The following is a 288358-nucleotide window of genomic DNA, read 5'->3' as shown; positions in this document are numbered from 1 at the left end:
TAGCTCTCTTTGGTGTTCCTCGTAGTTTACATAGTGATAAAGGTTCAAATTTTGAATCAACTGTATTCCGGGAGATCTGTGAAATTGTGGGTATTGATAAAACCCGAACTACCACAAGAGACCCCAATCTGATGGTATGGTGGAAATATACATGAACACCATTATAGAAATGCTCTCTAGTTGTGTGGATGAGCGACAACAAAATTGGGATCAATACCCAAGCATAAAAACAGCGTACTACTGTTGCTTTTATTTATCTGTCTTAATGATGACATACCGTTCCTCAGTGCACCAATCTACTGGTATCAGCCCTAGTAATATGATGCTCGGTCGGGAAAGACCCTTCCAGTAGATTAAGTTCTTTGAGTCCCTGAAGAAGAAATAAAAATATGTAGTTACAATTATGCCTATGAACTGGCCGAATGTATACAATTTATAAAGGATTTAGCTCGAAAAAGATTAAAAATATCTGGTCAAACTATGAAAAAATATTATGACCACAGGATTTATCATAAATTATTTGATGTAGGTTCATGAGTAAACACAACAGTAGTATACCGCTGTTCAAAACTCAAATCCATGGACAAAATACCACAAAAATAACAAATAAAACATCAAAACCAAATACATGAATTTGGGATAGACAAGTACCGTGCCACGTCTTATCTTAATATCTCAAAAATAAGAGAAAACAAACGACACAACGTAAGTGTGTGGTTGCATAACCCAAAACCAAAGCGAGGTTTAAGCCGTAAATTACAAACTGACTGGTGTGGTCCTTTTGTTGTTTCACATGAACTAAATGATGTTATTTACCGGGTTCAAGAAACACCAAAATCTAAATTGAAAGTGGTTCACCATGATAAATTAAAGATGTACACTGGCAGCAATGCCCCAACATGGTTTAAAATAAATGCTTAAAGAATAAAACTAAAGTAGAAATACAAAGAAATAATGATTGTGGAAACCTCTTGTGCAGTTGCCTCTTGTGTAAAGTACTGCACAGTAATGTTGAGGAAATTTAACCATTTTGACAGACATGTTGGGTTTTTTTGGGATTTGTTTTGCCTTTTGAAAATTAAGAGGGTTTTATTTTACAGATTTTGAACTAGAATTTACATTAAATGTCTTTCACGATTCGGTACTAGAGCTTTCACGATCGTCTAGCAAAATGCTTGACCACCGTTACATAATTCACGATCATTTCTCTCGTTAAACTGAATGACACCCGTGGAAATGTAAAACAATACAATCAAAACAAATACTGACGGCCTGATTTATGTACATGACAATGAACGGAAAACATGTATGATGTACAGCGAAAACCCGTTGTTACATTTTACTCATGACACAGATGCTAGACTGGTTCTCGATCGCAATATTCATAGATTCATAGATATAGAAAGATGTGGTGTGAGTGCCAATGAGACAACTCTCCATCCAAATAACAATTGAAAAAGAGTAAACCATTTTAGGTCAATGTACAGCCTTCGACACGGAGCCTTGGCTCACATTGAACAACAAGCTATATATGACCCTAAAATTACTAGTGTAAAACCATTCAAACGGGGAAAATAAATCTATATAAAAAAAACATAAAAAACGAGAAACACGTTTAAATTACATAAGCAAACGACAACTACTGTACATCAGATTCCTGACTTAGGACAGGTGCAAACCTTACATATATAGCGCATGACTAACATCTGAAACCTGGAACATAGAACCGGGAACCAGGATAAGACATATACACTCGCATCAATCAATCCGTTTGTGATGGTAATCATAGAACCTGTGTATTGTTGATTTCGACAATTGTTCCTCCAATACCCTACTAAAGCAGGGTTTGTGTTTTAACCAACCCGGCATAATTATTGAAGACCATACGATGTGAACATGCGTGCGTGTTATGTATCCGTTAAAATATGTAAATGCAATTCGAAATCTGGAAGTGTGACATCTCTGAGAAATGGAAACTTGACCATTGGAATCCTAAAATCATCGTGTTTTATATATATATATATATTCTAGTTTTTAGTCGTCCATTTGTATTAATTTTAAGAAAGCCTCAGATATGAAGCTTACGTTCTGGTTTTAGTGGTCATTGATGTCAAGTCAACTAGATATACGAGTTGCAAACACTCTTACTATTGTGACATAAGTTGAGATGACATCGTCAATATACGTGTATCTGGAATGTAATTTTGAACCAAATAACTGGGCAAGATAATGTTTTGGTCTTTGGTCTTTGGGAAGGTTGTCTAAGAATTCTGATTCATATTAAGAAAAAACAGTCGGCCATTAAAGATATGTTCCAACATCTGTTTGCCTCTGAATAAGAACATGCGATTTCTAAGTCTAATTAAGCATTCAAAACATTATATCAAAAAAAGTTATTCAAAGATTCACAGTCAAAAAGTTAATTTCAAAATATTCATATTAATATTAGTATTCAATTAATTCATATCTTGGGAGATATTAACCCCTAATTCTGGGTCTAAATATGAATAATATATAATGATGGATCGGCTTAGAATAGCAAAGAAAGGTCGTTTACGGATAGCGAAGATAAGTCGGTAATAAGGACGTCTATGCCGGTAGGTCAGCGAGTTCATTGAACAGAATACAATGTTGAATTTAGGTTTAAACTAAGTTATGATATAGTACTTTCAAACAATTGATAACAGCTGTTCTTATTTTAGTAACAACTATTTACAGTGTTAGAATAAATGTGCTAACATATTACATTGTAGGATACTTTATTTTCATAATTATGAACTGTAGTTTATTTTATGATAATGCAAAAAGTAAAACTCTGACGGGTCTGAAAAGAAACATGCATTTACATGAAAAACAACAAAAAAATAAGAAAAAACAAGCTAGGATGAAATTTGAAAAAAAAGGCAGGACAGGATTTTGAGTTAAAAAAAAGGCAGGATGAGTAACTTGGCAAAAAAAAGGCAGGATGACAAATGTTGTAAAAAAGTCTGGATAAGCTAAGAAAAAAAACGGCAGGACCGAATAGCCTGAAAAATAAAAAGGCAGGACAGAGATTACAACCTTTAAAAAAAAAGGCAGGACACAATTTTTTATCCTAGCCCCCCCCCCCATGAAAATCAAATGGTAGCTCCCTTATATAAATCCTGAAACCAAATTTCAGAAATCCTTGTATTGTATTTCCTGAGAAAAATGTGACGAAAATTTTTAACTTGGCCATCATGTGTAAAATCATAAAAGTGTTTGGTCAACAGGAAGTTGTCAAGTGATCAATCTGAAAACGCATCACACGGTATAACTGACTTAAATAAACTCTGAAACCAAATTTCAGAAATCCTTGTACTATAGTTCCTGACAAAAATGGGACGGATAGACTGACTGACGGAAGGACAGACAGATAGATAGAGGTAAAACAGTATACACCCCCCTTTTTTTTAAAAAGCGGGGGTATTCAAAATATTTATCATTTTACTGAAAACATAAATATCTTACTGGACTGATACAAAATCAATGTAAAACATGTGTGTACCTAAAACGAACTTCACATCAAAAGTACACACATTTGTAATGATTACTTTCAGCTTAAGAAAATGTATTCTCTTTTCAAGTTTAAAAAGTTCTACCTTATTTAAGTACATTTTCAGTACGTCAAACCATCTATTACTCTATAGTACCACTATAAGTACACATGCAAAAATAGTTCAAAGGCCGTTGCTTTTGCCAAATACAAATGTGAAGGTCGTTTAAACCAAGAAAATCTTGAAACAATTTAGAGTTGGTTAGTACTGTACCGGCTTTTAATCTTATCTCGCTTTGTTTTAATTCTACTTTTCAACGTTCTACATAACATATTCTATTAAAGGTCAATAACAACCACTGATTAAGCTTATAATTGACTATAAAGGATAATAACCAAGAGTAGCTCATCACATATACATTGGTATTCAGAATGAAGGCATCTGTTCTGGTGGTAGTGCTGGCTTTCTGTGCCATTCATTGTAATGGATTCGTATTTGGACAGGGTAAGCATTTGATTTGGTTATTTATCTAAAGCAATATTTGTTTTGCATAATAATAATAACTTGAATAAACATGAATTGAATTATTCACTTTGTAAGACTAAGGGCGAAGTCAACTGGACATGTTGTCTCTCGGGTACCATCTAGTTCATTTTGGTTAGACAAGTTATCCAAAGCATATTGTTTTTGCATGACAAAACTGACTTAATTTGGTAAAATTTAACAAATTACATACGATTCTGAATAATGTTCAAATTTTCTTGAAATAGCTAAATTGTTGAAATATGTTCAACGTATATGTATAAAACTTTTAAGGTTCAGTCGAGGCATGGTTGGTTTAGACATTTATTGTTAGTTTAAACTCTTCAAGTAGAAGTTCGGTGCATATAAACGTTGAAAATATGCCACACAGCATGCATAACATATGTAGTCCATATGAAACTTTCCATTCAAGGATATGATTGGTTTTTTTTCCAAAACTTCGTAGTATAGTGGTTCAGTTTTAGCCGTTAAAGGAGTCATATGGGAAATTACATTGTCATTATTTACAGAAATACAACCTTAAAAATCTTAAATCTTTTTATAAGTGTTGACGCATGTATCATTTTGAATCTGTAACTGAAATAAAAATCTAGGAAATTGCTCCTTCCGGTCTCGACGTAGTTTTATTTCTGATAAGGAGGTATATGGATGTTAAAATGGCATTTTGGCTTTAGAACAATTAAATGATTCTATAGGTGAAGAAAAGAACCAACATTTCAAGTAATATTCCCTTATCATTTTAAATTATTACGGGGAGCTTTTTGTGAATGCTAGTTTGAACGATATTGTGTAACTATGTATTTATATATTATTGATTTATAAACTATAAGACTGTCATTTGTAAAAAAAAAGTTTTCCTCCTACTTATGTGACTTTAAGCAAACAAAACGGTTGGTCTATTATGTAAATTGGCTTCAATCTCGCCTGCGGTGTGACGGTTTTTGCTTCATTAAAATTCAATTTTCATTGCGTTATAATATATGATATTTTACGATGCAAACAGGACTTTTTATAAGGTCAAAATAAAATAGGAGGTCAATTAGTAACGGCACAATAGACAAATAATAGCAAACTATTGAAGATTTCAATTTTACGTTTTCTTTTTCTTTTTTAGACGGCACATGGGATAACCTTAGAGGTATTTATTACTATTCTGAATGGAACTTTATACTCATTATTCGCCTATCGAATAAAACTCCAAAGATCACGCTGTATTTTAAAATTTATGTTATTACAGAAGAGAATAGTTGCATATTATTATAACAAAGATGTACATGTACAAAAGTGCAAAATTAAGTAATCCAACAAAAAAGTATGACACATCAATTATGACATACCTAAAGATGTTCCAAACAAAACAAACCAAGTGCACACATAAAGCGTCAAAATCAGCAAAGTATTTATGATATTAGAATTGAACATGTAATAATCATTCTCCTTAAAATATCACACCAAAACCAAGAAAAAACAGGTTGTATATTTCCGATAAGTATAAATACATGATATATAAGGCACTAAGGTATTATTTTTTACAGATCAGATAAATTATTTATAGTAAAGGATCATACAAATTAATGTAAGATACAGTCACAGAAATAATTATATTTAAAAGTACGTCTGAGCCAGTGACAACTCTACAACAGATTTATCCATCGGATCACTAGCAGTGATGGTGATATACAACCAATGTGTACATTCTGTATAAATATACAGAATAATTATATAACTTTAGCAAATCTACCAAATCACATTAAAATCTAGAGGTACTGTTCAATGGAAGATGAACCAAAGCCACTTTAAAACGATAGTGGTGACCTATAGTTGTTGAAATCTACAATGTACGTGTGTGTTTGTCGCCTATGGACAATTGCTTAACGGGAAATCATACGTCAACATCTTTTTATTATATATTATGAAAATATGAATATATTGTTTCATTGCAGTAAAAAAAAAACACAAAACAAATAAAGATCTGGTACCGACATTATAAACTGTTTCTGTATACGCTCTTTCATTAAGATTTTTTTGTAATATCAATAATAAATAATTAGCTTTTAGAACATATCATATTAACATTTAAACTTGATTTTCAGTTACATGGGGAATAAACCCATTCGGTAGTATGAACTTTGCAGCTATGCCACTCACAGAGGCTGATGCTAAAGCTAAGGGATTCCAAAAGATATCAGATTGTGGAGGTACGTTATCAAAACATTGCTAGCTAAATTGACTCCTCAATGAGATAAGATTAACTAGTTTTCCAACAGATATTCTGAATTCCTATGGGAACAAATTGTGCGTCTCTTCTCACCAACCCTTTCTTTTATTTGAATGAGTAGATTTCACATAGAGGCTTAACCAATAAGTTAGCATTTTCCGTTTCGTTCATTTTTGTATAGGCGATGTCCTCTCAAAATTTCCCGTTTTATTTCTTGGTTTCTTCAATAAAATAGTCATAATAATACCTTACGAGGTGTGCATTGTCGTGATGGATAAACTGCCATGAAAGATATTGTCCATGCATACGACCCGAACAGTTTCTATTTTCTATTTATAAACTAATATATATATATATTTCGGGTGGTAAATCCTTTAAGTAATAACAAACTTTCACTAAGATACATAATGTTTATTGCAATGGTAATTTCCTGAGTATTTTCTAAGAGTGTTATGACTAATAGTAATATTAACTTAATAATGTATATATTAATAGGTGTTTATATTAGATATGTTTTGAATAATGTTCAAATTTTGGTGACTATGTTGATCGCATTTAGCTCATCGATACTTGAAATGAAGAAAACTACTGCTTATTTTCTTTTACTGACATATATTAATTGACAACGAGGTTCGGTTGAGATCTGAAATTTTCAACGAAAGAAGTGACTTGCATTGTTCCTTGTTGTACATCATTCTTATTCAACACATGCACACGAATTATATATATTTCACTGGGTACATCATTTACATTCATGAGCATACTTTTTTCCCCAGCAGGCAATCATTGACACAGGATTGCTGCTTACAAAGAAGATATAATTACAAGAATTCAGAATGTTGAGAATCCAGTCTAGTCAAAGGGGCTTTATATATGTTTATATCTATATAAATATCATTGTATAACTTAAAGTCTAAATTTGAAATAAGTTATATAGGTGTTTTTAAATAATTGTAGAACGTAAATAACTTAAGTTTCTATATGCTCTTTTTTCTTGGGTATAATTTTAGAGTTTTTTTTTAATTCAGATTCGAGTGGATTACATGGTCGTCGATATGTAAAAGACAACGACATGGCTCTTATTTTAATATATGACGTACAAGGATATATAGCTGGAATTTCTGCTGCGGTATGTAATTCAGGAATTTCTTACACTATGAGAGAAACAGAGAGAGTTCCTAAATCATTATACAATCATCAAGGCGAAAAAAAATTAATTTAAAGTGTATACAGCATGATTTTATATTTTACACGAATAGTCCTACAGTGGTTTAACAATCAAATTAAAAAAACTACACAGCGTTTGCTTTAATAGTTACCAGAGGTACCAGGATTATAATTAAGTACGCCAGACGCGCTTTTCGTCTTCATAAGACTCATCAGTGACGCTCATATCTTTTTAAAGTCTTTATCTATAAGAAAAAAATCAGAGCACGCGGCGTAATTGAAATAAGTTCATATTCATATATACAACTATGTGCATACCAGATATCATACAACGTATAATCTTAAGGCACACTACCTGCTGGAATATTTAATCAGCAGGAAACTTTAATTGTTAACATCATTGAGAACTGGAAACAATATACCAAAAGGCAATTTAATTAATTAGCTGAAGAAGGCTTGGCAACATTATGGCCCGAATATTGATGTTCACTTGCTTAACGGCCAGTGTCATGGTCAAAACAAAAAGTACACAACACAAAAATCTGAAGATAGAGACAATAGGTGCTTTAAGGAGTAGATTTTTAAACATTACTTTTTTTTCTGTAAACTTATTAAAATATTCGATAAGAATATATTTTTACAGCAATTTGGACTTGTTTGTTAACGTATGCAATCCTCTAAAATTAAAAGCCCGATGAGTGTATGCTACAATGATATTAAATTCTTTGCGTACCACAGACACTGCGCAAGCTTAATTTTGAAATTTCATTTAATATGTTTTATTAGGTCTCAAATAGTCTTGCAAATGGATTTCCATCAAACTTTCTGAAGAATCATCCATTTGTATTGTCTGGCAACAACTACCATATTTCAGCATATTTCGTAAACCCTGGTAAGTATATAAGTCATACTATTTTTGTTTATATATAAACTGAATATCGTAAGAATATGGACAGGTAATCATTTATTTAAACTGTCTAATTAAATTTATATTAGAAAACAATTTTAGATATAAAAAGGTAGCAGACCTCACCAAAGGAAATTACAGATCTTATCATAATGCTAGCATGTTAAAGCTTTAGTTTTCTTGCTTTCTTTGTTTGTATTAAAGTTTGATTAATCATTGTTATCGAGATTGACATAAACAAAAACATTATATACAGGTGGAGTTAAAATGTATACATTATATAATATGGCTTATTGTTCGCTAGCTTGAGTCTGGTTACATTATATTTACATTTGATTGAACATTTTTAAATACTCAAATTTACCTATTATAGGTTTAATTCCGCTTTCTTATATTGCTTGTATATGTCAATCTTAACTACAATGCTAGAGCAAAATTTAATACAAACAAAGCAAGCAGGAAAACCGAACCTTTAACTTGCTAGCACTATGATAGCAGCTTTAATAATGATGTTGACGTTTGCCTACGATTTTAGATAATTACTATGGACTATATTGCGAAAATGATGCATGTGTTCAGCGATCGTAATCATTTTATTTCTTGGTTTCTTCAATAAAATAGTCATAATAATACCTTACGAAGTGTGCATTGTCGTGATGGATAAACTACCATGAAAGATATTGTCCATGCTTACAACCCGAACAGTTTCTATTTTCTATTTATAAACTAATGTATATATATATTTCGGGTGGTAAATCCTTTAAGTAATAACAAACTTTCACTAAGATACATAATGTTTATTGCAATGGTAATTTCCTGAGTATTTTCTAAGAGTGTTATGACTAATAGTAATATTAACTTAATAATGTATATATTAATAGGTGTTTATATTAGATATGTTTGTTGATGCTGTAAGGTTTAATATTTTCTAAAATACTTTAACAATACCGTTAAATGTCACTTTTTTCTTAAGTAGTTTATTGGGTTGACATATATTTTGGCGCTATATTTGAGCATCAAGCACCACATACGACGCAATAATAATTAAAATGAGTAATTGGTGCAGTAAAATGTGTACCGTTTATGATATTATCAAATATGATATTGTCTTTCACAGCGATCATTTGTACGACTGGTAGATCAGCAGCTGAATATAAGCAACAGGGAGTTGGAACTGACCTTTACATCCAGAACGGAACAGACCCTATTACAAGTGCAATCAAAATCCCCCATGACCAGAGTGATATAACATCTACTCAATGGACAGAGGGAAAATGCTTCCCGTCAATGGGTATGACAAAATATAATCGTTTTGAAAGATATTGACTATAAGGTGCATATTCGGCTAAAAATTTTTTAGTTTGGTCGTGTAGAGAGTTTTTGCCCTTTATCCCAAAAGCGATGCTTCTTCTATAAGTGCCAGCTAAAGCTGGCATATAATATTATGGTTTTACTTTTTTGCCGGGCTATAAACAATTTCACAAAAAACATTTTCATATTCAAACCAATATTTGTTTCGCATGTGCACATCATGATGCTTTATTTTTTATAAACGCATTGTATAAACGCATTGTCTATACAATTTTATTTCTAAACAGATGTATTCCTGTGTATATGTTATAAGTAGAATCTTGTGAAGATAGAAATGAAACAGGATAGACTAAGTAGCAAAGTACTAATACATAGTACGAATTGTTTTACAGGTAAACATTACTGGTTCAACGTCAGAAAGGATATGAGTTGTGATGAATTTTGGCCAGTGTTTCTATTGTATAATGGTGGTAAACTCAATGCTTTTGGTTGGGCCATGCAAGCAGATCTAACTTCATCAAGAGTTGAACATCCACCAAAGTCAGCAATTTCTGTATGTACTTTACAACCATGAATTATTATACTACTTTAAATATTCGTGTTATTGATAAAGCAAAGAAGAACAAGAATTGTCATTGCACTAAAAGAAATTTCAACTAAGAGACTCAGTGATGGAAAATGTTACACTTAAACTTCGTTTGAACAATAGCGGTGTTCGCGAACATTATAATACCTTCAGCCAATGTCGGGCGTGTTAGAAAAAAATTTAACCGCGATGTTATTCTTATCTGCGTTTGGATTCCCTTATATTTCGTCGTATGGATGACAAATCTTATGTTGTCATTGTTATATGAAAACGTTTTTTGACGTAGGTCACCTAGATTACGATGTACTGTAAAAATCCGCTTGTGTTTTTCTGAAGATTGTTTGTCGATTTCACGATGCCTCTTAATTTTATTAAGTGTCATCGGGGTTATTTTTTTCTTGCTCTCAGTGGCATATACCTTACAACCTTTTCACGTTGATTTATAGAATCTATGCTTATATTTTTTTAACTAACTTATCTTAATGAAGCCGAACACGACCCTTACACTCATAATTGCACAAATATAAATATATATACGTGTTTAAATACGCTGTTAAAAAAATATGTGAAGGAAAATCTAACTTTATTTATGATTTATTATTACAGGCATTCATGAACCCACCACCAGACTGCATCTACAAAACTGGAACATTATCTACTTTACATATTTACCTGACCAACAACCCAGCTATTGATACATGCTAAATGAAGTGAAACACTTAAAAACACTAAACTGTATAATGTCGGTTATTAGATATTTTTGTAAGATATAATCATAAAAATAAAAAAAAAAAAATGTGTTACTTTAATGGACAATATTGTAAAGTTTTGATCACATTGATCGATGTAGATCTTCCATCTTTATTGAAATCACTCAAAATTCATGATGTTGTAATCATTAATCAGTTATGACGGTATGGTGACACACAGCGTCCGTGGTTTCGATCCCTAAACGGCTTTCAAATACTTCAAACAATATTTTCACAAAACATATTGTATATATAAAAAAATATAAGATGTGGTAGTATGATTGCCAATGAGACAACTGTCCACAACACATCTCGTGTCTTTATGGCAGATTCAAACAGAACCTGGTCTTCATAGAGCGACATGTCTTTCTGGGGACTGTTGTTTTGTAAGCTTGTTCTAAACCGTAAAGAATCCTCGGATACGTACTGATTTTGATTCGTTTGTGTGTTGGCAGACATAAAAAAACAATACATTATCGGCTCCTGACCTCATGATAATACGTTATACAGAACCAGGCCTATAGTCCAGTCGAAATGTGAAACAATTGCTCAGAAGGTGGTAAAAGCATCAAACTTTGCAGAGTGTTTGTTGGGGTCATTACTAACATTTATAGCTATGGACCCAATTCAGAAAATCAAAATGGTGGCTCTGGGCGGCCATTTTGAAATCATGTCCAAAAAGTCAATAAAAATTATTAGAAAAAATATGAAAAATATGATACTTAACTAATTTTGATAAACTTTCGTATTTCTTATGACAAAGAATATAAACTGAGGACTATTGAAGTATTTAGTGGCCATCTTGAATGGTGACCATTTTGGACACGTAAATTTGCAATATATTATTATTCGCTATCCTAAATTGTTTTTTGAATTAATACTTAGTTTTATATGCATTTACAACTAGTTTTGCTAATCATTTATTAATGACTGTTGCTTTTCATATAAGATATATTCACCAGGTGCTCAAATAAGGTATGCTTATGTGAACAAATAAATGTATTTAAAGAAATACATAAATTCTTTAATTGCAGTTTAGTATGTAGGGCTTAGGTAATTTTTTACCATTAAAAAAATCCGTATATAAAATTATGAGCACTGTATGTTGAACAGGAAAAATACGTAGGTATCAAAATCACTAGAGTTGACTCGTGCCAAATCTAATAAATAAATAAAGAATTCCGCGACGGGAAGAGAGGACACGTGATGATTTACAATGCAAAGCAAATACAAAAAGAGCAGACATAGACATTTTAGCTGGTAAACAGTCATTTTTTGTAAGCATACAACTGTTCAACGTTGATGAAGGCCATACAATGGGAGAATCACAAGGCAAACGGTACTAATCCTGTCAAAGCAAGTCTTAATATATATAGTCAGGAAAAACAGAATGAGTCAAGGATTGAAAAAAACCAGTAGAATAACCAGCCAACATTTGTGATGAATCACAAGAACAATGATTGCAGATATTTCTTTATTTCTTTGTGATGAGGTATCTGACTATCATCGTGAAGCATCAACAATTGTGATTGACAATAGAGTATGTGACTGTCACTTGAACTACTATATAACCATTGTTCTTTTAGCCAGATACAGTGCTGAAGATTAATATTTCAGAAGCCGATCTCATGCGAAATGTGTGTTAAAACTGCACAACAAGTCAATAAGACAGAATTTGAGACACAGAGAGAAGGTCAAAAATCTGTTATCCATTGCAATGGGGCTTGCCAAAATATTGGAAAACAGTGACGGCTCACAGTCTGGAACAGATATTGTTTTTAATATTTGAAATTGATGATATGAAAAAATGGTACAGTAAACGTTCTTAGTAAATATAAGTTGTCATGGAAGGAATGATTATTACAACATTTATGAAAAATAGAATACTAGCTACCATAGATGATATGGAAGCACACACGAAAGGTTGCGTCTTTCTCTGGATTCTCAATGAATATGTTGGGGAAGTTCTGAAACAGGCCATGCTTTTACAAAATGTTTAAGTCGTGATGGGGAATTCCTTTTAATAGTCAAAGTAACTAGAATAGTTTGAAGGGTTAGGCTTGCTACTATAGAAAGGTTTACAGGGACATTCTTTGTAGGCTTTCAAAATGAATCCGTTCCACAATCTTTGAGACATCTTACTCTCTATCGGAGGACTGATCAGTTGCAGTTGCATTCCTTCGATGACGAGTTGCACAATTGAACTATTATAGATGAGAAATGGTGAGTGTTGTCTTCCACTCATCGATATTACTGGATTGTGTCTTGATGGTTGGCCATCCTGTATCATTCATACTAAGGAACCTTGTATGCTTGCAGATATCCTTTGTTAGTTACATTCCTATTTTGTTAGATGCGTTGCATCAGTCCTTCCTTCCATGATAACTACAAGTTGTTTCAGGCGTTTATTGTACAATTTAGCGTGATCTGCAAGCTTGAAGATTGGTACAATACCTCTGCCAGACCGTGTGTCGTCAATCTATTTAATTATTTTGAAAAGCACAACTCCAAGGATAAAAGATTCTTGGCTTTTTTCTATGTCTTTTATTCTGCCTATTTGCTATGTCAAGTTTTATCAATCATTAAGCAGGATACTGTTGATTTGACATCTCCAGCTCCTACTTTGGCTAAGGAAATATGTCTTGTAGTACAGGTGCACAGTCATGTCCCATTTTTGTCGATTTTTAAATTTCGAAGTATCATGGAGATCTTCAGATACATCACCACAGAAAAAATACATTGCAGTCATTGTTTGTGTTGATTCAGTATCACTTAACAGTGTCTAGTTACTTCTTGTTTTCTTTCAACTGGCAATTTATTTTCAACATCAGAAGTATGTTTTCCGTTTTACTGATGAAATATTTTGAGGTCTGAAAATTAGTTTGACAGGATTTGTGCCGTCTGGAGTGCTTCTGCAGTTCCATAACCCTCATTCAACTGTTTCAAATTGAGCGGAAGAAAAACAAATTCAAGACCCAACATTTTTGTATGCCTGCATAAAAAAGAGTGATTGCCAGCTCAAATGTGTATGTCTGTTCAGTTTGGATCTGCTTGCCATTGCATGCAAACCCTCACATGTCCTCTCTTGCCGATTCACACATTCCTTCTAGTCTAAACGCTCATTAATTTCTTCTGATATCTAGCTCCAGTGTTTTGGAAATCTACAATTTTGATATTTTCCAACAACAACGTTCAGTCATGAATTATGTTATATTCGTTATTTCTGTTTTACAAAGTTACTTAGGCAAACGTGTAAGTAACAGTTAGATTTTCTTATACTGATATCTTTGTTTTGTAAACATGTGCATGCCATATCTGACCATTTTATAAATATCTAATGCATATTAGTAAAAAAAAGTGTGAATGCAAACAGTGAATAAATAAGATTAGCGAATAATGTTATACTGGAAATTCATGTTTTCAAAATGGCCATCAATCAAAATGGCTACCAAAACATCAATACATATGAAGTCCTCAGATGACAGTCCTTGTCATATGGGATGAATATACCATATGACTTTATAATAACTTCCTGCAGCAAGCGCTTAACCGATAAGTCAAAGTGAACACGGTTACTAAGGAAATACAAATGTGTAAAGGCAGTATTACGTATGTAAATGTGGAGGACAATGTGATAGAACATGATACACAGAGTGAGTTTTGACAAATCATGTAAATTTCATTTTTGTTAAATATAATTGAGAACATTTGAGCAGTTGGTCTTCCTATAACATTAATTACTTGTATGATATGAAATTCATTATGTCTGCAATCAAGGTTTTTGAAAGTTGTTTCAAATGAACAATATCAACAAAACGAATTATCCTGTAATCAGCCAACTATTATAAATGACAGGTATACACATATTTTCTTTCTTTATTTATACTTGTAATATAAAATTCTCCTGTTATTCTATGGTGAACAAGCGGTGGCAGGAATATTGCTTTGAGAATAATTGTTCATTTTATGATCTTCTTCGTGGTCGCGTTTTAACTATGTCGATTACTTTTGAACATTAGAGACATGTACATTGTCGGAAAATATAAAGTCATTTGTACCCTCTACGAAACAGAAGAAAAACTCGGACAGGGGGTTCAAAGGCTCGCTTTTCGTCCTGTATATATAGCTCAAACAAATAAATTTGTATATCTTCGACATTGTTTTTTCTTTTTAAATTTTCATCGAATAATGACACATTTTTTGGCTTAAAAAACAAAGATTTTTCAAGATGCCCGCCATTCAATTTGGGTAATATTTCCAAAAAAATTGTTCAACAAGACAATTGGAATCAGCACTGTTATTATATTACCAAGGTTTCATGTCAATATCTTCTCTAATATTTTTTTTAGAATTTCTTTTATTAATCTATAGAGATCAAACGGCCGCCATTTTAAAATGGCCGCCTCTTCCGCAAATTTTGACTTTCAGAGTGGGTCCATAGCTTAAAATGTTGTCCAAGACATATACTACCACTATTCCAAATTTCATGCTTTTACCACAATCTGAGCAATTTTGTCAAAACTCTGCACAAATCGACTGGACTACTAGGGACGACCGATATATGGAATTTGACCATTAAAACCAATCATTCATATCTAAATGTTGGCATACCTCATATAAGCTGGAGAAAATCATTTTTTAGTAATTTAATTTTGGATGTAACGCGTCTTCTGATTGGCTGACGTTATTTTGTTATTAGCTCATAGACATAATTTAATTGCCCATCGAATTGGAGATAAAGGATACTACAGATACAGTTAAGTCGGCTTCATATCTTGACTTACATCTAGAAATTGACAATGAGGGTCGGTTGAAGACAAAACTTTACGACAAAAGAGATGATTTCAGCTTTCCAATTGTGAACTTTCCATTTCTAAGTAGCAACATTCCAGCAGCACCTGCATACGGGGTATATATCTCCCAATTGATACGATATTCCCGTGCTTGCATTTCCTATCATGATTTTCTTGATAGAGGGTTACTGCTCACAAGGAAGCTATTAAACCAAGAGTTCCAAATGGTGAAGTTGAAATCATCCCTTCGTAAATTTTACGGACGCCATCACGAGTTGGTTGACCGTTATGGAATAACCGTTTCACAAATGATATCGGATATGTTCCTTACGTCGTAACTACAATCCCCTTCCCTTTCATGAGTTTGACCTACCGAATTAGACTATTTACCGGATTTGTAATCACATAAGCAACACGACGGGTGCCGCATGTGGAGCAGGATCTGCTTACCCTTCCGGAGCACCTGAGATCACCCCTAGTTTTTGGTGGGGTTCGTGTTGTTTATTCTTTAGTTTTCTATGTTGTGTCATGTGTACTATTGTTTTTCTGTTTGTCTTTTTCATTTTTAGCCATGGCGTTGTCAGTTTGTTTTAGATTTACGAGTTTGACTGTCCCTTTGGTGTCTTTCGTCCCTCTTTTAGTCATGTGACCGTGACGTCATAACCGTTTTTTCATTGTTTTCTAAGGTTTGAAATGGAATTTAGAATTAAATTATAAGAAATGACTGTATTTTTTTTTCTGTCTATTCGAAGTAACATAAAAAATGTGATGCACACTGTTAAATAATAATAGGGTGCCCAATCAACAAATTTTATCGATTTGCCTTAACGGAATAACCTACGGCTATATTTTATATCGTTGGAAAGAGGAGAACAAGCCTCATCGAAATATCGTTGTCGTCGTTGTCTGCCGTGGTCACGTTTTTTTTAAATCAGGGTCAAAGGTCAAAGCAAAAAATCAAGAAAAATGCACAGTCACATTTAGATAGCTTGTTTCTCCTAAAAATATGAGCCAAATAAAAACAACCAATTTATAGAAAAATATCTTTTGTATCTACATTTAGAACTTGTTTTATATTTTTATCGCCAAAAATGACTTAAGATTGACTTTTTTGCATATAGGGTGCAAATTTGAAATTTTCAAAAAGCTGTTAAATAACAGTGACCTTGACCTATTTCAATTTCTAAATTTGATTTTTTTGTATTCAATTCGGTACAAGTATCATCTAAAGATGTTTTTAAGATCTTAAACTTTAATCATTTGTCGAAAGAATAATTGTGATTTTCACGTCTTTTGATAGTAAGGTGTTCGTCAATTTCTAGGAAAAAATCAAATTTCAATTATTGGGTGTTAAAGAGTATATTTAAATGATTTGTTTCGAAATTGACGTCGAATTTGGTTGAATATTAAGCTCTATGTATAACTTTGCTTTACAGAAGTACAAATTACTGCAAACAGAGAAAAGGGGGGAGGGGTAAAAGTTTTGAAAACAAAACATGTGATTTGAAACAGGTAAAACACCCTATCCTACATATACAGATGACCAAAATGAGCAACAATTGGCTATAATGTTTATAAGTATTCCAAAAATATAATAAGGGAGAGGGTTATATACAGCACCGATGTCATGATTTTACAAACAATTGCAAACACAATAGGCGTGAGAAAGCAAAGGAACATTAAAAACTTATAAAATGAAGACAAGCAGACTTCAGTATGGCAAAAATACGAAAAAGAAATGCAAACAGAAAATTATGATCATGGCTAGTTTTACCTACACTACATTCTATGGTCTCCTGTAGTTCACCGACCAACGTCAAAGAACATGTAGTAGGTTTTGTTAATTATTATTTGTTTTAATACACATCTTTCCCCACTAGATGGATTATTATTATATTTCCTACGATTTCAAAATTGAGTAGATGTTTTATTTTTTATTTAGAAAATATTATGGACTGCATTATTTTCATTCGATAGCTAACAATGATTTATAAGATACTCATACAGAAAAATGAAAACTTATACATTGTCATTTTCGTCGTCACCAATGTGTCTAAATACAACCACACGAGTATTTACATTTTGACATATGTAATTTGCCTGACATGGGCATACATCTATACATGATAGATTTAATTTTGTTCGAAGCAAATGCAACCCTTTGAAAACACAGAATTCCCCTTATAAGTAGAAACTAAATCTTGCAGAAATTCAGATGAAACATGACCTTCGAAATAGAAAGGAACAAGTCATTGTCCATTCTGAAGAGGAGAATGTTAAGGTAGTTCTGCTACATTGGAAGACATAAAATTTACGCCTGGAGTGAAACTCTTATTACATATTGTTTAAAAGTAGATTCGCAAGTTTGACAAGGGAGAAATTTTAAATTGTACCCAATTTTACGCTAAAATTGTTAGGTCACAGCGGTCTATTTTTAGTTTTGACTTGAGATCATTCAACCTGACAACAAGATCTCGATCTGCATCAATAGGTTCACAATAAGAAAGGTTTGACAAATCGGTAAAATCATCTGGGCTGTCCTTCAAGACTAAAAAACAGTGCGCTTACTGATCCTAAACAGGGCCCAATACGTTGTATCGCATCATGTAACAGCATGGTAAAAAGTTACAGATGGCAAACCCGAGACTATTACATATTTCGTGGAGAGGTATACAGTAGTGGTCGTTTGTTTACGTGTTTCTCGGGGTTTTTTTTATATATCGATTAGACCGTTAGTTTTCCCGTTTGAATGATTTTACACTAGTAATTGTTGGGCCCTTTATACCTCGTTGTTCGGTGTGAGCCAAGACTCCGTGTTGAAGGCCGTACATTGATCTATAATGGTTAACTTTTTAAATTGTTATTTGGATGAAGAGTTGTCTCATTGGCACCCACACCACATCTTCCTATATACATATATAGATGCGAAAATCTTATATACAAGTTATAGTGTCTGCTTGAAACCATAGCTCCTGTGTATGCTGCATGGAGTGGATGTAAGGAACGCATAAGATTATACCTTCTATATCTTGTGACTTTCTTATTATCCTACCCTTGATTCCTTTCCAACCTATCTCTTTGTCTTCATGAATAGCATGCATAATTATGTAAAATCATGCGAGTATCTACTACATCGGGCGTACAACATAATTCTTAAAACCTAAATACTCTTTCTGAGCTGATTTAGGGTCCTTGGAAGTGCTAGCTAGACTATGACTTCATCGTGTATCATAGTACCTGTTGATCTACTAGTATCATGATGCTAACAGACAAACGAGAACTTGATTCAGCTTTTGAAAAAAAATTCGGTTGTGTCTGCTAGTGTAAAATTTGTAGCAAGAATGATGCTACAACATTTTGTAATCATCAGTACGAAAATGGTTTAGGTCTGAAGCATCATGCAATAAACTCAAATCCTTCCGTGCTCCCATAGCCTCGATAAAGCTTTTGTTTGTGCTTATTCCTCGCTTATTAATAAGCGATTCAGTAGAAAAACACTGAAATATAACACACTTATCCCATTGTTTTTCATGTCTAATTCGTTTCTGGCTTGATGGGCATAGTTTAACAGGACTGTAAATGTGTGCCATATTCCGGGTCTGAAACGTGATCGAAGGATTTGATTTGTATATTACAATTATAACAAAACTATCAATAATAAAAATAAAATAAAGGTATAAACCCCAACAAAAAATATTTCCAATTACCAAACAACGATCTTCAAACTAACTGGACTATTCCAAATATACAATTTGACCATACAGCAAGCAACAAATAGAAATGAAATAGTGACAATGGTCCTAGTTAATGACCTGGTACTGTAAGCTACAAAACGATTAACGGCACGAGAAAAGGCGTGTTTGAAGGTGTCATACCACCAATTAAAAGTCCCTATCTGTTCAACCAAATTTTACAATTTTCACAGCTTTCTAAATATTTTACCTTAAGTTTAACTTCATACAAACCAGGTATATCCTGAATCCTACATGTATCAGTTTTCTACATGCCAATTTTCAACAGGTGTTTAAAATCATATAAAAAAGAAAAGGTGTTCCGAATAGAGGTACCACTAAAAATAACCCCTGGTTTTCTGGAAATCTTAAATTAGTATACTATGGAGTGCATTAATTCTCAATTTAAGCTCAAAATGGTCTTAATATATTTCTCTTTCACCAAAAGTTTCATTTCTGCCAATTTGTCGGTTAGTTTAAGTAAAAAATGACATCAAATGCACTATTTTTTGTCTGAGTAGGCCTACGTTCTAAATTTGAGGGAGTAATTGGTGGTATGACACCTGAAACAAGGCAGAATTATCACTAAGTTTGTGTTTTGAATTGCCTTTTTCTTCTCACCGATGAACATTACACAAAAGATATTTGGCACACCTATGAACCATGTGTTATTGATGTAATCAGAGTAAAAATTCCGTGAAAGTAACACGTAATAAATTTCTTTTGTTCAAAATGTGGTAAATTTCAGCTAAAAAAATAGCCTTACTTAAATCATGAAATACTTATACTTAAATTATATAAATCTTTTCAGCTTTCGTTATATGATAAATTTAATTTTTAAGCTAAATGATAAGTATCATTTGAACAAATAACACAGAAAGCAATAATTTTATTTTTCGTGTTGAAGATGGTCTGTATGATGAGGTATTTATGGGTATCCTAAGAAACCACAAAATTTTGAAAAACGTGACCACGGCAGCATACGACGACATTCATGATTAAAAAATATAATGATTTTCCCATCGTTTGCATATAAATATAGCCGTATGTTATCCGTTAACTTAAACTCGTTAACTAGACGTCTTTTTCGATACTGGGCACTCTACTATAACCCGCGCGTTATTCAGTGTGCACCAAATTTTTTATGTTATTTCTTCATGGACAGAAAAAATACAGTCATTCCTTAAATAATATTCTTGATACATTGTTTATATTAAACAAGGTGACGTGAAGTATCAGAATTCGACACTCAACTATAAAATACTGATGACATCATCTGAGGATGATACAAAACAATGAGTTAAACGCGAAATAGAAGAGGCAGATACACTTTCCTAATTAGTAATGCTTATGATATCGTTCATACAAATCAAAACTTCTAAAATAAAACTGAACTTATCTATGAATACACAAGGTACATATTTAGCTATAAAGCCTTAAATAATGTCAATAATAAAATTAACGGTACCAATTTTCTTGCACCAGATGCGCATTTCGACAATACATGTCTCTTCAGTGATGCTCGTGGCCAAAATATTTGAATTCCAAAGCTTATATAAAAGATGAAGAGCTATAATCCAAAAGGTCCAAAAAGTATAGCCAAATCCGTGAAAGGAATCAGAGCTTTGCATGAGGGAGATAGATTCCTTAATTTATAATAATTTCTAATATTTTGTAACAGTAAGTTTTAATAACACAAAAAACGTATTTTCATGCCAGTAACGAAGTACTGGCTGCTGGGCTGGCCTCGGGGACAAATAGTCCACCATCAGAGGCATCGATCAAGTGGTAGTAATACAATTAACGGTACAAATTTTCTTGCACCAGATGCGCATTTCGACAATACATGTCTCTTCAGTGATGCTCGTGGCCAAAATATTTATATCCAAAGCTTATATAAAAGATGAAGAGCTATAATCCAAAAGGTCCAAAATGTATAGCCAAATCCGTGAAAGGAATACGAGCTTTGCATGAGGGAGATACATTCCTTAATTTATAATAATTTCTAATATATTGTAACAGCAAATTTTAATAACACAAAAATCCGTATTTTCATGCCAGTACCATAGTACTGGCTACTGGGCTGGTGATACCCTCGGGGACTAATAGTCCACCAGCAGAGGCATCGACCCTCCTTCCTCTATGAAAAATACGTTGTTTTCCTTGTAGATAAAGCCTCAAACAGTATAGTTTTTATGTGTAAATCACATAGTGTTTAAAAAGACAAATTTAATGCATTATGGGTAATACTTCGAAAAGCGTACACCAAAACGTTGTGATTGGTTTGAAACGTTATAAACAATAGAAATTCAAACAATGACATAACGTTTTTTTTTATTTTTGTGTACGATCAACGAGATTATCCATAGTCATTTGGATTCAGAAATGGTGACTTTTTTGAAATTGTTTTAAATTTACACCAATGTATAGTCTATGTATCAACCCCACAAAAAATAACTTCACAAGTAAATTTTAAAAGTCGAATATAATGGGGATTAAGTTTGAAAAGGTGATGTATTTTTTTAATATTTAAAAGAATATTGATATCTGATAAAGAATTATGTAAGTAACTGTGCAATTAATTGTTTTCGGCTTTTCTTCTAAATCAAATTGTGTAATATAATTGATAAAGGAAATGGGGATTGTGTCAACGCGACAGTGGGTGAGAGTAAACGCATAACAAAAACTACAAACGTTAGGACAAAACAATATCCAATCAGGATTACAAATATAACAAAAACGAAATACATGAATGTTGGATGTACAAATACCGAGACACGTACCAGCAATGCACAGTTGGCAAAATAGTCATATTCGTGAATAAAGTCATGGTCGGTACTTATTAGAGCAGATGACATAGATGGTAAAAATGTCCATAGCTTGTTAAGACACAGACACATCGTATAGACCAACCAATTCGTGATGGTGTTGTTGTGCCGGCCAGACAGAAATTGGTTGCTTATGTCCTTTTATGATCCATAAATATGTTAAAATGGTCTCAAATGTTATATTGGTATTGATTATTGTTGTTAAGATACTTTTTTATTCACACCCTGTTAAATCCCATCTGGTTCCAATGTAATTTATCCTTTTGTTTGCATTTGATGTTAAATTACATTTCTGGAATTATCTGTATTATCAGATAGACCAAAGATTAAATTCCAAATATATCATAATATATTGAAATATGACCATTATAGGTACAAATAGCGTGTGGTTGTTTTTTTTTTAATTAATTCCATAGACATGCATTGTACCTTTTGTGTTTAAATTGAACCGTTTTGACAGACATGTTTTTTTGTGCGTTTTGAAAATTAAGCGGGTTTTTTTTAACGGATACTGAACTAGAATTTACATTAAATGTCTTCACGATCCGGTACTAGAGCTTCCACGATCGTTTAGCAATACTTGACCACCGTTACATAATTCACGATCATTTTTCTCGTTAAACCGGAGGACACCCGTGGAAATGTAAAACAATACAATCAAGACAAATACTGACGGCCTGATTTATGTACTTGACAATGAACGGAAAACATGTATGATGTACAACGAAAACCCGTTATTACATTTTGGTCATGACACAGATACTAGACTTGTTCTCGTTCGCAATAGTCATAGATATAGGAAGATGTGGTGTGAGTGCCAATGAGACAACTCTCCATCTAAATAACATATTTAAAAAAGTAAACCATTTTAGGTCAATGTACAGCCTTCAACACGGATCCTTGACTCACACAGAACAACCAGCTATAAAGGGCCCCAAAATTACTAGTGTAAAACCATTCAAACGGCAAAACCAACGGTCTAATCTATATTATATATAAAAAAAAAGAGAAAAGAGAAACACGTATCAATTACATAAACAAACGACAACTACTGTACATCAGATTCCTAACTTAGGACAGGTGCAAACATTACATATATAGCGCATGACTATCATCTGAAACCTGGAACATAGAACCGGGAACTAGGATAAGACATATACATTCGCATCAATCAATCCGTTTGTGATGGTAATCATAGAACATGTGTATTTTTGATATCGGCAATTGTTCCTCGAATACCCTACTTAAGCAGGGTTTGTGTTTTAACCAATCCCGCATAATTATTGAAGATCATACGATGTGAACATGCGTGCGTGTTATGTATCAGTAAAAATATGTCAATGCCATTCAAAACATGAAAGTGTGACATCTCTGAGAAATGGAAACTTGACCATTTGAATCCTAACATCATCGTGTTTTTTTATATATATATTCTAGTTTTAGTCGTCCATTTGTATTACTTTTAAGAAAGCTCCAGATATAAAGCTTACGTTTTGGTTTTAGTGGTCATTGATGTCAAGTCAACTAGATATACGAGTTGCAAACACTCTTACTATTGTGACATAAGTTGTTGAGATGACATCGTCACTATACGTGTATCTGGAATGTAATTTTTAACCAAATAACTTGGCAAGATAATGTTTTGGTCAGTGGGAAGGTTGTTAATGCATACTGATTCATATAAAGAAAAACCAGTCGTCCATTAAAGATATGTTTCAAAATATGTTCTTACTTTGCCTCTGAATAAGAACATGCGATTTCTAAGTCTAATTAAGCATTCAAAACATTATATCACCGCAGCTATTTATTAGGTTATTAGGTTATAGATATTTCATATCTTTTGTACAGTTTTGTGGTGTTTTGTAAATTATACCATAGCTTTTGTTGAAAACCCCGGCATTAACCTCACGAGACGAAGTCGAGTGAGGTTGCCGAGGGGTTTCGTCTCGTGAGGTTAATGCCGGGGGTTTCAACAAAAGCTATGGTATAATTTACGAAACACCACAAAACTGTACAAAAGATATGAAATATCTATAACTTATTAGGATTTATACTCGGGTTGCACTCCCATAGGTTACATTGTACAGCTATAGGTTAAAGTACAGTTATATATACTAGTACTACACTATAATTAACTATATGTTGTGTGTACTATATATTTACTACGATCATTCATTCAAACATTCATTCATTCATTCTTTGACGGACAGACTTTATTCTATACTACTCTGCACGAAGTTATTATGCTTACAACCCCGCCACGTTTACTAGCACTATAAATCAAGGGGTACAATCAAAATCACGTGATGGATATACACACACCGGAAGTAACAATCGAGCAGACCGCTTGAAAGGTAAGTAGTCGTATTTACTTGTTTATATCAATAAAATGTTATAAATAAGGTAGTTCACCGAATGTATCTACTATCTAGTTTTGAAATACACAATTATCCTTGCTGGAAAGCGTGCAGTTAATGCTAACACTTCGACACAGAAAATTTGGAACTGTGTCGAAGTGTTTGCAATAACTGCACGCTCTCTAGAAAAAACAATTGTGTATTTTAAAACTACATACTATCCGACATTCGGTGTGCCAACTTATTAATTAAAGTTTAATTGATATAAACAAGAAAATGCAACTTCTAACCTTTCAAGCGGCGAGTTCGACTGTAACTTCCGGTGTGTGTATATCCATCACGTGATTTTGATTGTACCCCTTGTAAATACGGTGAACTCGCACTAATGCGAGTTTTACACACTTACGCACGCTACATAATGGTAATATCCTACTTTATTTCTACTTTCAGATAAGCACATTTTCTTTTAGGCCATATCATGCATGTACTTATAATATCTAATTCATAGTTCAATTTATAAAGAAACTTTGAAATAAATGTTTATTAGAATTATGTACTTTCAGTGTGAATAAATGGTTTTGCTACATCGTTATTCGTCACAATATTCAACGCCCTAATGATAAGACCAAGTGGCCATATTACCCTGTGACAATTATTTCATATCTCGGGAGTTATTAACCGCTAATTCTGGGTCTAAATATGAATAATATATCAATATTCTAGTTTCGGTCAAAAGCTTCTTAGAGCTTGTGTTGCTTATTTGTACTCATGCCGAATCCAAATAAAGTTTTCTTATCTTAACTCATCTTATATATAAAGATGGATCGGCTTAGAATAGCGAAGAAAGGTCGTTTACGGATAGCGAAGATAAGTCGGCTTAGGACGTCTATGCCGGTAGGTCAGTGAGTTCATTGAACAAAATACAATGTTGAATTTAGCTTTAGGCCATAATAAATAATAGGTTTGTTTGCCCAAACGCTACCTACCCAGAAAAAAGCTGCCTACTCAAATTCTTTTATTGTCCTGATTTGAAGAAGTTTTTTTTTAATCAAATAGGCATGAAGACTAATAAACATCTGAGACTTCAATTTCTTTTTTTGAATAAAAAAAAAAAGAAAATGCCTACCTACTTACCCACTGTCTCAACCTTTTGGTAGGGTTTGGGCAAACCAAAATATTTTTAAGTGTGGCCTTAAATACTTTAGTAATGATGTAGTAATTTCAAACAAGTGATATTTTTGTACCAAATATTTACAGTGTTAGATTAGTGATTCAAATTTGGTATACCAATGTTGTACCTCCATAGTGTAAATCTATACATGTGCTAACATACTACATTGTATGATACTTTTTTTTCATCATGCACTGTAGTTTATTTTATAATAATACAAAAAGTAAAACTCTGACGGGTCTGAAAAAAACATGCATTTACATGAAAAACAAAACAAACAAAAAAACAATTAGAAGAAAAAAATATTTATCATTTTACTTAAAAGATAAATATCTTACTGGACTGCTACAAAATCACTGTAGAAAATGCGTGTACCTAAAACTAATTTCACATTAAAAGTACATAATGATTACTTTCAGCTTAACAAAATGTACTTTCTTTTCGAGTTTTAATAGTTCTTCCTTATTTTAGTACATTTTCAGTACGTAAAAACATCTATAGTACCACTATAAGTACACATGCAAAAATAGTTGAGAAGGCCGTTGTTTTTGCCAAATCGAGATGTGAAGGTCGTTTATACCAAGAAAATCTTGGAACAATTTAGAGTTGGCTAGTACTGTACCGACTTTTAATCTTATCTCGCTTTGTTTTAATTCTACTTTTCAACGTTCTACATAACATTCTATTAAAGGTCAATAACAACCACTGATTAAGCTTATGATTGACTATAAAAGATAATAATCAAGAGTAGCTCATCACAAATACATTGTTATTCAGAATGAAGGCATCTATTCTGGTGGTAGTGCTGGCTTTCTGTGCCATTCATTGTAATGGATTCTTATTTGGACAGGGTAAGCATTTGATTTGGTTATTTATCTGAAGCAATATTTGTTTTGCATAATAATAACTAAATTTTCCCGGAATACCAGAAAACATGAAATGAATTATTCACTGTGTAAGACTAAGGGCGTCAACTGGAAATGTTGTCTTTCGGGTACCATCTAGTTCATTTTGGTTAGACAAGTTATCCAAAGCATATTGTTTTTGCATGACAAAACTGACTTACAGTGATATGCAATGAAGTTTAGCATTTGATAGTTCATTGATAACATTCTGGCGTATCATAAACAAACAACTTGTAACGTCTCATTTCATTGGCCATAGGATTTAAATACAACAGCAATGTAGTCAGTCTAGTCAGTGTGCACGTGAATTGACACAGGTGACCGACAATGGAATTTACTATGTTACTACGAACGCAAAAACAATGATTTGTATAGTTTACAAACCTTTGGCCAAAAGATTTAAATAAATGTTTTGCTAACTTCAAATAGTGGGTTCGAAAAAGTATACTGATATTCTAAGTTCTTTATGCATGCAGCAACTCAATTATCTTGTACCCGGCATGATGAGAAATATAAGGATAAAATAAAATACACGTGCCGCTTTTATACGGATGAATAAATGAACCACTTTTAATTTTTTTCATACCTACGATAGGTTACAATCCTTACAATGTCGTAGTCACTTAATATAAAGTATTTCATAATACTGATCCTGCTTTACAATAATTAATTATGGGTTGCACTGACATTCCTCCTTTATCATTTTCATGCTAAAACATACACACAGTAGCTACCATAAAAGGAGGAAGTTGTTCCCCAAAGATAGAAACAAAATATCTAATAGTATCATTTGTGCACCTGAATGAATTCAGTGAAGATTATTTCTTTCACATGTTTGGAACTAAATAAATATTAATACTTGTGAGAAATGTCGTAGTTTATAAGGAACAACTCCCGTTTGAATTGTTTTTGCATTGTCATTTCGGGGCCTTTTATAGCTGACTATGCGGTATGGGCTTTGCTCATTATTGAAAGCCGTACGGTGACCTTTAGTTGTTAATTTCTGTGTCATTGTGGTCTCTTGTGGAGAGTTGTGGCATTGGCAATCATACCACATCTTCTATATTACATATAAATGTACTGTTTTCGATTATGAATGGGTGAATATTTAATTTTTAAATTTATACTGTAACAATAGAGTTGCATAACATTGTTGAACAATCCGCTAAAGTATATGTAGTATGTATTCGTATTTGAAATAAAATACGAAACGAAACGTGTATGATAAACTGATAAAAAAAATATCAAAGAAATTAAGGATGACTAAATGTATGTACAAGATGAAACTCACCTTTTTATAAATACATTTAAATGATTTAATGAATACAGACATTGTTTGTTTCTATTCACATAACAACGAAAACCCGTTATTACATTTTGGTCATGACACAGATACTAGACTTGTTCTCGTTCGCAATAGTCATAGATATAGGAAGATGTGGTGTGAGTGCCAATAAGACAACTCTGCATCCAAATAACAATTTATAAAAATAAACCATTATAGGTTAAAGTACGGCCTTCAATACGGAGCCTTGGCTCACACTGAACAACAAGCTATAAAGGGCCCCAAAATTACTAGTGTAAAACCATTCAAACGGGAAAATCAACGGTTTAATATTTACAATATATAATTTACGTTCGTTTTTTCAACCGAGAATAGCAAAACCTCATGAATTATATCGTTTGTATAAACTTCATTTAATTATCCGCTGTGCCATGATTGGCCATCTCCATTTTTTCTTAACAAAGCGTGTTACATGTTATGAATTTACTTACAATTTCGGAATTTATTTTTTTCCTTCAAGTTAATGGAATCAGAAAAAAAATCACTATTCTATGAAGAATATCTTAAACTTTGCAAACAATATGAAAAGTGTTTGTAGTAAAGTATACAGTTTCATTTTTCAAGTACAACGTTAATTCATCGAGTCCATTGAGTAAAAGAGAAGGCAGGATAAGCAACTTGGGTGTGTCAATGAAAAAAAATATGTGAATTGATTTTTTTTTTATCCTACATTAAACTTTTGATGTCGTCCCTTGATTAAGAGAAGATATTTAAATTGAATTTTTTAACTTTTAAGATTTTAAAGTTTAAACTTTACTACCAATTAATTGCAGAAAATTATAAAACAAATGAATTTCACATTAAGCTAGAATTGTGATTAGAATCATGTATGCGAATACGACGATGGAAGCTTTAGACGACCTTGACCAGCTACGTGAATATTAATCAGTCCATTCAACGTTAAAGTACGTGTGTTCTATTTTTGCAGGTGTGAGGTCGAAGGTTTGAATTGACCAATGAAAACGATCGTTCCTTAGAGAGTTAATCTAATAAAGTTTGTTTGTCTGATTATGTCGCACGACCTATCGCGAAGCTTGGCCGCAGTTGGGTATAATTTGGTAAAATTTAACAAACTACATATGATTCTGAATAACATTGAAATGTTCTTGAAATAGCTAAAGTGTTGAAATATGTTCAACGTATATGTATAAAACTTTTAAGGTTGCACTTTGTAAATACAGCTGTTTCTCAAACCACGCCTCTTTTTGGGGAGATACAGAATATTCATAGATAATCAATTTTGTTTACATACTGGTTCTCAGTTATGATCTCTACGTTTCATCTCATAGAGACATAACTTGAGAATGTTACCAGTAAATATACATATATGTATATTGTTTATATTAAAATCTGTGGTAATCCTTCAGTCGAGGCATGGTTAGTTAAGACATTTAGTGTTAGTTTAAACTCTTAGAAGTTAGGTGCATATAAACGTTGAAAATATGCCACACAGCATGCATAACATATGTACAGTCCATATGAAACTTTCCATTCAAGGATATGATTGTTTTTTCTTCAAAACTTCGTAGTATAGTGGTCCAGTTTTAGCCGTTAAAGGAGTCATATGGGAAATTACATTGTCATTATTTACAGAAATACAACCTTAAAAATCTTAAATCTTTTTATAAGTGTTGACGCATGTATCATTTTGAATCTGTAACTGAAATAAAAATCTAGGAAATTGCTCCTTCCGGTTTCGACGTAGTTTTTATTTCTGATAAAGAGGTACATGTATATGGCTGTTAAAATGGCATTTTGGCTTTAGAACAACTAAATGATTCTATAGGTGAAGAAAAGAACCAACATTTCAAGTAATATTCCCTTATCATTTTAAATTATTACGGGGAGCTTTTTGTGAATGCTAGTTTGAACGATATTGTGTAACTATGTATTTATATATTATTGATTTATAAACTATAAGACTGTCATTTGTAAAACAAAAAAAAGTTTTCCTCCTACTTATGTGACTTTAAGCAAACAAAACAGTTGGTCTATTATGTAAATTGGCTTCAGTCTCGCCTGCGGTGTGACGGTTATTGCTTCATTAAAATTTAATTTTCATTACGTTATAATATATGATATTTTACGATGCAAACAGGACTTTTTATAAGGTCAAAATAAAATAGGAGGTCAATTAGTAACGGCACAATAGTCAAATAATAGCAAAATATTGAAGATTTCAATTTAAGTTTTCTTTTTCTTTTTTAGACGGCACATGGGATAACCTTAGAGGTATTTATTACTGTTCTGAATGGAACTTTATACTCATTATTCGCCTACAAAAGTGCAAAATTTACTAATCCAACAAAAATGTATGACACCTCAATTATGACATACCTAAAGATGTTCCAAACAAAACAAACCAAGTGCACACATAAAGCGTCAAAATCAGCAAAGTATTTATGATATTAGAATTGAACATGTAATAGTCATTCTCCTTAAAATATCACACCAAAACCAAGAAAAAACGGGTTGTATATTTCCGATAAGTATAAATACATGATATATAAGGCACTAAGGTATTATTTTTTACAGATCAGATAAATTATTTATAGTAAAGGATCCTACAAGTAAATGTAAGATACAGTCACAGAAATAATTATATTTAAAAGTACGTCTGAGCCAGTGACAACTCTACAACATATTTATCCATCGGATCACTAGCAGTGATGGTGATATACAACCAATGTGTACATTCTGTATAAATATACAGAATAATTATATAACCTTAGCAAATCTACCAAATCACATTACAATCTAGAGGTACTGTTCAATGGAAGATGAACCAAAGCCACTTTAAAACGATAGTGGTGACCTATAGTTGTTGAAATCTACAATGTACGTGTGTGTTTGTCGCCTATGGACAATTGCTTAACGGGAAAGCATACGTCAACATCTTTTTAATATATATTATGAAAATAAGAATATATTGTTTCATTGAAGTAAAAAAAAAACACAAAACAAATAAAGATCTGGTACCGACATTATAAACTGTTTCTGTATACGCTCTTTCATTAAGATTTTTTTGTAATATCAATAATAAATAATTAGCTTTTAGAACATATAATATTAACATTCAAACTTGATTTTCAGTTACATGGGGAATAAACCCATTCGGTAGTATGAACTTTGCAGCTATGCCACTAACAGAGGCCGATGCTAAAGCTAAGGGATTCCAAAAGATATCAGACTGTGGAGGTATGTTATCAAAACATTGCTAGCTAAATTGACTTCTTATTGAGATTAGATTAACTAGTTTTGCAACAGATATTCTGAATTCCTATGGGAACAAATTGTGCTTCTCTTCTCAACAAACCTTTCTTTTATTCAAATGAGTAGATTTCACATATAGGCTTAACCAATAAGTTAGCATTTTCCGTTTCGTTAATTTTTGTATAGGCGATGTCCTCTCACTGAATAATGTTCAAATTTTGGTGACTATGTTGATCGCATTAAGCTCATCGATACTTGAAATGAAGAAAACTACAGGTGGAATTCGGTCTGCATATTTTCTTTTTCTGACATATATTAATTGACAACGAGGTTCGGTTGAGATCTGAAATTTTCAACGAAAGAAGTGACTTATATTTTTCATTGTTGAACATCATTCTTATGCAACACATGCACACGGATTATATATATTGCACTGGGAACATTATTTACATTCATGAGCATACTTTTTTCCAGAAGGCAATCATAATTTAACACATGATTGCTGCTTACATTGAAGATCTAGTAACAAGAATTCAAAATGTTGAGAGTCCAGTCTAGTCAAAGGGGATTTATATGTTTATTTCTATATAATTATCATTGTATAACTTAGTCTAAATTAGAATTAAGTTATATAATGTAATTGTTTTTAATGATTGGGGAACTTAACTAACTTTAGTTTCTATATGCTCTTTTTTCTTCTGTATAATTTTAGAGGTTTTTTTTCTATTCACAGATTCGAGTGGATTACATGGTCGTCGATATGTAAAAGACAACGACATGGCTCTTATTTTAATATATGACGTACAAGGATATATAGCTGGAATTTCTGCTGCGGTATGTAATTCAGGAACTTCTTAAACAGAGAGAGAAACAGAGAGAGTTCCTAAGTCATACACAATCATCAAGGCAAAAAGAAATTAAGTTAAAGTGTATACAGCAAGATTTCATATTTAACACTAATAGTCCTACAGTGGTTAAAAATCAAATTAAAAAAAAAACCACAGCGTTTGCTTTAATAGTTATCAAAGGTACCATGATTATAATTTAGTACACCAGACGCGCGTTTCGTCTTCATAAGACTCACCAGTGACGCTCAAATCTTATTAAAGTCTTTATCTATAAGAAAAAAAGTTCAGTGCACGCGGAGTAATTAAAATATGTTCATATTCATATATTCAACTATGTGCATACCAAATTTCTAATTCATACAACGTCAAATCTCAAGTCACACTACCTGCTGGAATATTTATTCAGCAGGAAACTTTAATTGTTCCCGTCATTGAGAACTGAATTTGCACTAACATACCAAAAGGCAATTAAATTAATTAGTTGAAGAAGGCTTGGTAACATTATGGCCAAAATATTAATGTTCACCTGCTTAACGTCCAGAGTCATGGTCAAAACAAAAAGTACACTACCACAAAATCCGAAGATAGAGACAATAGGTGATTAAAGGAGTAGATTTTCAAGTATTACTTTTTTTTCTGTAAACTTATTAAAATATTCGATAAGAATATTTATTACAGCAATTTTGACTTGTTTGTTGTTAATCAAAACGTATGCAATTCTCTAAAATTAAAAGCCCGATGAGTTTATTCTACAATTGTATTAAATTCTTTGCATACCACTGTCACTGCGCAGGCTTAATTTTGAAAATTTCATTTATGTTTTATCAGGTCTCAAATAGTCTTGCAAATGGATTTCCATCATCCTTTCTGAAGAATCATCCATTTGTATTGTCTGGCAACAACTATCATATTTCAGCATATTTCGTCAATCCTGGTAAGTATAAGATCCCGTTTAAACGGGCAACGAAATGGAATCAATCTTTATTTGAATCGATCTTAAAAAGACCAGTTCGTGTTTACATTGCGCAAGCAAGATCGGTTGAGATCTTATTTAATCCATAATAACATAAAAAGAACCGGTCTGACCTTAATTTCCTATCTAAATATAACAAAAACCTGAAAACAAATATCGATCTCTAGAAGTAGACTTTTTAAGTCCGATTGAAGATCGATCTTATCCGTTTTCACTGAATCAAAGATTGATCGATCTTTTTTGTAAGTGTAAACGGGGGTAAGTCAACCTATTTTCGTTTATATATAAACTAAATATCGTAGGAATATGGACAGGTAAACATTTATTTCAGCTGTCTAATTAGATTTATATAAGAAAACAATTCTAGATATAAAAAGGTAGCAGACCAAAAGAAATTACAGATCTTATCATAATGCTAGCATGTTAAAGGTTTCCTTTTCTTGCTTTGTTTGTTTAATTTGTATTAGAGTTGGATCAATCATTTTTATTGAGATTGACATAAAAAAAAAAACACATTATATACAGGCGAAGTTAAACTTGTATACATTATATGGCTTATTGTTCGCTAGCTTGAGTCTGATTACATTATATTTAAATTTGATTGAACATTTTCAAATACTCAAATTTACCTATATATAGGATTAATTCCGCCTTCTTATATTGTTTGCATATGTCAAACTTAAGTACAATGCTAGAGCAAAATTTAATACAAACAAAGCAAGCAGGAAAACCAAACCTTTAACTTGCTAACATTTTTTAATAATGATGTTATTCTTGAACATTAACGTTTGCCTAATACTATATTGCGAAAATGATGAATGTTTTCAGCTATCGTAATCGTTTAATTCCTTGGTTTCCTCAATACAATAATCATAATAATACCTTACGAAGTGTACATTACTGCCATGAAAGATATTTCACATGCATACTACCCGGACAGTTTATATTTAACTAAAAAGTGAAATCACAAAAATAATGAACTTAGAGGAAAATCTAATCGGAAAGTCCATAATCACATGGCAAAATCAAACAACAAAACACTTCAAAAACAAATGGGCAAGAACTGTCATATTCATGAATTGGTGAACCTGGTTTTATAGCGCTAAACCGCTAATATATCTTTCGGATAGTAAATCATTTAGGTAATAACAAACTTTTACTAAGATAAATAATGTTTATTGCAATGGTAATTTCCTGATAATTTCCGAAGAGTGTTATGACTAATAGAACTAGTAATTATGTATTAATGTATAATATATTAATAGGTGTTTATTATAGAGATTTTGGTTTATGCTTTAAGGTTCAATATTTTCTAAAATACTTTAACAATACCGTTAAATGTTATTTTTTTCGTAAGTTCCTTATTTATCAGCGCTCCAGCACTATTATTGGGTTGTTATATATTTTGGCGCTATATTTTAGCAACGAGCACCACCAACGACGCAATAATAATCAAAATGAGTTTTAGTTGCAGTTAAATGTGTACCGTTTATGATAATTATCAAATATGATATTGTCTTTCACAGCGATCATTTGTACGACTGGTAGATCAGCAGCTGAATATAAGCAACAGGGAGTTGGAACTGACCTTTACATCCAGAACGGAACAGACCCTATTACAAATGCAATCAAAATCCCCCATGACCAGAGTGATATAACATCTACTCAATGGACAGAGGGAAAATGCTTCCCGTCAATGGGTATGACAAAATATAATCGTTTTGAAAGATACCGACTATAAGGTGCATATTCGGCTAAAAACTTTTTAGATTGGTCGTGTAGAGACTTTTCGTTCTTTATCCTAAAACGATGCTTCAACCATAGCTGGCATATAAAATTATGGTTTTACTTCTTTTGGCTATAAACGATTTCCGCAAAGAAAATTTTCATATTAAAACCAATATTTGTTTCGCATGCGCATGAAATCCATATCGCGATGCTTTAATAAGATTTTGAATTTTACGCATTGTCTATACAAAGTTTTTTTTCTTGGACTAGACAGACAAATCTATTCCTGTGTATATGTGCTTTATAAATATTTTGATATTAACGTCACTGATGAGTCTTATGAAGACTAAACGCGCGTCTTGCGTACCAAATTATAATCCTGGTACCTTAAATAACTATTATAAGTAGAATCTTGTGAAGATAGAAATGAAACAGAATAGACTAAGTAGCAAAGTACTAATACATTATACCAATTGTTTTACAGGTAAACATTACTGGTTCAACGTCAGAAAAGATATGAGTTGTGATGAATTTTGGCCAGTGTTTCTATTGTATAATGGTGGTAAACTCAATGCTTTTGGTTGGGCCATGCAAGCAGATCTAACTTCACCAAGAGTTGAACATCCACCAAAGTCAACAATTTCTGTATGTACTTTACAACCATGAATTATTATGCTACTTTAAATATTCGTGTTATTGATAAAGCAAAGAAGAACAAGAATTGTCATTGCACTAAAACAAATTTCAACTAAGAGACTCAGTGATGGAAAATGTTACACTTAAACTTCGTTTGAACAATAGCGGTGTTCGCGAACATTATAATACCTTCAGCCAATGTCGGGCGTGTTAGAAAAGAATTTAACCGCGATATGTTATTCTTATCTGCGTTTGGATTCCCTTATATTTCGTCGTATGGATGACAAATCTTATGTTGTCATTGTTATATGAAAACGTGTTTCGACGTAGGTCACCTAGATCACGATGTACTGTAAAAATCCGCTTGTGTTTTTCTGAAGATTGTTTGTCGATTTCACGATGCCTCTTAATTTTATTAAGTATCATCGGGGTTATTTTTTTCTTGCTCTCAGTGGCATATACCTTACAATCTTTTCACGTTGATTTATAGAATCTATGCTTATATTTTTTTAACTAACTTATCTTAATGAAGCCGAACACGACCCTTACACTCATAATTGCACAAATATAAATATTTATCCCCGGCTTAGTATATATCTAGGATTTTGATTGGTTAACGCACGTCGTTACAAAACCCATAGCCCCTGGGTGTTGCTAACCCATATCCCCGGACGTTGCTAACCATTATCCCGGGGAAATTCACGCAAGTTTTCCTTAGTTCCATGATTGCTCCTTGTGAAATATTGAATTCTATAGATTATCCATGATGTTTGTAATTACATATTTAATTCTTTAACGATTTTGTCCTATTATGCCGATCATTTACACTCATTTCATTAAATGCATCACTTGACTGCCACATTTTCAAGGAATTGGACTACTGACCAAGCTATGCAAATGACCCACATTGACGTCAAACCATCTATGACGTAACTCTCACAACATTAAGCGCCAAATTTGACTCAATCCAGTTTCTCTGTCTCCGCATTAAAAACGACTTATATTTTACTACCTGTAGGGTTCTACCAAAGGTAGTAAGTACCCTACATCCCGTAAAAAATATGTAAAATTTCCTAATTTCAATAAAACTTTTTTAGATAATGAAAAAAACGTTGTTTTCACGTCACACTGTGTACCCGAATTTCCATAAAACTCGCCCGATTCGGACTAAGACCGGGGATAAATCCGTTATCTACGTTCATATCCGTAGATATGGATATTTTAACACCCTTCAGTATCCTGTACACCCTTCGGCTACGCCTCATGGTGTACTGGGGTACTTCAGGGTGTTAAAATATCCATATCTACGGATATGAACGTAGATAACTTATAATATACGTGTTTAAATACGCTGAAAAAAAATATGTTAAGGAAAATCTAACTTTATTTATGATTTATTATTACAGGCATTCATGAACCCACCACCAGACTGCATCTACAAAACTGGAACATTGTCTACTTTACATATTTATCTGACCAACAACCCAGCTATTGATACATGCTAAATGAAGTGTAACACTTAAAAACACAAAACTGTATAATGTCGGTTATTAGATATTTTTGATATAATCATAAAAATAAAAAAAATAAAAATATGTTACTTAAAGGACAATATTGTAAAGTTTTGATAACATTGATCGATGTAGATCTTCCATCTTTATTGAAATCACTCAAAATTCATGATGTTGTAATCAATAATCAGTTATGACGGTATAGCGACACACAGCGTCCGTGATTTCGATCCCTAAACGGCTTCCAAATACTTCAAACAATATTTTCACAAAACATATTGTATATATAAAAAATATAAGATGTGGTATGATTGCCAATGAGACAACTGTCCACAACACATCTCGTCTTTATGACAGATTTAAACAGAACCTGGTCTTCATAGAGTGACGTGTCTTTCTGGGGACTGTTGTTTTGTAAGCTTGTCCTAAACCGTAAAGAATCCTCGGATACGTACTGGTTTTGGTTCTTTTGTGTGTTGGCAGACATAAAAAAAAAAGACAAACAATACATTATCGGCTCCTGACCTAGAACAAACAATACATTATCGGCTCCTGACCTCATGATAATACGTTATACAGAAACAGGCCTAGGGACGACCGATACTTGGAATTTGTCCTTAGAACCATTCATTCATATCTAAATGTTGGTATATCTCATATAAGCTGGAAAAAATCATTTTCATCACTTTGCGTCCGTCGTTAGCTTTTGATAATACGTTATACAGAAACAGGCCTAGGGACGACCGATACTTGGAATTTGACCTTAGAACCATTCATTCATATCTAAATGTTGGTATATCTCATATAAGCTGGAAAAAATCATTTTCATCACTTTGCGTCCGTCGTTAGCTTTTACAAAAACTTCTCTGAAACTACTGGGCCAAATTAAACCAAACTTGGCCACAATCATCATTGGGGTATCAAGTTTAAAAAATGTGTGGCGAGGCCGCCATGGCTAAAAATAGAACATAGGGGTAAAATGTATATTTTGGCTTATAAATCTGAAACCAAAGCATTTAGAGCAAATCTGACATTCGGAAAATTGTTTATTAATTATATGGTTGTTGGGTTGCTGAGTTGGCAATTTTAAGGAAATTATACCGTTTTTGGGCTATTATCTTGAATATTATTATAGATAGAGATAAACTATAAACAGCAATAATGTTCAGCAAAGTAAGATCAACAAATAAGTTTATATGACCAAAATGGTCAGTTGACCCCTTAAGGAGATATTGCTCCTTATAGGCATTTTTTATCTATTTTTCTTATTTTTTTCTGATCTTTTTCAAAAATCTTCTCTAAAATTACTGGTCCAAATTTAACCATACTTGGCCATAATCATTATCGGGGTATCTAGTTTTAAAAATGTGTGCGGTGACCCTGATAACCAACCAAGATGGCTGCCATGGCTAAAAATAGAACATAGGGGTAAATGTAGATTTTGGCTTATAACCCTGAAAGCAAAGCATTTAGAGCAAATATTACAGGTTTAACATTGTTTATGAAGAATGGATGTATCTAGCCTGAAATTTTCGGATGAATTGGGCAACAGGTTGTTGCTCCCCAATTGGTAATTTTTAAATAAATTTTGCCGTTTTTGGTTATTTTCTTGAATACTATTATAGATAGAGATAAACTGCAAACAGCAATAATGTTCAGCAAAGTAAGATCTACAAATAATTAATCAACATGACCAAAATGGTCAGTTGGTCCCTTAAGGAGTAATGGCCCTTTATAGTCACTTTTTAACACTTTTTAATTAATTTGTTAAAGTTTTGTAAATTTTTACCAAATATTTGTAAATTTTTACAAAATATTTTCCTCTGTAACTAAAGGGCCAAGTTTACTATAGATAGAGAAAATTATAAGTAGCACGAATGTTCAGTAAAGTAAGATCTACAAACACATCACCATCATCAAAACACGATTTTGTCATGAATCCATCTGTGTCCTTTTTTTAATACATGTATGCACAAAGACCAAGGTGAGCGACACAGGCTCTTAATTAAGAGCCTCTAGTTTAATAATATTATTGATACATTGTTTACATTTAACAAGGTAACGTGAAGTATCGGAATTCGACACTCAACTACAAAATACTGATGACTTCATCTGAGGATTATACAAAACAATGAGTTCAACGCGAAAAAGAAGAGGCATATACACTTTCCTAATTAGTAATGCCTATGATATCGTTCATACAAATCAAAATTTATAAAACAAAACTGAACTTATCTATGAATACACAAGGTACATATTAAGCTATAAAGCCTCAAATAATGTTAATAACCTGTCCTTCCTCTATGAACAATACGTTGTTTTCCTAATAGATAAAGCCTCAAACAGTATGGTTTTTATCATATTCGCTAGCCAAGGGTTACGATCCACTCCCGCTCTCTTCACCCTTGGCGGATTGAGCCAATATTTGTGATAACAATGTTGCGCCATCTATCGGAAGATAAAAATCACGCCCACACCGAATATATTATTCTTGACAAATGAAAGCACTTGAACTCTTCAATTTGGAGGTAAAAACACGGTAGCGTCTAGATTCTACACACTTGGTAAAGCCGGAAATGAAAATATACTTCAACATTCATGCATTTGTGCATGAAACATACACAGGAACTTCTATTGGTTGATTAAAAACATTCAAGTTGTTACTTAATATAGTCGTATGTTTAGGGATGTAAAGACTTGTTGCACAATAAACACGTGGTAATTGTTTACAAATACGTTCTACATTTACACGTGATCATGTTACAGGCGCTTTTTGATTGGATGCAGCGAGGTTTGACTGCAACCATTAAAAATCCTTACCTTGTTTCTCCGAAATTTTATCTCAATCCGCCAAGGGTGGAGAAATCGGTAGTGGATTGTAACCCTTGGCTAGCGAAGATGGGTTTGTATGTGTAAATCACATAGTGTTTATAAAGACAAATCTAATGCATTATGGGTAATACTTCGGAAAGCGTACACCAAAACGTTGTGATTGGTTTGAAACGTTATAAACAATAGAAATTTAAACAATGGCATAACATTATTTTTATTTGTGTGTACGATCAATGAGATTATCCATAGTCATTTGAATTCAGAGAAGGCGACTTACGAACGGCGCGTCAGTTCAATGTTTTTGATTTACACCAATGTATCAGCTTCACAATAAATGACGTCACAGGTAAACTTTAAAAGTCGAATATAATGGGGATTAACTTTGAAAAGGTGATGTATTTTTTTTAATATTTAAAAGAATATTGATATCTGATATAGAATTATGTAAGTAACTGTGTAATTAATTGTTGTCGACTTTTCTTCTAAATCAAATTGTGTAATAAAATTGAGAAAGGCGACATTACCCGACCATAGAGTAGACAACAGCCGAAGGCCACCAATGGGTCTTCAATGTAGCGATAAACTCCCGCACCCGGAGGCGTCCTTCAGCTGGCCCATTAAACTATATTTATACTAGGACAGTAATAATGGACGTCATACTAAACTCCGAATTATACACAAGAAACTAAAATTAAAAATCAAACAAGACTAACAAAGGCCAGAGGCTCCTGACTTGGGAAAGGCGCATAATTGCGGCGGGGTTAAACATGTTTATGAGATCTCAACCCTCCCCCTAAACCTCTAACCAATGTAAGAGAGTAAGCGCATAACAAAAACTACAAACGATAAAACAAAACATTATCCAATCATAATTACAAATATAACAAAAACGAAATACATGAATGTTGGATGTACAAATACCGAGACACGTACCAATGCACAGTTGGCAAAATAGTCATATTCGTGAATAGGTCATGTTCGGTACTTATAAGAGCAGATGACATAGGTGGTAAAAATGTCAACGGTTAGTTAATACACAGACACATCGTATAGATCAACCAATTTGTGATGGTGTTGTTGTGCGGGCCAGAAATTGGTTGCTTCTGTCCTTTTATGATCCATAAATATATTAAAATTGTCTCAAATGTTATATTGTTGTTGATTATTGTTAAAAACATATTTTGTTATTCACACCCCTGTTAAATCCCATCTGGTTCCATTGTAATTTATCCGTTTGTTTACATCTGATGTTAAATTACTTTTCTAAAATGTCACCAGAAATTGAATTGTTTACATGTCGTTTATACATTTTGAAGGGAAATTAGTAGTTTACGCTTGTTACAGACTTTGGGTCAATTACATTGGAATGTAATTAATGAAATTACACATTACATTGCAAATAATGGTCAATTACACTTATTTCACATGCCAAAGTTTTGGAAATGTAATTAATTAAATTACATTTACTTTACTAAAGTAATTGAGAGATGTTGAAAGTTTAAGTCCGGCTATCTCGACATTATTGACACCTTTGGGAATCCTTATTTTTTAAAGATAATTTACTTTTTAAAGAATTCTCTAAGCGAGATGAAACTGCTGACCAAATACAGTTTTTAACCCCACAGAAATTGAAAAATTAAATTTTTAGCTCGAATGCATAATTCCGTTACGTCTTGACATTTGGGGAGGAAAAAGACAAAGGCAAAGCTTTCCCAGAGATTTGATTGGTTTGAGATGAGAGAGGACTTCACCATATGGTTAGCAAAGTGTGATATTTGCAAGGCAAAAAAAAAACTCTAGTTAAAGGATACAGGGCCCCTTAAGGAGGAAGTATGCCTTTCATGGGATAAATTGGCTACTGACATCTTAGGCCCTCTACCTGTCACACCAAGACATAATAAATATGTTTTAACGGTAACAGACCATTTTACAAAGTGGGTCGAGGTTTTTCCTGTACCAGGCTCCACTGCTGTTATCTGTGCCTACTTGATTTTAAATGATTTTATATGCCGTTATGGTTGTCCACTTGCCTTAAATTCTGATCAAGGTCGCAACTATGAAAGTGATATCTTTCAAGAGCTGTGTTCTATGTTAAATATTAGAAAGAAAAAAAAAGTGTAAGAAATCCAAAGGGTGATGGTCAAACGGAGCGATTTAATCAAAGAATGATAAAATCTTATTTACAAGTTGAACAGACAGACTGGGATTTAAATCTCGGTTGTCTTGCAGGTGCTTACCGGTGCATTCCGAATGAATCTACGAATTTGTTGATGTTAGGAAGGGAAACCAGGTTTCCAGTTGAGTTAAAGACAAATCCTTCTATTTAGATCTACCAATAATATCTCCTTTAAATTTTATCTACACTTTGGCTTATGTTAAAGCTTCAAAAATAAACTATAAAAAAATGGGGTCACCGACCTCGTTTTCGATTTGGAACGCCATCTTTTTTAAACAATTTGAAAATCGTGACTTGTAGTTCTTTGCCATGTAAAATTTTATAAAAAGTCCGAATCACTTGAAATTTGCTTCTTTTGTTAACATTATTGTTTGCAGAAGCTACATTATTCATATTTTTATTTTCTGGAGAACAAGAGGTATCGATAATTTTCTATAACTATTTTCCCGCCTTTTTGTGGTGCAATATTGAGGTTAAATATAGTAATTTTAAAAAAATTGACCAATGTTTTTTTCATAAAAATTCAACACAATATTCATTTTTATCTATTTAACAAAATAAAAAAATAAAAAAAGTAGGGTCACCGTACTCTAGAAAAAGATATTCAGGCATAGTGTAAATAAAATTGAAATGGCGGGAACAAATTGCGCCATTTCTGAAAGCAGTGTTGTTAACAGTTATTTGTTTGATCGTTGTTATTGATATGGTTTTACACACAGCATTAAGTTTTCTCCACAGAAGTGTTTAAAATATATATATATATATACATAAGTACGTCTGAGTCAGTGACAACCCTACACCAGATGTATCCATCGGATCGCCATCAATGATGGTGATACATGGCTGTGTACATAATGTATATACAACTCGTCTAAACATCAACCCGACAATGTTAGATCTGTAAATTTGCTTTCGCAAATTTTTGGTTCTTCCATATATATATATATATGAGGAACTAATATCTCAATGACAGTGTTTTTCTGGGGTTTTTTTTAGTTGTTTTTTTTGGTTATTTGTGTCGATCTGAAGAGTCGTCTTTTTCAACAGACTGATTTTCCAGTTTGCTATTTTTGTGTACTTTTACATAACGTTCTACATGAATGGGACGGCCACAGCTTGTACGTGCCTGTCGTAATTGATGCCGGTTTTTGTATATATGTGATGAACTAATATCTCATGACTGGAGGTTTATTTTTTTTGTAATAATTATTTTGTTGCTTTGTGCCGATTTTAAAGACATCTTTTTCAACTGATTTTTCCAGTTATTTTTGTGAGTGTTCTATTACACTTTTTCTAAAATTATAGTTTACTGTACGGCATGGGTTTTTGCTCTTTGATGAATGCTGTACGGTGACCTCAAATTATAACACTTTAGTAAATTATCAAAAATGTATTTATCTCATCGGTAATCATATCACATCTTCTTATTTTTATATCAGCAATGTGCATGTTGAGGTACTGTAAATAACCACTACAATTTGGGCGCGTTTATCCTTCCACTGTTTATTTCACCAAAACCACAATTAGAGTCATTTTGTTTTTGTGAACGATCGGCCTTTATCATGAAAAAAGTAAACAAATAAGTAATTTTAAATGAATGAAAAAAATGCTACCTTTCTTAGTTAGAGAAATAGACAAAATTTAAAAGATAATAAATAGTTTTATTAATTTAAGTAATCTGAAATCTTTGTAGCTACCCTTTTGCAGGCAGTTACACGAGGTTTTGTTTGTATTCTTCTCAGCCAGCACTAGTCTAATGCCATTGTCCGTATTTCTCCTTTTGGCCAATTGCAGTTGAAATAAATCCAGACCACTATCCGATATCTTTTTTGCCATTGCTGTTGAAATCACGTTTCTCTCTGTTAAAGGCTTTAATGTAAACAGTCTTGTCTTGGCTACCGTGCTTTGTTTTAGGCAAAGAGCACACGAGGTGGTGGTAAATGAGTATGGACTTAACTCAGTGATGTTACATTTGGTGTATTCAACTAATTCTTTCAACATTTGAACATCAACGGATGCATTATGGGCGCTGTAAATTTTTTTTAAGAAGGTAGATACAAGTACTTCTTGTTAATGTGATTTTAAATCTGGATACTGATTCCGATAGACAGGTAGGGTGTCAATGAAACCAAGAACCTTTTCCTCAAACGATGTGTATAGTTGAAATTTCTGTAAGCAGAGAACTAATCTTGGTGCATCGAAAATTTTCGCGTTATGTCCGATCAACATGCATTTTTCTGGTATCGTTTCCTGAAACCAAATAATAAAATTCTGTAAACCTTGTTGTGGTGAACATGAATTGACTTTACGGCCATTGTAACATAGTATGTTGTTACACATAGACAATCCAGTTACTTCAGAGGCATATTTACTTATCCCTGAAGAAGGGGTAATATATTGATCAAATACATTCATATCGTTTACAGCTGAAATTTGAACAATGTCACAGTTCAGAGATAATGAAGTTGTTTCCAGGTCGAAATAAACACATGGAATTGAAGGTTGGATATTTTGGACATGAGTTAGCTCTTCTAAAATCAAAGGATTGGATATAACGTCTGTTTCCTGCATGTTTTGACAAAGCATATCAATTTCTGTTTTGTAAGTATCCCCTTCTCTTATTTCTAGAACATTGTTTTCATTTCTATCAAAACGCTTTTTATCTATTTTTTTTCTTAAATTCTTTGGAATTACAATAGCTCGAATGCATTTTTCTCTTTCTGATAAGTTGATTGCTTGAGTTTTCTGTTACTTTTCCGGGAGACAACCCACATTCTACATTTACAATTGATACATAATTGAAAGACTCATTTGTTTGTGCAACAGGACAATTTACTCTTGCTTCTAAGCTTGTTGAAGCAGAATAATGTTTATTTTTGGGTGCCTTCGCTGTCAACATGTTGTTGAACGACTCGTTTTCTTTTGTAGAAGCACAAGGTACGAGTTTGTCTATGTTTTCAACATAATCTTGAAATATTTTGCTTAACTTAGATTTTAAATCTAGATTTGACAATTGAATGATTGTAGTGTAATTTTCTGGATGTTTTAAATATCTACACCATCGTACATTGCAGTGATAGTGTTCATTGAACATATGTGGGACTATGGCAGACAAATCTTTTTGCATTTGTTGTTTATTGTTCTTATTGCTGTGAACTGCATACGTAAAACATTTCATGAGATGAGCTATCTCGTCATTTCTAGTTGATTTTCTATAGGATGTTGGTAAGACGTACTATTTTTTTACCAAGACTATTCTGCACATGCTTAATATCACTCCATTTAGTGATGTCATGGTCAATATTTTGTCGAATTTTTGACATTGTGGTGGCATCGTCGTCCATTATGAGAGTTGACACCGTACATTTCTTTTCTTCTAATTTTTTAATTAATGAAACACTTACATCAGGTTCCATGCCCTTTGGTGTCCCATACCAATTTCTTGGGCAGTCGTGATGTGCTGCCTCTATTCCCTTGCCTTCCCAATATGAACATGTTCTACAATTCTTTGACCTTCTCATTACTCGTTCTTATTTCTCGTTCCAGCACTTTACCAGTTTCGTTCCCTATTGCCACCCCAACACCTGACACAGAGTCATACTTCCTCCTACTTCCTCTCTTTTGCCAACCCATATCGTACTTGATTTTTATTGGTATATATAAGGCGGAAAGATTACTATGACCAGAAAGTAAACTTGGTCATTTACAATATTTTTTATCAAGTTTGGTACCTTCAACGAGACAAAGAAGGAAGCATAAGTCCAAAACTGCAACCTTTATACTTGGGACCTTGCCTTATTAGCAAAAAGTTAGAAATTAATTTTCAAATCCAACTAGATGCTAAGGGAACCAGAAAAGTGATTAATCAAAACAAGCTGAAACCTTACATTGGTGAAAACATACCCAAGTGGATGAAAATAGTTCAAAAACAAAGTTCTTAACTGCTGTTAATGGCCGGTTAAACTCCATTATCCTTTGTCTAAACTATACTTGAGTGATGAACAGATAGTATAAAAATTGAATTTTTTGAAAATATCAGTAGAGATATCAAATTTGAAAAAATTTGAATTCATGATATTAATTCTTCCAAAGAAATATAACGTGACAAGTTAGGGATTAAATTTATATTTTGCTTAGCAGTGTAAAAATTGTTAAGTATTGGAGTAAATTTTAAATAATATAAACTTGGTTTATTAAATTTTTATATACCTTTTGATGAGTAGGTAATATAAATTTACCTTCTATCGGCTTAAGGGTATAAATATCTCCCCTTTATGAAGCTGAAACAAACTTCAGATATACTGCCAGGTCATTCCTGGGACCAAACCAATTAAACTGGACAAGAGTTCTAAAGGGTCAATACTCTTTGTAGATGAGATTCTAGCACGATGGCAACCATTTGTCTTCTTTGCACAGATGCACCATATTATATTGGCAAGAAGCATAGAGTTGTCACGCACATATTGATGAACCATGTTTCGGTTTCCAGAACACCATACTACTGCACCCTCTGTCAGTTCAGATGCACTAATATGGATACCATGAAGCAGCATGTAAACTTTCACAAGCCTCATCAAACTTTAAAAGATAGCCTTTCAGCATTACCAGACAAGGACTATTTTCTGATCGCAGAATCACCATACTTCTCGCAGGCAGGAAGGGATTTTAAACTGTTACCAAGGCAGAGACCCGGTTTTGGCACCACAGTAGATCCAGTGGAAATTAAGTTCAGGCAGCAGCACTGGTGGAGTATCGCCTCCAACCTTACCTACATGTGTGATTCCAGAACGGCCAGTAGGACTGGCTACTGTATACATACCTACTTTTATGCCACCACCAGAACCAGTCCAGTTTTTCAATTATACCCCTCCATCTGACACTTCCTCATCTTTACCGTCATTGCATTTTTACTTTACACCAGGACACTGTTCATCGCCCTCCATCTAAGCATTAACATCCTTGCCAAAAACAGAAATAAATATCGTTGAGGAAATTATACAGGAAAACCAGGCTGCACTTAACCTCACCAACACCATTGATGTTTTTTTATCTGCCAGAATCTCCGTTAGTGTTAACACCAGATTTGGCCTCACCAGTGAGGAACACTATAATGAGAGACCGGAAAATTGAGGAAGAGGAAAATTTGTTGCCCCAGCTGTTAGGTGCCAGCAATCCTCCTGTAACACCCTCAACAAACCATCCAGCAACGGAGTGGAATGGTGTTCCATTAACCCAGGGTCTTGCACCTAATTCTTCGTCATCCTCATCTTCGTCGTCATCTGGATGTTCTGCTCATGGAGAGGTTAAGCAGTCGATATCAACTTTGCTAGAGAACCCAGCTGCAGAGCACTCGAGAACCAGAGAGAGTATTGGCCAGTTGTACACAGTGATCGAAAGTCTGGTATCTCAAGTACAGGGTTTACGATCTGTGGTGAGGGAACAGGGAGATGAAATCCGGAGATTGAAGAATGATCGACCTAACAGAACAACAATAGTCAACCGATCGAGCCGGACGCCTACACCCAGCAGACAAAGATTTGGCCATCCTCTACCACCTGCAAAGAGAACAAGATAAACTTTATATATATGGTAGTATTCAATTTTTGGGTAAATATTTAGAGTAAATGTGGAATATCATGAAATTAATTTGAAACTATATAAGGGAGAGTGATGTAAATTTTTAAATGTTATCCAGTTCAATAATGGTTTTATTCAAGAGATTTTAAGTATTGGAAATTTTTCGTCTACATAAAACTCATCAGTGACGCTCAAATCAAAAATATTTATAAACCCAAACAAGTACAAAGTTGAAGAGCATTGAGGATCAAACATTCCAAAAAAGTTGTGCCAAATACGGCTAAGGTAATCTATGCCTGGGATAAACCATACAGTGAAAAGATGTATTCTAGTCACCCAGGGCATATATTTTTTTTATTTTTGTATTATGCTGTTAATATATAGATAAGATATATATGTTTAAAATTGTTGATAATGTTATTCACACTATACGAGTGCTAAGTTCCTATGATAATAGAACTAAACTGTTTGTTTATTGTTCATTGAAGAGATATTTTCATAAATTAATCCAAGCCAGGAATGTTTTCATTTTTGCATAAATTGTAATCATCCAAGATTTTTGTTAAAATTACTTTCCATATTTTTATGTTTATCTAGTCATTGCAAATGCTTTAATAATTGTGTTGTTTATTAACTTGTACCAACAAATGAGTAGAAAATGAGGAATATTGTGATATTTAGATTTTTGAGACTTGTTGTTATTTTGAGAAAGTTCCCGTACTTTTTCATCTGTAACTTTTTCGGGATCGACCCCACTTTAGACATACTTTCTGTCAATGACGGCCAAACTTTAATACTTATATACACTCTTTTCTAAAGTCGAATTGAGTTCTATAATTTACTTTTCCCCACTGAAGGTTATGCATTTTGCTTAAACTTGTCGACTTGATAAAGAATGGAGCTTTTTGATTGGCTATTGGTTACTTGTGCACCGTGCAAGATGGGGCACTTAAGGGTATCGTGCATGCCCCTGTGTGGTACATGAAGTGACTATGGCTACCTACGCTATTCAACTTCAAAAACCCTAAAGGTCAACTAGATCGATGGCTAGATCCCATCATGGAAATATATGTAAAACCGAGGGGAAAAAAATTAAATATAAGAGAACAACTACACAATACTGAAATGTAACACACACAGAAACGCACCAAGCATAGACAAAATACCACGAAAATAACAAATATAACATCAAAACCAAATACATGAATTTGGGATAGACAAGTACCGTGCCACGTCTCATCTTAATATCTCAAAAATAAGAGAAAACAAACGACACAACGTTAGTGTGTGGTTGCATCACCCAAAACCAAAGCGAGGTTTAAGCCGTAAATTACAAACTGACTGGTGTGGTGCTTTTGTTGTTTCACATAAACTAAATGATGTTATTTACCGGGTTCAAGAAAAATCTAAATCGAAAGTGGTTCACCATGATAAATTAAAGATGTACACTGGCAGCAATGCCCCAACATGGTTTAAAATAAATGCTTAAAGAATAAAACTGAAGTAGAAATACAATATTTCTTTTAATGAAAGAAATGATGATTGTGGAAACCTCTTCTGCAGAGAATGCTCTCTTAGACGGTACAATTATGTTTGTTCTAGTAATTGATGTTTGTATGTTCCATGTATGATGATACATTGTGCATTGTTGCACAACATTAAATTTTGGCAACTATCAGCTTTGTTATATTAACTTTGGTTTTAACATAATTTTGAATGAAGATCATTCAACATATGAGTGCTATAAACACAGAAACCTATAATTAGTAATTGCTTGTTATTGTTGACAACAATTTAAGTTTAAGGAAGCATCCACTGTAGAGGATGTGCTCGTAGAATGCTTAAACTTATAATTATTGTTCCACATGTTTATGTATGTTATCTTTAGAAACAATAAGTAAAAGTAATGTCCGAATATTCAGGTTTTTCATTCTTTTGACAGGTAACCCAATGGGCATGCTTTCCATGTCGGCAGGGGGGATAAGGACCTATTTGTGGCTGTCAGGAAGACCGTGGTACCTCGCCATTTGATTGATCAGCACTCTGGTGTGAGTCGCAGGTGTGACTCATGTTACAAGTTTCTGGGAAGGGCAGAACAAAAACATGATACCTGTGTTGCCAGGACTCAGACTTCAACATTGGTGGTTAGGCAGTCTGGCATCACAGGGGGGGGGGGGGGGGGGGGGGGGGGAAGCCAAACAGGTTCTTATTGATTTTCTCCAGACCGTTGAAGAGAAAATATTTGCCAGGCTTTTACCAAGGAGATCAGTCGTTCCTGGTTAAAGTCCAGTAGCGATCCAGGCTTAAATAAGACCAAGAAGTGACAAGGGCAAGCAATCGCCACCACCTCGCCGTTGGCTAGGGTTGCACGACCCAACCCACCCAGTTATGTTATATCAAGGACACTGGGTAGGAAACCCATCTCAGTCACCCAGGCCAGTTCCAGACCACATCCTACAGGGGGTAGGGTGACAGCCACTGTGGTTAAGGAGCACTCAACCACACCAATAGAGGAAGAGGAGCCAGCCAACAGTGTCTCTGGGGACACCGCCATTAATCCATCCTTAGTATCTGATGTTGAGGATGGAGAAGTCGTGGACCAAGTCAGCATTGCAGTTGGCCCCCAAGGGACACTGGACGTCTCAAGTATTCCTCTGCCTTCCATTACGGTTGAGGAACCTACCTGCTCCAGCCATTAAGCCTGCCTGCCGTGTTGTCTGGGATCACCTGGCAATTCAGAGGGTGACTGACGTTAAGTTGGCTGCGTGGAGTGATAAGCAAGCTGGTAGGGTGGTGTTGGACATTGGTGATTGGAGGTTCGTGACGAGTAAAGTCACCCTGAAGATGGAACCAAGCTCTCGGCTGGCAGATATGGTCCAAGAAGGTTCGACGACGAGGCCCTTCCGGGAGTCAGAATACGATGTGAACTTGTAGATATTAATCTTGCGGTACAACAATTACCTTACCAACGATCAACTGTCGTACTAAAACCTATAGCTAAGAAGAACCCGGAAAAAGAAGATTTGAAACAAGTGAACTTTTTGGACTTGTTTTTTTCATTTATTCATGTGTAAAATTTAACTTTTAAGTAGAGAAAAATTATGTATAAATTTAATACTAGTATATCGTTATGCTTTTATAGGGAATAATACATACTTTTAAATAACAGTGTGTATTTTATCACATGTAAATCATTTTTTTACAACATTTAAAAATTAAATTGGTATTTTTTGACAAGAATAATATAAATATAAACATCTTTCTTTAAAGTTAGTAGTAGTTAGTTGATTTGAAGTAAATTAGTGAACATGTAACTCCATTCTTGATGATGCCTTCTGCATCAATTAATGGTGTGAAAAAGTTATATTATAAATCGTTAATTTCAAAAAGAAGGAAATGGTGTATATAATTATTTTTTTATTGTACATTGTGGTCAGAGGGCCATTAATAATGTATGTTTTTAATGTATAATTTACTACGCAGTTATTATTTGATAACCGAATTATTTGATTGGTTAATATTATTCTATGTATAAAGCGACGCCAGCGTACTCGTGACGTCATTCTTCTCAGTTCACTTTCTTGAGACACGTTAATTTTAGTCGCTTAGACTTTAACTTGAATTATTTCTTTATAATGTCGCAGCAGAATGTTTCTTCAGATGGTACGTTTGTGCGATAGTTTAATTCAATTATGCCTCTTTTATTTTATTGGCACCGGGAGTCAAACTAAGTTGCACCGTGTGCATCAATATTTATTTAAAAGCTCAAGTGGATTATTGATCCTTTAGAGAAAAGTAGCCTGACTGGAGATACACGCCTGTGGTGGCGATGTCACATATTTGGCATCCTCGGTTGTATTTATAACTAACTGAGTTATCTCTTATTTAATATATTTAATTTTAAACCCACAGTTTTGATTGTGTTGATATAATTTTTATCAACTGTTTACTATTGAAATTGATAATTTTTTTGTGAATAAAATTTACAATGTTTTTTTCAGAAACTATATTTAATAACAGAATCTCAGACTCTTTGATTAAATTTGAACAAGATATGAGCTGAACATCTAATTTAATGGACATGTATGTTGTTGATGAAGTTACTTGCAATACTCCTTCAGCAAGTGCTTCTACACCAAACTATAGTAATGTAGACAGACTAATGCAAAAAAAACTTTGATGCCTTTCTTCATCAAATAGACCAAATGTTTGAGAACACCTAAGAAGAAATGCAGCATGTGACCAAAAAGGCCATAAATAAAGTTGACCCAGACATAGCAGCCTTACGTGCTCAGGTCTCCCCGCCTCATGTTCAAAGTTTTGGGTTCAGGTGATGAAACTCTTGTAACCAGGAATTCGTTGGCTGATTTTGACCAATCAATAAATGATTACAATGGTAGTACATTTCACCCACACATGCAAGGTGAACGTACATCTCAATATTTAGAGCGACTCTAACAATATGTTTTCCACCAAAAAATGTTTTATTTAACAATAATAACAATGACAATTCAGCAACTGCTAACAGATGGTCTGGTCTATCAATACTGACTCTTGATTTATCTAGTTTGGTAGTTGGTAGGTCAAATTCAGGTGTACGTACTCCATATCAGAAACAAACGTCCAATTCAAATATAAATGGTTCCATTAAAATAAAACCACAATATATCGATGGTAACGAAGGTCTTGACGATTATCTGTCTCAATTTGAGATTTTAGCAGAGTTGAACAACTGGAACTATGTCACTAAATCCCTGTTTTTAGCTTGTATCCTCAAAGGTGATGCCAGAACCTTGTTGTCTGAACTTTCCCCAGTGGAAAGGAAAGATTATCACAGCTTGGTTCAGATCATCAATTCAACCGAGCTAAGATTTGTAATGCCAATTTACAGACACGTGTCAAACGTAAGGAAAAGTCAATCTCTGAACTAGCTCAATCCAGTAAAAAGCTTACACGCTTGCCGTTCCCAAATGCCCCTCCAGCGCTAATCTTTACTTTGGAAAAGGATCTCTTTATAGATGCTTTGCCGGAGTCAGATATAAGGCTTAGAGCAAAGACATTGCTGAAGCTGAAATTTTGGCACTACAGCTTGAGGCCTATAGGGTTGCGGATAAACAGAAGACCAGTCGGTATCGTGGTCATACAATTAATGCAGTAGCTACTAATGCATCAGATCGTTTTGATATTCCCGAGTCCTTTAGAAAGACTTGCATTGATGGTTTCCGCCAGGAAATGAAGTCTTTGACTAATGACATCAAGCAAGTTGTCAAATCATCAACCAAGAATAATCAACCTGGAAGAACAAATGACAATTATACTAAAAATAAACAGTGGGCAAATAATTACTAAAATAAGGGTAATTATCAAAATAGGAATAATTAGAATGGCTCTGGAAATAATAATAATTATGATGGCCAAAATAGCAAAATGGTCATAAAGGCCAAAATAGCAATACAGCTCAAAAGTATGGATAGGGATACTCGGGGAAACCGGGACTTGTCGAACACGGGGGCCGGTGTGAGACAAATGAGTCAGGGCCCGGGATAGTTGCATTTAATGTGTCTGAGTTCGGAGATGATGGTTTATTTGTTTCAACAAAAATACAGGACTTTCCTGTAAATATGTTAGTTGACAACCTTCCGCCTTATTTACAATTTTATTCATTATATTGAATTTTTCCAGATAGGTCCTCTTAGAAGATGTAATTTGAGCTTGAAAACTATTTGCTGGTTAAGTCTTTTTTTACTATTAGCTGAATAGTCTAGAGAAAATTTTGTAAAACAAAGCTTGTGTTTATTTATAGTTCTATTAAAAAAAAAAACAGGAGTATAACAATGATATTATTTTATTCGTGAAAAAAAACACCTAAGATCTAGACAATCAGGAATTCATTAGTTGAACCAAATAAAGTCCTTCTATCTTTTTTTTTTATCTGTATATTTTAAGAATGCCTCATGAAGGAAATGTAATAAAACTTACACAAAATTTAAGTCAAAGATGCACATTTATTGGAAAACAGTAAGAAAAATAATCCTGGGCTAAGAAATTCCAAGGGAGATAATTGGATATAATTTAGTTAATCAAATGTGGGATGTTGGGGTATCCTTCAGCAAGTTGACTCATTGTCCTATGCAATACTCTCAGACTGCTAAGTACTGTCCACACTGGTCTGTATCCATTATTGTTACACTTGGTTTTATGATGCAAAAGTTGAACTTTTACCATGACAATCAATCTACTTATTTTCATCCAAATATTAAGTTACTTTCTTTTTTTACAGGTAGACAACGTCCAATTACGCAAATTTCTGCAGTTTGTGAGGAACAGGAATTTAACAGATACGCAACTCCTACTCAAGAAATTTCAGAGAATGCATGTAGAGTGACCGGATTAAAGTTTAATACAGCGACAAATGAGCTCCTTTACAATGATGAACCAGTTTCTCACATACACCTACATCAAGTTCTTTTAGATTTCATACAGTTTTTAATGCCACTTTGTGCCAGTGACAAACACATAATGCTTACCGCTCATAACAATAGGCGATTTGACAGTATCATACTGTTTAATCAGTTAAAATTTTATAAATTATGGAATCATTTTTTTTAGATATATTGTAGAATTCTGTGATACTTAACCATTTTTCAAAATGTTATGTCCAGAATTTTGAAAATTAAGAGCAAAATTTTCAAGTAGATTTGAAAATTATTTGAAATTAAAAAGACAAGGTCAACTTCTAACAGACCCTGTTCTAATGGTGTCATGGAAAAATTCAATGCTACACTTGAGAAGATGATTCAGAATTTTGTTAGCAAAAATGTAAATGACTGGGATGTTGATGTCAGCTTACAGAAGTGTGATACACCCCGCTACTGGATTTCCTCCAACTATGATGGTGTTAGGTAGAGAAGTAATACTTCCTAATCATATAATTTTCCCTTTCCCTGAACAAAGTATTTTCACAAATAATAATTATGTTGAAAAGTTGCAATCACAGCTTGAAGATATATATCATCTTGCACGTGAAAATTATAGAGCAAGTGCTCAAAGACAAAAGAAAGACAATGCCACACGAGTTTCCCAGAATCAGTTAAGTAAAGGGTACTTAGTTTATAGATTAAACCAAGATTGAAAGAAATTAACAGATAAATGGTTAGGTTCATTTGTAATTACAGAAAGTGTAAGTTCTGTATTATATAAAATCAGAGGTCGTGTAAAATCAGAAATTATACGCCATGATAAGTTGAAACCTTATCTTTCTGCAGATGTTCTAGCTTGGATTGTAAATATCAAGAAGAACCTGTAGACTCAATCTTGGGGAAGGTCCAGTGACCTCGTATTGTCAGTGAGGTGATAACATAAATAATTTTATAAATGTATTTAAGAATTGAATGCTTATTTTTGTAAATTTACTGGGGTGTAAAAGCGTTGACCGAAGTACATTTTGTATGAAGCGCGGAAGCGCTTCATTCTAAAAATGTGCGCACAGTCAACGCTTTTACAACCCTATAAAGTTACAAAAATACCTATAATTACATGTTTTAGCTATGATCACAAAAACACGAATTTTATGTATTTTTTTTTATTTAATTCACCTGTGCACTTTATTGTTGGACCACGTGTTATCATGAATGAAAAGTTGTATTGAGCAATGCAACTGCTTACGGAATAACGCGTGATGTGCAGTTAGCCAATCAGAATAAAGTATAATGAAACATACAACTTATGTTATTATATGTATATATATATTTACAGTTTAAGATGTCTAATTACATCTGCAGTTGGGATGATTGTGAATTTGAAGAACAAATGAACTTCGCCATTCGTCACATCATTTTAACGCATGCTCCACCAGATAAAGTGCCTTTTTTCTGCAAATTATTCCAATTCAGAGCCACAAACTTAAAAACTTTTGAAAGACACATTGCTACTTTACGACCACACCATCTATTAAAAACAGAATGCAAAAAAAACAGGATATACAAACAGCAGGGGAATGTTATAATGTGACTTGGGGAAACCGTAGTTGTGATTTATCTTTAAAAAAAGTAAATATACCTTTATCCAGAACCACCAACTGTGCCAGTGTTGTTAGAGGTGAATGAGGATTAAACCGTGTATAATGAAGTTGTTGTTCAAACCACTGCAACTCAAACTGATGACAAATATGAGGACCATGAAAATTTAATTAAACAATACAACAAAGAAATAAATAAATTGGCAATCTATATAGTAGGATTAGAAAGGAAGCTGTCAACAAAAGACCAAGAAATTATGCAGTTAAAAAGGCAATTGAAGAATAACGAAATAAGACGTGGCACGGTACTTGTCAATCCCAAATTCATGTATTTGGTTTTCATGTTATATTTGTTATTCTCGTGGTGTTTTGTCTGATGCTTGGTCCGTTTCGGTGTTGTGTCGTTGTTCTCCTCTTGTATTTAATGCGTTTCCCTCGGTTTTGGTTTTTGTCCATGGATTTATGAGTTTTGAACCGGGGTTTACTACTGTTGCCTTTATTTAATGAAATATGGGAAGATCAGGTTAGGGAGAAGAAAGTACAAAGAGACAGGAAGAGAGAGAAGTGGAGGAGAGGAAGAGTAGCAAAGGAAAATTTGGCGCTGTTTTCACCACCATCCAAGACAATAAAGAGTTTGGTGAAGAAACTATTTTAACATTCGTATTTTATATTGTAAAATGATATAATTGATGATTACTTTTTGTATTGTAATTTCTTTTAGCTGTTTCATGTGTTTTGACATGTAATTTAAATTCAGGTTATTTTCTTAAGACGAAGGAGAAACATTTGTTTTGCATTGTTGACTTTTTGTGTACACTAATAAGAGGTGAAGACCTCGGTGGTACATAAATAAAAAAAAAAAATTGAAATTTTCTAAACAAAGACCCGAGAAATTGGTAATATTTTTGGAATAAATAAAAGCTCAGTCAATTTTGTTCTTTATTTTTCTTATATTATAGTAGGGTTAAATGATGAAGTCCATTCCACTGTTTTGAAATTTACAGTTTATGTTTTTGTAGACAAATATATATGTGTATGTTGATTTTTTATGTTGTTGTGGATTTTGTCTTGATGATGAGCACATATATAGCCAAATAGTTATGTTGGGGACAAAATATATTCTCCGAGGGGAGCAGTGTTGTAAAATTAACGCGAGCCTTTTCATTTATTGGGAATTAACATACAAGTAATAAAAGAGGATGGCATACCGTGCACCAATCCACTGGTGTTAGCCCTTGTAATATGATGCTCGGTCGGGAAATTACCCTTCCAGTAGATTTAGTTCTTGGGAGTCCCTGAAGAAGAAATAAAAATATATAGTTACAATTATGCCTATGAACTGGCCGAGTGTATGCAATTTATACATGAATTTGCTCGAAATAAATAAAAAAATATCTGGTCAAACTATGAAAGAATATTATGACCACAAGATTTATCATAAATTATATGATGTAGGTTCATGTGTGTGGTTCCATAACCCAAAACCAAAGCGAGGTTTAAGCCGTAAATTACAAACTGACTGGTGTGGTCATTTGCTATTACACATAAACTAAATGATGTTATTTACCGAGTTCAAGAAACATCTAAACCCAAAGTGGTTCACCATAATAAACTAAAGATGTACGCTGGCAGCAATGCCCTAACATGGTTTAAAATAAATGTGTTTTTTTTTAAAGAATAAAACTGAAAGTAGAAATACAATATTTCTTTAAATAAAAGAAATAATGATTGTGGAAACCTCAAATGTAGAGAATGCTCTCTTAGACGGTACAATCATGAAATTGAGAATGGAAATGAAAACAACCCGACCATAGAAAAAACAACAGCAGAAGGTCACCAACAGGTCTTCAATGTAACGAGAAATTCCTGCATCCGGAGGCGTCCTTCAGCTGGCCACTAAACAAATATATACTATATACACAAGAAACTAAAATTAAAATAATACAAGACTATCAAAGACCAGAGGCTCCTGACTTGGGACAGGCGCATGTTTGTTCTAGTATTTTATGTTCCATGTATGATGCATTGTTGAAGAACATTAAATTTTGGCAACTATCAACTTTGTTATTTTAACTTTCGTTTTAACATAATTTTGAATGAAGATCATTCAACATATGAGTGCTATAAACATAGAAACCTATAATTATTAACTGCTTGTTATTATTGACAACAATTTAAGTTTAAAGAAGCATCCACTGTAGAGGATGTGCTCGTGAAATGCATAAACTTCAAAGCTAATTATTGTTCCACATGTTTATGTATGTTATCTTTAGAAACCATAAGTAATGTTAATATCCTAATATTCATATTTTCATTCTTTTGACAAGTATCCCAATGGGCATGCTCCTTGTGTCGGCGGGGGGATAAGGACCTATTTGTGGCTGTCAGGAAGAATGTGGTACGTCGCCATTTGATTGATCAGCACTCTGGTGTGAGTCACAGGTGTGACTCGTGTTACAAGTTTCTGGGAAGGGCAGAACAAAAACATGATACCTGTGTTGCCAGGAGTCAGACTACTACATTGGTGGTTAGGTTACATCAATGACATTGGGTGGGAAACCCATCTCAGTCACCAAGGCAAGTTCAAGACCACGCCCTACCCCTAAATAATGTCCCCTGTAGGGTGACAGCCACTATGGTTAGGGAGCACTCATACACCGATAGAGGCAGAGGAGCCAGCCAACAGTGTCTCTGGGGACACCGCCCTTAATCCATCCTTAGCATCTGATGTTGAGGATGAAGAGGTCGTGGACAAAGTCAGCAATGGAGTTGGCCCCAAGAGACACTGGACGTCCCAAGTATTCCTCTACCTTCCATTATGGTTGAAGAACCTACACCAGTCACCAGCTGTCACCCAAGGCCTACATCGGATAGGACAGAGGCTGCTCCTGCCAAAAGACTGTCCGCCGTGTGGTCTGGGATCACCTGGCAAGTCAGAGGGTGACTGACGTGAAGTTAACTGCGTGGAGTTATGTGCAAGTTGGTAGGGTGGTGTTGGACATTGATGGTACGAGGTTCGTGACGAGTAAAGTCACCCTGAAGATGGAACCAAGCTCTCGGCTGGCAGAGATGGTCCAAGAAAGTTCGACCATGAGGCCCTTCCGGAAGGATGAGCATGGGAGCCCCATGTACTTTTTGAACAGGGGCCCACAGCTCACTTCCGGCACGTCCTGAACTATTTGACACACATAGGATTTCCCATACTTTCATACTTTTTCCACCTCTTTCTAAAAAATCTGTCCCCTATCTAATATGCCCGAACTAACCGTGAAGAGCCCTATTGTTTACATGTCATTTATATAATACATGTTGAAGGAACCCAAAATTAGTAGTTTACGCTTGTTATGTAATAATTATGACTTGATGTTGTAGAAGTGATATATTAAATTGTGTACTTCTTTATTGTTTTAAACACTTATTTATATATGTATTAGCTCTCATACTGAAGTTTCAGTCTACTTTCACTTTTCACTTGAAGTTCAGAATGTCCATTATTGTCGGAACACGAACCACTTCAATTGGGAATTTCACTTGCATTATTTTATGTCACCACTTACATCCTGCGTTACTAGCTTTGTAATATATTTATTTATCCATCTAGTTAGGTGTGGATCCTTTGTGAAATCTAGTTTTTTTTAATATTGTGCAGAAGTGCTCTGAAGATACGTAGAACCACCATCTTTGCGCAAATGAGCACGTTTGCCCGAAGATCGCAAACCGAATTATTTGATTGGTTAATATTATTCTATATATTAAGCGACGTCAGCGTACTCGTGACGTCATTCTTCTCAGTTCACTTTCATAAGACACGTTAATTTTAGTCGCTTAGAGTTTGACTTGAATTATTTCTTTATAATGTCGCAGCAGAATATTTCTTCAGATGTAGCGATGGTACGTTTGCGTGATAGTTTAATTTAATTAAATGCCTTTTTAGGTGTTTTTGTTTGTGTGTTTCTATTAAAGAAACCATCTTTTATTCTATTGGCACCAGGAGTCAAACTAAATTGCACCGGTGCATCAATATTTTTTTTAAAGCTTCCGTGGATTATTGATTCTTTTTTTATTTAGATAAATTTACCAATCAACTGATTCGTTTACTTTATTTAATTCTTGCAGTAGTTTAATTTAGCGGTGCTTCCAAGTTTGGATTCGGCGCACGGCATCTATTTTCGGTTCCTCTGCATCGTACAAACCAAAATTATATACATTGCTGAGGCAATGCACCTTGATAAGAGATGACCATTTATTACTAAATTGTAAACCTTGGTGCAACAGCACCTCGTTTTTATATACTGTCACCTGAACCTTGGGTGCACAGGAACTTTGGGTGTAACTGCACCTTGGTGCAACCGCACCTCATTTGTATACCTTAACTGAACCTTATGGTGCAACCGCACCTCATTAATATACCGTAAACTGAACCTCAGGTTCCTGTGCACCTCACCGGAAATATAGCAAGTTAACTATGAGATTGGTAAAGTTTTATGTATCCTCTTGGGACTCCTTCTGTTGATATAATGACAACATATAAATTTATAGTATAAGTATTTACTATTGTCAAACTGCATAAATTCAGGTTGTGCTTTACAACCAAAATAAACAGGGTGTGAACTTTTATTAGTGCTATGTCTCTGTAAAGCCTAAACAGTTAAAGTTATATCAACAGATCGAACTCCTTTTAGAAGTATATATATTGTACAAAGTCAAAATACAAATTATAATTTGTACAATATTTTTATATACACCTTGATATGTCGTCGTCCTATAAGTGGTCAATTTGCGCTGACTGGAGATACACGCCTGTGGTGGCGACGTAACAGCTAGTGTCTATTAAATTTACGGAGTGTAATTCTCAATCTTTCCTCCTCATACTTTAATAGCAACTTGTTTATCCTTCTCATAACTTTCTTGAAGCAGTGTAAGCGTAATGAACACAAACCTATATATCAATTTTGTAAAGTAAACATGCAAGTATCAACTGAAATAGGTAAACACCATTCGATGGGTTAGAGGGTATGTAACTGAGAAATGGTTTGTTGACCGACCCGTTTGTTATAGCTGACAATTCAATTGCTCATACTTTTCCTGCAAGGCAAACATGTATCCTTGGAATTCTCAAAACAGACATGCTACCACGAAAGCTACCCTTTTCACCTACATTCGTCAATATCAAATCGTATTATCTTTATCAAAGATTGACAGCTATGTTTACCGTGTAGATAGATAAAATGTAAAAACTTTTTGAGGACTGACTTTTTAAATGCCATCAGCTTTCTATGAATCACAAAGTGAAACGTAACTGTAAGAATACTTTTTAAATGAACAAAACTGAAAATCACAAAATGTATTTCTAATCCCTCGACACTTTTAGACACAAAAACTTGTTGATTAAGTTTGTTGAGGTTTTGCCAGATACTGTTTGTTATCCTTAGAAATGAAGAGAAATAATTACACGAAGTGCGATTATAGAGTGGAAAATGCATCATCTCTGCAAATAATTTGACGTTTTATTGACATTTAAGGACACATTACTATTGAAATCAACTTTAGTTGTTTTTCTCAGTGACATTTATGATAAGGACCTAAGTCATATTCATTCAATTAATTTCGTTTTTGTAGTGTTATGTACAGTACTTATGACAGCTGGTAACCTTCGAAGTTTTAATTATCTGATCGAAGTACAATCACAGTTCTTAATGCTGGTGGTTTCTTAACGAAAATAATGATTATTTTCACTTTCTATTTGTCATATATTTTTTTATAAAATTTTAAAATAAATTGACATATATCCGCTTCAAATTTGATGGATTTTTGTTTTAAAATGGTAAATTATCTTGGTAATGTAAAGAAATGTCATACCACCAATTCAAAATCCCAATCTATTCAACCAAATTTCGTAATTTTCACAGCTTTCTTAATATTTTATCTTAAGTTTTCTCTTATTTTTTAGTGTAAATTCACATTGCGATAAGACGTGTTACGGTACTTGTCTATCCCAAATTCATGTATTTGGTTTTGATGTTATATTTGTTATTCTCGTGGAATTTTGTCTGATGCTTTGTTCGTTTCTGTGTTACATTTTAGTGTTGTGTCGTTGTTCTCTTATATTTAATGCGTTTCCCTCGGTTTAAGTTTGTTACCCCGATTTTGTTTTTTGTCCAGTTTTGAACAGCGGTATACTACTGTTTTCTTTATTTAACTTTATAGAAACCAAGTATTTACTTTACAAAGCACTAAACTGTCGACATTCACCTCTTTGCATCGGTTTTAACAAAATAGTTCTAAAACCGTTTGTTGGCATGATAAGGGTTATGTTCTTCCAATATATTGTATGATGGTATCATACTAACCTAACGGGTTCGACTGTGATTGATATTCATATGATGAAGACATAATATTTCAATCAGTTTAATTAAGATCTGGAGCTGGCATTTCATTAACTGCTAGTGGTCCTCTGCTAATTCATGTATTATTGTCATTTTGTTCAGTTTCTAATTTTACCTATTCTGACATCGGACTCGGACTTCTATGAACTGAGTTATACTGTGTGTATTTTTCATGTTTTTTTTCTACATTGGCTAGAGGTATACGGGGAGTGTTAAAATCTCTAAAAACATGCTTATCTCCGCTACATGTTTCCGCCTGTCCCAAGTCAGGAGTCTCTGGCCTTTGTTAGTCTTGTATGATATTTTAATAAATTTAGTTTCTTTTATATATTTCGGAATTTAGTATGAAGTCAATTATCACTGAACTAGTATACTTTTTTTGTGATGGTGCCACCTGAAGCACGCCTCCTGGTGAGGGATTTTCTCGCTGCATTGAAGATCCATTGGTGGCTTCGGCTGTTATCTGCTCCAAGAAAGACCCGCCTTTCGGAAGACAAGTACTACTAAAAATAACCCCTGATTTTCTGGAAATTTTATATTAGTATACTATGAAGCTTATTGATCCTCAATTTATTTGGCAAATTCTCAAAATGTTCTAAATATATTTCTCTTTCACCAAAATTTTCATTTCTGCAAATTTGTCAGATAGATTACTAGTAAGTAAACATTGACATCAAAAACACAAAAAAACACTAGTTTGTGTCAGAGTATGGCTACTTTTACATACGTTCTAAATTGTAAGTTAGAGTGAATTAGTGGTCTGACATCTAAAGAAAGAAAAGACCAGCGCGCATTTATTGGTTCTTTTTTAGATTTACCGAATTTTTTTTATTAAATCTTTAATTATCACAGCGATTCTATGTTTCGCCTAGGCAAATTAGGTATTTGAAAATGCAACTTCACCTGTAGAGCATAATGACGTCGACAATTGTAATAAAGGAAAGTCAAAGAAACGGATTGGGTGTCCACAGAATGGTCTGTGATTTAGGGGCTTTAAGGTTTTCGGTCTCTATTGCCGCCGACAAAAATACGTATTTGAGGGATTCAATATATATGGTGATTCGAAGTGCTAAATTATGAATGTAGATATAGGAAGATGTGGTGTGAGTGCCAATGAGACAACTCTCCATCCAAATAACAATTTAAAAATTAAACCATTATAGGTTAAAGTACGGCCTTCAACACGGATCCTTGGCTCACACCGAACAACAACCTATAAAGGGCCCCAAAATTACTAGTGTAAAACCATTATGAATGTGTTTAGAAATGGACATCAGTAGATAAAAGTATAGCAGTAATATCTTAACATATCTAAATACTAAAACGCAAATATTATTATGTTGGTATACAATTGCATACTCTATGATTAGTGTATGGGATTGTGAAAATAAATGTAATTCATATATAAAAACTCTAAATAAATGAATATTTGATTTTTTGTGTAGTATGTCAATGAAAACACATTCCACGAAAGACCACTGTGGCATTTAACGTATTTTTTACTTGCCTTTATAATAATAGGGGAGGAAACTTAACACATTTCCTGCTTCCCTCTTATTAGTTTCTCGATCCTCTGTAATTTGTGCCCGGCTTGTACATTTCTATCCCTATCTTGTCTGTATCCTGTTTGTTCAGCATCGATGGCGTCAATAACCGATTGAATAAACTGTAAACATTAGAAGTAATGTTCCATCAGTGTTCTTTGTGTTAATATGAAAAAGTTAAATACCAGTTATGTATCCCAATGTTGCTTCCAGTCAAGCACCCATTACTTAATAACAAATTGTTGGGCTTTAGTTGGTATGTACTGTGTTGTTACAGTTCTAACTTTTATTCCGACTAGAGAACCATCGATAGACAGGTTGGTTAGACGTATAGTATCGCGTAAATATGACAAATTTTCAGCACCAAGTTCAATAAACAAGTCTATTAATGGTGAAAAAGAGTAGTATGATATAGGCAAACTAGGTTTTTTTTATTACTCGCACAAAACTAAGCTCGCAATTCATTATTGTTCATTTTATTGACATTTTTATTATAACTATCTTGATCACTTAATTCCATTGAAACTGCAGTTCTATGCATTGAGGAAAACTCATGATTTTTATTACGTCTTGACGCATTGAAACACTACCTTTTTTGTTCCAAGTGGTATTTCCATTGGCTCCTGAAGTGTTTCAAAAAAAAGGTATGACGTCATTTAAGAAGGTCGTGGCGTCTTAGAAACATGCGAATCATATTTGAAACCCTTCACTACTAATGATCAAGTGTTTTTTTATTGACATATTAAAGTAATTTGAAGTAACATTCTACTATTTTAGAGTCTTATCTGTATAGCCAGTCAAGGTCGTTAAAAATTTCCATTTGTTTAAACCTCTATCCTCTCCTATAAATCTCACGAACTGCTCTTCTACACATGCAAAAACATATATATTAAACTTTATTCATTTTTTGTATAAACCATAATCATATTCAATGTTAACATGTTCTTTAATATTGTCTATAAACATTTTCTCACAAATTATTACAAATATTATTTCAACTGATCGGGCCAAGCTTACGTTTTAAAGATATAGTGATTATTTTTTTAATTGTTTATTGAATAAATGCACATTTATACCCCAATGGGGTTGAAGGCATATATAAATGAACACAATACATCATACAAAAATAACAACAAAAGAACAAACATTATATACATATAAGTATCTATCATGCAGTTGTTGAGTCATAGGAAGATGTGGTGCGAGTGCCAATGAGACAACTCTCCATCAAAATAACAATTTAAAAAGTAAACCATTATAGGTTAAAGTATGGCCTTCAACACGGAGCCTTGGCTCACACCGAACAACAAGCTATAAAGGGCCCCAAAATTACTAGTGTAAAACCATTCAAACGGGAAAACCAACGGTCAAATATATATAAACAAAACTTAGTTTAAATAAGGACAGTCTATTTGAAGATTTGTATGAAAAAGATGATGGCCATTATAATTATAATTGATTTCTAATCATCTATAGCTATCAGTGTCACCAAACTGATATGCAAATGATCTGAGTGTAGGATATGGGACTAATAATTGGCGAGTTTATCCCGAAACACCTTTCTATAGATGGACTGGTCTCTAATAAGCGCCCAGTCAAGTGAAATAAATCAAGTAATAAAAAGACAGTAACAAAGCCGCAACCACAAAAGTTTTAAAAGATGATTTATGAGTACATAGTTAAAACATATGAAATGTTACATGCTATTTTTAAACAATCAAAGGTATTGTTCTTAAACAATCAAAGGTATTGTTCTTTGCTGGAATTTACCCCAAGTAACTTACTTTTAAAAAGTACGATCGTTACTGTCCTTTCATGAATTTAGATATTTCGGTTTTAAACGAGAAACTTCACATTGAAATTTACGACAAAAGGGACGATTTTTCGTTCCCCATTGTTAATTTTTCATTTTTAGATTGTGATGTTCCTTTGGCAGCATCTTACAGTGTTTATATTTCACAGCTCGTTCGCTGTGCCCGTGTTTGTTGTAGCGTTTTTAATTTTAACGAATGCAATCCATGTTAATTTACTGGTAAATTATTTAACCAGGGATATCCTTACCATAAATTACTTAAAACCTTTACTTTTTGAACACTGAATTAGCTTTCAAATAACTGCGAGTACTTTCAGATCTGTTTCTAGTGTCTTTTTGTTGTCGGGATGTACAAGTACCCGGTCACGTCCACTTGTATTTTTATCCATCTGATGAGTTAATCCTTTGTGAACTGATTTTAAAAGTTCGTTCTTATGTTGAACTGTTATACAACTGTCCCAGGTTAGGGGAGGGTTGGGATCCCGCTAACATGTTTAACCCCGCCGCATATGTCATGTGTGTGCCTGTCCAAAGTCAGAAACCTGTAATTAAGTTGTTGTCGTTTGTCTATGCGTAACATATTTAATTTTTTTACATATAAACAAAGCCGTTAGTTTTCTCGTTTGAATTGTTTTACATTGTCATATCGGGTATTTATATAGCTGACTATATGCGGTATGGGCTTTGCTCATTGTTGAAGGTCGTACGGCGACCTATAGTTGTTAATGTTTGTGTCATTTTGGTCTCTGGTGGAAGTTGTCTCATTGGCAATCATACCATCATCTTCTTGTTTATAAATATATTAAAATATTTATCCAAAAAATTTTGATAAGAATGTCGTTGTTATCTGCATATTTACATGTCTGCTTTAATTATCATATTACTGCAAGAAGAGTCTGTGCATTCAACAGAATCAACATAAAGCAAGAAAAACACAAAAAAAAAGTTGGAACATAAAAAATAAATACAATGGAATATATCTAGAGAGAATTTTACTATACATAGATATAATCAAGTGTATTAATAATCTAGGATATATTTTTTGTACTTTCAATCTGAAAATTGTTAACATTATCAAGTCTCTAATAAATTCCTTAATTTGCAAAAGAGGTATTTTACTGTTTATAGACTGTTCAATATTTCAGCACATTAAAAAAAAACACCGATATCTCTATCATGCACGACATTTTTATTTAATGACCTAACCATTCTGTTTAAAAAATAAAGTTGAGAATGGAAATGGAGACAACAGCCCCACCAAAGAGCATAATCTCCCAAAGCCAACAATTGGTTTTCAAAAAAGCGAGAAAATACCGCACCCAGAGACGGGCTTTAGCTGGACATTAACAGATCATGGAAAAAGTCAACATGAGTTTGATTAAACCTTGGGTGACATTGCCAAATCTAAGGATCGCCAGCTGCATAATCTTCTTGTAGTTTAAAATCATACACTGCTGAGTCACCGTCGTATACATGTAGTTGTTTTTGATTCAAAAATTAGAGTGTTTAAATTTGATTCTAATTGAGCAACTGTAAACTTCTTTTATACCGCAGAAAATGCAAACAGGCAATTGTCACTCGGAATCTGTTTTAGAAAGTTTTTCGAAAATTGGGTTGTCCAATTGTAGCTGTTATTTTCTTCTGTATTTGAAGAAATTTCAATTAAGTGTTGACAAACTTGTTCACGACTTTGTCATAGTCCAAAGTACATAATGTCATTTGTCATATTTTGGTTTTCGAAAATTGGGTTGTCCAATTGTAGCTGTTATTTTCTTCTGTATTTGAAGAAATTTCAATTAAGTGTTGACAAACTTGTTCACGACTTTGTCATAGTCCAAAGTACATAATGTCATTTGTCATATTTTGGTTTTTTCTATAGCTGTTTGATTTTTTTTATCTAATCTCCTCCTCCTTCTTTCTAAATTGTATTAATCTTTCTGATTTTGTTTGTTTTAATGTTTCTTTAAATTGATGTCATATTTGTCTACCTTCTTTTCTACTGTCCTCAATCGTCTGGTTTCTTTCAGATGCAGGAAGGTTATTAAGCAATTCGTCTGTTTTATTATGAGAAAAAAGAAGATAAGCTTCATTACAAAATGTTGTTCCTTTTGAAATGTACTTCATAAAGAAATCAAGTTGTCCGTAGAAAAACTGGTAATTTACTGGTCTGTTCTCGTGATAACTAAGAAGGTGTTGACAACTTCCCACCTGGTAGATGGTCACCTCTTTAATAAAGTGAACAGAGACTGCAATATTTGTACAGTCAGTTCATGAGAATCATCTGGTTAAAGAAGTTCATTTAAAATTGCATCATAATCATTGGTTTGATCTGGAAATGGCTTCAAATTTTCAGATAGAACTGTCTATATGCCAATCTCCAAATATTCAAACAATGCAGATAGTTATTAAGATAAATTACATGACTATAGTCCTCAATTTTCCTTCACAATGGCCAACATACAAGTTTGGATATAAAACCTAAGGATATCGAACCGGCAATATACAATGCTTCCTTGATATCTGCCAAAACAGATGATAAAAGTCTATTTGTACAGCCATGAAAAGATTCGAAAAATGTTTTTATATTGTTCCTATGATGATAGGTGGTGTGACATCCAAGTTGGAAAAACTCATTAAACCTGTTGTATCTATATCTTATTAACTTTACTTTGTCACCGATTGCTTCCATGTAAGTTTTGAAATCCCCATATACACAATTTTTCTCATCAGCACATTTAGCAAATGATTTGCTGCATGTTCGAATAAGCCTTATAGTTCCACATTCTGCCTTCTTAACCTCTGAATCGTCGCTGTCTGCCTCAAGTGTCTCTGCACCTAACGATTTATTGAATTTTTTTCCTAATACCACTGGGCATACACCGCAAAATTAACCAACAGATGCAGAGCACACATCCTTTTCATCAACATTCAACTCCGTACAAAATCTGGTAAAATATTACTCCAAAAACTTCCTAGTAATGTATGAAACTTCATAGCTTGCTGTTCGGTATGAGCTAACCGTATTTTGACCTATGATGGTTTACTTTTATAAATTGTGACTTGAGTGAAGAGTTGTCTCATTGCCACATCTTCTTTTCTTTTGGGGGAAACATTAAGTCTTGTTTACTTTAAATTTAAATTATAATACTGGTACCTTAAATTATAACACTGGTACCTTCAATAATAATACTGGTACCTTTGATAACTATTTACTTAAAATTTTATAATAACTCTAAGCAAGTGAGCTTAATAAATAGTTTGTTTTGCATGCAAAGAAAGATAATGCAAACTGCCTTGTCGACTTCACAGTCAAATGACATTCAATGAAGCAGACAACATGACATTTATTAATATACATTATTGTTCTTTAAAAAAAATGTTTTTATTATCAACAAGTATTAAGCCGTACTTTCCATGGAACAACTGTAGTGTCGATGTTTTTCTATTTCTAATACATCGTTAACTAATTTGTCAATCCTTCAAAAAACATAACTGAACAATAATCAGGAAGGAGCATTCTAAGTAAATCAAATTGGATTGGTGTATTGTTTGATGTGATATCAATTTGGCGTGGCTCGGTACTTATACATCCCGTCAATGTGTTTGTATTGTCTTTCATTTTTTGCTGGTGTGTTTTGTATATACGACTTTTTGTATTTCTTTGGTTCTTAAAACGTGACTCTGTACTTCGAAAGTATGAGGTTTGTTCTATTTTATGTCATTATGATATATTTCTATTATGAATTACAAAATACGTTGAACCACTAACGTCAAAATCATTCAATCGCGTAGTAGAATTAACTATTTGAGGATTCTATATAACTTTTGGACTGTTTTAAACCTCGGTTATTTCTAAAATTAATTCTTACATACTTTGATGTTTAAACCCAGTGTGCTAACATTGCCTATGTGAAATTTTAAAATTGTTTATATGTACATTGAACGACAATTTATAGACAATAGACACTATTTATTAGCACAAACACATTTACATTAAATGGTTATGGCATACAAAATTAAGACAATAAATTGACAATAGTTAAATTCGATGAGAGTGTCATCAAAGTGAGAGGATTAGCGCTTTAAATCCAGGTTTAATCCCCTATTTTCTACATTTGAAAATGCCTGTACCAAGTCAGGAATATGACAGTTTTGTCCATTTGGTTTTGATGTGTATTGTTATTTGATTTTGTCATGTGATTATGGACTTTCCTAATTGATTTTCCTCTGAGTTCAGTATTTTTGTGGTTTTACTTTTTATGTGTATTCATTCTGTAATTAATAAAGGGCTACATTGAGGAAATTTGTCAAACCTTTTCATAAGAAAAGAATTGTCGCACACATTTTCACATCTTTCACACACTGCTTGTCTGGTTCTTCGCGTGTAAAATACATTTAGACTCTGAGGAACATAAGTTCGTAATCAAATGGCAAAATCAAAACCTCAAACACATCAAACGAATGGATAGCAGCTGTCATATACAGGCATTCTCTCACTTGTTTGTGTTCTGATTGTGACACGGTGATGATTGCTGTAATCTTGTTTTGCCAATTTAACATATAATGTCTGTGGTGTTAACGCATCGTAAATACTAGTAAAATGGAATTCGATGCAACTGTCATACAAATTAGAGGTTAATTTATATGAATTAAGGTTCAATCCACTATGTTCTACATTTAAAAATACCTATACCAAGTGAGGAATATGAAAGTTGTTGTCCGTCCGTTTGATGTGTTTGAGATTTTTGTTTTGCCATTTGATCACGGACGTTTCGTTTTGAATTTTCCTCTGAGTTCGGTATTTTTGTGATTTGAATTTTTTGTATAGCAGTCGCTTTAAACTCCGTTTTGAAGACAATAATGTTTGAACAAGACAAACAGACTGCATATATAAAAATGTCACAAATTAGGGTACAATGTTCAACATTATGAAACTATAAAAACAAACAAAGAAAACGCATAAAGCCATACAGACAAAGCACATTAGCAAAATAAAAGACAAGAATACAAAAGTTTACCACAGCACAATGTATAAGTAAAGGGCCACATAATATGTAACAAAGAAACTCTAAATGGCACATATACAAAGCGCATTTATAATAGCAGAAAATGAAAACGAGACCTCCACAGCACAATAAGTCATGACGGGATGTATGAGTACCGAGCCACATCAATGGATATAACTAACAGATAAACATACTAATTTGTAAAAAAATATATTCACAAAGTCAATAAAATAATACTATAACACGGTATTAGGGTAATAAACAACGTCAGTACCCAGAATCTATATTTTAAGACCATCGTGTAATAGTTGTGTAGTTAAAACGGAATATTTGTCAATAAGGTCTTGATACCTTTCAAGGAACTTTGTTTAGAATACTTACGAGATGTTCTTCGACATACCCCTGTTTCATCAACTTTCTATTCAGATATTGGTGACGTTATACCAAACTGAGTAGCAACTGCAAGCTCTTGGATACCGAATAAGTTGAGAAGTACTAACACATATCTCCGAAAAAATAACAGGCTCTCAAATGCTGAAAGATTTCATTGTCGTAAGAAAAAGAGAGTGAATCAAAAGCTACGTAGTTCTTAAGTATAAAGAGCGTAGGATTAACAAATATTAATCGTTAATATTTTGTTGAGAGATCAACAAGCTGTATCCATTGAGGAAAGAGAACCTAAATAATGGCAAACATTGATCAAAACCTAACACTATGCTTAAAGTTGTAAAACATGAAAATATAGCCATTAGAAGTATAAGAAACTTGCTTGTAAATAATTACCTATATTGACAATGATTTATTCTTCACCCAAGGGTTTGCTTTTGTATAGAAAACTTGATCCAGGGATTTCGTGTTGCCACAAATTACTTTAATAACCTTTTACTAAATTCTTTCACCAATATACAGATTTGTTTTGAAGTTTGGTTGTACCTACAGAAATTATTTATTATTGTACTGAAATATCGTTTACCGTGCCCGGGAATCGATCCTGGTAAACTTATCAAACCTATAAATAAACGTATTCTAAAAGGTTACGAATTCAACACTGTAATTAAATCACTGAATATTGTTTGTATTGGTATCAATATTGATTTTGTTATCAGTAAATTAGAAGCAAGATGAATATTTGTTATATACATAATACACATTCATGGATCTACAATCTTGATACCTTTATCTAGGCATTGCACAAGGTCATGTTTTTCTCGGACTGTTTATGATGTATTTACACTAAGTCCATTCGATGTTGGAAATGTACTGATTGATACTTTAGTCTTAGATGCATCCTTTTTTTTGTATTAGTTGTTAGTTGCTTTGAACTAGCCGTCAGTAACTGTGAGTACTCTCATATCTGCACTTCGTGTCTTTTTGTTGTTGGGATGTACAAATACCCGGCCACGTTCACTTGTGTTTGTAGTATTTATATTTTTATCCATCTGATGACTTAAGCATTTTCAACTGATTTTTATAGTTTGTTCTCATTTTGTAATGTTGGTCCTAGGACACAGTTATCGTCCTTTGGTTTTCGTTACGAATATAGTCCCTAGTGTAAACAGTGTATAACTTGCATGTTTTATTTAATACACTTTCCCAATTTATTTCTTGATATTGAATGCATGAAATTTTAAGAAGGGTGATGTAATTATATTTTAAAACAATGTGTGTTGAATCTGTATGTTAAGTAGCGATTTGGTCCAGTTTAAAAAGGTCAAATTTTATCACTGAATATTACACCCCCTCAACACAGAATTGTCAATATTTTTAGTTAGAGCTGGTAGAATTAGTTATCAAAGGTACCAGGATTATATTTAGTACGCCAGACGCGCGTTTCGTCTACATAAGACTCATCAGTGACGCTCAAATCAAAAATATTTATAAACCCAAACAAGTACAAAGTTGAAGAGCTTTGGGAAATTTCTATAATTTTTGATATTATTTGTCTTACTTGTAGTACAATACACTGTAAAAATCTTTTTGAGAAAGAGCAGGTGCGGTTTTTTTAATTTGAATTTATTGTCTAAAAGAAATGCACTACGGAAATAACTGTGTTCTCGGGCCTGTTACATCACTGTCCCGGGTTAGGGGGAGAGTTGGGATCCCGTTTACATGTTTAACCCCGCCACATTCTCTATTTATGTGCCTGTCCCAAGTCAGGAGCCTGTAATTCAGTGGTTGTCATATGTTTATGCGTTACATAAATGTTTTGCGTTTATTAAATTAGTTTACTTAGGCCGTTTGATTTCTCGTTTGGGTTGTTTTACATTGTCATTCGGGGCCTTTTATAGTTGACTATGCGGTATGGGATTTGCTCATTGTTGAATGCCGTACGATGACCTATAGTTGTTAATTTCTGTGTCATTTTGGTGGAGATTGTCACATTGGCAATCATATCACTTCTCCTTTTTTAGCTCACCTGGGCCGAAGGATTTCAAAATCCAAGTAGAATCAGGTGAGCGATACAGGCTCTTGAGAGCCTCTAGTTTTTATTCTGGGAAGTACACACGTCTAAAAGTAAAATAAATAATATGCTAAAGTGCTGTGTTCGTTTGTCTATGATATTTAAATACGCAGTTGCGTCTGGAGCGAATAAATTTGATGTTTCTTGTAGAACGAAATATACGCTTTTTCACGTTGACAAAAACACTTTCAATAACTCTAAGATAGAGTGTTCCGCATATGGCTTGTTACGGAGAAATATGTGTACATGTAATAAAGTCCGTTTAAATTCAAATGCATTAAATTTTTAATACAACTCCGAATTTCATATGCAGAAGCTGATTTATTATCCCATTTTTTTTTTATTAATTTGCTACAATGATCTACAATCGTTTTACAAAAAAATAAAATATTTTGCCTATAGTTCTGTATAGTTTGTAGACAGCAAAACACGTCCGATAGAGTAATTAAACAAAAATATCGAATTCCGAGGAAAATTTAAAACTGAACGTCCATAATCAAATGGCAAAATCAAAAGCGCAAACACATCAAACGAATGGCTAACAACTGTCATATACCTGACTTGGTACAGGCATTATCTTGTGTCGAACATGATGATGAACCGGTATTGTACCGTTGTATGTAATGATTTTTTTAACCTTGGGTATACAATACCAATAAGATAAGTCCTTCGATGTGCTGTTCAATGTAAAAGGTAAAATAACAAAAATAACAAACTCTGCGGAAAATTCAAAATGGAAAGTCCGTAATTGAACGGAAATATCGAAAGTTTAAACACAGCGAACGAATAGATAACAACTGTCATATTGCTGTCTTGGTACAGATATTTTCTTATGTAGAAAATGGTGGATTGGACCTAGTTTTAAGACTAGTCGAACATCCAGCTTATGTGAAAATTTTAAATTGTAACACTAATATGACAACACTACGTGACAGAAACACAAAACAAACACTCGCCAGAGGGCAATGGAATTTGGGTAAATTAATGTTCTAAATTAAGGTCCTTCAATGCTTGTTCATAGTTAAACACTTTTGATACAAGAGGACTGATTTTGAAAATAAATTGGAATTTTAAATGTAACCTCCTTGTGACGTTGGTTGCATCAATTCCTTTATTGAAATAATGAAATAATCAAAACACATCAAAAATCACAAATTGATGCTATCAGAACTTTCAGTACGATATATTTATCTCCCTTCTATTGAAACTGACAGAAAACAAAAGTCAAATCATACATGCAAAGTCTGTCGTACGTCATCTGCGATTGCGCAGCATCTATTGTGATGCCATTGGAATTGGTGACGTAATCCCATCAAAATGAGTTGCATTGCACTTTACTTATAGTAGACAGTATCACACATCATTGACTGTACTTATGTTATTTAGTACCACGCGTCATTAAACTATACCTATGTAGACAGTACCACACCTCCTGCATCAAACGTATGTCCACAGTAGCACGTGTCCTGCACTATATATACGTATAGTTAACGTTAATATATGTCCTGAACTGTACTTATGGTAGACATTACCACATGTCCTGAACTATACTTGTGGTAATAAGTATTATACGGCATGGTCTATGCTTATGGTAGACATAACTTCACATCCTGAACTATTATTTTGGGGGGTATCCAACTATATGTTCCCATTTTATGGAAAGGAAAACCTGATAAAGTGAAAAGGGCAGTGATAATGTCCGAACACTGTGACGGTGGTCTTAAGATGCCCAATATTTATTATTTTTGCTATAGTGTAAAAATGTCTTGGCTGTATAAATTATTAGATCCCCAAAACTACTCTCCTTGGAAAGTCTTGCTACTTAGTTATATACAAAAATTTGGGGGGACAAGATTTTACACTTAAGTCAGGAAGGTTTACTTTATTTAGCAGAAAAAGTTAATCCATTTTGGCATGATATCCTGGTAAATTTTTCCAAGTTAAAAAATAAGCTTAAAGCTGAAAACAATACTGAAATTTTGACCCAGTCCATATGGCTGAATCCAAACATCAAAATAGATGGCAAGATGATTTTGAGGTTCAAATATGTTGAAAATAGTATATTCTTCATTAATGATCTTATGTCAGATAATAATACATTATTCTCATATGATGAATTTAAAAAAAAAGTATGATATCAATACTAACTTTGTAGAATTTTATAGTATTTTAAGTGCGATTCCAAAGAGATGGAAAAGTATAATAGAAGGTAGTTCAAAACTGGAAATTATTGAAAATAAATTAATAAAGTTAAAAAAGGAACTCAAATCTTGTAAATTTTTCTATACATTATTTTTGGAGGATAATAAAGTGTTATCTTTATCTTCCCGTGAAAAATGGGATAGAGATTTAGATATGCAGATTGAGGATTGGAATGCTATTTATTCCATGCCCTTCATCATAATCAGAAACTGTTTTTTGCAAAACTTCCAAATGAATTTAAGATTGTTCATAGGATTCTACCATGTAATTCATTTTTATTGAAATGTAAATTAAAAGAAACTGAACTTTGTACTTTTTGTTCAGAAATTAAAGAAAATATTTTTCACATTTTTTGGGAATGTAATGTATCACAAAACTTCTGGCTATCCGTTATAGATTGGATTAAAAATTATGGCATTCTCCTGCCTTTCAGTGCAAAAGAATTCATTTTAGGTGTGTCTGAGGATTTTGTCAACAGTAAAATAGTTAACAATATTTTGTTGTATTTCAAATATTATATATACAAATGTAGATGTAAGAACATATTCCCCACAAAATGTGGTGGGGTAGAATATTTAAAATATTGGATTAATATAGAAAAATACTACTCTGTATGTTTCTTAACCCCTGTATAAAAAGTAAAAATGGATCAGAAATGGCATTTGTTAGAAGCAGCTTTTATTTCATTTATTTGATTAATTAACAAAATCTTTTTGTAATATTTATATCTATATCTTATTATATCCATATGACTTAATTGATTTATCAAGTATTACTTTATTTTTAAAATGTGTATCGAATAATGTAGTATGTAATTTCACATGTTTCATCATCAAAAATAAAATAATTACAAAAAAAACTTTATGTCCCCATTCAAATGCATTGATCGGCCAAAAAAAGGGGTTCCAAACCTGGATCCACCAATGGTAGACATACTATCACGATCTAAGCTTACTTATATAGTAGTATCACACGCTATAAATTGCTAGTGTTTATGCAGATAGTATTACACGTCATGAACTATACTTATAAAAGACAACATCTCGCATACTGAACTATACATGTACTTATTGAAGTTTGGTATTCCCGACAAAGATTCTTATAATTTTTTAACTTGGTATTCCTCACAAAGATTCTTATTATTTTTTTAACTGAAACAGTTGTTATTTTAAGTACACTAGACGAAAATAAAAACTACTGGCACATTAATTGGTATTTAATGACATATATCATAATATATATAGTTGACTAATTTGAATACATTCGAATCATATATATACTTTCGTTAATGATAACCGATTTTTTTATGACAAGTTTTATACCTCTGATTCATGCAACAAGATGGCATTAACATTGATATAAACAGTTGTAAGTGCAGATACTTGATTACAATCAGTTACTGTATATATAAATGTAAAAGCTGGTACCTTTCTCTCGATTATATTAAAATAGGATTTATAGTATATAGATGAATCACTGTTAGATTCAAAGATACTTTAGTAAAATTTGTAATGCCATTCTACCAGAGACGTTGCTCTGATTTTACGAAACGAAAATAATAACATTACTTGCATACTTAAATTTTAAGGAGCCAGTATGTATCATCAAATCGGAATTCCGCAATTTTATCTTTAATACAATTGCATAATAAATATTTCACCTACAATACAAATCATATAGGACTGGAATACAGTATCTAATACATCACATACTAGACGGCCTTTTATAAATTGGTAGAATAAAAAAATGGACACACAGGAAATGTCAAAATATATATATATAACATTGTAATGCTCTTTATTGATGAAAATAGTTGCTTGTCTACTTTCCATAATAAATTGATGGCTGGTCGCTTAAAGTCCAGTGGCAAGTATTTCATGCACATTCAGGACCACACCAAGTGAAGAATAAATACAATAGGTAGGTTCTGTTATAGAGGGTGTTCGCGATGAAAGTCGGTGACAAAAAAGGTTTATTATATGGATCCAGTAACATGCTTCTTAAATATCCACTAAATTAACTGTTGCAAGGGTTCTTAACTTGCAGAGAGCATGGTAGTCTCTCTACACGTCAAATCGAATTTAACATCCATATTCTGACCGGACGTGGCTGTGTACTTATATACTCCGCACAACCAAACGTACACCCCACTTTGATAAGAATTTTAATGCCGGTCAGAAAGACCAAAAGTGACAATACGTCTAAACTCCAGTTCTCCAGATTGGTTTTCATGAAAAATACGTAGATTTGTTTTTTTATCTATATAAAAGTATATATATGATTCGATTGCAATGTAAACTATAGTATCATATATAAAAAAAAAAAAGATGTGGTACGATTGCCAAGAAGACAACTCTCCACAACAGACTAAAATGACACTAAAATCAACAATTATAAGTTATCGTACGGAATTCCACAATGAACAAAGCCCATACCGCATGGTCAACTATAAAAGGCCCCGAAATGACAATGTAAACCCCTTTCTAATGAGAAAACTATCGGCCGAATCTATGTACAAAAAAATGAACGAAAAACAAATGTAACACATGAACAAACGACAGCCACTGAATCGCAGGCTCCTGACTTGGGAAAGGCACAGACATACATAATGTGGCGGGGTCAATTATGTTAGCGGGATCCCAACCCTCCTCTAACCTGGGACAGTGGTGTAACAGTACAACATGTGAACGAACTATAAAAATCAGTTGAAAAGGCATAACTCATCAGATGGATACAAAATACTACACAGAATGGGCGTGTTCCTTCTAATTAATCATTTAAAGTACATTTGTGTTTTGTTTTGACATCGTCTTAAAATTGTCGGACTCGCGAAATATGAAGCTATGTTTTCAATTATTTGATTAAAAACTTGACATTTTTTGTATTATTTTTTAGGGGGCGGTTACCTTCGTGTTTTCAGTTTCTCTTCAATTTATGAATTTATATTTTCGCTTTGGGATGCCGCCTTAAGATTCTTAAACTTTTAACCACAAGGTACTTACTATAGAGATAGCTCTGCTCATTATTAGAGGCATTCAGACAATATTGTAACAAAACAACATGGTTAAAAGAGTTGTACTTTTGCTACATTGTAAGTTCCTGACATTTATGTCACTACATTGTTTCATGTACATCTACCTAGTATATTCCTTTTTCATAAGTTAAGTCTAACACTGATGTAACACCATTCTAGATAAAGTACGTTAATTGCTTGAGAGACTGATGACATTGCACTATATATCTACTAAATCTCTGCATATAGTGCAGTAAACAAAGCCAGCTGTCTGTAATAGTCTGTACTCTATAAAACACAATCAACCTGTCTCTAAACATACTTCAAGTGAATATTTGGAGTCGTCTGTAAAAATTGTAATAAATTAGTTAATAATTCATAAGTGTTATTAGATTAGTGTAAAGAGCTGGAAAAAACAAATTATGAATGAATGAACGTCTTAAGTTTTGCACTTAGTAGTATAAAAAGAGACAGGCATTGGTAAAGGTTAACTTAGAGTAACGGTATTATGTTTTATGTTCTACGGAAATTGAATTATTTTGACACACTCTCTAACAAAGTATAAATATAAATGTAACTGATTTCCATTCATTTCGCGTTCTTTTGGTTCCTATAATTATCAATTAGTCGGATTTGAATTCGTAGTAAACATAGTAACCACAAGTCTATTACATAATGCGATTGTTAGAAAAAAAAAAATAACAAACAGAAAAATAAAGTAAGCAATTTGAAGGTTGGCAGACGAAAGCAATAAAAACAAAAGCGTGACAATTTTAAATCGTGAAGATTCTGAAGTCTGTAAAAGATCTTGAAAGCAAACTCTAGTCAATTTTTACTTTATACTTTTTGTACCTCTGGGTACCTTTTGGTCAGATTTCTTCTCAGATATTCAAGTATTTTTTCAGCCTTAGTTTTCATACTTTTGAGTGATTCATGACCATCCTGCGTTAAATTCTCCGTCGATACATTTACAAATTTGTACATTTACAAACTATTCAAAAGTTCTGACTCCCTCAAACCAAGTTTAACTTGGTTACTTTTGGCTTTTAATATTCTTCTTTGGAGGGGATCCCTTTTTTCATACAACTCTTAAGCATTCAAAATTTATAAATTAACCATTAGCTTTCAAATTATTGTGTTTTAGCAGTCATAATTAAGGTAGTTCAAGAAAAAGACATCGAACGCAGCAAATTTAGAAGTTGTATTTTCCTGTAGAATGAATCTATACTTGCAGTATGTTTTTATCCATCATCATTTCAAATGAAGGCTTCTTTTTAACACATAACTAAAACGAACAAATACCTATTCATATGAAAATAATGTGATGTGGTATGCTTGTCAATGAGACAACTATCCACCAAAAATCAAATCTTGTGGATGTTAACAATTATAGGAACTGTACGACCTTCAACAATGATAAAAACCTACATCGTATTGACGGTTATAAAAGATCCTGACAGGAAAAGCAGGGAACGCATCAATTTAGAAAACCATCGGACTAATTTATAACAAAATAAATTACGAAAAAACAAATATGACACACATAAACCAAGGACAATTTCCAACTTCTGACAACAATCATTTTTGTGATTTTACTTTTTCTGAACGGCAGACTCCTGACTTGGGAGATGCACGTATATAATGAGGCGGTGTTAAACATGTGTATGTGAGCGCTCAACCCTCGGTCTTACTTGGAGAAAGTAATTTCAAAGCACAACTTAAGAATAAAATAGAAAAATAAGTTGAAATGAATTTAACTCATCATTTCGATGAACTGTTCAAAACCAAATGGAATCTCTGTGTGCCAAAAATGTTGGAAAAGGCTACATGTACGGATTGAGTGTTTAGTCCTAGAGGCATGATTTTTTTATTAGTTGTTAGTGGCTTTGAACTAGCTGGTAGATAACTGCGAGTACTCTCAGATCTGTTCATTGTGTCATGATGTATAAGTACCCGGCCACGTCCACTTGTATTGTTTGTCTATCTGATGAGTTAAGCCTTTTTCAACTGATTTTTATAGTTCGTTCTTATGTTGTACTGTTATACCACTGTCCCAGGTTAGGGGAGCGTTGGGATCCCGCTAACATGTTTAACCCCGCCACATTATTTATGTATGTGCCTGTCCCAAGTCAGGAGCCTGTAATTCAGTGGTTGTCGTTTGTTTATGTATTACATATTTGTTTTTCTTTCATTTTTTTAAAATAAATAAGGCCGTTAGTTTTCTCGTTTGAATTGTTTTGCATTGTCTTATCGGGGCCTTTTATAGCTGACTATTAGGTATGGGCTTTGCTCATGGTTGAAGGCCGTACGGTGACCTATAGTTGTTATGTTTGTGTCATTTTGGTCTTTTATGGATAGTTGTCTCATTGGCAATCATACAACATCTCCTTTTTTATATGTGACTGTCGCTAAATTAATCTTTTTTAGCTCACCTGGCCCGAAGTTTTCTAAAAATAGAACATAGGGGTAAAATGCAGTTTTTGGCTTATAACTCAAAAACCAAAGCATTTAGAGCAAATCTGACATGGGGTAAAAATATTTATCAGGTCAAGATCTATCTGCCCTGAAATTTTCAGATGAATCGGTCAATCGGTTGTTGGGTTGCTGCCCCTGAATTGGTAATTTTGAAGAAATTTTGCTGTTTTTGGTTATTATCTTGAATATTATTATAGTTAGAGATAAACTGTAAACAGCAATAATGTTCAGCAAAGTAAGATCTACAAATAAGTCAACATGACCAAAATGGTCAGTTGACCCGTTTAGGAGTTATTGCCCTTTATAGTCAATTTTTAACCATTTTTCGTAAATTAAAGTAATCTTTTACAAAAATCTTCTCCTCTGAAACTACTTGGCCAAATTAATCCAAACTTGGCCACAATCATCTTTGGGGTATTTAGTTTAAAAAATGTGTGGCGTGACCTGGTCAACCAACCAAGATGGCCGCCACCGCTAAAAATAGAACATAGGGGTAAAATGCAGTTTTTGGCTTATAACTCAAAAACCAAAGCATTTTGAGGAAATCTGACATGGGATAAAAATGTTTATCAGGTCAAGAACTATCTGCCCTGAAATTTTCAGATGAATCGGTCAATCGGTTGTTGGGTTGCTGCCCCTGAATTGGTAATTTTGAGGAAATTTTGCTGTTTTTGGTTATTATCTTGAATATTATTATAGATAGAGATAAATTGTAAACAGCAATAATGTTCAGCAAAGTAAGATCTACAAATAAGTCAACATGATCGAAATGGTCAGTTGACCCGTTTAGGAGTTATTGCCCTTTATAGTCAATCTTTAACCATTTTTCATAAATCTAAGTAATCTTTTACAAAATCTCCACTGAAACTACTAGGCCACAATCATCTTTGGGGTATCTAGTTTGAAAAATGTGTCCGATGACCTGGCCATTCAACCAAGATGGCCGCCACGGCTAAAAATAGAACATAGGGGTAAAATGCAGTTTTTTGCTTATAACTATGAAACCAAAGCATCTAGAGCAAATCTGACCAGAAGTTAAATTGTTAATCAAGTCAATATCTATCTGCCCTGAATTTTTCAGATGAATTGGACAACTGGTTGTTGGGTTGCTGCCCTCCAATTGGTAATTTTTAAAGAAATTTTGCCGTTTTTGGTTATCTTGAATACTATTATAGATAGCGATAAACTGTAAACAGCAATAATGTTCAGCAAAGTAAGATCTACAAATAAGTCAACATGACCTAAATGGTCAATTGACCCCTTAAGGAGTTATTGCCCTTTATAGTCAATTTTTAACAATTTTCATTAATTTGGTAAATTTATGTAAATTTTTACCAAATATAGTTCTCTGTTACTAATGGGCAAAGTTCATGATAGATATAATTGTAAGAAGCAAAATCGTTCAGCAAAGTAAGAACTTCAAACACATCACCATCACCAAAATACAATTTTGTCATGAATCCATTTGTGTCCTTTGTTTAATATGCACATAGACCAAGGTGAGCGACACAGGCTCTTTAGAGCCTCTAGTTTTTTTAAATACCATACCATACTGGGCTACATATTGCGAACAGTAGATAAATAACTTATCAAAGTTAAATTTACAGTTGCCGTAATCTCATTCTTCTTTTCTTTTGTGCAAAACAAATGCCTCGTCACCAAGTGAGTCTATACATAAATTACCAGATTTTTTTATTCAGCAACATGGCAGTGCTTTCATCTGGAACACCGTTTCGGGTTTTTTTAGTTTTATCTGTAATGTTTATTATACTGCTGCTTGATTTTTTTTCATAATTTTTCCTATGCTTAAAGCAGAGATATATATATACACATTATCCGAGAAATCTTACTCCGAATGTTAGTACACATGGCTTGTTGTTTTCTCCTGTACAGTTTGGTAGGTACAAGTATAATTCTATTTGAAAATAAGACGCGTCTAGATTGTATGAAATAAAATTTGAGAAAACTACATGTACTTCCAAGTTCAAAAGACTGCGTACCATTTATACGGACCCCCTTAAGTTGTGCGCACAAGATTAAACAAGAACTATCTTTAAAAAAGATATCCGACGCATTATTTGAGTATATGATAACGTTCTCTCTGTTTGTGTTCAGTATTCGGTCCTCATATCTTTCTGTTTACATTCACCAAAACCCCGCGGAAATCTCACATGCGTATGTGCGTTCTAAAAGTTATGTACGTTCGTACAACAACGTTTACATTAAAAATTATATAATTGTCCCGAATAAACAGCTGTCATAGATGCAGAGCTATTAGAGAAACAATTGTTTTAATAAAAATATAAATCTTGGTTAAATCTTGTCCAATCACAGAAAGGATTTTCGAGCATGCGTATTCTGATGCCATAGTTAAGCGTCCTTCATTGAAGTTCAAAGGGCACAAACCGAAACTATACCGACTACGTCGGAATAAGTTGTGCGCTCAAGTTTTAAAATAGTGCGCTCAAGTTTAAAAGTTGTGCACACAAGATTAAAAAAAGTTGTGCGCACAAGTTCAAAAAAGTTGTAGCGCACAAGTTCAAAAAAGTTGTGCACACAAGTTTTAAAAAGTTGTGCGCACAAGATTTAAAGTCGCGCGTACAAATATTTTTTATTTCATCTTTGGCACTTAGGGTCTCCGTACATTTAGGTTACCGCAAAATGTGGACTACTTACTTTTCCAACACACAAAAATGTCATATATCTTATACATGTAAGTGTAACATTAGTAAAACAAAAGATGATTTATCCACTTTCTCGGATTTACATTTGAAGAACAGTACTGTAATCAAATATAAGCATAAAACATCTGTCTAAAGAGTAGTAATGACTTTTTTTTTTTATATTTACGGTACATCGGAAGTTTTCTATTTGTATACATTACCATGAGAAATACTCTTCAATCTGATTCTGATTCATGAATTTTTTTATATTTGGCGTAATTGACTGGAGAATTATTTTTGGCAGTCTGTATGCAATTTCAAAACAAACAGAAAAAAGCAAAAACTATTTAGAAACATCACACCTGTCTTCAGACGTTGCTTATTTGAACCGATAATTTCTTTGATATATAAAAAGTTAAACCCATCTGTTTATTTTTCATTAGAGAATTCATTTGTTAAATTTACTTTTCACATTTGATTTAGAAAAGTTGACACCAATTTGTACGTGTTATAAAGTAGCTTTTAATAAGTCGACGAACCATGTATGAGATGATACCGGTTTCTTTTATTCTTTAAATTGAAGACGGTATTTAACGATAACTGGTCAAGACTTTATTACTTTAAATAGTGACATTTTATGATACTACAATAAAGTATTCCTTTGTGTTTTAAACTTTTATATTCTGATTTAACTTCATGATTACGATATACAATGTGAGAATAATGTGGACGGTTACTCCATATATTATATGAAATGATTGTAAATTTGTAACGTTTTTGTTAAAAATATTTGATGAACCTATGTGATTTATTTTCTGTACGAAACAGTTACTTTAATAAATTAACTTCTAATCCTAACATGTAATTAAATTCACATTGAAATCGTCCACCTGAATCTTCATAAATAAGAAATATAGGTTTATCTACTTTACAGCGAGTTCCCGTAGTGATTATAACTTTACTTTCCCCTCTACTGTAAGATTAAACGTAACACTCAGAGCGTCGTGACTTACAACTTCTCGCTACCATCAAAATTGAGAGGGTTGTGATTAAAAATTGTCGATGAGAAAAAAAGAAATTATTTGGAGATCAGTGAGAGTATGGGAACGGAAATACCTACGTTGGTAGTAAGAATCTTAATATAAGTTACTGTTTGGTCGTATTATCAGTGAACAGTAGTTGAAAGTACTCAATTTATCTGAACCTAAGGATAATGAAGGGTAGAGATAAATAGAAAGGGATATATATTTTGATACTGTAATCTAATCAACATCCTCAATGACAGTTGGAATATATCGTGCATTGTGAAAAAAATATACAAAAAAAAGCAAACAAAATTTGAACGTTTGAATATTAATGTGTTTCGACTTCCGAAATGATATAATCAAGAGAGCTATTCGATTTCAACACATACGATTGTCGATAGGAGAACTAGTGTAAATAAAGAATTTAAACAGTATTTTAAATGTTGAATGGAGGTTTAAATTGTTATAAGAAAAATACCGTTCTTTTGTAATTCCTAAAAATGTGCAATATTTTGGAATTGTCTTTCATATTTCTTGCATTTTTCTGTGATATTATTCATTCCTGGAACGAACGTGGCTTGCAGAGAGACGAAAGATATAGCTGGCAGCGGGATGATCCCAATTCCAGACTGCGGGGGTAGGTCTATTATATAATTTTGATCTTTTGTATAAAATACGGGGTAGGTCTATTTTATAATTTTGATCTTTTGTATAAAATACAGGGTAGGCCTATTTCATAATTTTGATCCTTTGTATAAAATACGAGGTAGGTCTATTTTATAATTTTTGATCCTTTGTATGAAATACGGAGGAGAGTAGGCCTTTTTTTGTAATTTTGATCCTTTGTATAAAATTCGGGGTAGGTCTTTTTTTATAATTTTGATCCTTTGTATAAAATACGGGGTATAGGTCCTTTTACTCTTTCTTGCATTTTGGAATCTTTTAATTTTACATTTCATCTTTGCGTGATTATAACTGTCATGTTTAAAGTACATCGTCAGTCGCACCATGCAATTTTTGTGTTTGTTGAAATGTTTTAAGTGTGCTTCTTACAGTACAAAACGCACCATGAAAGCGTACTATAGAAATTAAAGTAACTTGTTTAACATCATATTTTGACAGGAAAAAGACATATTGCCACTTTTTGAGATAAAGTTTTCACATTCAATAAAAATAAAATAATTAGTACAGATGAAAATCACCTGTACGAGAAACCTGTTTTTAACAGTCTTTTAACACTTTGATGGAGAGTAAAAAGTTCAAAAGAGTATATGGGTTCTATCGATAAACAAATATTTCAGAATTACCACATCTCATTTAACAAAAACCTTTCATTGCCGAAAAAGTGGAAATATAGATGAAATACTATAGAATTTACGAGGAAAGCAAACAAAATCGTGCCCCCGTCCATAGCATATAGTCAATGGTTTACTAAGGAAAGCCCATAAAATAATTGAGACAAAGAAAAGGAACACAATGCAACGATTCTGAAACACTTTCATTAAAATACGATTAGGGGTTTAAGAAGCGGATATTTTAAATGTGTGTTTAGTGTGCAGATATAACGAAGTTAATTGTATCAACAAGTTATAAACCAAATAAATCGCTCCGATGAAAAAATAAATAATAGGTGCAAAAGTATACAATTGACGATTCTTATTGCGAAGGAAAATAAATTTTCTACAATAAAGTTTGTCAACAAAACACTCCATTATATTGATACAATATTTGTCCAAAATTGATGTAAGTACAATTAAAAGTTAAATGGACCAAGTCAAAATGTTCTCATTCAAACGGATTATTTCTGGGTCTGTATGTCCAATAGTTTAATACGATCAATTCGCCTTACCCTAGACGTATGAACTAGAAACATTGAATATTCTTCGTTTTAAAGTACCTAGTTCTCACTATGTCTGACTTTATTTGTTTAAGATATTAATCTTTTGAATGGTTTCACAATACTTGTTGTAAATATTTTCAGCAAGTGTCGAATTTTAAGGCCTCTTATCTGTTTATGTAAACTTTCGCTTATTTTTAACCCTTTAACATATCTTCAAAATATGTTAAGTGTGTATTCTCGTATTTTACTGCTGATATCGGCCAAAAGTATTTCGATTATTTTCATGATGATTTAGCAAATATTAAACAAACCACATGGTTTTGATCCTAAGTGAGATTTTAGGAAAACATTATTAGAACAGCGACCCAACAATACGCTTTAATGAAAACCAGACACTACCCTGTCAAACTCTTTATGAAATTCTATGTTGTGGTTTTGTTTTGTCCTTTATAAAATACCTTTGACAGCAACTTTTCACCGTCCCGAACTTGTTAATTAAAACAAATATACCTTTTAGCTTGTTACGAAAGATATCACTATAATTGTTTAGTTCAAAACTGATAATATACATTTAATGTAAGATTCTTCGAACAGCATTATAATTTTGTCATCTGTTTAACATTTGAATACAAAATAGAGTTGCTTGGGTCGAGAGTTGTCTCATTGGAACTCATGCCACATCTTTTTATTTCTCTTGAGCTCGTCTGCTGTGCTCACTCGAGGCGCGAGTTAATTTATCAACATGTTAATATTGCGAACATTCAACGTTAACTTGTTATGTAATATCGTTAACATTTGATGTGTTTTCGGTTTCTGCAATACCGATATAATCAACTGTAATGTTCTAACAGATTTTTATTACACAAGTTTTATGACTTATGGTGTATCTTTGTTCTTTAACTGATCAAGACAAGACGCAAATTAGGAGGGTTGAAAAGTGAAAAAAACTAGTTCAACCTGAACACCTAGTTTTGCAAGTTTCCTTGTTGGTGATCTTATTTCAATGCTTGTTGTTGTTATCCGTTGAAAACGTTTTTATACAATATGTGCTAATAATTTAATTTTGAATGTAACGCGTCTTCTGATTGGCTGGCGTTATTTTGTTATGAGCCCATAAACATAATTTAGTCGTGTGACTGTGACGTCATCAACGTTTTTTTCGTGGTTTTCTACGATTTAAAATGGAATTTAGAATTAAATTATAAGAAATTACTAATATTTTTTCTGTCTATTCGAATTAACATAAACAATGTGGTGCACACTGTACGCGCGTTATTCATTGTGCACCAAATTTTTTATGTTATTTCTTCATAGACAGTCATTCCTGAAGTGATTTTTTTTTTAACGAAAATGAAGATAAATGTACATGTATGTCAAATGGACAATGTATACGCATTTTCTTTGATAGAATTTGTTACAACAAAACTCGCAAAATAACATGTGTTACATAATTTTGTGTTAAGCTACAATAAATACTACACTTAACATTCTATCAATCGTCAAGTGTGTTTATACTGTAGAACATGTCAAGTGTGTTTATACTGTAGAACATGTCAAGTGTGTTTATACTGTAGAACATGTCAAGTGTGTTTATACTGTAGAACATGTCAAGTGTGTTTATACTGTAGAACATGTTAAGTGTGTTTATACTGTATAGAACATGTCAAGTGTGTTTATACTGTAGAACATGTCAAGTGTGTTTATACTGTAGAACATATTAAGTGTGTTTATACTGTAGAACATGTCAAGTGTGTTTATACTGTAGAACATGTCAAGTGTGTTTATACTGTAGAACATGTCAAGTGTGTTTATACTGTAGAACATGTCAAGTGTGTTTATACTGTAGAACATGTTAAGTGTGTTTATACTGTAGAACATGTCAAGTGTGTTTATACTGTAGAACATGTTAAGTGTGTTTATACTGTATAGAACATGTCAAGTGTGTTTATACTGTAGAACATGTTAAGTGTGTTTATACTGTATAGAACATGTCAAGTGTGTTTATACTGTAGAACATGTCAAGTGTGTTTATACTGTAGAACATGTCAAGTGTGTTTATACTGTAGAACATGTCAAGTGTGTTTATACTGTAGAACATGTCAAGTGTGTTTATACTGTAGAACATGTTAAGTGTGTTTATACTGTAGAACATGTTAAGTGTGTTTATACTGTAGAACATGTTAAGTGTGTTTATACTGTATAGAACATGTCAAGTGTGTTTATACTGTAGAACATGTCAAGTGTGTTTATACTGTATAGAACATGTCAAGTGTGTTTATACTGTAGAACATGTCAAGTGTGTTTATACTGTAGAACATGTCAAGTGTGTTTATACTGTAGAACATGTCAAGTGTGTTTATACTGTAGAACATGTTAAGTGTGTTTATACTGTAGAACATGTTAAGACCTCATTGCATTTGTGTATTCTTACAAGATTTTAACTATTGATCGATTGCCTAAATCATGAAGTAAATTTGAGTAGAATTGGGCGTTATTGGGCTGTTTACCACCCCCCCCCCCCCCCCCCTCCCCCCAAAAAAAAACTTTGCTCGACTTTTGTTGTATGGTTAGTTTTTAGTACAATGTTATCAATTTATCGATTTATGGACTTTTAAAAGCGGGTAGATAAAAGGAAATGAAGACAAACTGCGAATTGAACAAAAGTAAATTCTCGGAAATCTGTGTTAATTGCTTTATAAGTTTTTGGGAATTCTTAAAAGGAAATAAACAAACAAACAAAAATTAACTGATGGTTATATTAACAAACTTTTAACTCTTTTAAAAAAAACAGTGCTGCTCCCCTTCCTGTGTTATTGGAGGTTAAGAATATTTTAAAACCGATGCACCTTCTTTTTCATCGTTCAGATAATCCCGTCAAGTACATGTGCATTATATAAGTTTCAACAATAAATATTATCAAAATGCCATCAATCAGCGAGCAGACTTACAAACGGAACTTAATGAAAGATAGCAAGGATTAAAGAAAAAGCAAAACCTACATGTTGAGAACATCTTTTCGTGAAATAAATCTTTTAGATAAGTTATACTTTAACGCCTACATCACTGTTTTCTACCTAATGTTTGTTGTGTTTAACAAATGGCGTACAGATTTAATATAAGTTATCAACATTATGAATTGTTTCTTGTGACGAAATACAATCATTGTTATATAAAAAGTTATAAAACAAAAATACCGAAATCCAAGGAAAATTCAAAAGCAGAAAGTCAGTAACCAAATTGCAAAATCAAACTGGATCGATATCTCTGCTGGTGGAATATTTTAGTTCCTGGGGTCATAATCAGCCAAGTAACAAGTACTTCGATACTGATATTATCACGTACATGTACTTGAAACTTACTGTTACAAAGTTTTGGAAATTATTTCAAATTAAGGAATATATTTCCAACATGCGTGCAAAGCTCTGATTCACCACGACTTTGTATATACGTTTTCTTCCTTTTGGTTTGATCAGCTATTCCTTTTTTTTCTTTTTTTTTAATTAAGTTTTGGATTTTCTGTGAAACATTTTTACCATCGATTTTTTTTGGTCTATTTAATTACGAAGTTCAGTATTGAAAATTTTAAAAAAAAACGTCTCAAATATGTTTGGTTCATGCCACCTGTGCCTTTGATTTCGATGTTTTAAAATAATTTTTACCATTCAATGAATTTTTTATAAATTCTGAAAGTGCATCAATGATCTTTTGTGTTAGCACGCTATTGACACGGGCTATATGTTCTTCTCATATATGCTATGATGGTATAATACTAAAGCCCTAAAGGGAGGGATTGTGCACGATACTCATATATGATAAAGACATAATCTTTCAGTCAGTTAATTGAAGTCTGGAGCTGGCATGTCAGTAACTGCTAATGTTCCTTTGATAATTTATGAATTATTATCATTTTGTTTAGTTGCTTTTGTTCTCTTTTCTGAGATCGGACTCGGGACTTTTCTTAAACAGAGTTTTAATATGTGTATTGTTGTGCGACTGTTTTTTTCTACATTAGCTACAGGTATAAGGGAAGAGTTGAGATATAAAAAAATATGTTACACCCGCCGCATTTTTGCGCCTGTCCCAAGTCAGAAGCCTCTGGCCTTTGTTAGTCTTGTATGATTTTTAATTTTGGTTTCATGTGTATATTTAATACGGAGTTTTGTATGACGTCCATTATCACTGAACTAGTAACGTATTTGTTAAGGGGCCAGCCGAATGTCTCCTCCTGGTGCGGTAGTTTCTCGCTGCACCAGAGACCCATTGGTGGTCTCTGCTGTTGTCTGCCATGGTCGAGTTTTTGTCTCTTTGACACATTCCCCATTTCTATTCTCAATTTTATGGTTAAAGTTGTGACATGATTGTAATGAGCTCTGGAACAAAACGGCCAATGCATGGTGGTGGGGTTTAACACAAGTAGGTGTAGAAGGTCAATAAAGGTACCAGGATTCAATTCTCTTTTCTTTTTTTTTTTGTAGCTGGAAGTGATTTTATTTTTATATAATTGTGTTCGGCAGGAAAAGAATAACATAAACTTTTTCTATTAAAATGCTTCGGGGTTGTGCCTTTGAAATTCTAAAATTGATTTTATGAACTTGTTGCATACATCATGTACATAGTGGAAATTTCAAAATTTCACAACATAAGCTTTATCAGGTATCATAGTTCTCTGATATTTCAATGCTGATAATATTTCAATCCATCCATCTTATACTTGACACGCCGACATTCATACGCCCTTAAATTTTTATAGTTATTCGCCTCCTTCGAAAAATACTTCTGTTGTAAAACACCTTAAATTTTTGCATAATCTCACAGAATTAAATATTATAGTATACAAAGATCTTTTTTATAATATTTGTGATATCTTGTTTAAGTATTCTAGTAATTAAAAGATGACAGATAAATCGTGATAACTATTGCATGTATTGAGAGGTTTCTAAGTATCGAAATTTATATTGCGCTTCCGCCGTCTCCCCTGTAAGCACGTGCTGAGAAAATAAAACATCTGTAGCACTGAATCACAATAATAAAACATCTGTAGCACTGAATCACAATAATAAAACATCTGTAGCACTGAATCACAATAATAAAACATCTGTAGCACTGAATCACAATAATAAAACGTAGACTGCGTTGAGTGTAGGGTTAACTTTATATAAATAAATTATGTTATTGTTACAATATCAAAGATATTTGTATTTCTGCTTTTTTTAACTGAAAAATAATTAGCCAAGAGATAAACACAGCAGAACTCCTGTGTTATGATATACTGCTCGCGAAGATTGATTGATATTTAGCATTAGCCTTTCCAAATGTTCTTCCAAGCATTAGTGAAAAAAATCATGAGAAAAAAACAAATAAATTCTATGCTCTGTAGAGTGTGTGGATTTCAAATAAGAAATTTGAGAATTATAGCTCACAATAAAGATATATAGAAATCTTGTTAAGTTAAAGTTCTGATAACTATAAAAAAAAATATTCAAAGATTCATATTTCTTAAAAGCAAAAGTACTCCGTGTATATATATATATATATATATATATATATAAGACTTTGGATAAGACTAGTAATGCGAATTCATGTTACTATCACAGACTGCATTCTTAAAGGTTCCTAAACAAATTCGTAGAAAATCTATATCATTCTTATCATTTTTAAATAGCAAGATGCCTCAAATCAAAAAGTGTTTGTGAAATTAATTTGTGCACTTATATAAATATACAATGTATTATGTTCCTAAATATATTAGACTTACTGTCGCTTTTAGTAACGCTACTCTACACAAAATATAAAAAAGAAGATGTGGTATGATTGCCAATGAGACAACTATTCACAAAAGACCAACATGACACAGACATTAACAACTAAAGTCTTTCAATATTCTTGTCACAAAATTGCTTCGAATATACTAAGAGAATCAAATAATTTTATTTGGGACATATTTCTTATTTTATCAGTTAAAGCAAAACAAACTCTTGATGTCTTTGATGAAGGAATTGTAGAGCTTGTCTAAGTCGTTGACATTGGCTTTGAAGCAAATACTTTGTCATTTGTTTTCACAAATTGACATAACCTTCTATCAAGTATCGCTCTCTAATGGATAAACAAAGTGATTTTTCAAACTTTATAAGGTATTGGTTTAAAAATCAAATAAAGTTTCAATTGTTCATTCGATGATCGTGAGCTCGAACGTATAACTAGCTTATAATCAGTAAGACATGGGTCGTAAAATAATAATTATGAATAAAAGAAGAGAAGTGAGATACACGCAAATGAGGCCGCAATCCACCAACATCAATAATGGAAACACGTCACCATGCAGTCTTTGAACATTTTCTATAAATGAACAACTCAGATTCAAAATATGAAATGATTAAACAGAAACTATTATCAATTTGGGTTACAATAAACATCAAATTGTACAAAAGACAAAATTCAAGGTGTCTTTTAAAATAAAACCATTGACAAGATTGGCGAGTTTTTGATAGATGTATGAATATGTCAACATAATCGAATGAAGAATCAATGTATAACGATAAAAGTCTGATTATGTGTATTTATTTTTTAAAACATTTATTTACACGGTCATTTGACAATATAAAAAGCTGTCAACTACAAAATACAAATATCGTTAGGTTTGATATAAATGATATACTTTTATCATATGCACTTAACTTCATATAGAATTTCAAGGTACCAAAACTGTTATGAACATTTTTGGTAATCTATATCTATAGAAATTATCAACTAAAGTTGACGAAAGATGTCAAGTGCAATTAACCCAAAATTATATACAAGAGGACTATCAGAAAATAGTTGAATACTTGTGCCCTTTGTCGGGATGTGGTTTCTTGCCTAATTTTGGAGCCCACAAGATACGATAACCTTTATATCATACCGAGGTACTAAGGGAGTGTGTTCTGATTGTGTTATAAGTTATAACTATCCATGCACCAGATAAATGTCGCACGTTTAAGCAACTACATGTATAGGTTGCTACATGTAAATATCTTTTGAATTTGGTAGTTTTGTTTGATTTGGGGTTTTATTAGGGGTATTTTTATCATAACACGAAACTAACATTGCTATTGGAGTGATGGTATTGAAATATTCTCCACATATGCATATGAATGCCTTTTAATATCTTTGGTGGATATTCCAGCTGCAATTTCTATTTTCTTCTACCGGTAAAATTACAGTTTTACAATTTTAGAACACACCACTGCATTTGCGTTTTTATATCATATTAAAGCCATATGCATATCAAAGGTACCAGGATTATAATTCAATACGCCAGACGCGCGATTCTGCTGCATAAGACTCACCAGTGACGCTCAGATCAAAATAGTTAAAAAGCCAAACAAGTAAAAAGTTGAGGACCAAAATTCCAAAAAGTTGTGCCAAATACGGCTAAGGTAATCTATTCCTGGGATAATAAAATCCTTAGTTTTTTCGAAAAGTTTAAAATGTATCAATAAATATATATTTAATTTATTCATAAGATGCATCACCCCTGGAAAATAGAAATATCTTCCGACCGGCCAAAGAACCCTTGCCAAAGTAGGGTGTCTGTTTAGCGATGCGGCATGTATAAGTATCAGAAGAGAAGAAGCTAGATCCAATGCCTCGATTAGAGATAATGCCACGCTCTCTGTGTGTTAAAAGCCCATGGTGGCCTGTTGCAAAGAAAATGACATTTCTGTATTTATTGTAAATGTGTTCTGGTCCTTATCCTGCATGACAAATTTGCCACTGGATGTTAAGCAGTCACCAACCAATCAATCAATGTTTGCCTATCATATCAATACCTATATAAATATGTGTGTCTGACATAAGATGCATTGGTTACCCTAATAGTTTATATTAAAATGTCCCGCATACCCTTTTGTTTGGGTGTGATAATGCTAAGAGATTGCCATAGTTAGTCTGAAGATCTTCTGTAAGTTTATGCTTCCCTATAATGAACATCAGTTTAATACATAACATTTCCTCAGTTTAATACATAACATTTCCTCAGTTTAATACATAACATTTCCTCAGTTTAATACATAACATTTCCTCAGTTTAATACATAACATTTCCATTTTTGTTCTTTATATAAATATCTGTATTATACTGTTTCATTTCGAGATATATCCGTCACATGCCATTGTCACAATATTGTCGTTTTAGGTGATAATTTATCAACCAACCGCGATCATATTATTATTAAATAATACATATCTAATTCAGTTGTTCATATTAAATGTAGTCAAGAACGTTAATCATCCCGTAGTAAAAGTTCATATTCAATATTGAAATAGACGGGGGTAGACCCCAATCATTCAAATATGTGCAACCGTACATTTTTAATAGATAGAGGGTGTCAAATCTAGTAGTCAGCTGAAAAAAAACTAATAATGAACTGATATTAGTTTACAATTTTCATGTCACATATTTCAATCGCTAGTCAAAGACACGTTTATTATATTCGACCCTGCTATTTTAGCATAATACATCATTAATGAACAAGTATTTCAATATTCTGCATTTTTAAATATTTAGATTTAATTATAACTACTTCAGTATTTCGTTATTAAATAGCACTCGATCTTTCTCCTATTGATATATCACCAGTTAAGCTTATTCAGCACTTTTTAGATAACCGGTTAAGGCTACCGAACGTTCGCTATCTATTACCGTTTATGTGACCTGTCAAATTTTTCCGCCCCAGTCTCGTTGTATGTATGTCCGCCTTTTTCTTCAGCGATTTATCTTAAGAAATTAAGATGTCCTTATCGGGTCATCAACTTTAACTCTATTAGCCTGTATTGGTGGTCTAAATATCAGTATATCTGTTTAATACAGGTTGCTGTAGGATGACTTTTTATCCACATCAGATATCAAAGTCATGTCAAATGATATTTACTGGTAGACGGTGAGCTATCTCTGGAATGGAACTTCACAGAAAAAAAGATTACCGACAATTAGTTAACTTTTAAGTAAAGAAAAGTCATTATATCGGACAACAACCAGACGGTATTGACCCAAGAGTAAAAAACGTTCCAAGTCAACAAATGAGTCTTCAACACTGCGAGAAAATTCCCAACACAGAGGTTGGCTTCATCTGGCCCCTGAACAAAGATGTGTACTAGTTCAGCGATAATGGACGCCATACTCAACTCCAAATCATATGAATGATCCAAAACTTTAATAAAAAAAAAATATACAAGATTAACAAACACAGGCTCCTGACTCGAGACAGGCGTATAAATGCGGAGGTGTTAAACTTGTACATCTAGCCATTGTAGAATAAAGAAACACACAGCCAAACGCACAGTAAAACTAACTTTAAAAGCAGTCCAATTAAAGAATAGGTAACCGAAAAATAATAAGCAAAATGACAATGATACGTAAATCAACAAAGGACAACTAGCAGTTACTGACACCTCTTGCAAAGACCCTATGAATGAATCAATAGCCATTCCAAAACAAATGCTATCTTTAATAACCTTAAACAATATCGTAAATATATCCATTTTAAATAAGTTTGTTTAAAGGTTTGGTTCGTTTTTGAGCTAGATGAATGACGACATATTTGTGCTTTGTATAGAATATTGGTGTCTTTTGTGAGTTCACCGACAATTCTAGTCATAATCACATAAATAAATCTCATACGATAACAGTACAAATCCCTACATGTGGTTGTGGGTAAAAATAGTATGTCTTCGTTTAAAAAAGACACTTACTTTGCATAAACATAGAATGTCTGTTGACATTTTTATTTGCTGCAGTGAGCCAAAGATCTGCTCATTAATCTGCTAGACTGTCACGCACGTGTCATTAAAACAAAATTGCTGCTTGACATTTAACCTACAATCTTAAAAATAAACCAGAATCGCTATCTATAAATCATTTACATTTACAGTTGGAACTATGTGAAAGTCACTTTATTGCTTATTATTCGGAAAGTCTGTGATAATATTTAAAGGGGTCACTGTAGGTATTCCAGGTTTGATACAAACAATTTCCAATGATTGTATCAACTTTGTTGTTTTAGCCGTACATTCATCTTTGATCTTTATATTTTGAACTTTCTTGCACTGAATAACTCGTTATATTGTATGTGTATACATACCAAGACTGAAGAAAATTGGTTTGAGTTATTTCATACTATTTCGTTCATAACGTTTAATATTATGAAAGTTACTTGTTGACAGTGATACGATTCGCAACAGTTCATGTTTCTTTGCATTGATAGAATCCTTAATGCAGCATGATCTGGAACCCTGAACATTGCATGAGAGCAATTTTGTTTTGGGACGATGACTTTTTATAGCTGACTATGCGGTATGGGTTTTTCTCATTGTTGAATGCCGTACGGTAAACTATAGTTGTTAATTAATGTCTGTGTCATTTTGGTCTCTTGTGGCGAGTTGTCTCATTGGCAATCGTACCACATCTTCTTCTTTTTTTTATATATATATTTGCACTTTTTGTGTTCACTCTAACCCATGATTCCAATTATTAGTATTTCAATATAATTTTGATAATAAGCCTTATTGTTAAAGTAGATACCGGTAATACTAAACTTATCATCCCAATGTACGATTTTTCGTTAGTTGAATTTAACAAGGTTTTTTTTTCGTTATGACATTTGTTAATTATGCATATCAGTAACTTATTTTGTGTACATACTTAATTCTCTTTTTTAACGATATTTGTTTGTTTGTTTAAATTGACTTTATTCATACGAATAACTTCCCATTGCAGGAAGGTTTGTGGACCATTATCTAGACGATACTGTTGTCGTGGTTGGACAAGAACTCCCGGCAGTTATAGCTGCATAATTCGTGAGTATTTTTTATCATACAGCAATGACCTTTGCCATTGTCTAAAGATGTACATGTAGTGATTCAACAATTGATACACAAATTATTATTTTACCTTACTAGTAGAGTTAGCCAAACTATTTTGTATTTGTGTGTCACGATCGTGAATAAATACCGGTATATACATACATTGCACTTCAAAAAGATAAAATTATTCAAAATCTAAGTGCAACTATATGTATCGACGAAAAATTTGCTCAACTTTCATACAAGGGCAAAACTCGGCAATCAAACGCTGGACTTCGGGAAAGTTAGGAGAACTGACAACCTTTACTTCGGAAGTTGTAAATTACCACTACACGATAAACAGTTTGTTCCTCTTTTCCAGATGGCATTACTGGCCTTCTTATCGATCTTGCAACATTTGAGTGTGCTTGTTTAAAATTAAAAAAAAACTACAGTTATAATTCGATGTGTTGCTTGTCGATGTGTTAAATTGTAGTGTATTTTGATTTCCACGCGGTTGCCAATAAATTTCTACGTACCTTACGAACTCGATCATTCCTAACTGTCGTATAGTGGCCACTTTATTTTTAGACATATTCCATCCACGAACGAAAACCTTCATCTATGGAATATAATTTGTACTTGTATTAAAAAACTGCACAGTAAATTTCATTATTTAAGCCTAAAGGGTATATTGTACAATGGTAATTTTCTTGAATTTTCTTCTAATTTGTTTTGGCAATTAAGTCGACAGATTTTTTGTGATATTATAGCATTGTTGTATATATGTCGTGTACAAGTTGCGATTTTGTACATGTTATAACCTGTACAAAAATATTGTACATGTTATAACTTGTATAATGCCAAAATACAAGTTATAACATGTACAAAAGTACCTCGTACATGTTATAACCTGTACAAAATATTGCTTAAAAATGGTTTCAACTTGTACAAAATTGAAAAAAAAAAAAATGTTTCTATTATTGCAATAGATGTTATTAACTTTTTTATTATTCCTTCATGTTTGAGTGTTTTCTTCTTTTTTGATACAGTTAATGTCCAGGGGTCTGTATTACGAAGCATTCCGTAGACAAGTCATACGATATTTTTTAGATCCTCTTATGACTATCTATGGACATATCTTTATTTGATGAATTATAATTGTGAGTGTCCACTTTGAAGGCAATAGTAAAATACTTTTAATCTAGTTGACACTTAAAGACATAAGAGGATGGCCAGGATAGATGTGTCTACAAATAAAATTTGGAATGGAAATGGGGTATGTGTCTAAAAGACAACAACCCGCCCATGGAGCAGACAACATCCAAAGGCCAAAAATACATGCTTTCAAAGTAGAGGATATATATTTAAAACATCAAAATGAAATTCGCCTCGTGCAATGATCTTATAGTTTGTAAAAAAACAAATTGAGTTATAAATTTACATAAGTCATGCTGAAGGCCAAAAATGTTGAAGAGTTAAGTTCCAAAGATATTGAAGCGTGGTCCAATGAAAACTATTTCAGCTCTCTCTTGCTTTTACAGTGTAAGCATATAAGACAACAAGAGGGAGGAGTTTTACTCAAAATTATTAGGCATTGTTCTTAAATTTTTTTGGAAGAATTTAGTTATCTCTATCTAATGTAATTGTCATTGAGGAAATGCAAGCTTTTAGTAAATAGTGTCACACTTATTTAAGCCATGATGGACTGCATAAAACATACAATTACATGAAAACACATTTTGCCAACATAAGTCATGAAACATATACTTCTTAAATTTTGTGATCATTCTCCTCTACAGAAAAAAACACGGTCTGGCCTATTAATTGTTGTTCTTTATGCATTGGTGAATTCAAATGTATATTTTACTTCAGTAAGATTTATCTTAAATTTTGTACAAGTTAAAACCATTTTTAAGCAATTTTTTGTACAGGTTATAACATGTATGAGGTACTTTTGTACATGTTATAACTTGTATTTTTGCATTATACAAGTTATAACATGTACAAAAATTTTGTACATGTTATAACCTGTACAAAATCGCAACTTGTACACGACATATATGTGATTGGCAGGTGAACTTCTGTGCGGACATGGTATTATAGAACACCAGATTTAACAAACAAATGAATTGTCAATGTGTGCACACCTAACTATATGCACTAACAAAGCTATTCTATTATCGCAAGTTGGGAAAAGTATTTCTAAGGTTGCAAATTTAACTGTACGCACTGTGATGATTTTTTTCTCTTGAGTTAACTTTCATGCAGGTTTATAGGTGGTTTTTTTTTCATGCAACTTGCTTATGTTTTTGTATTTCTATTGGTTTTTTTTGGCGTCTTCTAAGATATGCAATGAAACACAATTACTTTTTTTATACTCATTTTAATAAATGTTATTTTCTTGGTCTTGTAATGAAATGCCTTCTTTTTTATTTTGTTTTCACTAATTTAAGCTTGTTTCATAAGAAACTTTGAATTTCTAAACAATTTTCGGAAAATCGTGTTGATGCATAATCTGAATAGAAGGAATAGGAGTGGGAAGACTTCGCATAATCTTATTTCAAATACTAGTACTGTCTATTGAAACCAATTTTCCACGTTTTTGTATGCACAGCTGAACTACGAATTGAAATGTTAAAAAAAAAATGCACGTAAATTACTAGTACTAGTACTTGCATTCAAACCTTTTAATATTTTGGGGTTTGTTTATACAAAGAGTAATTTTATAAAACAGGTATGCATAAAAATTAAACAAACAAAAAAATCCACCACTTTGACATGGAGTAGAAATTTCTTTATAATGTCCAAATAAAATCAATATTTTAGAATGTTATTTACACTGGAAAAAGAAATCAGTATTTGTTCCAAACGGAGTTAAGAGTATAGTGAATAGATAATTTGTTACAACAGGATCAAAAATAAATAACTTTGATACTATTGTCTGGAAGACGACAGATGATATAGTTGACAGCTGAGGGGTATATGTGGATAACTAAGGAGGAACAATTATCAAAATTAGGGGGTACACAAGTACGGGTCATCGCAATGACAAGTTTATGGCGTTGAAGGAGTTTCAAAAATGCATACTAAAATTCAGAAGAATCAAACGGTCGGATTCATTAAGCAGTAAACGAAAAAAGGCTATGACAAATATCAACTAATGACAGTCAATGGATCTTTGTTATCTTTGGACTAATGTGAAAAAAAGTCTAAATAAAGAAAGAATCATATCTTTTTTCGGATATAAGTTTCAGAAAAATATAAACATTTCAGTGAAATTGGTAAATCTTTTTGAATAATTCATCATTTATATATAGTATGACTTTAAAACAATCAGGGACTGAGAAAAATCCGTGAAACGGATATAATTTAGTAAACATCATTAAAAGTTCTAAAACTGTACTTTCAAGTCGGTTTTGGGGTAGCGAAATTTCTTAAATGGATATTTGTCATAAAAAATCAGAAGCAGTGGTAAAACTTTACAAAGAATCCATAACGACCGCCCTGTCCCATGCAACTGACTAATTCAAGTTATTTTCATCACTGAGACTAACCAGTCTTTCCAGTCTGTATCAGATCTGCTTTTACTGTCCCCAACTTAAGCACTGCTGGTGGGATGTATATATCTTGATCAGAAGTAACATGGTATGTGTCAGCCTGCTTAAGTGGGAATGAAATGTGTTTGAAGTGAATAAATTATAACGTCAGTGTTAACTTTCAATGTATAAAACTTGATACAAAAGTAACCTTATGCTTATAGAAGTATTTTGAGGTATTTTATTATAAGATTTATTTAAATAGTATTACCTTACTACTATTTAAGGTCAGTTTGTTATAATTTGTCTTGTTGACACTTGTGTTATGTGTGAAACTAGTAAAGATTATGTTCAGATGATTAAAATTATTTGTTTTTTTAGTAAAAACAATTTAAAGGCGAGCAAATAATATAAAGTGTAAGAAAATGTAAAATTGATTGGATTATATTTTATAGATATGCATTCCATTTTGGAGCATATCATCCGATAATTTAGATTATCAATTTAGATTAGATACACAAAATCGTTCACTATTTGAGTATTTCAACGAAGATTTGGTTGATTCTTTTCACTATCATAGTTAGATAATACTTACAAGGTCTCATAAGAAAACTGGAAAACTATTTTTGGTATCACAGGTACTACTTGTATATGGATGCATAAAAGAAAACATGAGGCATATGTCCAAGAGGCAACAGTGTATATGCAAGTCGACAGTATCCTGCTTTACAAGTTAGCCTATAGATGTGACAAAAAATTAAGTGGCTCTTTACAATCTTGATAAAAACAACAGTTATTGATTATAATAATTATTAATTTTAGTTAATTATAAAACATGTATTTTTATTTCTTCCATATTTAGCTACGTGTACACAAAGTTGTAATGGTGGTAGATGTGTACAACCTAATCGATGTTACTGTCAAAATGGTCAGATGTCTCAAAACTGTCCTCTAACACGTAAGTATATGGCCATTATTTGTTTAAGATATTGGTAAAATTACATATGAACATCCGTTTTCCATAGATATTTTTCCGAGAAGTCTACACACGTTTATGGTTAAAAAAAATTAATATTATTACCTTACTTTCTTCATATTTTCATTCGAGTCGGAGTTCCTTCAGACACTTGCCAAATACAATAAGATCAAAGAAGCCAGATCATTTAATTTCAAATTCAGATATATTTGATGATGTTATTTCCATTAACAAACCAAACTTTTCTGATTGGATCCCTCAGAACTCGAAATTAAAGAAACAACGGCCAATGTTTACTCCGCCTCATCTGTAAACTTATATCTCGAATTTAACATACGCTGTCATCTCAGTACCAGATTCTTTGACAAACAAGACGATTTTTATTTTGAAATTATCATTTTCAACCACATTAGTAGCACTGAATATCCCAACTTTTTCTGTATATATGGGATATATATTTCCAAACTTATTCAGTATTCAAGAGCGCGAATCTGCTACTCAGACTTTATAAAACGTCTGAGTAGAAAGTCACCGTGACAATGATGAACCAGGGGGGATGTCAACTCAGACTTTATAAAACGTCTGAGTAGAAAGTTACACAACGATGAACCAGTGGGGATGTTAACTCAGACTTTATAAAACGTCTGAGTAGAAAGTCACACAATGATGAACCAGGGGGGATGTCAACTCAGACTTTATAAAACGTCTGAGTAGAAAGTCACACAATGATGAACCAGGGGGGATGTCAACTCAGACTTTATAAAACGTCTGAGTAGAAAGTCACACAATGATGAACCAGGGGGGATGTCAACTCAGACTTTATAAAACGTCTGAGTAGAAAGTCACACAATGATGAACCAGGGGGATGTCAACTCAGACTTTATAAAACGTCTGAGTAGAAAGTCACACAATGATGAACCAGGGGGATGTCAACTCAGACTTTATAAAACGTCTGAGTAGAAAGTCACACAATGATGAACCAAGAGGGATGTCAACTCAGACTTTATAAAACGTCTGAGTAGAAAGTCACACAACGATGAACCAGTGGGGATGTCAACTCAGACTTTATAAAACGTCTGAGTAGAAAGTCACACAATGATGAACCAGGGGGATGTCAACTCAGACTTTATGAAACGTCTGAGTAGAAAGTCACACAATGATGAACCAGGGGGATGTCAACTCAGACTTTATAAAACGTCTGAGTAGAAAGTCACACAATGATGAACCAAGAGGGATGTCAACTCAGACTTTATAAAACGTCTGAGTAGAAAGTCACACAACGATGAACCAGTGGGGATGTCAACTCAGACTTTATAAAACGTCTGAGTAGAAAGTCACACAATGATGAACCAGGGGGATGTCAACCCAGACTTTATAAAACGTCTGAGTAGAAAGTCACACAATGATGAACCAGGGGGGATGTCAACTCAGACTTTATAAAATGTCTGAGTAGAAAGTCACACAATGATGAACCAAGAGGGATGTCAACTCAGACTTTATAAAACGTCTGAGTAGAAAGTCACACAACGATGAACCAGTGGGGATGTCAACTCAGACTTTATAAAACGTCTGAGTAGAAAGTCACACAACGATGAACCAGTGGGGATGTCAACTCAGACTTTATAAAACGTCTGAGTAGAAAGTCACACAATGATGAACCAGTGGGGATGTTAACTCAGACTTTATAAAACGTCTGAGTAGAAAGTCACACAATGATGAACCAGGGGGATGTCAACTCAGACTTTATAAAACGTCTGAGTAGAAAGTCACACAATGATGAACCAGTGGGGATGTTAACTCAGACTTTATAAAACGTCTGAGTAGAAAGTCACACAATGATGAACCAGGGGGGATGTCAACTCAGATTTTATAAAACGTCTGGATAGAAAGTCACACAATGATGAACCAGGGGGGATGTCAACTCAGACTTTATAAAACGTCTGAGTAGAAAGTCACACAATGATGAACCAGGGGGGATGTCAACTCAGACTTTATAAAACGTCTGAGTAGAAAGTCACACAATGATGAACCAGTGGGGATGTTAACTCAGACTTTATAAAACGTCTGAGTAGAAAGTCACACAATGATGAACCAGGGGGATGTCAACTCAGACTTTATAAAACGTCTGAGTAGAAAGTCACACAATGATGAACCAGTGGGGATGTTAACTCAGACTTTATAAAACGTCTGAGTAGAAAGTCACACAATGATGAACCAGGGGGATGTCAACTCAGACTTTATAAAACGTCTGAGTAGAAAGTCACACAATGATGAACCAGGGGGATGTCAACTCAGACTTTATGAAACGTCTGAGTAGAAAGTCACACAATGATGAACCAGGGGGGATGTCAACTCAGACTTTATAAAACGTCTGAGTAGAAAGTCACACAATGATGAACCAGGGGGGATGTCAACTCAGACTTTATAAAACGTCTGAGTAGAAAGTCACACAATGATGAACCAGGGGGATGTCAACCCAGACTTTATAAAACGTCTGAGTAGAAAGTCACACAATGATGAACCAGGGGGGATGTCAACTCAGACTTTATAAAACGTCTGAGTAGAAAGTCACACAATGATGAACCAGTGGGGATGTCAACTCAGACTTTATAAAACGTCTGAGTAGAAAGTCACACAATGATGAACCAGGGGGGATGTCAACTCAGACTTTATAAAACGTCTGAGTAGAAAGTCACACAATGATGAACCAGGGGGATGTCATAAAACGTCTTGTCCCTTCCTAAAAAAAAATACTTATAGAAACATGTATAAAGAACTTAATTTGTGTTGTTTTGTTATATTCCGTATCAACTTCACAACTGAATAATACACGATGCTCTTGAAGTACATATAGCCTGATTCTGGGTACCGTCTTTGTTTATCATCTTGATAACGTGTCATAGCAATCTTTTCTTTTTCTTTATGAGTATTACTTTTACTGGTTAGTCTGTTTTTATGATATCCATTATGAGTGACTATAAAGACCTCCCGTCTATAAAGCCACGGTCAGTATACTGACAACTGGTTTAACCCCCCATTTTCTATACATATTGAAAATGTTCAAGTTGTACCAGTAAGGAATATAACAGTTGTTATCCATTCGTTTGAGTTGTTTGAGCTTTTGATTTTGCCATTTGATTATACAGACTTTCTGTTTTGAATTTCCTCGGTGTTCGGTAACTTTGTTGTTTTACATTTTTTTAAGAAACTTAAGAAAAAACATGTATTCTTATGTCGGTTTAAAACTCATAAGAGCATATATCGTCCTTGTTTGAAACTATGCCGTACTCTAAATAAAGCTAAATTATTAATATATTTATTCATAATCTTCAGTATATTGAAGCTTTGATATCCAAGATTACATTTACGGATTTTACACACAATCGTTCCGGATGAATTTCTTCTGAAAGCATATTAATTTTGGCGGGAAGATTTGTCAACAACTGTTTTGTAAGATTTGTGCCATTTTCGTGGTTTGAGCAAACATGTGAAACTCAGACTATCTGTATGTTTTATACAAATTTCCACAATGATTCAATCATTTTCGTCTTAAACTTTATAAACATTAACAGACCTGAAAACACAATTATTTTCCTGATAACCGGTCAAAACTCGAAAGAAAGCCCAGTATGAAATTATATGACACCACCAGCAGGAATGAAGCTGTTCATAGAGCCCTAAGCGTAGATTTATTACAGAATGTGATCTAGTCTATGACAATTTGCATAATGCAGGGGCGGATTTAGCCATTTTAAACAGGGGGTTTCCAACCCGGGGAAAAAATGGGGGGGTCCAACTAAATGTCCCCATTCAAATGCATTGGTCGTCCAAAAAAAAAGGGGGGGGGGGGGGTTCCAACACCTGGAACCGCCACTGATAATGTCAAGATTGGCATACAACAGGCATCTAAATAACAAAAAAAGCTAAGACAAATATATAGTTCACTTACAAACAATTAAGACAATGAAAAAATATATGCTCAAACTAAACATCAAAGTCTTTAAAAAAATAAAGGAGAACTATATTTTAGTAAGTTTAAAGTATTGTGTTGATAATATTCCATTCACAAATGTATCTTCTCTCTGCTACCTCTGAAATTGATTTGTGTCATGCACAATTGTTTAGCAGTCAGTTGATAATTATCATTATTTGCTAATTAGATATATAAATACAAGAAAACATTACATCACTAATGAGATCTGCCAACAATACATATACACATTACAATAATCATGATAATGCATGTGACCTTGGGTTAGATGGTTTGACATAATATTCTTTTTAAACCTCCTTTAAATTTGGTCATACATGTAGTTTTATTTTATTTTTATCTTTAGCCCTTTTGTCTTTTAGAATGTTAGATTTCATAATATCAGAAGGGCTCCTGATGAAAGAAAGGAAATTCTTCTATCATAGAATTATTTGACCTTTGAAAGCTTATCAGTCACTTATCATGAAAGATACATGTATCTTGTGGTTTAAATTTAACTCTAATTAGTATTTTCTCCAGTTTGTGTAAATCTACCAACATAATAATTTATTTATCTTTTATGTTTCAGAGAACTGTAGTCCTGGCTGTATGAATGGAGGAAAATGTTTGGGAAACAACAGGTGTGCATGTTCTTATGGATATTCAGGGAAAAGATGTGAAATTGGTAAGTTGTATTGTATAGAATAGAATAGAATATTTTTATTTCCCAAATTACAGGGCCCGTAAAGGGCATAAAATCAGATTTGATTTACATATTGGTAACAACAACAATGATAGAGGCATATACATATAAATTTGGAATACAAGCATTGGTCCGAATCAAGCTAAAAACCACATATATATTGTGAATAAAAGAATAATAAAATAACATTATATATATGTATTTATTCTCAAATTATTTACTTGACTTAGTGTCAGTGTTCATACCTGATCTCCTTAATTCAAAACAGTCTCAAATATAATAGCCCAGTTTTTCCATAAGAGTAACATTTTCTTGGGTCAAGAGCCATAAAAATTTAGAAGATTTATTTAAAATTATAACAATTGTTAGAAATGTCTTTAAAAAAAAATCACCCTATTGCATATATAAACATGTAGAACTACACAGAATCAAGTTTATTTTGAAATATTATGCATACAAATGTAAAAGAATTATTTGATTTACAAATATTTGCACAATAAAACATCCAATATGTACACAGTAATCATTGTACTCAGAATGAGTTGTGGGTTGATAAAAAAACTTTGATGCATTTCTGAGAAAATATCATAATATTTCAAGTACAAACAAATGGACATTCACCATTTCATTTTACATACATCATAACATGTATGAGTATAAAAAATAATTGTGTATCATTGCATATCTTAGAATCGCATTATGATGTTTAGTAATATGGTACGATAGTTAACATACATTTAGTGATTTTTTTACCTCCCCACAATGTCATATAGCACAACACAGTGCAATATTTGTTTCACCATACATGTAGCTTGCATTTCATACTTGAGCTACTTTCATGAGGTATTTTTGATAATATAATATCTAATATATAAACAATTACAAAACGCTTTTACAGATTGATTCCCTTGGCTCTCTCAGTGGTCATACATGTCTGATATAAAATGCATTAATATCAACTGTATACGTCCATGTAAATAGTCAAGATGTTTCAATTTTTTGTTGAAATTTACATAGAGATCTTGTGTTTACACTTATAAGTAGGAGTGACTAGTGTCTGTTTATATTGGAATTGGCAATAAAATGGTATGCAGACAAAAAATGTCAGTAACAACATGAACAAGGGAAGTGTCAGAAAATAACTATTTGAAAAGATGGATACAAAGATAACAAATATACTCAACTATTTGTTTATTTAATTGGCAGGAATGTTGCTTTTAACCCTGATTTATAGTTATTTTGACATTTTTGACACCTAGTTGTGTTTTATCTTGTTAGAACAGATTATAGATGATGTTTATTGCTACCTTATAGTAAAAGTATGCATAGTTAATTGAATATGAGACAAATGTAGATATTCTTACACTAAGGTGTCATTAAATGTTATTCAATATTTGGCATTTGTCATGCTTTACCATAAAATAAGATCAAATTTAAAATTGCTGAAAGACCCCCTCCTAAACTATTGTAACTTATCCTGTTGCGTAAGCTATATAATCTTTATTTAAATTAGGAACACCCAATTGGGCTAACACCCTCATGTGTGTATTTAATACATTTAACTGTATTTAAACACCTTATATGCTTCTATTATTGTCCAAATAAAACATAGGTTTTATTTTATTAGTACATGTAGTTCAAAATCTCTGACACCCAATGGCTTCCAATCTTTACATATGCCTTTTTTTACTGTCCACTGAAAATAAATTTATTACAGTAGTTGTTAATCAGGGATGTACATTTAAAGAATGTAACCCCTGAGACCATCCACAAGTCATTAAGAAAAATATTTGTGGTAAAATAATGATTTTTGGGGGGTGAATTTACTGAATTATGTCTATTATCTTGAAATAATAAGACAAATAGAAACTTTTAAAAGCAGGAGGGCCCTTTGTTGCACATGTTGCAGAGTGTTCAAAGTAGTTCAACTACTACATCCACTAGCCTGTCAACGCTTAGATTGTGAGTTTGAAACTCATATAAGGCAGATTTGTTTTACTGCAATCTGAATTGACTGGGATTGTCAGCATTCCTGCAGAGAGTCAATGGTTTTCTCCAGGCACTCCTGCTTTCTCTATTAATTAAAACTGACACCCATGAGATGGCCAATGTGGCATTAACACAAATCGATCAAACAATTTAAAAGCAGGACAAGATCTAAAAAATGTCAAGTCTCAAGATAATCCAAATTGACTCTTTATAGGAGTTATTGCCCTTTAATTATATTTTCCCCAATTTTGGTATTTTTAGAAAAGTCTTTGGTTGAAAAACTGTAAAAAAGGTAAAATGCACATACATGTAGACCAAGATGAGCAACAAGGGCTCTTTATATCATCTGGTATAATCAGTGATGATTGATAAATTGTTTTGATTGCACTCCATCCCTTTCAAGTTGTGTCTTGTTAAATTTTGTAAACAGCTGTTCTGCACAGTATTATATGTTAGTCTGTATAATAACTGGCACAATTGTGGTTTTACAGATATCTTGTACAATTACTGCATTACAAATAAATTTTGGTATGTAAACAACAAAATTATAAGGTAAAAATACAAAGTACAAAATGTAAGTCACATTATTATTAATATATATAACAAATTCTACAGGTGTTCAAACTACTTGTATTTCAGATGGAGAGATTTGAATGAACCTGTTTCATAATATTGTTGAAGTTTGAACTTTATTATTGTTTATTTGATATTGATTCTGGATTTAAAACAGTAAAAATATTTTCTGAAGACAAATTGGATTATATTGAATGAAACTTATAACCCTGGTATTAAAATGCTTTTATATAATGACCACTTGTTTAATGTGTACACGGTGTTAGAAATAATTCACTAAAAAAGTCAAATATTTTTATGACTTTTAAACTTTAATGCAAATACAAATAATATAATATGTGAATTTAAGTTGTTGAAGTAGCATTTGGAAGAATTCTTTTAAAAACATACAATACAGTTGAAAAATAATGTATTATGACATTGTTAGTGTCATTAAAAGACTGAGTGGGCCTCTTTATTGTGTAAAGGAGGAACAAATTTATAAAGTATATCTTCCTTTCATTTGCTTAAATTTTCATTAAGCAGAATCAATTGAAAAGATTTTTTATCTTTTTTTTTTAATTTCTAGCCCATTTTATCATGAGACAGTATAAAAAGATAAGACTTTAACTAAAATGTCAAATAATTATTATGGGATATTTTTTGTACAGACCTACGTTTTTGGTCTTTTTTGGTGATGTAACGGGAAATTTGCCTTGTTCAAGATCAGGTGTCTTAATTGTACCAAGCAGGTCACTTCACACCTTCACTTTTGATCTAAAAAAAAAAGGTTGTCAGAGTGGTAGGGCAGGATCAGAAATTTTATCTCTTTAGTAAGGCATTGTAAGGCTTTTGACATTTCCCTATTTTGTACATTACATCATGATGAAGTGTTGCAAACTAATCCAGATGACCTGACCTTGACTGATAACATCAAGGTCAAATCAGTAATTTTTGGGCTATTTTTTAGTGTATTTAAGGAATTTAATATTTGAAACATTGCATGATTTTTGTTTTGTTTTTGTTTTTTTGATTAAAATAAAATATACATATAAAAGATTTGTAATGCTGATGACAATAGAACTGGTCTAGCAAATTCTAATTGTTTTTTCCAATGAAAGATATGGGCACTATTTTTGGTAACTTTGTTTTTGACAATACCTGATGTATTTATTGTTGTCAAGAATCAGGTACTTCTTTTTATAATCTTCAAAAGAGTACCATTAATTATATATATTGGTAAATATTTGTCTGTTTGGGTATCATGAAAACTTTTGTGACAGATTCTTTAGAAGAAATAAATATCTAGATCCACTATTCTACTTAGTACATGTACTGTGAATCCTGCTTTAAAATCTATTTTTAGACTACAGAACTGGACCATGTTTTACGGAGTTGTCAGATGACATGTGCAGGGGTCAGCTGACAGGGGTTGTATGTACCAAACTGTTATGTTGTGCCACTGTAGGAAAGGCATGGGGCAATCCTTGTGAACAATGTCCCACAGGGCCTACAATCTGTAGAAAGGGATTCCTGCCAAATCATCAGACTAAAACTTGCCAAGGTATGGATTGTTTAGTGTAAATAGCATATCCAAAAATATGAGTTTAAAGTCCTATGATATACCAGAATGTCCATCCATGCAGCAATTTCAATATGCACAATAAGGGCATATTGTGAGTTCTAGGGGCAGGTGTTTATTATTGCATGAAGTGAAAAAAAATACTCAAATATATTTTAAAGTACCAGTAACAGTCTCGAAAACTGTAAACTTGATATTAATGTATTGATCCAGTCAAAACTGTATTATGCAAACCATCTAGAGAAAACAATGAAAGCATTGGTTAAGAATTATTAATTACATAAACTGTAACTATCTACTTATAAAAAGGTAAAATTATGTGTATTCATTGTTATTTTTTTCAGATATAGATGAATGTAAAGCTATACCTGGTTTGTGTATCGGAGGAAAGTGTGTCAATACAATGGGGTCCTACTTATGTCAGTGTAGAGAAGGTCAGCGGGAGAATCCAATAACCAAAAAATGTGAAGGTAAGGTCAGATACACTCATAACTTGCATAATTATTATCCCTTGCCACTAGGCAATGGGGCATTAAGGTATGCTCATGTCCTTCAGTTCTTATTTTGTCAGTATATTGTTTTTTTATTCTCTTAATTTAGTATGTCTCAACCAAATGTTATGAACACAAGGCTAATATAACCCCCAAACACAAATCAAGTTCAAATTAGGGGGATGTCATGTTCACCAATCATGAGTTAGGTCCCTTTATGAATGGAAAAATTGCTGAATTTGCTATTTCATCCCTCTTTCTTAACTTTGCCTCCATCAAATGTTAAGACAATGCTTTTTACCACCAAACACAGATTAAGTTATAGCATAAATGTTTTTACTGGCCTGGGGTGATGTAGATCTTGTGATTGATTACCTTAATGTGGCATACCCACTTTACTGTATGTTTTCTTTTATTTTAGATTTAAATGAATGCCAACAAAATCCCAATGCTTGTACGAATGGCCAGTGTATCAATACAGAGGGTAGCTACTTCTGTAGATGTAATCCTGGGTTTGAGTTGACAGCTGATAGAACTCAATGTCTTGGTAAGGAAAATAAATCAACATTTGTGTAATACTTTATGTATCATCTGGCTTGCAGGAAGCTATGAGGCTTTACTACTTCAGGTTTTCTTTAGATTTAAGATAGTATCTAATGCAAAATGTTCCTTAAAAAATGTTTTGCTGTGAAATCCAAATGACACTTTCTTTGTTAACACAATATTTAAGCTACTTGCAATAGTGATTAAATTTATGTAGAGTAATTTCAAAGTACTAATTTTAAAGAAATTACAATTGAAATAACTACAATGTATTAATTTTGTTTTTCAAAAGCGCTCTTCTAAAATAACCTTTGCCAGGAATACTCAAATCCAAGGATTTAAAAGCAGTTGATTTTATTTTACCTAAACACCTGTAAGACTATGTGACCTAAAGAACCTAAATGATTAATTTGTATATATTTCTTATCCAGCTATCCTGAGAAAGTATTGTTTTGGCAGAGTCTCTGGTTCCAGATGTACTGATAGAATGTCCAGTTTGTTATCTTTAGCTGACTGTTGTTGTCGGGCTGGGAGAGGCTGGGGAGATTCTGAACAGTGTATGCAATGTCCACCATCAGGAACTCGTAAGTAAAACCCAGTAGACCTTGTAGATTTGATATGTGTATCTTTTGACTGATTGAGAGATTCCTCTTCCTAGCTTTCATTAACTGATTTTAACTTGAACTTAAATACTGTTTGTCAGAATGGGTTACGCTCCTTTATTACAATATGATTATTTTTTTATAATTAGCAATGTTATTATATTTTATTAGTTTCTAAAACTTACCTGTCCACAATTTTGATTTGTATAACAGTTTTAATCCTGTTCAATAAATCTGCACTGTTTGTGTAATCTGAGTTTGAGCTACTAAAGTGTGTAAGTGATAGAAAAAACAGATAAACCCATAGGTGTGTGTCATAAACAGTTACACTTGTATTAAATCATTATTTTTTTTCATCTGACTTTCTTATATTGAGGAATAAACCCCCCCCCCCCCCCCCCCCAAGGGTGACTGGGGAATAGAAATATGGTCACTTGGTCTTCTCCTGACCGGCAGTAAAATGCTTGCCGAATTGGGGCGTCCGTTTGGCTGATGTATTAAGTTTGCAGTCACGTCCTGTCAGAATGGGGACGTTAAATCCGATGTCTCATGTAAAGAGAGTGCCACACCTCTTTGCACTTTAAGAACCCTTGCAACAACTGTTTGAGGGCCCGTAGGTGGCCTGTTGCAAGGCAAAATTTCTGTTTCTATCCAATATAATCTCATTTTCCAGTGGCAGTCCAAATTTCCTCGACCATCATCCCAAATGGCCTCTATCCTGACAACCTACTTATTTTTAGCTCACCTGGCCCAAAGGGCCAAGTGAGCTTTTCTCATCACTTGGCGTCCGGCGTCGTCTGTCTTCGTCCGTCGTCGTCCTGCGTTAACTTTTACAAAAATCTTCTCCTGAAACTACTGGGCCAAATTTAACCAATCTTCGCCAGAATCATCATTGGGGTATCTAGTTTAAAAAATGTGTCCAGTGACCCAGCCAACCAACCAAGATGGCCGCCATGGCTAAAAGTAGAACATAGGGGTAAAATGCAGTTTTTGGCTTATAACTCAAAAACCAAAGCATTAAGGGCAATTCTGACATGGGGTAAACTTGTTTATCAGGTCAAGATCAATCTGCCCTGCAATTTTCAGATCAATCAGATAATCGGTTGTTAGGTTGCTGCCCCTGAATTAGTAATTTTAAGGAAATTTTGCTGTTTTTGGTTATTATCTTGAATATTATTATAGATAGAGATAAACTGTAAACAGCAATAATGTTCAGCAAAGAAAGATCTACAAATAAGTCAACATGACCAAAATGGTCAGTTGACCACTTAAGGAGTTATTGCCCTTTATAGTCAATTTTTAACCTTTTTTAGCTCACCTGGCCCGAAGGGCCAAGCGAGCTTTTCTCATCACTTGGCGTCCGTCGTCCGTCGTCGTCGTCAGTCGTCTGTCGTCGTTAACTTTTACAAAAATCTTCTCCTCTGAAACTACTGGGCCAAATTTAACCAAACTTGGCCACAATCATCATTGGGGTATCTAGTTTAAAAAATGTGTATGACGACAGGGCCAACCATCCAAGATGGCCGCTATGGCTAATAATAGAACATAGGGGTAAAATGCAGTTTTTGGCTTATAACTCAAAAACCAAAGCATTTAGAGCAAATCTGACATGAGGTAAAATTGTTATTCAGGTCAAGATCTACTTGCCCTGAAATTTTCAGATGAATCGGACAACCCGTTGTTAGGTTGCTGCCCCTGAATTGGTAATTTTAAGGAAATTTTGCTGTTTTTGGTTAATTATCGTGAATATTATTATAGATAGAGATAAACTGAAAACATCAATAATGTTCAGCAAAGAAAGATTTACAAATAAATCAACTTGACCGAAATGGTCAGTTGACCCCTTTAGGAGTTATTGCCCTTTATAGTCAATTTTTAACCATTTTTCGTAGATCTTAGTAATCTTTTAGAAAAATCTTCTCCTCTGAAACTACTGGGCCAAATTTAACCAAACTTGGCCACAATCATCATTGGGGTATCTAGTTTGTAAAATGTGTCTGATGACCAGGCCAACCATCCAAGATGGACGCCATGGCTAAAAATAGAACATAGGGGTAAAGTGAAGTTTTGGCTTATAACTCAAAAACCGAAGCATTTAGAGCAAATCTGAAAAGAGGTAAAATTGTTATTCAGGTCAAGATCTATTTGCTCTAAATTTTTCAGATGAATCAGACAACCCGTTGTTAGGTTGCTACCCTTGAATTGGTAATTTTAAGGAAATTTTGCTGTTTTTGGTTAATATCTTGAATATTATTATAGATAGAGATAAACTCTAAACAGCAATATTGTTCAGCTGAGTAAGATTTACAAATAAGTCAATATGACCAAAATGGTCAATTGACCTCCTAAGGAGTTATTGCCCTTCATAGTCAATTTTTAACAATTTTCATTTTCAATAACATTTTCCAAAGAAACTACTATTATAGATAGAGATAATTTAAAGCAGCAAGAATATTTGGTAAAGTAAGATCTACAAACATATCACCATCACCAAAACACAATTTTGTCATGAATCCATCTGTGCATGTCCATTGTAAAATATTCTGAATTTCACATAGACCAAGGTGAGCGACACAGGCTCTTTAGAGCCTCTAGTTTTATTTATTGTGAACTTGTTCTCGTCCTGAATAGGCATGAAATATTTGCCACTGGACGTTAAGCAAGCAACAATCAACCAATCAATATATTGATGAATACTTCTCATAGAATTAAACTTGCCTTTTAAAATATTTTAGCTGGATACCAATATACCCCTGGTGAGTAGTAATATAGACCTGTTTCTTATAGAATTTAACTTGCCTTTTGAAATATTTCAGCTGGATACCAGGAGTTATGCACATTAGGAGAAAACATTAACAGTACAAAATCAGTAAATGAATGTAGGATATTATTGAACCTATGTGACAATGGAGTGTGTGTAGATACACCAGATGGGTTCAGATGTGATTGTAACAATGGATACAGACCAGATTCAGCAGGACATAGGTGTATAGGTAAATTTATTCTTAACTTAATTGATTTGACCAGATTCAGCAGTACATAGGTGTACAGGTATATTTATCCTTAACTTAATTGATGTGATTGTAGTGATGGATACAGACCAGATTCAACAGGACATAGGTGTATAGGTAAATTTATAATTAACTTAACTGATGTGACAAGATTCAGCAGGACATAGGTGTTTAGGTAAATTTTAACCCTTTCCTCCATGGATTTATTTTCTTACATACTAGATTTAAAGTATTAATGCATTTTGAAAATGAATATTTCCTCATTGAAATTGAAATCATATATTCTCATGAATATCCTTTTCATATCGGATGCACATTTTGTTTAGTCTGATGCAGACATATAGAGGTCAATGTGTTTCAACTGAGGTACTACACAGGCGTCAACAGGCGTCATTATGGAGTAAAGGGGGTGGCGTCAAAAAGCGTCATTATGGAGGAAAGGGTTAACTTAATTGATTTGACCAGATTCAGCAGGACATAGGTGTTCAGGTAAATTTATCCTTAACTTAATTGATGTGACCAGATTCAGCAGGACATAGGTGTTCAGGTAAAGTTATCCTTAACTTAATTGATGTGACCAGATTCAGCAGCCCATAGGTGTACAGGTAAATTTATCCTTCACTTAATTGATGTGATCTGATTTAGCAGGACATATATGGACAGATATCATGCATATATACTAGAGTTTTGTATAAACCAAACATATTGTGCTGCGAGCAAACCAGCACCATTGGTGGCCTTCAGCTGTTGTCTGCTTTAATAGTCGGGTTGTTGTCGCTTTGACACATTCCAAATTTCCTTTCTCAATTTTAAGCACTTCTCTTTTCAGTCTAACCATTTTTATACGCCCGTCAAAATTTTGACGGGACGTATTATGGTATACAAATGTCCAGTGTCCATCCGTCCGTCTGTCTGTCCGTCTGTCTGTCCGTCTGTCTGGCATAAACATGTCGCACCGTAACTTGTGAACGACTTATCCAAATTTCATGAAACTTAACATAATTGTTTCTAATGATGGTCAAATGATCTGTATACTTTTTGGTGAAAATAAAATTTAAACTTTTTGAGTTACGGCACTTTGTAACTAAAACACATGTCACACCGTATCTCAAAAACGATTCTTGATTATGGCTTAAAACTTTAAACACTTCTTAGTTATATTAATCTAAATATCTGTTTACTTTTTGGTGATGATTCAAAATTTTGTTTTTGAGTTATTGAGTATTTTGTAAAAAAGGGGGAGGGTTTTTTTTACATGTCGCACCATAACTCAAAAACAATTTATGATTATTGCTTAAAACTTTACACATGTCTTTGTTATATTAATCTTAAGATCTGTATACTTTTTGGTGATGATTCAAAATTTCATTTTTGAGTTATTGAGTATTTTGTAAAAAAGGGGAAGGTTTTTATTACATGTTGTGCCGTATCTCAAAAACAATTTATGATTATTGCTTAAAACTTTACACACTTCTTTGTTATATTAATTTAAAGATCTGTATACTTTTTTGGTGATGTTTTAAAACTTTATTATGGAGTTATTGAGTATTTTGTTAAACAGGGGAGGTTTTTTTTACATGTCGCGCTGTATCTCAAAAATAATTTATGATTATTGCTTAAAACTTTACACAATTCTTTGTTATATTAATCTAAAGATCTGTATACTTTTTTGTTTTTCAAAATTTTATTTTAGTGATATTTAGTTTTTAACGGGGTTGGGGGTTTCACATGTCCCGCCGTGTCTCAAAAACAATATATGGTTATTGCTTAAAACTTTCTCAGAAACTATTTATGATTGTTGCATAAAACTTCCACACACGTCGGGCGTATCATGCGCTCATGGCCCAGCTGTTTATTTCCTATCAGTTCCAAAAAGAGATACTTTTCCCTATTATTCTGCAGTAGGATAAGTTCCTTGTGTAAAAAAAGGTTCTGAGTCTTCCTAAAAAAATCTCCAGGTATTGTTTTAACATGATGGTACGAAACAGGATCTGATACCTAGATTCTTAAGTTATAAGTAATATTATCTCCCCTGTTACAATGTTGGTGAAAGTCTGTGGATCTTTCCAGGCACTCTAGATCCACCACCAACAAAAAATTACCGCCATGTTGAAAGTGCCATTTAACACCAATCAATCAGAGTTACACCAGTCATAACTTCAATCAATAGAAAAAATATTGCAAATTATTTATAAAAATGTGTATTGTATATTTTTTAATTGGCTTGTAAATCAAATAAATAAAAATTTTAATTACAAATTTTATGTTTATAGACATCAATGAATGTCAAGAAAGAAGAGGACTATGTAGGAATGGTAGATGTAGGAATACACCTGGAGGGTTTACATGTGATTGTAACACTGGTTATGTCCTAACAAAGGATGGAAGGGACTGCACAGGTATTATAATATTATAACAGTTTAACAAAATACAAATATTTTACAAAAACAATAAAGTACACCCGACCCATTGGGTCTATACATCACTTTTTCATTCTATAAGGAATATGTGGTGGACTAGGGTTTTGTATTACAAGTAAGATCAAACTTCTGAACAAGATTGATTAAAAAAAGATTTCTGCTTAGGGAAATTGGAGGAGAAAGGATCTGGATATTGGTTATATGGTTCTTTCCCACAATTTCTATAATTATGTAGACACTGATTATACAAATAGAATAATATTATTTAATAAATTTATGATATTTAAATAAGTAACTAATTATGATTTATTAAAGTGACCTATTGTGAACTTCTGTCCTTTTTGTCGAGTCTTCGACTTTTGTCGAAAAAACAAGACTAATCGATCCTACATTCTGTCGTCGGCGGTGTCGTTGGCGGCGGCGTCCACAAATATTCACTCTGTGGTTAAAGTTTTTGAAATTTTAATAACTTTCTTAAACTATACTGGATTACTTCCAAACCTGGACAGAAGCTTGTTTATGATCACAAGATAGTATCCAGAAGTTAATTTTGTAAAAATAAAATTCCATTTTTTCCGTATTTTACTTATAAATTGACTTAGTTTTTACTGCGGGGAAACATTACATTCACTCTGTGGTAAAGTTTTTAAAATTTTAATAACTTTTTTAAACTATCCTGGGTTTGTACCAAACATGGACAGAAGCTTGTTTATGATCAAAAGATAACATACAGAAGTAAATTTTGAAAAAAAATAAATCCATTTTTACCGTCTTTTACTTTTAAATGGACTTAGATTTTCTGCCAAGAAATAACACATTTACTCTGTGGTTAAATTTAAAAAAAAAATAATAACTTTCTTATTCTACTTTTAATTTGTACCAAACTTAGATAGAAGCTTGTTTATGATCAAAAGCTAGTATTTAGAAGGAAATTTTGTTAACATTTTGTACCTGTGTATCTGTATTTTACTTACAAATGGACTTAGTTTTTCTTCCAGTTAACATTACATACAGTCTGCAGTTAAAGTTTTTAAACATTTATTAGATTCATAAACTATTCTGGATTTTTACCAAACTTGGACAGAAGCTTCTTACAATCAAAAGATAGTATCAAGAAGAATATTTTTATTTTTTTCCCCTCATTTTTGTTGAGCCTGTTAATTTCAGCAAAATAGGCGAGACATTGGGTTCCGCGGAACCCTTACAAATTTTTTAAAACACAAATTTCTCTTTTTTGTTTATTTTAGACATGAATGAATGTGCCACAACAAGGATGTGTCCTAATGGTCGGTGTGTAAATATGAATGGTGGTTACAAATGTGAATGTAACCCTGGCTTTAGACAATCACTCAACCAAATGATCTGTTATGGTAAGATTTTTATTGTAGATATTTGGTAGATGCCCATTTGAGTAAATTGATATATATTCTTGCAGACAAATTGACTACATGGAAATTTGAATGAGCAATAAATAGAAATCAGAAGAAGTAATATCAACAGTGATACAACTCTTTCTAGTGACAAAAGGACCTAGAAGCTAGCAATTATAGGTCATATAAGTCTCATAAAAAGAATATGGAGATATTTTATAATTATCATTAAGACAGTTATTTTCACAAAAGGTTGAGGACAAGTTCTATGATGTCACAGTATTGCCTTCAATAATGAGCAAACTTAATACCATATAGCATGGGTATTATAGACCCTGTAAAAGTTTTCAATCAAAAACAATTCTGAGTTCTCTAAATATTCTGCTTAGAAACAATGAAACATGCAAACATAATGAGTAAAATATTACCTAACCCTGATCTATATGATTTGAATTGAACCCATGCATTTTGATCCAAGCTATTATATTTTCAGATATTGATGAATGTAATGAAAATGGTAAACTATGTATAAATGGTCAGTGTGAGAACACTGTAGGATCCTATAGATGTATATGTGATAGAGGTTTCCAACTTTCTCCTGATGGCGCATACTGTCTGGGTAAGTGTTTTTAGTGTCAATTTGCCCCAAAGTTAGTATTTCTGCGGGGAAACATTACATTCACTCTGTGGTTAAATTTTATAAAATTTTAATAACTTTCTTCAACTATTCTGTGTTTGTACCAAACTTGGACAGAAGCTTGTTTATGATCATAAGATAGTATCCAGAAGTAAATTTTGTAAAAAAATTAATACATTTTTTCTGTATTATACTTTTAAATGGACTTAGGGTTTTTGCCAGGAAACAACACATTCACTCTGTGGTTTAATTTTTTTTTAAATTTAATTACTTTCTTATACTATTTTAAATTTGTACCAAACTTGGACAGAAGCTTGTTTATGATCAAAAGCTAGTATCTAGAAAGGAAATTTTGTCAATATTTGGTACCTGTGTATCTGTATTTTACTTAATGGACTTAGTTTTTCTTCCAGTTAATTTTACATACAGTCTGCAGTTAAAGTTTTTCAAACATTTATTCAATTCATAAACTATCCTGAAATTTTCACCAAACTTGGACAGAAGCTTCTTACAATCCAAAGATAGTATCAAGAGGAATATTTTTATTGATTGTTTACCTCATTTTTGTTGAGCCTGGGAGTTACAGCAAAAGTAGGCGAGACACTGGGTTTCGCGGAACCCTTACAAATTTTTTGCTTCAACTGGACCTGAAACCATAAGTAGTCTTTTCCTATGCATATTTCAATAATTATTACAAATAGTAGTTATTTGCCTGCTGGTTTGCACTATTTTGGCAGGTTTTAGGCCTCTGAACATCCTGTGTAAGACACTGGATGGAACCCCCACCTCTCCAGAAAATTGAATTTTATCCGATTTTAATTTTCCAAGTCTGTATTGAGCTCAAAATGCAATTTATGCATGAGATCCATGACAACAAAAAGCCTCAGGTTGAAGGAACATGCATAAATTTTAAAATAAGTATCATGAAGTTGACTTCTAAAAGTATGGAACGCCATTGGAGCCAAATAACGGTGGTTAGGCTCCCGTCATATAACCGTCACAGCATGGTATAAGAGTTAAACTAAGACAACTGCATACACTTGGTGTCCACATGAAACTTAATTATTGGTGAACATGTTTTAATAAGAAATACTTTGTTTTATAGATTATAATGAGTGTGCCAAGTCTGGGATGTGCACTCATGGTAAATGTGTAAATATGAATGGTGGTTACATGTGTATCTGTAATCCAGGATTTGTTGCTGCACCTGATGGAAAAGTGTGCATTGGTAAATAACTAAGTATATACTACATATTGTCAGGTATTTTGTTGGTAATGCTGTTTCCAAATAATTATCATGATTATTAAATCTATACATAAAAAAAAACCAGAAACAAATCTGCATAATAAACAAAAATTAATTGCATAATTACCAATGGTAGTTCTTCAAAATATCTTTATTTACTTTCAATAGCCTAGTGCTATTACAAAGAATGAAATTAACTCAAAACAGAGGACTTCTTTATTCATTTTACCTCAATACAAAAATGTGTCAAAATAAAAAAAAATAAAACATTTGGGGTATTCACTATTATTGCATTTCAAGTATTGTACAAAACAAAACTTTGGAAATCATGGGTTAGAGGATAATATGAAGATGAAAATCTATATGTTGGCATACTTTTGGCACACACAGTTAAGAAAACCAAATAGAAATCATATATAATTGTCTTGTGGTTCATGAAATATCAATATTAATTCAATAGTTCATCAAATATCAATGTTGATAAAACACTGAATTCACTAAATAACAGGCCAGAAAACAGTTGAAAAATCACAAGATTAAAGATTTCTAATAAGTTTATACAATTACAACATGTAAACCAGTGTTATTTAATGATTAAATATATTATAGATGTAGATGAATGTGACAGAAATCCCTGTGTTAATGGAATCTGTATAAATAACCAAGGAAGTTTTAGATGTGAATGTCCAGAGAGCTTCCAACTACAGACTGATGGAAGAACTTGCTTAGGTATAGTATAAAATCACATGCTATATAGATATAAAAACTATTACATGAATTTATGTTGATTTGAGATGAAGGAGGGGAAAGAATTGATCTCTTCTTTTCCTTTGTCAATTTCATAAATATAAGTTTAAAAAGGCATAAACATTGCAATATTGAAAATAAGTAATTTTGATTTATTTATTTTTGTGGATACCAATTCTTGGATATTTGATTCAAAGTCAACATAAAAGAATACAGAAAATTTGTACTTCGTTTAACATCAAACTTCTTTGATTACTTTACCCTAGAAATCCATGCATATTTTAGCAATGGACTCCATAAAGATCTCAAATCATGCAGTTAGATCAAGAAGACCATGCCTTATATTTATTTAGCCTTATTTAAATAATTGATATTTTCTACATATTTATATTTCATGATTTAAATCTGAATTTATCAAATTTCAGATGTGAAGACAGATATATGTTACCAAGACAAGAAGAGAGGTGTGTGTATTTTGCCCCTTCCACGGCCAATGACAAGATCCATGTGTTGCTGTACAGATATCAGTTCAGCTCTATATAAAAGATGGGGTGCTGCATGTGAAGTTTGTCCTCTGACAGGAACCCCACAATATAAACAACTGTGTGATGCCCTGCCAGATACAGGTAAACTACCAAATATGAATAAAATCACTTGCTAGTAGATTTATTTCATTTAAAAATACCAGTATAATCTGTTTGTTATTGTTAAAATACTCCTGGTTATTGACCCCCTGGGTTGTTAAAATCCTACCAACATCCATTTTACCGAAGTACTTTTCTGAATTAATCTTTATCAGGAATACTCACTAAAAAAAATTCCGGTACTGTTTGAAATTTAATTTATTCATATTAGGTTTTAACTACATTTTTGTGTGTTTATATCAGCAATGCAACATGCATATTTTTTAATTAACAGATATAAACGAATGTGCCATGAATCCAGAGATATGCCAGAATGGAGCATGTGAAAATTTAGACGGGTCTTATAGATGTATCTGTAACCCTGGTTATCAAGTAGACCAGTCGGGTAAAAGATGTCAAGGCAAGTGAAAGATTATTATCAAAACATTTAACTTTATATTTAACACGTCTTTTGATTGGCTGAAAGTTTTTTCTCTATCAGCTCATAGAAATAAAGTTTGTCCTGTGACTGAGACCTCATTTATATTTTTTTTCCTGATTTACTACTTATATATAGAATTTAGAATTATATTTTAAGGAATTTAACTGTAATATTTTTTGTGTCTAATCGAATCAACCTTAATTGAAGTGCACACTTTTAGAATACCCACAGTGCACAATATTTTTTGTGGTTTTTTTTTCATATAACTATGAATAAAATGAATATTTCAGTCATGTAGACCAGTCTTGTAAAAGATGTTTAGGCAAGATCATTATCATAGATATATACAAAATCAAATTGAACTTTGAAGTTAAAATAGAATTGATATTATTGAAGATTTTCATCTTTAAAATACATGCTTTTCTTTTCATGTTATATTTGTTATGAAAATAGAATTGATATATATTCTAGATTTTCATCTTATAAACATACTTACTTTTCTTTTCATGTAAATGTTCTATAAATAAAAATAGAATTGATTTATATTATATTTATTGAAGATTTTTATCTTAAACATACAGAATCATCAACTTTTGTATACACACTTTTATTTTAAGAATATAATGAAATGAATTAGTTTTTAAAAGATCTTAATCACAGTTAGCATGATGTTAGTTTAATAGGCTCTTGATTGACATGACAGAAAATTAAAGGCTGCAAGGAATTTAAGATGAAAATAAGATAAAAAAAATACCAAACTTCAAGGAAAATTCTAAATGAAAAGTCCCTTATATATGACTAATAAATTTTAGATGAAAGCGACTGAATTGATTGTGAAATAAAATGCAAATTTCATGAAAATTTTGATAAAGCTAAATACCCTTGTTAACTTTGAATTGAACATACAAGATAAAGCTAAATACCCTTGTTAACTTTGAATTGAACATACAAGATAAAGCTAAATACCCTTGATAAACTTTGAACATACAAGAACATTAGATGGTTTCTTTGTTTTGCATTAAGGTGTCTCTGGACTATTGACTGCGCATAATTTCAAGCATGAATTACAAAAGTATTTGTCGTAAATTCGATATATATTTAAAAAAAATATTTTTTTTATTGATTAGAAATGTTTAATCATTGTAGTTATGTGTTTTATAGAATATTTTCGTTATTATCCGTATTATTTAAAGGGTCTAAATGACATTTCACCCATTTCACCCATTTTTCCACCAAAATTTGGGTTTTAAGGCAAAATATTTTTTTTTTCCTTATTGGTGACCTATGTTTTTTATTTGCATATTCTTTAGAGCTACAGTTCAGTTTTTTTGATATTCAGATTAAAATATGTCAACACCTCTATTTCCCCTATCATTTTATTGAAAGTGGTCCCTTTTACATACCTGTTTAAAAGTAAAATTTTGAGCTTAAATGGTCCATGACCCCCTATTTTTTTCGACCAATTTGATTCACTTTCTGTAAAGAATGAAATAACAAAAAATACGTCACTTCTGATAGAAACTTTGAAAAGGCCCAAGCCACCTTAACAGATATAAATTGTACACTAGTTTACTGCATCAAGATTCTATAAAAGTATGTAATGAATAAGATTTATATATAAATGCAGAATAGTGTTGATGCAGACGATTTTTTTATGACCCTGCTGTAATGGGAGGTTACCTTTTTGGTCCTTACAAATGTGCCAAAATTAGTTTCCATTCTCTTAACATTAATTTGCCTCAACCAAGTTTATATGAAACTTGTACATTATGCCTATTACCACAAAACACAGACCAATGGCAAAATTTGTTTGACATCTCTTTGTCAGTTCTCTGGTTATGCCTTTAGAACATACAATGCATGTGGACATAACAATATTATGTGTCCCATTGATAAATTCTCTGTTCAGTTTAAATCATTATACTTACAGTATAAAAAAAAATGTTTACCATCAACTAATTATTTAATCTTTCTTTATTATTTCAGATATTAATGAATGCCAAACATACCCCCATTTCTGTACTGGAGGACAGTGTAGGAATACAGAGGGAAGCTACACTTGCACTTGTCCTACTGGGTATAGATTTAATCCAGACAGGTCTTCTTGTCAAGGTATTGTACTGAACATATTACTGAATATAATGTTATTTCTTGTACCAGAACAAACAATGTGAAATTATATCATAATCATTAATGTAACGGGTTTTAAAACAACAAAAGGAATGAGCATTTGAAAGCAAAAAACAATTTGTATGATAAAAAAAAAGAATTGCCAAAACTGAATAAAACTATGGATTTTTAAAATGTTTTGTTTTAAGGCATGAATGTTTATTACGTATAATAGATTCTGACATGTTAAGCATAGATTGGGTACCATATATTTGAGCAATGATTTCAGCACATGTGCCTATTGAGTCCTTTAGGGAAAGCCAATCAGAAACATGACATTTCCTTAAAAGATAATTTATCAACGACTCAAATTGAATTCTGAATTGTACATTTATTACGATGTTTGATACCTATTTAATTCTAAGTTTTTGAAATTGTAATTATCTTACACGATTTCTATTGACATTCTTTATAATTATGTTGTTTGTGTGTTGTTACAGATATAAATGAATGTGTTGAGAGTAAACCATGTATAGACGCCCGCTGTACAAACACACCAGGAAGTTTTAAATGTGACTGTACTAATCCAGGGATGAGATTAGACTCTACTGGCAGAATATGTATAGGTAAAATATAAGAAATGATTCTTTCATGATGTCCTATATGCTCATTTTATCCTAGGTTAGATTTGTCAGTATCTACAGATTGACACCCATGTCAATCCTGAGCATAGAACATGACATTACAGAAGTATTATGATTTGATAGGATATTATCAGAATTCCTGGTTTTATGATTTGATAGGATATTATCTGAATTCCTGGTTTTATGATTTGATAGGATATTATCTGAATTCCTGGTTTTATGATTTGATAGGATATTATCTGAATTCCTGGTTTTATGATTTGATAGGATATTATCAGAATTCCTGGTTTTATGATTTGATAGGATATTATCTGAATTCCTGGTTTTATGATTTGATAGGATATTATCTGAATTCCTGGTTTTATGATTTCGATTGACAAGATTGAAAAGAATGATATTTGTTTTTGAAATCGAAAATGAATTATTTCAATGCTGGAATAATAGGTATGAAGTGAGGAGGTCAAAGTGAAGAAGTTTATTATACCAATTTTCAGGTGAACCACAAATATAAATGTTCTAAGAAGTATATATTCTCTATAGGCTTTTTATATAGACCTTTTGTGAAAAGATGAAATGAAATATTCAAAAAACATTATTTCTTTAATCACCATGAATTGGAACACAGAAATAAATGAATTCATATGATATCCAGTGTTAATCAATTAAATGTCCAATTAATATTGGTATACACAAGACAGAATGATATTAATATTTGTCTTCTCTAGATGACAGAAGAGCCTCTTGTTGGTTGGAGGTTAGAGGAGGTAGATGTGAGAAAGATATAAAGACCCCTGTAACTAAAGCTGAGTGTTGTGGTAGTATAGGAAAAGCTTGGGGAAGTCCATGTGAAGAATGTCCAAGATCTGGTATACAAAATATTCATTTTAACAACAATTTAGCTACATACTGTTTCAGAATTGAGTAAACTTTTAATTCCAAACAGTATTGTTAGAGGGGAAAACAAAGGAGTACGCCCCATAAGGGCCGCTTTTGGCTTCGATTTTAAGGTTCATCTGATGAAAGATTTTGACACTTTTTAAACACTTAAATGTGTACTTCAGTCATTTCCATTGGTTTTGGTGCAAGATTTTAACTGATTTAGTCATTAAATAACCCTCAAATTTAATTTTTAACATGAAAAATCTATTAAATATGACATATGGAAAAAAATGTTAAATAAGAACACATAGAAGCCATTGCGACTTGTATTGTAAATTTGGTAGAATGATATAACGCCAGCGTACTCACATGTTGTTTAATTGTTTGTAATTCATACTGAAGAATAGATAAACTAAATTTCACATACATTTTGGTGAACATGCATATGGACATAATGCTAGTATAGTTTTTGCAAATTGTTTAATTGTTAGACAGCAAAATCCCAGATTTCTTATTTCTTTTTTCTTTATCTAATTTTAAAAAAGATTTGTAATCATGTTGCAATATTAAACTGTAGTACATGTTTTATTTGTTTTAGAGGATATGAAATGCAGAAAAGGATTTAAATCTGATGATGGAATCACTTGCGTAGGTATGTTTGTATTAGATCTTTGTCAAGCCAGCAGATGAAAGTGGACAAAAGAAGACAGTAATCCTACATTCTGTTAACATTAAGGTTTAGTCTCACATTAAGTTTTTTATACTTCAATAACTTTGTTAAACTATTTGTAATTTATGATATTCTTGAAACTTCTTGTTTTTATTAGCTCACCGGGCCCGAAGGGCCAAGTGAATTTTCTAATCACTTGGCGTCCATCGTTAGTCTTCGTCCGGCGTTAACTTTTACAAAAATCTTCTCCTCTGAAACTACTGGGCCAAATTAATCCAAACTTGGCCACAATCATCATTGATGTATCTAGTTTAAAAATTGTGTTTTTTGACCCGGCCAACCAACCAAGATGGCTGCCACGGCTAAAAATAGAACATGGTGGTTAAATGCAGTTTTTGGTTATTACTCAAAAAACCAAAGCATTTAGAGCAAATCTGACAAGGGGTAAAATTGTTTATCTGGTCAAGATCTATCTGCCTTGAAATTTTAAGATGAATTGGACAACTTGTTGTTATAATAGAGTGCTGCCCGTAAATTGGTAATTTTAAGGAAATTTTGCTGTTTTGGGTTATTATCTTGAATATTATTATAGATAGAGATAAACTGTAAAAAGCAATAATGTACAGCAATTTAAGACTCAAAAATAAGTCAAAATGACCAAAATGTTCAATTGACCCCCTAAGAAGTTATTGTCCTTTATAAACAATTTTTAACAATTTCCATAAAATTTGTAAATTTTTACTAACATTTTCCACTGAAAATACACGGACAAGTTCATTATAGATAGAGATGATTGTAAGCAGCAAGAATTTTCAGTAAAGTAAGATGTACAAACACATCACAATCACCTCAACACAATTTTGTCATGAACTGTCTGCTTCCTTTGTTTAATTCACATATACCAAGGTGAGCGACACAGGCTCTTTAGAGCTCTAGTTTTGTTTCTCAGACTCAAAAGAAGAGTGGTCTGTTCCTGAGGACCATTCAACCAAAGCTTTTAAAATTTTAATATGTTGTTACTGACAACTAAATGAAGGTCAAGTTCAATAATGGCGATTTTGACTTTTACTGTTCAGGAGTTATGGTTCTTGAAAGATTGAAAAATGAAGTTTCCAGTCATGTTTGTGTATTTACCTATGAACTGTTCTTCTAAAGCCTCACAAATTTTAATATGTTGTTACTGATGTTAAAATGGAGGTCAAGTTTAATTATGACGATTTTGACTTTTACCGTTCAGGAGTTATGGTTCTTGAAAGATTGAAAAATGGTGTTTCCAGTCGTGTCCGTGCATTTTCTCATGAACCATTCAACCAAAGCTTTTGAAATTTTTATATGTTGTTACTGATGACAAAATAGAGGTCAAGTTCAATAATGAATCTGTTTAACCTTTACCGTTCAGGAGTTATGGTTCTTGAAAGATCGTAAAATGGCGTTTCCATTCACGTTACATTTACTCATAAACCATTCAATCTAAGCTTTTCAAATTTTAATATGTTGATACTGATGACAAAATGGAGGTCAAATGTGATATTGACGATTTTCACTTTCATCATTCATCAGTAATGGTTCTTGTGATATTGCCAGGATACAAATAAATGTTAATAAATCTGGTTTGCTGTCGTTGTGACAGCCTCTTGTCATGGAGATAATTTGGCTGCAACTCGATTTCATGGTCTATTGACTATGAATGTTTGGCATGTGAAACATGTTAGAGATAATCGAAACATCAATCTGTTTTAGGTTTATTCAAATATTTGTTATTTTCATGCTTATAATATAAACTTTTGTATTAACTTTATTTGCTTTATATTTTTCAGACATCAATGAATGTGAATTATTTCCTGATATATGTGTTGGTGGATTCTGTACAAATACTAGAGGATCATTCAGGTGTACCTGTCCACCAGGGCTCTCTCTGGATTCTTCAGGGCGTAATTGTGTAGGTAGGTTATTTCGAATGTGTACCATGTTTGAAATCACTATTACTAATAATTATTAAGCAAATTATTATGAAATATTTGTAATTAAGAGTTACATATTTTATTGTTCAAAAAGACAAAAGGATCAGACACAAGTTTTAAAACTTAGAAACATCTTCTCCACATTAAGAGTTTATGTACATTTCTTATTTAAGTATCGCAATTACTATACATTATATACTCTACAGTGCCAGTTTATTTTCATGAACCTTGAATATCATGATCATAAGATGCGAAATCTGTCTGCCAAGTTTGATTTTTGTTTTTTCCTTGGTCTGGACTGCTTCACTATAGACTAAATTTAAAGGATGAAATATTTTTCTTGATTTATGTTTAATTTCTCAGCCAGTTCTTACAAGTTCAGCATGAGGCACTATGCAAATATGTTTTTTAGAGGACTGATAAACTGTCCTGCATGTTTGAAAAAATAATTAACAATGGAAGTAATTTAGTGGTTGTCGTTTGTTTATGTGTTACATATTTGTTTTTCGTTTTCTTTTTGAATTGTTTTACATTGTCTTATCGGGCCTATTAAAGCTGACTATGTGGTATGGGCTTCGCTCATTGTTGAAGGCTGTACGGTGACCTATAGTTGTTATTGTCTGTGTCATTTTGGTCTTTTGTGGATAGTTGTCTCATTGGCAATCAAACCACATCTTCTTTTTTATATTAGCTTTTGTTTTTGAAAGTTCAAGTAACCAAATTTAAGAAGAGAACCAAAAACGACAAAATTCTGCATGAATAGTATAGCTATTATATTGAAACAGTTATTTAACAGAAACTATAAAAACCTTTGAACAAAGAAAACCTTCCATTGAAAAGGTTATTTTACAGAGATATTAAATAATGCTAATCAATTCAGTTTTAATGTAAACATGTATATATTTATTTTTGACAGATACACGACAATCATCATGTTATATGGAGTACAGCAGAGGATTATGTTCTAGTCCTATCTTTGGAAACTACCTTAAATCTACCTGCTGTTGTTCATTGGGAAAGGCTTGGGGATCCCCGTGTAAATCATGTCCTAGAAAGGGAACAGGTAAAGTGTTCTACAAGTATTGTAAATTTAGAAATTTTGGTAATGTTTTCATTATTGCTAAAATTTACAACAGAATAAAAGCATCGTGAATACTGTAAATTCAGAAATTAATGCGAGGTTTTTATTATTGCGAAAAATGCGACTGAGTCGTAACCGCAATAATTTAAATTTGCATTTTGAAATATTTTATATTAATTTAACAGGATTTTTCTGAAAATCGTAAAAATTAAGATTGCATTTAAGTCTAAAATGACAATATTGCAATAATGAACGCACACAATAATTTCTGAATTTACAGTATACAGTTTTGAATGTCTTTTTCATCCTAACATTATTAGATATACAATGACTTGATTGATTGATTTGTGGTAGTTTTGATACATTGCAAGCCAACATGGACTGTGTTGTTTCAATTTTTATTTTAATGTTATATATTGATGTTATATATTTTAAAAAAGAGTTCTTAAAATAGATGGAGAAGTAAAACAAAAAAAAACTAGTAAGAACACAAAACTTGCTATATATCTTAAAAAAATATTTGAAAGGTTAGTGAAGTTAACCAACTTTCTCAAGTTAGGCATGAAAAACTTGTGAATTATTTCAATTTTGATTATGAAAATATGTTTTCTTCATCTTCATATATATTTTATACTTTCAGATGAGTACACAACTCTTTGTGCAAGTGTAGTAGGTAAAGTATTTTAGAATAACCTATTTACTTTGAATAAGTGAAAAATTGGTGTTGGTCATGGTAATATTGTAATTACTCAAACTCATGCTGTCCAAACAATTTATAGAGGAATGACTTGCATTATTTAATAAGAATATTTTTAATAAGAAAATGATTCAGTACAATTCTAAACAGATATATCATGTTAAGGATTGGTATTTGCAAAAAATACCAGTCGAGAAAATGGCTAAACTGCCAATCAAATTGACCACATTACCTATCAACCTCAGTCTTACATAATTACACAGACACTCTAATATGCATTTAATTCTCAATACACAAGTATTTGACCTCATAATTGATTACACAAATGTGTGTATTATTTGTTTGATATTTATAAGGATGAAAGATTTATTTATTGCCAATTACTTTTGATCTACATTACATAAAGTAATTCTGTAAATTATGTCTGAAAGATAAACGATTAATGGATTAACAAGATCTTTAAAAAATGAAATATGAATATAAATATGAATATATAAAAGGTATTCAAGTACGGCCTATAATTTACTTGATAAATTATCAATAATCATCTGTAATTAATCAACAATTTAGATTAGATCATTAGTTCACTTTTTTATCAGGCATGGCTTGAAACCTCGGGGGGGGGGGGGGGGGGGGCACTTCAAATTTTTCGTGGTAGGGGTGATCAGCTGAGACGTCAAGTACCCCACCCTTTTCATATATTTTGTTAATCAAAAATATATACCTTGTCATATATTAATTAACAAAAAACAGACCTATAGATATATTTCAATATTTTCCCCGCCCATCATCACGTTCTTGTTAAGAAGCAAAATAGTGGCAATAATATCACCTTCTTTTCCATTAAATTCCTCAATTTAAACAGGTTTTTCTTACTGCCCATTTTACATCTTTCATTATGAAGATATTTCAATTCCAAAATACAATGCATTTAAAAGACATTTGGTCAGATCAAAGATGGTATTACATCTTATGGTCAGATAAATGTAATATCACCCCAGAGTGTAACACCTTCACTAATTTTAACATGTTTAAATATTAATTAAAAACTGATAAAAAGTTTCATAGCCGTTCCCTCGTAAAGGACGCTGTCACAATGGAATTTCTTTAAATAATTGTTATCATGTTTTATGTATACAAACCCTTGAATGTTAATTAGGTGCAAATGTCAAAATAGTTGGATTTATTGCATCTATAACTGGCATCAGTGGAAATACCACATCAGAATAAATAGAGTTTAATTGGTTTGACAAATAACTGATGCATTTACGACTGTGGTTTAACCACATCAAGAATAAAAACGGACATCTGATTAGTTTCAGATACTTATGATATAATCAAGCAAGTGATAATATCAACCTATTGATATATTTAATCTGAATTTCTCACCCTTTTCATATATCATAGAGCATGAAAAAGTGACCCATTCCAGCGGCTCATTCCTACCACTAATTATATAGCAAGTGCCCGATCAAAATGTACTCTAAAACTTTTAATTTTCAATGCCATATAACCTCTGTTTCAAATTACAAAATGCCTCAAAACAACATTTTTGATTATTTTAGAGAATTTTCATTTTTTTGTTTGTTCAGAACGGGCAACATAATATGGAAATTAGTCTATATAGATATAAACTGCAGTTTTAATAAAATTGTGCAAATTTAGAGACCCATATTATTTAAATTGAGCTCATTTATCCTCATACTGGAAAAGCAAGTTTCCTTCTTAAGACCTGCTATAAATGCAATTTTCAGCAATAGTGTTTTATAAATGTTCATTTTCCCCCACCATACCTTAATATGAAATAATTGAAACTACTGTTCTATTCTTTCCATGAGTGATATCCATCACTTTGATTAAAATTTAATTGTAAGTGGATTTGTAGTCCACTAGTTATGTGTTTAGAAATTGTAAGTTCTAGTTTAAAAGACCATCTCTCATACTTCAACATTTTCATATCTACCAGAATATAAGTTGAAAATTTTATTTATTTTTATTGTTTTAATTGACAGATGAGATAAATGAGTGTGTAGAGTTCCCTGATGTGTGTTATAATGGCCAATGTAAGAATACATTAGAAGGATTTGAATGTGTATGTAATCCTGGCTTTGCTACAGACCAACGAGGGGTAAATTGTACAGGTAAATACTATATTTTAGAAAACCAGAGAAGTAGGGTATACATTGATAAGACAGCAATCCAAATTAAAGTAAAAAGCAGGTTTAAGCTATTCAGATGTTCCTTCAGTTTCAATCTAGGCTTAATAAATAACACAGAAATTAGTTGAACAAGTAAACAGAGGAAAGGACACAGTAAGCACTATGAAGTAAAAGTTAAGTTTATGGTAGGGTTGATGACAATGCTTGAAATAACTGTGGATTCATTATTATTCGTTTGTTAGCTATAGTGAGTGGATTTCCTTGGTAAACATGGTAAAGGTGGACCACAATTTGTTAATGTTCAAAGAAGTATTCTTTTTGATAAGTCTTGTATGCAGAATCAAATTCAAAAATATATTTTATTTCCTCAACCTTCTAAAAATAAAACACACAGACATTATGTATTCACACTAAGTTGAAATGCAAATGTAAAGATATCAATGGTATATAGTGGAGAATATTGTATATTTTACAGATATTGATGAATGTAAGATTTCCTTTGGAGTATGTGGTGATGGTACCTGTGTCAATCTACCTGGTAGATTCAGGTGTCAATGTAATGTAGGATTTGAACCAGTCATGATGGAACAGATGTGTATGGGTAAGTATTCGGGAAGCTGAGAGCAAATATTAAATTTACAATTAGTGGAAGCAAAACATTGTAGGGTTTTGATTAATCCCATCAGGTGAAGTTTTGAAATATTTGCATTAACAGGATAGATCATACTTGTAAATTAACATAATGAATTTTTGTTTTAACACTGTTTTGTGCCTTGATTTATTACTATTCAACAGTAATAGGGGGCCTTAATGGCTAAAAGAACTTATTATTTCATCTACAGGGTTCACTAGCCAGTCAAATGTAAGGTTCTGAGGTTGAAACCCCCTTAGAGTGAGGTGTTCATGACAAGGTTTGCCAGGTTTCCTGCTGTATGTTGGTGGTTCTCTCTTGGTACTCTGGCTACCTCCACACAAGACAACTGACCACCACCATATAGCCAAGGCAGCTGATTATGGCTAAAACACAAAAATTAAACTTGCTGTAATACTTTCTACTGATATCAATAATAGGATATATATTTGTGAGAAAGCATCAAAAAACAATACAAAAACCAAAGACTTGTTTTAAATTTAGTATTATTATCTATGTTTCAGATATTGATGAGTGTCAGACCCAGCCTAGCATATGTACAGGAGGCACGTGTGAAAACTCTCCAGGGAGTTATATTTGTCATTGTCCACCAGGTCATATACTGTCACCAGATGGACGATCATGTAGAGGTAACATAATTAATAAGATTGTATAATTTGGCATAGTTGTTGAGGATGTAAAAAGTTGAAGCATAATTGCCACAATGTATAAAAAAAGGAGATAAGCATCAGCGACACAGGTGAAAAAAACACCCAAAGTTTATAAATGGAAAAAAATTTCTGGTTTTATTCATTTGCTATAATTGTTTTCTGCTTTAATCTTTATTAAGTCTTTCATTATGTCGTTTAACACTTCTTTTATAATTGTAGCAATTTTTGGTCATTTGCATTGAAAAAAGGTGTACTATTAGTTAAAAAATTGTCTGAAGGAATCTTTGAGTATGTTTTGCACTTGTATTTACAGATGTGAATGAATGTTCAGAAGACAGCAGTATCTGTACTAATGGTATCTGTGAGAATTATATGGGTGGATATCAGTGTAGATGTCTGGATGGATATCAGCCTAATGCTCAACATACATCATGCTTAGGTAAAATTACTGAAGTTTAAAAGGTCTTAAAAGACATTTGCGAAAACTACCGTATTCGGCCGTGTATTGTCCGCATTTGTGTATAGTCCGCATCCCTTCTTCATCCCCAAATATCGAGGAAAAAGTCTAGTTCGCTTGTATAGTTCGCGGCAACTTTTGACAAGATCGGGTCCGCGAACAATGACGGAAAATGCCGAATTTGCGGTATTTTTTTTAATTTTTTTTTTTGCCGAGATCGGCAATATAGTAAGTATTGTTGTTAAAGAGATGGATAGTCAGTTAAAACTTATGATAAGTTTCTGAATGGGATCTTTAAAGATATATTTTTAATCTTTGTTAAAGATTGCAACACACTAATCATTGTGGTTAAAAGATCGATGATGAATATAAAATTATGATCAGTTTGTAAAAGAGGACTTAAAAGATATGTATTTAATCTATTTTAAAAGTCTTCAAAAAATTCTATTTAATTGCTTAATTAAATCCTCTTACAGACTATCATTCTTTACCAATTAATTTAAAGTCCCAAACAATGAAAGTAAGAACTGTATTCATGTAATAAATGTTAATTAATTCAATCATGTACATTTAACTATCGGCTTATCACTTTTGATATCATTGTAAGTGGTAGCTTGCCCAAGCCAATAAACTGTTTAAAATTCTAAAAATAAATATTTGGTATGCTATCAAACAATAGAAATTAAAGATCAAACAGTTTAGATCGAAAATGAATTCAACTCAGACTGTAAAAACCAAGCTTATCCCTTTTGGTATATTAAATTGCTATAACTCTTTAATCGTATCATTTCTTTTATTGATTTGAAGAACTGCCTCAGGTTATTGAATTACATTCATCACTTGTCAAAAGTTGACATGGTTAATTAATAGCTTTCAACACACACCCGTAAACTCATTCATGTAAGACGATACACCTGCACAATATGACCTTTCACCTGGAAATATAGTTTCGTATACAAAATTCCACTTCTTTCGGGTTTACACGTTCAGTATTAATGGTTACGATTTACAATTAAAAAATGTCAGGTCTTTATTCATTTACGTCGATAAGTTAAGAGTTGAACACAAAAAGTCGGAATACGAAAATATTTGATACTTTAATCACACACTTTCAAAATGGCGCTTCGTTGTTTACCTGTTACACAAGCAAATAATATTAAACACAATCGATCTTGGGAAGATTTCACTAGGTTTCAACTTGACTATTACGGTTTTACCATTGAAGGGTTCATCTTTCATTGATATTCAGGATTCAGGTGTAATGACACAAATTTGACCAAATCCGAAACAAAGCGGACATTCGATCAAAGGCTGAATTTTATGCAAATTACTAAGTCAACACGGTTAAATTGTTTATTTTATTTAAAAAAATACAAAGAGTAGTCAAGAATACAGTTGGATTGTTTATTTTATTTCTAAATAATACAAAGAGTTGTCAAGAATACATTATAACATTGACAACACATGATGTTTCTGTTTCTTGGCCAAACCTCGTTCAACATCGTATCCGAACTCTGGAAAAAAAAGGTCATGAAATCCTATAGTACTGCATAGTCCGCACCCCTTCCATCAATTTCATTCCCAGGGTAAAAAACCGCGGACTATACACCCCTTTATACGGTAGGTCTATACCTAGGATTACACTTAAGACCTACGATTACATTTGACAAAACCAAGGGGTCATCTCAAAGTAAAAATGAAAATAATAGAGATGTAAAGTAAAACCAAGTATTTTTTTATTGTTAATTGGGCTTTTTGACGACATACTAATCAAGCGCATATGGTTACAACCGATTCGTATTGCTGTATTGGTTGTCAAAAAAAAATCCCCATGAATTTGTGTATTTACTTTTTTTAATTCGTGTGATCAACCTGTACTCTATAATGTGTAAAAAATTTAGACCTACCCATGTTTATGGAAAAGAATTATCTACACCGTAAAAATCGTCAATTCTTAAATGATCAGAAGATATCTATAAAAATTGTACACTAAAAAAAACCTAAAAACCTTGTATTCATTTCCCCCTGCGTCGTTTAAAAGCTATGGCAGATTTAGTAACCACTCGTCTCTTTCCGACTATCTGTCCATTCATCCTTCAAAAATACTTTTGGTATTTTTTCTACATTTACCCTACAGCCACTTGCTGTTTGGTAATAGTTTGCTATTTTCAAGAGTCGTTCTAGACGGAAATTATCATCAATTTTCTCTTGGCTTCATATATAGAAGGTAATATTGTTTACTTCTCATTCAGAATAATTCAACTTCAATCCATTACATGCAGTGTCACAGACCAAACCCGTCATTCGCCTTGACTAATTTGAAAACTGATTAAAATTCAAATTATTTGAGTTCATCTATTTAGCATTTCAATATTTTCAATAGTGCGAATATTTTGAATTATATATTCTACAAACAGATATTCATTTATAACGGTGTCAGGGGCATCACCGCTAGCCAAGGGTTACGATCCACTCCCGTTCTCTTCAACAATTTTGTTCAACCTTAGTTATGTCGCCAATTTAAATGCATCTATCGTCCAAAAAAAGGGTGGGTTCCAACCCCCAGGACGCTCACCCCGGATCCACTACTGGTTGTTATTTTTTTCGTGTTTTTATTTCAGTTCTAAAACATTTAAAACGGGAGACAAAAGTGTTAGCCTAATTCATAAAATAAAAATATACTGAACAGCATGTACAATGTAATAAAGAATCATTAATATCTTCTTCACACCTACACTTAGACTATCTCATTCTTGAAAAAAAAAATGCTGCAAGTTTTGTTTAATTGACATTGATTTTATATATATATGCTTATTGGTCAATCATTTTTTCTGAAATTTAATTAAAAGGGGGTAGGGGAGCAGTAAAAAACTTTATGATGAGGGTAGGAGGGGTCTTGTTTCAGAAATTCCGGACTTAAAACACGAAATTTCAAAATCCCAGGCTTTAAAACAAGAAATCTGAGGTCCCGAAATTCTATACAAGAATTCTCGGATCTTGAAAGGGTCAATCCCGAAATCCCGAGCTTCAAAACACCCGATCTTGAAGTCCCGATAAAGGTCCTATCCTTCCTCCTACATGTATATGAATTAATTTTTTTTTTATCCTTCATTGAACTTTTGATGTCGTCCCTTAAATCTTGCTGATATAAATTTCTAACGTCCCAACCTAGCCAATGACAATTACTTTTTTTTTTAGTCTCGTGAAAAGAAAATGATTTTTTAACATTCTGTCATACTCCATAACAGAGACATATAATACATTGTACATATAATACATTGTGTTATATTTTTCTGTTCGCAATTGAATTATGTCCAAGCTTGATAACAACATGTATGAATACTGATGTATATACATATTCCTAGATACATTTTGTAAAACCCCGATGTTCAACAATTGCAAAACTTCATACGAGTTAGATCTTATTTTAGAACGGCATTTTATGTAACACTTTGAGACGGCCCATGCTACCTGTAAGTGAAATTGTAATCCTAATTGTAGGTGTATGACAGTTTCCGCAAATGTCTAAAAGGAATAGGATCTAGAAAAGTAAATATAAATGCAATTTTAGTGGGAAATAAACAAGACGAAAAGTTTTCATGGAAAATTGTTATTAAATATTCAGCCTTTTGCCTAAAAATAGATACATAGTAGATATATTAAATCTTTGATATAAGTAATTGACATATTTGTATTATAAAATGTATATAGTGTAGCCAAAACATTTGCAACAATGTTAGTCAGTTGGTGACATATTTTTTTCAAGTAAGACTTTATTTACAGATGTTGATGAGTGTGCTGTAAGGAATGGTGGTTGTCAGGCTATCTGTATAAATACTCCAGGATCCTTCACCTGTGGATGTAAACCTGGCTTCATTTTACTACCAGATCAAAGGTCTTGTCAAGGTATATATTGCTAGATATATAGATTATCATTGATCATCTCAACGAGATTGATTTTCCCGCTTGAGCTGGTACAGCGAACGTGAGAAAAGCAATCGAGTTGAGATGACCAATGATAATCTGTTTATTGCTATTTTACCTATGATGACGTTGTCAATTTCGTTAGCAACGCCACATGGCTTCCTTAGTTTCTAGAGATAATTTTTCTATCTCATGCGAGAAGCATGATATGAAAATTATCACAAAAAAAGATCAAAGGAAAAATGCACAAAATAGTGATAAATATTGTTATCAAATGTTCATGAGGTATTATTTGGTGATTTATAGGTATGAAATTCTTAAGATGTGTTATGTTGCCTATTCAATGAGAAAGCATTCCACCTTTTAAGATTCTTTATGACATTTATGTTTCAATATAGTTCTTTTTTGACACCATTAAGTCAGTCTAGAGTATGCTATGTAGAGATTGCATTGCACAGTCATGCTTTGTTGAGATGTCCAAACCACTCTTGTAAGATTTTAAAACCCAAGATTTTTCTTATTATAAACAACAGAATAATTTCAAAAAGGGTGATATAAATTAAAGTATTTTAGGGTCTTAAATTTTTCTCATCAATTGCAACAAAGGTGTCCTCTTTGAATAATCAAAAGTTCTCTTATGCTTGTGACTTTTCTAATGTCTAATTATTTTAACCTTTAATAAATCTTACTAAATAGAAGAAAATTTGCTAAACCTTTAGAAAAAAGGCAAGGTAGGTTTGATATGGTTCTTATTATGATTTAAAAAAAAAGTATTATGAAAACTACATTTAAGCAATAACTCCACTTTCTGTTGATTTTACATGTCACTTTATTATTATAAGAAGTTCAGAATTGATACAAGATTACGTTTTATACATTTCCATATTGACAAAATAGAAACAAAAAAATTGGAACTTGTCTCAATGAATTTTATTTCAAAAGTAAAATGATATACACATCAATGAGATACTTAATAACATTTTATTTGTGTGTTTATTTGCTAATAATACACCTATATAATAAGATAACCTAATAAAGATAGCACAACTTATGTTCCAGATGTTGATGAATGTAAGGAGAACCCAGACATATGTAGTAGTGGTAGATGTACCAACTTACAAGGCTCATATAGGTGTACATGTCTAGGTGGGCTAGCTCCTACTGATGATAACAAAAATTGTATAGGTATGTTGGATAACATTAAAACTTTTTATCAATAAAAAATGTTTAATGTTCTTGAAATTTTATGAACTTTTTGGTAAGATAATGCAGATATCTATTTAAATGTTCTTCCACTTATTTAAGGCATTCATAGAGATAAGTTACCATTTTGGTTGCTTTCCTTTCTTATATGTTCCTAGTTCAGCTTATCATGCTTATTAGTAGGGAAAATATTCGGAAAAAGAGTTTTTTTAAGTGGTAAACTTCAAATAAACCTATTTATTGCTAAATCCAAATACTATATAACTGCAATAAACTTCTTTCTCTGTACCACAGAAAATACATATTTTGAAGAATATGGTCAGAGAGCACATAAGGATAATGTCAATTTGACACAGCCAAGTCAATAAAAGTAATTTTACTCCATGATATTTTGAAATTCTCTGTCGCTATTACTCCTTTGACAATACTTTTAAAATATTTTCAGACATAGATGAATGCAACTTAGGAAAGGATTTCTGTAGAAATGGACAATGTAGAAATACACATGGATCATTTACCTGCGTATGTGATCTAGGATATTCTGTCAAAGAAAGTACAAGTGATCCAGGGTGTACAGGTATGTAGAAATACACATGGATCATTTACCTGCGTATGTGATCCAGGATATTCTGTCAAAGAAAGTACAAGTGATCCAGGGTGTACAGGTATGTAGAAATACACATGGATCATTTACCTGCGTATGTGATCCAGGATATTCTGTCAAAGAAAGTACAAGTGATCCAGGGTGTACAGGTATGTAGAAATACACATGGATCACTTACCTGCGTATGTGATCCAGGATATTCTGTCAAAGAAAGTACAAGTGATCCAGGGTGTACAGGTATGTAGAAATACTCATGGATCATTTACCTGTGTATGTAATCCAGGATATTCTGTCAAGGAAAGTACAAGTGATCCTGGGTGTACATGTACTGTATGTAGAAATAGTGAGGATAGGACCTTTATCAGGACTCCAGGATCAGGTGTTTTTAAGCTCAGGATTTTGGGATTGACCCTTGCGGGATCTGGGAATTTATTAAAGTTCTGTACCTCAGGGTTTTATGTTTTTAAGCCCCGGATTTCGGGATCAGGACGCCTCCTTCACCCCGCCCCTAGAAATACTTTGACCTTCAAAGATCCAGAATTGATCCAGGATGAACATTTAAATATAAATTCCATACTTTAATGACCTAAGATATCTAACGTCACAGTACCCAAATTGCATCTATTTAACAAAAATAGCTAGGGAAATCTTACAAGTTTTCTTTGAGACTAAACACTTATTATTTAAGGATTTGACATTATACATGTCTTTCAAGATAGCTGAATATATTTAAATATACAAAAAATGGTTACAGTAAATATCAACAGATGAAGCGCTCACTGGGAAAAAGTAAACTTACAGAGACGTCGTCATACAATGTTCTCAAAAAGTCATCTTTTTAAAATGAGCAAAATAAATATGTTACAAGCATTAATTTCTTATGAAATGGATAGTTAACATGCACTAATGACAAATTGATCTAAGCATTTGAAGAAATGGAACATAACATCTGCATGTTATTCAATTTTTAAGGATGTGAATTTAAGCATGGATGCAATTTGGGTACTCCTCATGATTAAATCCTGGATTGTTTCAACCCCATTTTTCTGCAATTCAATATTAATAAAAAATTAAATTGGTGTTACTATAAATATAGGATACATCTACAAAATAAACACAGAATGGAAACTTTTGTCTGGATGGTTAAAAAAAAAAAGGGGATGAAAAAACTGTCAAAATAGATGCAATTTGGGTATTGTCATGTTAGGTATATAAAATCATGATTATATGAAACAGAGGAAATGGTCTATGATGCTTAATTAGGTTTCCAATAGATACAGCAAAGATACTGTATTTCTTTTCTTCCATTAACTCTTTAAATGTTTGTATACTGATAGGTTTTAGGATTGCAGTTTGAATACTCATTATTTTAAAATTCACTTCAGTGTTTGCTTAAGTTAAATCGCTGTTGCAAACTCTTTAAGGAATGATATATATATATATATATATAACCATCACATCTTACGTTTATTTCAGACTTGGATGAGTGTACAGAAGGCTCAGCTAGGTGTGACCCACAGGCAGTGTGTATTAATACCATTGGGTCATTCAAGTGTGACTGCAGACCTGGCTATAGTGGTGATGGATTTACCTGTAGAGGTGAGGTTTATATTAAACTGACAATACTGGTATTAAATTAAGGTCCTGAGCTATATATATAAAGTTTGTGTAATTCTGGCTGTATTGGGTTGTTTATGTGTAGAGGGTAGATTATAAAAGGTTAACGGTAGCTTTTATATGAAAGAGACAAATTTACTGGCAGAAGTTAACTGGTTGGTTTAAAGTATACTTACCTGATATACTTTTCTTAATAATTTGATATTGATATTTTTGTAGATGTAAATGAATGTACACGTAACAATGGAGGCTGTGATATAGATGCCACCTGTATAAATGTACCTGGCAGTTTTAGATGTGTTTGTGATGATGGCTATACTGGCGATGGCTTCCATTGTAGAGGTAAAGTTTTAACTAGTTCTATAAACATCAGGGGTATAGATGCCACCTGTATACATGTATCTGGCAGTTTTAGATGTGTCTGTGATGATGGCTATACTGGCGATGGCTTCCATTGTAGAGGTAAATTTTACTTATTCTTTAAACTCAGGAGTCAAGTTTTCTAACAACTGCCTCGACCACATTGTAGTTGTTAATAAGAATTTCCCAAAAGACATAAATAATCTATTAACAACATACTTAACATCTGAAAATACATGGAATTAAAAATATTTATGATAAAAGCATATTGCTTATTATGATTTGACAGCTTTATTTGTATTGAACACAGTTTTTGTTGAAATCACAAGAAAATATGATTGTCATTGTGAAAGAACATATAGTTGTATACTCGATAATCCAGTGAACATGTCGCTGGTGATTGCCACATTTTCAGTTAAGTTGGATCTCAATATTTGTGTGTCACATAAGTGTACCCAGATTTTATTTTGAAATATTTTGTAGATGTTGATGAGTGTACTGTAGACAGATTATCCTGTCAGAATGGACAATGTATAAACATTCCAGGCAGTTATAGGTGTGAATGTGAGATGGGATTTACTACTTCAGAAGATGAAAAAGCTTGCCAAGGTATGGTTTTAGTCATGTTATGCTAAACTACAAAAAATAAGAAAAAGCCAATAAATTTGTTCACAAAAATTATAGTGTGTTGTAGCAATTTCAAGATTTTCATGGCACCTCCTAAACAGTTAAAGTTGAGTTATTAATGAAAAATTTCAAGATTTTATTATTATAGCTGTGACTTTGTAAGGTAAAAAGGTGTTGAATTGTTGTCAAGGAGTAATTTAAGTCATATAAGTGATCTAACAACTTTATATCTTGACAGAATTTTATGATATTGATATGAAAATTGTCTCTGACAACTTTGAAAATCAGCTTCTACCAACTGTTCTTACAGAATTCATAGCCTTTTGAAATGTAAATATTTAAAATATTTCATATTCACCTACTTTTTATGCCCCACCTGCAATAGTAGAGGGGCATTATGTTTTCTGGTCTGTGGCTCTGTTCGTTCGTCCGTCCTTTCGTTCGTCCCACTTCAGGTTAAAGTTTTTGGTCAAGGTAGTTTTTGATGAAGCCGAAGTCCAATCAACTTGAAACTTAGTACACTTGTTGCTTATGATATGATCTTTCTAATTTTAATTCCAAATTAGAGTTTTGAACCCAATTTCATGGTCCATTGAACATGGAAAATGATAGTGTGAGTGGGGCATCCGTGTACTTAGGACACATTCTTGTTATAAAATTGTTTTGTAGAATTGTATCAAGGTTTATATGACCACCTCTAAGGCTGACTGGGGAAAAGAATTATGGTCACTTTGGTCTTTTTCAGACAGGTAGTAAAAGCCTTACCAAAGTGGGGCATTCATTCCACTGTGTAGGGTGTACAAATATGCATTCATGCCTTGTCACAATGATGACATTCAATCCAATGCTTGGTGTGTATTGAGTGTCACATCTGCACAATAAGATCTCATGCAACAACTTTTAAAGGGGTCTATAGTTGGCCTGGTACAAGGCAAAATTTCTGTCCCTATTCAAAATCTTTTTATAGTAGACTTTTTTTATACTGATTATTACATCATGTTTTATTTGTTTTTTAGACATTGATGAGTGTATATTCAAGCACTTGTGTGTAAATGGACAATGTGAGAATACATATGGACACTTCAGATGTAACTGTGCACAGGGCTATACACTGGACCAGACAGGTGGAAATTGTACAGGTATATCTCATGTTATATTTAGGGACTGGTTCCTGAAAACAATTTTACCTGATGGAAACAGTTTGATAGTGTTTTGATCTGAATGAGATAAATGGGTGAATAAAAGGCAGTTCCTCATTACTACCTTTGTTGAATTATTATTATACCCCCGCTTAAAAAAAGGGGGTGTTATACTGTTTTACCTCTGTCTGTCCGTCCGTCAGTCAGTCCGTCCGTCCCATGAATATTTTTCGTCGCATTTTTCTCAGGAACTACAATACAAGGATTTCTGAAATTTGGTTTCAGGGTTTATCTAAGTCAGCTGTGCGGTGTGATGCGTTTTCAGATTGATCACTTGACAACTTCCTGTTTACCGAACACTTGTATGATTTTACACATGATAGCCAAGTTGAAAATTTTCGTCACATTTTTCTCAGGAACTACAATACAAGGATTTCTGAAATTTGGTTTCAGGATTTATATAAGTCAGCTATACTGTGTGATGCGTTTTCAGATTCATCCCTCGACAACTTCCTGTTTACCGAACACTTGTATATTTTTACACTGTTAATATTATCCACTTGCGGCGGGGGTATCATCAGTGAGCAGTAGCTCAATGTTTCACTTGTTTTATATTTATAAGCTATTCATTTTTACATCACATATTAAGATAATAATAACTGATGTCTCTATGTCCTTTCTAATATTTTTAAACACTTTTATGGGATTTTTTTTGTAAGCATTTTATTTGAACTGTAATCTTTTTGGTCTTAACTTATTCATTAAGATTCATTTCCTCAATTTTAAAAATAAGTTAATTTCAAAGTATTGTTTTAAAATACTTTCAGATATAAATGAGTGTTTGAATCCAGATAACTGTAGATATGGAACATGTATCAACACCAGTGGGAAGTACATTTGTCAGTGTCCACCAAACTTTACACTGACACCATCTGGAACAGCTTGTATTGGTAAGACTCCAAGTTAGATATGTGATATGAATAGCATAATGCTATGTAATTGCAACCATTTTTAGGTAAAGATTGCATGAAATGCAAACAAGACCTTACAGGACTTACTTGATATCTAAATGATCCAAGGCTTATCACTACCTTTTTTAATACACAAAATATAGTGCATTGATCATAACATTCTATACATCCTATTCATGAACATTTCCAGAAATTTATTTATGTAATATATGCTCAGATATTCAAGGCACAAAATCATGTTACACTTGTCAAGAAAGTAACCTAAGTTTTGCAAGATGCATGAATATAATATCTGTTCTAAAAATAGAATGATGTAATAGTTAAAATCATCTTTAAAAATTTGGAGTTATCTTCCTTTTTCTAGAATTGCTATTTTAAAAATCAACTTCAACTAATGCAATATTTAATTTTACTTCCCACTGATAAATTGAAACAATCTTTACCGTTCAGTGCTTGTTAATTGAGGGGTTGATAAATTGAAAGCACCAACAACTTAAAATGCTGTCTGTAGAAGGAGTGAACATAAGACTTAAAATTTTGAATGTCAGAAAATTGAAATTTGTATATAGAAAAGCTTGTTCATTTAGAACATGTTCATAGGTAAGCATATTTTAAAGTTTTTTTTCTTTAAAGATGTAAGTCCAAATAAAACTTAGTTGTCTTGGGTTAGGACACATTTCAAAATCTGGTTATTGAGAGAAGTGCTTATGTAATTACCGTATTAATCGTTAAATAAGCCGCAGGTTTTTTTCTCTGTCTTTGTCCCTGCGTGTTATACTCGGGTGCGTGTTATGTAAGTATTATTTTCTGTTTTCAGGACGACGGTGAAAAAAAAATATCTGGATTTGTTTTCTGGAGACAGTCAGATTGTCAAGTGCTTGCAGTGACTTGATAAATTGTTAATGTTGCATATTTTGTTATGAATAAATAAATATATTAACTAAATCGTTTGTTTTTATTTCATTCAATCATTGTTGGTTTACAGGAAGTCGATAACCATGTGTTAGTGTTCATTTCGTAAACAAAGAAAGATAACTGTGTCCATACAGGATATTAATTGTGTATTTATCATAAATATGTAGTTGTTAGTTGATTTAATGTGTTTTAATATAAAATTTTCTAATGGAATAATAAAGAAAGTGATTGTGTGTCTTGCCAATATTACAAGTTTCTTTAAATGACGATGGTGATGCATGTGCTTAAATCGACACTTTAAAGTGCTTCATAAACAAAGAGAGATAATCGTGTTTGAGAAGAGGTACCAAACAGGATAAAATACTGAAGAGTAACTGTTTGCCGTTTTATTGTGTTTCAAAACGAAATATCTTTACGAAATATTATTGGATGTTTAACTAAAAAAAAAAGAATACTAATTTTTATAATTTAATCTGTTAAAACATTTATTTATTGCCGTCTTATTTTAATCCCCCTTGTCATTGCTCATAACACTTTCATTTAAAAATAGACAATGACTTGCAAAAAGTAAATTGTTTTGTTTGTTGTATTCATCCAAATTAAAATTGAAAAATGTTTGTTACGTTCAGAATTTCAACTTTTATTTTATAGACAACAATAAAATTCTTAAGATTGATTTAATTTTAAAAAAATCTGACTTTTGGGTGAACAGTTTTCACACGTGGGTACAGGTAAGTAGGTCATAATCAAGGTAAACAATGGCAGTTTTATGGCTTGGGTGACCTTTCATGCATACATTTTTAAGATTAATTTAAATCCTTAATGCCAATTCAAACAATAAACAAGCAATCAATACCATACTTATTTTAATCAAAACAACAAAGTTCAATGGACACCCAAGCTGTCAACACATGGCCATTGTTGACAAAAAACATCAAACGAAACTGGCATAATTAAAACAATGAGAAAAGTATAATTATTTTATTACGATATTTTATTTTAATATGACACAAATAAATATATTCAAAAATACTCTCAACTTTCTCACCAATCTGAAAATAGAAATGAAACAAATTACGGTGTGAGTTACAAAAGGAGAAAATATTCATGACACTATCAGGTCAGTAGAATAAATATACGTTTTCTTCAGTGTGCGCTTAATATTCAGGTGCGTTTTATGTAAGGACAAAAACAATATTCCCCCCTAAAAACGGCCGTGCGGCTTATAAAACGATGCGCTTTAAATTCGAAAATATACGGTAGTTAGTATATGTATAATATTTGAAGAACCTTACTTTAAAGCATAAGCTACAAAAAAAAAAGTTTTTTGTTCTTAATGACTAATCTTCATGAAATTCCACTGCCTAATACATTTTGTAATTTAGATTTAAGAATTGGTACCTGCTATTTGGAAGGGCCTGCTGTATCACAAGGAGTTGGTAGATGTAGAGGAGAGATTGGTAGAAACTTGTTACGATCTTCATGTTGCTGTTCTGTGGGGAGAGGATGGGGTGAAGCAAGGGGCATGTGTGAGCACTGTCCCAGAAATGGATCATGTAAGCAGAAATTTATTTGTTTTCTTAGTTCAAAAATTCTTCCTAGAATTTCTCTATATTCGAACAACAATTCTAATTATAAGTCTGAATATATGATGTTTACAGTATTAAAACGAACAAATCTAATATCTTGAAATCAATAAAGATTATCTTTTTCTTAGTGAAAAATTTGATGCATGGTTTTTTGTGAGGAAGATAATTTCTGAAAAACTGTATTATCAAACTGGGGGATTAATGAATAATCGTTAGAATCCAATTTTTTGATGGGTTCAGGGGAACAATAAATTTGAATATTCAACAAATTAATTTTTTTTTTTATTAAGGAATGTTTGCAACTTTTGCCAAAATCACAAAATTAAATAACCATGAATAAGCAAGTTTTCTACAAACCATGAAAATTTGTACCAACAAAAATAAATGGATGCACAGTTCTTGTTAGTCACCTGATTATCTTATTTCTTTGTTTTGTAGCTGAGTATAAATCCCTCTGTCCAGGTGGTACAGGATTCAAACCAGGGAACACAACAACAGGTGGTATAGATGGTAAGTTAAGTATTTACTTATATAAAATATGGGATATAGTTCAAAGAGGCAATAACCTAACAACCACAACCAAAAGAGAGCATACAATCTTGAGCAAAAGATTGGTTTCTTTACATTTTGTCATGCATGTTTGGAGTCTATGAAAGTTATTAATAAATTAAACATTAGCAGACAAGAAACTGTAATCAAGACCAAATTTATTCTTCAAATAGCAGAATTGACTTCAGACAATCACTAACAAGATTTCTGTGAATGTATGTGCAGAGTTAAAAAAAAAAAAAATTTTAACCCTTCCCCTTTTATATTGATTAGCGAACTGATAAAATGTACTTAGGGCTTTTCCAGAATTACTTGTATGGGAGGGAACGAAAGCACTTTTATTAAAATTTGATGGGTGGTGGTTATTTAAGAAAGATTGAAGGTATACTATATAAAAAAATCTGTACAGGAAAAACACTAAACTGTAAAGAAATGATATAAAGATGAAAATCTGTTTTGTTCTGTCAGAATATGCTTAAAATATCAGTCAGTTAATATTAAAATATTTTGAATAACTACTGTCAAGTTAACAATCAACAGCCATTAGTTTATTTCTTGTTAAAAAGAGTTCTTGAGGTAATTTGCATGATAATTTTATGCATATTATAATTGTTGCTCTGTATGGATGTGAACTGTGTACTTTGTTTTGTTAGATATAAACGAATGTGTAGAAATCTCTGGTATATGTGAAGGAGGAGAATGTCAGAATACATATGGTGGATATGTCTGTATATGTCCTACTGGTTATAGATTACAAGGTCACAGGTGTATAGGTATGTATATGTGAAGGGGAGAATGTCAGAATACATATGGTGGATATGTCTGTATATGTCCTACTGGTTATAGATTACAAGGTCACAGGTGTATAGGTATGTATTTATCTGAAAAATGTCTTATTATCAGGAAAACGCAGAATATGATGATAGGAGTTTTAAACAACTTTTTGACTGGCTATACAGCCCTTTCACGTTCTGTAGTTAAAGAAATGTCTACAACACCCCTGTATTCTTAGGCGGTCACCCATCCAAGTACTAATCCAGCTTGATGTTGCGTAAATTCAGTGATTTGTCAAGAGCCATTGTTTTCAAGTTGATATGAATGTAGACTAAAACGCGCAATAGTTATGAATGCAAGAAGAATTTATATATGTATATGTTATTGAGAAAACAACCCAATAACACAAATGACCTAAATACACCGAGTGATTAACAATTAACATGCAGTCTTTAATACAATGTAATAGAAAACTGCTTATAAAACAATTAGAGCCACAAAGCATCCAAAGTCTTATTGTTCTACCACATTTGAGGCAAATTGGAGACCACCAAGGCTGTCATTTTATTTGCAAAATATGATCAAATGCCATGTATAGACAAATGACGATGGAAATCAACTGTAAAAAAATTCTTGACTGAAAATTAAAAAGAAATAAAGCGAAATTTGTTTTTACAGAACTTTGTTTTTTGTTTTTTTAGATATTGATGAATGTAGAGAGAATCCTTCATTATGTGGAGAAGGGACCTGTGCCAATATACAAGGAAGTTTTAAGTGTATGTGTCCTGATGGATATGTACCCATGATTGGGGAAAAAGGTTGCATGGGTTAGTATTATTTTATGATTTCTTATGAAGTGGTACTCAATTTGTAATAACTGAACAGAATTTTTTTTCAACAGACTAGACACTCATACCACATCTTCTCATCATACCACATCTTCTTTTTATATACATAAGATTTTTTTATATTTTGATTTATTGGTGGCTTCAAAATCCGTAGTCATATGAACACTAATTATTAAAACCAAATGTTAGTTAAACTAATTTCCATATTTTACCATTAAAAAGATAAAAAATAACTTAATATCTTTAATACAAAGGTGGGCTGTTTCCTTAAACCTACATTGTACCAAAGGAAGGCACTTTGAAAACAGAGTTACCATCCATAGAAGTAAATGTACACTACAGCATACATTTTAAACCTGTTCCACACCATATTTCACACCCATCCATAGCGGACAATTTAAGTTGCCTTCCCTGGGTCCAATGTATGAGTTAACTGAACAGCCAATGGCTCTCGATCATAAAACTTTACTCAGTTCTCTTGATATTTTAAATTTAAAGTATTTTTATTGATTTGGTTTTAAGTCTTAAGTTTGGTCAGTGCTCACATTTTTTATGACTGGAAGGCCTGTGTTTATATAATCAGATGTTTCTGTTTTAGACATGAGGAAAGGAAACTGTTATTCGTCATACTTTACACAGCGGAGCAGACCGTACCAGTTGATTTGTGAAGATCCGTTGTCATCTAATGTCACAAAAAAGTTGTGTTGTTGTAGTGCCCTGGGTAAAGCTTGGAATTCTCCCTGTGAAGTATGCCCAGATGCTGGATCTGGTAAGTTAATACAATAAAATATAATTGAGTAAGTTTCAGATAAAGGTTTTGATTAAGCAACATTGACCTTTAATTTCAGATCAGGCGTATGTTCGATCTGAATCAATGAACCCATCTCGTATTCAATGTCCGGTATTAAAAATCTAGTCATTTCTAAAAAGTCATGTGACAAAATAAAAACTAGATAAGAGAAAACCTTTTTATAAAACACAAATTAAATCATGCAGATTGAATAAGAATATTGAAAACAATCACCTGTCACATACCTGTCAACTCACCCGTTTTTTGCGGGTGACACCCGTTATTTTCACCTCTCACCCGGGAGTTTTTCTTTACCCGGCGGGTCCCGGGAATTTCTAACATTACCCGTTTCACCCGGATTTCTGACCGGAATTGTTTCCGGTATTTAGAAGTAATACGACCTTCGGTTTTATCGGTCTTTTTCGATGTAACCAAAAGTCAAAATGTAGGACTGTTTACCTGAGCTACGTAACGATATTTTCAACAAGCTACAAGATGAGTTCAGTGACTATCAGTTGATCCCATTAGATTAACTTCCACTTTGCACTTCCCCTGAAACTGACATTGGTACATGTTGGGGAGAAATGTCCAAGTTGCATGACATTTTTCTTAACAAGCCAAGATTTTTTGTTTTGTCAAAACTTGCTAAAACATTACTGGTTTTGCCAAACAGCAATGCAGACAGTGAGAGGGCATTTTCTTTAGTAAAGAAAATAGCTTCAGAGTTTAGGGCTGATCTTAATAAGGATACACTGTGTGCTCTTCTTTCTTGTAAAATGAATACACATTTGCATTGCTATGAACTGAAACCAAGTGCAGTTCTTTTAAAGAATGCCAAGTCTGCTACTATGGAATATAACAATAGTCTGAAATAAACTTGTATGCATGTTCTAACTGTTTCATATACATATTGACTATATAAATTATATGTAAACATATTTTTGTTCTTCAATTGAGCCCGCAGAATGTCGTACGCGTTATGACCTGAGATTTTTTTTCTCAATGCAGGTCATGACCTGTCTTTTCATTTTCAGAGGTTGACAGGTATGCTGTCATATGTAACAAGAATAGTTCTTTGTATGATTTTACCATGCTAGAGTTATGCCTTGGAAAATTGCTGAATTTTTGTTTCTGTTTCTCTAACTTAAGTTTGCCTCAACCAAATTTTATGGAACTTATACACAATGCTTATTACTACAAAACTAATTATATTTAGATCAAGTACAAATTTTGGCAGTGTAACCTTTACTGTTCTTAGTTATGTCCCTTTATAATGTTATATGCAAATGGGGACTTCAGCTGTTTACCATGGACACATTCTCTATTCAGTATTTGTAATATTTGCAATATTCATTGTAATAACTGTCATGGATATGAAAAAAGAAAATAGTATATGTTTATAGTTATGCAATAGTTTTAATTGTGCTGTGTTCATATTTATCTTTTGTTCTATTTTGTATTTTTTTATTTAGTCTATTGTTTATTGTAATTACAGGAAACTATAGTGAGCTATGTGGACCAAAAGACATCAGCCGTGAGTACAAATATGTATAAAGATTGTCAGATTATAGAAAAACATGTTTATTTCAATTACTTTAAAAAAAAAATTAAAAAAAAACCCACTATTTTATTTAGGATTTTATACATGTTTGCAAAAGATAAAGTTAGACCTTTGGTTTTTTATTGTGTATTGTATTATATTATGATGATGGAAATTTAAAATTGGCTTCCTTCCAGAATAAAACATTTAAAAAAAAACATCATCATATTATTTCATTACAATTATTCTAAAAGATTCTTCAAAAGCAGAACATTTAGAATATTTCTTTGTCAGGGCTGTTCCAGAAATAAATGTATACTTACATGGGGGAAACTGTGTCTGATGGTCATATTTTTCTTTCAAGTTCAAATTATTAAATTATGATTGTATTCAATGTATTTTCAGGTATAAATGAATGTGAGATATTTGGAAACAACATATGTAAGAATGGTGAATGTATTGACACAGCAGATAGTTTCAGATGTCAGTGTAATACAGGATTCCTGTATAATCCAACAACATTTAACTGTGAAGGTAAAATATTGTGTTAAAATTGAGAATGGGAATGAGGAGTGTGTCAAAAAGACATCAACCCGACAAAAGAGCAGGTAACAGCCGAAAGCCACCAATGGGTCTTCAACATAGCTAGAAAATCCTGCACCCAGAGGCTAACTAAAACCTAAACAAAAATGTATACTAGTTCAGTGATAAAATTGTTATTCTTTGAATTGTTAAAATTTAAACAGTTGGTGAAATTATTTCTCTAGAGAAAAGTAGATATTTTATTTTACTACTGGCTAAGGTTGAATGGTACAGTACATGTAATGCTAAAGTATCATTAAACAGAGAATAGTCATGGTTATACATAAAATTTTCCTACCAAAGTTTAGCGTTTCTCTCATGCACTTTAACTTCTGCCACCAACATAACTTTTTCACCATAAAATAGCCAATGTAAGGGAAAGTGATGTTTTATTAAATCAATCAATCAGTTTATCAAAACAGCACTAAAGCAAAAACAAATGTTATCTTTTTTCAAGGAGAAAAATGTAACTTTGTTTTCTTTGTCATCTTAAAGGTGAAAATTTGTAATCATACTGAAGAATTCCCACAAGTCTTTCCTAGTGCATTGATTGTAACTAAAACATCATGGTGTGTAATAATAGGTAAAATTATTCAGACTTGTGATGTTTATGTAACTGTAATCTTGTTGAATTCCTTTACAGAATTTGGCAAATAGATCTTTTATTTAAAATTTAATATTTTCAGATGAGGATGAATGCAGAAGACAGTTGTCACCATGTGCTGGTATAGCACAATGTATGAACACTCCAGGAAGTTACTTCTGTAGGTGTCCCACTGGATATAAACTGACCCCTGACCTTCACAGTTGTCAAGGTAGGTTTAACCACCATGTCCTGGTATAGCTCAATGTATGAACACTCCAGGAAGTTACTTCTGTAGGTGTCCCACTGGATATAAACTGACCCCTGACCTTCACAGTTGTCAAGGTAGGTTTAACCACCATGTCCTGGTATAGCTCAATGTATGAACACTCCAGGAAGTTACTTCTGTAGGTGTCCCACTGGATATAAACTGACCCCTGACCTTCACAGTTGTCAAGGTAGGTTTAACCACCATGTCCTGGTATAGCTCAATGTATGAACACTCGAGGAAGTTATTTCTGTAGGTGTCCCACTGGATATAAACTGACCCCTGACCTCCACAGTTGTCAAGGTAGGTTTAACCACCATGTCCTGGTATAGCTCAATGTATGAACACTCCAGGAATTTATTTCTGTAGGTGTCCAACTGGATATAAACTGACCCCTGACCTTCACAGTTGTCAAGGTAGGTTTAACCACCATGTCCTGGTATAGCTCAATGTATGAACACTCGAGGAAGTTATTTCTGTAGGTGTCCAACTGGATATAAACTGACCCCTGACCTTCACAGCTGTCCAACTTGGCCACAATCATCAGTAGGGTATCTAGTTTTAAAAATGTGTCTGGTGACCCAGCCATCTGACCAAGATAACAGGCTCGTCTAGATATTCCATATGATATAGTCAGTATCAAAAACTAAACTACCTATTTTTCTATATATATCTCTGAAATCAAAGCATTTAGAGCAAATCTGACATGGGGTAAAAAAATTTAACAGGTCAATATCTATCTGTCCTGAAATTTTCTTATGACTCGGACTACACATTGTTGGGTTGCTGCCCCAGAAATGGTAATTTTAAGGAAATTTTGCCATTTTTAACAGGATTTTTGTGACAAAAATGTCGGTTATTGATTTGGGGATGCTCGGCGGTCGGTCAAATGTTTGTCCGTGCATTTACGCATGAACTGTTCTACCAAAGCTTCCCAAATTTTAATATGTTGTTACTAGTGACAAAATGGAGGTCAAGTTCAATAATGACGATTTTGACTTCTACCGTTCAGGAGTTATGGTTCTTGAAAGATTGAAAAATGGTGTTTCCAGTCGTGTCCGTGCATTTTTCTCATGAACCATTCAACCAAAGCTTTTCAAATTCTAATATGTTGTTACTGATGACAAAATAGAGGTCAAGTTCAATAATGATGATTTTGACTTTTACCGTTCAGTAGTTATGGTTCTTGAAAGATCGTAAAATGGAGTTTCCAGTGGTGTGCATGCATTCACTCATGAACTGTTCTACCGAAGCTTCCCAAATTTTAATATGTTGTTACTGATGACTAAATGGAGGTCAAGTTCAATAATGACAATTTTGACTTTTACCGTTCAGGAGTTATGGTTCTTGAAAGATTGAAAAAAATGGTGTTTCCAGTCGTGTCCGTGCATTTTCTCATGAACCATTCAACCAAAGCTTTTCAAATTTTAATATGTTGTTACTGATGACAAAATAGAGGTCAAGTTTAATAATGATGATTTTGACTTTTACCGTTCAGGAGTTATGGTTCTTGAAAGATCATAAAATGGTGTTTCCATTCACGTTGTGGCATTTACTCACAAACCGTTCAATCTAAGCTTTTCAAATTTTAATATGTTGATACTGATGACAAAATAGAGGTCATATTTGATATTGACGATTTTCACTTTCACCAGTCATCAGTAATGGTTCTTGTGATATTGCCAGGACACAAATAAATGTTAATAAATCCTGTTTGCTGTCGTTGTGACAGCCTCTTGTTGGTTATTATCTTGAATATTATTATAGATAGAGATAAAGTGTAAGGAGCAATAATGTTCAGCAAAGTAAGATCTACAAAAAATGTCAACATGACCAAAATGGTCAGTTGACCCCTTTACAAGTTATTGCCCTTTATAGTCAATTTTTGTTATCTTGTACAAAAATCTTCTCTGAAACTACATAGACAAATTTAACCAAACTTGACCACAATCATCATTAGGGTATCTAGTTTTAAAAAATGTGTCCGATGACCCTGAAAATCAAGATGGCTTACATGGCTAAAATTGTACATAGGGTAAAATGCAGTTTTTGGCTAAAATCTCAGAAACCAAAGCATTTAAAGCAAATCTGACGGGATAAATTTGTTCGTTAGATTAAAGTCTATCTGCCCTGATATTTTCAGACCAATCAGGCAAATTTTGTAAATCTTTATTGGTTTATGATATTCACATAGACCAAAGTGAGCGACACAGGTTCTTTAGAGCCTCCAGTTTTAGAACCCTATCTTGCTGGGTGTAATACACACCCCTTTTAAAATCTCAAAAATTGTGGTGAAAAAAGTTAAAGACTGGAAAAAAACCATCACAAAAAAACATCTCTAGTTTTGTATGGTATGCATTAAAATCATGAATTAAGAATTATTCATGTTAATTTGTAAAAATATTTGTAAACATTTTAAGTAAATAATCATTTATTTGTAGATGTGGATGAATGTAGGGACATATCTGGAATCTGTAACAATGGTGAATGTACCAACTTGGATGGTAGCTTTAAGTGTATCTGTAGACCTGGTTATAGGCTTAACCAAAACAGAGATTCTTGTTTAGGTATGATGTACTAACATATATCAGTTAAAAAAGGTATGGGCTAAACCAAAAACAGGGACTCATGTTAGGTATGATGTACTTATAAATCTGTTAAAAAAGGTATGGGCTAAACCAAAAACAGGGACTCATGTTAGGTATGATGTACTTATAAATCTGTTAAAAAAGGTATAGGCTCAACAAAAAAACAAGGATTTTTGTTTAGGTATGCTGTTCACATATATCTGTTTTAAAAAAAACCAAAGGATTCATTGATAAATTTTCATAATTGATGATATTGTCTGAAACACAACACTCTGCAGGGGACTTAAATATGCCTAGTGTCTATGTCTGTCAGTTTAGTCTTGTAAGTGTCAGTACTGACAACCAATTTTTAAAAGGAGTTGTGCCCCCTGGAATAAATATAATATGGTCAATTGCATAGTTATGGCATTAGTGAGTAACATTGGAAAACTGTGCTTTTCTTTTTGTAAATTTAATCAGTTAATTAGACAGCAATCTAAATTATCTACAACTGTATTATTATTTTGAGCATTCATAGAAGCAAAATTTATTATATTCACAACAACTTTCCAGAAAGATGTAATGTCTGATTGTTAAAAGTTAAAATCAGTATAATAAAAATTGAAATTTTGTGTTTTGAAATGTGAAATAAAAAATTGACGTTTTTTCTGCATGAGAACATGTTAATAAAAATCTATGCCAATATAACATTTTTCATTTGTGATTGGTTGTATTGTAGCCAGTTTTATACCTGAAGATTTCATATTTTATTAGATATTGATGAATGTGTGGCGAGACCAGGATTTTGTAGAAATGGTACATGTGAAAACTTGGAAGGAGATTTCAGATGTCATTGTAATCCAGGCTTTTCACTGTCAGACTCTAGGGATTGTGAAGGTATTGCCATAGATAGAACATGTTTAATGTGTATATCTGTTATACTATAAGAAGTAAGGGAGGAAATGTGTTTGCATAGGATTCCAATCTATTATAATTCCGTTCATTTAATGACTACACTTCTACTGATATAAAATATTATGATACTTGAATTGAAAATTAAAGATACCTCTCTGCTTCTTCAAAAGTCTCAGAAAGAGAGACAGTTGATGATATGAATACCTGATATATATAATATATTTCTAGATGTCAATGAATGCTTGAACCAAGTAGGGATGTGTCAGAATGGACGATGCATAAACACACTAGGAAGTTTTACTTGTCAGTGTCAAGCTGGCTTCACATTGTCACCAGATGGTTTAAACTGTATAGGTAAGTTTAAACAAGTAGGGATGTGTCAGAATGGACGATGCATAAACACACTAGGAAGTTTTACTTGTCAGTGTCAAGCTGGCTTCACATTGTCACCAGATGGTTTAAACTGTATAGGTAAGTTTAAACAAGTAGGGATGTGTCAGAATGGACGATGCATAAACACACTAGGAAGTTTTACTTGTCAGTGTCAAGCTGGCTACACATTGTCACCAGATGGGTTAAACTGTATAGGTAAGTTTTAACAGGTAGGGATGTGTCAGAATGGACGATGCATAAACACATTGGGAAGTTTTACTTGTCAGTGTCAAGCTGGCTTCACATTGTCACCAGATGGTTTAAACTGTATAGGTAAGTTTTATCAGGTAGGGATGTGTCAGAATGGACGATGCATAAACACACTAGGAAGTTTTACTTGTCAGTGTCAAGCTGGCTACACATTGTCACCAGATGGGTTAAACTGTATAGGTAAGTTTTAACAGGTAGGGATGTGTCAGAATGGATGATTTATAAACACATTGGGAAGTTATACTTGTCAATGTCAAGCCATCTTTAGATTGTCATCAGACGGTACCAACTGTATAGCTCTGTTTTAAAGAATTCAGCATGTCACCATGTAGTCAGAACATTACTGTATAACTTTATAATAAGGGTTTCAGAATAGTCACAGATAGTACAAACTGTTTAGGTAAATGATAAATATTGTTTGAAGTTTTCACTTTTCAGAACTAAACTAGTATCGAACTGTCACCAGAAGTACCAGCTGTTATGAAAAAATAACACTATGGAAAGTTTTGTTTGAACTTTAAACTCCCCTGATGGTGAACTAGGTTACAAATTAATGTTAATGTGTCAAATGTTTTCTTGTTTGTGTACTAGACTGGATGGTATATTTTGTATAGTATATTATGAATAAAATGTAACTCTATATTTGTTTCACTAAGTTATAAATTTTCTTGATAGATGTGGATGAGTGTCAGGAAGACCGAGACATCTGCAGGAATGGTATATGTAGGAACACAGATGGATTTTATAGATGTTTCTGTGATGACGGGTATATTATGTCCCAGTCAGGAGAGTTTTGTGTTGGTAAATACCTTAATTTTATTAGATAATGGCCACAGAGTCAAAAGTACAAAAGGGGCAAAAGAAAACAAAGGTGTCTCAAACACACAAAAAAAAAAAAAAAAAAAAAACAGACCTTGTTTCAACATTGGTGATAAATCTTATGTTAAGCTAAGAAATCATTGAATGGCTTGCTTTTTAGCTCACCTGGCCCGAAGGGCCAAGTGAGCTTTTCCCATCACTTTGCGTCCGTCGTCCGTCGTCTGTCGTCGTCCGTCGTCGTTAACTTTTACAAAAATCTTCTCCTCTGAAACTACTGGGCCAAATCAAACCAAACTTGGCCACAATCATCATTGGGGTATCTAGTTTAAAAAATGTGTGGCGTGACCCGGTCATCCAACCAAGATGGCTGCCACGGCTAAAAATAGAACATAGGGGTAAAATGCAGTTTTTGGCTTATAACTCAAAAACCAAAGCATTTAGAGGAAATCTGACATGGGGTAAAAATGTTTATCAGGTCAAGATCTATCTGCCCTGAAATTTTCAGATGAATCGGTTAACCTGTTGTTGGGTTGCTGCCCCTGAATTAGTAATTTTGAGGAAATTTTGCTGTTTTTGGTTATTATCTTGAATATTATTATAGATAAAGATAAACTGTAAACAGTAATAATGTTCAGCAAAGTTAGATTTACAAATAAGTCAACATGACCGAAATGGTCAGTTGACCCCTTTAGGAGTTATTGCCCTTTATAGTCAATTTTTAACCATTTTTCATAAATCTAAGTAATCTTTTACAAAAATCTTCTCCTCTGAAACTACTGAGCCAAATTAATCCAAACTTGGCCACAATCATCTTTGGGGTATCTAGTTTAAAAATTGTGTGGCGTGACCCAGTCAACCAACCAAGATGGCTGCCATGGCTAAAAATAGAACATAGGGGTAAAATGCAGTTTTTGGCTTATAACTCAAAAACCAAAGCATTTTGAGGAAATTTGACATGGGATAAAAATGTTTATCAGGTCAATATCTATCTGCCCAGAAATTTTCAGATGAATTGGACAATCGGTTGTTGGCTTGCTGCCCTCCAATTGGTAATTTTTAAAGAAATTTTGCCGTTTTTGGTTATTATCTTGAATACTATTATAGATAAAGAAAAACTGTAAACAGCAATAATGTTCAGCAAAGTAAGATCTACAAATAAGTCAACATGACCTAAATGGTCAATTGACCCCTTAAGGAGTTATTGCCCTTTATAGTCAATTTTTAACAATTTTCATTAATTCTGTTAATTTATGTAAATTTTTACCAAATATTTTTCTCTGTTACTAATGGGCAAGGTTCATTATAGATATAATTGTAAGAAGCAAGAACGTTCAGAAAAGTAAGAACTTCCAACACATCACCATCACCAAAATACAATTTTGTCATGAATCCATTTGTGTCCTTTAATATGCACATAGACCAAGGTGAGCGACACAGGCTCTTTAGAGCCTCTAGTTAAAGTGTTATAATAGATATTAACTTTTTTGTTATGTTATTTCTAAGACCTTGGAAATTTCTGATCTAAGGATATATAAATTTATTTAATTGATAAAAACAGTTGTCTTTAATTATTACAATGCTCTTCAACTTCGTACTTTATTTGGCCTTTTTAACTTTTTTGGAATTGAGCGTCACTGATGAGTCTTTTGTAGGTGAAACGCAGGTCTGGTGTATTTACTTAATTTAGACCTAGTATCTATGATGAGTTTATTTTCTTTTAAAAAAAGGCCTGTAACAAGGTCTTTAGATATGTTAGAAAAAATCTCTCTGAAAAATGTGTATAAATGTATGTTTTCAGACAAGAATGAATGTTTAACAGAAGAAGGATTATGTAGTAATGGTAGATGTGAGAATACTGTTGGGGGATTTAGATGTATCTGTCCTCCAGGTTCTGTCATGACACTGGATGGTAGAAGCTGCTTAGGTAATATTTCATTACATCTTCATGTCAAAATACATTCTATGAATTAAATGAATTCATACTTAAAAACATGTGGTAAAGATAAGTTTTAAATATATTATTGGCAAGTTATGGTAACTAGAAAACTAGTTCCCAATTAATTTCATTTTATTTTGCCCTTAAATCCTGTTTATTGGTTGTTCAAAGCTCAGAATTTTTTTAACAGAATTAAAATTAAAATGTTTAAAGCGGGTTACCATCTGTAAAAATGGAGCTTGTTTTGGAGAAAGATTTCTGATTATAAATTCTCCAATTATATGAAATGTTTAAAGAAAAAAAAAACAGTAAACGTACAAAAAACAACTTATCAATGTAAAACAGGAGAATAATTGTAAATATTGAAGCTCTGTTTTCTCTTCTTTATTTTGTGAGGAAATTAAAGATAGTTATCAATAAATAAAACAACTTCACGCCTCCGCGTGTGGGAATTTCTTGCTACATTGATGACCTGTTGGTGACCTTCTGCTGTTGTTTTTTCTTTGGACGGGTTGTTGTCTCTTTGACACATCCCCCATTTCCATTCTTAATTTTATTTTCAATAAATTTGTATTATATGTTGTTGTTTTTTTATTGATCTTCATGCCTAAGTATGAGTACGGGTACATGGATTCTACATTTAAGAAAAAGTTTCAACATTATTATTTTGAAGATAGCTACTAGACTCCATTACTTTATTAGTTAAGTTTGTCTGGATTACTAATACTAAAACACACTATTCTATTTTTTATATACAGATATTAGAGAAAGATTACTATTACTAAAACACACTATTCTTCTATTCTTTATATACAGATATTAGAGAAGGTAACTGTTTCAACAGATTCACCAATGGCAGATGTTTGGGTCCAAGGTCCAGGAATACAACACGTCCAAAATGTTGCTGTAGTCGAGGTGAAGCATGGGGAAGCTCAGAACTTTGTGAGATCTGTCCAAAACCTGGAGAAGGTAATTTAGTCTTTTGAGTAAGAAATTTCAGACTGACAGTCCGTTGAATAATATTTGGTAAAACTAAGGCAACCAAAGATGTCAGTAGATATCCCCTTATCTTAAATAATACAAAACTAGATCTATTTACAACTTAATATATATAGCAAATGCAAAAACCAGTTTAAAGTCTTGAATAATATGGCTTTGGATCAAACCCTTAACATCACTTCAGATGAGTGTATGTACTACCTCAAGAAAAGGGGGATGTTTAACTTTACTAGGCAAAATCTGATATACCTTAAAACTACCAAAACTAGTTATATCAGTGAACAAATTTCTGTTTAAAAACAAGTTAAATCGCTTGTACCATAGAAATTTGATTTTTATGTACTCAAGCATGGTTTATTTATAAATTACTTTTAAAAGAAATACAAGTAGTTTAACATATGAGGTACTGTATTTTGCAGCTGGTTTTGACTTGCTTTGTCCTGATGGTTTTGGAAGAATCACAGATCCATCTGGAGGAACAAGAGGTAGGCTGATATTTATTATACTTTTGACAATACATTTGTTTTACAGTTTTAAAAACAATTTAATAGAAAACAAAAGTAAAACTATATTCTTGTTGTTTGATCAAAACTGTTCATTCCTGATTTGTTTTTATTGTTTGTGCTTTATGCTTCCAAATATATTTCTGGCTATGTTTTATTTCTACAGACATCAATGAGTGTGCAGACAACCCTGACCTTTGTAGGAATGGTAGATGTATTAACACTGATGGATCATTCAGGTGTGATTGTGATCCTGGTTATAAACTGGACAGATCTGGTACTACATGTATTGGTAAGTTTTGATATGATATAGACATCTGTATAATTTAATTCTGGATGTAACACATTTTCTGATTGGCTGAAAGTTTTTTGTCCATCAGCTTATAAACATATTTTTTTCATATGACTGTCATCTACATTTTTTCTTGATTTCTCATAAAAGAGTTATTAAGAATTAAATTATAAGAAAAGACTGTAATATTTTTTCTGTCTATTCAAAATAACCTCAAAATATAGTTAGGGTACTATTTTACTTGAAACTTTTTTCATTTAAATTTATGTCAAAGGTTTAAATTAGAAAAATAATTCATATAGTTGTTCAAAAATCAGCATCATATATCGTATGGAGTTATGTCCCTTAAAATTTTAAGTGATGGGAAATCAACTTTGTAAGCCCTCTCACACTATTTTGGTTGTATCAAAATATGTAAAAGGTTAAAATAGGTAATACATATAACTAATAAACTTGTATTCTGTATGTATTTATTGATATTATTTATACATGATTACAGATGATGACGAATGTGTAAGCAGACCTGGTATTTGTGGAAATGGTACTTGTACTAATGTTATAGGTAGCTTCAGGTGTTCTTGTAGTGCTGGATTTGAACAAGGGGTAGACAATACATGTCAAGGTAAAAATATAAATCTTTCTAAAGATGCACTTTATATTACCTTAATCAGCCCCTAGTTTTTTTTATCAAAGGGCTTGTACAGAGTCAGGACTAAAAAAAGTCAATCACCATCAACTGTTCCAATAATAGCATTTTGAAGAGAAATTTTCCAGAGATTATCGGTAATACATATTTTATAATATTTTTTTTATGTGCAATTTCTTTAAACAAGTGTTATTTCTTGTTCTTATATCAACCTATATTTCTGTTTTAATAAAACCATGTTATGATTTGATTGACTGCTATTTAAACTCAATTCTTATTTATCATTTCAGACATAAACGAATGTAATGGTCCATTGAACAACTGTGCCTTCAGGTGTGTCAATATACCAGGATCCTTTGCCTGTATCTGTCCAAAGGGATATTCCTTAGCTTCTGATGGTATTCATTGTCAAGGTAATGGTTCTATCTTATACTGACGTAAATTTATGCCAACAGGCCTGTTTTTTGGGATATGACCATGGAATTTTCACTTTCCATAAAATTTTTGGATGATCTACCTCCGCCATCAAACAACCCAGTTTTTTAGTATCTGACCCATTTCCACACATATTATAGTTTAACGAGACTTGTGATGTCTTAAATGCAAAATTATCCGTTTGACCAATATTTGTCAATAATAATTTTTTGTAGGGTTCATGATATCTTGATTGATTTAATGAATCATTATAACATTTGTATAAACACTTTTGTCCATTCAATCTATATGTATAAAGCGTCCAACCTGACTGATATGTGGATTGTCACAATATGCATTCATGGTGCAGCTGATTTCATATAAATATTTTAATAATGTTAAAATCTATTTATAGATGTGGATGAATGTCAAACTCAAGCCAACACATGTCGGTATGCCTGTAAAAATTTAGTGGGATCCTTTATGTGTATCTGTCCTGAAGGCTATAGAGAAATAGGACCAAATCAGTGTGTAGGTTAGTAAATCTTAATTGTACTCTACTTTGTGTTAAATACTTTTGTGATAATGTCCCTTCTCCTAAGGGGTCAAGTTACACTGATAAACTTCAAGTCCGTCTGTGTACATATATCTGTTGCATTTTACTCAATAACTTTAAATCAGAGCTTCTTGGTATTTAGTATCAAGTGTCATAGGCCAAACAAAAAAAATGCCTAGGTTCTTGGGCCACTTTTAAAAAATATATGAATGAGGGAGGGGGCCTCTATTTTTCACAACAGCAAAAATAGTATAGATATGAAAAAGAGGATGTGGTATGATTGCCAATGAGATAACTCCCCACAAGAGACCAAATAACAAATGAATTAACAACAATAGTTCAGCTTACAGCAATTAGAATCCATAAGAATCTTTATCTGGTTGCATTTTTTTTCTCATAGAAATCAAAGTAAAGTAATATATTTAAAATGATTAATGTTTTAGATATAAATGAATGTCAGACTATACAAGGTGTTTGTCAGCATGGTCGCTGTACCAATCTACAGGGTGGTTACAGATGTCAATGCCAGCCTGGATATAGTGTCAGTAGTGATGGAAAACATTGTATTGGTGAGTAACACCACTCTAAGAGATAGCTAAAAGCCCAAAGAAGTACATAGTTTGGTTTGCATGAAACGTTTGAGGTGCCCCTCTGTGCTGTACAAACACTTCATCCCCTTTCTACAGATCAATTCTAACTGTAATTGTTTTTATGGGCAAGGATCCTCCACCAATTGTTTTCCCTTTGTGTATCTTCTATTATTTAACATATCTGGTAGGTGAATAAATCTGTATTTATATTGGCTACTACCATCCAAGATATTTAATAAATTCCTGGTATAGGGGCAGTAAAATACCCTGTAGATGCATTATAAGCTCTACCCTCGTTGATATTGACTCTGTCAAATTTAATAACTTCTAATCCCTCAAGCCTAATTACATCACTAGATAGGGATGCAATGAAATATGGACCTGGAAAAAAAGAAAAAGCAATAGTATAATTTTCCAGATTTAATAAGCAATGTGTTTTCATGGATATTGTATTTTGTGGTTTTTACACAATAGAAAATTTGTTCCTTGTTGAATATTTGAATTTGTGGTTCACTTTTATCCATGAAATCCATGAAAGTTGATTTCCCACAAATAATCATTTATCCACAGTAGTTAACTTTTTAAGGAATGAATGTATGTTATTTCCAATAGACAGAACACATACTACAGTCATTTCTTATAATTTAATTCTTAATTCCATTTTAAACAATAGAAAATCATGAAAACGTTGATGACGGCACGGGTCACATGACAAAATGATGTCCATTGACTGATAAACAAAACAATGTCAGCCAATCCAAAGACTTGTTACATACAAAAGTATATTATATAATTATAATACAAATTAAATACTATTAACTTTCAGATTTTACAATTGGTATGGATTTATGGTCCTGAATACTGTAAATTCTGAAATTTGTAAAGTATTCAAAAAGTATAAGATGCTGGGGTTGGACAATTTTTATGCCCTACCTACGATATTAGAGGGGCATTATGTTTTCTGGTCTGTGGCTCCATTTGTTCCTTTGTCCGTCTGTCCGTGCGTCAGTTCAGGTTAAAGTTTTTGGTCAAGGTAGTTTTTGATTGAGCTGAAGTCCAATCAACTTGAAACTTAGTACACGTGTGGCTTATGATATGGTCTTTCTAATTTAAAGCCAAATTAGACTTTTGACCCCAATTTCACGGTCCACTTTACATAGAAAATGAAAGTGGGAGTTTCAGGTTAAAGTTTTTAGTCAATTTAGTTATTGATGAAGCTGAAGTCTAATCAACTTGAAGCTTATTACACTTATTGCTTATGATATGATCTGTCTAATTAAAAAGCCAAATAAGACTTTTGACCCCAATTTCACAGTCCACTTAACATAGAAAATGAAAGTGGGAGTTTCAGGTTAAAGTTTTTGATGAAATTGAAGTCCAATCAACTTGAAACTTAGTACGTATATTTCCTATAGTATGATCTTTCTAATTTTAATGCCAAATTAGATTTTTACCAAATTCATGGTCCATGGAACATGGAAAAGGATAGTGCGAGTGGGGCATCTGTGTACTTAGGACACATTCTTGTTTCCCAATAAAATACACATATAATCTCATTTAGTACCAGGATTCTGATTATAGAACCCACTGAGAACATTTCCAAAATGAGGGGGTATACATGCTTACATCTGTTTGTCCATTAAAATTAGCTTTAAAACATTTATCAAAAATTACACTTCAAAGCTTCATGGATTTTTATATCAATATTCATGTGAGCAATTGGTGTATATTTAAGTTTATGGTTTTCCCCAGGTCTGTATACAAGCCTATACAAAATTTGTTTTTCATGGAACATTTAATTACGTGTGGTTTACCCACAAAAACCATGAAAATTGGATTCCAACGAATAATAATGAATCCACAGTAAACATATTTCTTTTGTCTGTAACAAATATTGCGTAATAATTGTGGTCTGTAAACTGTATAGAATGAACACACTTTGTTTCCTGTTATTGAATATGTTTGGGACAGGCAATTATAGATAAGACGATAAGCAGGATACAAGTCTGAAATAGTTGAAAGTTGAACTTATTCAAAAAACATGTTTGAATAGAAAAGAGTTTACATAGGCATGCTGTATTGGTAATGAAAGAGTTTTTAAAGAAAAAAATGCATTGGAATAGGAAAGAGTTTTCCTAAAAAAAAAACCAGTGGTTTATCCAGAAATTTTCAAAAGGGGGGGTACTCCAATCATGACTCCGTGATTCCCTTTATAATCAACCAAATTTTCCTCAGAAAAGGGTGAAAAGGGACAGGTAAATTAATAATATTTAGTATGCAGTTGTATGAACATTGGAACAGTTCACTTCTATCGAGTTTATTTGACCCTACCTCTTCAGTGTTTGTAAATTTCATCTATCAATTTGTCACATCTACAAACATGGCCACTGTTGCTTAAAATATAACTGTTGTCCATTATACCTTTTATTTTTCAGATTCAAGAAATGGTTACTGTTACCTTCAGCTAGCAGGAGGACGATGTCGCCCTGAATCATCTACTGTATCCTTGTCTAAAACAGATTGTTGTTGTTCCTTAGCTGATGCCTGGGGACCAGCTTGTGAAAGATGTCCTTCAAGAAATTCAAGTAATTTTATATGTTCAAACTAATTAAATTGAAAGAAACTTTAAGGAACAATATTTGAATGTTCTTAATTAAATGACAAATTTTGAAAATGCTATGCTTTCAAACAACAAATATTTTTGTCACGCTTTTCTTCGGAACTATTGATCAGAAAACTTCATGCTTAGTCAGAAGCTTGACATTGATACTGTTGCCAACTTATTTTTCCCAGATATTTAAATTTGACATTTTTCATATTTACCTGATTTTTAGCTCACCTAAGTGAGATTTTCTCATCTTTGTCGTCTGTCCTTGTTAACTTTTACAAAAATCTTCTCCTCTGAAACTACTGGGCCAAATTAAACCAAACTTGGCCACAACCATCATTAGGGTATCTTGTTTTAAAATGTGTCCGGTGACCCAGCCAACCAACCAAGATGGCCACCATGGCTAAAAATAGAACAAAGGGGTAAAATGCAGTTTTTGGCTTATAACTCAGAAACTAAAGCATTTAAAGCAAATCTGACTGTAGTAAAATTGTTCATCAGGTCAAGATCTATCTGCCCTGAAATTTTCAGATGAATTGGACAACCTGTTGTTAGGTTGCTGCACCTGAACTGGTTATTAAATGAAATTTTACTGTTTTTAGTTATTATCTTGAATATTATTATAGATAGAGATAAACTGTACACAGCAATAATGTTCAGCAAAGCAAGATTTACAAACAAGTCAACTTGACCAAAATGATATTTTTGACAATTTGCCGACTGCAATATTGTCTGCAAAATGTCAAAAGTATGATAAGGCCGTTTTTATTTAATAAGTTGGTTTACGGACATCAGCCCAAAAAACTTAGGGTAGGAGGAGGGAAAAAAATTAAATTTAAACTAGATCTTTCCAGTTTGTTTTTTTTAATTGGTTTACGGATATCTGTAGGGCTCACACTTCTTCAGAATTATAGGGAGAAGTGACTTCTCTTTTTGAAACTGATAGGGAGAAGTGGTGAGATTTGAAAGAGAAGTGCTCATTCGTGTGGTGCCCTACAATGTTTGGATTTTACTATAGTATAAAGGGTCATATGTAAATAATGTTCTTTTTATATTGTTCAATTCATATCTGAGTATACAATTAAAGTAACATTTCAAATTAAAAGTTTACTTAGGTTCTTGTGAGAAACTTCCAACTAAATATTTAATATCTAGCACTAAATTGGTTTTTTTTATTTTGAAAAATGTAAAGAAATTAAAATATATCAATTACAATTTAATTCAAAACTATCTTAAGTATGAAATTCAGTGTTTCTCATCAAAAAATATATAAGTTATTAACCTGGTCCATAATATATTGATATTAGCTAGTGTGATAGTCTCAGAGTTAAGCAACTTTAATCAAGTTTGAAACAAATTCAATCCATAAAAAAATATAGGGAATTATAGACACCAATCAATTAGATGTAACTAAAAGTCTCTTAATGCATGTGACATACATAATTTTTCCCTTTGTGGTCAATATTCGTCTGTCAGCTGTTTCGTCCGTGCGTCCATAATAATTATTGTAAAAGTACGGATTTCGGTCTTAGCTGGTCCGGTTCAGATCCGTAGTTTAGAAATCGGTAAATGGCGGAGGAATGCAAGAAAATTTACAAAAATAAACGATGTTTAACAAGTTATTTGGAAAGGAACATGACGTTTTTAATGCAATAAATGGATTAAACATTTACTAGAGGCAACTTTTATCACGTTTAAATGAAGTAACAAACTTATTTTGCCGTCGAAATTTAGGTTGATGTACGTTTTCGAGTGACAAGCACCGGAACTTGCAAAAATGTTCGAGGTGATGAGTTGTATTTTTTATCAAATAAACTGCTACACACTGCAAATACAATGCTTCAGCCTCTTTTCTTAAGATAATGAACCGTTTATGTCTTAATTTCTTAAATTATCAATAAAAAAATGATGTTTCATCAACTTGTTAAAAATTGAAAATGTCCGATGACGGATGCGACTGGTATCGTCAAGAACAAGGCGACTTGTTTTCGATTTTGGGTGTCAGGGAAAGCTAACCAGTCACGTTTCCGGTGCACTGGTTTACGATTTTTTAAGTGCAGTAATAGGAAACAGAATACGAAACGTAAACACAAAAATTCCGTTTAAAATTTTCTTAGTAAATTGATAAATATGAGGTCGGCGGAAATAATTTTTAAGGACAAATATGCGTTTATTTTTATTTCAATTAGCGAAATTTCGGGTCGGCGGATCCGTAAACCAACTTATTTAATAAAAAAGGCCTAAGATACATATAACAGCTATGGTTCAGCTTTAAAGTTTTAAGATTAATTAAAGTATAGCTAATCGCCGTATTTGAATATCAAAAACGCATGACCAAACGATGCATGGATCACATGTGAAATTATCGGGTTTTATTTAACTGGGAAATCAATGTAATTCACTGCAACCAATGTAATAATAAGTTGTAAGGTTTGAAAGATTTTGAAATCTGTTAGACACCTACATCCTATTTGCTTAGCCTATAATATTGACAACTCAATGAAGTTTGATATATTGAGATTACAGTACATCAGGGTTTAAGGGAAAAGATTATGACTTGTTATTATTGATATTTTCTTTATAAATTGTAGGAGACTTTAAGAGGTTATGTCCTCATGGTCCTGGAAAAGATATTGGAGGAGGAGGTAAGTAATTTAATTTTAAGGAATTGTTCAAATACCGGATCATTTTTTATGGTCTGATGTAGATTTTTAAAATTTTGTAGAGAAACTTGTGTCAGTGTATTTATAAACATTATTTATGAATGTGCCTGTCCCAAGTCAGGAGCCTGTAATTCAGTGGTTGTTGTTTGTTTATGTGTTACATATATATTTGTTTTTCGTTCATTTTTTTACATAAATGAGGCTGTTAGTTTTCTCGTTTGAATTGTTTAACATTGTCTTATTAAGGCCTTTTACAGCTGACTATGCAGTATGGGCTTTGCTCATTGTTGAAGGCCGTACAGTGACTTATAGTTGTTCATGTTTGTGTCATTTTGGTCTTTTGTGGATAGTTGTCTCATTGGCAATCATACCACATCTTTTTTTTTATAAGGTAAAAAATTAAAGATAAATTTTTTTTTTTATATTTTCTACTTTCTAGATATAAATGAATGTTTGTTGTTTCCTAATGCGTGTCTCCATGGAAAGTGTGTGAATCAAGTTGGTTCTTACAGATGTATGTGTGACAAAGGATATAAAACAGATCTCTCAGGACACAAGTGTATAGGTAGGATATTTATATTTCACTTACTAATTTATGCATGTCTATTTGGTAATACAGTACATCATGTACATGTAAAAAAATAATGTTATACCCTACAAATAAAAAGTTGTTAAAGAGTATAATGTTTTTGACCTACTAATCATTGTATGTGATAATTTAAAATAGGTGCATTCCCAGATTAAAATTTTCACTTAGATTTACTCAAAAACTACTTCTTACTGCTATGATGGGATTTTTTTATGGAATATATTATCATAAAAATATATGTAACACATCAGAACTGACAAAAAAAAGCTTGCTTTTTTTTATTTTTTTTTAGGCTTTAGGCTTTTTTACAGGTTGGGCAATTAAAAATTTGAAATTTATTCTTGCAGCAATTTCAATAGCACAGGGGTGTATGGTGTGCTCTAAACGAAACTTTTTATTAAATTATATGAAATTAGAATTATTTTTTTTAACTTTAAACCAGGTCATAGACATGTGATAGTTGGAGTTAGCATACATGTAGTATCAACACAATTCTTATTCCATTTGAAACTTGATTGTAACAGGACAGATAATACATATAAATTTTTCATCTGAGATTATTCATTGTTTTCAGATGTAAATGAATGTGAAGATCGTCAGAAGCCATGTGAATTTGTATGTCAGAATATCCCTGGCAGTTACAAGTGTGCATGTCCTCGTGGTTATGTGCTCAATATGGATGGAAAGTCTTGTAGAGGTGAGTAGACAATAAAGAATGATTTACTGAAAAGCAAACCTTTTTGTGTAAGTTGTTACCCAACACTTTAACTAAAATTAATTTGGCTCGTTTAATTTTCTTAAAATTGTGACAAAGTATTTACCTTGACCCTTTGACAAAAATAAAAATTGGAACCGACCGTTTAATCACAAACATTACACTGGTTATATAGCAGTTTGACAAAAACTTATTTTGATCTTTGAAAAGCTTAATTTTCCCTTACCAACACAACGTAATTAAAACGTTAAGCTGATTTTACAGAGCTATCTCCCTGTAGTGTTAGGTACCACCTTAAATAATCAATTTATAATGAATTTGCAGTTGCAAGTTTAACATTCACATTTTTTTCTCTTGAAATAGTTTCATATTTCCTTTTTCTTATGGTGTAATTAAGATGAGTAAATAAACCTTTTCTTCTTATTTTAGTTGACACGATTCTTGTATTTTTTTATTGTTATTTAAAAAAAATGTTTGCAGATTTGGATGAATGTACAACAATGCAGCATAATTGTCAACATGAGTGTATTAATACAGTGGGAAGTTTCCAGTGTGGGTGTATGACAGGATTCAGACGTGGACCAGGACAACAGTGTATTGGTATGTGTAACAGTAATACTACACTAATTTATTCTCATGTCCGTCAATTGGTATGTGTAACAGAAATACTACACTAATTATTATGCCCACACTGTCCCTAGATAGAGGAGGCATTCAGGTTTACCCCTTCTCCATCTGTCTATTCAGCAATTCTGAAGGGCCAAGTGAGCTTTTCTCATCACTTGGTGTCCATTGTCGTCATCATTAACCAAACTTGGCCACAATCATCATTGGGGTATCTTGTTTAAAAAATGTGTCCGGTGACCAAGCTAACCAACCAAGATGGCCACCATGGCTAAAAATAGAACATAGGGGTAAAATGTAGATTTTGGCTTATAACTGTGAAACCAAAAGATTAAGAGCAAATCTGACATTGTTGTAAAATTGTTTATCAAGTAAAAATCTATGCCCTTAAATTTTCAAACAAATCCTACAAGTGGTTGTTGGATTGGTTCTCCTGAATTAGTAATTTTAGGGAAATTTGGCTGTTTTTGGTTATTACCTTGAATATTATTAAAGATAGAGATAAACTGTAAACAGCAATAATGTTCAGCAAAGTAAGATCTACAAATAAGTCAACATGACCAAAATGGTCAATTGACCCCTGAAAAAGTAATTGCCCTTTATAGTCTTTTTTTACCAATTTTTCTTAAATTTTTGTAATTTTTACAAAAATCGTCTCCTCTGAAACTGCTGGGCCAAACTTAACCAAACTTAGCCACAATCATTATTAGGGTATCTAGTCTAAATATTGTGCCTGGCAACCTGGCCAACCAATCAAGATGGCCACCATGGCTATAAATAGAACATTGGGGTAAAATGTAAATTTTGGCTTATAACTTTGAAACCAAAGCGTTTAGAGCAAATCTGACAAGGTGTTAAATTGTTTATCAAGTCAATATCTATCTGCCCTGAAATTTCTGATAAATTTCTGATGAATTTGACAACTGGTTAATAATTTTTAAGGAAATTTTGCCGTTTTTGGTTATTATCTTGAATACTATTATAAATAGAGATAAACTGTAAATGGCAAAAATGTCCAGCAAAGTTAGATATACAATTAAATGAACATGACCAAAATGGTCAGTTGACCTCTTAAGGAGTTATTGCCCTTTAAAGTCAATTTTAACAATTTTCATTAGTTTTTACAAAAACATTTTCTTCTGGAACTAAAGGGGCCAAGTTCATTAAAGATAAACAAAATTTTAAGTAGCAAGAATGTTCATTAAAGAAAGATCTCGAAACATATCACCATCACCAAAACACATTTTTCCATCTGAGTCTATCTGACAATCTGTTTTCTTTGTTTGATATGCATATATACTGTGAGCGACACAGGCTCTTAAGAGCCTCTAGCTCTTTGTTTACCTTAATTACAATATGTAAGAAACAAAAACACAATGCTTAATATCACCAAACACAGATTGATTAAAATAGTGATGGTGTCACTTTAAAAGTTGTGTTATTGAGCATTCAAGAAATGGTGAATTTGCTGTTTCTCCACTCTACATGTATGTTGTCTCATTCTTTTATTCTGAGACTCATACACAATGTTTTTTGTGCCACTAAACCGAGATCAAATTCAAATGTGGTTGATTGCACCATGGACACATTTCTCTTATATTCTGTATGTGAACATGAGATGGTGATGCATCTTGTTTGATTATACATGTACATCATACTACATGGAAATAAGATTTTTAATCAATAATTTGTTTGAATGCATTTCTGTTTATATGTAAACAGATACATTACTTTTTTCAGCAATTTCTATGTATTTATATTGTGTTACAGATATAAATGAATGTAATGAAAATCGTGGTTTGTGTGGACCAGGAGGAACTTGTCACAATACAAGAGGAAGCTTCCGATGTACATGCCCTGAGGGGTACAAAGTGGATATAACAGGAGAACAATGTTTGGGTAAGTTAAGGGGATGTCAAAGGAGAACAATGTATGGGTAAGTTAAGGGGATATCACAGGAGAACAATGTATTGGTAAGTTTAGGGGATATCACAGGAGAACAATGTGTGGGTAAGTTAAGGGGATATCACAGGAGAACAATGTGTGGGTCAGTTAAGAGGATATCACAGGAGAACAATGTGTGGGTTAGTTAAGGGGATATCACAGGAGAACAATGTGTGGGTAATTTAAGGGGATACCACAGGAGAACAATGTGTGGGTAAGTTAAGGGGATATCACAGGAGAACAATGTGGGTAAGTTTAGGGGATATCACAGGAGAACAATGTGTGGGTAAGTTATGGGGATATAACAGGAGAACAATGAGTGGGTAAGTTAAGGGGATATCACAGGAGAACAATGTGTGGGTTAGTTAAAGGGATGTCACAGGAGAACAATGTGTGGGTAAGTTAAGGGGATATCACAGGAGAACAAGGTGTGGGTTAGTTAAAGGGATACCACATGAGAACAATGTGTGGGTAAGTTAAGGGGATATCACAGGAGAACAAGGTGTGGGTAAGTTAAGGGGATATCACAGGAGAACAAGGTGTGGGTTAGTTAAAGGGATGTCACAGGAGAACAATGTGTGGGTAAGTTAAGGGGATATCACAGGAGAACAAGGTGTGGGTTAGTTAAAGGGATACCACATGAGAACAATGTGTGGGTAAGTTAAGGGGATATCACAGGAGAACAATGTGTGGGTTAGTTAAAGGGATGTCACAGGAGAACAAGGTGTGGGTAAGTTAAGGGGATATCACAGGAGGACAATGTATTGGTAAGTTAAGGGGATATCACAGGAGAACAAGGTATGGGTAAGTTAAGGGGATGTCACAGGAGAAAAGATGAATGATGTAATTATATAGGATTGTCAAGAAGAAATAAACAAAAATTAAATAACATATGAATTTAATATTTCTCCTTACATATTGAAACATTTGTTTCAGATGTAGATGAATGTGCCGATGGAAGATGTAGAGAGGGCTGCCAGAACCTGCCTGGCTCATGGAGGTGTACATGTCCTCCTGGGTACATACAGACTTATGCTTGGGGACAGTGTGAAGGTATGTTGCTTGATAGAGATAAGTTTTCAGACTGAAAGTCCTATATATCATTTTGTATATAGATGTGCATTACATGTACAATATCAAATAATTTATCTGAAAATTAGTATTACAATATGATTTAAAAAAATCTAAAGGATGAAATTGGCAGCCCAAACTATTTGAAATAAACTTTGATTTTCGAGGAGTCATTTTAAAATTTATCTTCGATAAGATGGAAACAATCAGGAAAACTCATTGAATAAACAAATCATTTTTATCTGTTTACAATGTTGACGACATAAATATCTTGTTAACTTTTGTATATATTGTATATTACAGACACAGATGAATGTACAGAAGGTTCTATCTGTGGAGTATCACAGTGTATTAATATGCCTGGTAGTTACAGTTGTCAGTGTAATACAGGGATGGACTTTGATCCTAACTCATTGTCATGTATCAGTAAGTTTATTACAGGGATGGACTTTGATCCTAACTCATTGTCCTGTATCAGTAAGTTTAATACAGAAATGGACTTTGATCCTAACTCATTGTCCTGTATCAGTAAGTGTAATACAGGGATGGACTTTGATCCTAACTCATTATCCTGTATCAGTAAGTGTAATACAGGGATGGACTTTGATCCTAACTCATTGTCCTGTATCAGTAAGTTTAATAAAGGGATGGACTTTGATCCTAACTCATTGTCCTGTATCAGTAAGTTTAATACAGAAATGGACTTTGATCCTAACTCATTGTCCTGTATCAGTAAGTTTAATACAGAAATGGACTTTGATCCTAACTCATTATCCTGTATCAGTAAGTTTAATAAAGGGATGGACTTTGATCCTAACTCATTGTCCTGTATCAGTAAGTTTAATACAGAAATGGACTTTGATCCTAACTCATTGTCCTGTATCAGTAAGTTTAATACAGAAATGGACTTTGATCCTAACTCATTGTCCTGTATCAGTAAGTGTAATACAGGGATGGACTTTGATCCTAACTCATTGTCCTGTATCAGTAAGTGTAATACAGGGATGGACTTTGATCCTAACTCATTGTCCTGTATCAGTAAGTTTAATACAGGGATGGACTTTGATCCCAACTCATTGTCCTGTATCAGTAAGTTTAATACAGGGATGGACTTTGATCCTAACTCATTGTCCTGTATCAGTAAGTTTAATACAGGGATGGACTTTGATCCCAACTCATTGTCCTGTATCAGTAAGTTTAATACAGGAATGGACTTTGATCCTAACTCATTGTACTGTATCAGTAAGTTTAATACAGGGTTGGAACCTGAACTCAAATACAGAGATGAACTCTGATCTCAATACATTGTCATTTACCAGTTAGGTTAATACAGGGATTGACTTTGATCTCAATACATTGTCATTTACCAGTTAGGTTAATACAGGGATTGACTCTGATCTCAATACATTGTCATTTACCAGTTAGGTTAATACAGGGATTGACTTTGATCTCAATACATTGTCATTTATCAGTTAGGTTAATACAGGGATTGACTCTGATCTCAATCCATTGTCATTTATCAGTTAGGTTAATACAGGGATTGACTCTGATCTCAATCCATTGTCATTTATCAGTTAGGTTAATACAGGGATTGACTCTGATCTCAATCCATTGTCATTTATCAGTTAGGTTAATACAGGGATTGACTCTGATCTCAATACATTGTCATTTATCAGTTAGGTTAATACAGGGATTGACTCTGATCTCAATCCATTGTCATTTATCAGTAAGGTTAATACAGGGATTGACTCTGATCTCAATCCATTGTCATTTATCAGTTATGTTAATACAGGGATTGACTCTGATCTCAATCCATTGTCATTTATCAGTTAGGTTAATACAGGGATTGACTCTGATCTCAATCCATTGTCATTTATCAGTAAGGTTAATACAGGGATTGACTCTGATCTCAATCCATTGTCATTTATCAGTTATGTTAATACAGGGATTGACTCTGATCTCAATCCATTGTCATTTATCAGTTATGTTAATACAGGGATTGACTCTGATCTCAATACATTGTCATTTATCAGTTAGGTTAATACAGGGATTGACTTTGATCTCAATACATTGTCATGTTCTAACTATTCAATATAAATATTATGTTAGTAACATGTAATAAAAAAGTCTGTGAAAAGCAGGGATGCTTTTTGGAAACATCTGTTCATGCCTATTAAATATTATTAAAATTGTCATCGCCCTGTTTAAATTTTTTTTTAACAAATCAATGAATATCTCATAATTTTTAAAGTTTGAATAGCTATTGGAATAAAAAAAATACCAATATTTGTTGAAGAGGCCATTATATTGCAGAAATTTCATAGAAATAGTAAATAGAGATTTCAACAATATACCTTAAGAATACTATCCTTCGTCAGCCCTTGATTTACATAAGGGCTATTCTAGATAAAAATGTATGGGGTTTTGGAAGGCAGTTTTTTTCAGCATCCCCCACCCAGACAATTGAAATTGAGAATTATAGTGTGAAAAGTTGCTCTGATATACATCACCCTTGTATTATAAATACAATGTGCCTTCCAACCCCCCATATATTTTTTCTGGAATAGCCCTAACATCTTTTTATGTTATTAATTTATATAATTTGTTTATTTCAGCTTTGAATGCTTGTGGTACTGATCCATGTCTGTTTGGTTGTGCTCCTACAGTGTCATCCTTTACATGTGGATGTCCTAATGGATATCATAGCATGGGACAAGGGTAGGTATAGTAAGAATTACCTCCCTTTGTTAATGTGGATGTCCTAATGGATATCATAGCATGGGACAAGGGTAGGTATAGTAAGAATTACCTCCCTTTGTTTATGTGGATGTCCTAATGGATATCATAGCATGGGACAAGGGTAGGTATAGTAAGAATTACCTCTCTTTGTTTATGTGGATGTCCTAATGGATATCATAGCATGGGACAAGGGTAGGTATAGTAAGAATTACCTCCCTTTGTTTATGTGGATGTCCTAATGGATATCATAGCATGGGACAAGGGTAGGTATAGTAAGAATTACCTCTCTTTGTTTATGTGGATGTCCTAATAGATATCATAGCATGGGACAAGGGTAGGTATAGTAAGAATTACCTCTCTATGTTTATGTGGATGTCCTAATGGATATCATAGCATGGGACAAGAATAGGTATAGTAAGAATTACCTCTCTATGTTTATGTGGATGTCCTAATAGATATCATAGCATGGGACAAGGGTAGGTATAGTAAGAATTACCTCTCTATGTTTATGTGGATGTCCTAATGGATATCATAGCATGGGACAAGGGTAGGTATAGTAAGAATTACCTCTCTATGTTAATGTGGATGTCCTAATGGATATCATAGTATGGGACAAGGATAGGTATAGTAAGAATTACCTCTCTATGTTAATGTGGATGTCCTAATGGATATCATAGCATGGGACAAGGGTAGGTATAGTAAGAATTACCTCTCTATGTTAATGTGGATGTCCTAATGGATATCATAGTATGGGACAAGGATAGGTATAGTAAGAATTACCTCTCTATGTTAATGATGATGTCCTAATGGATATCATAGTATGGGACAAGGATAGGTATAGTAAGAATTACCTCTCTATGTTAATGTGGATGTCCTTATGGATATCATAGTATGGGACAAGGATAGGTATAGTAAGAATCATAGCATGGGACAAGGGTAGGTATAGTAAGAATAACCTCTCTATGTTAATGTGGATGTCCTAATGGATATCATAGCATGGGACAAGGGTAGGTATAGTAAGAATTACCTCTCTATGTTAATGTGGATGTCCTAATGGATATCATAGCATGGGACAAGGGTAGGTATAGTAAGAATTACCTCTCTTTGTTTATGTGGATGTCCTTATAGATATCATAGCATGGGACAAGGGTAGGTATAGTAAGAATTACCTCTCTATGTTTATGTGGATGTTCTAATGGATATCATAGCATGGGACAAGGGTAGGTATAGTAAGAATTACCTCTCTATGTTTATGTGGATGTCCTAATAGATATCATAGCATGGGACAAGGATAGGTATAGTAAGAATTACCTCTCTATGTTTATGTGGATGTCCTAATGGATATCATAGCATGGGACAAGGGTAGGTATAGTAAGAATTACCTCTCTATGTTAATGTGGATGTCCTAATGGATATCATAGTATGGGACAAGGATAGGTATAGTAAGAATTACCTCTCTATGTTAATGTGGATGTCCTAATGGATATCATAGTATGGGACAAGGATAGGTATAGTAAGAATCATAGCATGGGACAAGGGTAGGTATAGTAAGAATAACCTCTCTATGTTAATGTGGATGTCCTAATGGATATCATAGTATGGGACAAGGATAGGTATAGTAAGAATTACCTCTCTATGTTTATGTGGATGTCCTAATGGATATCATAGCAAGGGACAAGGATAGGTATAGTAAGAATTACCTCTCTATGTTAATGTGGATGTCCTAATGGATATCATAGCATGGGACAAGGGTATGTATAGTAAGAATTACCTCTCTATGTTAATGTGGATGTCCTAATGGATATCATAGCATGGGACAAGGGTAGGTATAGTAAGAATTACCTCCCTTTGTTTATGTGGATGTCCTAATGGATATCATAGCATGGGACAAGGGTAGGTATAGTAAGAATTACCTCTCTTTGTTTATGTGGATGTCCTAATAGATATCATAGCATGGGACAAGGGTAGGTATAGTAAGAATTACCTCTCTATGTTTATGTGGATGTCCTAATGGATATCATAGCATGGGACAAGGGTAGGTATAGTAAGAATTACCTCTCTATGTTAATGTGGATGTCCTAATGGATATCATAGCATGGGACAAGGGTAGGTATAGTAAGAATTACCTCTCTATGTTAATGTGGATGTCCTAATGGATATCATAGCATGGGACAAGGGTAGGTATAGTAAGAATTACCTCTCTATGTTAATGTGGATGTCCTAATGGATATCATAGTATGGGACAAGGATAGGTATAGTAAGAATTACCTCTCTATGTTAATGTGGATGTCCTAATGGATATCATAGTATGGGACAAGGATAGGTATAGGAAGAATTACCTCGCTATGTTAATGTGGATGTCCTAATGGATATCATAGTATGGGACAAGGATAGGTATAGTAAGAATCATAGCATGGGACAAGGGTAGGTATAGGAAGAATTACCTCTCTATGTTTCTGTGGATGTCCTAATGGATATCATAGCATGGGACAAGGGTAGGTATAGTAAGAATTACCTCTCTATGTTTATGTGGATGTCCTAATGGATATCATAGCATTGGACAAGGGTAGGTATAGTAAGAATTACCTCTCTATGTTTATGTGGATGTCCTAATGGATATCATAGCATGGGACAAGGGTAGGTATAGTAAGAATTACCTCTCTATGTTTATGTGGATGTCCTAATGGATATCATAGCATGGGACAAGGGTAGGTATAGTAAGACTTACCTCTCTATGTTAATGTGGATGTCCTAATGGATATCATAGCATGGGACAGGGGTAGGTATAGTAAGAATTACCTCTCTATGTTTATGTGGATGTCCTAATGGATATCATAGCATGGGACAAGGGTAGGTATAGTAAGAATTACATCTCTATGTTTATGTTGATGTTCTAATGGATATCATAGCATGGGACAAGGGTAGGTATAGTAAGAATTACCTCTCTATGTTAATGTGGATGTCCTAATGGATATCATAGCATGGGACAATGGTAGGTATAGTAAGAATTACCTCCCTTTGTTTATGTGGATGTCCTAATGGATATCATAGCATGGGACAAGGGTAGGTATAGTAAGAATTACCTCTCTATGTTTATGTTGATGTCCTAATGGATATCATAGCATGGGACAAGGGTAGGTATAGTAAGAATTACCTCTCTATGTTTACATGTGGATGTCCTAATGGATATCATAGCATGGGACAAGGGTAGGTATAGTCAGAATTACCTCTCTATGTTTATGACCAGCCTATGAAGTAGATGGTTCATTATGTTTTAGTGCATGTCTGTGTGATTTGATGGTTCATTTAAATTGAAAATATAAGTTTGAAATCAGTACACTCTCAGTTGGTATGAAGGAATTGAAGTTTACCATGAAGTTGTAGTCACATCAAATTGATATTTAGGTAAGGCAGTGGGGGTGGGGGAAGACCATCTTGTTGACAAATATTCTTACTCATTTCTACACCAAAGAATAGAATGCATTACATTTCAAAGAAAATGATGATCATTATTTCTGGTTAAAAAAATAAAAGTTTAATATTCGGTCCTGCTGAGAGTCAACCAGTCCACCATTGATTATACTACTACATGTAGATATGTAAGTGAGGACCAATGCAATCATTTAGTATGGCTTCATGTATTTTAGGCATTGTGTACTGGCTGTTGTAGATATGTAAATGAGGACCAATGAAATCATTTAATATGGCTTCATGTATTTTAGGCATTGTGTACTGGCAGTAGAACCAACATTACAACCTGGTCAGAACATACCTCATGTAGCAGCCCCAACAGGGGGACCAGGTGTCCCTCCAGGAGAAGGCTGTTATGGCTGTGATATAGAAAATAAAGACTTGCCTCTATCAAAAAGAGCAAAAAGAAGTATACAGGTAAATGCTATATAAACAACAAAAATCCATATTTTTACAAATTTAATTCCTGGAAAAGTTGAATGAGATTTTTTTATAACCCATGTTGAAGTCTGTGATGAAGATCTTAAAAACTAAAAGACTGAATGATAAACTATTAAAAGACTTGGTGTTAGTACCCATCATAGGGAGTGGAAAATATTCCATAGTATCAAGTTCTTTAACCTATATTTTATAGAAAATTTTAAATAATTTATAATTTTGTAAAGTCATATTCAAATAATGGGAGATATTTTTTTTTGTTTGTTTGTTTTTTTTAGATTTTGTATCAGATTATTTAATATCCCTGATCATATTTTTACAGTCTTTTAATAATGGAAATAAAAGCTGGATGATTTTGTATTTAATTATAACAGAGCACATTTGTTATAAAGCACAAGCATTTTAAATAGCAAACATTGATGTAAATTGGGAATAAGTTCAACTAACTTTACAAATAGTTGCTTTAGAAGCACAAAATGAATTCATATTTTTGTAGGATTTGTCATGTTTTCAAGATCAAGTTCATTTCTCTGACACTAACTAAGTCTGTCAGAACCTTTGCGTTTTAATGAATGTACCCAGTTATCAAATCTGTGAATGAGTTTTGATAATGAGAAAATCTGACGGGGACCATTTTTTCAGGAGTGAAACTGGTAAAAAAAAAAATGCCATATTTATTCTTATTGATAGCATTTTCATTTTTCATCAGATTGATTTCAACCATGTTGAATAAGTTTCAAAATGAGAAAATCTGCATAGAGGGCCGTTTTTGCAAAGAGGGGTTTGTTAAAACATCCTGTAGTAAATATCAGATACTGATTCAAATTTGAATGACTGTTTCCACTCATCAAATACCTTTGTGAGTTTGATAATCAGAAAAATTGAAATCTGTGACCCTTTTTTGGATGTGAGGCTTATTACATGATTAAATTTAAGTTACAACTTCATTTAATTCCAGTGTATTCAAATCATCTTAGAAAAACAGTTTTATATTACTATTAGGATTAATAAAAACTTCTTAATCATTATTTTACAGGATAACAACACCAATATGAACTCTACAATTGATGAGCCCTTGGATCCATCAAAACCATTAATACTAACAGTCCCAAGGTCACAGATCAAACCAAAAATGACAATATTGAAAGTTTTACCAGCTCTCGTAGCTCTCAAAGATAATGTACGGTATAAATTAGCTAAAGGAAGCGGGAATAGAGTATTCTTAATGAATACCAGGAAAGGAGTCAGTTCTTTACAGTTCAGGAGAAAAGTACGAAAGCAAAGAACATTTAACCTTGACATTGTAGCTCGTCCAAGAATAAAAAGGGAAAAAATTGGTGGCAAACTTGTACATCTAAAGAAAGTTGATATTCGTTTAACTGTATCTATATTATGAGGATTGTTATTTTAACATTTAGCAATTGACTGCCAGATTCCAGTTCATACATTGGATAAAAGTGCCTTTAAAACGTGTATTGTTTGGGTTGAAATGTTCAAATTCAGGTCTAACTGAGAAATGTATGGTGTTTTATGCAACAAAAGTTTTTCTGAATATTTATATGCTGTTCAGGTCGCTATAATACTTTCAGGTACCACTGACTAATTCTCAGTATTAATAAAATGTTTTATTTTCAAATAAAGAATTTTTAAAGATAGATATGTATGTAAAAAGTAGTTAGGAGTAGATATATTTGGAAATCTCTCAGGATTTTAAGGATAGGTGCCAGTTATAATGATATGAAAGTATTATAGATTATGTGAGTCACAAAGACCAAGATTATGACTGATTTTTTGCCCATGTTTATTAGAAGAACTACTTAAAGGGACGATTTGGCCTTGAAAACATCATCAATAATTAAACCCACTATCAAAAAGGGTCAATTTCTACCAGCTCTTATAAAGACCAGCAACTTTTGATATTTTTTTTTTTATTCTAGATGATTTGAATCATATTTGTTTTTATTTGGGAAAATATAGATACAGCATTAAATAATTTGTATTAAATCACATAATTTGCATTTATATGTATATTTCACTCATTGTTTTGTGTGTTTGGTATGAGGTTAAGTACACATCTTAGGTCATCCCTTGTCAGTTGATGAAAGTAAACCGTTAAAATTAACAAGAACTATCATCCCTTCAAGTCATTAAAAAGAAAAAAGTTTTGTTAAATATTATTTTGTATAAAACAGATATATTAAATTTTTGAGCGCATTTCCTGAAGATTGCAAAAGATGTTGACCATTGGTCAGACAATAAGATAATAGTTTCATGGTGTGATACAGTTTGATCATGTACATTTTTTATGATACATAAGATATTTAGGTTAGGTGTTTTTCATTTTCTATTTGTATTATTTTAGCTAGAAAAAAATATAGCTGTTTCAAAAACATATTATAAAGCTTTAATTTAAACATTGAAATCCATATGGTTTCAAAAAATGCATTTTTTGTAAAAATGTGTATGTGCCTTAGAATTTTAGAAAATGCACCATTTGTATTTATATCTGTATTTATATTAGGCAAGGTTCATGCTAATCATATATATTTTGATTGTATTTTCTGCTTTTTTTAAGATTCAGATGTAAAGTAGTTTGTTGTGTAACTGCATGTACAGTAACATGTATAAATGAGTGCTTTCAGATATATAAAATGTGTTCTAGTTATTCTAGATGCTCTAAATCAATTAATAAACTATAATTTTGTTACTTTTACTTTCTTTTTTTCTGTGACATCTCAGGAAAAGGATTTGTAATGCTGCAGCCATTTTGTAAATACTTAAGATAATCATAAGAGTGGTCGTAAGTATCACGTGGAGACTTAAGTGTGCACACTCTTGACGTAAAATCTTTGGTGAAATTGGTTATGGACTTAAGTGTAATCTTAAACTTGCGATGTTTTGTGAAATTGGCCCCAGGTTCTTTATTAAATTTTATGCCCTTGTCATAGTGGAGGGGGGAATACAGTTTTACCCTTGTCTGTACACCCCAAAATTAGTTTCAGTCCTCTTACTTCAATTTGCCACAACCAAATGTAATGAAACTTATACACAATGCTTTTTGACCAATTTTTAATTTTTGTGGCATGACTTTTACCATTAGAGAGTTATGCCCCTGTACAAATGGAAAATTTGCTGAAACTTCAATACAATGCTTATTACCTCAAAACTCAGATGAAATACTGGTACAAATTTGGGTAGCATGACTTTAAATGTTCTTTAGTTGTGACCCTATATAATGTGATAAGCATGCAGAGGCACCATCTGTGTCCCATGGACACATTCCCCATTTAGTTTTAGCTTAATACTATATCACTAAACGTCTGATCATATTGAGCTTCCTGTTGTCAATTCTTTCAATTGTTTTGAAACTTTTAACAACAGTCTGTTCTATGTTGTTTTGGAATTTCTACACCCAAAGAGGAAGAACTGTATTCCTTCACTTTATTGGATTACTTCTCTACAAGTGCTCTACAAAACCTCTTCCTGAACTATTAACATAAATTTTATCAGCAATCAAGGCTGGTGGCATATGGTATTTTGGACCCCCTAAAAGTTAACCTGGTGTCAAAATACTAGTTAGAAAATTGACCCTGGGGTTAAAATGCCATTATGAATATTGAAACTAGTCAAAATTGTGTTTTATATTGCATTTTCACTCCTTAGTAATTATACTGCAATGAGTATCATGAACAAACAAAGTATGTCCTTAAAAAGATTTTTTCACCATTTAACACCTTTTTCAAGGCTATAGTATTTTGACCCTCCTGCCATGGAAAATTAAACCCCAGGCAGATGTCAAAACTTTATTTTTTTTTGGAGACTGCGACTTTTGTCGCAAAAAGCTTATCATAGGGATAATGATTAATTGGGGTGGATGGTAAACAACTTCTTAAAAGCTTCATATTTTATACAGTAGAAGACCTGAACGCTTCATACTTTTTTTTTATAGATGCCTCATTTTGCGAAGTCTCAATCTGTCACATTTCCATTGTCCTTAAACTCATTTTTTATCAGTGATTATTTGAAAAAAGTTGAGATTTTCTCTCTTATAAGGAGTAAAAGGATAACTATATTTGGTATGTGTGTACATTGCAAGGTCCTGATGCCTGTCAGACAATTTTCACTTGACCTCGACCTCATTTTATGGATCAGTGAACAAGGTTAAGTTTTGGTGGTCAAGTCCATATCTCGGATACTATAAGCAATAGGTCTAGTATATTTGGTGTATTGAAGCATTGTAAGGTGTACATATTCCACTGGCAGGTGTCACCTGACCTTGACCTCTTTTTCATGGTACAGTGGTCAAAGTCAAGTTTTTGTCTTTTTTTCCTAATACTATACGAAAAGGTCGCCATATTTTGGTGTATAGAAATATTTTATGATGTGTATGACATACCTGTCAACCTGTGACGATGAAAATGCAGGTCATTACCTGAATTGAAGAATGAAATGTCAGGTCATAACGCATACGAACTTTTTCAAGCTGAATTTCACTAATTAGGGGACATTTTTTTTATAATTTCAATAAAAGTTTCCAAAACATGTTCTTTTAATCATTATTTCATGGTACTTTGAAAAGCTTTTGAAAACTTTGTGACACTTCCTCCTCTTCTTTGACATACTATGTCAGTCTCACGGGCGTATTGCTTTTCCGCTAATTTTTCAAAGTTCCAATACTACGTTTCCGCAAATTTGAAATATGCGTTTCCGCAATTTGTATTTATTACTTTTCCGCAAATTTACCTGGTAAATTAAAAACATTTGAATGAACATGTATGATAAATTATTTATTTTTTCTTTCTAAATAAAGAAAATGTTCTGATCTCGGTAAAGCTACAATTTACTAGATATAACTACTGACTCAGGTAAGGATGAGTTAAACTTCATTGAGAAATCTTTGGTTTGGCTTACTTGCCTACTGACATGATTGAAAAATGCTTTGTTGAATTAATTGCTGATGCTCAATCTGACGATAAATGCATGAGGTCTGCCGATTATATATTGGAATTTTATATAAATGGCAATTGCGATTTCCACCAACCATTTGTACATCACCCCTGACCCCGAGGAAAAGAGAACAACGAATGGTGTCGAGTCTTTTTGTGCCTACCTGAACGAGCAGTTTTACGCTAGCCATCCTACCATATTTGTCTTTGTCGATGTGTTATTGAAACTGAAGACAACATCTTACATAAAGATGAGAACTCTAACTGTAAAAGCACCCGTTCGGAAATATGAAAAGGTGAAGATGGCCTTCCTTCCTGAACAAAATACAAAATTCGTAAACAGTGAATGTGCTTATATGGACTTTTTACGACGTGTTGGCTACAAATATTCTGCCAGAACTGACTTATGACCTCAGATCAAGATATTTTTGAACATACTTTTTCATACATTTTAATGATGTATTTTACTTACATGTTATGATGACCTTTAACTTAATACATATTTATTTTTGGGATACGATTGCTGTCAAGCAATCTGTAGACTTTTACCATTGACCCTATGACACACTCCCTCACGTCATTCGTTTTATTCTAAACATTCGGCAACATCTCAGATTCTTATGATTGTCTTGCTTTAAAAGGTACAAACAAGCAAAACAATTGAACATAAACAACTTTCCTGTAATGTTTTACTCATAATCTTCATGTATGATATTTTCCTTGACTTATATGCGTGTTTTTAACAATACGGAAAATCAGAATTAAACAGTATTTATATTTAGTGTTTTTATAAATTTAGAAACACGTCAGAGGGAATTCCCAAATTTTGATAACTTGCGAGAGTTCTCTGAAAGCCGATCGATAATTCTATTTCTGTCACAAGAACTGAAGTGGAGTATTTCTATATTTTACCGTTATGAAACTGATATTTGATACTGTACTCTCATAAAGAAATGGAGAACCATTCATCATATTTAATAAACGTTCTTGTTCCAAATCGCAAGTCGCGGTTTGTATTAATGTCCATGCGTGGTCTCACTAATTAGAGACAAAAAGAATTGTAGAGACAAAAAGCGTCAAGAAGCGACAAGAAGAATAATATTAGCAACAAGAAACTATTTAGCGATAACAAAACATTTTTTTATTTATATTACTTATTCGAAATTAATATTAAAAAAATATGCAAAAGAAAACAATTTCAACGACAGGAAAGTTAATTTTGATAGGGGGGAAAAATGAAACTTGTAAATCTAATTCAGTTGCTACATTTATTTACATGATATTTTATAAGGTGTCACAGGAAGTATATTTTGTCTTTTTATTTGTTTTTAAAACCATTTTTGTACAACATATAATTAACTTGCAAAATGCATTATTTGTGCATAATTGTCCAGAAAATTCATACACAAATTGTGAAATACAAATTAAGAACTGAAATCAAACAAGAGGAAAACATAATTAAATTGTGAATATTTTTCATCATTTTATTTAGTGTATTGTCTCATTTAACGATATTTATCATGTTTATGCATATAGATTGAAGATTAAAGGAAACTGATGACAATCTTGAGTTTTCAACAGGTGTTCACTATTCGGTACAATAATTTTATATTCTGGTGCGTGTAATTGATGAAGGTGTTAATGGATGTTATTGTTGCAATAAAACAAAGGACACGCACCTAGTTACTCTCATTTGTTGCTCTTAATTGTGTATTACCTTAGAGTGAAGCCACAGCTAATGTTGGTCCTATCAGGAAAAATTAATTGTACAGTTAGGAAGGAAATAATATATCATGTTTTTGTTTTATTAAATCCTTCAAAAGGAAGGTGACAAATCTTTGTTTTTATTTTCATTTTATAGCGTTTACATTTCCTTTGCTCTTACACATGTTTAATTTCTACATCTATCAATATGATAATAAAAAGTACACAATCTCTTCATCGATTTTTTTTTTATTTCTTCATCTTTCAATATAATCCTAAAAAATATTTTAATGTATGTGATAACAAAATGTATTCTTGTCGCTTAATAGCTTCTTGTTGCTTTTTGTCACTTATTATTTTTCTTCTTGTCGCTTCTTGACGCTTTTGTCGCTAATTAGTGAGACCCCACATGCGTGTAGTTTTCCTGATTTCAAGGGGTATCAGATTGAGTGATTCCCCGCTTCATTGATTAATTTGAAACTCATGGGATTCTTTCTATGTCTGTCTACATATGGAGGGCTATTGTTGTTGCATAATTTTAAATCACATGCATAATTTAAATTAAAATAAATGTTTCATCGTAAAAATTACCTATAACACCTCTTCAGCAGAAATGGAATCTTCCATGTTATCGTTTCGAGTTGTCTCCCCTTTCGAAGTATTCGTCAAGAAGAATTAACTCGTTAATGCCGGTAAACGTCGTATTATATTAAGAACGATCTCAATGTAAACAGAGGAGTGTGTACGGAAATGAGTCATGCCCTCTGACCCAAAGGAACTTCAATAATTAAAGAGTAAGAAATGGGGTTCCTCCTAAACTGGTCCGCCGTTCTATATATATATATATAGCTTCGCACCGAAGGTCAGTGTAGCGATAAGTGAACACAATATGATAGGGGTCAAGTTTAGGGTTCCTCCTAGAATTACGGTGATAAGATACGGAAACAAGTTAACTCGTACCACGGCATTGGAACCAAAAAAGTTAACTTGTACTACTGGGAAGTCGTAACATTCAGAAAAACATATAAAAAATACGATGTTTTATGGGTTTCTGTTTGTAAACTTAATAGAAATAAAGTTGAATTACTTGAATTTTACACAGGAGTTAAATGAAAACTTAGACAAAAATAAAGAATGTTTTAAAGCATTAATGTTTTAACTGATCTTTCAAACTAGAACATAGGCGGATCCAGCCCCCCCCCTTTTTTTGTGGAAAAAAATGATCATAAAGGGAATCATTGAAGCATGACTGGAGCGGGCCCCCTCTTAGGTCAGTCAGCGGGCTCCCCCTTAGGAAAAGTTCTGGATCCGCCACTGTAGAACTTAATCCAGAAGAAAGTTAAAACATTGCTTTAACTGTACCTTATTAAAATTGAACATGTTGAATATGTATATATCCAATTTAAGTTAATTAAAGCTGTAATCCATGATCACAAATTGAATGCTATGTTTACAATTGTTGAAAGCCATGTGCTTTTTTTGCGGGGAAAATGTGGACCCCCTTAACAGGAATAAGTTAAATTTCATTGTTACATTTATTTATAGACAGTAAAAATAATTTTGGCAATCATTTTGACTAACTGCTAAGATTTTATTATTCATGAAAAATTTTCTTCGGGTGAAACTGTATATACACAGGCACTTGTCTAAGAAGAAAAAAAATCCTATATACGTGTTATAATAAGGTATATAGGAATTTTTTTTCTGAGACAAGTGCCTGTGTGTATATCTACATCTGCCACAGTATTTTCTATCCAATATACAAGGAACATAAGCTACAAATTGGTCATTGTACTTTCAAATTATATACATTTTACAGACTTAAGAGGTATTGGGTGAAAGTAAAGTATATCATGTATAGTCATCATTTAACACCATTTGAATGCATTTAAATAAGTTGGTACGAGTAAGCAATGGTTCGAGTTTTTTTTTCTTTTTTAATGGTACGAGTTTACAATGGTACAGGATAACTATAATTCGATAAAACACAATAAGTACATGGCTCATACACTTGTAACGGGGATTGGCTATTCTTTAAGTTGAGTGACTATTCAGATTGTTACATTTTGCATGTGCAGTTGAATTAGTTTAGAGAATAATACTATCCAGCTGTACCAGGGTTACCGGCCAAAAATGCTTGAGACTCGCGCACGTTCATGCTTTTTTTGCAACAGTATTCTTGGATCTATTTCTTTCCTCTTTGATCTTTTGAATTTTGGCCAAATCTCATGCATTTGTTTAATGAAAATTTGTCAGAACTGCTATACATGTGTCAATGAAAACTATGGCAATCGTATCCCTCAGAGCATTCTGCTCTTTGATTTATTATAGCTTTGCTTTCGATCAATAGGTATTCCTTAATTATTTGCGGAAAAGTAATAATTTATTTTTTCTGGAATAGTTACTTTTTTTCCGGAAAAGAAAGATATTTTTTTGCGGAAACGTAAACTTTTTTTTACGGAAACGTCATCTTTTTTTCGCAGAAAAGTAATGCCAATTTGCGGAAACGTAAAACGCCGAGGTTTTATTTGACCTTGAACTCAATTTCACAGTTCATTGCATATTGTAGAGTTTTTGTGTTTTGGTCTGTTTTTCTTCAAATTAAGTCAGAAGCCTGTAATTCAATGGTAATTCGTTGTCGTTTGTTGATATGTTACTTTAGAACAGGATCTTGGAACAACTGTCGAATCTAATTTTAAATTTAAAACATATAAGTGATATTTATAACAAAGCTCAGAGAGTGTTATATATAGAATAATAGGTAGTTGAGTTTTTGATACTGACTATATCATGTGGAATATCTAGACGAGCCTGTAAGGGCGAGTTAAGATATTCAACATGATATACTAGTAGTCAGTATCAAAAACTTAACTACCTATAATTCTGTTTATCGGTAATTATGACGTCACGCAATGTATTGCCTAAAATTTTGAGTGATACAGCCAGTACGATGATACTCGAAAATATTAGGCAGTAAGATCAAAGGGAAAATATACGAATTACCGATAACTCTAATTATTCGTCATTCTTTTGATTACATGGATCAAGATATGTTTCTTACTATTTAAATATCAATAGTCGGCGTCCGCTGTTAGTTGCGACACGTGTCTGGTCATTGGTAAGGTATCTTAAAAAAGACATCCAAAAACAGGAATCTGTACAAAGAATGGCCACAAAACTGGAAAAAAAAAATATCATCTTAATTATGAAGACTACGTTCATTGGGTTTGCCAACCATGGAATATCGTAGGGATAGGAATGATATGATACAAAGGCCAGGTTGTACGGTATAGATGACATCAACTGGATAAGCCTATTTACTTTAGCACCATCTCTTAATTCTTGGAAGGTTTTTTTTAAATTTTGAGTAACTACTCATTTGACTGAAAAAATTACAGCTTTAATAACAAAAGAATTGAATGTTCACCGACGATTCAGATGAATTTAACTTCATTTTGAAAATGAGTATCTCAAACACTACTTCGCGGATCTGCCATACGCTGAAGAGAAAATCACAAGAAATCTACGCCAGATTGCGTCAGTTTCATTCATGAAGATTTCATGAATGAACATTTTCCGCTCTACTTTAACCTGTTTACTATGTACGTACGTAAACGTTGTAAAAGCCCGAGAGTATCGAAAAAATCGGGAATGACTGATTAAAATGCGAGAACAAGCCGTCGGATAATTGACAAGTGATAATGGTTTGTTTAACAAAACACAGGTGATAGAATTAAGAGATAACTGTATTGTATTTGAAGCTTTAAGGACGTCCATCGGTAGTTTTACTGTCGCAAATTTAGTTTACCTGGCGACGCGGAGCGGAGACAGGTAAACGGGTATTTGCGACAGTAAAACTACCGATGGACGTCCGCAAAGCTTCAAATACAATACAGTTATCTCTATTCTAATGCAATACAAGTTCATAATTAAATTTCAATCATTATTTAAGTGTAAAATCTTCATTAAAGAAAATTCCGCGAAAAGATGTTATCTTCTTTGGTCCCTACACTAGGTGACGTCATATGTATTCTTCCGGCGTCAAACATAAATACCGGGCGTTTTCTGGCTTCTGTGCCGCTTCAAAATGTAATGAAATTTGATAAAAAGAAGATTTTTAGGCGCAACAAGTGAGTGTTTTGTTTATTATTGTAGCAATAACATGTCAATACATTCCGAAATTCAAAATGTCGGCTTCCTTAGTTACAGACAAGGAGATAGAGAATTTTACGCTTGCTGTCATCCAATCAGAACAATTGTTACAAAATAATTGCATTAGAATATAAAATACTCAATAATTATATGTCTAATGTCTCATTAATGGACGAGAACAGGTAAATACGGTACCGGCTTTCATAAAAAAAAAAAAAAAAATTAAAATGCATTGTTTTTGTCTAAACATCGATCGAAGATTTTGATGCGAAAAATCATTGGAAAAGTTTTAATTCCGTTATTTAAATACATTCCAGTGTGCATATAAGGGCCTTCACTCGTTCAGCATGCTCAAGTGGATCAAACTGACAGCAGAAAAACATTGACCCAACGTCAATTCTTCTTCAGTCTTCTTCAAACTAATCATTACATCATACCACTGTCCTCTGGTGTATTATCGCAAATTCGTATCATATAGCATCCATATTAAAAGCAACCGAGTCAGAATCTACCTCTTAGAATAACATAGCTCAGGGTATGAAGACAAGTGCTGTATAAATGATTGAAGTTCATGAAATTATGATGATGTGTACCCTTTGGCTTAAATAACTGCATTTTCACCTCAAAATTTATTTAGATTACAGACACACATGTGCATAGCATGCCCTATTTAAATAGAAATTCAATTGTTTTGTCATCCAAACACAGAGGCAATGATTACCATAATTTATCAAACGAATGGCTTACAACAACAAAATTATGAATCTAGCGTATATAAACTTTTTATTCCTGTGGTCATACTGCTGTTCTTATGCTCCCACCGTATTGCGTTTTATCCTTGTTCTTCTGTAAGTATGTACATTCTCCCCTTACTTATAAGTACCTCCGTATATCCCAAAATTCGTTTCTGTTCTCTTACTTTAGTTTGCCTGAACCAAATTGTAAGAAACTGATACGCAATGCTTATATATAACCACAATTCACAAGTCAAGTTTGAACTTTAGTTGCGTAACTTTTACCATTCTAGCGTTTAATGCTACTTTACAAAAAGAAAAGTTGCTGGAAATTTAAGTTTTTGTTCTCTAAATATAGTTTGTCTTAACCAAATGTTTTGAAACTTATACACAATTTTCATTACCACAAACACTGATCAAGTTTGAATTTTGATGGATTTATTTTTACTGCCTTAGGGTTGTGCCTTGTTACAAATGGAACCAGATGGTCCACAGGGCACAGCTTTATACGACCGCAGAAGTCGAACCCTGAACAGTTGGGAAAAGTATGGACACAACATTCAAGCTTGATACAGCTCTGAATTTGGATTGCGATCAAATTGTTGACATAACATATAGGTTTCTGACACAAAACAAATAAGAATGAATACACAATGTTTATTGACCCATAGTTCAGATCAAGTAAAAATTTTGGTAGTGTCACATTTACAGTTCTTGAGTTTATAACGTTAATGCTAGCGAGGGCATTATTTGAGTCCCATGGACATGTTCCCTATTTTTGACAAAAGCCTTTAATATTAATTCTCTTTCTTAACAGTTGTATTGATTTAAGTTACTGTAACGGTCTTACTTATAAGTAAGGATGCAGTATTTTTTGCAAAGAACCAATGCTATCCAAAAGAGTTCAAAGAATGAAAATGTATTAATAACTATAGGCCACGATAAAGGTCATCAATAAGAAAGCTTTAAAAGGCCCCGATATGTGGAACAATTCAAAATAAAAAAAAAATAAAAACAAATATGAAGGACCTAAACCAATAAAAAAATACTAATTCACAGGCCCTTGAAGTTGACATGGTACTTAAAGAAATTAACAGAGCTTTCTGCATGTATATTTTATTATTTTAGATCTACAGCTTAAGGTTGCAATCATGAGAAAATATCAAAACTTTTTATGATAAACATAAAAAAGTGATTTTTGATAATTACTGACGAGACAATGGTTTAGTTTAAAACATTAAAGCTGTGATGAAATACATATTTGAAATAATACACGTCTATAACCTTTTTGGAATAATACACAGCTACAGTTGCAAACTTTCCAGAGATGCTATCCAGCACTTTGATTGTTGTTCTCGTTGGTGGTGCTAATATCATCAAATTTAACATTTTTTTCTCTGAAACCCAAATGAAAGTCAAACCAATATATATAGTTTTCTTTTTTGATAGCAATATTATTTTTGAAAATCGAATATATTATATAAAATGAATATAAGCATTACTGCACATCACATTTTAGCTATTTTCGATATGATAGCTTTATTAACATTTCATGGAATATATCCGACACTTGTTCCGGAATCAAACAGTCCTTGTATGTAAGCCAACAATCGAGCAGACCTTTCAACAAACTTATATCGCGCCAGGTAGAATTTATATTTCAACACGAATTTGATAAAATCACACCTGTAGTCGGAAAGATATTGCACCTATGTACTGTTTGTTTTTATCTCAATCGAATTATGACTTTTGAAGAGCGGTATACTACTGTTGCCTTTACATTTCCCTTCAACTTGTTTCATGAATAATGTACCTCATAAATAAATGTGTATCGCCATCTTATATTGACATTATTTGCATTAGTGTATTTAATACTAAGTCTTGTTGAATTTAACTTCAATTTTTTGATATATGCATTTTTATTGTTAAATTGAAGTTATATAAGTATATCATCCAGTGTATTCTAATCTCAAAAAATAAAATGGATTAAAAGGGTTGAGCCAAACATTATTAACATTCACCATTTAACTCAGTACTAATGTTAGGTATCGGTTTCAGTTTCGGTTTCGGCTTATGTTGAACATGTCTTATACTAGAGGTCACTCATTAAAAACCAGTGTAAGACGACACACAGGGCTAAATACAGGATTTTGGAAAGGGTGCTAATTATGAAAAATTCGCGGAGCGAGGAAAAAACATTTTTGGACCTTTTTCAGGCTTATGGATATTATTTGGACCAACCCCGTCAATAATCATTTGCACATATCATACCCATGGAGCTGGTATTGTGGTCTATCATAATTGCCCATCGAACGTGAAATTAGGGATACAACAACTACAGTTTAATCTGCCTAATATCTTTACCTTAATCTAGAAATTGATATGTATGGTAGCATAGTAAAACATTGAGACAAAAGAGATGAGTTTGTCTTCCCAATTGTCCATTTCCATGATTTACGATATCACATTCAATCAGTGCCTGCCGAGAATAGTAAAAATCGATATTTTGACTAAGCCGGCAAAATATCCTCTGCCTGTTGGAATATCTGTGTCAATTGGTAATAATTTGTATTTTCGGGATAAAAGCAATTTCATGGTGTATCAAATTATTTTGGACATGTATTTTACGACATAGTCAAACACAAATGACGTTAATGCCACTTTTGTAAAGATCGGAACAATGTAATACGAGTTATATTGGGACGATGCTGATGCTGTGAGTCCAAGAGGTAAAATAAGTTACTATATCAACAGGAGCAACTGATATTGTTTTAATAAAGCTAGTGTACATTTTAATTTAAATGTTTTAGAAGAATTAACAAAAATAAAGGAACAAAACCACCTCACCATAACATAGATCACATGCATGGTCTGTTTTACATGTAATATTGTTGATTGTAAATAGCAAACCAAAGCTTTAACATATTAGTAGTCTATACGGTCTAGTACTGGACCTCTGATTTAATACTCCAATTAAACTCAGAGGACACTGGAAAATTTAATGGATCAGCCGAAAGGGGGGTCTAACATTTTAAAGGTATAAATAAAAAGGCGCGTGTATGTTGCGATATAGTCACGGTCCCAAAGACAATTCAAGTTTTATATTGTGTTCTGTCGACTGTATGTGTTCAATTCGGAAAAATAATTAAAAGTGCACAAGAAATACGAATATACACATTACGTACGAATTATTTGTTTAGCTTCAAGTTTATTTGACCCGACATTTGGTCTCCAGTGTACTGTTTTTGATCTTACATTGGACCTCAAGTGTACACTAATTTGACCTAGCATTGGGTCTTTAGCGTATTATATTATTTGATCTTACACTGGGTCTCAAGTGAACTCTATTTGATCGTACATTGGGTCTCAAGTGTACTCTAATTTGATTTTACTTTGGGCCTCAAGTGTACGCTAATTTGATCGTACATTGGGTCTAAAGTGTACACTATAATTTGATCGTACATCGGGTCTCAAGTGTACTCTATTTGATTTTACATCGGGTCTCAATCGAAGTTGATTCAGGCAAACTCTTTCTCTTCTTTGCCGGTTTTGTTTGGTTGTGGGGTATTTTTGGCATGTAAAGAATTATCTGTTAAATTTAATAAACAAATTAATAATTAATTTGTCGAAAATTAAATGTAACATAATAAATTAAGACACAATTATCGCCCGCTTTAGGTGATATTTTTAAACCTCATATACAATTATACATCTTATATCGACCTATTCCATCGGCTACATTGTCATTGATTTTTTTCTCCACAATATCATAGATGGCGCTGTATTTGTAGATAATAGGATGGATCGTCCTGGAAACCACCATTTACGTCAATAATTCCATTCTAGAATTCCATGTTGATTAAAATGTAAAAGATAAATACATTTGTGTGTGTTAGAGAACTTTACACACGATATCAATCACGTACAACACTTCCTTATCACTAGAAATTGACATAAGAGGACACATCTAGTTGAAATAGATTACGGTAAGTTGACATGTAATTTTAGTACGTTCAATATGGACATATGTAAATAATATGTGTAATTGATGGGGAACGTTTTGTTTTGATTGTTTTGTTTTTGTTTACATGGATAAATCCAATCTTCAATTTGAAACTTCACTATATTCGCACAATTAAGTGGCGGGGTTGTCCCCCCCCCCCCCTAATTGTCTTCACTGTTTAAGAAATAAACCACTTCTAGCATGTCTAACATATTTGTTATTGCATATGAAACCCGGGCAACTACAGTGGTTTTAAGTACATTGTTTTGTGATACATCCAAGCATCAGGTTCTCATTATCTTGGACTATATCGACTTTATAACACTTATATATACCAGTCCTCGTCACTATAAAAATTTGGGATATTAAGTCATGACGTACATTTTATTTGTACATGTAAACATGAAAGATGAATATAAAATGTCAAGTTATGCATCATTCTTTTTGATCGTTATCTCACACAAGATAAACCCTACATGTCATGTAAATGACCTGCACGTTTATACACTACAATAAAAAAAAATTACATTGTAGAATTTAGCATTGCTTTTAGCGAGGAGAAAATGATACGTTTTATAAATTGCAAATCTAATTAATTTTTCACCAAAATTTAATTTAATTTTCTTTTTGTGTCTATTATTTCGCTATTCCGATGTCACAATGACATTGTTTATGAAATCGGCGGTTACCTGTTCCCCCTTTTTATACTACAAACCAACACACACACAAAACTTCTGCGGGTTCTCATTCATTTATAAATTTCATATATTATGCCATCAAAGTCAACAGCTGAATAGAATGTTGTATGATGTAAATGTTCGGTTGAATTATCTATCTTCTGGAGAGAAAAAAAAATCAGTACTGTCATGAAGGAGTACACGAAAATTGTTTATTTCGGCAATTACATTTAAAATGATTGGTAAATGTTAATCAACATAAGTTATTGATCTAACCATGTCTAGATCTATTTCACACACATATTAAACTGCAAATTTTAAATATTCTGTAAACAGTTGCATTTTTGGCATCTTGTGGCTGATTGCGGGCTGGTATACTCCTAGTTCTTCACAAACAGTATAGTCAAAACATTTACAGCCTAACTGCTTTTGAAGTGTTATCATTAAAGAAAGTGGTTTTCTTTAAAACTAGCGCCGATACAATTCTATAAAGCTGAACTAGTCCGGTAGAAAAAAAAACTTGTAATTATATATATATATACCCAAAATAATTTGTATACAACGCCTAATGTCAACCGATGATCAAAGTTGTATGCACTATTAACTATACTAATAGGTGTTTTTTTGCATTGTTAATTTCAACACTGTTTACACTTTATTTTTTGTCATTTTTAATATTTTTCACAAGTCTGAAATACCAGTGACATATATATATATATACATATCTATAATACTAAAATTACGAGGTCCAATTTGTCAGCCGTCATCACGTAAAAACGACGAATCAAAGAATTCAACTTTATATATTACTTATATAGTACAAAGGTGTAGATTAAAAATTACACCACTCCAGGCCCTTTTGTTTTCCACGTAATTAATATTGCCAATAATTAAGAAGTTCCGGGTCGAGTCCGATACCAATACCAATAGTATATTCATCTGTTATCTATTACCTTATCTGTATGTTCTGCAAATGACAGGCGCACCACCAAACGGTGTCAGGATATGCTATATGCACGGGTCATAATCACAAAGTTGACACTACTAAATTGTCAAATTTTACCTATTGTAGTATTTTAATCAGTAAGGCTTTATAAGATAACAATACGGATACTAAAAATAAGGCGTATATGTACAGTTTTCAATTTGTTAGCGGGCATGACGTAAAACAGCGAATCAAAGAATTCAACTTTATTTATAACTAATATAGGACAATGCTGTTGATTAAAAAAATACTCCATCCCAGGATCTTTTGTTTTCCAAATAATTAATATTACCAATAATTGATAAGTTCCAGTTAGACGGTTTCAAACAGAAAGATTTGAAAGCAGAGAAAATTGTGATAACTATCTTATAATCGGCATGACTTTATCAGATGACAATACTAATACAAAAATAATTCTTGCGCATAGTTATATACTTTAATTCAGTCACGAACCCCTGATATCACGGGTGTGTTCTAGTGTCTCTTGAAATACCAAGCATGTTAGATAAGGAATAATTAAAAGTTCGTGGATTAAATTGTAAAGGTTTAACCGTTACCTCCGATTCGAAAGATTTTATTTGGAATAATAATACAGCACAGCAACCAGAAAGTATGTTTTAACGGAGAAAGTAGAATTTTTCACTATTTCAAACTTTTTATCTGTCAATTTTAATAGCATATTTCAAAGATAGATTGTTATGTACTTCAAATGAAACATTTCGAATAGTCATTTCATATGGTATATATATGTTATAGTAATTGTGTCACGAAAATCCCTAATCATTGCAGGAGTTTTCTAAAATCACTTATTTTGACTGGGCCAGTCTATGGGTATCATAAAATCCCCGATATAATTAAAATTGCTGTACTGTATCATTTACAATGATTAAATCTAGGGAATTTGGAAAATGATTTACATTTAAATATCTTGGTAAAATTTCTTCCTTCTCTCGTATGAGATGGGACACTTGCTAGGAGTTACAAACATGTAGGAGTTAATTGATGTAGGTAGATATAGGAAGATGTGGTGCGAGTGCCGCCAATGAGACAACTCTCCATCCAAATAACAGTTTAAAAAGTAAACCATTATAGGTTAATGTTTCCCATGGAGATTTAGTTAGATATTAAAACACGTTTAAGCCACGATTTTTGGTCGAAAATACCTGATCCATGTCAGGAATATCGCAGTTGTAATCCACTGGTTCCTTTGATAGACAGCGATCGATTTTGTTCGTTTTGATAGACTCCCCCTTTTCTAATTGACTTGGAGTTCGCTATTTTATTTAATATAGAACATAGATTATATTACTGTGATGTGAATATGAACCCTGTAGACTGACAAGCTTTTCCGAAATATTAACGTCTAATTCTCATGGTAAAAGGTCCTCAGGAATACATGTACATATTAACTATACCAGCTAGGAAACCGTTCTGACTCCAACTCTGAAAAGACGTAAAATATTATCACCGTATATCTTTCATATTTGATCAGTAAAAGGGAAATATAAAATCCAAGAAATTGTTGTCATATAGGTATGCTACATATAAAAAAAGTGACTTCTATCATAATTTTTTTTAAGAAGAGACAACAGATTGTATTTTAATCAATTCTTTCTCTAAGTATCCAACCAGGCTGGGTCTCGGCCTTTTTTCATGCTTCCACGACTTGCTTTTGTCATATTTAATATACTGTAATATAACGTCAGTGCTATCACTTATAGGTAAATGATTTTCATTTTTTTTTCTCCACTCTGAATATTAAAATTAATTGAAGAGTAAATTTTATTTAATCTATTAAAAAGGTAGGTTTAAAAGATATTGCACGTGGAAATGTTCAAAATAGGTGAACTTGTCGACAATTCAAAGCAATAATGTAATAACAAACGGATAACTGTAGACCTTATACTAGTATCCTTTTAATGAAATAGTCACTTTAAGATGGGATTAACCATCTGATTTGTAACATTTGACTTTTCTAACACTTGTCTTTTTCTTATTTCAGAAGTCAAAATGGGCCTTTTAAAGGCTGTATCGTTGCTACTAGCAGTATGTATAGTAAATGCATCGAAATTAGATCTTCTCATGCCTGAAGTGGCTCCCGATAAGGTATGTTTTACAGTTTGGTGAAGTTATAATTTATACATTTCTGAAGGATTTATTTTATATAATTTGTAGATTTTTCGTAAATAAGAAACGAAAACATTGTCATTTGTCCTCATCTCTATTGTTGTCATTATTTACCTCGGCCTTATTTGTTTTATGTGGCCTTGATATACATAAGATGTTTAAATTGCATTACAGGGTTGTGGCTTCAAGACACGACATCCGTCTTAAATAATTGGGATAGTTATTAAATATATATAAATTAAGAAGATGTGCCATGATTGCCATAAGACAATTATCGAGAAGAGACCAAATGACACAGAAATTAACAACTATAAGTCACCGTACGGTCTTCAACAATAAACAAAACCACCATACCGCATAGTCAGCTATACAATCAACGAAAAGACAAATGTAAAACAATTTAAACGACAAAACTAAATTTCTAATTTATGCAATAATATGGTCATCTTTCCATTTCTCGCGATCATAGTCTTCTTTTGCTGAGGCAGCGTAAGGCAAACACCAATCAACCAATTAATCATGTATACATCCATCACTTACTTTTAAAACTAGTGATTCAGGATGACATATGTATTTAACTTCCAGGCATATTACAAATCAATTTTCATGTTCGCTAAATTATAACATAAGAGATTAATAATATGATATTGTAACTAATTAAATATGTTATTGCAATTTCACACTTTGTTCGAGCAATGTTGTAGTTACTGTATTTTTATTGATATTTTTTTTCTTTATTTCAGGCTGACACGTATTTATGTATTCCACTGAAAATGTCAGAGTTAAACACTTATATAGGTAAAGTTTTAAAAAAAAATGTACAAATTACAAGCTTTTGACGAGAACAATAATCGATTACTTGAAAATGTTTAGAATACCTAAATACATTAATTTATAAAACAAAACAATGAAAACTTATTAGTTATAATCTAAGCGGTGCATATTGAAGCTTGATACCTAATATATACAGCATACCTCTCATAAAGGGATGTTTATTTGATATGCTAAGACAGGTTTCTTTTTCTGACTCAATAGTTTTTATACGACCGCAAAATATGAAAAATTTTCGTCGTATATTGCTATCACCCCGAATACTTTTAGTTTTCGCACTCTAACTTAAGTAAAAGGGAATAGAAATCTATGAAATTTTAACACAAGGTTTAAGACCACAAAAGGAAGGTTGGTATTGATTTTGGGAGTTTTGATCCCAACATTTAAGGAATTAGGGGCCAAAAAGGGCCCAAATAAGCATTTTCTTGTTTTAAGCACAGTAACTTTAGTAACAGTAAATAGAAATCTATGAAATTTTGACACAAGGTTTATGACTACGAAAGGAAGGTTGGGATTGATTTTGGGAGTTTTGGTTCCAACAGTTTAGGAATTAGGGGCCAAAAAGGGGTCCAAATTAGCATTTTACTTGGTTTTCGCACCATAACTTTAGTATAAATAAATAGAAATCTATGAAATTTAAACACAAGGTTAATGACCACATAAGGAAATTTGGTATTGATGTTGGGAGTTTTGGTCTTAACAGTTTAGGAATTAGGGGCCAAAAAGGGGTCCAAGTAAGCATTTTTCTTGGTTTTCGCACCATAACTTTAGTATAAGTAAATAGAAATCTATGAAATTTAAACACAAGGTTCATGACCTCAAAAGGAAGGTTGGTATTGATTTTGGGAGTTTTGGTCTTAACAGTTTAGGGATAAGGGGCCCAAAGGGTCCAAAACTAAACTTTGTTTGATTTCATCAAAAATTGAATAATTGGGGTTCTTTGATATGCCGAATCTTAATGTGTATGTAGATTCTTAATTTTTGGGTCCCGTTTTCAAATTGGTCTACATTAAGGTCCAAAGGGTCTAAAATTAAACTTTGTTTGATTTCATCAAAAATTGAATAATTGGGGTTTTTTGATATGCCGAATCTAACTGTGTATGTAGATTCTTAATTTTTGGTCCCGTTTTCAAATTGGTTTACATAATCAAGGTCCAAAGGGTCCCCAAATTGAACTTAGTTTGATTTTGACCAAAATTGAATCCTTGGGGTTATTTGATATGCTGAATCTAAAAATGAACTTAGATTTTTGATTATTGGCCCTGTTTTCAAGTTGGTCCAAATCAGGGTCCAAAATCAAACTTAGTTTGATTTCATCAAAAATAGAATAAATTGGGTTCCTTGATATGCCAAATCTAACTGTGTATGTAGATTCTTAATTTTTGGTCCTGTTTTCAAATTGGTCTACACTAAAGTCCAACGGGTCCAAAATTAAACTTAGTTTGATTTTAACAAAAATTGAATTATTGGGGTTCTTTGATATGCTGAATCCAAACATGTACTTAGATTTTTGATTATGGGCCCAGTTTTCGAGTTGGTCCAAATCAGGATCTAAAATAGCAAGTCTTTTCAATTGCACAGTATTGCACAATAGCAAGAAATATCTAATTGCAAAAAATTGTGAAATAGCAAACAAAAATTTAATTAGAGTTATCTTTCTTTGTCCAGAATAGTAAGCAAGAAATATCTAATTGCACAATATTGTGCAATAGCAAGATTTTTTTTTAATTGGAGTTATCTTTCTTTGTCCAGAATCAACTAAAATCTTTGTTATATACAATTATATACAATGTTTATTCACTTTTTACTACCAACTGATAAATTAAAACAATCTTTACCATTCAGTGATTGCTAGCAGTTTTTTTACATCTTAATATGTTATGATGTATTTAAATGAGTAGTTATTGTTGCAAACTCCATTAGAAATTTTAATTGAGATCAGTTTTGGAATAAGGGAAAGGGGGATGTGAAAAAAAAAATTGGGTTCAATTTTTCTCATTTGAAATTTCATAAATAAAAAGAAAATTTCTTCAAACATTTTTTTGAGAGGATTAATATTCAACAGCATAGTGAATTTCTCTAAGAGAAAACAAAAATTTTAAGTTCATTAGAACATATTCATTCTGTGTCAGAAACCTATGCTGTGTCAACTATTTAATCACAATCCAAATTAAGAGCTTGATTCAGCTTAAATGTTGTGTCCATACTTGCACCAACTGTTCAGGGTTCAACCTCTGCGGTCGTATAAAGCTACGCCCTGCGGAGCATCTGGTTTAAACATTAAAGGATTATCGACTTTTTTATTTGGTGTGGTTTTCAAGACGGCACGAACATTTATTCCCCCTTTGATGCACATTTGATTCCTGTCTTGTGTGCAAGTTTTAATTTAGGTCCTACCAGACTGAAATATTCATTCCCAAAATCCTCATGATGTGTCCTCTTTAGAATGACAAATCTAGACCGCTTATATAAATGACCATACAGAAGTGCGATCTTTTCAGATATAATGAATCCATGGCCTGTCAAACCAAAGAAAAACCAATGGCTTTATTCTGTCAATGCTAAGCATGTGGATTAAGAGCAAAAATAGTTGAATCGAAGTTGGCCTGGTGTGTCTTTATTGTTTTACAGACTTCAACCTTATAAGCTAGTACTGTATAAATTAAGCACATCGTCTCGGTCCAGTAGATAACATGGTTCAACATGTACCTTTTTCATTATTGTGCTGAAGCGGTAATGTTTTCTTTCTTTCATCATTGCCCTTTATCTGTAATCCATACCGATTAACAGGGGCAACCTGAGATTATCAAATAACATCGCTAACAATGTACAGGTATACTTTTCATTTTGTTGAAAATCTTTTAGTTTAAAACTCTTCAACCTTTAATAGGTTATGATTTTCCAACTGTTAATAAAAATGTTTTTTAAGGTAATTTAAACGTTACTTCTATGCGTAAAATTGGTTACTCTTTATTCAAAATGTGTTTTCATTCTTTTTTAAATGCAAGTTTAAAAGCAGTTCTATAACTTATCGATTTTCAGTTGGATTTGAACCCCATGCCAATAAGAAAGTAGCCCATCACATGTTGTTGTATGGTTGTACTACACCTGGTATTCCGGGGGCTAAAGTTTGGTGAGTACCTCCTTTTATTGTTGTTTTCAAAAAAAAAATTACAGTAAAATTATCATTTTTTTAAGTGAGGAGTTTTGTTTTATCCAGATACATACATATATACACATATTTATTTCATTTATATTTTCGACTCCATCCTGTTATATACATGTATGCATATTTGATACATTTGACATTGTATCATGTTGGAAACATGCTTTATATTCCCTTCATTTGAAGTTTGGTGTATAATAGTTGTCTCATTTACAATCATACATCGTCTCATTATTTTCATATGAATTATCATTGCATACATGTAACATAACGAAGACAATAGTGTTAACAGGAAAATGTTCGAAGCAGACTTTATTTACATTTAAGATCATTTAACAAACGAGTTGTGAAATTTAAGTAAATGTTATACTCCGAATTAATATATATTAGAAATGCATGATGCAAAAAGTTTAGAACTGACATACGTGTTCATATAAGATTGTGTGTGGCTGAAGGTAATTAGAAATAATCCTCAAAAAGTTTATCCCCCAAAAATTCAACGTACAATCGGAAACAATCTCCTTATTATCAAGGCATAACTAACGATAGTTATTACTATACAAAATATTATATAAAAATGATATTTAAAAAAAAAATGACTTCATAATGCTCCTAGTTTCAAGCTGATGTAACTGAAAGCTAACTTTAGTCAAAACTTTGACCCAATACTAGACGAACAGACGGACGGAATGAGGAGGTTCAGACGCGGAAAATATCATGCTCCTCTACTATCGTCGCCAGGCATTAAATGCTACTGAAGTTTTAGAAAATCATTAGATGTTTAACACATACATGTACTAGTATATTTTTTTTACCCCAGAATCAAAAACAATGAACTTCCGACCTCCTATATCAAACTTGTTCCAAACTTGTTCCATTGTACACTTAGACTAATATTTATTGATCCAAGTTATATTTTAGTCAGAAAGTCTCTTGATTCAACATTCCCATATGGGTTAAAGATTATAGATTGTTAGAGAAAATAATTTTTATTATCTTTTTCAAAAAATTTAGCATAGGAAAGAAATTTTTAGCCAATTATTACTGTAAATCAAAATCAATAATTTTATACAATACTGTATTTCAATCGTCATAAAGTCGTTATCAACCCTTTTTAGGAATTGTGGTGGGATGGAACATCCAACATTTAAATCAGCAGGTACATGCAAGACCGGAAACAAAGGAATTATATATGCTTGGGCTTATGACGCACCGGGTCTGACATTGCCAAAAGGTATGTTTTATTGTCTGAGGAAAAAAAGGATAAACATTTTTGTCCTACATTTTTTAAATTGTAGTCTTAGTCATGCCTTTCACTCTATGCGATCACCTTTTTGTTTAAGTTTTCCCTACCCTTGTTTTACATAACTTGTCATCCTGCCTTTTATTTAAACTCAAAACTGTTGTCCTGCCCCCCCCCCCCCCCCCTTTTTTTTTTTTTTTTTTTATCTCAGTAGCCTCCCTTAAAAATCAAATGTTGCTCCCTTAATCTTTATACTTAAGGAATGAACATACAAATATTTAAAGATTTTTTTTGAAAAATCTACCACTTCACGTATCAAAGCCAGAGACAGTGTTTTAAGCTTCTGAAAGAAGTCGGTTTTTAAAAATTAATAGTAATTTCCCTTCTTTTACAATTTCCTCTAACTTTGCACCTTTACATATAATTTCACCTGAAACAATCATTACCGATCAATATTCCTTTTTATATTTTAAGAATCTTTATTTTAATTGTGTATGTGCGAAAATAGATACATAACCATCGATTTGCTAGGATATGACATCAATAAATCAAGTACGCACTATGTTGATCAAGCTTAATTAGTATTGATCACGTGGTATTGATCAGTCAACTCCTACGCTCTAGAGGAGTTCCAGGAATCAAGATCAATCGGAACTGTTGATCTGTGTTTGAAACATTATCCAATAAAAAAAACTAAAATATCCAATACTACGTGCTTACTTGAACATAGCACCGGAGTCATGTCAAGCAAACAAAACAAAACATGTTAAATGTGCTGAATCGACGCTTTTGAAGTTCAACAAATTTAGTTTTATAACAACTATTTTGTTTAAATTGATTATTGATTACGAATGATATGATTTGAATTAGATGTAACATGTGTATGTTATGGTCGTTGATTTTCATTTAATGTAATGTTTCACTATTTATATTAGTAATTTGCTATTGATTTCATCATTTGTTTGACGACTTTTCTAAACTTATATTAATTATACATTTCTATCGGCTTTACGATTTATTGTTTACCACCAAACACATGTTTTATTATAAGACACAAGAGAAACACTGGACACATTTTAAGTATCCATGAGAAATCCCACACGTGATATTAATAAAACGCAAAGCCTTTGTATTGCTGCTCTTCGTCTAATAGTGAAAGTCATATCAATATATTTACAAATCTAATCAGAATCTCTGTAAATTGCAGACAGTGACCCTTTTATGTTATCATCAGTAGCGATAATTAACGTAAAACAAACAATGAAGATGTTGTATGATTGTCAATCATTATGAGACTATAATAGCATATTAAAAATATAAGCTAAAAATCGTTATTAGAAATCACCATGATGTCTAACCACACCTGCATTGCTAAATGTATTTTTTATTTCAGATGTTGCATTCAAAGTAGGCGGAGACACTGGTATAGATTACCTAGTGCTGCAAGTTCACTACAAAGATGTTTCCAGTTTTCTACCTCCCAGTAAGTTTATATTAGTTTTCTTTGTGCTTTCCTTTCAAAGAAAATCAAGATTTCAATTGAAAACGAACAATTTTTGTTTACAATTTTTATTTTAAGACAACACAAAAATGTGTTGTCCAGAAGAAACTTGAGCCCATAACTTATCATGTATAGTTTAAATAAAGCAAACCAAGTGTAGCTTACCATTTTTAATATAGGAATGTGAAAATTAGATTGGTTGGATCAAAATTGTATTGGTTAAAATAGAATCATCTACATGTTGTGTCAATCTAATTAAAATATTGATCTCTGATTACGTTATACTCATATGCAGTACTATCTTAATCAGAGATCAATATTTTAATTAGATTGATGTTGTGCAAAAAGATCTGACCTTGACAAATCGCGAAAAAGGCTTATTTATTGCAATTTTCGAAAAAGAATAAAACGTACGTGTATGTATTAGTGCATAAATGTTTGTTTTGGAGTACCAGTTTGGGTTTGGTTTTTCAACTATACGATTTTTCTACCTTGAAAGTGTAGGATGTCTCGGAAAATGGTTACCCAGACATTACGAAATGGAAAAACACAAACAATTAGTTAGATTGGATCAGAGCAATTTGAATTTCAGAAATAATTCAAAACACTAAAATCATTGTCATTTTAACTGTGTGAGATTAATAAATCAAACGCATTTTTAATTGCTCCTAATTTCCTATTTTCAAATACTTTATTTCAGACAACGGAGTAGATAGTTCAGGTGTCTCCCTAATAACAACAGAAGTACCGTAAGTACCTTACTTGAGCCTATATTCATAAAATTGGAGTAGATATATCAACTTAGTCAAATTTTCAATTACGGGATGGTAACCCATAATTGAAAATTTTGATTACAAAACACGTGACTGTATTGCTGATAAAACTCTCTTACTTTCTCTAAAAATGAAATGATAAAATGTTGACATACCAAATCACAAATGATTTTCTGTTAAACGAATTCGAAGTTATATGAATATGCTTATTTTGCTCAAAATATTGATTGGAACTCAAATATTAATTTTTTGAGTAAATTAGTTGAAAACATGACTCTTATTATCATACTTACACTTAACAAAAGGTTCAGTTAAATTATTGATAGTATTGAAATATTTTCAGGCAGCCAAAGCGAGCAGGGGTAATGTTACTAGGTACAAGCGGAAAGCTACCCAAACATTCTGTAGGTATGTATGACTTGCAATGTTGACGAGGAAATATAAACTTGTGATGATACTGTTTCTTTTTGCAGAAGTTTGAAATATTCAACCGATAGCATGTTGCATCAGTGTTGACATTACACTGTTGTAAAGGACATGTTTCAAGCCCGTTCTTTCGTTGCTTGTAACTTTATATCAGACACGCTTTTCCTTTTTAAGTTACCTTATTTTCTTTTTTTCTTTTCTTATTAGTATAACTTTAGTTCAATTATTTGCTTATCAGACACATGATATTGAATGATTATCATAATAATGTTGTTTTGTTTCAGAGTACTTTGAATCTACTTGTATGTACCGTGAGAGTTTCACGGTGTATCCATTTGCCTACAGGACACACGCTCACATGCATGGTACGTTTAATACATCGTTAAACTGAGGTTTTATCTTTTGCACTATCATCTAGATTTATCGATTAATATCTTGCTGGTGACTGTAAGCAGTTTAGGGGTTAATATCAACAATAAAATATTCCATTTATAGGTTTGAGTTTGTTCTAAATTTAGTTAATTTTAGGAGAATAAATAAAACTGTGGAATATTTTTTCGTGTCCAAACAATGTCTCATTTTCATTCTGTTAGTAATAAGTTAAGATAAACATATTAGATGATATTTTCCGTCTTTGGTCAAATATATCAATTATGATAGGTTTATTAAATGACAGAGGCACCGTTACTTAAGCACTGAAATGGTGAGTTCGTTTCGTGATATTCATTAGGCAATAAAACGTATTAAGAGAGAACCATTGGAATGAAGACATTTTCACATCAGTGAGTTTAGGTGCATGTGGTTATGTCTTCTTAAACACATTTACGAACTAGTTAACCAAGACCAACAACGGTCTGTATTCGAATACCAAATGTTCATCATGTTATACTTTAACTATACATAATAGTCTTTTTTATCAGCATTATTGTATCAAAAATGGTGTAACAAACATTTTGAACTCCCCATTGAAAAATATGAAAAAGCATTACGAGACAAATATCCGTCCATGACGTGGATATAAGCAACCATACGTCCCCATACAATTATCTGTTTTATATTTGACAGGAAAGGTTGTATCTGGCTATGTTATAAAGGATGGTGTCAATTATCTGTTTTATATTTGACAGGAAAGGTTGTATCTGGCTATGTTATAAAGGATGGTGTCAATTATCTGTTTTATATTTGACAGGACAGGTTGTATCTGGCTATGTTATAAAGGATGGTGTCAATTATCTGTTTTATATTTGACAGGCAAGGTTGTATCTGGCTATGTTATAAAGGATGGTGTCAATTATCTGTTTTATATTTGACAGGCAAGGTTGTATCTGGCTATGTTATAAAGGATGGTGTCAATTATCTGTTTTATATTTGACAGGCAAGGTTGTATCTGGCTATGTTATAAAGGATGGTGTCAATTATCTGTTTTATATTTGACAGGAAAGGTTGTATCTGGCTATGTTATAAAGGATGGTGTCAATTATCTGTTTTATATTTGACAGGCAAGGTTGTATCTGGCTATGTTATAAAGGATGGTGTCAATTATCTGTTTTATATTTGACAGGCAAGGTTGTATCTGGCTATGTTATTAAGGATGGTGTCAATTATCTGTTTTATATTTGACAGGCAAGGTTGTATCTGGCTATGTTATAAAGGATGGTGTCAATTATCTGTTTTATATTTGACAGGAAAGGTTGTATCTGGCTATGTTATTAAGGATGGTGTCAATTATCTGTTTTATATTTGACAGGCAAGGTTGTATCTGGCTATGTTATAAAGGATGGTGTCAATTATCTGTTTTATATTTGACAGGCAAGGTTGTATCTGGCTATGTTATAAAGGATGGTGTCAATTATCTGTTTTATATTTGACAGGCAAGGTTGTATCTGGCTATGTTATAAAGGATGGTGTCAATTATCTGTTTTATATTTGACAGGCAAGGTTGTATCTGGCTATGTTATAAAGGATGGTGTCAATTATCTGTTTTATATTTGACAGGCAAGGTTGTATCTGGCTATGTTATAAAGGATGGTGTCAATTATCTGTTTTATATTTGACAGGCAAGGTTGTATCTGGCTATGTTATAAAGGATGGTGTCAATTATCTGTTTTATATTTGACAGGCAAGGTTGTATCTGGCTATGTTATAAAGGATGGTGTCAATTATCTGTTTTATATTTGACAGGCAAGGTTGTATCTGGCTATGTTATAAAGGATGGTGTCAATTATCTGTTTTATATTTGACAGGCAAGGTTGTATCTGGCTATGTTATAAAGGATGGTGTCAATTATCTGTTTTATATTTGACAGGCAAGGTTGTATCTGGCTATGTTATTAAGGATGGTGTCAATTATCTGTTTTATATTTGGCAGGAAAGGTTGTATCTGGCTATGTTATTAAGGATGGTGTCAATTATCTGTTTTATATTTGACAGGAAAGGTTGTATCTGGCTATGTTATTAAGGATGGTGTCAATTATCTGTTTTATATTTGATAGGAAAGATTGTATCTGGCTATGTTATTAAGGATGGTGTCAATTATCTGTTTTATATTTGACAGGAAAGGTTGTATCTGGCTATGTTATTAAGGATGGTGTCAATTATCTGTTTTATATTTGACAGGAAAGGTTGTATCTGGCTATGTTATAAAGGATGGTGTCAATTATCTGTTTTATATTTGACAGGAAAGGTTGTATCCGGCTATGTTATTAAGGATGGTGTCAATTATCTGTTTTATATTTGACAGGCAAGGTTGTATCCGGCTATGTTATAAAGGATGGTGTCAATTATCTGTTTTATATTTGACAGGCAAGGTTGTATCTGGCTATGTTATTAAGGATGGTGTCAATTATCTGTTTTATATTTGACAGGCAAGGTTGTATCTGGCTATGTTATAAAGGATGGTGTCAATTATCTGTTTTATATTTGACAGGAAAGGTTGTATCTGGCTATGTTATTAAGGATGGTGTCAATTATCTGTTTTATATTTGACAGGAAAGGTTGTATCTGGCTATGTTATTAAGGATGGTGTCAATTATCTGTTTTATATTTGACAGGAAAGGTTGTATCTGGCTATGTTATTAAGGATGGTGTCAATTATCTGTTTTATATTTGACAGGAAAGGTTGTATCTGGCTATGTTATTAAGGATGGTGTCAATTATCTGTTTTATATTTGACAGGAAAGGTTGTATCTGGCTATGTTATTAAGGATGGTGTCAATTATCTGTTTTATATTTGACAGGAAAGGTTGTATCTGGCTATGTTATTAAGGATGGTGTCAATTATCTGTTTTATATTTGACAGGAAAGGTTGTATCTGGCTATGTTATTAAGGATGGTGTCAATTATCTGTTTTATATTTGACAGGAAAGGTTGTATCTGGCTATGTTATTAAGGATGGTGTCAATTATCTGTTTTATATTTGACAGGAAAGGTTGTATCTGGCTATGTTATTAAGGATGGTGTCAATTATCTGTTTTATATTTGATAGGAAAGGTTGTATCTGGCTATGTTATTAAGGATGGTGTCAATTATCTGTTTTATATTTGATAGGAAAGGTTGTATCTGGCTATGTTATTAAGGATGGTGTCAATTATCTGTTTTATATTTGACAGGAAAGGTTGTATCTGGCTATGTTATTAAGGATGGTGTCAATTATCTGTTTTATATTTGACAGGAAAGGTTGTATCTGGCTATGTTATTAAGGATGGTGTCAATTATCTGTTTTATATTTGACAGGAAAGGTTGTATCTGGCTATGTTATTAAGGATGGTGTCAATTATCTGTTTTATATTTGATAGGAAAGGTTGTATCTGGCTATGTTATTAAGGATGGTGTCAATTATCTGTTTTATATTTGATAGGAAAGGTTGTATCTGGCTATGTTATTAAGGATGGTGTCAATTATCTGTTTTATATTTGATAGGAAAGGTTGTATCTGGCTATGTTATTAAGGATGGTGTCAATTATCTGTTTTATATTTGACAGGAAAGGTTGTATCTGGCTATGTTATTAAGGATGGTGTCAATTATCTGTTTTATATTTGACAGGATAGGTTGTATCTGGCTATGTTATTAAGGATGGTGTCAATTATATGTTTTCTATTTGATAGGAAAGGTTGTATCTGGCTATGTTATTAAGGATTGTGTCAATTATCTGTTTTATATTTGACAGGAAAGGTTGTATCTGGCTATGTTATTAAGGATGGTGTCAATTATCTGTTTTATATTTGACAGGAAAGGTTGTATCTGGCTATGTTATTAAGGATGGTGTCAATTATCTGTTTTATATTTGATAGGAAAGGTTGTATCTGGCTATGTTATTAAGGATGGTGTCAATTATCTGTTTTATATTTGACAGGAAAGGTTGTATCTGGCTATGTTATTAAGGATGGTGTCAATTATCTGTTTTATATTTGACAGGAAAGGTTGTATCTGGCTATGTTATTAAGGATGGTGTCAATTATCTGTTTTATATTTGACAGGAAAGGTTGTATCTGGCTATGTTATTAAGGATGGTGTCAATTATCTGTTTTATATTTGACAGGAAAGGTTGTATCTGGCTATGTTATTAAGGATGGTGTCAATTATCTGTTTTATATTTGACAGGAAAGGTTGTATCTGGCTATGTTATTAAGGATGGTGTCTATTATCTGTTTTATATTTGATAGGAAAGGTTGTATCTGGCTATGTTATTAAGGATGGTGTCAATTATCTGTTTTATATTTGATAGGAAAGGTTATATCTGGCTATGTTATTAAGGATGGTGTCAATTATCTGTTTTATATTTGACAGGAAAGGTTGTATCTGGCTATGTTATTAAGGATGGTGTCAATTATCTGTTTTATATTTGATAGGAAAGGTTGTATCTGGCTATGTTATTAAGGATGGTGTCAATTATCTGTTTTATATTTGATAGGAAAGGTTGTATCTGGCTATGTTATTAAGGATGGTGTCAATTATCTGTTTTATATTTGATAGGAAAGGTTGTATCTGGCTATGTTATTAAGGATGGTGTCAATTATCTGTTTTATATTTGATAGGAAAGGTTGTATCTGGCTATGTTATTAAGGATGGTGTCAATTATCTGTTTTATATTTGATAGGAAAGGTTGTATCTGGCTATGTTATTAAGGATGGTGTCAATTATCTGTTTTATATTTGATAGGAAAGGTTGTATCTGGCCATGTTATTAAGGATGGTGTCAATTATCTGTTTTATATTTGATAGGAAAGGTTGTATCTGGCCATGTTATTAAGGATGGTGTCAATTATCTGTTTTATATTTGATAGGAAAGGTTGTATCTGGCCATGTTATTAAGGATGGTGTCAATTATCTGTTTTATATTTGATAGGAAAGGTTGTATCTGGCCATGTTATTAAGGATGGTGTCAATTATCTGTTTTATATTTGATAGGAAAGGTTGTATCTGGCCATGTTATTAAGGATGGTGTCAATTATCTGTTTTATATTTGATAGGAAAGGTTGTATCTGGCCATGTTATTAAGGATGGTGTCAATTATCTGTTTTATATTTGATAGGAAAGGTTGTATCTGGCCATGTTATTAAGGATGGTGTCAATTATCTGTTTTATATTTGACAGGAAAGGTTGTATCTGGCCATGTTATTAAGGATGGTGTCAATTATCTGTTTTATATTTGACAGGAAAGGTTGTATCTGGCCATGTTATTAAGGATGGTGTCAATTATCTGTTTTATATTTGATAGGAAAGGTTGTATCTGGCCATGTTATTAAGGATGGTGTCAATTATCTGTTTTATATTTGATAGGAAAGGTTGTATCTGGCCATGTTATTAAGGATGGTGTCAATTATCTGTTTTATATTTGATAGGAAAGGTTGTATCTGGCCATGTTATTAAGGATGGTGTCAATTATCTGTTTTATATTTGATAGGAAAGGTTGTATCTGGCTATGTTATTAAGGATGGTGTCAATTATCTGTTTTATATTTGATAGGAAAGGTTGTATCTGGCCATGTTATTAAGGATGGTGTCAATTATCTGTTTTATATTTGATAGGAAAGGTTGTATCTGGCCATGTTATTAAGGATGGTGTCAATTATCTGTTTTATATTTGACAGGAAAGGTTGTATCTGGCCATGTTATTAAGGATGGTGTCAATTATCTGTTTTATATTTGATAGGAAAGGTTGTATCTGGCCATGTTATTAAGGATGGTGTCAATTATCTGTTTTATATTTGATAGGAAAGGTTGTATCTGGCCATGTTATTAAGGATGGTGTCAATTATCTGTTTTATATTTGATAGGAAAGGTTGTATCTGGCCATGTTATTAAGGATGGTGTCAATTATCTGTTTTATATTTGATAGGAAAGGTTGTATCTGGCCATGTTATTAAGGATGGTGTCAATTATCTGTTTTATATTTGATAGGAAAGGTTGTATCTGGCCATGTTATTAAGGATGGTGTCAATTATCTGTTTTATATTTGATAGGAAAGGTTGTATCTGGCCATGTTATTAAGGATGGTGTCAATTATCTGTTTTATATTTGATAGGAAAGGTTGTATCTGGCTATGTTATTAAGGATGGTGTCAATTATCTGTTTTATATTTGATAGGAAAGGTTGTATCTGGCTATGTTATTAAGGATGGTGTCAATTATCTGTTTTATATTTGATAGGAAAGGTTGTATCTGGCCATGTTATTAAGGATGGTGTCAATTATCTGTTTTATATTTGATAGGAAAGGTTGTATCTGGCCATGTTATTAAGGATGGTGTCAATTATCTGTTTTATATTTGATAGGAAAGGTTGTATCTGGCCATGTTATTAAGGATGGTGTCAATTATCTGTTTTATATTTGATAGGAAAGGTTGTATCTGGCCATGTTATTAAGGATGGTGTCAATTATCTGTTTTATATTTGATAGGAAAGGTTGTATCTGGCCATGTTATTAAGGATGGTGTCAATTATCTGTTTTATATTTGATAGGAAAGGTTGTATCTGGCTATGTTATTAAGGATGGTGTCAATTATCTGTTTTATATTTGATAGGAAAGGTTGTATCTGGCCATGTTATTAAGGATGGTGTCAATTATCTGTTTTATATTTGATAGGAAAGGTTGTATCTGGCCATGTTATTAAGGATGGTGTCAATTATCTGTTTTATATTTGACAGGAAAGGTTGTATCTGGCCATGTTATTAAGGATGGTGTCAATTATCTGTTTTATATTTGATAGGAAAGGTTGTATCTGGCTATGTTATTAAGGATGGTGTCAATTATCTGTTTTATATTTGATAGGAAAGGTTGTATCTGGCCATGTTATTAAGGATGGTGTCAATTATCTGTTTTATATTTGATAGGAAAGGTTGTATCTGGCCATGTTATTAAGGATGGTGTCAATTATCTGTTTTATATTTGATAGGAAAGGTTGTATCTGGCTATGTTATTAAGGATGGTGTCAATTATCTGTTTTATATTTGACAGGAAAGGTTGTATCTGGCTATGTTATTAAGGATGGTGTCAATTATCTGTTTTATATTTGATAGGAAAGGTTGTATCTGGCTATGTTATTAAGGATGGTGTCAATTATCTGTTTTATATTTGATAGGAAAGGTTGTATCTGGCTATGTTATTAAGGATGGTGTCAATTATCTGTTTTATATTTGATAGGAAAGGTTGTATCTGGCCATGTTATAAAGGATGGTGTCAATTATCTGTTTTATATTTGATAGGAAAGGTTGTATCTGGCTATGTTATTAAGGATGGTGTCAATTATCTGTTTTATATTTGATAGGAAAGGTTGTATCTGGCCATGTTATAAAGGATGGTGTCAATTATCTGTTTTATATTTGATAGGAAAGGTTGTATCTGGCCATGTTATAAAGGATGGTGTCAATTATCTGTTTTATATTTGATAGGAAAGGTTGTATCTGGCTATGTTATTAAGGATGGTGTCAATTATCTGTTTTATATTTGATAGGAAAGGTTGTATCTGGCCATGTTATTAAGGATGGTGTCAATTATCTGTTTTATATTTGATAGGAAAGGTTGTATCTGGCTATGTTATCAAGGATGGTGTCAATTATCTGTTTTATATTTGATAGGAAAGGTTGTATCTGGCCATGTTATAAAGGATGGTGTCAATTATCTGTTTTATATTTGATAGGAAAGGTTGTATCTGGCTATGTTATTAAGGATGGTGTCAATTATCTGTTTTATATTTGATAGGAAAGGTTGTATCTGGCCATGTTATTAAGGATGGTGTCAATTATCTGTTTTATATTTGACAGGAAAGGTTGTATCTGGCTATGTTATTAAGGATGGTGTCAATTATCTGTTTTATATTTGACAGGAAAGGTTGTATCTGGCCATGTTATAAAGGATGGTGTCAATTATCTGTTTTATATTTGACAGGAAAGGTTGTATCTGGCCATGTTATAAAGGATGGTGTCAATTATCTGTTTTATATTTGACAGGAAAGGTTGTATCTGGCTATGTTATTAAGGATGGTGTCAATTATCTGTTTTATATTTGACAGGAAAGGTTGTATCTGGCTATGTTATTAAGGATGGTGTCAATTATCTGTTTTATATTTGACAGGAAAGGTTGTATCTGGCTATGTTATAAAGGATGGTGTCAATTATCTGTTTTATATTTGACAGGAAAGGTTGTATCTGGCTATGTTATAAAGGATGGTGTCAATTATCTGTTTTATATTTGACAGGAAAGGTTGTATCTGGCTATGTTATAAAGGATGGTGTCAATTATCTGTTTTATATTTGACAGGAAAGGTTGTATCTGGCTATGTTATAAAGGATGGTGTCAATTATCTGTTTTATATTTGACAGGAAAGGTTGTATCTGGCTATGTTATAAAGGATGGTGTCAATTATCTGTTTTGTATTTGACAGGAAAGGTTGTATCTGGCTATGTTATAAAGGATGGTGTCAATTATCTGTTTTGTATTTGACAGGAAAGGTTGTATCTGGCTATGTTATAAAGGATGGTGTCAATTATCTGTTTTATATTTGACAGGAAAGGTTGTATCTGGCTATGTTATTAAGGATGGTGTCAATTATTTGTTTTATATTTGACAGGAAAGGTTGTATCTGGCCATGTTATAAAGGATGGTGTCAATTATCTGTTTTATATTTGATAGGAAAGGTTGTATCTGGCTATGTTATAAAGGATGGTGTCAATTATCTGTTTTATATTTGACAGGAAAGGTTGTATCTGGCCATGTTATAAAGGATGGTGTCAATTATCTGTTTTATATTTGACAGGAAAGGTTGTATCTGGCTATGTTATTAAGGATGGTGTCAATTATCTGTTTTATATTTGACAGGAAAGGTTGTATCTGGCTATGTTATTAAGGATGGTGTCAATTATCTGTTTTATATTTGACAGGAAAGGTTGTATCTGGCCATGTTATAAAGGATGGTGTCAATTATCTGTTTTATATTTGACAGGAAAGGTTGTATCTGGCTATGTTATAAAGGATGGTGTCAATTATCTGTTTTATATTTGACAGGAAAGGTTGTATCTGGCTATGTTATAAAGGATGGTGTCAATTATCTGTTTTATATTTGACAGGAAAGGTTGTATCTGGCTATGTTATAAAGGATGGTGTCAATTATCTGTTTTATATTTGACAGGAAAGGTTGTATCTGGCTATGTTATAAAGGATGGTGTCAATTATCTGTTTTATATTTGACAGGAAAGGTTGTATCTGGCTATGTTATAAAGGATGGTGTCAATTATCTGTTTTATATTTGACAGGAAAGGTTGTATCTGGCTATGTTATAAAGGATGGTGTCAATTATCTGTTTTATATTTGACAGGAAAGGTTGTATCTGGCCATGTTATAAAGGATGGTGTCAATTATCTGTTTTATATTTGACAGGAAAGGTTGTATCTGGCCATGTTATAAAGGATGGTGTCAATTATCTGTTTTATATTTGACAGGAAAGGTTGTATCTGGCTATGTTATAAAGGATGGTGTCAATTATCTGTTTTATATTTGACAGGAAAGGTTGTATCTGGCTATGTTATAAAGGATGGTGTCAATTATCTGTTTTATATTTGACAGGAAAGGTTGTATCTGGCTATGTTATAAAGGATGGTGTCAATTATCTGTTTTATATTTGACAGGAAAGGTTGTATCTGGCTATGTTATAAAGGATGGTGTCAATTATCTGTTTTATATTTGACAGGAAAGGTTGTATCTGGCCATGTTATAAAGGATGGTGTCAATTATCTGTTTTATATTTGACAGGAAAGGTTGTATCTGGCTATGTTATAAAGGATGGTGTCAATTATCTGTTTTATATTTGACAGGAAAGGTTGTATCTGGCTATGTTATAAAGGATGGTGTCAATTATCTGTTTTATATTTGACAGGAAAGGTTGTATCTGGCTATGTTATAAAGGATGGTGTCAATTATCTGTTTTATATTTGACAGGAAAGGTTGTATCTGGCCATGTTATAAAGGATGGTGTCAATTATCTGTTTTATATTTGACAGGAAAGGTTGTATCTGGCTATGTTATAAAGGATGGTGTCAATTATCTGTTTTATATTTGACAGGAAAGGTTGTATCTGGCTATGTTGTTAAGGATGGTGTCAATTATCTGTTTTATATTTGACAGGAAAGGTTGTATCTGGCTATGTTGTTAAGGATGGTGTCAATTATCTGTTTTATATTTGACAGGAAATGTTGTATCTGGCCATGTTATAAAGGATGGTGTCAATTATCTGTTTTATATTTGACAGGAAAGGTTGTATCTGGCTATGTTATAAAGGATGGTGTCAATTATCTGTTTTATATTTGACAGGAAAGGTTGTATCTGGCTATGTTATTAAGGATGGTGTGTGGACAGAACTAGGAAGAAAAGATCCAATGAAACCAGAGGTAAACACACATTTTGTTATGGAAACTTTTAAAGATGAGTGAAAATACAAATGTTCATGTTTTGAATATATATATATTCCGTTTTGATAACCCAGATAAATGTATTTATAAATATGAATCCAGGTGTATATATCTCAATTTAGCCACTGCAAATTTTACAAAATTCATGCGTATTTCTTAATCTTTCAGAGAACAAGTTATTGAAACAACGGTTTATTGTTGGGTTTATGTTGCTCAATCTTGTTTTCTTTGCATTGTTTTGTTTATTGTTTTGTTTTCTTTTGTTAAGAAATGTCTTCAGAATTTTAACAAATGTTTTATTCTTTTCATTGATCTTTTTCAGATGTTCTACAATGTAACGACAACTGGAGTTAGGATCAACCCAGGAGATTATATGGTAAACTTATAACGTTACACGTGTTTTATATATATTTATATAATTCATTCATTTGTTCACAGTTTATTTGTTCACGATACATTATAATAATTCTCTTTGAGTCCCTATGGAATTTTTCTTTCTTTAGTAGTAAACTGTTCTAACACTTTTATTTGTCTGATTTGCAGATAAGAAAGTTGGCTGAGATAGAGTTGAGATCTCAAAAACATGTTTAACCCCGCCGCATTTTTGCGCCTGTCCCAAGTCAGGAGCCTCTGGCCTTTGTTAGTCTTGTATTATTTTAATTTTAGTTTCTTGTGTACAATTTGGAAATTAGTATGGCATTCATTATCACTGAACTAGTACATGTATATATTTGTTTAGGATCAGCTGAAGGACGCCTCCGGGTGCGGGAATTTCTCGCTACATTGAAGACCTGTTGGTGACCTTCTGCTGTTGTTTTTTTATTTAATCGGGTTGTTGTCTCTTTGACACATTCCCCATTTCCATTCTCAATTTTATTGACCTATTAATTGTTTTATCAATTTTACATCAGCTAACAATTTAACATTCCCTTATCAATTTAAGAAGATGTGATATGACTTATAATGATTTAACTTTCAACTAAAGCATGCAAGGCAAAATATATATACTGATGTATAATAAATGATAAATGTATTATCTGAAGTATGTTGTTCGGCATATTTAGAATATAGTAAGCAGAGCAAAAAAAAAGATCATTTATACCTTTTCCTGTAGTTATTGTTTAGTTGATATTTATCTAAAACTGTCAAACTTGATATACCACTATAGTGTGACCATTTGGTATTTAATAATCATGGGCGCAATTCTACATAGAGCATATTTTGTTCGTGTTAATATGATCCTAGAAGAGAAAAGGATGAAGACTTTAAAAAATAAGGAGATGTGGTATGATTGCCAGTGAGACAACTACCCACCAAAGTTCAAATGAAGTGGATTTATAATTATAAGTGTTATATGTAACAAATGTATGTTTTAGATATGTGAATCAATTGACAAGAGAAATAAAAATGAAAAGCCGATCTCCAAGGAAGATTCAAAACAGAAAGTCCCTTATCAAATGGCAAAACCAAAAGCTCAAACAAATCACACGAATGGGAAACAACTGTCATATTCCTGATTTGGTACAGACATTGCCTTACTTATAAAACTGTGAATTCAACCTGATATTATAGCTAGCAATTGTCTAGACAAGTTTCAGTAAAATGTAATCCTGTCATGGATATTTACTTATGGAATGTAACATTGAACATGTTTTTCTGCTAAATCGTAAAGTTAACGTTTATATTTTCATTTATAGGCTGCTCGCTGTACAATGAAAAATGACGAGGACAGAGATGTATATATCGGGTAAGTTTGTTTTTCACAAACCAGATTATAAATCATACCCAGCACCAACAAATCATTTCATGCATATGTATCTTAAATCACAACTTAATTGAAATATTCATTGCACATGGCTTTGACTTTAAAAAACTCCCAACACATTTGTCGAAACAGTGAAAAGTAAACAGCTCCCAAAATACTGAGGTTAAATACAAAATACATACCACATTCTCATTGTAAAAATACTAAATGTTACTATTACCGTTGAATGCAATATTAGTACAGTGATCATGAATATAAGTACATTGTTAATGAAAATAACACTGCAACTAAACACTTTTCTTGATTTCGTTTATCTGGAAAACTCAAACCCACTCTAAAAAGGTCAAGTGCTAGATTAAACGGTGAGCTATGATAAGACCAAAAGGAATATGAAAATATGTTTGACATAATTAGTAAAGGAATACGAAATATTACGGGAATTGTGTATGTCAGTAATTGTGACGCAATAACCCTTTATGTGTGAAAATGACTGAACATGACCCATGTCTCTGAACACTACTAATATGTCATGCTACCGTTTTGGTATCTTGTAATTTCGTCTGACACCTATATAGATAGGATGAAAAGTAAAATCACAAAAACACTGATCTCAGAGGAAAATTCAAAACGGGAAGTCCCTAATCAAATATCAAAATCAAAAGCCACAACATATCAAACGAATGGATAACAACTGTCATATTCCTGACTTTATGCAGGAATTTTCTTATGTAGAAAATGAAGGATAAAACCTGGTTTTATTGGTAGCTTAACCTTTCACTTGTTTATATTAATATTTGATCTTTATTATTTAGAGCTACAAGCAAAGATGAAATGTGCAATTTTTACATCATGTTCTACACCGATGGAACCAAAACAACTTCCCAGAACTGTTGGACAGCAGGACCACCTTCTTTTTATTGGGACGAATCGACACAATATGCCAAGGCTATTCACCCAGAAAACGCCCCAGAAAATATCAGTACAGAACCGGACAGTGGAAAGTCATACAAAATTACGACAAGAAAGGTACAACCCATTGTTCAAGACAAATATCTAGACACTTTGGCAAATTTGAGGAAGCCCAAATTTGATGATGGAGAACTTGTAAACCTGTTGAGGCGTCTTGATTCTTCATTCAGACAACGCTACAGAGATCAGGGTTTCTGAGTCTGAGTTTAGACATAAGATGTTATGATTGTGTTCAAGGATACATTGAAATTACTGATTGTTATTGAATTATCTGTTGTTATGTATATAGCTCGGGTAGGGATGAGCTAATGCATTTTAATAGCTATTCGAGAAATAATTGAAAATTTTACATAGAAAAATTATTTTAACTCAATGACACATTAACAGAAATAATCTGTTTATTCGAAGTGGATTATTGTTTATTGTTTAACACTTTTTTGTTATCAATGAAACGGGTATATTTGTCCTGAAACTAGTCATTACATATATTAATGGACACAAAATTATAATCCCATAGAATGAATCACATATGTACTTGTAACACAGGTTGAAACGATCTTATTCGTTTAAAGTAATCACACTGCAGACTTTTCATTCCCAGTTTTGGCTAATTCTACTTAACTAACGATTTTGTTTTTATTATTTTCATTCAGGACAACACAAATCTTGTTTATATTATAGTCAAGTATCACGTGATTAAAAGTTTATGTTTTTTATGCAGATGTTGTTGTGATAGCAGACTACTAACCCACCAGTCATTTTACTAACGAAATCCAGACAATGCAGATATTTTAATAAATAAAAAAAAAAGAAAGAATTAGTACTTTCAGTTTCTTTTAGGTCTTTGTGTATTCCAAGTTCTTTCATTTTACATTTCAATTCCTATGCAATGGTCCTCGAAGTACAAGTTGTCGTTTGATAATATGTTAATGAATGTAGCGAAGCAGACGTAAAAGGTATAGAAGACAAGTTTGCTTTTTATTGGTAACTTCAGATTATAAAACACACACACACACACAACCTGTTCCAAGTGTGGAAGTTAAAGTAATCTCTTGAAATTTTACGAACGCCAATAGTAAGTTAACATCTATGTAGTATCTGTTTCACGCCACATACTATGTTCAAACTGTTACCAACACAGTACCGTCCCGTTATCTCGAATCATACGTATGACTACATGGGTAATTCAATGATCGATATGATGGTGCCACATGTTGAGCATAATATGTTGACTATCCGGCGCAACGGCGATCATCTACAGTCATATATGAATGTTTAGAAAATCAGTAGGCAATAAAATTAATGTTATACCCATGTTTGACCTCACAGTTTGTTTGGAAAACAATGATCATAATTTCAAGACATTAGGCAGTTTGGTCCCATATCCTACAAAAGTAATGATCAACTTTGTTAGAAATTTTTTTCTTTGATAAGTTTGTCTGTTTCAAAAGATGTAAACTAAAACAACGGGGAAACTGTCAATATATTTTTTAAATAAAATATTAAATTGCAATCTAAACTAAGTTGTAGTGCGAATGATGTGACCTTGTCATTATCTTACATAACTATTTATTATACCGATGGTATTCCACTCTCAATATCTAGCACTTCTGGTTTGCCACAAATTAACACTGATATGGTAAAGATTATAAATCAACTGTTTACAAAACTTTGAATTTTCCAAATACTAAGACGATCTAAGGCGTTTACATCAGGAATGTATACCTTAGCCGCATTTAGCAAAGGTTTTAGAAATTTAGTGTCCTTAATGCTCTTCTACTTTGAACTTTATTTTTCTTTTTTAACACTTTTTGATTCGAGTGTCACTGATAAGTTTTTTTGTGAACGAAATGCGCGTCATGCGTACAATGTTTCAGTACTGGTATCTGTGATGGATTCATTTACAACCACTGGGTCGATGCCGCTATTGGTGGAGATTTTCTCCCGGGTGGTATCACTAGTACTTCTGTAATGACATGATTTTTCATTTATATGGTCACAGTTAAATATTAAGTGTTTACAAAACATTGAGTTTTTTGAAAATACTGAGTTTTTCCCCACAGGAATGGAATACCCTGTCTATTTGCAATATTTTAGGATTTTTTTGTCCTTTTTCATAGTTTATTTTGCCGTTTTTTAGCTCACCGGGCCCGAAGGGCCAAGTGAGCTTTTCTCCTCACTTGGCGTCCGTCGTCCGTCGTCTGTCGTCCGGCGTTAACTTTTACAAAAATCTTCTCCTCTGAAACTACTGGGCCAAATTAAACCAAACTTGGCCACAATCATCATTGATGTATCTAGTTTAAAATTTGTGTTTTTTGACCTGGCTAACCAACTAAGATGGTCGCCATGGCTAAAAATAGAACATAGGGGGTAAATTGCAGTTTTTGGCTTATAACTCAAAAAACAAAGCATTTAGAGCAAATCTGACATGGGGTTGAATTGTTTATCAGGTCAAGATCTATGTGCCCTGAAATTTTCAGATGAATCAGACAACCTATTGCTAATTTCATGGAAATTTTACTGTTTTTGGTTATTATCTTGAATATTATTATAGATGGAGATAAACTGTAAACAGCAATAATGTTCAGTAAAGTAAGATTTACAAATAAGTCAACATGAACAAAATGGTGGTTAAAAATTGACTATAAAGGGCAATAACTTTCTTTAGGAGTTATTGCCCTTTATAGTCAATTTTTAACCATTTTTCGTAAATCTTAGTTAACTTTTACAAAAATCTTCTCCTCTGAAACTCCTGGGCCAAATTTTACCAAATATAGCCAGAATCATTATTAGGCTATTTAGTTTAAAAATTGTGTTTTGTGACCGGGCAAACCAACCAAGATGGCCGCTACGGCTAAAAATACAACATAGGGGTAGAGCAATCTGACATGGGTTAAATTTTTTATCAGGTCAAGATCTATCTGCCCTGAAATTTTCAGATGAATTAAACAACCCATTTTTGGGTTGCTGCACTTAAATTGGTAATTTTAAGGAAATTTTACTGTTTTTGGTTATTATCTTGAATATTATTATAGATGGAGATAAACTGTAAACAGCAATAATGTACAGCAATTTAACACTAAAAAATAAGTCAAAATGACCAAAATGGTCAATTGACCCCCTAAGAAGTTATTGTCCTATATAATCAATATTTAACAATTTTCATAAAATTTGTAAATTTTTACTAACATTTTCCACTGAAACTACACGGACAAGTTCATTATAGATAGAGATAATTGTAAGCAGCAAGAATGTTCAGTAAAGTAAGATGTACAAACACATCACAATCACCTTAACACAATTTTGTCATGAACTGTCTGCTTCCTTTGTTTAATTCACATATACCAATGTGAGCGACACAGGCTCTTTAGAGCCTCTAGTTTTTTAATTGAGCGTCATATCTTTTGTACACGAAATGCGGGTCTGACGCACGGAATTTCAATCCTGATATCTTTGATAAGGTTATTTAGTTAATTTGAGCCCCTGAAAAACTGCTATCGAACTACAGTTAATGCAATTGTATGCAATAGTGCTTTATAAAGGTTTTCCCTACTATAGTACCTGAATATTCTTTTCGTCTGTAATTTCGATTGCTTCGATTCTTGAACATCGAAGATTTTCTACTTTTACTTTGACAAAAATTTCTCGACATGACCGTGTGTAAATGTGTTACTTAACTGATTTAATACTATGGAGGATACCTTTTTATCATCTTTTACTACATCGGTTTTACTTTAATGTTGTTCAGTTTTTATAGAATGATCTGAGACGAATTGAATATGTGCAAGTTCTATAATTTCGACAGCTTTGAATGATTGTCTCAGCTTTTCATTAAAAGAAACTGAGTGATATCTGTCTCTCAATGATTAAGTTGATGCATAGTTTGTCACCCGTGACTCCAGCAGATTCCCAGCAACGTTAATCAAACTTAATCAAAACAGATACCAGTATCATACACATATTATATACTCTAACATTTTCTTTTACTGCGCAAATAACGTTTGTCAAAACATTGTTCGACACAAACACATGTTATTACATTATACCCCTTTCCTTTAGTATTGAATATTACTTTCCCCGGTTTTATTTCTTACCATGACCAGTCTATATTTACTTAAAAATGTAATTTAAACACGTGTCTGTAAGCGTTATGAATAAACTCATCATAAATACCAGGATTAAATTTTGTATTAAAGCCAGACGCGCGTTTCTTCTAGAAAAGTCTCTTCAGTGACGCTCGAATATAAAAAAAGCCAAGAAGGCCAAATAACGCACGAAGTTTAATAGAGCACTGAGAATCGAAATTTCTAAAAGTTTTGCCAAAATACAGATACGGTAATCTATTCCTGAGGTAGAAACGCCTTGGTATTTCAAAAATTTAAAAGTTTTGTAAACAGTTAATTTAAAGTTATATCAATGATAATTCATGTCAGCACTGCTGACTATTGGGCTGGTGACAACCTCGGGGAATTAAAGCTCCACCAGCAGTGGCATCAATCCAGTAATTGTAAATAAACTCATCATAGATAACAGGATTAAATTTTGTATCTACGCTTACGGCGCGTTTTATCTAGAAAAGACTCATTAGGCCACACCAATTTAATTTCTTGTTCTACGGATTTTTGGACTCAAAAAATTGGGGCGAGCGAGCGATTTGAAAATTTTAATAAAAAAATATCTAATTTGCAAATTTTTGAGGCGAAGCTTAAAAAGTAAAGGTGAGCGATTATATTTTTTTTTTGTAAACATAAAATAGTAGGTTTTGACTATATTAAAACTTGATTCATCACTTGTACCTTGACATTTCTTTAATTTTTGAAGTATTTTTTCCCTGTATAATTAAATCTGGTGTATGTATGTGTGATTGACAATGCGACAATTCTCCATCCAAGTCATAATCAGGTTTAGAACAACCCCTTAATGTTATGAATATCCCTTTTATGAGGGGTCAAAATATTAAAGTTATAATATATTTTTTTTGTAAAAACACTTTAAGTACAAAAGGGCTTATATTTTCCCAAAGAACTATAATATTAGGTTTTAAATGGTCAAAACACATGAAACATGTCCAAGAATTTTGTAATATTCCTGGACTTTAACCATGTTAACACATTTACTTTAACAGTTTAATATTATTCAAAATAAGTGGACCCATTCCTCTTTTAGAAAAGTTGTTTAAAATATAATGTATTTAATTTCTCCTCTTATTGAGTAAAAAAAAGTTGTCAAAGGTTTTGTATAGTATACGTAGCACTGTACAAATCATTAGTATTTCTATTTTCTTTTCTACAACAGACTGAACAGTAAACATGGTAAATTGACCCCTTCAAGGCCCTTGTCTGAGGGAGGGTTGGTCCCAACCTGATAACAAGGACGTATATATTGTAGTTATACGTCCTTGCTAATAATAACAAACATAGATCAAAGTACGGCCTTTTACACAGTGCTTTGATCAAGACAAACCAGCAAGCTATAACTTAGGGACCACAACTTAGTACTGTACACAATTCGAACAGGAAAACCAACGATCTAAATTATATTTCCAAACGGGAAAATACTAATGAACCACATCAACAAACGATAACTGCTAAACGACAGGTCTCTGAATTAACCAGGACAGGTGCACAAACCTGCAGCGGGTATGACCGTCACCATACATTATAATTGCAGTTGAAGGCAAATCCTTCAGAAGTTCGTATTTTAACAACGAACATTTTTTTTTATCGGGAATATTAGTTAGGGGGAACGAAACCAACGCTTTGTTCTGTACAGGTATTTCTATGTATATCGGAGCACTCCCGCTTGGAATAAATTGGTTTCATGCTGAAACATATATTCTCGCAGATATTTACAGTGCTGTGGGGTGCTGATAGATTTAAAATCATTATATAAAGTCTAGACTGTGGTTTTAAAAAACAAATGTTGATATCTTTATATAATATTTACAAAAAAACGGTGCGGGAAATGGACATGATTTCATTTCGGGATGCGGGAAGCGGGAATATAATAAAAATAAAAAAAATCTGTTTTGAAAAAAATAGGTGCGGGCGGGTCCGTCGAACAAGGAATCAAATTGGTGTGGCCTTAGTGGCGCTTGAATCCAAAACAAAGGGCAAATTAAAGTACGAAGTTAAAAAGCATTGAGGACCAAAACTCATAAAATTTGTGCCAAATACAGGTACGGTAATCTATTCCTGAGGTAGAAAAGCCTTTGTATTTCAAAATTTCAAAAGTTTTGTAAAGAGTTTATTTATAATTATGACCATATCAAAAATAGTTCATGTCAGCACAGAAGTACTGACTGACATATCTGCTACCATTGTTCGTTTACTGGGCTCTATGATTTTTAATGTGCAATGAAATCTCAAAATGAACATTTCCTTTCCACCGGTAAATACATGCTGATAATATGTGAATCGTGTTGCTCAATTGTAAGTTTTCGGCATGACATTGTGTGTACTTTTGGCAGATTTGACGTCTTTACGTTTTCATATGTAGCTTTTATTGATTATGATTTATCGTTTAATAGAAACCTAGTATCTTAAATTTTATCACATATGACATAAAACATATTATACGTTGAAACTATTGTTTTATAGACTTAAACGTTGCTTCTACGTTAGTATTTATGTTGATGAAACGAAAATAAAAAGTATTTATGTAGACGAAACGAAGTTAAATGTATTACAACTTCTTACGCAAAACGTTTGTTTCGTCTCCATAAGACACATCAGTGGAAATTAAATAAATACGAAAATCGGCTGAGATAAAGTATACTAAAACAACCCTTATTGAAATTTGACTTTATATGTTTTTAATTGCAATAATGTCTTATCATAGGCTTGAAAACCCTATCAATAATAAAAACAAAAGAACAAAAAACAAAACAAATCTGTATGCAGTATGTTTCAAGGGATAACAAAAATAGTTCGACAAGTTGGGGTGCGCAATAAATACCAAAGTATACCTACTATCACTTAAATGTTCATCCACTTAACTAGAAAAATATGTTGTCGATATAAAAATTCCAGCATTTTGATGATAAAATCTTCCGTATATATATTTTGTCGGAATCAGTGTGTTTCTTTTCATTACCTATTAAATTAAGAAATATCTATGAGGTACCGGCATGAAAATACGGATTTTTTGTGTTATTAAAATTTTCCGTAACAAAATGTTTTTTGTATGCCTCAAATTTGGATAATATCTCATTGAAATGAAGTTTTTGAGGTATATTTTTAGTTGAATTTTAGATAATAAGTGTCTATTGCACTAACTAAACAGAAACGAATCACAGAAAGTCAATACGGCGGAATACTTCTTAGGTGCAGAATTTCCATTGTACAGTTGATGGTTAATAGCAGCCAATGTTAAAAAATATGTTAAACAAAAATTGGAAAGAGTCGGGTTAGGATTTATTATGATTTATCACATTTTTTATTGAAGTGTATTCTGGGTCGATGGCTAACAAACCTTTTATAGCTGACTATGCGGTATGAGCTTTGCTCATTGTTGAAGGCAAAACGGTGACATTTAGTTGTTAATTTCTGTGTCATTTTGGCCTCTTGTCTCATTGGCAATCATATCACGTCTTCTTTTTTTATATCTTACATAAAATTCAGAATTAAGTTTAAGCAGTATACACATACAAACTTGTAGACAAAATGGGTTTTATCCTTTATCATAAACAAACATGACTTTTTGGTTAAATATCTAACTATGGGTTATAACCATGCATCTCACATTCTAACTTTATTAATTGTCAAAGACGTTATGATAAAGCACAACGATAATTTATGGTTTACATCAATTTTCTAGAATTTGTTTTGTTAAGAATGACGAGTTGTTATGAACATTTATACAAATTTACCAACCTACATTTATTTAAATCATATTTCATTTTTCGAAGAATAACATGCACATGTTTACATGCGCCAACGGTGATATGTAAATCGTGACGGTTTTGACACGTTAAAGTTTGTTATGGTAGTTTGGAAAACATGTATATTCAATGTTAAGTAACATATGGTTAACACAACTGTATTTTAATATGTTTTTGTCATAAAGCACATTGATCTATTGAGAAATAAATAAGAAATCAAGGTTCAAAATTTCTCAAGCAAAAATGACCTTGAGTTATATGAATTTTGTTATTTTTCAAGTTCTTTTTGTCATTTACCTCGGCGTGTTTGTTTATTTCTTGTAGTACAGCCTTCGGTTTTCAAGAGCGTACCCCGTGAAGCTAAATCCTAGAATACGGATGTATTTGATATTCATTAATTAGCTTTTGTATGCCACACATATAATGTATTATCACGGCTCGTTAACAGTATTTTTAAGTTCCTGATCATATCACCGATTCAGTAATAAGTGTTTCGATCGGAATCTATTTATTACGTGTCTTGCTTTTTTCAAACCTTTGTCATTTCGTACCCAACAACCGTATTTGTGATTTTTGTCGAGCCTGCAACTTTTGTTGCAGAAAGCTCGACATAGGGATAGTCATCCGGCGGCGGTGGTGGCGTTAGTTAACTTTTTAAAAGCTTTATATTTTAGAAGGTGGAAGACCTGGATGCTTCATACTTTGTATATAGATGCCTCATGTTACGAAGTTTCCGTCAGTCCTTGACCTCATTGTCATGGTTCAGTGACCACTGTTTTTCTCATACTTTATGCAATAGATCTACTATATTTGTTGTATGGAATGATTGTAAGGTGTACATATAAAAAAGAAGATGTAGTATGATTGCCAATGAGACAACTATCCACAAAAGACAAAATTGACACAAACATTAAAACAACTATAGGTCACCGTACGGTCTTCAACAATGAGCAAAGCCCATACCGCATAGTCAACTATAAAAGGAACCGATATGACAATGTAAAACAATTTAAACGAGAAAACTAACTGCCTAATTTATATATATAAAAAAAGAACGAAAAACAAATATGTAAAACATTAAAAAACGGCAACCACTGAATTACAGGCTCCTGTCTTGGGACAGACACATACATGAATAAAGTTAACGAGATACCAACCCTTACCCCAACCTCCCCTTAGTAGACGTGGTCGGGTATATACGTGTATGATTAATCATATGACCTTCAATTTAACCCATTAGCTAGAGATGGGTTATGCATGAAGTAGGCTTGCTAATTTATTTAAAGGAAAATAATGTCAACATTAGAAGTGAAAAAAGGGCAATTAAAGGCAACAGTAGTATACCGCTATTTAAAAGTTATAAAACACTTGAAAAAAAAAATACAAATCCGGGTAGCAAACTTATTCTGAGAGAAACACAAAAACAAAGGACTAGTAGGAACACTGCAGTGCAACAAAAACAAACGCAAAGACTCATAGAAATGACATATTTGATAATAACTGCCATATTCATCACTCGGTACAAGACGTTTCAAGAAAACTTAACTTAATACTTAACACAAAAACATGCAAGACCACTCATCACAAAGAAACACACAAACAAATACTAGTAATATAATATTTGACACAACATGTAAACAACAGAACAACAACAGACATCTTCTGTCAATGACATACACCTGAGGACATATATATTTATGAACACAATACCAAGTGAGACAACGTGTCTTTTAGCATTCATTCATCTATAGTGACTGAGACGTTATCATAGGTAAGGTTGCTGGTGAGATTTTTATCACGTTATATCATTGTAAATGTTTTACTGATAGTTTGTCATTTAGCTACGGAGTTAATGCTTTTAATAATGTAAACCAATAAGTAAAAAATTGCAAGACAAAAACCAACAAAATTACATATATTTAAAGGAAACAGTTTAAATCCATTTGTTCCCACTACGAAACCTGAAAGTTAGCTTGGCGATTCATTCATGTCTTCTTGTATCGTAATCCCGTTCAAATGTACGAATATTGTATATATAAGTTGAACGTACGAACATGAACAACCTTGATGACGTCCGTAATATATGTCTCAGACTTGTCCCTCAAGCATTGATCTTTTTCAAGGTTGAAGAGCGTCCCGCTTATATGAGTAAACAACGTTTAAAATACCACCAGGACTTTGTCATTGAAATACAGATCAGTATGTATAACATTTTAAGACAATGGCGATGATTGATGCAGTATTTTGGTTTAACATCAAGTGACTATTTTGCATGCTTGTGAAGACGAAAACATGATAAGGTGTTATGGATAGTATTAGAAGACAGAGATAACTTGAGAAATAAGATGAAATCCTGTTTATTTTCAAGATACTTTCGCTAATCAGATGTAAACTGATAGTTTAAAAAACATACTTGATTGTTCAAAATGACAAATGAATTAGAGACAAGTTTTACAACTTAATAACGTCTTCATTAAAACTGTAAAAAAATGTGCATGAATCTGTTGGATTTACAATAATACAACCGCCGTTAATAGCATGATTGCTCAAATGAAAAGTTTAAGACACCAGTAGTTGATTTTTAGATTCGCTAGTAAATTGATTTTTGTAAAAAAAAAATACTGATCTTTTTTCATGTTATGGGGATTTTGTCCTCTATGAACCATGTTTTGTCACTTTGAAGGCCGTAAATCGAACGAAAATTGCTTACACCAACCTTGTTCATTTATATATTAATAATATAACGGTTCCTTATGGAAATGTAATGTTGAAAGCCTGAAATATTACTATAGAACATTTGAAATGATTTGGTTAATTATCCAATCTGCTTCTAATAATCTGAAAAAAAATCATAACTTTGTGTTTAAATTAAACTGGCGGTTCAATAATATTGATAATCAAGTCTATGTCTTAGTTTTCTATTTAATACCAACCAATCAATTAATGTCCCTCAAGAGAGAAGTGAAATATATGGCGATGTCCATAAATGCAAATATAATGTATTTGAAACAACCGATTTAATGTGAGATAAACTTCGAACAAGTTACCAAAAATATAACATAAAAACAGAGTTTCCAGAGAAATTCAAAACGGAAAGTCCCTAACCAAATGACAATATCAAAAGCTCATACTCATCAAGCGAAAAGATAACAACTGTCATATTCCCGATTTTACCACAGTACTAAAATTAAGAAAGTAGAACAAAGTATACCGTTTCCACTTTGGACGTGAATAGCAGCACGCAAACATTATATGACCCCATAAAGTAGGAGCAATGTAAAAGGTCAGCTGATCTGACTAAAAACTCGCATGACATCTATCGTTTGTTTGCAAACATTGATTTGAATCCGTTAAAATGAACTTGGTTGATCTTTTTAAATATGTACATCATATATAATAACATTGTTATGCTCTGTTGTATAAGACATTTTAAATTTACTCAAGACTGTCCTTGTCACTAACAAAGGACCTTGAAATTTGTAAACGTCAGCACTGGCATGTTCATGAACACGCATCAGCTTATGGAAATTCAGTATTTTGAATCAATTACGAAAATGGTAAAACACATGTTTAAAACGCATCTTTTAACAAATGTTACAAGAGTTATTAAGTAAATTTCTGGACTTTCCAAAATAGTTGTTAATGTTTTTTCATTTTCAATCTTAGACTCGGTTCGACAACATCATCCTCATTTATCTTTGAGAATGTTTGTACCGTGTTTTCTTTTAATTGTTTTTTTAGTAACCGATTGCACATCAGTAAAAACAAAAATAAAAACGAAGTTAGGAAGGATTGAAGGTTATACTCAGATTGTTCTTGGTAAAAAGATTGATACACATTTAGGAATACCATATGCCGAACTTCCAGTCGGAAATTTAAGGTTTAGAGAACCTGTTCCAAAGAGGCCATGGAAAGGAACAAGACTCACTCAGAAGTTTGCCAAATCGTGTACACAGCCTGTTTTCTTTACCTCTAATATTCCAGCAGCCAACCAAGGTGAAGACTGTTTATACCTAAATGCATGGATCCCCCAAGGAGGATGTAAACGCAAACACACAATGATATGGATTGAAGGAGGAGGATTCGTTATTGCCGATGGGACTCGTAGTAATCCAAAGGTGATTGCTGCTTTTACAGATACTATTGTGTTTACAATTAATTACCGAGTTGGACCATTAGGTTTTCTATATTTTGACCACAAAGATGCTCCTGGTAATATGGGACTGCTTGATCAATCACTAGCAATTAAATGGATACATGATAACGTGAGAAGATTTGGAGGAAGCAAACATAAAATTACTTTATTTGGAAACAGTGCTGGTGGTGCTAGTGTGAATTATCACATGCTATCCGAGTTTACACGCCCATATTTTCAAAAAGCAATCATACAAAGTGGAGAAGCTGATTCGAAGAAGTTTTTTCATCCCCCTTCTGAAGCACTTAATACTGCCAATGCCTTTGCTACACAGCTTGGTTGTAACAAGGCCTCAGTAGAGGAAAAGATTAAATGTCTACGATCATTACCAGCACCATCATTGACGGAATTACAGGCTCCTTCTATGCCAGTCCCTCCGTTGTTTTTTAGAGTTCATTTGCCTACAACTGATAAAACTGGATTCATTTGTAAATCACCAACAGAGCTCATGAAACAGCCTCTTCCCAAGCATATACCAGTTTTGTTAGGGGTTGTAAAGGATGAGATATCGTTCTTCCTTGAGTTAATAGACGTCAATGGTGGAAATATAACGAGGGAAAACTACTTCAGATTTATTTCATTTTACGTCGTTGCAGACCATGCAACTATAAATAACATTGGTCAATTTTATCTTCGACCAACCCAACCAGAAGCACCGGAGTCCTACCTAGACGTCTCAATAGACATAGGTTAGTGTTTAATGTTAAGATACTACTGTTAATCCAGAAATTATGTCGAGATTTCTATTATTGCGAAAGTGCGTCCGAGTTGTAAACGCAATAACTTAAACTTGCATTTTGAAATATTTTTTATATGAATTAAACAGAGTTTTTTTTTCAAAATCTTAAAAATAAAAATCGCATTTGAGTCTAAAATGACAAAATCGCAATATAATTTCTGAATTTACAGTATATAAAATAACATTCAGATTTCTTATATATATATTCATTATTTAATAACTTTTGCAATATATAATTGTGGGAGTATCACTTATATTTTCAATATACTACAACCATTAAGGAATCAAGACTCTATTTAAAATTACCCAATTACTTCGTTTTAGAAATTTACAAAACGTAATAATAATAACGTGTGAATCCCAGAAGTAAAACAACATGTGTATCCCATATGTAATAACAACATGTGTATCCCATAAGTAATAACAACATGCGTATCTTATAAGTAATAACATAGTGTGTATTTTTGTATCTCCATCTATGAAACAGACAGTTTGTAATGTAATTAAATTTTCAGACAATTTATCAAATGCTAACCTTGAAAGGTATATATATAAATTGAACAAAAATAGTAATAAGTATTGAAATAAAAAAGAAACAAGTAGGTCATTTGTATAAAAATGATACTAAGATACATATAACCCAATACTTTTTCAAAGAGAAAACAAACTTTTGTTTCGGTAAAACTAAGTTTATTTTTCAAATATCAGCTGAGAAATACAGCATAAAGTTAAAAGTTTATGTATAAGTATGTTTGTAATTGCGTTCTTGAAATGTTTTATAATAGATGTTTCTAATATGATACTTGTAGGTTCAGATATCAATTTCAAATGTGGTGTGATAGAACTTGCACAGACTCTCACCTCAGTTAACCCTGGTAATCCAGTCTACATGTATTCCTTCGACTACAGGGCGTCATTTTCATCTATACCGCCATGGTTCGGAGTTCCACACACATCTGAAAATGACTTTATCTTTGGTATGCCTTTGATAGACAGCGGCAACTACTCCGACACAGACAGAATTGTCAGTAAAAGAATCATGAACTACTGGACAACATTTGCTAAAACAGGGTATTTATCTTTCTTTAAATATTTTTCAATGTCTGGTAAAATAATTTTCGTACACTAAACTTAAAAGTAACTTTCATTTTAATTCTCAATTCGTCATATCAGAATTTAAAGAACTATGTATAATTTAATTCTTCGAACGTACCCGAATCTGCTCGAATTTCCATTGTGATGGCGGCTTTAAAACAAATAACAACGTTTTGTTGACGCTATCACCTAGAATGCATTATGTTCTTATAACAAAATTAAAGCAGTACTGCTACCTTACAGCATGTTTTATAATACAGTAATGCTTCAATAGATTATCATATTAAACGGAACAGCCGGTGTTAATGACATTCATAGCAAATTTGAATTAAAATCGTCAAATGACCCTTAAAATTCAACATATTAAATCAGCACGAATGGTCTTTCAAATGGGCACTGCACTCTCCTTTAGGCACAACAGAAAGTTCCGAATGTTTGGCAAACGAAATATATGAGTAGTTCCAACGAATATCTTATCACAGTACTGTTTGATAAACAGAATAACAATGATATTTTAAAAAATCCGTGCACATATTATTTACGCTTTTGCAAATGAAAAACAACCCAAATATTTAAATAAAATTGAAAAAAAAATGTATAATTTGCTTAATAAAGGATAAAAGGATTGGTGGGGTTCATATCACTTAGGCAGCAATAAACCAAAAAGACGTGTAGAGTTAAACCCTGGCTTCATATCTATTCAATAAATCAACCTGTCATACAGTGCATACCATATCTTTCATGTCGAAAGGTATCATACATAAAAACGGGTTTATTATTTCTTTTCGGAAAATAGTTTTGCTGCAAAAGAGAACACCGATGTGAGTCAGATATCCGCAAATTCATTTCCTGATTATTTTATTTCAAAAAAAGACATTTTCTTTAACTGCATTTTAACAAAACATGAGTGAATTGGTTCTCAATTAACCTACGTTTCGATAAATTATTTTTCAAAAACTATCCGTATACATCAAGTTACCGATTTTAAAAATATTCAATCTCAATGTATGTTTCTATTTATCGTTATCTAATTTTCGTTATCTTTATATAGCCTCAGTCACACTTTACCGGACAACTCGAACGGACGACTAACGGATAACTTTTTTTTTCAATCCGTTCATGTCCGTTAGACATCCGTTCTTATCCGTTAGGCGTCCGTCCATATCCGTTGCATGTCCGTTAAGCGTACGTTTTATCCGTCGACGTCCGTTCTGTCCGATGGAAAAATTTGAGCATGTTCAAAACTTTGAACGGACGTCCAACGGATAAAATGTCCATTGGACGTCCGTTAGACGTCCGTTTTGTATGGTACTCGTCCGTTTCGTTTCCGTTTTGTATCCGTTACGTGTCCGTTATACATCCGTTGGAGGTCTGGCAGATAAATTCACCAACGGACGTCTAACGGATGAAACGGATGTTGAACGAATGTGAAACGGACTTCTACCGGACGTATAACGGATCAAACGGATAAATGCCAATTGAAAATTTCTCGTCAGAAAAGCCAATTAGATTTCTTAAGGTTCATGAATTCTTATTATTTATATAATCGATCTTAGAATAAAAGCACATCTTCACAATCAAGCAGATGTTATTCAGGTCAGGCACTGCCCTTTAGCGTCATTTTGAAGAACAAACCAAAACCAGTTACACAGAACATTTTCAATATTAATGCGATTTACGCCTTTAATTTTTTCGTATATCTTGTTTATCCGTTTTATCCGGTACGCTTCCGTTAGGTGTCCGGTTTATGCGGTACTCGTCCGTTGGATGTACGTTTGACATCCGTTCTGTCCGGTACGTCGCCGTTTCTCGTCCGTTGCATATCCGCTGCATGTCCGTGATGCATTCGTTAGGCGCCCGTTTTAGTTGGTCAGTACATCAATGGACTCCCAACGGATAACAATTATTTTCATCCGTTAGACGTCCGTTCGTCTAATCCGGTAAGGTGTGACCGAGGCTTAAATAAAACAAATACATATCTAAAGTTATACTTAAGGAAATAATTTCATATTTGTTGTAGAAATCCAAATTTCTGCCAAGACACTTGTGATGATTGGAATCGATATGATTGCCGAGACAGGAAATACCTGATTATTGACAGTGATTGTCCTAAATATGGCAGAGGACTGAGGGAGACACAGTGTGCTTTCTTAAAGAAAGTATTGGCGCCCAAGCCTGATTGATACATGATTAAAATCTAAAAACCAGTTCTATTATAATTATTTTATTTTATGGGTTTTCATTAGTTGCAATTAGACTAGTTCAATTTAAACAAGTGGAGATATATAGTACACCGATCAAACTATCGAACAAAACAAAATGGCGTTGTAATCAACTATAGGTCACTTCACTAAATTATAATCCTGGTACCTTTGATAACTATTACAGCCTTCACGATCAATCGATTAACTGATTGTCCATAGACAGACATGTTCATTTTACAATCATAGTGTTCCTAGCGCTTATAGTAACCAAGAAACAAATCGCTCCTCAAAATTTAAACATTAAACAATGAAAATAAGATCAAGATCATATGAATCCTGATAGATAGACATGTTCACCTTACGATCATTCCATCAACGGAATTTCAAAAAAAAGAACTGTTGCTCGTTGAATCTTTATAAGATATATTTTTATTGGTAAAAAATCGAAAAATGATCGTTCACCAATGAACCATGAAAATTGGATCAAGGTCATATTTACCCTACCGGACAGACATGTACTTTTTACAGTCGTTCCATACATAAACAGTTTTGAATTTTAGCTTATCAGATATGATAAAATAAACTTAACCACAAACACTTAACATTGTCCAATGGACCATTTAAATGATGTCATGGTCAGATGAAATCTACAAGACAGACATGTACACTGTGTAATAATTTCATCCGCTAATTATAAAAGGGGCTCACAGTTAATTATCATTTGTTTAATATTGTTTATATGCTTGTCTTTTTCAACCATGGCATTGTCAGTTTGTTTCCGCCTTGTGAGTTGTTTGAATGTCCCACTGTTTCCTCTTTTAAACATTGTAAAATGAATTTTGACACTAAGGTCAAGTTAAAATGAAATCTGCCAGAGTAAAACAATTTCATATACTAAATACAATTGATGTTTTGATATCTATGATACGGACTTGACAACATAACTTAAATCTCTCATTTAGACAGACGGAAGCGTTGTAATATAATGTAAAATAAAATTGAGAATGGAAATTGGAAATGTATCAAAGAGACAACAACCCGACCATAGCAAAAACCCAGCGGAAGGTCATCAACAGGTCTTCAATGTAACCTGTGTCCAAAAAATTAACATAAACCAAACAGACCATGAAAACAAGGTCAGTGTCAGTTGAATGAGCATTGCTCAATCAATCATAAAAGATAAAAATTCAGAACAAATTAAGTGCATTGGTTTTGAGAAGATAAAAAAATGTATTAATACTAGTATTTTAGGGATATTATCTACGAGATTTAAAAAAAATAACAAAATATAATACTTTTTTAAAATCATTAATGAAAGCATTAAATAGAAAAATAATTCTCTATGAGAAGCAAGTTTGGTTCAATTATATCATATTATAAGGCTAAGAAACATCTCTAAAAAATGTTAACTTGCTAGTGACTTTTAATTTAAACCCTTATCAGTCCCCGAGGGTATCATCAGCTCAGTAGTCAGTATTTCGGTACTGACATGATTTAACAAACTTTACCAAAATTTGTCCGTTTATAAATTTATAAATTATTAAGAAACTAAGGTTTCAACTCCCTCAGGCAAAGTTGGCTTTAGATGAATTTGGCTATTTATTTTAGGTATTTTTGACATACAGCTCTTCAACGGTTTCGGTACTTATGCTTCTTCGGATTTCAAATGTTTGGCTTTGAGCGTTCCTGATGAAGGTAAATCCAGAAAAGCGCTTCGGACGCAAGAAAGTAATAACGTGTTGTTTTCAATATTTTAGCTAGAGATGAAAATGGGTAACGCATGGATAAGGAGTGATTATTATTAAAAAAAAATAGAATGTCTAGTTGGCAGTTTTAAATTTATCGTGTTTGTATCTCTATATATATATGTTTATATCGTGTGTAACCTCTGTGATTTACTAGATGGCATCTAGACTGAAATACACACAAAATGTTTAAACATTGTTACGAGCCTATACATTGTAAAATAATTATTTTAGACTTATTATGATTTGGAATGAAATGAATTTAATATGAAAATTTGAGTAAAGTCGGTATTTGTCGATCGAGGAATTTGTATAGCCGACTCTCATTTTTAGTGTGATATGTTCTGTTTGAAAAAGTTACTCCCCTGGGAAATATAACGTATATGGAAAATTTATCCGTTGGTGCTCTCACTGGCTTCTTGACACATTTTTATAAAACTTTACTATGCTTTACTAAATACAATATATTGGACACGTTCTATAATGGTGGACGGTCGTCTTTTATAAAAAGAGTTATGGCCCGATATCAGCAATATCTCAGAACATATATATAATAAGGGAAGGTGATCTACTGTTATTTTAAAAGAATTATGCCCCTAGTTTTATCACATAAACACACAAAAACATGTTTACCGATACATTTTCAAATACTGTGGATTTAGTTATTTTCATCGGTACTAATTTTTGTCGATTAAAGAAAACCAACATGTTCTTGGATGTTAAATTTCGTGGTTTTGACTACATACAGGTCCATAAGAATTTGTCATTCGTTGATTTTTAATTTCGTGGTTCACCTGTCCTAACAAAATCAGTGAATTTTGATATTAAAAGAAAAAAACATGAATCCACAGTACCTCTATGATGCTGCTGATGCATTGGTGCTTTGCTTCAAGTATTGTATGTGCATATCAGAACGACAACATGCTATTGGATGATATGAGCATTAAGGCAACAGTACTACATTACATGAGTTACCTGTGAAAGATAATAACATCCGTATTCATTTCGAGATACTTGTTTTGTTAGGTAGATTAATACAAATTTATCGAAATGACGAATAAAAAAACAATAAAAGTTTACTGAATTAAAGACACGATTGTCTGACTGGATACGAATGAAATCTTCCAATGAAGATATTGGTAAGTAACTATTTACACATTTCTACTGTAACTGTTCGTCGTTTGAAAGTACAATTGAAACAATAGAAAAAAATCAAAAGAATATGTGTTAGCCATCAATCACACAAAATAAGTACACACACAGCAAAAACACAGGAAAGGCAGAGGAACAGCAGTGTTTTGTGTAGATCTTCATCTCACAGTTTTAAAGAGGCTTTCGACTTTGAACACAAAAATAAGAATACAACTTTGTCCTCATGGCAAGCTAAAATAAAGACAGAAGCCTGTTATTCAATGATTGTCGTGTATTGATATGTTACATATTGGTTTTCCGTTTATTTTTTGTAAATATATTTTCTCGTTTGAATTGTTTTACATTTGTCACTTCTGTGCCTTTTATAACTGACTTTGCGGTATAGGCTTTGCTCATTGTTGAAAGGCATCACATTGAAATACAGCTCTTAATTCCTGTGTCATTTGGTCTCATCTAAAGAGTTGTCTTATTGGCAATAATACAATATCATCTTTTTTATTCTAAAGTCGAGACGGCTCCTAGCACTGGCTTGAATGGAATCCTCACGTTTTTTTCATTACTGAAAATCCCATCTTTGATAAAAAAAAATTAAATTGTCTTATATCATATATGATATCGTTTTGATTTTCAATAGGTGAAGCTTAATTGCTTATGATTGTACACTTGGTTACATAGGTGTAGGTACCTTGAAATCTGTAAACAACATTCACATATTCAAATTAAATATTTAGTACAATTTATGATAAAATGGCAAAATACATGTTAAAAATACATGTTTTAAACAAATGTTACAGGATTTTTTACTTTCAAGACTAGTTTTCCATATTATTCAGTTTTAACCTTGGACTCGGTTTGACAATACCAATCCTAATTTTTTAAGAATGTTTGCATCCATTGAAAAAAATCTATCTTCTTAAATTTTTCACTCAGAAACTATTATTCAGATTAGTGTTCATTCTTAAAAATGTTTATATTATATATGATTTCATTGTATATTCTGCTGTACAATACATTTTTAATTTACTATGTAACATCTTGCTAACAATCCTTGAAATCTTGAAACGTCAGGAGTGGCACGTACATGTACATGCATCGGCCAAATGGATATTTAGTATCGTGAATAAATTACTAAAAAGAGCAAAACACTTTTTAAAATGCATGTTTAAACAAATGTTACAAGAGTTATTAGGTAAATGTTTTGACTTTCTAGAATAGTTGTCAATATTTTTCAGTTTGAATCTTTGACTCGGTTCGACAACAATAATCCTCATTTATACTTTGGAGAATGTTTGCACCGTGCTTTCTTTTAATTGTTTTTCTAGTAACCAATTGCACATCAGTAAATACAAAAATAAGAACGAAAATAGGAAAAATTGAAGGGTTTACTCAGATTGTACTTGGTAAAAAGTTGATTACATGCTTAGGAATCCCATTTGCCGAACCTCCAGTCGGAAATTTAAGATTTAAAAAACCTATTCCAAAACGGCCATGGAGAGGAACAAGAAAAACTCTGAAGTTCGCTAAATCGTGTTCCCAGCCTACTTTCTTTACCACTAATATTCCTGCAGCCAACCAAGGTGAAGACTGTTTATACCTAAACGCGTGGATTCCTCAAGGAGGACGTAAACGCAAACATACAATGGTATGGATTGTTGGAGGAGGGTTCCTTACTATGAATGTTATTGGTATTGATCCGAAAGCTTTTGCTGCATATACAGATACTATTGTTTTCACAATAAGTTACAGAACTGGACCGTTAGGTTTTCTATATTTTGACCACTACGATGCTCCTGGTAATATGGGACTGTTTGATCAATCACTAGCAATCAAATGGATATATGACAACGTGAGAAGATTTGGAGGAAGTAAGCATAAAATAACTTTATTTGGACAAAGTGCTGGCGGAGCTAGTGTGAATTATCACATGCACTCCAAATTTACGCGCCCATATTTTCAAAAAGCAATCATACAAAGTGGAGCAGCTGATACGAAATTTGGCTATCATTCCCCTTCTGTAGCATTTAAAACTGCTAATGATTTTGCCGAGCAGCTTGGTTGTAACATGGCCTCAGTAGAGGATAAGATTGAATGTCTTCGATCATTACCAGCATCAGCAGTGTCGGCAATACAAATTCCTCCTATTCCGAACCCTCCGTTGTTTATCAGGTTTCATTTACCTACAATTGACAAATGTGGATTCATTTCTAAATCACCAATAGAGCTCGGGGAACAGCCTCTTCCCAAACATATACCAGTTTTGTTAGGGGTTGTAAAAGATGAGGTATCGTTCTTTATGGCTTTTTACGTTAATTTGCTGAAGATACCTATAGACATCAATGATGGAGTTATAACCAGGGATGAGTACTTCAGACTTCTCCCACTTGCCGTCGCTGCGAACAATGCAACTTATGCTAAAATCGCTGGACACTATCTTCGTCCATTCCTACCAGATGAACCGCGGTCATACTTAGATGTCGCCATAAACATAGGTTAGTCGTTAACATTAAGATATTTATGAAATAATGTCCAGTTTTGCACAATGTTTTATTTCTGTCATTTAACTTTAGTTTTACATTTTTAAACTATACTGATATTTTTTTTTTAAATAAATTCAGTCGGTTATTTCTTTATACTGCATTCCATTTCTATTGTCAAGTACCAATTAACTCGTCATTGTTTCCAGGATTAACATTTTGAACGCCAAACTCGTGTTTCATTTACAAACTTCTCATTAGTGACGCTCGATAAAAAAGTTAAAAAAGCCACGAAGTTGAAGAGAGTTCATGATCCAAAATTTATAAAAGTTCTTAGTAAAGAACAAATTGCTACGATTCAATTGATAATGCAAAATGATGGTTATTTTGCAAATCATTGAACCATATTTACAATATGCCTAACCTTTACTGTTATAAAACAAATTGTTATTCAAAACTCGAATGAAATCTATTCTTTCTGTATGTTAATATCGTGATTTAGGCATTTTGTGAAATAATTTATTGTAAATTGTGTTTTGCCACAAACATACTGTGCATCTTGAATAGCAATAACATTTATTCATTATAACGATAGTGAAACACATTTAATGATAAAAATAACGCTTTAAAAATGTAAATAGTATATTAAAAGTTTTGTTGTTTGATAAATGTTTAAATATGATAATTGCAGGTTCAGACATTAATTTCAAATGCCCAGTCATAGAAGTTGCACAGGCTCTTTCCACAGTGAACCCTGGTAATCCTGTTTACATGTATTCCTACGAATATAGGTCATTATTTCCACCCGTACCTCAATGGTTTGGGGTAAGACATACAGCTGAACTGGCCTTTGTATTTGGTGCACCATTGATAGACCGCGTCAACTACTCCGACACAGATAGATACGTCAGCATGAGAATGATGAAATACTGGACAACATTTGCTAAAACAGGGTATTTGATCTTTGTTTTTAATATTATCACTAGTCAATTTATCATGGTAATACCAACTTATTGTTCAGAGGTTATATGACAATACATATTTGATTTGATTTGAGTTGACTAATTGTTTTGAGCTTAACATAAAATTTTCCGAAGTTAGGAATATTTTTACCGATTTGTCGTTAAAGAATTGAAAATAAAAAAAATCATAAATAATTTCCTTGTCCCTACCAAATGTTGAAAATATTGCCATCGTATGAATTTTTATTTTGGAAATTTGTAACCAATAACAATGTGTTATGTACGCTTTAAATTTTTTGACCAATAATACATTATAGACTAAAAAAATGAGAAGAATTACTACTTCATTCTTGCAAGATTTATAGTATAACATTGTTTATATAATTAAACAGCCAATATAAATGACATTCAGACAATAATTTGAATAGAATTTTCAAGATTAAATAACCTTTACTCGTTACATTTACATATTTTGTAAGATTGGCCATTCAAAGTACACTGATCTTTCGTGCGGACATAACAGAAAGATCTGAATATTTTTCAAGTAGTTTATCAATTAAAAAAACCAACAATAACAAAAAAACATGCATACATTTTCAACTTCTTGGTAGATCTATTGAGTTTATAATGTTTACTATCGGAATAAAAATGAGATTAAACACACAAATTAACCATCAAAAAACATTTAAGAATAAAAACAATATAACAAAAGACGAGTAGGGTAAAAACTTACTACGAATCTATACTTAATGCGTCAATATGACCGAGTTTTAAATGCTAGTATGTTCCATAGAGAATGGTATACATCAAATAAGATATTTTACTTTCTCAGAAAAATTAAAAGTTCGATGCAATACCGAACAATGGTGTTAGGTAACTACTCCAATTCATTTCCGGTAAAATATATGATTATTAATTTTCGATTTAAAATAAAACATGATTTCTTGCTGAACAGTTTTGTCAATGTTTTTTTGGTAATCTAGTTTTCATTATTTTCAATCCCAATGTGTATTTAATGGATTATTTTAATACAAATTTTCTTTTCTTAAAAAATACAATAATGAGTCCCTATATATGATTATTCTTTTTTAGAAATCCAAACTTCTGTAAAGACGCGTGTAACGATTGGAATCGCTATGACAGTCGTGAGAGGAAGTACTTGATGATCGACAGTGACTGTCCTAAAAATGGCCAAGGGCTAAGGGAAACACAGTGTGCTTTCTTGAAGAAAGTACTGGCCCCGTGATAGTAATTAATAAATAGAATTATAAAATATGTTCTATTTTAATTATTTTCATTTCATTATAAATGAATTGTCAAGTATGAAGTCCAATGAAATATTTAATTACCAAAGACACACTATGTGCTTGTTAAACATTACGATCTTTGAGAATGAGACAAAATCGATGTGAAATATTAAGGTAGTACAGGCCCCGATTTGGACAAATTGTATAACTATTGAAACCAGAAAAATAACAGCTAGATAAATGATAGTACAAAAATTTAAAAACAAATATGACCCATAGCAATGAACGACATCCACTGAAGTACAGTACAAATTAAACCAAAAAAAGGATGTGGTATGATGGCCATAGATACATACAGGCAACAGTCGTATACCACTGTACAACAGTCATGATTCGATTAAGCAAAAAAAAAATTAAAAAAACTGGTACTAGGAAAAGTACATCAAATTTTAGAGGAAAATAATGAAAGAATAGAATAACGGAAACACATCTTTCGAACAAAAATCAAAGGACGTTGAAGTTCGAGGTTCACAGTAAGAAATATCAATACAAAAAAGCAATATATATGAAGTTCTTAAATGACAAATGTTACACAAATCTAATGACAAAAACCCCGATTGTACGATTAATATGAGGAAGGCGCTACCTTAAATGCCAGCTTTATACTAAGACAATGTCCTATGTTTTGATTAGTTGTTTGTTGGTTAACGTCCAGTGGCAAATATTTCATGCATGTTTAGAACAAATGTCCTAGGCTACATTAACGTGTTGTTTATGTCTAATAAAATTATAAGTTCAGATAGAAAGTGTTTAGGTAACGAACATTGAACTTGAAAAGGCATGAGGGGTTATGGTATTTTTCCTGAAAAAATATTCTGGTTCATAAATTGATGAAAAAAAAATCTGTTCAAGCATAGGACAAAAAAAATGTTTTTAATCCAGATCTTCACCAAAAATGATTTTATCTTTCAGATATATATGAAAATTAAATTTAATTTTTATATATATCTTAAAACATAAAAATTTCCCAAACCGCACATGTAAGTCTGTACACAGTAGTTTTTTAGGTGATAATAAAGGCTGTATAATAATTAGGCCGTTTTTGCTAATTTGTTATGATAAACTTTAATACTAGTGTTAAATTTTGACTAAATATATATATAATTTTAGTTGAAGGTCTTCAGTAAAAAAAATCGGACTCAAATAAAAAACAATTGTATTACATGCACATGATGTAGCTTACTTTTCAAGTTTTTATATGACAGCAAAATAGAATTGAGAATGGAAATCGGACAAACAAGCATGTAAAAAATTTACTGAATCATGTCATATAGTTGTTTTCAAGAAGACACATTTGGTTTCCAGACAATAACTTGAGTATAAGTGAGTGGATCTCTATGAAATTTTACTAGAAGACTCAATACACAAAAGGAAGATTAGAATTGATTTTGGGGTTGTGGTACAACATTATTGGGGTGGTCTTTTTTTCCAAAAATTACATTGATTATACTCATCTTGTATATATAGATTCAACAAATACTGATTTGGCAGGAGATGCACTCAAAATAGGGTGTTTTAGATATTTTATCTGTAGTTTGTGCATTTTTCCTATGATTTGTACTTCTTGATAATCATGATAATGTTGATGTGAGTATCATGATAAAGAAAATATATTTGGTAACTGTAAGTATATATTCACAATTGACATGCACCAGAGCAGGAAAAGAATCTTCTTTCCCTTTATTTCCAAAAATGCACATGATTTTTTTTCACAGAAACACAAGTTATTTGGTAAATGAAACATTTGTCAATGTTTGAAACTTTCAGTAATAAAAAATTAGTTTAGCTTGTTTAAATGTTTCACTGATTGTGTGAAAATTTTAACAGCAATGTACAAAATACTTGATAAAATTGCATTATCTGCATAATCATTGATAACTTTCCTCACAATAAATTCACAAGGACATAGAACTAACACATTGTCCATGCTATTCTGATCTGAGTTTTATACATACATGTACATATACTGGCATGGCTGTGCTGTTTCAAGCTGTCTTCTTTTTCTGTTTCTTAAGAAGTATTTGTTTAACCTGTTCAGTTACTATAAAGTGTTACAATTCTTATTTAGACGCAACACATAAATAGTGACCAAAAAGGTACTGCTTTCACATGAGAGGAGCTAGAAAAAAAATTAAATGTACACATTTTAAATATTTTGTAGGACTTACTATCATATGAAATTAATAAGGAGATATGTATATGTAGTTCGAGACTTCTGCTGAATAGAAATATGTGGGTCTACCTAATACCTGTTCTCAAATTAGTTTAAAGGATCCAAAATAAAATATATGTTTGATTTCAACTGACATAAAAAAAAATGGTGTTATCTATATGCTCAATATACATCTGCGGTCGTATCAGGCTGTGCATGGCAAAGCATTTTTTTGCCTTTAGGTTTGTACTTTTTTTTGGTTTTGGTCATGAAAATAAATTTGTAAGTCTGTTGTGAAGTGCTAACATGATAATACCCTAATTTTAACTAAATTGTCATTTTTTTTTACCCAACTTTTTTATGTTCGTGTACCAGACATAAGTTTATTCTGTGCTTATTTTGTAGACTTTCCTTGTTTACAATAGAGTTACACCAATATAATTTGAGTCCATGTAGAGTCATTGAAAAATGAGTTTTAAAATACATCCAAACAATCCATGATCCTGTAATGAGGCCAGTACCCAAATTCCATACATCATTACATGTATGGTTAATTTCAAATCCTTAAAACTGGGATATAAACAGAGATTTTGTTTTATTTCATGCTGTAACTATTATTTTTGGAAGAAAAAGATGTTCATGGTAACACATTTAATTTGCTCATTTTATTGGAACCCAATTGAACCTTTCCATAGATTCACCTGATAGTTACCTGTCCATTTAAACTTTTTGCAGTTCTTTTGTCCCATTGAACAAATACAACAGGTATTGTTCTCTGTATAGTTTATAGTCACTCAGACCTTTAAATTTCTCCTAAGAGAAATCTATCACTCATTAATTAATCTACCAGAGTAAAAAGATGATAATAAGAAAATTTCACATGGTGAAACAAAACTTGTAAGATTTTTGCAGTTTTTTTGTTGTTGAATAGGTGCAATTTTGTTACTGAGTACAATTTTGGTACTGTGATGTCATATCATAAGTGTGTATTGCTAAATAGGTGGAAATGAGAACCTGATAGTGATATAGTGATAAAGTACTTGGTAGTGTGAAAATGTTTTGATCAGGGATAAACTGATGCATAAAATATGAAGGCGACTGCTACAGCTTGAATTTTAAAGGATGTAGCCCACATTCTTCCAAGTAACATGCCCTTTATATACCTATGACTGTTTATTCTCATCATGACATGGGTTATCATAATAACTCCATCTTCCCATAAAATCCAATTTTGGACAATAGTGAAGCATACAATATATACATTAGTCAGTTCTAAATGTACTACTCATACTCAAGTCTCCTTTTATGATTAAACTAAGAGAGAGAAAACAAAACAGTTTCCATTTCATGGGACTGTATAAAAGAGGGACGAAAGACACCAAAGGGACAGTCAAACTCGTAAATCTAAAACAAACTGACAACGCCACGGCTAAAAATGAAAAAGACAAACAGAAAAACAATAGCTCCACATGCGGCACCCGTCGTGTTGCTTATGTGATTACAAATCCGGTAAATAGTCTAATTCGGTAGGTCAAATTCATGAAATGGAAGGGGATTGTAGTTACGACGTAAGGAACATATCCGATATCATTTGTGAAACGGTTATTCCATAACAGTCAACCAATATAAGGTGTGACATAATCAATGAAAAGATTTGTTGAGAGTTTGCCCATTTAAGAAGTACAGAATTAGACGATTGTGAATTATTTGAATGTTTTTACTTTTGTTAAGTTTTGAATTAGTCTGTGGGGTACCATAGGATCCAGAGGGAGACCCTTTTCTAGGGAAAAAAATGATGATTATATAGGGAATAACTGAAGCTTGACAGGAGCGCCCCGTCAGCCCCCTCCCCCCTTTTATGAAAAATGCTATTTTCGCCTTTGACTACATGAATAACCGTGATCACATTCAACTGTATAATTATCACTATTCCTTGGTGTGGGGAATAATGATATGTGGCAGATGAACATAAGGAGTCATGGTCCACCAGTGCACCGGAGTTTACCCCGCATGCCTGGCATGGCCAATTTGTAAAAAGAAATGCGAAATGTATTGCTTGCAGAGTTTTTTTCTGTGTTCCCATGGCTGGACGGAACTTTTACTTTAAATATGTTATCGTTAACTATGATTCTGTGACTTTTGAATGAAGTACCTGTGATTTTTTAGGACATTTGTTTTGACCTCACTGATAATTGAATGTTGAAGCAGACGAAACATGGCGTCAGATGTTGTTGTCATAACTTCGGTAATTTCCGTGGTACAATAAAATTTAAATAAGCTACACAAGTAGCCAAAATTTCTGAATTCTTGGTTTTGCAAACAAATTAAAAATCATGTCGTATTTAACATCGAAATTATTCCGATCTGTCCCGTTTTTACAAGATCGCGATTAAACGAGAATTTTGGCAGCCATTAAAAAAAACCAAATCGTACGAGATTTAACGAGAGTGACGAAATTTTTCAGATGGGTCGTCTAGAAAGAGTTATCGTTCTTTGTCCCAAAACGATGCTTCTACCATAAGTGCCAGCATAGCTGGCATATTATACAATCGACGCCAAAAATATAGAATGTAACATTAACGACTGCATCACTTAGAAATATTTTTCGTAAAGTTTACAATTCAAAGAAATTCATTTAACTGTCCGTTCAAACACTATCAAATTCACAATTTTACCGTCAAAGAATTTATTTTTAGAGATTTTGCTGGAATTTCATGAGATGAGACATGATCTTTTTAAGTGAATTATTATGAAAATTCAAATATTTGAATATTGTTAATGAAAATATTCCTAATCTGTGTTTTTTGAGAACATTGTGTTGTTTTTAGTTTTTGATGAATTTATAAATTAGCAGGAAACTTAGGTTCTAACTCCCTTAGTCAAAATGGACCTACAGTTTGATAGGTTTGGCTGTATTTGTAATTTGCTTTTAGTCATATAGTTATGCACGTGTTCAAGTGTTATACACCATTGGAGATTTCAAACATTTGAATTTAAATGTTCCTGTTGCAGGTACATTAATCATGAATTTGTACAAATTGTTTTTTTTAATTCTCTATTAATAAGTTCATACATTATTTAGAAAAGTAACGTCCAAACTCAGGCAAAGTTGTTAGTAGTTTGGTTTGAAGATTATTGTTTATCCTACAATTGATTGACTTATCAAACATGAACATCTTAACATATATTGCTAGCCTGTATTTGTATACTATATAGGTATTGTTTTAAACTCCGCCCACTGCCGGTCTGTATTTGTGTATTGCTGCCGACGAGTGTTGTACGAACTTACTTGCCATAAGAATGTGCACTGAAATCGCATTCCAATCACGTATTTCTGTGTCTTTGTAAGTTCTAGTCTCCGATCATCGACCCATTTTTTTGCTCATTGACAAACATGAACATTAAAATTAACTCCATGTTCTTTTGCGTCAATCTTCAAGTTTAAAATTTGAAGGTAAAAATTACAAAATCATCAAAGCAACAATGTCAATAATCACTGAATGTACGGACAGTTCGAACCTCTGAAGCGTCAGACAAATCAAACCTTTTTGCCTTATATCGGACAATGTTTTGTTATAATTTAGCAATTTTACCTGACCATATCGGGAAATAGGTATTTAGTCGGATCTTAACACGTACGTGTGATTTGTTTAAACCGGTTTTCGATAAAGATATACGAAGAAATGTCAAAATGTTTAGGACTTAATTAAATCCGTATTTCGGTAAGATTGTGCAAGTATACGATTTTTATTGCGTCTTACACTTTGAGAAGCGAATAATCTGTAACTACTTTATTCAAATATTCTGTAAAAACGTTAATTTTGAGCTTTGAAAGTCAAGTGGGTAGAGAATTTTTCCTGAGGAAGTTTTAAAAAAGTGCAAAAAAATATTTTTACAGTGGGTTAGCTTTCATTAGTCTTCACTATCTATAGATTAACAAATTTTGGTTATATTTATAATTCAGAATCATCATTGAAGGTGGAGCGCGATTGCGCAGTTAATTAATTATATGGATGTGCCATTTGTATGATGAGTGACATTCCGTGGTATTATGTGCCAATTCGAAAAAGTTATACGAGAATTGTCTCCCCTTAACAGGTTCATTTTTTTTATAATTATGTTTAGCTTTCTGATATAATTTTGAATAATTACAAAATGAATCAATGCAATATATTTCAGTTTTTGTTATTGATGTATCAGAACAATTGATGTACGAATATAATTTCATAAATTTGAAATGTTTAAAATTTTTACATACCAATATAAAGAACTTTTTATAATTTTGAAATAGACTATGAATAAATTTTACTTCCTTTCATGATAGATTGATTGGGAAATGAGCCAGAGTTATCTATTTGTGATCACAGAGAGGGACTAGCAAGGAAATTTTGGTTGCAGCTAATTCATTGTTAAAACAATGTTCCACTATAAACGAATGTTATTTTATACAAATATAAGGACTTAGTTAGCTAAATCTACAAATTTTATTTGAAATTATGAATTTTTATTGCAATAGATTATATGCTATATAATTACACACTGTTGAAAACAGTTGTTATGTTTTAATGAGTAACTATTAAATTTGAGCAATGCATAATTGTTGACCATGCGAGATTCTGTTCTGCTCATTCGTCATCAGCTGAATGTGTGAATACTGTGTCGTGGATATTAATGGATTTCAGATCGAAAACAAAAGCAATAAATGTGAGCTTTTCTGTCGTCGAAAGCAAAGAAAAACAATGTTAAAAATAAGTGACAGGATAAAAAGAAAATCTATTTAGCAGTATGTGTGCTCGGTTCGAAACACAATAGAATAAAATTCACTGAAGCTCGTATGACAGATGTTACTTAGCCTCGTATATACACAGCTAAAAACTGTTAACACTTAATGTCTATGTCTACTGGATGTTCAAAATTTGGTTTAAGCGTTCTAACATTGTTGTTTTCGTTTCAAGGTATGTCATGCAAACCGATTGTACGTATATGATTATATATAGTACAGCAAACTTATGGATGTTTGACGAAAGGGTCCAGCAATAATATAATAATATGGCTTTACTCATCTTTGAAACTTAATCAAGATGTTAAGATTACTATTATCATTTTATAGAAACGATATAAGTCCTACGAAAAATAATAGTAGTTTACACTTCATTGTATATAACTTTATATGTTATCTCAGAAATATTGCGATATTTACATTACTGTTAACATTGATACGTTGTAGGTTCATGGAGAATACCTCGCACATCCTTCATTTTTTGTCTACTTTCTGACAATCCCAATGATAAGTGTTTTTAATTGACAGTTTTATGATAATATATGTCAACCTCAAATGCTGTATTATATTAATGCTGGAACTTTAAGAATTGTATATGACATTAGGGCAGACTTATGACAAAATAAAACATAAGCAGTCATTTAAACGAACTTTTAAGATGGTAAAAAATGAAACAAACTTATCACTGTTTTTGCCATTATATTATCAAGTATATGTTAAGTGTTTTATACTTATCGACCAATCATATATTAGGTTCAAGCATAAGTTCAATACCAGTTAATCTTAATTTGGACTCAAACAGTTATTCATTAAAAGAGGGACGAAAGATACCAGAGGGACAGTCAAACACATAAATGGAAAATAAACTGACAACACCATGACTAAAAATGACAAAGACTAACAGCCAAACAATAGTACACATGAAACAACATAGAAAACGAAAGAATAAGCAACACGTACCCCACCAAAAACTACGGGTGATATCATGTGCTCCGGAAGGATAAGCCGATCCTTGTGCTACCCGTCGTGTTGCTTATGTAATTTCAAATTCGGTAGTTCACATTCGGTAAAAGGGAAAAATATTGTAGTTACGACAGAAGGGACATATCCGATATTATCTGTGAAACAGTAATCAATCAACTTTCAAAATTTACGGAGGGATAATTACAACCTTTCCATTTGAAACTCTTGGTTAAATAACTTCGTTGTGAGCAGCAACCCTCTATCAAGAAAATCATGATAGGAAATACAAGCACGGAAATATCGTATCAATTGGGAGATATATACCCCGTATGCAGGTGCTGCTGGAATGTTGCTACCTACAAATGGAAAGTTCACAATTGGAAAGCTGAATGTAAGTCAAGATATGAGGCCGACTTAAATGTATATGTTGTATCCTTTATCTCTAGTTCGATGGAATAGATGTGTTCAACATAGTCACCACATTTAGAATTATTTAGTGAGAATATCATCTTTATAGCCGAAAGTAAAGTTAAAGGAGATTTCTTAATTCTTATATTTCTCAAGTGGGCAAGAAGAGGGGCACAATTGGTTCCCATTGGCATGCCGACAGTCTGTTGACTGATCACTTTTAAAACTTCCAGATTCTCCACGAACTCAAACCTCTCTCTAAATTATTAACATCTATCCTCCGAACGTAACAAATATGTTGTCAATCAAAAAATTATGCCTGTTGATAATGTCAGTTTCACATAATTTTTTGTTTTTTGTTTGAATCAGAGTTATCCTGTACAAAGTAGGATTTATCCCTCCCTAAGACAAGATACGTGTAAATACGTTGGTCATTCCTTTTTATAATACAAAGCAATACCAACTCTTTAAATTTGTCTTTAAATTGAATGTGGAATACTTGTGAAAAGTGTAAAAAATACAAATGTTTTAATACTATTGCAAGATGAGAGTTAGTTTGTATGTACTCTAAAAGATCTTTGGATTTTTAAAAATATCCACATCTGATTCACGCCACCTCTAGAATAGGCAGTTTCAAAATAACTGTGAAGCCCGGCTTTGATTACTGATAAAATAGATTTTAATAATTTAGAGAGATGTTTGAATTCGTGGAGAATCTGGAAGTTTTAAAAGTGATCAGTCAATTGACCACTAACACGAATTTCTTATCAAGCAATTATAGTAGTGACCACAACCACTTGCTTTTTATCAACTAATCTTAGTAGTCAACACAACCAATTGTTTATTATCAACCAATGACAATCATACCACATCTTCTTTTTTTATATTGACAACAATCACTTTTTTTGTACAAACAAATGATAATCTTCATTACAACCAATTATTTCTTATTCAATTGCAGATTTGACCACAATAATTTGTTTCTTATCAATAAATTATTGTAGTATTGATCACAACCAATTGTTTTTTATCAATCAATCTCAGGCTTCACCACAACTACATGTTTTATCAACCAATTACAATGTTTACAACCTATTGTTTATTATTAATCAATTAAAGTCTTGACCACTAACAATTGAAGTCTTGCCAACAATCACTTGTTTCTTATCAACCAATCCTGTCAATGATAAATATGTAGATAGTTAAAAATTTGAAAGATATGTTAGAGTACATACAACTTTTGTAAATAATATGTTATAATTTAAACCAAAAACAGTACTAGTTATATAAAAAAGTATAAGTTGATAAATACGATATGTCAGTGTCATATCTTACTACTAGAATGTTTTGCGGTCCTAAACTTTAGATACCAATATAGTCGTCTGATTTTTAATTTTACCTATTGCGTCCCTTACCTCCTGTCCGGCCTGCGTTCAATTGGAGTTTCTGCCACTTCTTCGATTTTTTTTGTCAACAATATTTGTCTCTTTCTAACCGATTTACGAGATTTGATCATCGGTAAAAGTCTGATACTTTCATATACCTCGTTTTAAACTACAGAAAAATTGAAAGAACTAGCCATAGTTTGATTACCCCCCCAAAAAAGTACCCAATAGTGATACCAATATTTGTTTTATGAGGGAAAGAATAAAAGTAAAAAGACAAACATACCGAGGAAAATTCAAAACGGAGAATCTCTTATCAAATAATAAAATCAAAAGTTACAACACAACAAACGAATGGATAACAAATGTTATATTTCTGACTTGGTACAGGCATTTTCCTATGTAAACAATAGTGGATTAAACAAGGTTTTAAAGCTAGCTAAACCTTTCACTTAAATGACAGTCACCTTAAATTATTTTATATTGACAACGATGTGTGAACAAAACAAACAGACACAATAGGTAAGAATTTTAAAAACATTGGGGTACAACAGTCAATATTGTGTTACAACTTTAATCTCTATAAAAAAAAACCAAAACGTAACAAAGAAACACATAAAGGGACATAAAACAAAGCACACAAAAGGAAAATCAAGAATATACAAATTTACAATAACACAATGACGGGATGTATATGAAGTACAGAGCCACGTCAAATGTAACAATGAAACAAAAATAAGGCATATAGACAAACGACATTAAAACAAAAATGAAAGAAAAGAATACAAAAAATTAACCATACCTTGATAATAAGCTTAAGGAGGAGGAGCGAAAGATACCAGAGGGACATTCAAACTCAAAGATCAAAATGATAACTCGACATAATTCTTCGTAAAACCACTTCTGATTCAAACTAAACCCATCTCTGGAAATGAAATCATTGCTTGTCTTTTTATAATTGACAGGATATTTGTTAATTTTCAACAATCAATCGGCATTCCCATTGGAAAAACTTTGCGACACTCTTGTTATTGTACTCTCATTAGACAGACTGTATACATGGGCTTCTCATGAAGTATGAGAAGAAGCTAGCATTATCCTTTAAATGTACCTTACGCTTTAATCAAAATAGATGATTATCTTTCACAAAACAAGCCAAACTTTGTGACTATGTCAAACGTACCTATCCTATCGAACCTAATAAAAAAAAATATGTCAGTCTAATGCCTTTATTTACGATTAAGGAATGATTTCAGCTAGCCAATTATGAATGTTTTATTTCACTTAACTAACATACCTGCAGTGTCTACCTTTTGAGTACATATTTCACTGTTGATACGCTATTCTAAAGATTGCATTTTCTTGTAATTAATTCCGTGATAAAAGATTGCTGCTCACATGGAAAACAATGACATAAAAGCCCGGTTCTTCTTCGTTTAATATAACTGAAAACCCAAAGGCCAGGTTGAAGAACGTTAGTTTATATGATTTCGCACTTATTATCAATAAATAAAACTAGGATGCTAGCTGTATTAACTGAAAAAAATCACCAGCTGCCTGTGAATTTGAAATAGAAAGCCGAAAAGATCTATTAACATGTATTGAGAATAAAAACATTGTTATTTCACGGTACATTGTTACGTCCTTGCTAGATCCGGTTCCCTTAAACCTTAGTTTCAAATTGCTCATTCGGTAACAACGAATGTCTTAAACTGCATTAGTGATAATTGTTGGGGTCCTCAATAAAATGTTGGGGTCCTTAATGCAATCAAACTTCGTACGTTATTTGTTCTTTTAAACTTTTCGATTCGAGCATCACTGATGAATCTTTTCTTGACGAAACGCGCGTCTTTCGTATACAGTTGTACTTCTGGAACCTATTACGAGTTTGTTGACCAGATCCTTTATTATGTACAAAAGATTTTAATAAAGCAAGACGAAAACAACATTGAAACGTTGACAGAGAAGATGATAGTATCAGCTTCAGATTCTAATTTCATCATGTGGAAGAGTACATGCATTTACCCTATCGACATTTTTAACTATATTATTTAGGTGTACATAAAAGACGACGTAAAACATACGTACCCAGTCCATTGCTGTCCTTCTTCTGTTGCGAGCGACCGGTTCCATTCAAAGTATTGGTTACGTCACATTGTCAGTTTAAATTGGTGGCTTTGTCAATGTCATAATTTAGGAGATAACTGTATTGTATTTTAAGCTTGGCCTTCGTAAAACGTAGATTTTACTGTCGCAAATTGAGTTTACCTAGCGACGCGGAGCGGAGATAGGTAAACGGATATTTGCGACAGTAAAATCTACGTTTTACGAAGGCCAAGCTTAAAATACAATACAGTTATCTCCATTCTAATGCAACATATTAAAATAAATGTCATTTAATAAATATTTTGGCTTAAAAATGGCATAAATGAAAAAGTCCGCGAAACTGTTGCATTGTCTTTAGCATCTAAACAATGTGACGTCATGTGTTTACTCTGGATGTCAAACATGAATACTAAACATATTTTTACTTTTCGTACGCTTCAGAATGGTTTCAATATAGACTAAAAGAAGATTTTGAGGCTCAAAATGTGAATATCTTGTTTATTTTTTGAGAAATTACATATCCCATAATTCAAAATGGTGGCTTTCTTAGTTACGGACTGGTAGAACGTGGAATCTAACCCCTCAAAATATTTATCAACGTCCAATGAAAATTGTCGTTACAAACTAATTGCATTAGAATGTTACATTTCAGGACCCAAAAAATCATTTGTACATTTCAAGAAAAGATATATTGTACTTGTACAAATTACGAATAAGGAAAAAGATCGGCATTTTTTCTTCTTTGTAAAGCTCGTTTAAATACTATTCATATGTTCCATAATTGTCCGAATACTGTGTATTTATTTTGACCGGATGAACCTGAAAAAACCTCCATTTGATTTAATCCGTAACATATGTCTCAATCATTTGACCTACGTTTTTATTTTTTTTCAAAGTTGATGTTGGGTTCAACTTTCATAGGTAAACGGCGTTTACATATACCACTGAAAATTATCATTGATCACAGATCAGCATGCACAGCTTAAGTTTCTTTTTTATAATTTTATGATGTTGAAGATGCATTGGTGCTTATAATCATGTATTTTAAATGCATATCACGACCAAAACGTGTTTATGAACAATATGAGATAGTAGTTACCTGTGAAAGATGGTTGAAATCCGTACAATCGAGATACTTGTTTTGGTAATCAGATTTGACAAATTTTCCGACATGACAAATTACAGACAATAAACATTATATTAATTAGGTAAAAGATTCACTGGCTACGAATAAAATGTTTCAAATGGTGGTTATTGTTACATTTATCTAACAATAATCACCATTCCACGTTTTCAAGTCCCTTTTAAACAACAGTAAATAAAAAAAAAAATCATACAAAATCAGAACATGTACAGCAAAAACGCACAAAAAGCAAAGAAAACGCGCTTTTATTGCTATTCTTCGTCTCTAAGATACAGAAAGGTTTTCAATACAGAGCTTAATGTAAAAGTAAAATATTGAGAGGTTGAGATGGTGCATAGCACTGCATTGAATGTCATTTTCAAGTCTTTTTTTATTACTATCAATCATATCAAATAAATTGGTTTATTTCCCCATTTTTATCACCGATACTTTTGAGTTTTGTCAAATGTTTTTTTTATTTTACTTATTAATATAAGTAATGCCCCTCAAAACAGCAGTGAAATGATGTAAATAAAAAGAAAGATAATGTAAATGGTGAAAACACCCCTTATGTTAGTGAAACTCCGGTCAGGTTATAAGAGTACTACATGTACATGAAAGAAAGTAGAATATTTAGACTAGAATAGCAACACGTAAACAGTATATGACTTATTTGACTAGGACAAATGTAAATGATCTGACCGAAAGCGTGTATGACTTTGATCGTCAGTCTTGGTGACAATGCTAAGCATCGGTGAAATGAATCATTTTACCTTCAATGAAATAATTTTCTAGAAATTGTAATTAAGATGAATGATATTTTTTTCAAATGTCCTATATCATTATTTTTCCTAATGAGTGTACATCTTGCTTAAAAAGGTTTTGGTACGAGTTTCTCATTCCCATTTAAATTCAGCGTTTTATATAAAATGTGAAAAAAAACCAACTGTTAATTACAAAACATGTTTTAAAGGAATGTAACAGGAGTTATTAAGTATATGTGTTTGCTTTTCAGACTAGTCCACATTATTCACTTTCAACCTAGGACTCGGTTCAACCACATCAATCATCATTAAGTTTTTGAGAATGTTGGTAACGTGCTTTCCTTTGATCTTTTTTTTCGTGACCAATTGTGCATCATATAACACAAAAATATATACGAAAACAGGAACAATTAAAGGGTTTACTCAGATTGTGCTTGGTAAAAGGTTAGATACATTCTTAGGAATACCATTTGCCGAACCTCCAGTTGGAGTCTTAAGATTTAAGGAACCTGTTCCAAAAAGGCCATGGAGAGGAACAAGATACACTCAGAAGTTTGCTAAATCGTGTTCCCAGCCTGCTTTCTTTACCTCTAATATTTCAGCTGCCAATCAAGGAGAAGACTGTTTGTATCTAAATGCATGGATTCCTCAAGGAGGATGTAGACACAAACACTCAATGATATGGATTGTAGGAGGAGGATTCATTACTGAGGATGTAGTCAGCAGTGATCCTAAAGTGATTGCTGCATTTACAAATACTATTGTTTTTACAATAAGTTATAGAACTGGACCATTAGGTTTTCTATATTTTGACCACAAAGATGCACCTGGTAATATGGGACTGCTTGATCAATCACTAGCAATCAAATGGATATATAGCAACGTGAGAAGATTTGGAGGAAGCAAGCATAAAATTACTTTATTTGGACAAAGTGCTGGTGGTGCTAGTGTAAATTATCACATGCTATCCGACTTTACGCGCCCATATTTTCAAAAAGCAATCATTCAAAGTGGAGCAGCTGATACGAAATTTACCTTTCATTCTCCTTCTGTTGCACTTTTTACTGCCAATGCTTTTGCTACGCAGCTTGGTTGTAACCAGGCCTCAGTAGAGGATAAGATTGAATGTCTACGATCATTACCAGCATCAGTAGTATCGGCAATACAAATTCCTCCTATACCGATCCCTCCTTTGTTTATCAGGGCTCATTTACCTACAATCGACAAAAATGGTTTCATTTCCAAATCACCAGCAGAGCTCATGAAACAGCCTCTTCCCAAGCATATTTCCGTCATGTTAGGGGTTGTAAAAGATGAAGTATCCCTCTTCATTGCCTTTTACGTTGATTTGTTAAAGATACCTATAGACATCAGTGATGGAGTTATAACAAGGGATGAGTACTTCAGACTTCTCCCACTGCTCTTTGTGGCGAGTAATGCAACGTATGCTAACATAGGTGGATACTATCTTCGTCCATTCTTGCCAGATGAACCGCAGTCGTACCTAGATGTGACCATAGATATAGGTTAGTTGTTTACGTTAAATAAAGGCCACAGTAGTATACCACTGTTAATACAATAATCGTCACTTTTGTTAAACTTTCTATTTCTGTTATTTATTAACTTTTTTGATAAGTTTCAAGTTACAATAGAAATGAAAGGCATCAGTAGTATACGGCTGTTCGAAATGCATAAATCGATTGAGAAAAAAAACAAAACAAATCCGGATTACAAACTAAAACTTAGGTAAACACATCAACTATAAGAGGATAACTATGACACAACAGAAACACAACATTAATATGTAACACACACAAAAATGAACTGAGTATAATAATGGCCATTTTCCTGACTTGGTACAGAACATTTTAAGAAAAAAGGCGGGTTGAACCTTGTTAAATAGATACATACGACCGAAATCAAAAATTATTATTTTTAAGAAAACAATGTTTTTTTAAAATTAAGTTTATTTTCAAATACCAACTACAAAAGTATGTGTTAGTATAATACGATCTTTTTTGTGTGAAAACAACTGCTTCAAATGAACGGTAGGTATGTGCTCAAACTGTATTTTTAATATTAATTTAAGAATCTTCTTGTTATGACGAGAAATCATTGTAACAAAATAATAAAATTGAAAACACATTTTTTTAATGAACATCTTAATAAAAATAAGGATATGTGTATTTTAAAACAGAGGAAACGAATCAAATGTTTTCGATTGATTGATTGTTATTTGCTTTCGATCAGTAGCAAACATGTAGCAAAGCATATACATGTATAGTATGAACACAAATTAATGAAAAAAAAGAAATAGGTAAATTCTGCAGAGTATTAACTATGATAAAGACTACTTACGAAACTACCAAAGAGGTCTCAGAGTGTAGCGCGCTAGACAATCTCCTTATAGGAGACATCAGATGTATTGTCTTCAATCAGAAAGGTTTCGAAATTACAGCAAAACAGCCAAACAGATTCTCTTAATAGCTTGAGTTTCATCGATATAAAATTCTCGAACATCGATCAAGGCGAGACAAATCAAGGTAACCAAACGAACCATGAGGGATTCACATAAAGTCTTTAAGATGCGATGTCATATGCATATACAGGATAAGTATTGCCTGCTCATCGAGACCAATTTAGCAAAGTCTGAGCTAAACATGCGAAAGCATCGAAGATGAATCTCATTTTATTCTGAATTGCAAGGTAAATAAGAATATCGCGATAGTGTAAAAAAAAAACTGTAAATGATAACAGTAACTCGTTATGAATGTCATGCGTATTATCGTATATTTATTTTTCTTTATACAACTTTTATGTGTTATGATAATTGTTCAAATATGATATTTGTAGGTTCTGACGTTAGTTTCAAATGTCCTGTGATAGGGGTTGCACAGGCCTTGTCCACAGTGAACCCTAATAATACCGTCTACATGTATTCCTTTGAATATCCAGCATTATTTCCACCCGTACCTCCATGGTTTGGGGTTCGACACGCAGCTGAAAATGAATTTGTCTTCGGTACACCTTTGATAGAGAGCATCAACTATTCCGACACAGATAGATACGTCAGCATGAGAATGATGAAATACTGGACCACATTTGCTAAAACAGGGTATTAATCCTTCCTTTGAATATCTTTCACAGTCGGTCAATATCAATCTTTTGGAAACTAAACGTAAAAGTTTCTTTAGTTAATAATTTATTTCTTGATTCGTCGTTTCAGAATCTAAATATGTAAAATCATTTATTTATATATTCCTTGTTTACGTAATCCAAAAATATCGCAATTCGATTTTTGTTACAAATAACAACTTTGAAAATCCAGAATGCTTATTGTATGTAAAAAATGTGTGGCGTTTATGTTACCTTATTTAGTCATGAAAAGAAACATTGCATCCCTAATACAAGAGCCGGTGTTAATGACATTTAGATAATATTAAGAATACAAATACAACATTATTGAACAGTTTTTTAAACATAGATTTGTTCCTTAATCTACAGTTTTAAATTTGAACAAAACATGCATGATGCAATTGTTTCCTTATTTACATTTTTGACATTGTTTGTTTTGTTCCTACGTACATAAGTAACTGGTTTTCAAGATGTTCCATCACAATGTATATTCACTGGATTATTTCATACAATTTTTTCTTTTCTTTAAAAAAGGTTTATAAAAATTATTGATATTATGAATTAATTTTGTAGAAATCCAAACTTCTGTAAAGACAAGTGTAACAAATGGAATCCATATGACAGCCGGGACAGAACCTACCTTATTATTGACAATGATTGTCCTCAAGATGGTCAGGGACTGAGGGAAACACAGTGTGCTTTCTTGAAGAGCGCACTGGGCCCCGGTATAATAAATAATAAATAAAATCTCGAAATCTGGTTCTTTTTTAATCATTTATATTTCATTGTTCCAATTTTACTGGTTGAATATTCAAGTATGATGTATCTACCAGAGACAAAATTACGTGATTTTAAGCAATTAAAGGCCACAATACGGCCTTCAAGAATGAAACAATACCCATGTGAACAATTGAGGTATAAAAGACCCGGACATGAAGAAATTGTACAACAAATAACGGCTTGGTTTATGATAAAACATAAAATGACATTAAACTGAATGACAGTGGAAATTAAAGAAAAAAATAAGAAGATGTGGCAGGATTGCTAATGATACATAAAGACAACAGTATTAGTATACCACTGTTCAACACGTCAATTATAAGAGGAAAACAACTGAGCAACAGAATCACAACGCTCAATCAAATGTCGAATGACGTTGAAGTCGACAGTAAGAAATCACAATACTGAAAAGCAAGCTATGGAAATTAAGCTTTACAATTCAAAATAGCAAATTAAACTGACCGTTCAAATTACTATTTTTAATTCAATCTGGTATGTCATTGATGTGTTTATGTCCGGGTTTTTACATCAAGACATCGGCTATGATATTAGAACCGCTCTTGAAGATCATTGTCATTTCAAAAAACTACATTGTAGCTTGTATATAAATAATGTAACAATACAATTCGAACGTTTCGTTTTCATTTTTCAAATTGACAAATTAAACAGTTAATGCAAATAAATAAACGACCAATATCACATGTGTTCTCCTGCTCATATTGATTAATAGAAAATAAGTTTTTCGACTCAAATGCATGACGACTTAATTTAAATTAAGAAGAATAAAGTCACAAAAGGTCAAACAACCATCGAATTTCGAGTGAGAGCGACACAAAATGTAGATAAAAAAATAGAACAGAAACATTATTCTCAAAATAAATGTTTACTACGACGAGTAACACGAGACTCGCTATGTTATAGACACGAGTATTCAAGAAGGGTATGTGCAATATCAGCTTCACGTGTTAGAAACAATGAGTACCATTCATTTCTATGTCCAAGTAAGCTCGTGAACGTATTAAGTAGGACTATCATACACACAAACTACGTTTCGGGTGCTGTTAATAATTTAAACCAGTTTTAAAACATTTTTTTTATTAAGAGAAATTGTCTCACTAAAACAGAAATTATAGATTGAAACATAACTGAAACAGTAAAGTATTTTATTTTTATTTTTTTAGGCGAAGAATGGAATAACCTAAGAGGTACGTAATATTAGTTTATGTCTTGTAAAACAAGTATCAAGTCATATTAAAAAAAAAATGTAGGACACTAAACATCGACTTATTACAAGCCGAAGACACAAGAAACGTAAAAACGAAAAAAAATCGTAATTTCAGGGCAAAAGCTCCTGTAAAACGTTGATAGATGTTTCCACTGTCTATTCATTGAGCTTGTTGATATTGTTTTGCTATTCAAAGCTTCTTTCTTGCCATTAACATTTTCAAGATGTAAAACTTGATTCAAGTTGGCAGTAGTGATGTCTTTAACAATTATTCTTCAGTAACATGGGGACCAGATCCAATGAGCAGTACCAGTTTTGTAGCTATGCCACTGACAGAGACTGATGCAAAGTCTCAGGGATTTCAAAAGATCTCAGATTGCGGAGGTATGAAACATATAACATGAAACGTGAAAACTTAATTAAACGCCTATTTCTACATATACAATATGTATGCAATGGCGTTGTACATAAATGACATATAAAATACAAAAATACTATACAAAAATACAATATGTATGTACTATACCAAAAAATGAAAATATATACTGTGATACACAAGAAAAAAGTCAGAAAAGTTCAAAATAATTTTCGAAATACAATGTTTTCAACCGACATTTGAAAGTATCCAAAGATTCAGAGTTTCTTACATTTGTACCTAGTTAATTCCACAATTTTGGCCCAATAGTACTAAATAGATATAGGAAGATGTGGTGTGAGTGCCAATGAGACAACTCTCCATCCAAATAACAATTTAAAAAGTAAACCATTACAGGTTAAAGTACGGCCTTCAACACGGAGCCTTGGCTCACTCCGAACAACAAGCTATAAAGGGCCCCAAAATTAATAGTGTAAAACCATTCAAACGGAAATGAAAGCTTATATCTGAAAAAGTTTTCTTTTTGTTATATGGGACTGCATAACAACCAATAGATGACTCTGACGACCTTAATGAACGTTTCGACACTTGAGGATTTAACAAATTGATCAAATATGACGGTGCATTACTTACATGACAGTTGTACATATAGGTTAAGATTTTGAATGTAATTCTGGCTTTGATCGGAAGCCAGTGTAAGTCAAACAATGCCTGCTTAGCACTATCATACTTAGAACGGTTTAACATAAGTTTGGCACACACATTATGTATACGTTGCAATTTATATAAATCAGTTTGTGAAATTCCAAAAAGTATAACATTGCAATAATCTAAATGTGATATAACCAAAGATAAGACCAAAGTTTCAGTTGCTTCTTTCGATAGATAGGATCTTATGCACTTTATTTTGTAGTAGTTCATCATATACGTATGATATATAACATCTTGTTTTCCATACAGTTATACTATGGCAACACATACAATATAATTAATAAAAGATAAGTTTCTCCAATATAATTCACGAACAGTGAAAACAAGTTAAAATAGAAAATTTTTGGGACTTACGATTGTGTTCGGTTTTTGCAGATTTTAAGTTTATTGATGTTCATTAACGTTTGATAATTAATACAAGTTGACTTATTGATAAGCACATTTACAGTTTAGAGAGGTTTTCGGTTTATGCAACATCCGGTTAATACGGGTTCCACTGTAGTTTCAAATGCAAGAAAACACCAATCAATATTTAGTTCAGTCTTTGAAAGACTAGAGAAATATAAGTCTTGCAATAGCGTCTTTCGAAACAATTTAAAAAAAGCGATAGTACAATGTAAGGTTAATTACATTTTTCATGAAAATTACAATTGTTATTGATTCATATTAGTATTCTTAAAAAAAAACCATAACGCTCAACATGTTACGGAGAAAGATGTGTAACATCAAAATGTATATGCCGATTCTAATATGACGTGCTTCTATTGATTGGTATACATGCTCTAAATCCAATAAAATTTACTTGCACATGCGTATATTGTCTTCTTCAGAATATTGAGTTTGATCATATTATCATGCACTGCAAATATTTCCTTAACTTTAAAACACTTTCAAACTCTTAAATGGTGCACATGATGTTACTAATTGATTTAAATATTATGACTGTAATGTGTTGCATTTCGAAATTGACATATTTGACCTAGATACGACAACTGTTCATGCTGGCTGTTCAAACTCCTCCCTCTGAAAATTCACAGTGCCAGGCATTTGCTTCTTAACAAACAAAAAAGGCAGGTTCATGGAAGAGCCTACACAAACTCTTTTACGCTTACACTTATCGGACATAGAAATTATCTAAATTGTCCTATTGTACGCTTTGGATTTTTATTTAAAAAATAATTGATGCAAGCTATAATACTTTATTGTAATTTTAACACGGATAGGCATTATATTCGTGTAATTTTAGCCCTCACTATCGCTCGGGAAAAAATAAACACGAATATAGCTCCTACCCGTGTTAGAACTACAATAAAGTATTATAGCTTGCATCAATTATTTTTTAAATAAAAATCCAAAGCGTACAATTATATTGAAACATAGTTGACGATATAGAAAGTTAATTATTTATTGCATGGAAGTTCCGTAAAACGAAACATTTCTATTGTTTTAAAAGTTAACAATTAAAGTCAACCTTTTTGTGCACACTTTCTCTCGGAAAATTGCAATATTTTTGTATGGTTCATCATTTCTTGTTTATATTTTTGTCCCATAAAAAAAATCAATCTTAACAGTCCCAGAAAAGAGAAACAAATTCATTTGAGGTTGAATTCATAATAGTCTATAAACATAGTATGTTTTACACTTAATATTTCTTTATGAAAATCATTTAAAAATTACCAAATAAAATTGTAATTTCAATAAAAATTGACATTATCTTTTAAATTATTTTAAGAGTATAAATATTTAAAAATAATGGTAATCATGTATTATACTTTGAAGACAAATTGTGATTATTACTAAAGAAAGTTCTTTAAATAACTTGCATTTCCTTTAGTTTTTACTTATTTTACTTTAATAAAGATTAAAGTTTTAATTAAACAGATTCCAGTGGATTACATGGCATCCGGTATGTTAAAGACAACGATATGAATCTCATTTTGATATATGATGTGCTAGGACATATTGCTGGAATTTCTGCTGCAGTTAGTATGATACTTTAACCATTTTTCTCTTTTAAATAATAATAGGTGACTGCTGTTAAAGTTCTGGTCGCAAACATTGTATGCATATTCTTATTTTTGTTTTTATATTCAAAATCAGGCTAGATAACATTTTTCATTTTTCTGTAGAATTTTTCACTAATATCCAACATTATATACAGGATGGCAAGCTATACAGGGCCCCGGCATGACTTTTTGCGAAACAATTTAAAATATAAACACCAACGGCTTGATTTACGCTAACAAGAATATAGGAAGCACAAAAATAGCAGTAAACAACCAACAACAACAACTGAATTACAGGTTTCCGATTTTGAACAAACAGAAACAGAATGTGGCGGGTTGAAACCATACAAAAAGTCATGTAAAAACCAGTTGGAAAGTTATTAATTTATCATATCGGCAGGAAGTGAAAAACGAAACAAAATGTACAAAGTATCGATTTAAGATTATTTGTAGTTACGAAAATCTAGTTGACAGCAATTCAAATAATAGATAAACGTTATTTTTCCGATAATAATTTTAATTAGTACACCATACCTAACTAATTTAGTGTAAATACGTCCTACATAGAGTCAGAAAAGCATGAACTTGTGCAATTCAAGCTTTAATTTTTGTTTTCGACTTGTTCGTTGTTCATGGAGCACACGCAAGTTCTGTCCATGTTTTGCTTATGTCTTTTTCCCCCTGATTTTTCAGATTCCAACAAATCTTGCAAATGGATTTCCATCTGATTTTCTGAAGGGACATCCGTTTATCAAGTCTGGCAATTACTATCATATTTCTGCATATTTTGTTGATCCTGGTATGTACATTAATGTGCATAAAAAAGTGAAAACCTTAATTTATAGCATGAACCATGTCTTTTTACTATATTAAGCCACGTTCACAACAGATCGTACGATTTTTTGTCGTGGAATATGAATAAAATAGTTGTCGTGGCGCTGTCTTGCAAAATGTCAAAAACATATTTCGAGTGGTCACATCAGCTACGACATGTCCACGATGGGTACAAGCCAGAAAAAAGACGTGTAATTTTCTATCGTGAATTTGTCGCAAGTAGGTCGTCTGACAGTCATGCGTGCGACAGCCGTGCAAAAATCGTACGACAATCGTGAGTTGTTTGGGGCTATTTTGCTGGTTTTTCATATCATGAAATGCAGGTGTTACTGTCGTGTCACTCTCTTGCCGCTGTCGTGCCACTGTCATACGACTGTCGTACCACTGGCATATGACTGTTGTGCCACTGAGACTCTCAAGAAAAGCTCTTGAAACATGCCAGGCTCCATCAGCATGAACTCAACAAAATCACCGGCAGATTCCCACTCCAAATCTCACATCAGTGTTTTATACTGCCCAACCATCAGGCACCGTATGATCCATGGCATAACTCACCAACGTCGGGCCTTTCGTTGATTCCTATACTGTTCACGGGCTCGAATCATCGCTAACATGACCACATTTTGCTCTTGTTGTAGTCCGCCAAGGCGCCTTTTAATCAGGACCAAGCATCATCGTTGTAATTAAATAGCCATCCTATATAAACGATAGACGGTATGTTTTTTTCCAACGACAGACAATCAATGTTGAGCAATCATCATACGAAATTTGGTATTCGTGAGACAATCGTGCGACTCCATCAAGAGTGTCTTGATTAAAATGCATTATGCTGATACCCACGACTATGTGCTTATCGCAGTCGCACGAAGATTTTATTACACTTTCACGACAGCCACAAGACAGTTACTCGAGAAAAAAATCGTAGAGCAAAAAAAAAAGGTGCATGTCCAATTTTCATCCCGAGGCACACGACAACGCTACGATGCTCAAAGTATCGTGCGATTTTCGTACGACGACCACAGATGACCCGCGATTTTACCAAATTTTATGTCGTGGCGCTATTTAGATGTGTAGTAGGTTCGTTGTGACCAGGGCTTCAGAGTCAATATTGTTGAAAATTACTTCATTGGAAAATGCTTTCTAAGTTCTGATCTTTTAAAATACTTTCAATTCTTTATTTGGTTAAAAGTATCTTATCAAAGCATGAAAAAAACCACTATCGGCTGTCGTTTATCTATAAGGTGAAGGGAACTAGGAATAAATTATGATGTATTTAATGTAGATTATTATTAAGCGTTTACCAATGATTGCAGCACCTACATTTAAATCACTAGTAAACAAAAATTGCAAGGGTGAAAAATACAAAAACAAAGAAGCTAAGGATAACAATTCAGTAGTTGTCAAATGAAATAAATCTACAATATAATAATTGCAAGGGATTGTATTCGTTTGTTAGTTGCATATATGTTACCGATGTAACCAATAACAAAACTATCTTTTAGAGCATTTCATGTATTTTTTAAACGTATTGCAATTCATAGAGACTAATTTGACAGCGTAATTTCATATAACTATGCATTAAAGTAAGAATAATGAGTTGTTTTTGATAAGAAAAGCTTTTATTTGCGACATTTTCAATATAGTTTGTAATTCGATGTATCCTAATACTATTCTGTATAAAACTTAAATGAATGACAATTATTTCTCAGTTATTTGATTCATCTCTGGAGATATTTTTTTTGGTTGTCAGCCTAGCAATATCTAAATTCAGCGCGGTTATCTAGGTGGACATATCTTTCGTGGTAAAGTTGAATTGTCGCTAGCTTGTTTAAAAATACATTACGCATATTTTCATTATTGTTTATTTATCATGCTATCACATATTTATTATATTTTTAGCAATTATTTGTTTCTGTGGGAGATCGGCAACCCTTTTCCAGCAACAGGGTGTAGGAACGGATCTATACATTCAGAACGGAACAGATCCGGTTGATGACTCCATCAAAATACCACGTCTCCAGAGTGAAATAACATCTACTCAATGGACAAAAGGAAAATGTTTTCCAACAATGGGTACGATATTTCTATATGAATCAAAAGAGAAAAGCACACTTTCTTGTGTGATCTGGTGTCGGAATTATAAAACATATTTACTTTAGGTTGAATACATTACTCTGTATGACTAAAATGAAAAGATAAGTGTCCAATGAGTCTCATTGCGCATCGCAACTGTGCGATTTCGAAATGAAAATAATATAAATTGATGGATTGGTGTTTTAACGCCACTTTCAAGACTATTGTGATCAGTTGTTATTGTTGGAGGGAGCCGGAATGCCCGAAGAAACCACTAACATTCGTGCGAAAACTATCATGAATTTTTTCAAAGCTATATTAATCAAAATATTTTGTTTCTCAAAATTTAACTCTAGCTGTAACAAAATATTTTTTCTCTTCAAATTGGGGATCAGAACATCTTTTAAGGAAAAAACCATAATTCCCCTTGAAGATAAATGGTCGTTCCCTTAGCATATTATTAAATATTTTTGCTTGTTTCGTAGGGCTCCATTACTGGTACAACATAAGAAAAGATATGAGTTGTGATGAATTTTATCCAATGTTCTTGTTGTATAATGACGGCAAACTAAATGCTTTTGGTTGGGCTTTCAACGGAGACTTCAATTCGTCTAGATTAGAACATCCACCAATTGCAGCATTATCTGTGAGTACTTTTGATGTACAATGTTTTATTGAAATTCATGTTTCAATTACTCCTATGAAACGCTTTAGAAATGACAAGATATCGCGTATTTAAAGTATAAACTGGGATTGCCTGTTTGACATAGCATTTAAAGTTTCTTCATGTTCTTTAAAACTGGTTCCTCTTTTAAATTGCGTAACTTACTTTACTGACGAGTCAAAAGTGCACTTTAAAGCTCAAAAAGTAAATTGTTGCTTTTTTGTTTCTTTTCATTATCATGAGTGTATTAATTTAGCATTTTTAAAACGAAACTGAAACTATTCTGTATACTTAAATATTTTATGCCATTTTTGTTCTCTTCTCAAAATTTTAAAAAGCCAAACAATTGACATAAAGCATCTTATTATATTACAGGCTTTCATCGATCCAGTACCAGACTGTTTGTTAACCGCTGTAACATTATCTACGATGCACATCTATTTGACCAACAACCCTGCTTTGAACCAATGCTAAGACGGAATTTACCTCTGTTTTGTTTTAGAGATTAATGTCGAAAAAAAAATTGTATATGTTTTTTATACCAAAGCTAACGGTCTTTTCATATTTGAATTCGACAGACAATAGTCAGGGGATTATAACATGTATTTATAAATAAAACTTTAAAATATACAGCTTAGATTAATAAAATTATGACAATAATGCATACTCGATGTGGCTTTTCAAAATAGTGGGTGTTTCTCTTACCCTTTCTTTGTTTTCGGTTACTCAGAAGCCTTTCCCTCACAATATGGAAGTCACCAACTAGAGACAAAAGAAACATGTTATAATAAGCTCTTTATCTGAAGGAATTTTTTAAAATGTGTCCCCAGATCAGATATACTACGTTTGATTTGCCAGCACACATCTTAATCAATCTAAATGACAGAAATATCATCAACAAGCGCACTTTTTTAATTTTGACAATTTCCGTATATCTCCAGTGTTCATGCCTGCTTTGGCTTATTAGTAAGTTATTAGTGAACATTGGCAATTGAATGCGTTAACCACTTGGTAATCGTTTAACGCACTATTCTATTTTTCATTGGATATCATGTTGTTTTTAAGTTCCATCACGTGAATAGCCTTTTTATTGAATTGCCTCCCTTACCTGTAGGTTTACAGAATAAGGAGATAAGCTAGTATTTTTTCGTGCAGGATCTAAAATAACATGTCATTGAAAACCTTTTTGGTTGATATTTTCAAACATCTTCTGTAAGAGGACAATGCTTAAAATTAGAATATTATCTCACAAGGAAACATGACATCATCATGTTTTAATTTATTTTATTTTACCAAGAAAAGTCCAGACAAAGATGAGATAAACATATTTGACCTAAATATTTGAAACTCCAAGGTGTTTTCCTATTTGCATACCCATCATGAATATTATCGAAGTTTAGGATCTGTTGTTTTATTTTGAATCTGCCTTTTTTATGAATATATGGGTTAATTCATAGATAAATAATACTATGGTTACGTTTCCGATTGTCAAACTGAAAATATTGAAAGTGTTCTAACATAACAACATTAAAAATTTAAATCACAACATAATTAACTCCGAGTCCTTAATCCAATGGCAACATCAAACGCTGAAACACATCAACCGTGTATTTTTCGTGCAGGATATAAAAGTATTTCGATACATTTCGATAATTTTCATGATTTAACTTCATATAGGAGAACACGTTGATGTGTATTTGAACTGACTGAAGACAAAATAGTTATCAAAGGTATCAGGATTATAATTAAGTACACCAGACGCGCGTTTCGTCTACATAAGACTCATCAGTGACGCTCATATCAAAATAGTTATAAAGCCACACAATAACAAAGTTGACGAGCATTGAGGATCCAAAATTCCAAAAAATACGGCTAAGGTAATCTATTCTATTCATGGGATAAGAAAATCCTTAGTTTTTCGATAAATTCAAAGTTTTGTATCAAAAACTTGAAAACATGGGCATATTTATTTGAGTGGCATTTATCATCTTTTTTGAAATGGCTGTCTTCATTGAAAGCCAGATAACCTATATGCAAAGAAGAGAAGTATTCAAAATTAAGTCATATGTATCTCTCAAGTTCATGTAAACTGTTTACTGTTTTTCATACTTTGTCCACCTCAGTCCATTATAGTGTTCGTATCTGAGGTGACATAATTGAATGTGAAGTGCATATAATTTGACTAAAATAGACGGTTAAAAGATAAGTAGCTGTCAGTAACTGCGTCAGCTCTCATATCTGTATTTATTACCTTTTTGTTCGGGGATGTATAAGTACTCGTCCATGTTCATTCTGGTTTTTGTTTGTTAGATGTATTTCTATTTTTATCCATCTGATGAGTTAAGCATGTTTCAACTGATTTTAAAAATTTAGTTTGTTCTTGTGTTGTACTGTTTCAGGTAAGAAGATGCTTGGGCGCTCACAAACATATATCGCAGATCAAATTTCTTCGTTCATTGTGTATTAATTTACATTTTTTGATTGAGTTAATTCTGCCAATTGATATTTTATCGTGTGTTTTTCTATGTTGTGATGCTATGCTATTGTTTCAGAAAAAGGGAGAAGGTTTGGATCCGTTAAAACGTTTAATCCCGCTGCAAATGTTTGCACCTGCCCTAAGTCAGGAATCTGATGTACAGTAGTTGTCGTTTGTTTATGTAATTTATACGTGTTTCTCGTTTCTCGTTTTATTCTATAGATTTGAACGTTGGTTTTCCCGTCTGAATGGTTTTACACTTGTGTAATTTTGGGGCCCTTTATAGCTTGTTGTTCGATGTGATCCAAGGCTCCGTGTTGAAGGCCGTACATTGACCTATAATGGTTTACTTATTTTTAAATTGTTATTTGGATGGAGAGTTGTCTCATTGGCATTCACACCACATCCTCCAATATCTATACAACCATCACATTCTTTATGTGTCCGTCCGAAGTCGTGTGCCTATAGTTCAGTAGATGTCTTTGGTTCATGTTTGGCATATTTGTTTTTCGTAAAATGTTTTGTTATACACCAGGCCGTCTATATTTATGTTAGGGCTTTTTAAAGTCGATCATACGGTATAGGGTTTCTTTCATTGTTTGAGGCCTTTTGTTTATAATTGCTGACATTAATTGAACTCAGGTGGACAGTTGAATGTCCTTTTGGTATCTTTCGCCCTTTTTTGTCTCATTGGGAATCAATCCACTTTTTATATAACGTCTACCAAACAAAGTTGGAGAGTTTGGGAGACTTATCGGTATTGCTCTGTATTATTCCTATATCATTCCTGTGCCCTTTTCACCGCTTTCAAATATGATCTATATCCGCATCCCTTCTAAACACCTGATAGTTAGAATAACTGATGATACTTCATATGTTATAGTTACATGCATGGTGGTGTAATCCAAGTTTTGTTTGTGAAATGGGGTTTAAAAAGGGGTACTTTGAGGGGAAGACATCAACGAAAGGGTTTACTATAGAGCCCTACATGACTTTCATTTTCATTTTCAAATAATTATAACATGAAAACAGCTATTCAAAGTCTTTATAATGAAAATTTTCTACACGTGTGAGTCCTCAGAAGTCAAATGAAATAATGTGTTAGTCTTCAAGAGTCACCATACCTTCTGTCATTTGAGAAAGTTTTAATACCGTGTACGTTGTCAAAATCCACACCCACAAATCATATATATGCCAAAATGCTTTCAATGAACACAGGGGTCACCAAAACGTTGTCACATTTGAGTATCTTTAAATATCTTGTAAATGGTTGAAATACCCAAGTCTATTTTTTGTTCGTTATGTCACGAAGATTTGAATGATATATAGGGTCAGTCCACAAGGATTTCTCCCCAGCTCAATGATTTAATATTGTAAATGGCGAGATTGTTACCCTAAACTTTCTACATTCTGATTTGTCATTTTATAAAGATATGATTTGAATACTATACAGGGTTAGTCCCTAGTCGTCATACCCATGCCCGTCTCATTTAAGTATGTTCCCATATCTTGTAAGTTGTTATGACCCCCCACCCTAGGCAATATATTTTCTGGTTTGACACGAAAAGAAAAAATAAATATTTAAAAAAAATAAAATCCCCAGGGGTAATCCCCATATCATATGAGAATGTTCGTATGCCTTGTGATGGATAAGCTCTAGACAAGCTATGCTGCCCCAAACCATTTAATATATGCAAGATGAATTGAATGAATAATAAGGGATCCTTATGAGGTAAATGTAAGCGGAAATTGAAGGTTTATTTGCATTGGTCCTTGACAAGGCATATTACTAGAACTATCACAAAGATAATTGGTGCCAAAACACCTATCATCATTCCAGTTAAATGATCTTTAGATGTGCCTGCAATATAAACATAAAAGGAATAATTTGTTTAGTTTTTTTGTATTGTTTTTTTGTGTGTGTTTTTTTATGTAAATGTAACCGTCATCATTATATTATTGTTATAACATGTAATTGTTATGGGTTGAATTTGTGCTAATAATAAAGTAATAATAAAATGATGTCGGTACTTTTCGATATGACGAACTAAGGTGTGTATATGTATAAGTACAATCAATAAAATTTCTCTTCTTTTATGTTTAAATCAAGTGGCTAAAAGTCGAGTAGTTACCAATTAATGAGGCAGTACTTTGCCGATGCTGAAATTTCAGTAAACGTATGCTTTAGAAAAGACAATTGAAGGTACGATCAAAATACTAAGGAAACAAGACTTTTCTGCTTTATCCATGCATTACGTGCCATGCGATTTTATACTCATTCAAAATGTTACAATCAAGAATAGGACACAATTTATGTAATTAAAGATCGCACGACTATGTAAGACTGCAAACTCATGTCGCTTATGAGAAATATCAACGGTAAACATATAAATAATTGTAGCCGTAAGACGTATATTGTGTTGAGTTCAGTCGTTCTTCCTCATAACTCCCTTGGAGTAGTTTAAACCGTAACCTGTATAAACTGAATCATAGAGTGACAAAAATATTTTTAAGGAAGTTCGTTTTCATGTAATGAAATTCTTGTCAGATTTTCGGAATCCTCTAGTTTTATCCTTTAAATGGCTAATAAAGTGTTGCCCTTGATCCCCATTTTTCTTTTTATAAATCTAGTATATGTATAATTATAAGCGCCATCTTTATAAGTCTCATAAAATCTTTGTTATATTTTTTATGGCATTTTTGGTGCCTTTATTAACCCTAATAAATATGTACTAGTGAAATGAAAAGCTTGTTATTCTAAAACCGAGTAACGAACTTCATTAAATCTTGGTATTTACTTTTAAATAAAAATAAGCAAACAATCTTCCAGTTTGAATTATCTCATAAAATGAATAAATATCTGAAGCAATTGTATACTGCAGTAAATGTCCGATAAACATAATTTTACCAAAGTTAGAAGAATGACTGTAGACATTACAAATAATACATACCTGATTTGACGGTCACTCCTGTAAACAGAAAGATGCTTTAACGGTTTATAAGATAAGGTATCTTAGTTATGACGAATTATATTAGTTTAGATTCCACTGAATATGTAAAATAATTTCAGAAATTTTTTAATAAATATTTTTAATCTTTTTATCGTGATATCTCATTTGTATATTATGTAAATTGTTATGATAGTTTTAATTTAAGTATGGCAACTTTGAAAACTCTAACATGTTTGATTATTAATGATAGAGTTGTATTTGGAAATATGTCAAAGAGACAACAACCTACACAAAAGGCAGATAACAGCCGAAAACCAGCAATTACTAAACGGAAATTCTCTAAATATACAAAAGCAAATAGCAGAATCAAAAGTTTAAACGCATCAATCGAATAGATATCAACTCATAAATTTCATTCTTGGTACACACATTTTCATATATATAAAATTATGAATTTAACCTAGTTGTGTAACTCTATAAACCTCTCTCATAAATGACAGTCGCTAACATTCCTTTATATTGACGCTGATATGTGAACAAAACAAATAGGCATTATAGGTAAATATCAAAAATAGGGGTTCGGCAGTCAAACTTGTGTTATAATCTAAATTTTTATAAAACAAGCAAATATGTCAACAAAGACAACAGAACGGCATATAGACAAAGCACGTCAGTAAAAGTAAAATACAATAAAAAAAAATGTACCATAGCACAATTATACAATGACGGGATGAATAAGAACGTGAATAATAACTCATGAAAATAACAACGTACATATTTCGAATATTGCATACATCTACCATATGGTGATTTATAGAAAGGTATTAGTAAGTTTTATGGAAAGAATTAACATAAAAATAATCATCAGAGATACCAGGTTTATAATATATTGGACATGAGCGCGTTTCGTCTACAAAAGAATCACCAAGAAGTTTAAATCCAATTATTCGTTTTTTTTAACTGGATGTCATTGTAAGGAATCCTAAATTATATCAGAAACAAAAAAACAAATCAACCTAGGCAAAACATTCGTCGGTAATAGAGTGAATTGCTTATGTCAAAATCTAAATGTCTCCAAGCTTGACAGGCTGTAATAAATTTTGTGATTACCAACAATTTGTTAATTAGTATTACAAGGTTTAAAGAACAAGAAACATACAAAAGCACGTTAAAACGATCGGTTAGTTGTTAAATCTTTTTGTTAAACTTGGAAATGAACAGCCATACATAACAGGTTAAATGTTTTAACCAACACTCCCATTCCTACAAAGGCAAGACAAGCTAGCGTCAATTACCTACAAATAAGTTAAGAAATAGCATTGTCCTCCTTATGATAAAAGAGGGACGAAAGATACCAAAGGGACAGTTATGACAAATATAGGTTTAACAGACGAGATAAGAATGAGCAAAACTTTATCAAAGAATGCAAACAAGTACTGACGATTAACATTTTTGATACATTTATTTGAAATTTGTTTTATTTATGGGCATATTGATAACTTGTGTTCACTCCCTGCATGGTACATGCAGAATACATTTCAACACAATTTGAAATTTAAATCAATAACTGTATATTTTGTTTTTTTTTCTCTCTTTTGTTTGATTAAAGCATAGCACAATATCGAGTATTCTAGTAAAGTTTAAAACTATAAAATTTTCTATGACCCACAGAACACAATGATATTAAGTGTAGGAAGGTATGCTTTGTAATCAGCATGTTTCGATAAGCTTACTTGAGAGCACTGCAAACATGTTTGGTAACAAATGATTTGTATCAGTACCAGAGTCTGAGTCTATGTCATACGAAACCATTTTGATTTTTAAATTATAAATTTTGGTGACCTTCGCAGAAATATTCAAACGTAACCGCGTCTTGGGTTTACATTTATCGATTCATATAATAATCAAGAGCAGATGCTTATCAAACTTTGTACAAAACAATCCTTGTCGGAAAAAAAAATTTGAGTAAATATTTTTTCAAAAAACAGTTCGTTCTTTTTCTCAAAACATTCATCGGACACTACTTAGACGTTATGGATAATCATTCATTTTGTTCTATATTACAAAATACAGGATGATCCAGAGTTATAGATAACATATGCTGACATTGCGTACTATTGATATACGATTTTCATTGCATTATACTAATACGTTTCTTTTCATTGTATGACTCTGGTTGAGGGTCAGTATTTGTGCACCCAAGCTTTAGGTTTTATTTGGCTTTTTGTGTTCCTGACACAGGAGTTTAGAGGTGCGAATCAGACGCACGCAGTGTTATATGTTTTCTTTTTTTTTGTATATAAAATTACTTAATTTGTACTTAATCTGCATAAGGCATTATATCTATCTTGACTGTATGTAGAAAAAAATACACAAAACAGTGTGTTTTTGTTACTTTTTTATGACTGTTTGATTTACCTTGAATTCAGTTGTGTTTGACATTTTGTATGTCTGTGTTGCTGCTGAATCTGAATTATTTCACTTTATCTAACCGTGTTTTTTTGAGTTGCTCACCCAAATTTGTTTATAAAACGGAACTGTCAGATAAGTGGGGTTTTAATTTTGACGCTTTTCGTCCTATTATTTAACATGGAAATAAATCATAGATAGCAGGATTGAAATTTTGTCTCGTGTTTCGTCTACAAAAGACTCACCAAGGCACTCGAATTAAACAAGTTTTAAAAGCCAAATAAGTTACGAAATTGAAGAGTATTGAGGACTATACATTTCTGAAGGGTTTGCTAATACAAATAAGGAAATGTATTTATGAAGATTAAGAGGTATTAGATAAAACTGGAGTCTGCATATAGACTGCATTCTAATGAACACATCAACTATCGAATTGTTAAGGTTGGAGAAAATATTGTCTTGACAAAGCAGTCTAAATACGTTCATTTCTGACAAAATTCGGAATTTGACGATTATTTTCGATTTTTAATTTCACCTGCCCCTGCAATCGGAAGAAGTAGTTTCCTTAGCGTATTTCAAGATTTTCACGCGATCAGTAGGTATATGCAAAAATGTTAACACTATATTTTAAATTTAAGGACTCTTTGTCCTCAAACATTTGCGAACCATCTCGAGTATGTTGAATTACAAAAGGTTATTATAAATCTTTCAATACAACATGTATGCGTTACAAACAATATAGTTTTTCTCAATTCTGTTTGTGTGAAACGTTACTCAAATCACTATACTAAAACATATACGATCGAAATATTATTTTTGTAAATATAAATCCAAATCTTCATTACATAACACCATATATTTTAAGCATGTGTCATTGAAGTTAATCTTATCCGTGGCAAAACAAGACGACGTTATTAAACTTTATTTGTACCTTACCTTTTTCTAAAATGGATATAGAAATAAATATGGGTATATCCTCTCCATGCGAGCACGTCCAGTTTGTCCCATTTCTGTTAAAGGTAATGACTCGATGAATACACGTATTCCTAAATGGTTTGCGGTAACATTATATGTCGGGGTTGACTCTACTGTACAGAACATGCTATTTTTGCTAACAGTACAAGTTGTCATACTTTTTCCATTTCTACTCCATGATGCAAGGTTCGTATAAATAGGAATGGAACATGAAATTGAAGAAGAGCTCCCTTGTTCGTTGCAGGTGGTAGTGATAACAAGTTCACCTGAAATTTTAATTAAAACATTTACTGCACCACTACAGCACACTGTGATTGCATTGTTATCGTCTATTCATTAAGTACTTATATTCATTGCAAAAGTCGAGTCCTATTTTCCTAATTGTCAGCAGGTCAGATCTTTAATCCATCAAACGAGATAATAATAATCTGAATCAATTAATAACATATATTATAATATGGAACCAGTAGAAAAAAAAACTAAATATTATCGTCCACAAATATAAAATTAATTTTTGTATTGTATTTAATAAAAACAATTGAATTATGTTGCAAATCAAGGTAGGGTGTGGATGAAAACACAAAGACCGCATTACTGGAATTTTTGTTTAGACATTATAAACATAGATTACTTATTTGTATGTTAATGCTTCTGTTTATTGTTTACAAAAGTTACATAACTATCTTTACAATCAGACAACACTCGTTTAAGTTCCTATGTTAACGTATAACAGGCCGAAATATCTGTGCCTCTATCTTCCGACCGCTACTTATTTTCATATTAGTCGGAGGACATTAATAAAAACAAGAATATAAAAAAGCCAGATTATTCAATTTAACAATCGAATATATTGATGATTTTTAAACTAATTATCAAAACGTTTCTGATTGGGTTCCTTATAAATATTCACATAACAAGAATGTAAAGAAACAACAAACGGCTTGCTCTGTCTCATATTAGACTAAATATTAGAATTTTTATATAAGCTGTCATTTCAGTACCACAATCTATGACAATAGTTATCAAAGGTACTAGGATTATAAATTAGTACGCCAGTCGCGCGTTTCGTCTACATAAGACTCATCAGTGACGCTCATATCAAAATATTCATAAACCCAAACAAGTAAAAAGTTGAAGAGCATTGAGGAACCAAAATTCCAAAAAGTTGTGCCAAATTCGGCTAAGGTAATCTATGCCTGCGATAAGAAAATCCTTAGTTTTTCGAAAAAATCAAAGTTTTGTGAACAGAAAATTTATAAAAATGACCACATTTCTGATATTCATGTCAACACCGAAGTGTTTACTACTAGGCTAACGAGACGATTTTGATTTTTAAATTATCCCCACCTTAGTAACAATTTGTCAATCTCACCTAAATATAGGATATATATTTCCCGACTTATGCACTATTCAAGCGCTTGCAGCTGCTACGCAGACTTTGTAAAACGTCACCAGTGTCTGAGCAAATGGCTGATAATTTCGATGAATTGAATTTTTAGAAAAAAATGACGAGACATCCTTTGACATACCACTTATTGATCAACTTTCTGATCAGACACTGTTGATGTTTCACAGTCTGATAAGGAGCTGCAACCTCTTGATTACCGAATAAGTTGGGAAATGTATAATCAATATGCAGGTGAAATTGATATATGTATATTGCTACTGACGTGTGTGAAATTGATAATTTCAAAATTCTAAATCGTCTCGTTTATGAAGATTCTGGTACTGAATTGACTATGTATGTCATTTTAGAGGCATCACTCTAAAAATATGTCGGAGGAAGTCATGTCTGTAATTTCTTTAATTTCTTGTTCTGGAGGTTGTATTAATGGAACCCAATCAGAGAAGTTAATGAAATATGTTGGACAGCTTTGTCGATTTTTCAACATAGGGAATGGTGGTTTAAAGGGTTGAAAAATCTAAAGCTTTGATAGAACTAATTTCAGAAGAAGATCGAGATTTAAAACTATCCAGACGTTCTTTAGAATTTATTTTTAGAATCCACATATATTTGATAACAGTACGGGAGTAAATAGTTTCACAGTATTTCTGAAGACAGTTTTTACTGAGGACAGCATTTTTGTCAATCTAATGGTCGATAATTCACACTGGTTTTTTTTTCAAATTATGAATGCGACATTTTATCAGAAACCTAATTGTTGTAACCCATTTTGACAAAGTGTCCAGTTCAACTTCTTCTCGTTTAGCCAAATGGCTTACGATTATTCTGTAAGATTTAAGTTATTGGTTAAATAAAGGAGTCGTTATCAAGCTATTACATGTCTGACGCGTTCTCCTTTTTCCTTTCTGTTTGTTTTATTTTTTTACTGCCTATTTGAAATATGAAAGCTTAGGATTTTCTGTAAATTTTTTAAGTATTTAGCAATAAATCAACAAAAGTGTATGCAATATACAAACGATCATTATAGAAAAAAGCAGAATCAGTTGTTACAATAACAAAGTTACACTAAAATCGTTCAAAATCGCACAATTGGATAAATTTTCATTTAATTCTTGTTTGCATGGCCATGAAAACATGTAATTTATTTAAAGGCATTTCCTTAGTATATGATTCTTTAGTCATGCTATCTTTAAATACACATCATCATGTTGTTTAACTGAAAAATACAAAGTTTTCTCTCTATTAAATGTTTCCCACAATTTTATGAAGTATTGGGGTTTACATATCTTGTTTAAACAGAAAGTACAACAGAGTGTTGTCAGAGTCTTTAAATCAGGTTTTATAAAAAAAAAAAAGACTTATCGATTACGGATTACTTCACTCTTTGAAAACCAAACTTCCTAAAAACAGACTATATCATTGTAATATCATTTTCTATGTTTTCTATGCCTATGTCCATTTCTGTACCAACCTTGATCTCATTACTGAAGATACATGTGTAAGGGAAAAGTTAAACTAATGAACAATCTTCAAATGTACATCTATAGAATAACATTAGGTTTAGACCTTATCTTGAGTTAAACATATCAAAATCTCAAATTGTAATATACACATTACATTTTTCCTTACCCGGAACAGTTAATTCCTTTATCTGTGCCTATAGGTATGTATAAATATACATCATAAAATTTTAAAGATTTACAACGATCAATACTTTTAAACTTGAGTCACGATTATTATCTCACGTTAAGCCATAACAATATGAATATATTTAATTATAATCATTGTGTTCATATACAGAACATAATATATTATTATCCGTTGACAATTTCTGCCATACCATAAGTTCTACTTTCATCTAACATAAAATTACAATGAAAATTTTACAACAATAGCATCACTTGATCTTGCCAAAAATAAATAAAATTAATAACATAATATACTTAAAATCAAATTATAATTTAAAAAAATTCTTAAACAATTTACGATGCATGGGTTCGATAATATGTATCAGCACTTCTGGTGTATTTTAGTTTAGACACAAATTTCATGCAAAAGACTCAAAACATACTTAAAGATTAATGTTTAAAAATTTGCAATTAAATTCTTATTGTTTATTTATCGATGCAGGTTTAGAGTTGATTACGTTTTTTCTGTGCCCTGGGATTTTTTTTCCATTGAAGGTATTTGTAAGTAGAATGTGCAGTACCTTTTACTATTTATTGCTGGTCTAGTCCATGAGCTGTTTTGAAATGCTGTAACCGAAAGACATGCAAATAATTCTGTCAGCTTTATAATCCGCTAACATGTCTGTAACTACAAAAATATTCGGTTGATCAAAATAACGTTAAGTATCTGAATAAATTGTTATTCAGATTTATTACGTTATTTTGTCCAAATAGATACCCACATGCAGCTGCGATAAGAGCCCTCTGTTAAGTAAATTCATGTTAAATGTGATGTCGTCAATAACAGTGTGTGTCACAACACAACAAAGAAAGTTCAACTGTCAATCTTTAAATTAATGTACCATGATGGCAAAACCAAGCACTTTCAGATGTCTGATTTTAATTAAAAAATCATATTATTATATAAACATTATTAGGATTTTCAAAAACTTTTGTCCCGTCCAATTTCTTAAATTTCTAGATAATTTTGAGATATGCCATAGCAAGAATCTATGAAAATAGTTTTGTCAGCTTCATAATCCATAGATTAGTTTGAATTTCTACTATTAATATAAAATGCACGATGTATTTGAACCTACGAAAATGTTCGGTTTAAAAATGTACTAGTGATCATTTCTTCAAACCTGAAGTATATATCCACGGTTTGGTTCTCTATTTTCAGAAGGTAAATATATATATTTTGTTTTACATTGCCGATAACGCAAGAATACATAATTATAATAGTTTAACAAAACATCCTTGTTTCCATCAATTGTAGTTACAAATAAAGGTTTAAATAAATATAGACTCCTGGGTGATATCAGTTTTTCGAAATCAATATAAGATATTTATTTAAAAAAGGACGATTTACTAAACCATAAAATTAAGACGTAACCTCTAAACAACACATGAAAGTAGTTAGAAACCGGAAATATTTAGAAGCTTTCAAACTTTTTTTAAATAGGAAAGTAATTTAAAAGAAAAAGGCAGAGGAAAACTAAAAGCTTGACTTAATTCTCCCAATTATCATAGTTAGACTGTTATGCGATCACTGTTAGACACATTTGGATATGCATGTGCCAGCAAGAAAACGAAATGAACCATGGTTTTATGTGAGCATGATATTTGCGATGCAGTTAATGATTTATTGGCGAGGTATGATAAAGTAAAATGTAGTTTTTATTTTCTTAAGAACTTTCCTTGGTTTGTTGTGTAGCGAACTGAGCTAGTACACATGTACAATTTTAATATTATGTTGATAGTATAAGTTTAATGTTATATGATGTTTTGTTTACAAAATGATAGATATGTATTAAATATATTAATAGTACAGTGGTCAACATCAATACCTTTTTGCAAACTTTCATTTAACTTTTTTTAATTCAATTGATATACCGCCTATTTAATCACTATATGGCACACGTAAGACAGCGTTTACTGGTAATTTCGTAGGTTGCTCACCGTGAATGCAGGAGGTACAGAATTCTATAATTGGCTGTGACACACCAAAAAAATGTATGCAAAATATAAGACATATCGGAGTAAGAATAAAGACGTCTTGGAGTCCGAAAAAATGTGTGAAGGAATGGTAACATGTCTTCTTGCTAACTGTTACTTTGTAAAGTAGCACATTAAAAATCCTGTTCATTGTAATGGTGTTGTACAGAGCAGGATTCGTTTTCCGATATCTCATTTACATGTCCTTGCACTAAGATGATTATGTTGGCTTATTAATCCATACAATTGCTTGTTTGTTCTACTATTTAAGCATATTCGATTTTTTTGTACCTAAAAAATTGTTTAGTTTGCAAATTAAAGAGTGATCATTTCTTTAACCTTTAAGTATATATTTGCTTTTCGGAGTTCTAGTTTCAAATGGTAAATGTATATATTTTTTCACATTGCAGATAACGCAAGAATTCATAATTATAATAGTTTAACAACACATCCTTGTTTCCATCAATTGTATTTACAAAAAAAGGTTTAAACAAATATAGACTTCAGAGTGATATCAGTTTTTCGAAAACAATATAAGATATTTTATTCAAAAAAGACGATTAACTTAACCATAAAATTAACACCTAACCTCTCAAAAACACCTGAAAGTAGTTGGAAACCGGAAATATTTAGAAGCTGTCAAACATTTTAATAAATAGGAAAAGTAAATCAAAAGAATAGGCAGAGAAAAACTGTAAGAATAGATTTAACTCTCACTATAACAGTGTTATGCGATCACTGTTGAACACATTTGAATATGCACGTGTCAGCATCTTATCGGAATGTACTGTGTTTTTATGCCAGAATAATATTTGCGACGCAATTAATGATTTATTGGCAAGGTATGTTATAGTGAAATATAGTTTTGATTTCTGAAGAAATTTTTTTACACTTGTATTTTGTTGTGTAGCATACTGAGCTGGTACATATGTACAATTCTGATATTTTAATGATAAAAATGTGGTTTTATTCAACTTTTTTTTTAAATGTTTAGAAGCCGGGTATGAATTCCATTAACAGCAGTGTCACAAAGACGTCTCGGAGTCCGAAAAATGTGTGAAGGGATTGTAATATGTTTTCTCGAAAACTGTTACTTTGTACGATAGCACATTAAAAATCGTCCTTAATACAATGGTGTTGAACATAGAATGATTCGCTTTCCGATATCATATTTAAACATACCTGGAATGAAACAGATTCTGGTACTTTTAAATTCACGATAAATCGACGTCTTTATTTTTTTTCCTCCGATATGTTTTATGTGTTGCATTATATTCTTTAAGCCTTGGTGTGACACTGCCGAAAAGTTCCAAACAATAACGGTTTTAAACATCTCATTTTTAAATAACCTTTCATACATTTTATCTACTATTAGTTGATGCACTAACTGCAACAATGTATCCCCCCGAACCAGCATATGTGGATATAAACCAGCAACGCACGTTTATGTGCAAGACAACAGTACAAAACAATTGGAGAAGTACCTCATTCTATGACGAGACGAACAGTGGTGGTCTTCCCAGTGTAGGCCTGTTTTACAGAGGTTCCACTGGTTGTCAAATAAGTGCTGTTTCATCCACCAAATATAACGCATCCTGTGATTCTTCAAAGGGGGAATATAATTTAACAATTCTATATGTTGGTGAAAATTATCACAATAAATTCATCCGCTGCCAAGTTCAATATGGAGACGGATCCTCATCTGACGTGTTTGCCAGTACCAGCACAGTCATTTTCGTCAGAGGTAAACACATATAAATTTTGTTAGTTTCATTCCATTTTTGAGACTTCGTCTCCTCTATGTATGGTTCATTACGTGACTTTATTTGTACAATTGAGGTGGTTATATTCATCTTTTTAGAAGTTATCTATCTATAACTTAATACAACGAGTTCATTTAATGCTATTATAGTTTCATTACTTGATTGGGTTAAAAATGTGTAAATATCACAAGTTAACCACAAGCTTTTTTTTTAATGAATAACATGAAGTAAGTATTACAAATATCAAAGGGACAAATCTACTGAAACTAAGGTCAACCAATGAAATGCAATAATTATACAACAAAGTTTAACTCTGCATACTTATGTATTTATACAATGACTTTATTAATGGTATAATTATTGAGCCATTTTTTTTCTCTTCAATACAATTTTGAGGAAGTATAAAAGATTTACAATACGGGTGTTTTTCTGTAATACTTTTACTACCGGAAATTTTTTAAAAGGATTAACTTATTGTTAATATCATTCCGCTTTTGATATCTAATCTACAAGGAAGAAATCATCTCTTTTATTATGAAAATTTTGGCGACACAAAATTGGTATTTATAACATGATGGTATTTTAAATATCGGACCTGATGATCAATGTAATTCCATATTGAAACTGAAAAATGCCTTAAATGCCAATAAAAAGAGAGAAAAAAACCGAAAGAATTTTCTATCCATCACATCTCTCTTAGTGGTCTGAAAAGGACTTTATTGTGACGTATGACGAATACCAACCAATTCTGTTAATGTTTCGTGGGTAACTTGCATAACATCAAGATGCAAAACTGAAGGTTGGAATGTGGGCGTTAAACCTAAATCTTCATAAAGCTAGTTACATGTTTAAGAATCTTGACAACCAACCCATAAGCTTTGACGGGGGAAATTATTCAGCTTACGAAATACTTTATTTATTTTTTTCTCACCGAACAATTATTTCTTTTCTCTAAACAAATGTAGGAGGACAACATTAATACATTGTTTTAATTCAGAATAACCGCAATTACTTGAGAAATTCTTTACGCATACTATATGAGTTAAATATTCTTTAAGTACCAAGGAATAAAGGAAATGGAAATCAAGGGTGTGAAACCTTAATTGTCATTGACAAAGTGCTGTGAATAATGAAAGCAACACTTTATAAACAGACTGATGAGTACATAAGAACGGATATTGATAATTTGACTAATTTATTTGCTAGTGAACTAGAGGACAAAGCTTATACAATGATAGACAGACAAAAGAATAACAAAAACACGCACACATACATATGTACCTATTTTTTTGTCAATGAACTAGATTGACTAGATAATTTTATACACGGTAAATAATTGTATTTTCGAAAAGTTTTTTTAACCTCATTATTGCGTTGGTGGTCAGTGGGGTGTAGAAAATCTAAACAATTTGTTTTGAAAATATTTGTTAAAGGATGTCATTTGTTTTACAAATGAACAACAAAAGATTGATATGACCTCTTTTTTCAATACAAATTAAAAAATATTTTGTTTTATAAAATATAAAACGATACTTTGATTAACGATCTTTGTTTCATTTTGGCGTGATTAATTTTGAGATTTTATATCATCGATGACACAAATTTCAATCATAAAACCCCACTATATTTTAGTTAATAAAACATACATGCTTACAATTGATATGAGC

At 32.5% G+C, this 288358-nt stretch overlaps 8 protein-coding genes across 9 annotated transcripts; all 8 read left to right on the top strand.

Moving 5' to 3' along the window:
• The first annotated feature begins 3863 nt into the window (after positions 1-3863).
• LOC134714275 (uncharacterized) lies at positions 3864-11014 on the top strand. Its single transcript, XM_063575511.1, has 8 exons — positions 3864-4019; positions 5173-5196; positions 6152-6256; positions 7305-7405; positions 8230-8335; positions 9468-9641; positions 10054-10214; positions 10854-11014. Exons 1-8 carry the CDS (start codon positions 3947-3949, stop codon positions 10950-10952), a joined length of 843 nt encoding a protein of 280 aa, XP_063431581.1. The 5' UTR covers positions 3864-3946; the 3' UTR covers positions 10953-11014.
• Positions 11015-26593: 15579 nt separating this feature from the next.
• Positions 26594-37130, top strand: LOC134714274 (uncharacterized). The gene is made up of 8 exons (XM_063575510.1): positions 26594-26727; positions 30335-30358; positions 31220-31324; positions 32073-32173; positions 33016-33121; positions 34687-34860; positions 35373-35533; positions 36931-37130. Exons 1-8 carry the CDS (start codon positions 26655-26657, stop codon positions 37027-37029), a joined length of 843 nt encoding a protein of 280 aa, XP_063431580.1. The 5' UTR covers positions 26594-26654; the 3' UTR covers positions 37030-37130.
• Positions 37131-84197: 47067 nt separating this feature from the next.
• On the top strand, positions 84198-222527 carry LOC134716885 (fibrillin-1-like). The gene is made up of 79 exons (XM_063579901.1): positions 84198-84862; positions 96818-96897; positions 101284-101379; positions 105957-106052; positions 109978-110175; positions 110538-110663; positions 111106-111231; positions 111659-111811; positions 114646-114822; positions 117114-117239; positions 118508-118630; positions 119124-119249; positions 120373-120495; positions 121123-121242; positions 121686-121886; positions 122179-122304; positions 124312-124437; positions 124935-125060; positions 125804-125944; positions 126556-126609; positions 128445-128570; positions 129505-129651; positions 130310-130342; positions 132379-132507; positions 133001-133126; positions 133681-133806; positions 134141-134266; positions 138068-138190; positions 139268-139393; positions 139857-139988; positions 141492-141614; positions 141852-141974; positions 142476-142601; positions 143636-143758; positions 144586-144708; positions 147030-147200; positions 147672-147743; positions 148436-148555; positions 149258-149383; positions 150003-150173; positions 152140-152268; positions 153003-153131; positions 155609-155734; positions 156509-156631; positions 156878-157003; positions 157967-158092; positions 159909-160034; positions 160863-161015; positions 161465-161530; positions 161715-161840; positions 162340-162462; positions 162777-162899; positions 163316-163435; positions 163900-164025; positions 166482-166631; positions 169246-169299; positions 169757-169882; positions 170481-170603; positions 171102-171221; positions 173016-173144; positions 174126-174242; positions 174564-175502; positions 176104-176292; positions 176876-176978; positions 180722-180887; positions 181945-182281; positions 198633-198719; positions 200112-200215; positions 200980-201034; positions 204110-204200; positions 205352-205467; positions 206870-206959; positions 207678-207726; positions 208094-208158; positions 208461-208541; positions 218976-219052; positions 219396-219449; positions 220771-220820; positions 221651-222527. Exons 1-79 carry the CDS (start codon positions 84726-84728, stop codon positions 222003-222005), a joined length of 10602 nt encoding a protein of 3533 aa, XP_063435971.1. The 5' UTR covers positions 84198-84725; the 3' UTR covers positions 222006-222527.
• On the top strand, positions 173843-183615 carry LOC134716240 (fibrillin-1-like). The gene is made up of 6 exons (XM_063579114.1): positions 173843-173882; positions 174126-174242; positions 174564-174686; positions 176876-176978; positions 180722-180887; positions 181945-183615. The coding sequence occupies exons 3-6, from the start codon at positions 174617-174619 to the stop codon at positions 182302-182304; spliced, it is 699 nt and encodes a 232-aa protein (XP_063435184.1). The 5' UTR covers positions 173843-173882; positions 174126-174242; positions 174564-174616; the 3' UTR covers positions 182305-183615.
• An 8832-nt stretch (positions 222528-231359) lies between the features above and the next one.
• LOC134716239 (uncharacterized) lies at positions 231360-271533 on the top strand. Of its 2 annotated transcripts, XM_063579112.1 has the most exons (8): positions 231360-231460; positions 264340-264363; positions 264663-264767; positions 267352-267452; positions 268170-268275; positions 270210-270383; positions 270869-271029; positions 271423-271533. In XM_063579112.1, the coding sequence occupies exons 3-8, from the start codon at positions 264683-264685 to the stop codon at positions 271519-271521; spliced, it is 726 nt and encodes a 241-aa protein (XP_063435182.1). In that variant the 5' UTR covers positions 231360-231460; positions 264340-264363; positions 264663-264682; the 3' UTR covers positions 271522-271533. The 2 variants fall into 2 exon arrangements, with proteins under 2 accessions (XP_063435182.1, XP_063435183.1); XM_063579113.1 differs by lacking the exon at positions 267352-267452.
• LOC134716884 (acetylcholinesterase-like) lies at positions 231744-237901 on the top strand. The gene is made up of 4 exons (XM_063579900.1): positions 231744-231888; positions 233431-234573; positions 235433-235694; positions 237739-237901. The coding sequence occupies exons 1-4, from the start codon at positions 231744-231746 to the stop codon at positions 237899-237901; spliced, it is 1713 nt and encodes a 570-aa protein (XP_063435970.1).
• LOC134716237 (cholinesterase-like) lies at positions 241745-245528 on the top strand. Its single transcript, XM_063579111.1, has 3 exons — positions 241745-243308; positions 243985-244246; positions 245348-245528. The coding sequence occupies exons 1-3, from the start codon at positions 242105-242107 to the stop codon at positions 245499-245501; spliced, it is 1620 nt and encodes a 539-aa protein (XP_063435181.1). The 5' UTR covers positions 241745-242104; the 3' UTR covers positions 245502-245528.
• On the top strand, positions 259499-264371 carry LOC134716883 (cholinesterase-like). The gene is made up of 4 exons (XM_063579898.1): positions 259499-260769; positions 262097-262358; positions 262952-263103; positions 264340-264371. The coding sequence occupies exons 1-4, from the start codon at positions 259566-259568 to the stop codon at positions 264369-264371; spliced, it is 1650 nt and encodes a 549-aa protein (XP_063435968.1). The 5' UTR covers positions 259499-259565.
• Positions 271534-288358: the final 16825 nt, after the last annotated feature.

Source organism: Mytilus trossulus, chromosome 4 (assembly GCF_036588685.1).
Source record: "Mytilus trossulus isolate FHL-02 chromosome 4, PNRI_Mtr1.1.1.hap1, whole genome shotgun sequence".
Lineage (NCBI taxonomy): Eukaryota > Metazoa > Mollusca > Bivalvia > Mytilida > Mytilidae > Mytilus > Mytilus trossulus.
This window is presented reverse-complemented; position numbering and strand designations above follow the sequence as displayed.

Excerpts from the sequence above, each read along its gene's own strand:
- LOC134716237 (XM_063579111.1), top strand. The coding sequence starts at position 242,105 with ATGTTTGCACCGTGCTTTCTTTTAATTGTTTTTCTAGTAACCAATTGC. Across the intron at positions 243,309-243,984 it reads AGATGTCGCCATAAACATAG|GTTCAGACATTAATTTCAAA; the intron begins GTTAGTCGTTAA and ends TGATAATTGCAG. Across the intron at positions 244,247-245,347 it reads ACAACATTTGCTAAAACAGG|AAATCCAAACTTCTGTAAAG; the intron begins GTATTTGATCTT and ends ATTCTTTTTTAG.
- LOC134716240 (XM_063579114.1), top strand. The coding sequence starts at position 174,617 with ATGCCTGGTAGTTACAGTTGTCAGTGTAATACAGGGATGGACTTTGAT. Across the intron at positions 174,687-176,875 it reads TAACTCATTGTCATGTATCA|CTTTGAATGCTTGTGGTACT; the intron begins GTAAGTTTATTA and ends TGTTTATTTCAG. Across the intron at positions 180,888-181,944 it reads GAGCAAAAAGAAGTATACAG|GATAACAACACCAATATGAA; the intron begins GTAAATGCTATA and ends ATTATTTTACAG.
- LOC134716884 (XM_063579900.1), top strand. The coding sequence starts at position 231,744 with ATGAACAACCTTGATGACGTCCGTAATATATGTCTCAGACTTGTCCCT. Across the intron at positions 231,889-233,430 it reads TGTCATTGAAATACAGATCA|TAACCGATTGCACATCAGTA; the intron begins GTATGTATAACA and ends TTGTTTTTTTAG. Across the intron at positions 235,695-237,738 it reads ACAACATTTGCTAAAACAGG|AAATCCAAATTTCTGCCAAG; the intron begins GTATTTATCTTT and ends TATTTGTTGTAG.
- LOC134714274 (XM_063575510.1), top strand. The coding sequence starts at position 26,655 with ATGAAGGCATCTATTCTGGTGGTAGTGCTGGCTTTCTGTGCCATTCAT. Across the intron at positions 31,325-32,072 it reads AAAGATATCAGACTGTGGAG|ATTCGAGTGGATTACATGGT; the intron begins GTATGTTATCAA and ends TTCTATTCACAG. Across the intron at positions 32,174-33,015 it reads TAGCTGGAATTTCTGCTGCG|GTCTCAAATAGTCTTGCAAA; the intron begins GTATGTAATTCA and ends ATGTTTTATCAG.
- LOC134716239 (XM_063579112.1), top strand. The coding sequence starts at position 264,683 with ATGAGCAGTACCAGTTTTGTAGCTATGCCACTGACAGAGACTGATGCA. Across the intron at positions 267,453-268,169 it reads TTGCTGGAATTTCTGCTGCA|ATTCCAACAAATCTTGCAAA; the intron begins GTTAGTATGATA and ends CTGATTTTTCAG. Across the intron at positions 271,030-271,422 it reads CACCAATTGCAGCATTATCT|GCTTTCATCGATCCAGTACC; the intron begins GTGAGTACTTTT and ends ATTATATTACAG.
- LOC134714275 (XM_063575511.1), top strand. The coding sequence starts at position 3,947 with ATGAAGGCATCTGTTCTGGTGGTAGTGCTGGCTTTCTGTGCCATTCAT. Across the intron at positions 5,197-6,151 it reads CACATGGGATAACCTTAGAG|TTACATGGGGAATAAACCCA; the intron begins GTATTTATTACT and ends CTTGATTTTCAG. Across the intron at positions 6,257-7,304 it reads AAAGATATCAGATTGTGGAG|ATTCGAGTGGATTACATGGT; the intron begins GTACGTTATCAA and ends TTTTTAATTCAG.
- LOC134716883 (XM_063579898.1), top strand. The coding sequence starts at position 259,566 with ATGTTGGTAACGTGCTTTCCTTTGATCTTTTTTTTCGTGACCAATTGT. Across the intron at positions 260,770-262,096 it reads AGATGTGACCATAGATATAG|GTTCTGACGTTAGTTTCAAA; the intron begins GTTAGTTGTTTA and ends TGATATTTGTAG. Across the intron at positions 262,359-262,951 it reads ACCACATTTGCTAAAACAGG|AAATCCAAACTTCTGTAAAG; the intron begins GTATTAATCCTT and ends TTAATTTTGTAG.
- LOC134716885 (XM_063579901.1), top strand. The coding sequence starts at position 84,726 with ATGTGCAATATTTTGGAATTGTCTTTCATATTTCTTGCATTTTTCTGT. Across the intron at positions 118,631-119,123 it reads CAACCAAATGATCTGTTATG|ATATTGATGAATGTAATGAA; the intron begins GTAAGATTTTTA and ends TTATATTTTCAG. Across the intron at positions 125,061-125,803 it reads TACTGGCAGAATATGTATAG|ATGACAGAAGAGCCTCTTGT; the intron begins GTAAAATATAAG and ends TGTCTTCTCTAG.